The sequence below is a fragment of the Heloderma suspectum genome, chromosome 7 (assembly GCF_057233095.1).
Source record: "Heloderma suspectum isolate Gila_16-S chromosome 7, 16-S_ref, whole genome shotgun sequence".
Classification (NCBI taxonomy): Eukaryota; Metazoa; Chordata; class Lepidosauria; order Squamata; family Helodermatidae; genus Heloderma; species Heloderma suspectum.
The window spans coordinates 29,854,054-30,142,411 of record NC_139464.1 but is presented as its reverse complement, the minus strand read 5'-3'; the positions used below and the strand labels follow the sequence as shown (position 1 = coordinate 30,142,411).

At 45.2% G+C, this 288,358-nt stretch overlaps 1 protein-coding gene across 1 annotated transcript; it reads right to left on the bottom strand.

Moving 5' to 3' along the window:
* Positions 1 to 57,051: 57,051 nt before the first annotated feature.
* On the bottom strand, positions 57,052 to 284,058 carry CHRM2 (cholinergic receptor muscarinic 2). Its single transcript, XM_084811722.1, has 3 exons — positions 283,875 to 284,058; positions 236,487 to 236,627; positions 57,052 to 58,520 (listed from the first exon to the last, which is right to left on the bottom strand). Exon 3 carries the CDS (start codon positions 58,478 to 58,480, stop codon positions 57,074 to 57,076), a length of 1,407 nt encoding a protein of 468 aa, XP_084667848.1. The 5' UTR covers positions 58,481 to 58,520; positions 236,487 to 236,627; positions 283,875 to 284,058; the 3' UTR covers positions 57,052 to 57,073.
* Between the last annotated feature and the right edge of the window lie 4,300 nt (positions 284,059 to 288,358).

The following is a 288,358-nucleotide window of genomic DNA, read 5'->3' as shown; positions in this document are numbered from 1 at the left end:
GGGGGAGAGACACAGTTTCGCCTGTCTCTCCCACGGCCGTGATGCGCTTTAATACATTTCTGACTGTTCAACCTAACCTGCCTTGGAGATTTCCTTAACACAAGCAAGGAGCTTAGTGATCTTGATGATTTCAGCATGGAGCCTTTCCTCTGGGAGGAGAGACTCAGAGTGATTTTAGCAGCAGCGTGGCACCTGCACGGGTGAAGCACCTAGTGATTTCAGCAGCATGGCCCCACAATTCCGGGAAGAGGGTGGGACTTGGGACTTCGGCACTACCCAGACTTGAGGCATACAATTCAGAGAGAGGCAGTGACATCACAAATCTGATGAGCCAGACAGTGCTCATAGGCACTGGAAATGGTGCTATTTGCTATGGGAGAAAGACTGAGTTGGCCTCCCACCTTGTATAACAAAAGAGGGTGCTTGAGGATGATGGCTGTACTTGCCAAAAACAAAAGTCCTACTTACTATCTGTTATTCACTTAACAAAAGATGACCATGCATCTTAATGACTGTCTTAAAGACAGGTGTCAAGGCTGGAGTTCAACAATAGGAGCATGTTGCAGGTGGTTGACTGGGTAACTTACAAGATATCACTCTTGCTATCCAGCACAATCATGTCTGTCTTTCTTTGTCCCACCTTTGCCTTTGGGGAATGCATTTTAAGCAGTCCATTAAAAACTGAATTGCTTGATCTAGTCTTGCATGATGCTCTCAGCCCCATTCCTGTGCCTTTCTCCCACCTTTGCTGAGGCTGGGGATTAGGGATGTACAAATCCCTTACCTTGTTCCAGGTGGGGCCATCTGCGGTGGGGGGAAGGCAATCCATCCCTCCCCCCGGAATTCCCCCCGGCTGGCTCCACTCTGCGGTGAGTCCGTGGAGCCACTGGCCGGGGCTGCCTGCAGCCGGACGTCTGCCCACAGCTGCAAATATATACATAACTTATCACGGGTAACGCAGGGATGCAAATGGCGTAGCGGCTGCCATTTGCGTCCCTGCATTAGCTGTAGGGATGGTGGAGAATTCTGCCACAGATTTCAGTGAGGCCGAATGCACTGGCATTCAGCCCCCTGAAACCTGTGAAACCTCCCCCCCCGCCACCTCACAAAATCCCCCTGGAATGAAACTTACCTGGGGCTCCAGCGGCGGTGGCTCCAGCGGCGGCAGTGGCTGGTCTTTCGGCCGGCTGCTGCAGCCGCCATTTGCATCCTGCCAAGCTGCTGTGATAGGCTACATAAGAATTTACATAGCTTATCATGGTAAAGGCAGCCATGCAAATGGTGGCCACTATGCCATTTGCGTGGCTGCCTTTACCGTGATAGGCTACATAAATACTTACGTAGCCTATCACGGAAAGAGCAGTGGCACAAACAGTGTAGCGACCGCTGTTTGCGTCCCTGCTCTTTGCCATGATAGGCTACGTAAATACTTACGTAAGCTATCACGGCAGCCTGGCATGATGCAAGTGGCGGCTGCTGCGGCGGCCACCATTTGCGTCCGCAGCAGCCCGGCCGTGGACGGAACTCTGGCTGCGAACGGCCCTGGCCGTCGGCTCCGCGGAGACGCCGCGGAGTGAAGCCACCCAGGGAGGATTCCGGGGGGAAGGTAGGGATGGCAGAGAATTTCTCCCCGAATCTCTGGGAGGCCGAATGCCAACGCATTCGGCCCCCCGAAATTGGCGGTGAAATTCTCCGCCGGCACCCTGCCCCCCCCAGATGGGACTTACCTTGTGCGAATGTCCCTCTCGGCGGCGGGTCCCGGTGGCAGTTCGGCGGCGGTTCGGCGGTGGCGGCGGCTGGTCTTCTGACCGGCTGCCGCCTCCGCCATTGCAAAATAAAAAAGGGAAGTAAAAAAAACAACAACCCCGTGATAGGCTACGTAACGATTTACGTAGCCTATCACAGCTAGATTTTCAAAGTCAGCCATGATAGGCTACGTAAATCGTCACGTACCCTATCACAGGTGACTTTGAAAAAAAAAAAAAAGCGCATACGCAAATGGCGATGCCCATGGGACGCCGCCATTTGCGTTCCTTAGTTTGGCACGTCTAGTCTACATAAAACTTTACGTAGACAACGGTGAAAATAAGGGCAACGCAAATAGCTTACTTACGTAAATACTTACGTAGGCTGTCACGGCAGCCTGGCATGATGCAAGTGGCGGCTGCTGCAGCGGCCACCATTTGCGTCTGCAGAAGCCCGGCCACGGATGGAACTCCGGCTGCAAACGGCCCTTGCTGGCGGCTCCGCAGAGACTCCGCGGAGCAGAGCCAGCCAGGGAGGATTCCGGGGGGAAGGTAGGGATGGCGGAGAATTTCTCCCTGAATCTCCAGGAGGCCGAATGCCAACGCATTCGGCCCCCTGAAATTGGCGGTGAAATTCTCCGCCGGCCCCCCGCCCCCCCCGGGATGGGACTTACCTCGTGCGAATGTCCCTCTCAGCGGCGGGTCCCAGTGGGTTCAGCGGCGGTTCGTTGGGGGCGATGGCCGGTCTTCTGACCGGATGCCGCCGCCACCATTGCAAAATAAAAAAGGGAAGTAAAAAAAAACAAACAAACGTGATAGGCTACGTAACAATTTACGTAGTCTATCACAGCTAGATTACCAAAGTCAGCCATGATAGGCTACGTAAATCTTCACGTAGCCTATCACGGGTGACTTTGGAAAAAAAAAAAGCGCATACGCAAATGGCGACGCCCATGGGACGCCGCCATTTGCGTTCCTTAGTTTGGCACGTCTAGTCTACGTAAATCTTTACATAGACTACGGCGAAAATAAGGGCAACGCAAATAGTGTTCCGTTATTTTCGCCATAGTCTACATAAAGATTTACGTAGACTAGACGTACCAAACTAAGGAACGCAAATGGCGGCGCCCTATGGGCGCCACCATTTACATACGCGCTTTTTTTTTTCCAAAGTCACCCGTGATAGGCTATGTGACGATTTACATAGCCTATCATGGCTGACTTTGGAAATCTAGCCATGATAGGCTACGTAAATCGTTACGTAGCCTATCACGTTTTTTTTTCACTTTTTCTTTCGCGGCCGGGGAGACGGGGCGCTTCTCCCCAGCCTGAATTTCGGCCGGGCGAGGCGGGGCGCCTCCCCCCCCGGCCTGAACTTCAGGGGGAGAAGCGAAGCTCCTCCCCCCACTGCGAAGCAAGCTGCGGGACCAGGTAAGTCCCTTTCATCCATCCCTAGGGGAAGGACGGAGCGCCTCCCCCCCCACCGCGAATCACATCTGCGAAAATGTAAGTGACTTTCGTACATCCCTAGTTAGCCGTGATAGGCTACATATATATTTACATAGCCTATCATGAAAAGAGCAGGGATGCAAATGGCATTGCATCCCTGCTCTTTGCCATGATAGGCTACGCAAATACTTACGTAGCCTATCACGGCTAAAGTAGGGAGAGAAATGGTGGCTGCAGACCAGGGGCAGCTGATGGACTGGATGGCCGACACCAGATAAGATCAGTCTTGGGGAAGTTTCATGGGGTGGCGGAGGGGATTGCTCCGTTCCACCATGGACTCCAGGGTTCTTTAGAATCTGGCCTCACTGGAATCCGTGGTGGAATTCTCTAACATCCCTACTGGGGATGAAGATGCCTGGCTTTTTGGCTGTGTCTCAAAATGGAGTCAGTACTGTTCACTCAAAAGAGAGCTACTTTGTAACACATCCCATAATTGGAGGAACTGAGGTCTTTATTTTGAAGCTTGGAAAAATGGCCACCACCCTGCTCCTGCCAACCCACTTCATCCTCAAAAGGCCGATAATTATTTATTTAGGGCACAATCCTATGGGGAATGCTGGGGAATGCTGGGAGTTGTAGGACTTTTTTCTGTCTAAACATGCATAGAATTGTGCCCTTTATCAATATATATACCACTTACCATATCAAAAGATATATCTAATCTCAGAAACAGAGATTAAATACATCATAATAAATACAAAACCACAACAGTTAAAATGTTTAAGGGTGTGATCCTATGCATGTTGAGACAAAAAGAAGTCCTGGCTGGCTGGGGAATCCTGGGAATTGTAGGACTTTTTTCTGTCTCGATGTGCATAGGATTGCACCTTTAAATGTTTAAATCCAATGCCCGAAGAACAATAATTAATAAGCAGACTAACTGGACAGCACAATCATCCAGGGAAGGCTTGGGGGAAGAGATGGGTCTTTAACTGGTGCCCCAAAGATGCCACAGTACTGGAACTTCAGAAACTCTTAGAAAAATCTTCAAAATTCTATGCATTTCTTTGGGGATTTCAGCATTCCTGTGCCCTACCTTCTCTCAGTGGCACAGCTAGGAGTGGACCTCTAGCCTGGGGTCCAGATGGCCACCTAGAGAGCAGCAGGTGATGGGGCAGTGGCAAACAGGCCCAGCATTAGCACCTGGCCCAGCATGGGCATTCCAGGGCCCACTGGAGCAGATGCTGTTCATTGCAGCTTGCTTTCTTTCTTTCTTTCTTTCTTTCTTTCTTTCTTTCTTTCTTTCATTATTATTATTATTAAAATTATAGTCTGTGTCAAGCTGGGCAGGCATGTACATGGCTACAGAAGCATATTTTAGTATTTTTTACTTTAAAATGTATTTATTTATTTATTTATTTATTTATTTCACTTATACCCCACCTTTCTTCCATTGTGGAACTCAAGGTGGCTACATGTGGTTCCCAGGTTCCCCTCCAAGCACTGACCAGACCCAGACCCAGAACTGCTTAGCTTCGGCAAGGTGGCTGCCTTACGTGCCTTCAGACTATGTCTTGGGACCCATATAGTATCCTTTTTGTTGGTTTGTTTACAAGAAAATGCTGGTTATTCCCAAGTAAATAGTTTTAGCATCCGGTAGGGATGGGTGAACCCCTAACATCTCATTTGGGGGGTTATGCTGTGGGGAAATCTGAGCTGCTTAGGGCCCCACAGATTTCCCCGAAGCCCTGCCATAGTTCACAGGGCAGCTCTCCAGCTGTCTAAAAGGCATTATAGACATCTGCAGTTCTAAAGCACTTCCTTCTATGTAAATTGCAACTTCTTATGCTGCAGTGGATTTCTCCAAGCATCCCTAGTATCAGAACAGCAGAAACAAACTCTATGCCTCTGATAATGATGGCACTGGGATCTAAATCAGTTTAAAATGTGAAACTGCTCATGCTCAGAATATTTTCTTTTCTTTTTATCAGGGTTGGCAAACAATTTTTCCTCCGGATTCTACCCCCCCCATGTCAGGAATGTAGATACAGTTGTAAAACATGGAATGCTGGGAAGGGAAGGTAGAACAGTTGTGTGTTTCACAACTGAAGTATATGGATGGCTCTCTAAAGGAGGGTCCCTGTAAGACCATTAACTCCAGGATCTAAAACTAACTAGCTGCATCACTGCCTGCTCTGATCTCCCCCCACTCCCGAATGAATATGAGGAGAATCTTCCCATCTTTACATTTTACTATCCTCAAATATGAATATTTATTTCAGCTCTGAATATCTCTAAAAAATCTTGTATATAGTGGCATCTTCACTATCCTTTGAAGAGAGGCTCTCTCTTTGGGGAATAGTCTTTAGCCCTTACCTTGAAAAAGTACTAGAATAAAGCTGTTCACCCTTGAAAAACTGCTCCTGGTTAAAATGAGTTGTCCTCCCACATCCTTGAGAATGGCTTCTGGCGATGATGAGCAAGCTGAGGGCAGGTGAGGGAGGTGAGAGCTGGAAATGTCAGAAATATGCTCCGCCTTGTGATGTTTTAATGAGGCTGAGGCTTACAATAATCAAGAAATTGATCAGATTAGGAGTGTTACTCCATGTGCTGTGGATACAGTTAATGAGCAAGAGGCAGCCTGTGGCAAACCGGTTTTGTGGGATTGGTTTCAGCTTCTTCCTTCTGATGAAGTGGACAAGGTGCTTTCATCTGTAAGGCTGACCATTTGTTTACTTGATCCTTGCCCATCTCTCTGCAGCTCATTATGGGCTGCAGAGAGCGGCTGGGTGAGGGGATCAGGGCGGTGGTGAATGCCTCCCTTGAGGAGAGAGTGATGCCATCAGCCCTCAAGGAGGCAGTGATAAGACCACTCTTAAAGAAGCCCTCCTTAGATCCCCAAGTTCTGAACAACTTTCGCCCAGTCTCGAATCTGCCATTTTTGGGCAAGGTGATTGAGTGGGTGGTGGTGATGCAGTTGAAGGCACACTTGGAAGAAACTGATTATCTAGACCCATTTCAGTTGGGCTTTAGGCTTGGGCATGGGACAGAAATGGCCTTGGTCGCCTTGGTGGATGATATGAGGAGGGCTCTGGATAGGGGTGAATGCTCCTTCCTTGTTCTCCTCGACCTCTCAGCGGCTTTTGATACCATTGACCACGGTATCCTCCTGGACCGCCTGGAGGGGTTGTGCATTGGAGACACTGTATTGCAGTGGTTCCAGTCCTTCCTATCCAGCAGGTACCAGAGGGTAGCACTGGGAGAGGAGGTTTTGGACCTGTGGCCACTCACTTGTGGGGTGCCACAGGGTTCCATCCCCTCCCCGATGCTATTTAACATCTATGTGAAACTGCTGGGGGCTATCATCAGGAGGTTTGAGGTGTGGTGTCATCAGTATGCGGATGACACGCAGCTCTACCTCTCGTTCAAATCTTCAGCAAGGTTGGCCATAGAATCCCTGTCCAAATGTCTGGAGATGGTGAGTGGCTGGATGGGGAGGAATAAGCTGAAGCTCAACCCTGACAAGACCAAGGTACTTTTGGTTGGAGACAAGAGGAGGCTGGGGGATGTTGACCTGGTGTTGAATGGGGTATGGTTACCCTTTAAAGACCAGATCCGCAGCCTGGGGATCATTTTGGACTCCCAGCTGTCCATGGAGGCTCAGGTGTCAGCTGTGAGCCGGACAGCGCTGTATCAACTCCATCTGGTACGGCGGCTGCGCCCCTTCCTTCCCGACCATCTGCTCCCATCGGTAGTACATGCCCTGGACTCCTCTCGTTTAGACTACTGTAATGCGCTCTACATGGGGTTACCCTTGAAGACAGTTCAGAAGCTGCAGCTGGTACAGAACGCAGCGGCTCACCTGATTAAAGGCAGCCACCGGCGAGATCACATCACTCCAGTGCTGAAGGAGTTGCACTGGTTACCAGTTGTTTTCTAGGCCAAATTCAAGGTGTTGGTTTTGACCCTTAAAAGCCTATATGATTCCGGCCCAGCCTATCTTAAGGAGTGCCTCCGGCAACACCAGACTGGCCGCTTAACAAGATCAGCCTCGGATGGCCTTCTCTCTGTCCCATCAGCCAGGGCAGCTAGACTGGTGGGGACGAGGGAGAGGGCCTTTTCTGTTGTGGCCCCCATTCTGTGGAACTCCCTCCCTAGGGAACTCCGCAATGCCCCTTCTTTAATGAGCTTCTGCAATGCATTAAAAACGTGGTTGTTCAGGCAGGCATTTGGGGTAGGTTAGGGTATTTTAGAAAATGGCTTTATTGTAGAATTTTATTGTTTTAAACTGTTTTATTATATGCTTGTACATCGCCCAGAGTGGCTGGGTGATCAGCGAGATGGGCGATTAATAAATTAAATAAATACATAAATACATACATACATATATACATACATACATAAGAAATTCCCTGCTCTGGAAACAAAAGGGGGGTGATATTAATCTGTTGTGACACCAATTGTTTGTTTTTTTCCAGTGTGAAGTGATGGATCTTCAGCATAACTGTGTGACAACAGTATCTACAGAGTGTGCCCCTTCATGCACAAGACCTGGAGGCTTCCTAGAGGATTCATGTTAAAAAAGAAGGATAATAAAGGAGCAAACATACCTCTTCCTATTCACTACTGCAGTTCTTTGAAGGAGTGCAGCTGATTTCAAAGGCATTTCCTTTTTCCTTTTCTAACTCATTCTCATCCCAGCCATAGGTATTGTTTCACAATTCCCCATTTTCCCAAGCTTGCTTAGGAATTTTCAGGGGATAGTTTCCCTGCAAAGAGAGAGACTTGCATTACTGCTGTGCCAACATTTTCTCCCACATCTTTTTCAATCATTCTCATTCAGTTTGTTAGAAAATAAATGGCTTTCAAACAGAAATTCAATGGTGAATAAAATTTCAAAGAAATTCTCATGGGTTTGGTTTGGGTTTCTTATGTTTACCTTACATAGGAAGTGGCCAAGGAGTGTGCACAAGTGTTCTATTTTACATTGTATAACAATCTCTCTGACAGCTTATAGCCTCCTTGGCTTCCAACACGTTATGCAATTCCTTCCATAGGGCTTTTTCAGTTCAAGAAGTGCAGGCAGCCTGGGAGGCTGCAGAGCAACAGAGAGATGTGTAATAGAAAGAAAACACACAGAACCCTTGGCCTCCTTACAATGATTGAGCTCAAAACCACCACAAAAAGAAATTATAAAACATCCTGTGAATGAAGCAGAATGATGGAAGCCTCTTTCATGGGAGAAGAACGCTTCCAGGAAATTAGAGGATGGATTTTGGTGCAGCACCAGCTCCAACTGTTTCCTGAAGCTAGACGTAACACTGCCCCCTCACAACTGCATTGTGGTAGATGCAAAATGGGGGCCAGCCAGCCTGCCAAACACAGTGGATGCTGTTGCCACTTGCAGTAGCAGGACAAAACTATCAAAAACCCTCATGAAAAAAAAGAGAAGCTGTGCTACAGTCCCTGCCAATGGTGACCTCAGCCTGTGAGAAACTATTGAGAATGTCTCCTCCCTCTGGAGAAATCTGGTGAAATCCCCCCCCCCACACACACACAATTTATCTGCCCACAAGTAGGATAGAGAATTTCATAAGGCTGTGTTTGTGCACAGCTCCAGCTTGCATATGTCATTTTTAAATATCACTGTATTATTTACAAATATACAAGTTGAGCAAGATGGAGGACAGCACCCAGACAGTGGCAGTCAGTGGGGGTGTTGTGGTCAAACTTGGGGGAGATCCAGGTTTATTGGTATTGTGGAGGGAGAAAGGGGGTGAGTGCAAGAGCTCGTAGCCATGAACCACTAAGGGTGCAATCCTATGGCTGCTAGTCAGCGGCTAGACAACCATAGGATAGGTCGGTTCCCTGAGAACCAACCTCCACTCCCCTCCTGCGCTGCTTTTGTAGGCACCGCAGATCAGCTCCCCAAACAGGGAGTTTCTGGGGGCAGGCTAGGGAGGGGAAGGTGGAAGTGTCTTTCTGACTCCTCCTACGTGTCGTCCAGCATCCGCCTTCCCCCTCTCTGACTTCCCGCAGCTAGAGAGCCAAAATCAGCTGTCTAGCCATGAATGCTGGGTGGCTGAAACATGAAGGGGATGATCCCCTCCGCACTTGCACCTGCTTTGCATTGGATAGGTGGTTGCCTCCGAGTTCGGAGGTGACCGCCTATCCCAATAGGATTGTGCCCTAAAGAAATATGTATTTTCTAGCCATGATTGAGAAAACACCATTGGCTATGAGTTAGACTCCAGAAGAGGTTGTCTCCTCCCTTGACAACAGTGACAGCAGCCAATAATTTTGGAGGTTGGGTTCCTCTACTTTTGGCCTTTTGCTTTCTAGTACATCCTGTCCTCTCTCTTGTCACAATCATAGGAGTAATATAAATCTTCTCATTAGTAACTTTCAGAATGAAAATAAAATGCTAGAAGACATTGATCTGGCAGAATGTCAAAATCTGAGAAAGAATTTTGGCCTCAAAATTCAGACTGTTGATAAAATGAAAGCAAAATTGAATGGGGAATACAGTTTTCTCATAGGATGAGCTGAAGAAATCCATTTTCTTTTAGAGATTTAGCTGCCTGTAGAAACTTCATTTCATGAAGCTAAGTCTTTAAACCACCTCGGGGTGGTATTTCATGTTGTTCTAGTCCCCAGGCCTTCAAGGACAGAGCTGAATTCATGCCAAATTAGACTGAGTGGTTTCAGCTGGACTGCAATGAGAGCTTTCCACCCCCTTCCTTCCTCTCCTGAAAACCTGAGGAAAGTATTCAGCCAGCTGGGGATTAGCTAAGGAGGTATACCTCTGAAGAAATTATTCAGCCAGCTAGTGATTGGCTAAGGAGGCTCACCTCACATTTGTCAAAGGCTTGTGAGTATAAAGCAAGAGGGGCTAATGCTGGTCTTTGTCTTTGGGTCTGTGTTCCTACCTCAACTTGTTTTCTAGTTAGTGATTCCTTGGATCCCAGATTGGGTCCTGCCCGATTGGAAATCCCAGACGTAGGTAACGAATAGGGTAGATTTAGGTATGTTTTGTTATTTTCTTGTCTGCAGTGTTGTTTCCAAAGGTTGCTCTCTGGTTTTTGTATGCCTTTTATTGCTTTGCCCCTTTCCTACTGTAAATAACCTTCACACCTACTTCAAGCATTGAGTGTGGTTCCTTCCAAGTAAACCTTAGTACTAAACCGAGAGCTTTCTGCGTGGTTTAATGTTTCAGGCCTAGGGCTTGAAATAGAGGGTGCTGGTTTGGCCCATTATTTCTGGAGCTCTAGGAGTGTCTTGTAAGGCCTGAGAGTCCCCTGGCTCATGTTGAGATAGACAAAAGGGATGGTGGCAGCCAACTTAATTGCTCATCCCTACCTACACTCCGGGGAGTGAAAGCAACCCCCTTGTTCCCCTTCATAGGTGATTACCTCTTTGTGGATGATTATGTCTTGGGGGGGGGTGTTTTCTAGTTGGCTAACTTGATGAGTGAGCATCGACATCAGAGGTGGGAAACCTGCGGTCCTCCAGCTGTTGGACTACAACACCCATCATCCCTGAGCATTGGCCCTGTTGCCTGGGATGATGGGAGTTGTAGTCCAGCAACAGCCAGGGGGCCACAGGTCTCCTATGTCTGGTCTGCATGCATCAGTATGTAAGCTCATCTACTACGGCTCATCTAGTTTATTAACTATTATGCAACCAGAGTGATATATAGAACAGTCACATGGTATTGGGTCCTTGGACTATATTACTTCAGAATTCAGGTGGAAAGATTTTATCACTGAGTACTTCCACACATAAATGCTCCCTTTATGTGGAAACCTAGCAGGTCAGGCTGGGGTAGAAACTTTCTCTCTGACACACTAGCTTTGGGTGTTTGTGCAAGTGCTCGTGTAACCCGCTGGTATATATTTTCCCTTTAAGAATTTTGGAGAGGCAATATTCCTGCACATGCTCAGTAAAAGAGTGAGATAGGTTGTGGCCACCATTTTGGGCAGTTACCAAAACTGTGGTGTAGAAGAAGCTTGCTTTCTCCTCTATGTAAGACCCTGAACCCTTGAGACAGGGTAGTAGGGAGGTTCCTGTTTAAATTTTTTTTCTTTTAAGAGTCATGATTTTTTTTACGAACACCATGAATTTCTTGTTTTATGTTCTTTTATGTTATACAAAGGGCTGTTTGCAAAGTTTGTTCCCGTGGACTCATCCACCTTGAGAAGATTGCTGTGGAGCTGGAGTGAACTGAGTGTAGACTGTTCTCTTTTTTTGGCCAGTAGAAAAAATCGAGCTTCGGAGAGAAGTTTTATTTATATTTTTGTTCTGGATTCAAGCTAAAAGACAGAACTTTGGGATGGCTGTGCTCTGTTTTATTGTTTTAGTGATAAGTGTATTGCTATGCATGTAAAATTATTAATGTGCATTATTACTGTTTCTAATTAAGAAATTAAAATGATATATGTTAATTGCCCCCAACAAGGCCTTTGCTGTGAGTCCCTTTAGAGACCCTGAAGAAAAGTGTTACACTTGCACTCTTGGTTGCTGCTACAATATACACACACACTTCACAACACATGTGAGTAATGATGATTTTGGAAAAGTTCAGATCATCTGGTAATGCTGGATACTTAAAGCCAGCATGTAGAAAGGAGAAAATAACCATAGGGAGAAAGGGAATTTAAAAAGTGAAAATAGCCTCACAAAATTATCCACCCTATTTGTGCACTGTGAAATCGGGGAGGCCCATGTATGCCTAAATAGACCATTTACAACTGTAATTTTGCATAAATAGGCTCTTTACAGCTGCCCTTTGTGCAAAACTGGCCTTTCCATGAAAGGCTGAGCCACCATTTTTACACAAAATGGCAGCTCGGTGAGAGAGTGGGAGGGTCAGGTAGGGATGTTGGAGAAATTTGAGACAGACTAAAATGAGCTTGGATTTCTAAGAATCCGACCTGCGGAATCTGCTGCAGAGAGACCCCCTCAGGCTGTGTGGAGTCCATGGACTTTTGGATTATTTTTTTTACTTTCCTGAAATTTACACATATATATGCATAGGAAAATACATATGTTTCTGCTGAGGAAATGTTGAATGGAATGGAGGACAATACACTAAATGTTATGTACTGAGGTAGATTATGTAAATACTGAGGTAATTATTTGCAGATTTTTCTGCATGACGGAAAAAAAATCATCCCCATTGGTCTGTGGGGAAATGACTAGGGATGTACGAAACTCACCTTTTTGCAGATTGATTCGGGGGGGGGGGGAGGCACTCTGTCCCTTCCCCCGGAATCCTCGACAGGGGAGGAGGCAATCTGGTCCTCCCCCCCTGGAATCCTGCCCAGCTGGCTCCCCTCTGCGGTGGCTCTGTGGAGCAGCTGGCCAGGGCCGTCTGCAGCTGGATTTCCAGCCACGGACGAGCTGGTGCGGATGCAAATGGTGGTCGCCGTAGCGGCCGCCATTTGTGTCCAGCCAGGCTGCCGTGATAGGCTACGTAAATATTTATGTAGCCTATCACAGCTAATCCCCCCCAAAAAACCTTCAGCGTACGCAAATGGCGGTGGCTATGGCGGCCGCCATTTGTGTTCCCTATTTTTCACTGTTCTAGCCTAAGTAAATATTTACATAGGCTAGAACGGCGAAAAAAAGGAACACAAATAGCATCCTCTATGCTATTTGCATTCCCCTTTTTTTTTTTGCCATTCTAGCCTACGTAAATATTTATGTAGGCTAGAATGGCGAAAAATAGGGAACGCAAATGGCAGCCACCGTATCCGTCGCCATTTGCGTACGCTGGTTTTTTTTGGGGGGGGGTTAGCCATGATAGGCTACATAAATACTTACGTAGCCTATCACAGCTGCAAGGACAGCAATGGCGGCCGCAGCAGCCTGGCTGCAGCTGGCCAGGAGACCAGCCGCCGGAGCTGCTGCCGGAGCCGCCGCCGAATCCGCTGCATCCACCCCAGGTAAGTTCCATCCTGGGGGGATTCCACGGGGGGGCAGGAGGCCTCACTGGAATCCATGGAGGAATTCTCGGCCATCCCTAGAAACTACGGAACAAAAGGCACTTGACAATCTGCAAAACACAGACGGAGTGGATTTTACAGTCCATACATCTCCAGGATCAGGTGGTTGGCAGGGGTCCAGTGAGTGGCACATGAGGTGGGATGAGGTGAGTTCGCCCATTCCTAGTCTCAGGTATCTATTTCACTTAGTGTGTGTGGGGGTTATTAGATGTGGGATGGGTAACCCCAAGAAGAAAAAAGACCACAGCATTTCAGACAAGAAAGTTTAACATTTTACTGAAGGAAATTTTTAATAGAAAGAAGTTTAAAAATCTGAATGAATGGATACAGACATAACACACACAAAAGCCATTTAAGCAACAGTGTAATAAAATATTCAAGGATAAACATATCCAGCTAACCTAACTAGACTGTAACTTATTCCCCCCCCCCACATCTCTTATCCAAGCAACATAGTTCCAGGACTCTTTCAACTAGTTCCCCAGTTGCAGCAGCTCTGACTCCTCATTTTCTCTGGGACTTCGGGCTTCATTCCCTCTCTCCAGTTCTCTGCTTCTCTCTGTTACACTCTGCCTTTGTGCCATAGGCATTAATATCTTAAAATTAGTGTTTTCCTTTCCCAGGTCCAACCAGTCAGGAGGGTAGTTTCTTGTTCATGTTAATTATATTTTTGCAACCTAAATTTTGACTTCCTAATTTCTTCCTCTGCCCTTCTATTGAACCTCTTTAATGGTGGCTCTGAGAGGGATTGGGGATCCCCACGCTTGCCTGACTCAGTGCTCGCTGAGTTGGGCAAGCACGGGGATCCACAGACTGGTGTCTGGGGGGGCTGAGCCATTGAAAGATCACCGAGCTTCGAGCCCAAACAGAACGGCTGTGACATCCCTACCTGAGACACAGAGAGTTTTCCGGCTGGTTTGATAGAGGCAGCTAGAGAAGAAAAGATTTCCACTGGGTGGCAGCAGAAAAAGCCACAGGAAGGGAAGGGCAAGAAGGAGTGGGGCACGCTATTTTCCCTGTTTTTGCTTCCACACATAGAACAGGGAGTTCCTGGTCTGTGAGACCATGCTTTTTAAAAGACTGTACTCCCAGAAATAAAGCTCACACATGGTGGCAGTCACACCAAGTCCTTGAGCACGTGTAGTTTTAATTACCCGGGAGAACCACTGAAGGGACTGAGCGATGGCTATCAGTTTGCATTGCCTTTAGGCACACCCTCGTTTGTTTCCTCTTTGCCTCAGGCAGAGCAGTCACAACTGTAACAGGGGGAAAACAGACAGATGCAGTTAACCATCTGGCAACGCTGCTATTTTCATTTCCTGTGGCAGGAGAGCCAGTGATGCATGGTGGACCAGCTTTTGATGCTGCCTCTTCACAGAAACTAGGAGTGACTGGTCCAGAATCCCTGCAGCTGGGCTTGCCATCCTTAATACGGATTATGGACAGAGATGCTCCTGTGTCATTAACAACTGGGTAACAGTTGAAAGAAGCTATTCACAGTAAGGATGGGCAAATGTGCCAGCTTTGGTGTCTCCCATTTTCAAATTTTAAAAGTCTCAAGTTCTTTTAGTTCTGAATATGGAGAGCTTCACAAATGTGGGCCAATTCTTATCACACCTTGGGCTATCTCTATCTTTATTATCCTTCTACCAGCAGGCAAAGATGTTTTTATTTGGGTAGGGTTTGGTTGTTAAGCTGTTTTGCATGATGAATGAAGTTTTAGCTGGTGGATGGTGCTGTTTATTTCTTCTTTCTTTTGAACTGATGTGTTTTAATGGGGTTTTAACTGATGGGTTTTAATTGAAGTGGCTATGTTTTAATTATGTTACATTTTTTCTCCATTGTATTATTGAGCTATTCTACATGAGGCACTTAATGTGCTCTCATCATTCCCTACTCATGGTTTACAGGTTCTTTAGATGTCATTGTTACCCTCCAGTTTTGCTTCTGTTTATAGTTTTTGTTATAGCAGGGAAAATGAGGTACTATTTGTGAAAACAAAATAAAACACCTTTTTCACTGGTGTAATAGCACTATTCTACTATACTACAGTGCCACCTATAGGTTATGTAGCAGAAAAGCAGGAAGGGAAATGCTGTTTGTGTAGTGCTCGGATCTCAGTTCTGCAATGAAACTGAAAGTAGATATATTGGATTGGCAGCCTCATGTAGAAAAACTCATGGTTAGCCACCTTGAGCACTAGTGGAAATGAGGGACAGAAATGAAATGAAATCAAGTAAAGTAAAATAAAATATAATAAAATAAAATAAGGACATAGATCCATTGATCTATTCCCATCCCCTTCTCCCTTATCAACCTGATTGGTCACTGAGGTCATCAAAGGGCATACTCCTGGTGGTTCCACATGGACCTATGGCCTGATTGGAGTCTACCCAGAGAAGAGCCTTCAGTGTGGTGGCCCTCTTTCTCTGGAACTCCCTGCCTCTGGAAAGCAGACAGGTGCCAACCCTGTGTTGTTTCTAGTGCCTCCTGAAAACATCTTTATTTCGGGAAGTCTTCCTTGACTGACCAGCCATGGCTTTTATCAGTATTGGGGTTTTTTTAATTACTTTTAATGTGGATATTTATTTATTTATTAAATTTATTAATCACCCATCTGGCTGGTCACCCAGCCACTCCGGGCAATGTACAACAAGAACAATTTAAAACAATAAAATACTACATTAAAAACATCACATTTTTAAAAATACCCTAACCCACCCCAAATGCCTGCCTGAACAACCATGTTTTTAATGCATGGCAGAAAGTCATTAAAGAAGGGGCATGGCGGAGTTCCCTAGGGAGGGAGTTCCACAGAGTGGGGGCCACCACAGAGAAGGACCTCTCCCTCATCCTTACCAGCCTAGCTGTCCTGGCTGATGGGACAGAGAGAAGGCCATCCAAGGCTGATCTTGTTGAGCAGCCTGTCTGGTGTTGCTGGAGGCACTCCTTGAGGTAGGCTGGGCCAGAACCATATAGGGTTTTAAAGGTCAAAACCAACACCTTGAATTTGGCCCGGAAAACAACTGGTAACCAGTGCAACTCCTTCAGCACCGGAGTGATGTGATCTCGCCGGCGGCTGCCTTTAATCAGGCAAGCTGCCGTGTTCTGTACCAGCTGCAGCATCTGAACCATCTTCAAGGGTAACCCCATGTAGAGCACATTACAGTAGTCTAAACGAGAGTAGACCAGGGCATGTACTACAGATGGGAGCAGATGGTCGGGAAGGTAGGGGTGCAGCCACCGTATCAGATGGACTTGGTACAGCGCTGTCTGGCTCACAGCTGACACCTGAGCCCCCAAGGACTGCTGGGAGTCTAACATGACCCCCAGGCTGCAGACCTGGTCTTTCAAGGGTAGCTGTTGTCAAGGGCTCCTTGGAGGGCTCTCTCAGTCTAATCCAGTAGCCAAGTCCAGACACAGACAAAGGGATTCCTTTCAAAGCTTTATTCTTCTTTTACAACTTAACAACTATACCATTTGCAACTAGATCTGAGCAGCAGAGTACCTATGCCCTAAGTTGGAACAGTTGGTCCCCGTTTGAAAGGGAATTACTGGCAGACCCCTGAACTTAAGGACTAGGGAAAGTCCCTTCCCTTTTCCCTTGGAGCCTCTGGGCGCAGCCGTTGTTTGCATGCCAACCGGGCACTACGCCTCCTTTCCACGCCCTCCATCTGGCGCTGCTCTCTGCATCTGCATCGCGCTTCCACCAAGTCTGCTATCTGTGCTCGGTCACTCCCTGGACTGCTAACTAAACTAGGAATGCTGGTGGGAGGAATCTCCGTCAGCTGTTGGTCCTGGGAAAGAGGAGCGCGCTCCTCTCCCAGGAGCGACTGCTCTTCCTCAGAATCAGAACTACTCTGGGATTCTATGGGCTCAGTGTCCACCCTGACAGCTGTACCCCATTCAACACCAGGTCAACATCCCCCAACCTCCTCTTGTCTCCCACCAAAAGCACCTCGGTCTTGTCAGGGTTCAGCTTCAGCTTATTCCTCCCCATCCAGCCACTCACCGTCTCCAGACATTTGGACAGGGATTCTATGGCCAACCTTGTTGAAGATTTGAATGAGAGGTAGAGCTGCGTGTCATCTGCATACTGATGACACTGCACTCCAAACCTCCTGATGATAGCCCCTAGCAGCTTCACACAGATGTTAAATAGCATTGGGGAGAGGATGGAACCCTGTGGCACCCCACAAGTGAGAGGCCATGGGTCCGAAACCTCCTCTGCCAGTGCTACCCTTTGGTACCTTCCGGAGAGGAAGGGCCGGAACCACCACAATATGGTGTCTCCAATGCCCAACCCCTCCAGGCGGTCCAGGAGGATACCATGGTCAATGGTATCAAAAGCCGCTGAGAGATCGAGGAGAACAAGGAAGGAGCATTCACCCCTATCCAGAGCCCTCCTCATATCATTCACCAAGGTGACCAAGGCCGTTTCTGTCCCATGCCCAGGCCTGAAGCCCAACTGAAATGGATCTAGATAGTTGGCTTCTTCCAAGTGTGCCTTCAACTGCATCGCCACCACCCGCTCAATCACCTTGCCCAAAAATGGAAGATTTGAGACTGGGAGAAAATTGTTCAGAACTTGGGGATCCAAAGAGGGCTTCTTTAAGAGTGGTCTTATCACTGCCTCCTTGAGGGCTGATGGCATCACTCCCTCCTCAAGAGAGGTGTTCACGACCACCCTGATCCCCTCACCCAGCCGCTCTCTGCAGCCCATAATGAGCCAAGATGGGCAAGGATCAAGTGAGCAGTTGGTCGGCCTTACAGATGAAAGCACCTCGTCCACTTCATCAGAAGGAAGAAGCTGGAACCGATCCCACAAAACTGGTTTGCCACAGGCTGCCTCTTGCTCACTAACTGTATCCACACAGCGCATGGAATAACACTCCTAATCCGATCAGTTTTATCTGCACAATGCCTTGCCAAGGCCTCACAGGAGGCCTTAGAATGCTCCAGAGTTTTATTCTTTTAGCTTCTCACCTTTTTATCTTTTATTGTTCACCACTCCAGAATCTGTCTAGATGTGGAGCAGTACATAAATGCTGTAAGTAAGTAAGCAAATTTGAGCTCATACAGCTGACCTGACCAGACTACCTCAGAATAAGCTCTCTTGCTGTAGTGGATTTGGTACCAGAAGAACTCATGAGGAATTTTAGTGAGCTTCCACAGCTGTGTCCTGTATAGTGAGTTAAATGCATAGGGAGCTGTGTAGTCTAACATAGTGAGCAGATTTTAGCTAACCAAAAGGTAGGCTCCTTGATGGGCAGCTTTTCCAGTGGCTCTCTCATATACCCTTAATTGGTACCAAGCATGTGCAGCTCCATATATCAACAACTGTACATCTGCCTGGTTACCTCACCCCTCTGAGATAAGGGTGTAGTGTTTTATCTCACCCATGAGCTGGGAGGTGCTCCCTCCTAGGCTGGAATGCTGGGCCTCTTTCCACAGGAAAGGCAATTAATATCTTGGACTGGGATGCTTCAAGAACCTTTGAGAATATGAGACAGGGCTATATAAGCTGAGAAAGAAAGGCTTCACCCTTTGGTCTCACTCCATGGTGAATACGTGTGCTACCAGCCTAGAGAAACCTGTGGTCCTAGGAATGACTTCTTGTCTATTGTGAGGACCCAGATAGACACTCAACTGTGACAGCTTCATTGCCTCGTGAGAGGTGTGAGCTTTCTTTGTACTTTTATCATGCATCCATTTTTTTATCAATAAACTGTCATCCATTTTGCAAAAGTGGCTTGCATCATCTTGGTAATCCAGAAGAACATAATTTGACTGGGACCTGACAGAATCAGGACCCCCAATTAATACACTTGTTTTCACACCTTGGGGTACTTCAGCAACTTAATCATGCTACCAAGTGATAAGGAAGACTTCACTTCACATTAGGTAAGAACATAAGAGCCATGCTGGATCAGGCCAAGGGTCCATCTAGTAGGGGTGTACAGATTCCCCACCATCTGTTCTGGTGGGGAATCCATGGGGGGGGAGATGATCCGTTCCTCCCCCCCAGAATCATCCAGAGTGGTTCCGCTCCACTCGGATTCCGGGGGGGGGGGTGGAACTGGCTTGGGGGCAATTACCTTCCCTTCTGCCAGCCACAGCCATTTGCCTCCTCCCTGTCCCTGCCGATTGCCTTTAAAAAAAAGTCTTAAAAAAATGGTGATCAGGAGGATGTGCCCATAGACTTATACAGAAATAGAGTCATGACTCTTGCATATAAGTCTGTGTCCATAGGCTTACACGCAATATTCACTGTTCTATTTTGTGTATAAGTCTATGGGCACATCCTGCTGATCGCATGTGCCCATAGACCATAGGCAAAGTAGAGCAGTGAATAGGGATGTACAAAAAGTACTTACTTTCCAATCCGTGGTGTCTGCAGTGGGGGGTAGGTGCTCCGTCCCTCCCCCCGGAATCCTCCCTGGCCGGCTCCACGGTAACTCTGCGGAGCCGCTGGCTGGGGCCACCTGCAGCCGGACTTCCGTCCGCTGCTGGGCTGCACCGGCTGCACATAGCACTGCCATTTGTGTCCTTGCAGAGGCCATGATAGGCTACATATGTATTTATGTAGCCTATCACGGCAAAAGGCAGGAATGCAAATGGAGGCTGCTACACCATTTGCATCCCTGCCTTTTGCCGTGATAGGCTACGTAGATACTTATGTAGCCTATCATGGCTTGGCAGGGACGCAAATGGCAGCTGCTATGCCATTTGCATCCCTGCCAAGCCATGATAGGCTACATAAGTATCTACGTAGCCTATCACGGCAAAAGGCAGGGACGCAAATGGTGTAGCGGCCGCCATTTGCGTCCCTGCCTTTTGCTGTGATAGGCTATGTAGATACTTACGTAGCCTACCACGGCTTGGCAGGGACTCAAATGGTGGCTGGCATGGTGGCCGCCATTTGCAGCTGCAGCCCAGCAGCAGCCAGAAGATGACCTGGAGCTGCAAAGCCTGTAGACTCCATCCCCGGGGGATTCTGCGGGGTGGCAGGTGGGATTGCCCCGTTCCGCCATGGACTCCGGGGGGCCGGATTCTAAAGAATTCGGCCTCACTGGAGTCCATGGCGGAATTCTCCAACATCCCTAGCGGTGAATCTTGTGTATAAGCCTATGGACACATACACTTATACGCAAGAGTCATGACTCTATTTGCGTATAAGTCTATGGGCACATCCTCCCGATGGCCATTTTTTAAAGACTTTTTTTAAAAAGGCAATCGGCAGGGACAGGGAGGCGACAAACAGCTCTGGCTGAAAGAAGCAGCTGAGTGCCGTTCCACCTCCAGTCCTCCTGGAGCAGAGGTAAGTGGTCCCGACCCGTTGCGGATTCCTGAGGCCGGATTCTTTGCCTCATTTGAATCGGCAGTGGATTTCTCTGACATCCCTACCGTCTAGTCCAGCATTCTGTTCACACAGGTACCAACACGAGTGATAAAATATTTGGCAAGACCTGTGCATTCAACCTGCTCATGAGAGGGCTAAAACTCAGGACGGGCGTGAGCACATATGCAAACCCTGCCCCAACACTCCCATCTCCACCCACTCTATCCCCAACCTTCCTGTCTCCCATCCAACTAGCAAGCAGAGTTGGACCTGGTTACTACTTGGATGGGAGACCACCTGGCAGCACCAGGTGCTGTAGGCTTAGCTAGGAGGGGCCATACGCAGGCTTTGCATGCAGAAGGCCCAAAGTTCAATCCAAGTAGGGCTGGAAAAACTCCTGCCTGAAACCCTTAAGCATCGCTGCCAGTCAGTGTTGACAATGCTAGGCTGGATGGACCAATGGTCTGACTCAGTATAAAGCAGCTTCCGATGGAAGCTCTGATTTCTGATTTCTGATTTCTCTGATTTCTGATTTCTGATTTCTGATTTTCTGATTTCTGATTTTTCTGATTTCTGATTTCTGATTTCTCTGATTTCTGATTTCTGATTTTCTGGTGGCTCTGATTTTGGTGGGGCAGTAAATCCATTCTGGGTTTCAGTCAGAACTAGCGAGAACTCTAAAGGAGCTGTCCAAGATGCTGAACTCTAGCCTCAAAATAGATTCTGCACCTTGGAGAGCTCCTTTAGAGTTCTGGCTGGTTCTGACTGAAACTCAGAATGGACTCACAGCCCCACTGAAATCAGTGCCATCAGCCTCCACTGACCTTGCTACCTCATCTTTCAGCCTAACCTACCTCATCGAATTATTGTGAGGATAAAATAAGGGGTGAGAAGAACTTTGCTCACCCCCCCTGAGGAAGAGTGGGGTATAAATGTAGGAAATGAATAAATGTGAGATGACTGTCTGTATAGGCTCATTGACCATTAAAATGAAACAGTCCGGAAGAAAGTCAATTCCATTTTAGAATTGCAGCTGTGTTTGTAAGTGAGGATTACTTTGTTTGGCCCACTCAGTCTTAGAGCTGTTTTTCACTAAAATAAAATCCGAAGAAGCCCAACATGGGCTATGTTAGATGGGGTATTTTGTGTGTATCCACTAACAGTGCAACAGTCTTCAATAACAACAACAACAACAACAACAACAACAACAACAACAACAACAACAAATAATAATAATAATAATAATAATAATAATAATAATAATATGATTGGTAAGAGTGGGTTTTCAATCCAGGTCTGAGGGAAGATATACCTACATCTCTCCTCCATTCTGAGTATTTTCACACAGTACCATAACAACCCATATTAGTTTCAATTGAGCTGCAAACTGTTACTGCTGAGAGAAGATATTTGAACTGCAGGACTGCTTATAAATTCTTTCCAAAACATGCCTTGGCAAGGGTGACCAGAAGCACCAAGAGCCCCTGCTATTGTATGTATGTATGTATGTATGTATGTATGTATATTTATTACATTTATATCCCACCTTTCTTCCATCATGGAACTCAAGGTGGCTACATGTGGTTCCTAGGTGGTCTCCCCTCCAAGCACTGACCAGACCCAAAGCTGCCTAACTTCAGCAAGGTAGCTGCCTCATGTGCCTTCAGACTATGCCCTGGGACCTATTATTAAAGTTATTATTGTACCTTTAATAATAACGGTGTAGAAGACCAAATTTCAGCAGATGTGGCTTGTAATGCAGGGGTAAGAAAAACCACACCTGACAATACCAGTCTGATATTAGTGTTCCAGTCTAAGGTGGAGCAGGAAATGCCTCCCACTCTCCTCCACAACCACTGACTCAAGGTACCCACAGTACCCAAGTTATGTTGACACATCAAAGAGGAAATCCCACAAGCATCCCCCTTGCTGGAGGTAAAAATACAATAGTAAATGAAATAATTAACTATTTGCTGCCCTTCCAGAACACCCAAAACCATTTGCCTGAGGTAGCTGTTTCACCCTGCTTAATGGCAGGGCCGGCTTTGGTTGCTAGTCTTCCATACCACAAAATGAATCACTTCAGAAGTGAGGCATGACCACAAGAAAAAGGGCCTTATCAGTGGTTGCTCCCTTGTTGTAGAAGTCGCTCCCTAGGAAGGTTGCCACAGCTGTTCTTTATGAGCTTTAGGAAGGTGATGAAGATCTGGTTCTTTAAGTAGGTTTTTACTTTTGTAGTTTTTGTAGATGGACCATTTTATTTAATAACTGCCTTTCATGTAGTGATTTCTAGTGTTACTACTATATTGTTTGATTTATTTTTAAACCATGTTCAAACTTCCTTTATAATTTGTTTGAAAGGAGTCACTGCTTTAACACACAAGTTCAGTTAGAATACAAGTATCCATTGCCATTGCCATAGGAGGACTTTACATTTGCCAAGCACATTTATATTGCTCTGGCTCCAACAACCATTTTGTGAAGGAGGTCACACATGTCCCATTTTAAAGACTAGAATATGGATAATGAATCTGGAAGACCAGGAGGCATGCTGAGATACCCAGAGACACTAGAATAATTTACTAGACAAAGCCGAATCTGCCTGTTTCCTGGGCCTGACCTGGACGCGTTCATAGCCAAGCCAGTAAGGAAGAACCAATGGGCTGCTGGGGGTGGGAGGTGGAGGTGGAGCAAAGCTGGACAGGCCTACTCCCTTCTCTGGCCCACAGCCTCAAGAGGCTCATTAGAAGGGGTACCAGTATACAGACAAGCTCCCACTTCAAGTCCTAGTTGATCCTGACAGTAGGGGTGTCCATCAGAAGGAAATCCAGTTCTTTTTTTTTTTTTACTCAATGGAGTTCCATGGCATATACAACTCAATTTGCATTTCTGAGCTGAGCTGTGGACTTTTCCCTAAACCACAGGAACATTTTTGGTGCCTTTTTTTGCAGGTTCTGCAATTTGCACAAATTTCAGCAATTTGCACAAATTTCTGAGCAATTTGCACACATTACGGCTGAATTTGTGCAAATTTGGCTGTGATTTGCACAAATTGCTCAAGAATTTGTGCAAATTGCAGAACCTGCAAAAAATGTGCAAAATGCCCAGAAAATCCATGAACTGGCTCAACTTGCTGTGGACTGAGTCAGGCACTGCAGTGGGAACCAGAATGAAGTCCAGAGGCTGAACTCAGGAAAACTCCTCAAACTCCACCCCCCAAAATGGATTTCTCTGACATCCCTACCTGACAGTGAAAGACCAAGCTACTTTTCCATAGTTTTTGCTACCATGTAAAATTCTATTTTAACAGTGATGGTAGATGGGTTATATCTTTTTAAACCTATGTATCTCAGTTTAGCATGGTTGTGGACTGGACCACTGGGCTTCAACCCACAATAAATTAATCATGGCTGAGTAAGTGATCTGAAGACTGGGGAGATTAATGGCCACATCAGTTGTTCCTCATAAAAGTACTTTTATGGCCATCCTGAAGGCTCAATCAATTTAAATGGAACTTTGCTTGTCAATTGGTTGAGGCCACTGTGAGACTCTTCAGTGTAACATCCTGTGAGCATAATGAGGGTTTTATTTTGTTTTGTTTTTTAAATTACTGGTAGTGCTTTTTAGAAGCCTCCTGATGGTCACTTGTTTGAGTTCAGGTTGGGTCTTGGTAGGAAAAATGTGGCTTGTGTGAGGTGGAACTGTATTGTGTGGGTCAATAATAAACTCTGGGACCAGCGCCATAACTTCAAGAAATAGCACAGTAAGGCATTGCTTGATGTAAGGATCAGGGGTGGGTTTTGGATTTTGAAGTTTTTGGGCTACTTCACACATTACATTTTTAGATCTATGCCTGATGTACTCTTGACTGTGCGAAGTGTCAAAAACAAGTGAGGACAAACTTGTAATTTACCAACACATGTATCATGGACATGTTCTCATTAGCTGGCCAGAATTGGCTATGGCTCTTTGTTGCATGTACTTTGGGTGACAAATTTTCCATGGTATGATGTAAAAGGGCTACTTTGCACATGAGCTAAAGCACATGAAGACCTTTTCCCCTGAGACTCCACATCCTTGTTAATTATTCTGATCAGTTTCATTCATTGAGGGTTTGTGTGGTAGAGACCTGAAGGGACATCTCCTCCCATATTTACCTACCCAGACACTAAGGTCATCATCTGAGGCCTTTCTCCAGGTGTCCTTGCCAAAGGAGGTGAGATAGGTGGCTGCAAGAGAGAAGGCCTTTTCAGTGGTGGCACCCCATATGTGAAATACCCTCCCCAGAGAGACTGGTGTGGCACCTACATTACAAATACTATCTCTTTGGCACCAGGTGAAGAACTTTTTATTCTCCCAGGCCAGTTTAACAACCACTTTTAGTGCTTTTAGATCACTGCATTGTTATTGCTGCTGGTTTGACTTTGGTTTTGTAGACTGGAGTGTGTTTACTCTTTTTACTGATTTAATCTTGGTTTTATTGTGTGCGGTTTTTATTAGCCATTTTAATTGTTTGTATTTTCTGTTTTTAATGTATTGTACATTACCCCCTTTTTATTACTGTGGGGTTTCAAAGCAAAATGAATCAATCAAACAATCAATCAATCAATCAATCAATCTTTGGCCGTGAAGCCTCACTGTTTGGGAAGTTCCTGTCTCATGATAATTAGGATAAAATACTGAGACAAGGTAGGAAAGACATTAAGATAAGCAAATTAAAAGGCATTCTGTTCATGGTTGTTGCTATTGTTTGTTTTTAATCATTTTTAATATTTTAACTGTTTTTATGTGTTTTATTGCTGTGAGTTGCCGGGGGGGGGGGGGGGCAGGGCGTCTGCCCTGAAAGGCGGCTAAGAAATGTTCTTAAATTTTTTAAAACAAAAAATAAAAATGGGCAGAGGTACTCCCTTCTTTGGCATCACTCCACAAATGTGGGGGTTGACCTCTGGCACAGAAAGCAGATTCTGGACTTCAACTCTGATGAGTCCTGGCCCAAATCAAGAGCTGCCTTGGGGGTTTTGTATGCCTTAGGAAGGAGTGGGCAACCTTTTCTCTGTCAAGGATCATGTTCCCTTGTAGGTAATCTGTCATGGGCTGCTTGTCAGCAGTGAGTGGGGCTGAAGCCAGCAGTGGGTGGGACCAGAGCCAGAAGTGTGCGGGTCACCCCTTTTCTCTTTCTGCCATTCTTTCCCCCCTCTCTTTCTCTCCCTCCCCATGCAGCAGGCTGCCAGATCACTCTTCAGAGGTCTGGACTGATCACAGGCAGAGGGCTTTTGCGATTAGGCAGTGGGCCACATGAAATTAAGTCGAGAGCCCAATGCAGCTCTAGGACAGCATGATGAGATTGTCAGATTGGAAGCCACACGCAAGAGGACCTCTTCCTTTGCCACCCCTTAGTGGTGGAATGACCTGCTGGTTGAAGTCTGCCTGCTGACCTCCTAGAAGGTTTTTAAGCAGGCATTAAAGACTATTATTCTGGGCGGCCTTCCCTTTTTTAGAATTCTTGTTCCTTTTGCTGACTTTTGTATACTATTTTTAAGCTGTGTTGTTTTATTGTTGGATATTTTAATTTAAAAAAAATGTTTTTAGTTCAAAGTTGTTTCTAGTTGTATGTTTTTGTATATACTGTCCATATGCTTTTATGTAAATGGTATTAAACTTTGCATATTGTATTTTAATGTTTTAGCTTTTGTAAACCACCCAGAGATCTTCAGCTATGGGGTGGTATAGAAATGTAAATAGTAGTAATAATAATAGCAACAACAATAACAACAATAATAATGATGTTGCCCACCCACCATGGAGGGATGAAAAACTGATCAGTTTGTCTCCCACAGCTATGCTGTCCTGAAAAGAGAAGGAAGTCTAATGTGGAATTTATCTTTCCATATCCATTATTCTTTGTGACTTGCGAGTAGACTGGAAGCGGGGGTGGGAGACACCATCCATTGAAACTGCAGGCTGCTGGTTATTCCCCCTTAAGGGCTCTGTCATATTAGCCAGTCCAATCAGATTAGCAGCATCTCTCCTTTGTATGTCTCATATCATTTCAGGTTAGCATTCATGAGCAGTAATATTATTGGAAAGTGACTTTCATCGCATATTAGCTAACATGAATGCTGATGCAGGCTGATGGAGAGCAGCTAATGTGAATGGGCTGTCAGGCTGCATTAGTGCTCTAATGCCATCCTCAGCTCATGTTGGACTGGCCATGAGTGATGAGCAACCAGTGTCAAAACCCCTCCTCTTGTCACCCAGCCTACAGTCCCTCAAGATGGGGGTTGTTCGTCTTTGCTTCCACCTAGGCAGGTTGTTCCCACCCACCTCAGGTTTCTGCCTATTACTACCTTTCTTATACTCCTCTTTTTCTCCTGGAGTATAACTGTGTGAGAGACAGAGCTGTGCCCTTTTTTAACTTCTCACTTGGTTAAGTATAAGTAGCATGATGAAAACTTCAGTACAGATTCAATGTAAAAGAGTCAAACTAATTTATTTATATTATACAGATTGGACTTTAAAATATTCCTCTTAACCTAACTTACACTAAACTAAGGCCTAAAACTACTGACCACCTCTCCTTATCCCCAGGAGATGTTTTATCTAAGAGATGAAATCCCTCTCTCCCTTCTCATCCCTCTTCTGTCATCAAAGGGGGGGAGGGGTTGTCAATGGTGAGATTTTCCACCCCACGCTCTATTGGAGAGTTTCTTCTTTAAAAATGGGTATGTGGGGAGGGTGGAAAAGCTGATTTCCAGGCACTAGGCAAAAGTGTTTCATTTCTCTTCATTGACTTCAGTAGGTTTCAGACTTTTTGCCTCCAAGGAAACACTTTCCAAAGTGCTTTATCTGCCAAGGAATGCCTGGTTATCTGCTCTAGAACATCTGTGTATTGTAAATGCTTCTGTGGCACGTTCAAGGACCCCATGATGACCCGTCATGAGATTGCACCCTCTCTCACTCACGGCTATACATTGTAAGGGGAATATCGTTGATGGACAGGTTGTGTTTCAGCAAGTTTGAGTGCCATTATCGTCCCATCTTCACAAGCTTTAAATCTTCATATGCTTTAATGGAATCCCTTCGGTTCCCCAGAACACAGTTTGAAAACTACCAATGCAGCAGATTCCTGCTAATTTGAACAAAAGTTTTTGCAGCAGTGGTAGTAAGACAGAATGTCACAGTTCTGTCAACATACATGTATTTATGTTTCTAAATAAGGGCTGTGAGTGCAGTGTTACCATGTGCGTATGTGTGTGTGTGTGTCTGTGTGTGAGGGACAATAGTAATGAACCCACACAAACACAGTTCATACTGCTAATCCAATTAAGCTCATTAATGAGGTAGTTTATAATGATGCCATATTTAACGTAGATAGTGAATCATCCTTGCTAGCCAGGGACCCCCTGTTGGAATCTGTCAACTCTCATGGTTTCTTCAAAGGATGATGCAAATAAAACTCCCTAATAGGTCATCATTATATCAAGCATAGTGCGTACACCAGGACACTTACATAATCATTTTATCCAATTAGGTTTTAGGAGTGACCATGGGGTTCTCCTTCCCCATCCAATTAGATACCATGACGGGCATTCTTACAGGATGGCCGTGACCCCTGCTTTGGCAATGAAAATGATTTTCCAATTTCTTGGCATTAATCAGGGGCACAGGCCATTATCTTACTGTAGCTGGAGACTCATTAAAATAAGAATAAATAACTCTTGTATCACTTATTTGTTCTGCTAAAATAACATATTTTGACCACAGGTTTCTTTGGGGTGAAACTGCCCTTTGCAGAGTTTTAGCTGACTTCATAACATGGAAGTGCATTAGGCAAAGAACAGAGAAAGAAGGGATGAGTTATAATTAGAGAAAACAGAAAAATGGGTAACATAAATCTCCCAAGAAGCACCAGTCAGAACTCACTAGAAGACAAAGTTGTAGAATGGTACTTCATATGACCTCCAGCTCCATCGTTCCCAACATCAGTATCAATGTTCTAGAAATAATTCTACACTGATATGTATGTAAGACTCTTCAAATGTGTTTCTAATGGAGTAATTCTACTGGTGGGGACAGGGAGATCAGAAGGCAGAGAAACTGCCTTATTCAAAGCCCTGCTAGGCTTGCAACCGCCTGCAGGGATAAAGGGAGGGATGGCCTTTGTCTTCCTTTGTCTTCGTTCATCCTTCCTTCCTTCTTTGGCTCCTTCACACTGAGGTTTTATTCTGTGATTGAGATTGCTTCTTCACAGACGTTTGTGGGCTCTTTACATGACGCCGTGATGATTCAAGACATCTCCTGCACTAAATGCCCTTTGTTCCATTTTTAAATAGGTCACAGATAATGAGCTATCAAATTACCCCATTGTGTTCTTCTTCAGTTTCCTCCACGAAAAGAGGAAAAGCAGCAAGAAGAGATCAATGAAAGATAATGGAAGACTCAGATACGGGGAGAAGGAGCAGGGAGGGGTGGGGGTAAAGGAAGCATGTGAAAAAGGGAGTCGTTGTGATCCTGCATATAAAACGGAAACAGAAAGCACCATTTTAAATGCAGGATTTGGGGCTGGTGTAGAGATGCCCCTAGTTTCATTTTCTTGTTTTGGTTAAACTGTTTCCCTTGTATTGGGAAGGAATTGAACTATTGCAGCTCCAGGGCTGATGTAGTTCTCTCCTGTTCCAAGGCCATGTTGGAGTCATGGGCGGACTGCAAATCCTGTGAATTCACAAGCTCCCCTGGAAAATCCCCCCTCCTTTTTGTGCTTTCTGATATCTGAGTGCTGACATCAGGGAAGCACTAGCTGCAGAACTTTCCACAGCCTTACAGAAGAGACCTAAGAGGTGGATATCCCCCTCTGGAGGCGGACCTCTCTCTCCCGCCTTGGAGGCGGAGATCCAAAAAATCCTATGGCTCCTGGGACACCCTCCCAGGGACCCTAGGATTGAAGCCTAAATTAGCCCTGTGCAGAAGAATCTTGAGGCCCATTTTACATCATGTAAGGGAAGTAAGCATAAAGAAAAATGAGAATTGCCACCAACTTTCACCTAAAGGAAACTTGGAGACAAATTTGGAGGGTCCTGCTCAAAAGCAACATGTGAAAATTGTGAAAGGTGCTGAAATCATTCCAATAAGATCAGAGACATTTCTCAGTGGGGTGGGTTTGCATATCTCTAGTTCAGCCAAATTTGCTTTGCCCAAAACTTCAGAAGGAATTTTCAAGGAAGTGATTTGTGGACTAGACAATTTAATCCAATCAAAATGAATATCACTTTTAAGGAGCAAACCTACGGCCCCTAGACATTGTCTGGGAGACCACACAATAGTGGGGATTCCCCCCTCTGAGGTTGGAGACAATGCTCCAACTTTGGAAAGGGGTGGGTGGAGGTCCATCCCCCCTCCCCTGCCCCCTCACAGCCAATGTGAAAAGTACCACGCCAGCCAGCCTCCAAGGTCAGAAAGCATCTTTGGAGAGGGGGAAAGGGGGCCATTCTGATGGGTGGGGAGGAGAGGAGACTCCAGCCTTCTTCCCTCCTCTTCTGAAGTGCCATTTCAAGATGGGCAAAAAGGCCCATCTAGTGAAAAACCCAGTGACTGGAGGACAAGGAGGTGAAGATTGCCTTTGCCGCTCCTCCCGCCCCACCAGCTTGAGCCCAGCAGGGCACCGAATACACAGAAATCTTTGAGTTTGGAGGCTTCCGTCTTGTGAGGGTGCAATCCATAGGACTGCACCCTTAAAAAACATTTTGACTCAAGTTTTAAAGCCAAATTACCAAGCTTACTGTTTCAGTATTTTATTTTATTTTATTTTATTTATTAAATTTATTAATCGCGCATCTGGCTGGTCACCCAGCCACTCTGGGCAATGTACAACAACAAAACAGTTAAAACAATAAAATCCTACATTAAAAACATCATAAAAAATACCCTAACCCACCCTGAATGCCTGCCTGAACTACCACATTTTTAATGCATGGCGGAAGCTCATTAAAGAGGGGGAATGGCAGAGTTCCCTAGGGAGGAGTGGGGGCCACCAAGGCCCTCTCCCTCATCCTCACCAGCCTAGATGTCCTGGCTGATGGGACAGAGAGGGAAGGCCATCCGAGGCTGATCTTGTTAAGCGGCCTGTTTGGTGTTGCTGGAGGCACTCCTTAAGATAGGCTGGGCCAGAACCATATAGGGTTTAAAGGTCAAAACCAACACCTTGAATTTGGCCCGGGAAACAACTGGTAACCAGTGCATCTCCTTCAGCACTGGTGTGTAGGAATGGACAAAAGTTACTAACCTGGTCCCGCAGCTTGCTTCGCGGTGGGGGGGAGGCACTCTGTTCCTCCCTGCCAAAATTCTGGCCGGGGGGGAGGCGCCCCGTCCCTCCGGCCGCGAATCCACCTGGCCGGCCAGGACGCAAATGGCGGCGGCCATAGCCGCCGCCATTTGCGTCCCTCCAGTCAGTTGTGATAGGCTACGTAAATCCTTACGTAGCCTATCATGGCTGACTTTGAAAAAAAAAAAAGCACGTACGCAAATGGCGGCACCCATGGGCGCCGCCATTTGCATTCCTTATTTGGGCACGTGTAGTCTACGTAAACATTTACGTAGACTACGGCAAAAATAAGGGCAACGCAAATAGCGTTGCCCTTATTTTTGCCTTAGTCTACGTAAATGTTTACGTAGACTACACGTCCCCAAATAAGGAATGCAAATGGTGGCGCCCATGGGCGCCGCCATTTGCGTACATGCTTTTTTTTTCTTCCCCCAAAGTCAGCTGTGATAGGCTACGTAAGGATTTACGTAGCCTATCACGGTGTTTTTTGAAAATCTTGGCGTGATAGGCTACGTAAATCTTTACGTAGCCTATCACATTTGCTTGTGTGTGTTTTTTTTTCACTGGGAAATGGCGGCGGCAGCAGCCAGTTGGAAGACCGGCCGCCGCACCGCCGCTGCACCGCCGCCGCACCACCGCCGGGAGCCACCAGCAACAGGGACATTCTGCAAAGGTAAGTCCCATTCCGGGGGGGTGGCGGACCGTTTCTCCACCAATTTTGGGGGGCCGAATGCATTGGCATTCGGCCTCCCGGAGATTCGTGGAGAAATTCTCCAACATCCCTACTGGTGTGATGTGATCTCGCCAGTGGCTGCGTTTAATCAGGTGAGCCGCCACATTCTGTACCAGCTGCAGCTTCTGAACTGTCTTCAAGGGTAGGGATGGCAGAGAATTTCTCCCCGAAACTTCAGGGGGCCGAGCGCCAATGTGTTCGGCCCCCCGAACATGTTTCGGGGAGAAATCCTCTGAACCCCCCTGCCCCCTGCACCGCCCCGGGACGGGACTTACCTTCGCCGAATGTCCCTCCTGGCGGCGGGTCTGGCCGGCGGTTCGGCGGGTGTTAGAGCGGGGCAGGAGCTGCAGCCGGTCTTTCGACCGGCTGCCGCCACCGCCATTGCAATAAAAGAAAAAAAAAACGCCCCCTGATAGGCTACGTGACGATTAACGTAGCCTATCACGGCTAGATTTGCAAAGTCAGCTGTGATAGGCTACGTCAATCGTCATGTAGCCTATCACGGGTGACTTAAAAAAAAAAAAAAAGCGCGAACGGATAATGGCGGCCCCCATAGGGAGCCGCCATTCCCATTCCTTATTTGATCGCCGTAGTCTACGTAAACATTTACGTAGACTACAGCGACTAAATAAGGAACGCGAATGGCGGCTCCCTATGGGGGCCGCCATTAGCGTACGCGCTTTTTTTTTTTTAAGTCACCCGTGGTAGGCTACGTGATGATTGATGTAGCCTATCATGGCTGACTTTGCAAATCTAGCCGTGATAGGCTACGTTAATCGTCACGTAGCCTATCAGGGGGCGTTTTTTGTGTTTTTTTTAACTTTCACGTTCGCGGCTGGGCGAGGCGGGAAGCCTCCTCCCCCCAGCCTGAACTTCGCGGGGGGAGCAGCGAAGCGCCTCCCCCCCACCGCGAACATCCTTTGACGACAGGTAAGGGACTTTCGTCCACCCCTATTCAAGGGTAACCCCACGTACAGTGCATTACAGTACTCTAAATGAGAGGAGACCAGGGCATGTACTACCGATGGGAGCAGATCGTCGGGAAGGTAGGAGCACAGTCGCTGTATCAGATAGAGTTGGTACAGTGCTGTCCGGCTCAGAGCTGACACCTGAGCCTCCATGGACAGCTGGGAGTCCAAAATGACCCCCAGGCTGCAGACCTGGTCTTTCAAGGGTAGCCCTATCCCATTCAACACCAGATCAACATCCCCCAACCTCCTCTTGTCTCCCACCAAAAGTACCTCGGTCTTGTCAGGGTTCAGCTTCAGCTTGTTCCTCCCCATCCAGCCACTCACCATCTCCAGACATTTGGACAGGGATTCTACAGCCAACTTTGGTGAAGATTTGAACGAGAGGTAGAGCTGCGTGCCATTCACATATTGATGACACCGCACCCCAAACCTCCTGATGATAGCCCCCAGCGGCTTCACATAGATGTTAAATAGCATCACGGAGAGGATGGAACCTTGTGGTACCCCACAAGTGAGTGGCCACGGGTCCAAAATCTCCTCTTCCAGTGCTACGCTCTGGTACTGGCTCCTCTCCCAGTGCTACCCTCTGGAAGGACCGGAACCACCGTAATACGGTGTCTCCAGTGCCCAACCCCCCCTGGCGGTCCAGGAGGATACCGTGGTCAACGGTATCAAAAGCTGCTGAGAGGTCAAGGAGACCAATGAAGGAGCATTCGCCCCTATCCAGAGCCCTCCTCATATCATCCACCAAGGCGACTAAGGCCATTTCTGTCCCATGCCCAGGCCTGAAGCCTGACTGAAATGGGTCTAGATAATTGGCTTCTTCCAAGTGTGCCCTCAACCAAAGTATGCCTATTATCAAAGTTTCTGTTTTTCCCCAATTTATTCAGTGAACTTTAGCATGTTTTTAAAAAGAGTGAGTGAACAATGAAGAACCCGTTGAAAGAACAGGGAAACAAAACAAAACAAAGCAATCTTTTATTGGATGGAAATGGCTACTTTTTCTCTCTCTGTACTGGTTCCTGATCACATGCAGAGAGCTGCATATGTGCATACCCCATGTATGTACATTAGCTCTGTGCAACAGATGAGTGGTGATTGTGGGCAGGGTCTACCATCACTGCCCCTTTGCTCACTCAAGTATCCCTTGTGTGGCTGTATGAGTATTTAGAATCATGTTACCTTTATAAACATTGTAAACTGAAAGCTGGCAAGGTCTATAGTAAAAGAAAAGAAAGGCAAAGGCCATTCCCTATTGTAACATAGCAGAATTCCTTGTCTTTATATTGTACTAAAAAGTTGGACATAATACCAGTTTCAGATCATATGAGTATGCATATGATTAGTGCTTTGCATCATGGACAGAATATAATTTAGGAATGTGGAAGGAATCTGTCTGGGGGGGGTGGAGCTCACCAAACTTTCATCAGCTTGCCCCCCCCCCACAACTTCAGCTCACTCCCCATGAGCTGGCCCAACTCAATCCACATTGAGTTGGGCCAGTTCGTAGATTTTCCTGTTGTTGTTGTTGTTGTTGTTTGAGTAAATAGACAGTTGAACAAATTGCAGTCTCAATTTGCATAATTCCCACAAATGTTGGCTGTCATTTGTGCAATTTCTGCAAATTGCAGCTGCAGTCTGATCAAGTTATTCAAATTCTGGCCACAATTTGTGCAACCTTCTATTTGCGCGAATATTTTTATTAAATGGAAAAAAGTTCCAGGATTTCAGGAAAACCCTGTGGCTCAATTAGGGATGGATGAAAGTCCCTTACCTGGTCCCGCAGCTTTTTTCAGGGGGGGGAGGCGCTCCATTTCTCCCCCCGAAATTCTTGGCAGGTGGGGAGGTGCCCCGCCCCTCCCCGCCGAAATTCTGGCCGGGGGGGAGCGCCCCGCCTCTCCGGCCGTGAAAGAAAAAAGTAAAGTAAAAAAAAAAAAGCAATAGGCTACGTAAAGGTTTACGTAGCCTATCATGGCTAGATTTTCAAAAAACACCGTGATAGGCTACGTAAATCTTTACGTAGCCTATCACAGCTGACTGGGGGAAAAAAAAAGCGCATACGCAAATGGCGGTGCCCTTTGCATTCCTTATTTTTGCACGGGTAGTCTACGTAAAGATTTACGTAGACTACGGCGAAAATAAGGGCAACGCTATTTGCATTCCCCTTATTTTCGCCATAGTCTACGTAAATCTTTACGTAGACTACCCGTGCCCAAATAAGGAACGCAAATGGCGGCACCCATGGGCGCTGCCATTTGCGTACGCACTTTTTTTTTTTCAAAGTCAGCCATGATAGGCTACGTAAATCTTTACGTAACCTATTACGTTTGTTGTGTTGTTTTTTTTTCACTTAGAAATGGCGGCGGAGGCAGCCAGTTGGCAGACCGGCCGCCGCTGCCACCGAACCGCCAGTGAACCGCCGCCGGGAGCCACCGCCAGAAGGGACATTCACCGAAGGTAAGTCCCATCCCGGGGGGGGGGGGTGGCGGGGGGGCAGACCGTTTCTCCACCAATTTCGGGAGGCCGAATGCGTTGGCATTCAGCCCCCCGGAGATTCGTGGAGAAATTCTCTGACATCCCTAGGCTCAATTCGCAAATGTAAGCCAAATGCAACTTGGAAATCTGGTGAGCCCACAAAGGGATGGATTTCCCAGTGAAGTACATCCCTAACATAATTGGACTTAATAGTTTCCAATGAAATGGAAATTTGGACTTATCATGAAGTTCCATTGTGGTAGGAAAGTAGGCAGGAATGGCTTTTTCCACTTTGTCCTTAGAAAGCCACAGCTTAGTAGTTAACTCAGAGCTGCCCATTAATGGCTTCTTAAACTTATCCATCCTATTTGGGGGCAGTGAAATTGGGAGGTGGGGGGGCAGAATTTCACTAAATTTCTCCAGGAGGAGGAGACATTCTCCAATAGTTCTTTGTGGGGTGGGGCTCACTATTGACAGTGGCAGTAAGTAACACAACTGCTCAGTTTTTGTTTTACTATGGTTTTGTTTTCCTTTTTGCTGCTGTGCTATTGGCAGCGGCAGCAGTTAGGTTGGTAGCCTGGCCACCATTTTGCACCTTCCACTAGCATCATTGTGGGGCACAGTGGAGTGGAAAATGGCAGCCTCTGCCCCAAATGTGGTAGATAATATTCAGAGAAAATTCTGCAAAATGGCCTTCCTTTTCTAAGGAGGACAATGAGAAAAAGAAAAATCTCAGACATTTTCTTTAAAAAAAAGTATTTTGGTAATTTTCAGCTCATTTCTGCAGTTCTTTTTATCCCATTCTCAGTCTGCAACATGTGAGAGTCTTAAACATAGTGGGAAGTTGGATATTCTTTGCACATTGCTGAACAGACAAGATTTTGCTTGAATCTAAGGCCCTTCTGCCACACTGCAAGGCATAATGTTTTCAGGCATAGATTTCATAATTTAGGCAAGATGCTACTCATCATCCCCTTGCAGTGGCTTCTTTTGCCTTACAAACAACATGTAGCACTCAGAGATGAGTTGTGTATTAAGTACATCAATTGTGTACATCAATCCCTGGGAAAATTCTGGAGCAGATCATAAAGCAATCCATCTGGAAGCACCTTGACAACAATGCCGTGATTACTCGAAGCCAACATGGATTTGTCAAAAACAAGTCCTGCCAGACAAATCTGATCTCATTTTTTGATCAAGTCACCTCCCTTGTAGACCGTGGGAATGCTGTAGACATCATATACCTCGACTTCAGCAAAGCTTTCGACAAAGTGCCCCATGATATCCTGATGAGCAAACTAGCTCGAAGTGGGCTAGATGAAACAACGATCCGGTGGATCCACAGTTGGCTACAGAATCGGACTCAAAGAGTGCTTATCAATGGGACCTTCTCAAGCTGGGGAGAGGTAACGAGTGGGGTACCGCAGGGCTCAGTCCTGGGCCCAGTGCTCTTCAACATTTTTATTAATGACTTGGAGGAGAAGGTGCAGGGAATGCTGATCAAATTTGCAGATGACACAAAATTGGGAGGGATAGCTAATACTTTGGAAGACAGAAACAAAATTCAAAGTGATCTGGATAGACTGGAGTGCTGGGCAGAAAACAACAGAATGGCATTTAATAGGGACAAATGCCAAGTTCTGCACCTAGGAAAAAGAAACCAAATGCACAGTTACAAGATGGGGGATACGTGGCTGAACCACACTACGAGCGAGAAGGATCTTGGAATTGTCGTCGATCACAAGCTGAATATGAGCCAACAGTGTGATGTGGCTGCAAAAAAGGCAAATGCTATTTTGGGCTGCATTCATAGAAGCATCGCTTCCAAATCCCGGGAAGTACTAGTTCCCCTCTACTCAGCACTGGTTAGGCCTCATCTGGAGTACTGTGTCCAGTTCTGGGCACCACACTTTAAGAAGGATGCAGACAAGCTGGAGAGGGTTCAAAGGAGGGCAACAAAGATGATCAGGGGACTGGAAACAAAGCCCTATGAAGAGAGACTGAAAGAACTGGGCATGTTTAGCCTTGAGAAGAGAAGACTGAGGGGAGATATGATAGCACTCTTCAAGTACTTGAAAGGTTGTCACAGAGAAGAAGGCCAGGATCTCTTCTTGATCATCCCAGAGTGCAGGACACGGAATAATGGGCTCAAGTTACAGGAAGCCAGATTCCGACTGAACATCAGGAAAAACTTCCTGAGTGTCAGAGCAATACGGCAATGGAACCAATTACCTGGGGAGGTGGTGGGCTCTCCCACACTGGAGGCCTTCAAGACGAGGCTGGACAGCCATTTGTCAGGGATACTCTGACTTGGATTCCTGCATTGAGCAGGGGGTTGGACTCGATGGCCTTGTAGGCCCCTTCCAACCCTACTATTCTATGATTCTATGATTCTAAGTTTTCAAAGAAGGTGTTGGTGTCCATCCTCTGGTGGCAATGCCTACCATCAGATTGGAGAGTGTGTGTGTATCATTGAGAGAGCCCTTGAGTTCACAAGCCTGAGCCTATCCATTCTTGAGAGCTTACCTGGAAAATTGTGTTCCTGGTCATGCTTATTTCTACCAGGAAGATAGCGCATAGAGTCATACTGGTCCTGAAATAATGGCATTTCTTTTAAAGAAGATAGGGTTGTGTTCTTCATATTTTTATATTTATAGCCAATATTAATTTGACCGTCCAATAGGAGTCAGAAGATTGCCCTGCCAAACTTTGTGTGAATCCAGTTGATCCCAAAGAGGGATTTTGGCATAACCTAGACATAAAGTTCTTCATATTTACATTCATAGTTCAGAGAAGTATCAGATGTCATTTCCTGCTGAAATTATTTCTGGAAGTAACTACTGCTGTTTGAGAGAGTAGGTGGGAAGATACCAAAAAATAACATAGGGAGACATAGTTGATCAAATGTTCTTTCGGACATCCCAATTCTTCTCTTCCCTGCCTTCTTGCAGTTGCACTAGTCAAATTGCTTGATGAATCTTCAAGCAGTTCACGAAGAAGGAATGAGCTTCTCTTTTAAGTAACCCATACTCTCTTGCTCCTCTTATATCAATGGAGTGCCCCCCTTCGTTCAAATCCTACCTCAAAACCCATCTTTTCTATGAAAACTTTACCTTAATTGATTAGTCTTCAGCCCCAAATGAAATGTAGTATAAATATATGTAAGTGCATTTGCTCACATTCATCTTTTGTTACTCTGGCCTTTTTCCTATCAGCAAAACATTTTCAATAAACTTTTATGGGGGTTTTTTTGTTTAAAACTTTGGGATGGGTTACCCACCCCACAACTACCACACACACACCCTGCCACGGCGCCACCTAAAAGTGGTTACAGGAGACCCAGAAGGTTGTTAGGCTGTTTCGTGGAGGCAGTGGGTAAAGATTTCCATCTGGTGGGTGTGGAAGGGTCACAGGAAGGTAAGGGCAAAAGGGAGTTGGGTACACTCATTTGTCCAGTCTCCCTTCCACACATGGAACATAGGTCTTTGGTCCATGACAGGTTTGTCTAGATTGCTGTGAGGAGTGGCAGCTGGTGGATGGTCAACTCTTTTAGCCAAGATGTTGGACTAGATGGCCATCTGGTTCCCCTTTTCTCTGTGATTCTATGACATCTCTATAGACCATGCAAGAGAGTGCCAAGAGATTTCAAGACCCAAGGTTACCATTAATACTGAGAGAAACTCAGTCTGTTGTGCAATTATGTATAGGATTCCTTACTCAAATACTGGAACGAGTTCACCTCAGAACTGTAATAATGGATCCTGAACTCACTTCTGCAAATAATTTGTGTTATCACATGAGTTGGGACTATGGATCTCTTGTCGCTTAGATAACTTCTCCTGGAACCTTTGGGTTCACCAGAGGGCAATCCGTGGGTTTTTTTTTTAATTGCACAACTCACACAGCCTTCACTCCTCACAATATAATAGAAAAATAAGCAGAGGTACCACATACAAAAACATTTTTATTAGTTGTTAGTATATTTTGCTTCTTAATGCAATGCTCAGACTAGGTATACAACTCGGCAGAAGTACATACACATATATTGCATGTAGGTTTCTTTAGTAGTGTCTCCAAAATATTTCAAATTCTCTTCAAGTTCAGCCCTGCATAAGGTCTTTTAGGTTGGAGCCCTGGCCTCTTAGTGGGCTACAGGCTACAGCTCCCCATGTCTGGCATGACATGTTACAATGGTGCTCCTGCTGAGTACCATAATCCTTTTCTTTACTCCACCTTTGATGGATGGCAGCATTATGTGCAGATTCTCAAAGGTATCTCTCTCCATCATGCTTCCCTTTCTCTGCATGAATACTGTGTAAATAATTTGTATATCTATACAGATTATATAAATATATATCTATAATATGTATATATGTATATATGTATATTACTGTGGTTTGGCTTTATGAAGTCAACCATAAAATTTGTGCTTATCTTATTTCTATGAGATCAAATGTACGGCATTATCAAGAATGTAGTCAGTACCTGGAAGTCTTGCCAACAGTGATTTTCACTCAGGTTATGGTCTTGGTTGCCGTATCTGTCCACACACCCTTTACAAATAATGCACTCACTCCCATTCATACAGTAACGTTTAAGACAAGATTTCTGGCCTTTGTAAAGGAGCAACAGGATTTAAAAACAAAAACAAAAAACAACAGCACACCAAATGATCTCAGGAAAGATTGAACCCTGCCTCATACATAATTTGAAGAGTAATCAGACATTCATTGTAGCTTTATTATTTACATCGTAACTCAAGTTCAGCAATACTACAGGTATTGTATTATATCTGTACATAGCCAAGTTATGGTTTGGTCATGTTGAAACACACTATTGGTAGGTATTTACAGATGGATTAATTAGCCTCCAGCTCAACACTGTCCTCCTTCGTATGGCACCATTAGTTAAGGGATACATTGTTGAAAGTCCATTTATTAGTGGCCCTTGGTAGCCACTTACTCTTATTGTTATGCAGTTCAGTACAGGATGGCTATCTTTGGGGTGCAACTGCAAAGATGACATGGAACCATCTGTGACATCCAGGCATCCTGTATCCTCCCTGAAGATGTGATGGGAAGACCTATACAATCAGTCTGCCATCATTCTGTGGTCTCTCCCCTTTGGTGGGGCTGGGAGTGAAAGTTGGATTCCCCATTTCTCACCTTTTTGTGAGAATTAAACATTAATGAAACATCAGTTGGTCAAACGTGAATACACCAAACACATGATAAAATACATTTGGGATCAGAATTTTCTACATGTAAGGTTTTCATACAACATCATATGACAACATCCCTAAATCTGTTTTTGTGTTGAGGAAGGTGAGCACCTGCATTACTATTGCTGGCTAAGGAGAAAGAGATAGCAGTGTGTGCCCACGCCCAAACCCTGCAAGAAGAACAGGTCTTTCCATAATCAACACTGGGAAACCAATGTCTTCATTCACTCTATTAATGCTTACATTATAATCCCAACAAGGTGGTTGCTGCCAAGTAGCTGAATTATATGGTTGGCAAGCCGTACAGTTAGTTTTTCAGATGAAGGGGCAACTGTGTAATTTGGAAGACCATCTATATGGTTAGGAGGGCTACTCGCATAGTCTGAGCCAGCCATACCCATGCCAGAGAAGCCCTTCATTATATGGGTACCTTGGCATAGTTGTATGCCATGCAAGTACCCCTTCATACAACTTGCTAGTACAGCAAGACACCAACACTCATAACATCACTGGGATGACATATGAAATGAGCATTTGTCCCAATGACTTTAGTAAGATTCAGTTGGCTTAGATAGAAATAGGTCATTTTACACAAACTATAATTCCTATGGCAACCTCAGGTGGTTGCAAGGGGTTGGGGCCCCTTTAAAAAAGTTGTTTTGAGAGTCCCCCTTCTCACAGGTTATAACACAGAGATCATTGTAACATGTCTGCTCACAACAGTCCTCCCTGGAGTCAGGTACCTTTCAGACAGTCAGGCTGATTAATTCCCCTTCAAACATGGGAGATGCTTTTCTGTAGGTCCACCCCATGGGGCTGCTGTCACATGTAAAGGCCCTCCACCGCATGGGTGGGGACAAATGTATTGGTTCTTACCACAAAATAATTCCCCAGCTAGGATTGGGAGTGATGGAAAGACCTGTGCAATTGGCCTCTCCCACTAAATGTGAAGACCAGCCTTCAGACAATATGGGACTCTTGTGGGATGGATCCTATGGGACTCCTGAAATGTTTAAAAGGTTCCTGATAGGACTCTGAAAGTGGGCTAAAATGTGGAGTTGAGTGTCTGGGCAGAGAATTAGGGATGGATGGACTCACCTCAGTCTGGGGCCATCAGTTGCCTACCAAGCCATTGTTGCCCATGCCCGTTGGCCCTGCCAGCCCCTTGACAGCTTGGTGAGTGACCGACAAGTGCCTGGCAGCCTGCCTGCTCCTTCCTCAAGCTGACATTTTGTGCAACAGTGGCAACTCGGGCATTTCTGGGAAGGGAATGTGGCACAGATCATTTATGGCTGCAATATACACAACAACATTCCCTTCCTGGAAATGCCTGAGCCGTCATTGTTGTGCCAAATGGCAGCTCAGGGAACGAGCAGGTGGGCTGCCAGGCACTGCAAATGGGAGTCCAGCCAAGCGGGGGGGGGGGAGGCCATCATACTCCAGCCCCATATCAGATGCCTGCAACATCTCTAGGCAGAGTTTGGCCCTTTGGAGAGTCGTATCATTGCTTCTACCTACAGAGAAGTCCTGGGCTTGGATCCAGATTTTGGTATGTGAAACTGGGCTGGTGGATGTGGACTTCTCCATGCCTCCTCCCCACAGCAGCCCCTCCAGGCTCCCAAAAATGCCACACAGAGGGTCAGAGGCCCCAGCTGAATGGGATGAGTTTTGTCCTGCATTTTGGAAGTGGGCATCCCTGAATGAGAGACAGGTGAATCTGACAGTTTCATTTCTGCCAGCATTCATTTTTGCTTAAAATTTCAAGTTCTTTCTTTCTCAGATATGAAGAACCTTGCAAATGGTGGTGAATTCTTATAAAAAATGAACTGAGACAATATTCTCACTCAAAATTCTCACAAGGTACAGCTATTCCCAGGGGCAAGTCATACCTGTGTGTCATGTAGCTGTTAACGATGAGGAGCCACTCAGAAAAAAAAATAAGTGGCAACCCTAATTCAGCACTAACATGGTTGATGAATACACAGGGATTCAAACCCAGTTTTTTTTGTTTTTTTTTTAAGAGCAAAGCGCTCAAAGCATTGAGTGTGGATGGATGAGTCTGTCAGTTTTGTTTTCCCCACATCCAAATTCATTTAATCTCAGTTTAATTTTGTCCTGAATATGGGGAACTTTGCAAATGTCGGTAAATTCTTACCAAACGCAAACTGGAATAATATTCTTATCCATCCCTACCAAAAATGGGCCAGTGGAACTTTCTGGGAGTGGACAGTAGATCCCATATCCAACCCCTGATACTTCAGCATAGGAAGACATTTGACCATGCCTCCTGCAAAACTGTTAGGAGCTCATCAGCAGTGCTTTGGTAAACTGTCTGCTTGGCAGAAATGATACTTCAAATGAATACGATTCAGACACATTGATGATACAATGTAAGGAAACCAGAAGAAAGGTTATTGCCGAGGGAGGGGGTTGGGTAAGCTCTATTTTCAATAGCATGCCCCTCCACCAAAATGTACCGTGTGGCAAGATACATGAACGGCATTTGTAATGCATCTCCCCACAGAAGAGATGTATACATGCTTGTTATGGACATTACAGTGGACCTGTAGAAGACAAATGGGACTTGGGTGGCCAACCTTTGAACCTACCCCCACAGAGATGCATTTAACTGTGGTTTGATCTTCAGGAGTTTGTAGTTTGTCTTCATACCATGAGAAGCTTCAGCTTGATTTTGGCAAATCAAGCAGCTGTTAAAGACGCAAGAGCATGCCAGGCTACTGTGTCCCCCCCACACACACACACACATCAGCTGGCACCTGATGGATGTGGACTTCCTCTCCCACATGCTTCTGCATGATATTAAGGTGCCTTAAATCCTGGTATTTGTCTTATGTGGCCATCTTTTCTCAAGGTGACATTAAATGTAGTTACTTTAGCCCAGGAGACTGCTATGATCTCTCTCTGAAAAGAAACATCAAAAGAATAGATGGGTGACAGGAATTTCCAATGAATTAGTACTTGATAAGAAGTAGCTTTTCAGTATTCCTAAAGGTGGCTCCTTCAGGATGGTTTTAGTGCTCACAAATCATAAAAGATAATGTCTTGTGGCTGTCATTCAGAGAATGGACATCAGTGATGCATCCTTTCCTAGCAACACGGTCTAACAATAACCTTAGCTACTTCTTCATACTTGCTTGAGAGAAGTATGGATCCATTCTACCTCGCTTCCCTACCATAAGGGATGGCTAATGGCTTAACCACCTGGTTTTGCTTGTTTGCATGTATACAACACTGCGTTGGTTCCAGATTTAGATATACTTCCAGTAGACTCATTGAAATCAATGGGGTGTCCGTTATGGTTAATGTAAATTCCATTGATTTCAATGGGTCTACTCTAAGTATATCTAAGTCTGGATCCAATCCAATGATCCTATGTAAAATCTGAAAACCAAGCTAGGATCCTTTTAAGAATTCTGTTGATTCTGAAAACAGAGGTGGGGTTTATTATTGCTGTCAGTGATGATGCCCTCTGTTTCACTGCCATGTTCAGCCAGAATCAGCAGCAAGTGGAACACATAATTGTCTTAGTCAACCCATTAAGCAGGCAGGAATCACGTCAAAATAGGAAGCTCAAAGGCACTTTTTTCCCCTTTTCTTTTTAAAGAAGAAATACATTACGATCCAAGCGAAGCATACCAAAAGGTGGGATTGGCATGATGCAAATGCAAAATGTCATATGGGTCTGAGTCAACAAGGGAAACCATGAGAAATTGAGCAATCCCTAGAGATTCTCAGTTACTTAATCTTTCTTTGAAAGATGAAATCATTACGTAGCCAGAAGGGATTTATTTCTACAGGCCCTGCTCTAATCCATTCTGTACCAACCCCACTCCCTTTCCCAAAGACTGAATTAAAAGCTTTTAGATATCAAAGGATGGGTGACAGAGAAGCTTGAATCCCTAGTGTCATAAAGGGTAAGCAAAACTTGAGCATTATTGCACACTTCTGATTATTTGTCAGGTAGGGGAGCGTAGCAATTGTTCCTCTACCAATTTTGTTGAATAAATATTGCACAATTATATGATGCATGTATTAATTATGCATAGCTGCGGTCATGACTAACTGAAGTTCCATTGATTTCAATGGATCTACTCCGAATATGACTAAATCTAGTAGAGCTAAATATGACTATGACTAAATCAAGTGGCCTCTTGAAATTCTCCACCTTACTTGTGGGCAGAGAAATTTGGGAGACAATTTCACGAAATTCCTCCAGGAGGAGGAGAAATTCTCAACTGTTTCTCCCAGGTGGGGCTCCCCATTGGCAGGGCTTGTGCCACAGCTGCTTTCTTTTATGGTAAGGGTTTTGGGTTTTTTTGTGCTGTAACAGTATCAACTGTCTCGGCAGGCTGGCCCCCAGTTTGCATCCACTGCAGTGCAGGTGGGGGCAGTGTGGTGTCTGGCTCCAAGGATGAGGTGGAGTTAGTGCTCTGCCAAAAAACTTCCTCTGATTTCCTGAAAGTTTTCTCCCCCCATGAAAGAGGTTTCCATCATTCTGCCTCATTCAGGATGTTTTATAATGTATTTTTGTGGTGTTTTTGAGCTTACCTAATCACAGCTAACCTCCCAGGCTGCCTGCACATCCTGATCTGAAGAAAACCCATGGGAGGAATTATCTCATGGTGACTCAAACCGGGTTTTAATTGAGGTGTGGGAAGATGAGGAGGCTACAGGGGGCCAGAGAGATTATTGTACAATGAAAAACAGGACACTTGTGCTCACTCCTCGGCCATCTCTTAAGTAAGGTAAGCCCAAGAAACCCAAACCCTGCATTGGATTCCTGCATTGAGCAGGGGGTTGGACTCGATGGTCTTATAGGCCCCTTCTAACACTACTATTCTATGATTCTGTGAACCCAACCCATGATAATTTCTCCAAAATTTCTTCACCATTGAATTTCATTTCGAAAGCTAGTTCTCTTCTGTCAAATTGAATGAGAATGGTCAAAAAATGTGGGAGAAATTTTTGGCACAGCACTTAAATTTAGATCCAACCCATTATGTACGTGAGGAAAAGTAAAAATACCTTTCTCTTTATGAAGATGAAGCTACTGCTAGTGAGGCCCTGATGAGACTTCTGGATTTGGAAGAGGTGGGTCTTCATCCTAGAATCATGATGTGTCTTAAACCACCAGAGGGTCCTAAACTAAGCATGGACCTGTATTCCAAGGCCAGAGGAAGTAACCAAAGAGGTCAGCCCAAACTGACAAGAGCCACAGAAACAGTCTAAATCCCCACTCAGCCTTGAAGCTCATTGGGTGACTTTCAGCCAATCACCATCTTTCAGCCAAACCTACCTCACAAGGTTATCAAGAGGACAAAATGGAGTGGGGAGAATCCTTCTTGGAGGAAAGGTGGGATATATAAACGTACTAAGTAAGCAAGCAAATAAATAGGTGAAATTTATCTGTACAACTGCTTCTGCTCAAGTTCAAATCTCTCTGTAATCTCATTTTCCTTAGATTTTAGATTCTATGATCCGCTGCTATGATCTCTCCACGCTCCCTCATATGGTCTTGCTTCACATAGGTTTATTTTTTGGCGGTATCCTTATTCAGGCATTCTGGCTCTGTGTAAACATGTGAGGAGAGGTAACATGCTAGTCCTGCTCCCGCCATCGTTCCTTTTGTCACCCTGAACTCATGGAGGGTAACCTTCTGAAGAGAGCCTCCTGTATCCATGGATGCTCTCCAAGTGATTCAGAACACTGGTTTTCCAGTGTAGGGGGTGATGAACCAAATGATAGAGGGGATGGGGCTAGTGTGCTCCTTCCCCTCACAATGCAGTTTACACAGAATCAGAATGCCTGAATAGGGCTAGTGTTTCACCCACATCTTGTCTAGCCTTTGCCCATGGCCTCAACTTATCTTGCCTTGCCTCACTGTGGTCCTCCTCAGATCTTTGCCACCACACTGTCTTCTGAATTGGCCAGAGCTGGATCTAACACTACCTCTCAGCTTCAACTTCCCATCTGTAAAAGTGGGTCTGACCAATTGATCTGAGGGAATCGTAGAAGGGTTGGAAGGGGCCTAGAAGACCATCAAGTCCAACCCCCAGGAAGATGGGCTTGTGGCAGATTAATAGCCCCATCTTAACATTTCCTGGGCCCACAGAGCCAGCATGAGGGGTTGTCATCCTTGGGCATATGCCAAGGCCCCACTGCCCCAGGAAAGCTCTTTGCTGTTTCCTGACCCATGATTACTGCTGCTCATTATTGCTGTTGCCATTTGCTCACTTGCCAATTAATTTGGGTGGGGAACCAGTGATGGCAGCATTGATCATCTGCTTGCTTACTCAGTTTCCCTCTTCCTACTAGGCCCAATCTCCACTGCCATCTGGAAGGAGAAGGCAGTGAAGTGACCAACAGTTGCCGCTGCTCCTTGCTACTGTCACCAATCATTCTCTCCTGCCCACTGGTGACAGGTAGGGATGCTGGAGAAATTCAAGATGGACTAAAATGAGCCCAGATTTCTAAGAATCTGGCTTGCGGAATCTGCTGTGGACTGAACCACTCAGGCCATGCAGAATCCGTCTACTTCCAGATCTTTTTTTTTTTTTTTTTACTTTCCCAAAATGTACGCATATTTATTCATAGGAAAATACACACATTTCTGCTGAGACTGGTAAATATATGTGGGGAAAAGTTGAATGGAATGGGGGACAATACGCTAAATGTTACATATTAAGGTAAATTATGAAAATTGCAAACCCTCTTATGGAATTATTTGCATATTTTTCTGCACAATGAAAAAAAATCAAATCCGTTTGTGAGTAGACAATGGGACAAAAAGTGCCTGACAATCCACAAAACACAGACGGGGTGGATTTTACACAATCCATACATTCCTAGTGGCAGGTAAGGAAGAAGTGGAGCCCCTTCCAAGAAAGATAGGGAGCACTGGGGGTGATTTGATTTGCTGAAGGCCCCTCAAAACCGGAAGCTTCCCCTGCAGTAGCTTCACATAAGTGTTTAGGAAAGGGGGTTTCAATGATTAGGCAAAGGAAACACAGGATGTTATGACTGAAACAGAGCGGGGGGAGCAGAACTTTCAACTGTGGGAGGGGAGGGAGTTTCAGAGTGCTACATAAATCAATAATAAAAAGGCAACATTTGAGGTCCAGTGATCACTGGTGCAATCTCACTGGAAATTGCAGGACTGTTGTGAGTTGAATGGTAATATGGTTGTCCTCAAAGTAGCTTTCCCCCCCTGTCCTAGCCATTTTAGTTGTTATCCAGGAGAAAAACCACTTGTGTAATTACACTCCCCCACCATCCCCAAATAGCGGGAAGTCTCTCCTCCTGATTTTTTTTTTAAAGCATGTAGTAGTAGTAGTAGATGGGATGAAGAAAGGGGAAGGGAAAGGCAACAATAACAAAATAATGAGGCACTGACTGAAAGACAGGTCATTTGTGTCCCTCATAAGGATGCTTCTCTTGTTATAATGAATATGCATGGGGGGTAGGGGCGGGGCAAGACAGCTCCCATTGGCCCCACCTCTGTCCAGCAGCACATTTGGTATAATCTGTGAGACAGCCTACATGCTGTGTGTGCATTGATTTTGTTTGTGGAACTGGGGACCCTGCCTTTTCAAGGGTCCCCTGTTATATGTACAGAACGCCTGTGTGCAATTGATTTGTACACATGCAGGGGTCTTTTACAGATTATGCTGAATGCACATAAAAGCCAGGACAGAGCCAACGGGCATGAACCCACCCAGCCCGCTACACACATTCATTGTGATGTGCCAACTGTCCCACTGGACTCATTTCTTTGGATGTTTAGGTAATGGAACAAGAAGGAGCAATAAATACAGAGATCTTGTTAAGTAAGGAGCTTTACAATTCCATCATATGCATATTTTCATAGATGTAACATGTAAGCCCTACAGAGTTCAAATAGCCTCACTACCTAGTGTATTTAGGATTACAATTTTAATTAGATACTAAGGGCTTCATTTAACAAACATAAAATCAAGCAGGCCTTATTTATGTGACACAATTGAAGCCCAGGGGATTGTCATAAGTCTCTTGAAACAAACAGAATTATTACTGTAACAATATCAATTAAGGCTGGGAAGGTTTGAATCCCCGAACTAGTTGTTTGCCAGTTAGGTGTACAGAGCTAGCAAGTTCTTTCAAGGCCAAGCTGAATCCCTGGAATGCAATCCAGCCAAAGTTAAGCACAATTCCATTTCATTTAGATCAATGGCATTTAGTCAAGTGCTTCAGTTCCATTGATTCGAAAGGATGAAGAGCAGGTACAGAAGATCAGTGCATTTGCATGAAGTATCTCTTGCTCGACTGTGCCATTTGAGATAGCAGGTTGCAGATTCTGAGAATGATGTATTGAAAGATCAAACTCTGTACTTACAAAACTAGTTTGTCAAGGAAAGGTGTTGTAACTTAGCGTTCTCCCCAACATGAAGCTGCCACCATGAAGTCTGACTCTAAAATGGTACAACCCAGCAAAAGTGATCCTAAGTATGTTTACTCAGGAGCCCCAAGGGGTTATCCCTTGTAAGTGTATTTAAGTTGGCATTATTCTGCAATTCTATAGATCCCATATAACTTTAGGTGGCATCAGTTGTACATCTGTGGGGATTAGTGAATGCCGGACCATAACTCAAGCTTGGCCCTGAAATGAGCCCCTCCCAAACCTCCAAAATGTTTACAAGTAACATTTTCCAGAACCAAATGACACAAGTGGGAGTTCTTTCATGAATGTTATTGTGTATTTTATAACATATGTAAATTCTCCTTGAGAGATAATATTGCCTCTTGCTAAAAATTGGAATTGGTGCCGAGTGCTTGCAGAATGAATCGATCACAGTTTCATAGTGATCTGGCCCCCAAATTACACCCACTGAATATGGAATTTTGTGTCTTATTTTCTTTCACCTGCTAAGCATGCCTCAAGTGTCAGTGGAATGCAATTTAGGCCCAGTTCGGATTGAGGTGGTCTTTCTGAATGTGAGCTATTCTGCTTCAATATAGTCGGCCTAGAAATATTTTAGATAAATACAGTACCTATATTCAGACTTCTGGCAGGGCTTATGGGATTCAATGTTCCTCCATATAAAATTAAATTCCCTCCACATAGAAAAAAGAAGGCATGTTAAACTACGCTGGAATCATAGAATCGTAGTGTTGGAAGGGGCCTATAACTCCATCGAGTCCAACCCCCTGCTCCGTGCAGGAATCAAAGTCAAAGCATCCCTGACAAGAGGCTGTCCAGCTTCATCTTGAACGCCTCCAGTGTGGGAGAGCCCACTACTTCCCTAGGTAATTGGTTCCATTGTCGTACTGCTCTAACAGTCAGCAAGTTTTTCCCAATGTTCAGCCGGAATCTGGCTTCCTGTAACTTCAGCCCGTTATTCCATGTCCTGCACTCTGGGATGATCGAGAAGAGATCCTATGCTAGATCAAGCCTATGCTAGAAGGCAATGCTAGAATCATTCTTGCCATATGACTTTTCTATAGCTGTGTTCAGAAGTCACATCCAGTCCATGGTTTGGAGGATTAGGAACAAGCTGTGTGTGTGTGCCCATGTGCACATCTGCTTATTCCTCCTCCTTTGAATTTAATGGAACACATTTGCCCTCTTCCAGCATTCCATTTTTGTAAGCATGGAGAGTGATGGGGCTCCATGCTGTGGGGATGCATGCTGTAGCCCCACCCCCTCCACCAGCGACCACTCCATATTGACAGGAAGATCTGCAGTGTTGCTATAACTGCACCCAGGTAAACATTGTTACAGAGCTCCATGCAATTAGGAACACTGATAAGGCAGGGTTCCCAATCGCATCGAGCTCTGTAACTGTGTCCAGCCAAGCACAGTTACAGCGACATTGCAGAACTTCCCCAACAACATGGGGAAGCTGTGGGTAGAGGGGGTGGGGGTGGATCTCATGTCCTCATCATCCTCCATGCTTACAAAAATTAAACACCTGAAAAGGGGGGGGGGTTCCTGGTTTGTCAAACCACGGTTTGCCATGATGTCTAAAGTAGTAAACTGTGGTTTGATGGACCTCTCCAAACCAGGATTGCAAACTATATGTCGAGTTTGGTTTGGAGGGATCACTCAAACCACAGTTTGCCACTTCACTTCAGGCATGATAGCAAGGAGAAGTTTGACAGACTAGGAAGTGTTTTATTAAGGTGGGCATGTGAGGGGAGGAGGTTGGTCATTCTTAAAACTTCAAACCATGCTGTGGAAGAGTGGGGAGAACATATCATCTGAATAAAGCCTATGTGGAGGGTTGTTTTTTTTAAAAAAATGGTGGTGAGTTCAATCATGTAAACCCTCCACTTGCTGTCTAAAGTGGTACAGCCCAAACTCAGATTTACCACCTTGGTGACTGACACTAGGACTTAGTAGCTATGTCTAAAAGGTGTGCTTCCTTATTGACAAATCTACTGTTTTGAAACCTTGATTTGGAAGACCGTAACACTGCCGAGTGAGGATATACTGAGATAACTCCACCAACTCTGGGTTCTCCGGATTGCCTGGCACAGCAGCTGGAAGGATCAGAATTACAACTCTCTTAGAATGGATTCAGACAATGATGGTATGGACTAATATTGGCAACCCACCATGGGTTGATTGTTTTTGATATTGTGGACAGGAATTTCATGTTGCAAGTGACTAGTGACTAGTTGCAAGTGGCTAGTGAGATTGCAGCTGCTTACCACTCCATGAGTCATGTGAAACTAGACAAAGCTAGACTAAGACATGGCAGGAACTAGTAACCAGGTGACATGGGGCTGCCTTTGACCAGAACCCATTCTAGCGAGCTGGTGAAGACATGGGGATGATATAAGAGGAGCTGGAGCAGGGATGGGCAACTTGTAACCCTCCAGATGGTTTGGGCTACAAGTCCCATCATCCCTCATCATTGGCTATGCTGGCTAGGGCTGATGGCAGCTGTTGGCCCAAACATCTGGAATAGGGATGGCACAGGTGCCTGGTTAGGGCTCGAAGCCCAGTGAGAAATTGCCAGCCCCCCCCCCCACAGCCCGGGTGCCAGTCCACAAGCCCCAGCACTTGCCTGGCTCGGCATGCAGCAAGCTGCACAAGCCCACGGGCATCTGCTCCCTCGTCGAGCACAATTTCCCACTCAAATGGCTGCTCATTCTTTTCTGTAAGATTCCCATCTACACCAATGGGGGAGTTAAAAGGGCAATGTCCACAACATTACAGCCGCTTGCCCCGCACCACTTTCCTGTGCCGGGTAAGTGTTGGGTGTTTGGGAAGTTTCGTGTGGGTCAGACATAGGGTGGCCCATCCATCCTTAATCTGGGGGACCACAAGTTGCCCACCCCTAGGCTAAAAAAAGCTTGTCAGTGAAAATGAGGGCCAGGGCCATGAGCAGTCTCTCGTTTGAGAAGAGTGATGGCTATAAAAGGGAATAAAAGATATACTGTACCCAGCTACTTAACTAAAGCCCTTGACCTTAATGTATGGCAGGCTGTGGCGGTGTGTGTGTGTGTGTGTGTGTGTGTGTGTGTAAAAGGGAGCAGAATCTTTCACTTGGGCCTCCTATCACCCAATATTATATTCAACAGGCTTCCCACATTGTGGGGAGCCACAATCTTGCCATGCACCTGTAGCATTAGAAAATTCAAAGATTCAGTCATGCTTCCCTCCAACACCTGATATGCAACATTATCCTATGTGACAGCTTCACAGCCTAAACTGTTTGTGTAATGGCCAATTCCTGCATCCATTTTGAATGTGATACTCTTCAGCTCACATGGGGATAAGTTTGAACAGAAGCCCCCCTCTTCTGGTGTGACGTGATGTTCACATATGGGTGAGTTTTGACAATGGTGTTTCGCCCTGATGTTTCTCCAGGGGGGTGGGTTTGCTCACACTTCCTCTTCATGGGAAATGAGGATGAGTAGGGGTTTCCCCCTGAGTGGGGAGGGCCAGCCAATAGGAGCTGTCACTAAGCAGGTTTAATGCCCAGGATGCTCTCCATCCCAACAGTGTGTCCTTTGGATTGGCAACCCAGCCACTTGACCCATTGGGGTGGTATGAGAAGCACTAGTCACTGGTTACCTGGGCTAAGTAGGAGTTCGTTGGGTGTTTCTGCCCTTGTAGAGTATTTGGCTGATGGGCTTAATTGCCCCCTTGGCACAACAGGCGGATTCCGTGTGGGCTGGGAGGGGCTTGAGCATGGTGAATGCCTTGAGGCATCTGCACAATGCAGGGCCACTTGTCCAGATGACCTCTGACAGCCCAGTGGAACAGGGGATTCAAAATGGCAGCTACTCTTGGGCATCACATGTGAGGGCTTTACAAGGGTGGTGCCATGTGACTGCCAGGGCCTCCCCAACACACCTGATTTGTGTACTAGCCAGGTCAGGTGCTGAACAGGCAACAGCCTGATTCAGAGCTTGGAGGCAGAGGCATGCACCCTTCCCAGGTTGACAGTGGGAGCAACCATCTCACAGCTCCCTCCTGAAGATACGGAGCCCACACTGCTAGGCTGTTAGTCCAGGGCTAATTGGGTTTCTTTTTGCAGATCCTGTGAAGTTACATAAAGCTGTGCCCTATTTATCCCCACCACTTGTCTTTTCTCTTCATTCCTAGTTTGGGGTGGGGATTGTTGAAGACATTCCCTCAAGGAAGTGTGCTGACAGAGTCCCCATGTAAGTGCTGTACCACATCAAAAAAGACACACGACTGGGGTGTCACACAATGGAAGAGTCACACAATGCATCAGCTTCAAAAGGATCTGTTCCTTTTTGTAATGTTGAGAATTTGGGGAAGATTCTGGCTAGAGCATTTCTCTGTGACTGAGATACACCAGGGATGCTCTCTCTCTTAAAACAACAAGTTGTGTGTGACCTCTATCTGGATTTTTGGATGCATTAATGAAGCAGAAGATACATCAGTGGGATGATGAGGGTAGGATAGGGTTGCCAACCTGTGACCTGGCAATTCCCCATGTATCTTTATATTTGCTTCTGAATTGGGTAGGGATGGCGGAGAATTCCGCCACAGATTTAAGTGAGGCTGAATGCACTGCCATTTGGCCCCCCGAAACCCGTGGCAGAACATCCTCCCACCCCCCGCCCCCCGCGGAATCCCCCCCCCCGGGATGAAAGCTTACCTGGGGCGGAAGTTCCAGTGGCGGCGGCTCCGGTGGCGGCTCCGGTGGGGGCTCCAGTGACGGCAGCTGGGCTCTCAGCCGGCTGCTGCGGACTCAAATGGTGGCCACCACACCATTTGCTTAGCTGCCTTTGCCATGATAGGCTACATAAATACTTACGTAGCCTATCACGGCAAGCAAAAAAAAACTGCATACGCAAATGGCGGCAGCTACAGCGGCCACCATTTGCATTCCCTTTTTTTCACTGTTTTAGCCTACATAAATATTTACGTAAGCTATTACGGCGAAAAAAGGGGAATGCAAATAGCATAGTGGGCGCCATTTGCGTTCCTTTCCCCCCCGCCGTAATAGCTTACTTAAACATTTACGTAGGCTAAAATGGCAAAAAAAAGAGGTACGTAAATGGCGCCCACTATGCTATTTGCGTTCCCCTTTTTTTCTCTGTAATAGCTTACATAAATATTTACGTAGGCTAAAACAGCAAAAAAAAGGGAACGCAAATGTCAGCCGCTGTAGCTGCCGCCATTTGCATACACAGGTTTTTTTTTCGGAAGGCTGCCCAGTGGCCAGATGTCCAACTGTGGGCAGCCCTAGCCAGCAGCTCCATGGAATCTCCGTGGAACGGAGCTGTCCGGATCAGGATTTCAGGGGGAGGTGTGGAGCGCCTCCCCCCACCACGAATCACCCCGTCAAAAAGGTAAGTGACTTTCGTACATCCCTAGAATTGGGAGATGAGGCAGTTTTGACTTCACCTGTTTTCCTCACAGTTGTTTCACCTGCTCCTTCCCTACCTGTTATGTGACTACATGGGCCATGTGTCCTACTTGGGCCATGTGTTCTACTTCAGAGAGGACAGTCCTCTATTTGAAGTAGAGCTGTGCACAAATGGCTTTTCAAAATTTTTCAGCCTCTTTCTGGGCAGAAAAAAAGGGGGAGGATTTCACCTAATTTATCCTAGGAGAGGAGAAATTCTCCAACGGTTTCTCACAGATAGGGATGGCGGAGAATTTCTCCCCGAAACTTCGGGGGGCCGAGCGCCAACATGTTCGGCCCCCCGAACAAGTTTCGGGGAGAAATCCTCCGCCCCCCGCCCCCCCCCCCGGGACGGGACTTACCTTCCCTGAATGTCCCTCCCGGCGGCGGGTCCGGCTGGCGGTTCGTCCGGTGTTCGAGCGGGGCGGGAGTGGCAGCCGGTCTTTCAACCGGCTGCCGCCCCCGCCATTGCAATGAAAGAAAGAAAAAAAAACAAGGTGGCTGTGGGTGTTTTCTCTCTCCATTACACATCTTTCCATTGTTCTGCAGCCTCCCAGGCCAGCTGCACTTTCTGACCTGAAAAAGCCCCATGGGAGGAATTGCCTCCTAAAGTCTTCCTCATGATGGCTTTAATTGAAGTGTGGGAAGTCGAGGAGGCTACAGGCTGCCACAGAGATTATTGTACAATGACAGACAGGATATTTGTGCATTCTCCTCAGCCACCTCCTAAGTAAGGTAAGCACAAGAACCCCAAACCCAACCCATGATAATTTCTCCAAAATTTCTCCTCCTTTGAATTTATTTTCTATCAAATTGAATGAGAATGGTCAAAAAAATGTGGGAGAAATTTTTGGCACAGTACTAATTTGAAGGCATACTTTTTTTGAAGGACTGTCCAGTCCAGGTCCAATTTAATGATAAAGACACCTAAGAAGAGAAAGCCTTGAAATGGCCCATCAACAGTTAGCACCTAGAGAGCAAACTGAGCAGGCACATAAGTCACCTGGTCTCAGTCTTCCCCACGATGTTGAGCTGTGCTGGATTTCTATTTAAATTATAGTAATTCTTCCAAATGTTTCTCCCTTTCTGTGTGTATCAGCATATGCAAATCTATATCTTCTTTTGTCCTTTTTTTGGTGATACATTTCCTCTTTCTTGACCATGTGCAACATGCCTGGACACCTAGTTGCTACAGAAAGGAGGGGAGAGGGACAGAAAGAAGGACAGGAATATCAGCACCCCTTTGCAGTTGAATGTGGGGCAGAGAAGGGGTCAAGGGCACTCTGTCTGTACCAGGCCTCCTTGTTGTTCAGACTGGCAATCAACCCCAACACATAAGCTTTTTGTAAGGTTCTCCTGACATGCTCTGGCCTGTAGGTACAGAGAGGCTTCCTTGGCTGGTCTTCTGCACTTCCTTCCTTTGGCTGTAGAGCAGGGTGGTGGCACAAAGGCTGAATCCCTGCCTGACACTCCTCAAATACCAGTTCAAGACCTGCTGTGGGCTTGAGTCCTGACACATGGGGAACCACAACCACCTCTTCAGGCAGGAATTTGAAGGTACAGAGACTCTCTGGGTAGCAAGCTTGCAGCCCTACAGCAAGGTGGATATATGAACATATGGGCAATATAACCCAACATCTTAATCATTAGCAACATTATTCTATGTGACAGCTTCATAACCTAACTGTCTGTATAATGGCCAGTTCATACATATAATTTTTAATGTGATGCTCCTCAGCTCACATGGTGATATGACTGAAAACACGTCCCTCCCACCCCACCATCTGGTGTAGTAAGTTGCATCTGTAATATCCATGTTATGCCAGATTTTTGAATGCTACTGTAGGTACTGTCCTACCTGCAACATTTATTCCCTGCCATTGTAAGAATTATGACTGGACTGTCAATCCCCTTTGAGAAGGCTCCATTCTCAAAGGCCTTCTTCAGATACTCCCTCCAGTGCGCCAAGTAATAAAGAGGACACCTGGTTCCCATTTGACACCTTTGCCCATGAATGCTATGCAAAGTCTGACCTAGTCAGAATGGAAGAATTGATTGACATGGGACACCTGTTAACTGCTCGCTGCTCATGATAGTTGCAATCCAGCGAAACACCAGCAATTTCAAGTCCCGTTGACTTAAGAGAGAAAGAGTATAGCACACATTTCAAAGTTTGGCTGAAACCATGTCCATTATGAGGTAACGTTACTATGTTTCTGATGCAGAGTCAAGCAACAGGAGAGAGGTAAAGATTAAGAGTAAGACCCTCAACATCCAGTGATCCCTCACCCACCCTGTATCGCTTATCAAAATCATGGGAACAGTTGAGCTGATTGGATTGCTCCATGCTTTCCCCTTCCAGTCATTTACACTTCTCACATTGGACATTTATTGTTGAAGGCTTTTGTTTTTTCTCCCCCACTTTCAAGTGAACATGCTCACAGACAGACAAACTGGCCACCATTACACAAGGACAACTGACAATCCCCCACAATGTTGTCCGGCTCACTGAAATGCCATGCCAGTGCTTTTGTGCAGCTCCCTTTCTGGCAAAGCAAGCCCAAACTGGCTTTGTGCAAGAGACCTTCTCTGGGACAGGGATTGGCCCCAAAGAAGATTGGATTCAAAAGCCCTCCTGCATGAGAGACGACTGGAAAGCAGGGAGTGCTGCCTGATGTGCATCTCCTCAGGCCTAGTTACCCTTTCGTACCTCTGAATGATTCACTGACAGAAAAGTTGTAGTCTTTGAAGTGCAGATGTCAGAGGTGGAGCACATACCCTGCCCCTCCTATGTCCTCTAGCCTTCTTGATTTCATACTAGAGCATAAAGTGCTATGGCATTGGTTTTTTTTATTTTATTTGATAAAACTTGGAACTTTCTTGCCCGTTTTTTTTTTTCCTTTCCCCCATTATTATCGTTTTACCTTGTGGCTCCTATGTTCTTGTAATGACACATAAGGAGGTGCTTAAAGGTTTTCTTGAAGGTAGCATTGCAGAGCGCATAGCAGGCAGGGTTGATGGTGCTGTTGATATAGCACAGCCAGTAACCAATTGTCCATACTGTGTTGGGGATGCATGATGCACAGAAGCTGTTGATGAGTACCATGACATTGTATGGTGTCCAGGTAATGATGAAGGCCAGGAGAATAGCCAAGATAGTCCTGGTCACTTTTTTCTCCCTGGATGGGGGTGTCTTCTTTTTGGCCGGCTGCTTAGTCATCTTGACAATCTTACGCGCTACAACTTTTTGCTTCTCATCTCCATTTTGCCCATCGGTGCCTACAATCTCCACGGTGGTGTTGGTGGAGCCCCCGCAGTCACCTTTAGGGGATGTTGTGAGTATCCTAATGCATGTCAATTTGGAGTTCTCCACTTTGGCATTGACTTGGGAGACAGAAGCCCTGGTGTCCTCTTTGATGGCTTCATCCTCTTTCACGTTGGAAGCTACGGCACTGACAGAGGTGGAGTCATTTGAACTTTCCTTTTCCTCTGCAGGAACACAATTTTCTGTCACTGGTTCCCCAGTGGCTTTACCATTCTGAATTTTACTGTGATCTATCCCATCTTCACTGGTTGGGATGTTGTTATTGTTTGGTTTCACTATTTTACCTTGCACCAAACTTGGAGAAACTGGGTCCTGGTTTTGCCCACCCTCCTTTTTGTCTTTTTTAATCCTGCTCTTACTGGCACGGGATATTTGCCAGTAAAGAATAGTCATGATGATAACAGGCAGATAGAATGCTGCAATGGCAGTGCCAAAGGTGACAGCCGCATTGGACAGGAATTGAATGTAGCATTCCCCATCAGGGACAGTCCTTTCCCCTACAATGAACTGCCAAAAGAGAATTGCGGGTGCCCACAAGATGAAAGACAGCACCCAGGCAGCTGCAATCATCATACCTGCCATCTTAGTGGTCCGCTTGACAGGGTATGATAGGGGCTTGGTGACACAAAAATATCGGTCAAAACTGATAATGAGGAGATTCATGACAGAGGCGTTGCTGACTACATAGTCAAGAGCCAGCCACAAGTCGCAAACCACAGGCCCTAACGGCCAGTAGCCAATCACAGTGTAAAGTGTGTACAGGTTCATGGAAAAGACGCCAATGATCAAATCAGCACATGCCAAGCTGAACAGGAAGTAATTGTTAACTGTCTGCAGGTGCCTGTTGACTTTGATGGACACCATAACCAGGATGTTCCCAATGATGGTCACGAGGCTGAGGGAGCCAGCCACCAGGACAATGAAGACAACTTCAACAGTTTTATAAGGGCTCGCCAGGGCCATCACATCCTCCACACTGCTTATGTTTGTTGAGTTATTCATTTCTGTGTCTAGAAAACTGATGGATAAATGTACCTTAAGCCTGCAGAGGAAAGAGAAAGAAAGCAGAAATGGTGAGGCATTCACTTTACTCATTTTGGCAAATGGAGCCCAAGATGAGATGAGAAGCAGAGGACGAAAATCCAAAGAAAACAAAGATGGCTTGAGTCCCATCAATCAACACTTAAAGGGTTCATTTTCCACTGATTATAGTGGGGCTTTGGTGTACTTAATTTTCCTGTAGAGTATGTTTCAAGATGCTAAATATGAATACACTCACACAGAGACAATTATATATGATTTATCATTAAAACAGTGTACATGTATAATACAAAATCAACAACACTTGGAGACTGACCTGACGTTTTCCTTATAGAAGCAGAGCAATCTGATCATGCCCTGTGGATAAGAGCTGTTGAGTCAAGAACTACATTAAAACTGCCCTCTGAGTGTATCAGATTGGGCTCTGTCTAGAGATGTATACAACCCTTGAGAGACATTTTGGAGCAATTTCCGCTCAGCCACTGCACATTTTCACTGGAATTCCAAAGGGTCCAGTGAAATTTTGCCCACTTTCTACACATATTATTAAAATGGTTTTAGTTTAATTATCCTAACACACGAACACACACACACACACACACACACAGGAAGACAGAGAGATGGGAGTCACCTTCCTGTTCTACTACAAAATACAGCAAAACACAGGATACAAAACTATGCCAGGAAGGACCCACCACATACTGTGCCCCATCAAACACTGTTCTCTGCCGCATACAGTGACTATGTCACCCCTCCCACTTGGAGCATTCTAAACTTTCAGGTACCAATTTGTAAAAACCAATTCTACGTCAGTGGAGGCTGGTGGCTCTAATGTCAGTGGGGCTGTAAATCCACTCTGGGTTTCAGTCAGAACTCTAAAGGAACTATCTAAGGTGCTGAACCTATTTTGGGGATTGGGTGCAGCACCTTAGATAGCTCCATTAGAGTTCTGACTGGTTCTGACTGAAACCCAGAGCAGATTCACAGCCCCTCTGACATCGGAGCCACCAGTCTCCAAGCTCTAAGTAGATGCACAGTTAAAAAAGAAAAAAAAAAAGTGTTAAAGTTATTGAACAGCAAAAATAAAGGCAATATTTTGAAGGAATATGGAGTAATATATAGTTTAAAAGCAGCAGCATATATTTTAGAGAAGCACATGGAAAACTGCAAATACTCTGAGTGGGAAAATATTCACTGAAAAGAAGATTCCACTTTATTTCTGTCTGACTCTGTCTATCTAAATTTTCTGCCATGCACTTCAGCTGAAAAGGCTTCCAGAGCACTTTTCAAACAAACAATACAACAGGACAATCCCCGCTCACCAGCTTACAATCTAAAAGAAACAGCACAAAAGGAAATGGGGCTGGGGAGGGAAGAGGAAAAACAAACAGAGTGCGATCCTAACCCCACAAAACCAATGGCTTAGGATGGCACGCTGGCAGAGAAGAGCATTGATGGGAGGGCTGAACAGCGGCAAAGGCCCATGCTGTGCCTAGGTGGCTGGAAAGCTTCCACTGCTGGTTCTCCCATGACTGATAGCTGGTATAATGGCCCCCAATGGGAAATTCCATGGGTTGAATAGGGGGGAGCCAGCTTTGGATCTGCTAGATGCAAAGCTGCTCCATTCCCAGAGCCCTGGAGCTAAAACCTCACCCTCACCATCAACTTGGAATTGGACTTTCAGGGATCCGCCAGGATTTAAAGCTGCTGCCACTGCTAGAATTTACAGGTCCAAAATACACATGAGTAAATGTCTACTTACAAAAAAACAAATGTATAGAAATGTAGAAAAACCAACTGCAACTAATTTTCGACCAAGTGTGCATATGCCTATGGATTTTTTTTGCACACTGCCAGTGATTGTGGCAGAAACTGAAAGATGTTTCAGCAAGTTTAGTGTTCATCAAAACCAGCAGGTGTTCTTCTATGAGGCAAGAACTGTTAAGCTACCAATCTGTTTTGTCTATTGAGTGCACATTTGCAGGAGAAAATGTCTTTGGGGACAGACTTAAAGATTTTGCTATACAAACGTCCAGAAAAGTAAATCTTTAAAGTGAATTGGATTATATATATATATAAAGGTTTGCAGCCATATTGGTATGTTACAATAAAAAAAGTCAAAACACCAGTAGGATGACACCTGGAGGGAGCAATCCTATCTGGATCGACAGTTGCTTCTGATCCCAGGGACGACTGTCTATCCAGTGCAGGGCAGGAGGAGTGGCGAGGAGCGGAAGTCATCTGTGCTCCCGCCACTCTGCTTTCGTGGCTAGATAGCGGATTTCAGCTATCTAACCCCAGGACTGTGGAGCATGGGAAGGGGCGGCTGGATGACTCATAGGAAGTGTCATACTGGCACTGCCGACTTCCCTGCCCCTCCCCGCCCCCAGGAACACCCTGTTTCCCCCGCTGTGCGCTGCTCTTCCGAGTGTGGAGCTGATCAGCACTGCCTACAAGGCAGCGCAGGATGGGGTGGAGGTTGGTTCTCTGGGAACCGACCAATCCTATGGCCTTCTGGCTGCTGACTAGCGGCCATAGCATTGCACCCTTATTGACGCTAAATGGTGGGTGATCCAGGACAGACAGACACAGCAAAGGGCTACTTTGAACAGCACCTGATTAAACAGACTGTGCTACCAGAAGATGCAGTGATGGCTGCCAACTGGAGGGCTTTAAAAAGGGATTAGGCCGGTTCATGGAGGATAAGGCTATCAACGGCTGCTACTGGGTATGGTGGTTATACAGAACCTCCAGTATTGGAGGAAGCATGACCATGCCTCTCAATACCAGCTGCTGGAGAACACGAGCAGGAGAGAGCTGCTACTCCCATGTCCTCTTGGTGGGCTTCACAGTTAGGCGTCTCATTGGCCACTGTGAGAGCAGATGCTGGAGTACACAGTCCTCCGGTCTGATCCAACTAAAATTTTCGTATGTATTTATTAGGACCAACCAAAACGTTATAAAACAATCAGGTAGCTTTGTACGACTTTGCTTCAGGTTGGCTGTTAATTTAAACAAAAATAGCAAAAGGAAGGGGAGGATCATTTTGGAGCATGGTAGAAAAAAGGCCTGGTACAAGTGCAGAAATACGAAAACGGTCATTTCAGAATTAATTTCATCTCTCCTCGTTTACCTTGTCTGTTCACAATCTCTGTTCATTTTGTGCAAACAGAAAAACTGTGCAAAATGAACAGGCAAAATGCACAGAAAACTCAGTATTTTCCCAAAGTGCGCACTTCCCCCCACAGACTGCAGAGTAAAAATGTGCATTTTAAAAAGTGCACTTTTAAAAATGCACATTTTTAAACAACCTGAATGCATGTTCAGAGAACACATTCCCCTGCTGGCATCCATGTTCAGGGCTTGCATGCATGGCATGCTTCCATGATTTGTAAATAAAAGTGTACATCCCTAATCCCTACTGAGAACTCCTGCATCCAAAGCATGCACTCCACTGCTGAGTAATGTCTCTTTCCCAAATCATTATGAGCATGAGTGCAATTAATTTCTTTTGAAGCAAAATGGTTCCATTTGCTGTGTTTCATGCCCCCTTGGAATATTTGTTTCTGCACACATTTTTCAAAGTGCCATTGCCTGTGCCGCCTAATGAGCCACCAATGGGTTATTGAAAGAAAAATCAAAGCAGCAATATATCTCTGATATACCAGTGATGAGTGAGCAGAGAGTCTCGACCTTTGATTATATATACCGTTTTTTCCTCCATTCCTCTGAATCAATACAGTGTAACTGAACAATGAAGACTCTGCATATGTATTACTTACGAGCCATACTTGATAGCACTGGTGCAATTATTTCTGTTTTTAAAGGGACAGAACCATTGTACCTTTAAAAAAACTTCAAAAGAGGAACGCGCCAGGGCTCAAGGCTGTTCCTTCCCAAATGGGAGCTGTAGTGATGGAAACAGCTTTACCTGTGGATTTATTTATTTATTTATTTATTGCATTTATACCCCGCCTTTCTCCCTCTCGCAAGGAACTCAAGGCGGCTTACATTATCCTCCTCCTCACCGTTGTATCCTCACAACAACAACCCTGTGAGGTAGGTTGGGCTGAGAGTCTGTGACTGGCCCAAAGTCACCCAGTGAGCTTCCATGGCCAAGTGGGGACTAGAACCCGGATCTCCTGGCTCCCAGTCCGTCACTCTCACCACTACACTACACTGAATGTCTTCTAGTTGTGTACCTGTTAAAGGTAGAGAACCTATTCTATACAACTGTATTTCTCCAGCAATTATAAGCAGCAAAGATTTCTAATCAGAATATTTTCCACAGGGTAGCCATTCTTTAAAATCTGATTTCAACCTCGCCACTTTGCTCCCCATTCCCGACTTGTAAATGTCAAAAGGAAAGGAAAAACTCATTCCTCTTGGTATAAGTGCAGCAAAGTGCCTTCATTGTGCATACCATGGGAGTGACAAAATGGCCTTTTGCTTCTAATCTGAAGGCACATACATTCCATCTTTCATAACACGAATCATCCATTTTCACTGAATATTTTTTGAGAAAGGGGTAAGAAAGGAAGAGGGAGAGACGGAGATAATAATCTACAATGCTCATGGAAGTAGCAAGAATCCATTTGCTGATTATTAATAGTATGGGGGTGGAGAGAATAGGCATCAGGGTATTGTAAATTGCAGGGGGGGCGGGATCTGATATAGAAAGGTACAGTCTAGGGCATATTAAATAGGAGATGATGGGTGTGTACAATTACAATGAACATAGGATTCAGAGAGTAACGTTTGGCTCCTTCTTTTGAAACACAGCATGTGATCTGATGGTAGTGATGGTGGAAGGAAGGAAATCCCAGTGGAGGCTGGTGACTCTGATTTTGGTGGGCCTGTGAATCCTTCTGGGCTTTAGTTAGAACCACAGAGAACTTGAAAGACGCTATCCAAGGTGTTGAACCCCATCCCCAAAATAGGTTCAGCACCTTGGATAGCTCCTTTAGAGTTCTTGCTGGCTCTACTAAAACCCAGAATGGATTCACAGCCCCACTGAAATCAGAGCCACTAGCCTTCACTGGGAAATCCTGAGCATGAATCCACAAGTATGACAACATTTCTGAAAAGGATTTTAAGCAGGGAAAAAGAAGTCATTCGGGTTGATTACCCTACTGCTTTAAAACAAGGCAAGTGGGTAGCACATACCTTATTTTCGAGCAAAATCGTACTCCCGGAAGCCTCCCAGTGGTGGCAGTGGGGAGGGTGGGAAGTTGCCCACCCTGTGTTACTTCATCCCATTTTAAAAAAAAATTCTGGTGCCCCAATCAGTACAGGACAGCTTGCTCTGGGACCCTCCATTTAAATTGTCTACAATTGCCCAAAGCAATGCCGTTGAAGTGCAGTTCCTTCCCCTTTCCAATGGAGTTATTTCTGAGTAAGTGTGGTTAGAACTGGGGTTCTAGAAGGGTGAGTCTGAGTCTATCTATGGATTAATGTGACTATGTAGACCCATGATTGCCCTTTGTGCTACTTCAGATTCCTTCCTAGGGATGGGGCAAGAATTTGTTAGTTCACACTTTAATGAGAACTTAGCTAGTTTTGCACTTTGTAACCTATATGTCAACCAAAATTCAATTATCCTTCAACATTTGCATTTCTTCAAATGTTGCAGTGGAGTTCTCCAATCAGAAAATGCATACACAAATGTGCATATCAGGAAAAGTGTGCACAAAACATCATATTATTGGTGAAAACAATGTAAAAACTGCAGGATATTAGGGAAAAAATGTTGCAAAATGGGTGTGTTAGGAAAAATGCATACAAAAAGCATGTTTTAGGAGAACTGCACACAAAAATGCATGCAAATTTTCATTTGATCTTTTTTAAAAAATTCTCACACTGATGTGGAAACAGAATAAATTGAATCTAAGACTGGAAAAAATGAGAAACCTACACTGATATATTTGTCCATCTTATTCTTCCCCTTCCCATTCCCTTTCCTGGCTTCCTGTCACCAGAATTCCCTACAGGATCCATAATAATACTGGAGGCTTTTGTGACCCTGGCATTTTCAGACTAGAATTGCCGTCTACTAATGGTAGGGTTTCTTAAGAGCACAGAAAACAAACTTTTGTGTATGGCTTGAAGTGTCAAGTGATGATTCACAGTTGTATAACATTAGCTGAACAAATGTATATTATTCCTCTGGTGAGAACAGAAATAATGCACAATAAAAGTAATCCCCCAAGAGCAGCAGGGGCCGGTGTATTAATGGATGGCTGTTGCCTGTATCAGTGTTACCTTCCTTCTTTCAGGCTACAGGGCCTGGGGAATTGCATGACACTTAATTACAGCCTGTTTGTTGCTGTTCTAATTGTCTGTAACTGGTTAATATAACGACTTAAGCGTAAATGACTGTAGATCAAATCTGCCAGCTTTAGTAATTGTAACATAGCCAGCCTGACACCATACCATTTATCCTTACACTAGTGGAAATCCTCACCATATGGTGGGGATGTGAATTGAAATGTGCACTTAAGAGTCTATTTGCTGGGGCACCATGGGGCAGGGCTTCAGGGCTGGAGTCCAGGGACCCACACATTCGGATGATCAGGAGGGCCCCCAAAAGCAGCAGGGCTGACTTACCACATTTTGAAATAGGTCAGATAATAGACATTATTTTCAAAAGAGGTGGGCATAAGACCGTTTCCAGTAATACATATTACCAACTAAAGAACCCCCACTCCCATAAGATCATTAAGTTCTGTGTCTAAAATTACCGAACTGCATCACTAAGTATTTGTAGAATATGCTGAGGCTCTTGGGTTACTCACAAGCCCAAACAATGCGATCCCGCCCCCTCGCAGTACACACTGTCACGCCCTTCTCAGTGTGGGCAACAACAGTGCTGATATAAGTAACATCATAGCCTGCAGCATAGTCCAGGTTGCTATTTAAAACTCAGAATGTTCAAATATGTTCATGGGAGAGAAAGTGGAGGTACAGGATTATGGTTATCGAATCCACTTCCACTGGATTCTGTCATAAATATTCTAGTTCCATATGTCTGCAGTACTTTCCAGATTGCAGTCTGGTGCAATCTTGTTTCTGAAGTGGAACAAATACATCAGAAATTTGTACATTGTTCCAGTCCCCCCATCCTTCCATTTTGGAGGAGCTCTCAGGGGCCACATTCCAGTGGTGGGAAGGGCCAAAGGCAAAAAGGGTGGGGCAAAAAATGCCAGCATATTTTAGCTTAAAGCTTTTACTGCCAGTAGCTAAGGAGAGGCATTTCAACATTTTTGAATGGGGGAAAACCCTGCACAAAAGCCAGGAAATAACCCAATGATTGGTGGTTGGGGGAAAGGAGGTGGGGTCAGGGGAAAGGGGTGTGGCCATCTGGGGAACCCTGGAGGGCCAGATTTGGCCCCTGGGCCTGAGGTTCCCCACCCCTGCTCTAGATTAAAAATGTGCATATGTGTAGAGTGGAAAAAAAATGCAAAGAAGCAGTCTCAATGGAACCATAAACATGATTGCATCAATATTCTTTTTGTGTGATTTTTATCAATATGCAGGAGGGATGTTTGTGTGTGTGCACATAAAACATGCACAAAAATAATAATGATCCAATCATACATATGATCACAGCAAGTTAGCTTGGAATCTTTTATCAATACATTCATGTGTGTTGGTCATGTAGAGAAGGGAAGATACAAAGGAACTGAAGGAGCTGAAATCAGAAGTAAACTGTGGATGTTGCAATTTAGAACTGATTTTAGAAACTGGAATACAAGAGGACTGGAATGAGAACAAACCAAAGGAAGAACAACCACAAAACAACACCTGGAGAAGTGAAGTTGAGAGGTAGGCTATGAAGATTTTAAATGAATGAATACAGTAGGAGAAATTCCCTGCTCTTTGATCCAGAGGTTTCTCTGTGACACCAGAGATTCAAGTCTGGTTTTGATAGTTTTGATGCAAAAGGCCAATTCACTCCTCTCCTGATGAAGAGGAAAATCCCTGCAACTTTAGCTCTCTAGAACATATGTATGGCAGGTAGTGCAAATACATCCAGTGCTCATCTGCCCCCTTTAAAATATTCACATGGATGCATCTACATTTGTTTGGGCCAACAACTGTCTGCATTAAACATGTCCAACTCATGCTCTAAACAATTGAAATTGCCTTCCCAATTCTCCACTGTGAATTAGAAAAGATCCTTTTGACTCAGACTTAAACCAAGGTAGGATACATGTTCCTTAAGGACCTCTCTCTATATGAGTTTACCCACCAGTTGACGACCAGTCATCAGGCTTTACTCATCATTCCATCCTTACACCAGGACAGAATGACAATGGCTAAAAGCAGAGCATTTGTGGTCATGGCCCCAACCCTCTGGAATCACCTCCCAAATGAGGCTAGGAAATCTTCCTTACTCTTAAAGTTTCAGAGTGACTGTAAGACTTTCATTTTTAAAAATTCTCATTATTGTCATTCAAAATCTTGTTTCTTTAACTAGTGGCTGTTACCATTTATATTTTGATAAGAACATTGATATTTTATGATCTTATTTTATGTTGTTTTATTGTTTTAAGATTGAATTTGTGCCTTTTTAAAGAGTTTGAGCTATTTTTGAAAATAAGTAAATAAATGACACGTGACAAAACTGTCCTAGGCGAGGTCTCTCACCACAACATAGCTTTGTCTTTGTTATCATAGGGCAGACACATCACACAGATGTGTAGCAAAATTAGGGCTCCTTGTAATGAACCATACTTTTTGTAGCTGAGGAAGGTTATTTCATATATCAGATGGAACAATTCCAGATTCCAAGGAGATCATGCTTGAATTAGCAGCCTCTTCATTCATAGTCAAATGCTCTTCTGCTGCCTAATAGAAAATTGATCTTAAACACCCCATTGCCTTGAAGTTATTTATCCCTGTGATAAGGAGTCAGGGGCATATTAATGTTCCTGGCTAAAAAAGGCAGAAGCAAATTGGGAATGCTGACTCAAGCTGATAGTTCACCTTTCAGTACATTGGGCATTCACACAATGGTAGGCATATTTAACAGCTGAAGGAGTTATACCTCACTAAATTTCCCTTGATATATTTTTAAACCAAAGCCTTCCAATGGACACAAGGCTGTTTTGGCGGAAATAATTATTTCAAAGAATGATTAATGCCAAATATAATATATATATTTAAAGCTGAAGGAATAAGAACTTGGCTTGCCCTAGGAACCACTAGGTGAATCATTGCAAGTACAAATGTGGAAATTTCCATAAAGTTTATTTCCATAAATGTGGAGATTCAGCCTAGGGTTGGGGGATAATTTCATTAAGATGGCAGAAAGTGAAGAGGATCTAAAGAGCCTCTTGTTGAGGGTGAAAGAGGAGAGTGCAAAAGCTGGTTTGAAACTCAACATTAAAAAAAACGAAGATCATGGCATCTGGCCCCATCACTTCCTGGTATATGGAAGGGGAAGAAATGGAAGCAGTGACAGATTTTATTTTCTTGGGCTCCAAGATCATGGCAGACGGTGACTGTAGCCATGAAATTAAAAGACGCTTGCTCCTTGGGAGGAAAGCTATGGCAAACCTAGACAGCATAGTAAGAAGCAGAGACATCACCTTGCCAACAAAGGTCTGTCTAATCAAAGCTATGGTTTTCCCAGTAGTAACGTATGGCTGTGAGAGGTGGACTATAAGGAAGGCTGAGCGCCAAAGAATTGATGCTTTCGAACTGTGGTGCTGGAGAAGACTCTTACGAGTCCCCTGGACTGCAAGGAGGTCAAATCAGTCAATCCTAAAGGAAATCAACCCTGAGTGCTCATTGGAAGGACAGATACTGAAGCTGAAGCTCAAATATTTTGGCCACCTAATGCGAAGAGAAAACTCTCTGGAAAAGACCCTGATGCTGGGAAAGACTGAAGGCAAAAGGAGAAGGGGACAGCAGAGGATGAGATGGCTAGATAGCATCACTGATGCAATGAATATGGACTTGGGCGCGCTCCGGGAGAGAGCACAGGACAGGAAGGCCTGGCGTGCTATGGTCCATGGGGTCACGAAGAGTCGGACACAACTGAACGACTGAACAACAACTTAATTTTTCAGTTTCGAACCAGTACGTGAACCAAAACACAGCTATCCTTTGAAATGTTCACTTCCCTGAATTTTGCACTGGCAAAATTCTTTATGTCTGCTATAAATCTGCATTTTCCAGGGAGTCCTTATAGTCTGAAAGATCATAGCTTCTCTGAGCTAGATGAATATTCATAAAGTTATGCATCTGTGCATATAGTTCTCTCCCTTTTTTTATTCACAGTAGAATCTACACTATGAAGAAGCTCTAAAGTACCACGAGTATATCACATTTCAGTAAGCAATTGTTACCTGTTCTACTTTTAATTATAGAGGCTGGGGCTAAGATCAGATTGAATTTTAATTTCACTATGCATTTAAAATATCCCAGCAGGACTAATGTCAAGCATGACAGATTATTAGTCTTTGGTTTCTGGCTAGCAGAGTTAACAATACTCAAGATTTTCTGATGATTTTCTGATTCAATATGTTCTTTAGTGAAGTGCCTGTGTGTGTGTGTGTGTGCGTGTGTGTGAACCAGACATTCACAATACCCAAAGGAGTAACTCAATCAATTGAGAACTGAGGGTTGCTTCTTACCTACACAACCGATGATGGTGATGATGATGATGCAAAAAATCTATACATCTTCCCCCATAAGCTACTAACCTCCAGGACTTTCTACCATGTGCATTTTTGAGAGAGACATTGAAGGGGTCAGTAAAATCAATATTTTGCTGGCCTTGCCTGTTTGTCTGCAGCAATAACTTGCATGTACATATTAGCACCGAGGAAGAAGCTCGCAATAGCTCACTTGAGAACAGAAGCAAATAGCTGCAAAAAATAAATACATCTGATTTCTCAATGGGGCTCTTTAAGATTCACACATCAAACTAGGACAAGCATTCTTCTTCCTTTTGACAGACTTTTCTTAGATATTATGGGCATGTATGCATGTTTTCTCCAGCAAAGGAGATGGTTACCTTGTCGTGGTGCTGGAGCTGGAGCTGGAGCACCTCAATGACTCCATGAGCTAAACCGTGAAGGGACACCCAAGACGGGAAGGTCATGGTAGAGAGGTCAGACTAAATACGATCCCTGGGGAAGGTAATGGCAACCCACCCCACTATTCTTGCCATGAAAACTAAATGGATCAGTACAACCAGAGATATGTCAGTATACCATTGGAAGATGGGACTCCCAGGTTGGAAGATGGTCAAAATGCTACTGGGGAGGAACAGAGGATAAGTTCAACTAGCCCCAGATGTGATGACGCAGCTAGCTCAAAGCTGAAAGGGTGGCTAGCGGCCGATGGTGCTGGTGGTGAATGATGAATCTGATGTTCTAAAGATCAACACACCATAGGAAATTGGAATATAAGATCTATGAGCTAGGGCAAATTGGATGTGGTTATTGGGGAGATGTCAAGATTAAATATAGACATTTTGGGTGTCAGTGAACTGAAATGGACTGGAATGGGCCATTTCACATCAGATGACCACCAGATCTACTACTGTGGATAAGAGGACCACAGAAGAAATGGAGTAGCCTTCATAATTAATAATAAAGTGGCTAAAGCAGTGCTTGGATACAATCCAAAAAATGACAGAATGATCTCAATTCAAATTCAGGGTAAGCCATTTAACATCACAGTGATCCAAATATATGCCCCAACCACAGATGCTGAAGAAGCAGAAGTAGATCAGTTCTATGGGGATCTGCAGTACCTACTGGATAATACGCCAAAAAGAGATGTTGTTTTCATTACAGGACACTGGAATGCTAAGGTGGGTAGTCAAACGACACCTGGAATTACAGGCAAGCATGGTCTGGGGGAACAAAATGAAGTGGGACATAGGCGGATAGAATTTTGCCAAGACAACTCACTGTGCATAACAGACACTCTCTTCCAGCAACCTAAAAGACGACTTTATACATGGACTTTACCAGATGGTCGACACCGAAATCAGATTGACTACATCCTTTGTAGCCAAAGGTGGCAGACACCTATACACTCGGTAAAAACAAGACCTGGAGCTGACTGTAGTTCAGATCACGAACTTCTTATTGCACAATTTAGAATCAGACTAAAGAGAATAGGGAAGACCCACAGATCAGTTAGATATGAGCTCACTAATATTCCTGATGAATATGCACTGGAGGTGAAGAATAGATTTAAGGGACTAGATTTAGTAGACAGGGTCCCAGAAGAACTATGGACAGAAGTTCACAACATTGTTCAGGAGGCGGCAACAAAAAACGTCCCAAAGAAAAAGAAAACCAAGATGGCAAGATGGCTGTCTGCTGAGACTCAGGAAGTAGCCCAAGAAAGAAGGAAAGCAAAAGGCAACAGTGAAAGGGGGAGATATGCCCAATTAAATGCAAAATTCTAGAGGTTAGCCATAAGAGATAAGGAATTATTTTTAAACAAGCAATGCGCGGAAGCAGAAGAAGATAATAGAATAGGAAGGACAAGAGACCTCTTCCAGAAAATTAGAAACATCGGAGGTAAATTCCAGGCAAAAATGGGTAGGATCAAAAGCAAAGATGGCAAGGACCTAACAGAAGCAGAAGAGAGCAAGAAAAGGTGGGAAGAATATACAGAAGATCTGTATAGGAAGGATAATATCAGGGATAGATTGGACGGTGTGGTCAGTGAGTTAGAGCCAGACATCCTGAAGAGTGAGGTTGAATGGTCCTTAAGAAGCATTGCTAATAACAAGGCAGCAGGAGATGACGGTATCCCAGCTGAACTGTTTAAAATCTTGCAAGATGATGCTGTCAAGGTGATGCATGCCATATGCCAGCAAATTTGGAAAACACAAGAATGGCCAACAGATTGGAAAAAAACAACTTATATCCCCATACCAAAAAAGGGAAACACTAAAGAATGTTCAAACTATCCAACAGTGGCACTTATTTCACATGCCAGTAAGGTAATGCTCAAGATCTTGCAAGGTAGACTCCAGCAATTCATGGAACGAGAATTGCCAGATGTACAAGCTGGGTTTAGAAAAGGCAGAAGAACTAGAAACCAAATTGCCAATATCCGCTGGATAATGGAGAAAGCCAGGGAGTTTCAGAAAAACATCTATTTCTGTTTATTGACTATTCTAAAGCCTTTGACTGTGTGGATTATAACAAATTGTGGCAAGTTCTTGGTGGTATGGGGATACCAAATAATCTTGTCTGCCTCCTGAGGAATCTGTATAAAGACCAAGAAGCAACAGTAAGAAGAGACCATGGAACAACAGACTGGTTTAAGATTGGGAAAGGAGTACGGCAGGGTTGTATACTCTCACCCTACCTATTCAACCTGTACGCAGAACACATCATGTGATGTGCTGGGCTTGATGAATCCAAGGCTGGGGTTAAAATCGCTGGAAGAAACATTAGCAATCTCAGATATGCACATGATACCACTTTGATGGCTGAAAGCAAGGAGGAGCTGAGGAACCTTATGATGAAGGTGAAAGAAGAAAGTGCAAAAGCTGGGTTGCAGTTAAACCTAAAAAAAACAGGATTATGGCAACCAGTTTGATTGATAAGTGGCAAATAGAGGGAGAAAACGTGGAGGCAGTGACAGACTTTGTATTTCTAGGGGCAAAGATTACTGTAGACACTGACTGCAGCCAAGAAATCAGAAGACATTTACTTCTTGGGAGGAGAGCAATGACAAATCTTGATAAAATAGTTAAGAGCAGAGACATCATGCTGACAACAAAGCAATGGTATTATATTTAACAAAGCAAATTAAAGCAATGGTATTCCCCATAGTAATCTATGGCTGTGAGAGCTGGACCATAAGGAAGGCTGAGCGAAGGAAGATAGATGCTTTTGAACTCTGGTGTTGGAGGAAAATTCTGAGAGTGCCTTGGACTGCAAGAAGATCAAACCAGTCCATACTCCAGGAAATAAAGCCAGACTGCTCACTTGTGGGAATGACATTAAAGGCAAAACTGAAGTACTTTGGCCACATAATGAGAAGACAGGATACCCTGAAGAAGATGCTGATGCTAGGGAAAGTGGAAGGCAAAAGGAAGAGGGGCCGACCAAGGGCAAGATGGATCGATGATATTCTGGAGGTGACGGGCTCGACCTTGGGGGAGCTGGGGGTGGCAACAGCTGACAGGAACCTCTGGCGTGGGCTGGTCCATGAAGTCATGAAGAGTTGGAAGTGACTGAACGAATAAACAGCAACAATGCATGTTTTAGAGGTTTCTTCCCCCCCACCAAAAAATGGCCAGATTTCAGATGCTCTGGTTTTACATATGGAACTCTGACAAGCTACCGCACAGGGTAACCATCTTTGTTGACCTGCACCTCAAAACACAAGGCAAGCCTGAGCAACTTGTGCTCCCTCAAAGTAAATATAACTCCCCAGCTGTATCTCATAGTCTGCCAGGTGACTGACAACTTTCCTCCTGCCCCAATTTTTGTAGATGCACTGGAGCCCGGTCTACATATGCAGCATAATGAGGTGATAGACAGCTGAGCCAGTAAAACAGATTGTCAGTTCAGACTGCAGGTGGGGGATAACATGTTTGAATACCTTCCTGATTCAAAAACTCCACCTGAATATAAAACCAACATAGCAGGCAAATAACTTTGCAAGTTTTCTATTTGTAAGAATATATATTTTTTAGCATGTGAGAGCATTCAAATGTAGTTTTCCCCACATATAATCTGAAGTGGTACAGTCCTTTCTACCACCAAAGAGCATAGGAAGAGTCCTGCTGGATTAGACCAAAGGTCTAACTAGTCCAGAATCCTGTTTCCCCACATCCGGCCCACTACGCTATTTGCGTTACCCTTTTTTTCACCATAATAGCTTACGTAAAGATTTACGTAGGCTAAACTGGTGGGAAAAAAAGGAACGCAAATGGCGCTCACTATGCTATTTGCGTTCCCCTTTTTTTCACCATAATAGCTTATGTAAATATTTATGTAGGCTAAAACAGTGAAAAAAAGGGAACGCAAATGGTGGCCGCTGTAGCCGCCGCCATTTGTGTATGCGGTTGTTTTTTTTTGCTTGCCGTGATAGGCTATGTAAGTATTTACGTAGCCTATCATGGCAAAAGCAGCTACGCAAATGGCGTGGTGGCCACCATTTGAGTTCGCAGCAGCCAGCCAAGAGACCAGCTGCTGCTGCTGCCGCCGCCGGAGCCACCGCCGCCAGAACATCCACCCCAGGTAAGCTTTCGTCCCAGGGGGATTCTGCGGGGGGGGGGGGAGGCCGAATGCCAGTGTATTCGGCCTCACTGAAATCCGTGGCAGAATTCTCCGCCATCTCTAGCCCTAAATCCCCCACCATTCAGCTTCACAGGATGACTCTGGGTTCTAGTGTTATAGGACAGGGAGAAAAATGTTTACCTATCCACTCTCTCCAGAACATGCATAATTTTGTACACCTTTATCATGTCTCCCCATAATTGCCTTTTTTCTAAGGTAAGCAGTCCCAGATGGTGTAACCTTTCCCTGTAGGAGAGTTGCTCCAGCCCCTTGATCATTTTGGTTGCTCTTTTCTGAACATTTTCCAAATCTACAATATCCTTTTTGAGATGCAGTGACCAGAACTGTACACAGCATTCCAAGTGTGGTCGCACCATAGATTTGTCAGTTTTATTTTCAATTGCTTTTCTAATGATGTCCAACATGGAATTTGCCTTTTTCACAGCAGCCATACTGAGTCAACACTGAGCTGTCCCCCTATCCACATATTCAATGTGGAAAAACTTGCTCAATATGGCCTCAATATTTTTCCCTTTGGTGTCACTTCCTGAACATCCAGTTATGTGCTAAGGCATGATTTGGAAGTCAGAATCTGGGCATGGTCTTAAAACTACTTTTAGTTTCATAATGTAGGAAACCATTCATTAATTGTAACCATAGGCCTGCTGAAAAATCATCCTCTACAGCCATATCTTGTTAAAAAGCGCTAGCCTGAAAGAACAACTGTTGTTCCTCATTCATATTTAACTACTCAGTTATCTTTTCAAAATGTGTTAGAGACTTAACCTAGTTATACGATATCTTAAACTGAAATTATGCAAGGTAGTTAGGCAAAGCATTAGTTATTTGGGGCATGTTCCAAAAGAAGAAGAAATGTACTTGAGATTCACCGGGGTTGTCGAGCAAGTGTACATATGAGTGTGTGAGTGTAACCTTTTAGTGACCTCTTGTGTTAATGCTGAATGAGACTGCAGAGCTAATACTTAGAATCATAGAACCATAGAACAGTAGGGTTGGAAGAGGCTTATAAGACCATCAAATCCAACCCCCTGCTCAATGCAGGAATCCAAGTCATCTTGAATGCTTCCAGTGTGGGAGAGCCTACTATCTCCCTAGGTAATTGGTTCCATTGTTGCATTGCTCTAACAATGAGGAAGTTTTTCCTGATGTTCAGCCGGAATCTGGTTTCCTTCAGTTGAGTCCATTATTCCGTGTCCTGCACTCTGGGATGATCGAGAAGAGGTCCTGGCCTTCCTCTCTGTGACAACCTTCCAAGTACTTGAAGAGTGCTATCCTATCTCCCCTCAGTCTTCTCTTCTCAAGGCTAAACATGCCCAGTTCTTTCAGTCTCTCCTCATAGGGCTTTGTAAGACTAAAATGAATATTATATAATTGTTGACTCCTAGAAGAGTCCACCTTGTTTGCTTACTAAGGAATTTCCCTAAAGATCTCTCTAGATCATGGTTAAACTATGGAATTCAGTTCTACAAGATGTAGCAATGATGGTCACCAATTTGAATGACTTTAAAAGGAGATTAGACAAATTCAAAGGGGATAAGGCAAGGGATGGCCTGGGTGCCTGATTCTGTCTGGGAATGTGGCGGAACCGCCCCTGCCCGGACTCACCAAGCCCATGCCCCTGCTCGCCCCCTGCCCATGCTCGGCGAATGGCCTGATTCACCCTGGTGGCGTTGTCAGGGTTCGTGGTCACCATTTTTCGAGAAATGAAATGGCAATAGCAAAAATGTGCATATTTGAGTATGTGTGAAAATGCACATTTTCGCAAAAATGCACATTTTCGCACAGACACAAATATGCGCATTTGCAAAATGCAAATTGTTGCACATATACAAATATGAGAATTTTGCAATCACCATTTTATTATTTTAAAAATGGCAACCACAGAGCTTGATGAGGCTGCCGGGGTGAGTGCAGGCTGCTCGCCGAGTGCGGGAGGAGCTTAAGCACGGTCCAGGGACTGGAGAGCAGGGGCAGGGGCTGGGCGGGCGCCTGGAGAACCCAGACAGGGGTGCATTCACACATCCTTAGATAAAGGCTATGAATGGCTACAGGTTGTGATGACTATGTATCAGAGAAGACGTCAGCTTGTGGGATCTACTTTGTTTTTTTACTAGAACGCCAAGATCCACCAGCCAGTGATTGATGCAAAAGAAATGCACTTCGAATTCTGTGCCCAGGCACTTTCTTAAAGTACCAGAACTTAATGGAGCTCACCGCCCCTGCACACACAAATCCACTCCTGGTTACCCCAAGCTTTCTTCATTTCAGCAGTATAATTTAGGGTGGATAGGGAGTCATTCCACTGCTGCTATTGCTAAATAATTGAGAGTAAGAAATCCTTGCAAATATTCATTACATTCATTTCTCATATTTCCTCCAAGAGGCTTATGGCAGTGAATGTGGTTTTTCTCCTGATTTTATCCCCACAACAACTCTGTAAGGGAGGTTTAGATGAGAGATAGCAACTGGCCAAAGGTCACCTGGTAAACTGCATGGCTGTGTGGGGATTTGAACCTGGGTCTTCCCATTCTAGTCCAACACCAAAACCACTACACCACACTGATTCTTTCTTTGTGCTAATGGTGTTCTTTCCACACTCCCAGTAACCAGTGACAAGTTATATCTGGCTTCAATGTAACCAAGAGGTTAATGCACAGGCACAAAACAACACCATCTACGAGTCTGTACATTTCATTAGTTAAGTATGACTTTAGGGTGTATATCCCTTTGTTATCTGGGGAATTGCTTTTGCACACAGTTCTATGTTCTTTCACTAGAACACATAATTTCTAAGAGTGGATCACATATGATGCAGAATGAGATCACAGAATGAGCTGGCAAAATTCTGGACTGTACCATTTTAATTTTCAGGTTGTGGGTCATATTTTTTAACAGTTCCCCATGTTTAAAAAAGCAAGCAAACCTCCTTTTATGTAGTAGACTAGCACACAAGAGAGAAAGGGTTAATGCAGTCATTTCCCTGAAGTGCTAATTTATAGGGCTGTGCACCGCTTCGGCCCAAGGCCTGAACCCCGAATCAAAGCGGGCTGCTTCAGGTCACTTGGAGCCTGTTCCAAGGTGAAGCAGAGGGGGGACGAAGTGACCCTGAGCGGGTCGGGGGCTCTCTGAAGCACTCAGTGCACTTTGTAGCTTTTGGCACTCCTGGCCCAGCTGTGCCAGGTCCTTACCTGAGCCACCCACCTCCTCCTCCACCACCACCTCCATGCTGCTGTCATCGCTGCCTTCTCCTCCTCCTCTGCCGCCATCACTGCCACCACTGCCAGGTCCTGAGGCCTGGACATATGCTGACTCTCATTGCAGGGAGTCGCCATTTAAAAAATGGCAACTTCCAGGCACTTCCAGGTGGGTGCCATTTAAAAAACAGCGAATCCCTGCAATAAAAGTCGGCGTGTGTCCAGGCCTTGGGACCTGGCAGCAGCAGCAGCCAAAATAGCAGTGACGAGAAGGCGGCGAAGGCAGCGGCGGCAAAGGTGGCAGCAAGGAGAAGGCAGCAGCAGAGGGCAGCAGCAGAGGAGGAGAAGGCGGTGGTGGAGGAGAAGGCGGCAGCCAGGTAAGGAGCTGGGGGGTTGCACGGGGGCATCAGAGGGGGACCCGAAGTGGGGTTCAGCATCCGAATCCCGCTTCGGGTTTGGGGCCGAGTCAGGTTGGGGGGCCCCTGAATCAGTCCGAGCTGATTCAGGCTCATCTCTGAAGCCACTTTGCAGCTTCTGAGTCAGATCGGGGTGTCCCTGCACAGCCCTACTAATTTACTATGTGCAGGGAGGTTTTTTTTTTTTTACATGGGGTGCCCCATCTGCAGTAGTACAGTCCTCAGTCCTAACCCTGCTTCCTGTGTCTCATTGCCAGCAGAACAGCTCTTAACTCCAGGTAAGTGGAGGCACTGCGGGGAGGAATGTACATATATTTATTGTTATTTCAAAAACTTCTGCATTTGAAAATGAACAAAGTCTTGGTGATGCCACATTCATTTGCAAGCTGTCATGTGTCTGGCCCTGCAATGCTACTGATGACGCCTGTAACTGAGAAACATTTCGCTGCTCCCTGCTGTCAGTCACTCTCACCCTGAGCCTGTGACTTCAAAGAAGCGCCTGAAAAGAAAACATTTGCAAAAGGGTACTACACGTGTGCTATATTTTTCATTCCTCCCATGATAAAATGAGCTTTGGGATAAGTGATTCGCTGCACGCTTCTTTTCTTACTGTACAGAGGAAGTGAGGAAGAATTTGGTTGTGTGTGTGCGGGGGGGGGGGGGGGACTAGTCCTTAACGTCTTAAGTTACAGGAAACCCAAAGACAGCTTTTGCTCCTAATGTGCAAATACCCATTTGCTCTATACTGCGTTGAGGCATGAGTGTTACATTTTCTAGTCTACTTGCCAGGATGGGTACAATGATAATGACTTCGGGCCAAACTAAACATGCTGTGATCAGATTTCCCGGCAACTGTCAGCCTCTTTAGAAGCACTGCTTGTACCTGATTTGGAGAAGGGCTTTAGCACCAAGGTAGGCAACTTGTGGCCCTCCAGATGTTTTGGCCTACAACTCCCATCAGCACTAGACAGCATAGCCAACGGTGAAGGATCACGGGAGTTCTAAGCGGTCACCATGCTGGCTTTTAGCGCTTTTGCCTGCTATGCTCCCCTGACTTAAATTGCTTCTATTTCAGGGCAATCCTATGGCCCCTAAACATAGGGTAGCTTGGATTCTTGGATCCAAGGGTGGAGTCAGAGCTCAAACCTCGGAGCCAGGAATCCGACCTCCCTGCCCTCTCCACCTTGCAGCTGGCATGGAGAGTACTGCGCAAGATGCCTCTCTGAGGTAGCAAAGGCAACCTTCGAGAGGTGGTAAAGGGGGCATGCTGGTGGGTGGAGTGGGGAGGCCAGCTTATGCCATCTCCCCAGGCTTCCATTGCCTCCTTCCCTCCCACTCCGCAGAGCTCTAGCTAGCTGGGTGAAAAAGCTCATCTAGTTAAATTGCAGAGCAGGAGGAGCATGGAGTCAAAGGTTGCCTCTGCCGGTCATCTGGATCTGCACTGGATGGCCGTAAGCCTCCATGTTTGGAGGCTTATGGCCATCCTGATAAGACTGTGGCCTGAGTCGTAAAAAGAAAAGACAAAAAAGAGATACCTGTATTGAAACTGTATTTCCCCCTCCACAACTAACCATGGAACTAGTTAACTAGTCCATACCTAATAAGCTGTAACATATCATAAAGTAGCATAATGTACCACAACCATAGTTTTGATGGGTGGAGGGAATTTATATCAAGCAGATGTACATGGAGACAGGGTTAACCCCACCTTCTTCAGCACCATGGCCTTGATTCAAATCAACCCCCACTCCTGCTGCTGGGGCTGCTTTAAACCAAAGGGGGGGGGGAGCCTATGCAAGATCCAATCACAGGTCTCCCATGTCATATCTACCGTGGTCCTCTTAGAAGGAAGCAAAATGCTCCGTGAATGGTTGTGTTTCTCGGAAAACACTAAACAAAAAACAGAAGCCTAGAGCAGCCCCCATTTTATATTACTGTTGTAAGCAGAGCTGTGAACAAATGGCCTTTCAAAATTCTTCACTCCGTTTGTGGACATAGAATTTGGAAGAATGATTTCAGTGAATTTCTCCAGTGGGAGGAGACAGTCTCAACCGTTTCTCACAGGTGGGGCTCACCATTGGCAGGGGTTGTAGCACAGCATCTCTTTTCTTTATGGTGTGTGTGTGTGTGTGTGCGTGTGCTGCCACTGCAAGTGGCAACAGCATCAACTGTGTTGGCAGGCTGGCCCCATTTTGTATCCTTCACATGCAGGTGTAAAGGAAGGCAGGGTTGTGTCTAGCTCAAGGGAAGAGATGCAGCTTGTGCTGAGCCAAAATGTGTCCTCCAAATTTCCTGGCAGTTTTCTTCCCCCATGAAAGAGGCTTCCATTGTTCTGCCTCATTTTCAGGGTATTTTATAATTTAACGTTGTGGTGTTTTTGAGCTTACCTAATCACAGCAAGGCAGCTGAAGATGTCGTGTGTGTGTGTGTGTTTTCTTTCTAGTACACATCCCTGCATTACTCTGCAGCCACCAAAGCTGCTGTTAATTTGCTCCTGTTTAACTCCAGAACTTACAGCAATTGGGTTCTCGACACCCGAGCGGAATACCAAGCGAAGTCTAAACAGGCAAACATCACTATAGACTGAAAACTAAACTGAAATCCATTCAATGCTAAGAAACTTATACAAATTAAGAAAGGTAGCATGGGAGTTACAGTATATGGCTGTTAGAAGTTATTCTGTGAGTACGTTATTGGGAGCGAAAGATAATGTAACATAGATATGAGATTAGCCAAGAATAGCAAGTGACAAAGCTGGCACTACAGATGTAGCAAGTGAGAAAACAAATTGAATTTCTAATATTATTGTTATGACTCCTTCTCAATACCCTTCTGCATTTTACTTGCATTGTAAAGCTAAACTAAAACATGCTAAAGATTATTAACTCTCCCTTTTATTTCCTCCTTCACATTATTTGAATATAGAAAGCTAAGCTAAAGCATTACTAAGTTTCTCTAAGCATGTGAAGAATTACATTTGGTTTAAGGTAGAAGCTAGAGTAGAAGGGAAAACCAAAGACTTGGAAATAATTCTAAACTCCATTTTCCAATAAAGTCTCAAGCTCAGAAAATATTCTAAGACCTAACTTTAGAAAGTAAAGGGTTAACACTATTTGCAAGTTCTAAGTCTAAGAGTCCAAAGAAGTCCATAGTTATCCAAATCCTTGGGTCCGGTGGTGCAGATAGGTAAGGAAGCAAGAGCATGAAGTGAAGCAGAAGGGAGAAGATGTTGAATCACCTGCTCACCTATTAGAAATGAGGTGTTTATCTATTCCTCAACAATCGTACGTTTTATGCTCATGTGCTTTGGGAACATCTCTGGCATTACTACCAATGGGTAAATTTGAATCTTTCTAAAATGTGGCTAAAAGGTCTACTATCTAGGCATGTTATCTTGATGAATGTATTTCTCTTTAGTAGATCTTCCTGGAACTTATTGTCATTTTTGGCCATATACACCCCACATGTCCTCTCAATTGTTGCTCATGCTCAGTGCTGTGGCTTCCCCCACCCAATGAGTGTTGAATAATGACATTCTTTTATCTATAGGTGTACAACACACATTACAAAATAATTTTCCTTGTCCTAGTGGGCATCTGAGCATGCTCAGTTCTTCTGTTCTTTTACTCATATCAGCATCTCTGCCAGCACAGCATGACCTTGCTCTACTCTGTGAACCCGCTTGCAAAAACAGCTACATTTCCCCCCTCTTCTTTTAAAGCCAGTCTTATAAAGTCTTAGTTAGGGGTATTATAATGTCATAACATCAATTAACATAGAATCACAACTTCAAGGTATTCTTAAATATGAGTCTAGGGTCTTTTAGGGGTTCATATAGGTCTCCCCCAAATGCTCATTCTACCATTCCAGATCAAATTGCCCATGTTCAGTTTGAAGTAGCCTCTTTTGTTCACAAAATTATTTAACCCTTTTAATGCCGGATTAACAGCTAAGCATGGATGGGCACCCTTCTCCGGGTTCTCTGGGTGCTCACTCAGCCCCCACCCCTGTTTGCGCATCCTCAGACCTGTGCTTGAGCCCTATGCTTGCTCACCAAACTGCCTGCACTTACCCAGGCCCTGTCCATCTCTGCTTTGATTGCCATGTTTAACACGGCGATTGCAATATTGTTCACATAGACTTATACACAAAATGGCACCGTGAATCACCCATATACGCCATTTTGCATATAAGTCCATGTGCATAGTATTGCAATCGCCAGGTTTTTTCAAAATATGGAGATTGAGGCAGAGGCAGGTGGGGCCCAAGTAAGTTGTGGGCAGCTCAGCGTGAGTTAGAGGGAATCGAAGGGGGGCAGGGGCTTGGTGTGAGCAGCTCAGGGGTGCAGGTGGTCCGCTGGAATCCTGGACTGAGATAGGCACCTGTGCCATCCCTAACAGCTGCCTATGCTTCCTGATCTGAAAAAGCCCTATGAGAGGAATTACCTCAGGGTGTCTTCCCCTGGGCTTTAATGGAAATGCAGGAACTCAAGGATGCTACAGGCTGTTAGCTGCCAGGCTTTGGAAACCTGTCTGTTTAGGAGGGCATTTGGGGTGGGTTAGGGTTTTTTAGAGCAGTGTTGTTATGCTATGTTTAGTGCCTGGACTGAGACAGGCACCTGCGCCATCCCTAACAGCTGCCTGTGCTTCCTGATCTGAAAAAGCCCTATGAGAGGAATTACCTCAGGGTGTCTTCCCCTGGGCTTTAACGGAAATGAAGGAACTCAAGGATGCTACAGGCTGTTAGCTGCCAGGCTTTGGAAACCTGTCTGTTTAGGAGGGCATTTGGGGTGGGTTAGGGTTTTTTACAGCAGTGTTGTTATGCTATGTTGTTTTGTTCAGTTGATTATGTAAATTTGTTCTTAGTATTGTATGCCACCTAGAGTGGCTGGGCAGCCAGCCAGATGGGTGACTATTTATTTATTTTATTTTTATTTATTACATTTATAGCCCTCCTTTTTTCCTCCTTAAGGAGCCCAAGGTGGCTTACACAATCCTCCTCCGCCTCCATTGTATCCTCACAACAACAACCCTGTGAGGTGGGTTGGGCTAAGAGACTGTGACTGGCCCAAAGTCACCCAGTGAGCTTCCGTGGCTGAGTGGGGACTAGAATCTGGATCTCCCGACTCCTGGCCTGACGCTCTTGCCACTACACCACATTGGCTAATAAATCTAATAAACAAACAAATAAAGACAGGACACTCACACAGATTCCTCGGCCACCTCCTGAGGAAGGTAAGCACAAGCAACCTGAACTTAACCCAAGGTCTCTGACATTCTCTTCTCCTTTAAATGTCTTTTCAAAATCAATTCATTTTCTATCAAATTGAATAAGAATAGTTGAACGAAATATGGAGGAATTCTCAGCACAGCACTACTTGTAAGTGTTACAGTGTTAGAAACCCTTGTTACACACTCCATTCTTCTGTCTGTGTCACGTATAATATCTATAGCCACAAATATTTCAGTGGGTCTAGAAATCGGAATGACTGATCTATTGAGGAAGGGCAGATGAGCCCCCTCACACGTTAAAAGAACATGTAAGGTTGCGAGGCTGTGTGTGCTAGCCCTGCTGGAATAGGGAAGATCATACCACCCGCCCCCTTTAAAAGATGCAAGTTAAGGGTTAATTTATTCTTGTTTTTTAATGTAGTTAGTAAGTGCAACAGCAAGAGTCACTAAGGGTGCATAGCTAATTAACAGCTCTGGACGGATCACAGAAACTTCTTTGCTATCATGGGTCACCAGGGGGAGATGTTGCCTAGCAGCCAGATGGCACAAGATGTATTTCCTTTTAGCCTGCATTTCTTGTAGGGATGGATGGGCTCCCCCTATCTGGGTTCTCTGGGTTCTTGCCAAGCCCCTGCCCACAGTCACATGCCCCTGGACCCATGGCTGACCCCCCCCCCTTCACCGAGCCACCTAGCAATCTCTGTGGCCACCATTTTGTGAAAAAAAAGGTGGGTGCAGGTATGTGCGCATTTGCTCTTCCACAAAATGGTGCTGTGAATGGCCAATATAGCAAGGTTACAGAGGCTCAATGGGCACAGCTCAGGGCAGCGGGTGGGAGGGGTCTGCTGGATTCCTGGACCTGATCAAGCACCCATGCCATCCTTAGTTTCTTGTGTGTAAAAAGACTAGCATGTTCACTATGTTTAGTAGTAATGGTGGTTTCATTCTGTTAGAAGCCTGGCCTGATTTGCTGTGCTGCTTTATACTTCTGGTTGCTTAGTCAGGGGAGTCTTTATGACTCAATAAAGTGTGCCAAGTCCTTCACTTGTGAATTCAGTCTGCCTCATTCAGTGACTTCTGCTAACAAGCCCTGCCCTCCCACAAAGGCTGCACATTTGGTGAGTGTGAGCAGGGGTCCTTTGTGCGTACTGACATATGCACACAGAAGTCCACCACACCAGAGGGGATGTTGACTGGCCCAGGATTCCCACTCACATGCAGGGGCTCCATGTGAGTTAGGGATGACGTGGGAGTCCAAGGAGGGGGCGGGAGTCCCCCCCGCCCAGCCTCCTGGATCCTGCTCACTAAGCTGTGGAGTGTTGATGGACCTGGCCTCCAAGCGCCCCGAAGCTCAGCAAGCAGTGGGAGTGACGCCAAAGACTCGTCAAGGAAGCCCTTGAGAACTGGCATGGGCAGGAGGGGCCTCGGTGGTGCCTAAGCACTCTAGCTCTGCCCTCCTTGGGAGGAGGAGAAAGCTAGAGTGCTGGGGGGGGGGGCTGCACCATGCTGAGGACTATCCTGCTTCTGCCAGTTGTCAAGGAAGCCCTTGACAACCAGCGTGGGCAGGAGGGGCCTCAGCGGTGCCTAAGCGCTCTAGCCCTGTCCTCCTCAGGAGGAGGAGAAGGCTAGAGAACTTGGGGGAGGGGATGTGTGCACTGCACCAAGGACTCTGGTGGTCAAACACTTGTGCGCATGAAGCACAAATTGAAGCATGAATTGAAAGCCAAATAGTTGCCCAGTGGTGACTTATGGCCCAGTCATATGGCCCAGCAGTGCATGGATCAGACAAAGTTTAGCCCATCATTTCCCCTTCACATGATAAATCCTGCCTCCCATCCTTCCCTGGTTATACATATATGTGAAGGAACAGAACACATGAAGCAGCAGCTTACATATATCGTTAGCTACAATTCCTGTGATCGTAGAGGCTGGGAAAATGGCCAACGTTGTCACGGGAATTGGTGCTGACAATTTTCGGAATCCTTCACATAGTGCCTTTCTCCCAAGTCTGGGAAGGACTGGACTGCCTGCACAGAGAGAAAAGGTATTGTGTGAACCAGCCGTAAGGAGAATGAAAATATGATTGAATGGACAATTTAATTTTGCAAGCGTTATCATTTGTCTTTGTCCAAGCACAGAGCAGATAGAATCAGAATTCCCACAGGGACATGAAAATAGTGGCTTAGTTGATTTTGTGTTTGCTCCTGTCACTGTCAAGGCAGCATGTGTGTTATGAAATTGTTATAGCAGCTCTTGCTCCTATTGCCAAATCTACTTCCACAGGGAGCCCAGAGGGGAGTGGGGGAATGTCCTCATTTAATGAATAGAATGAAGGTCTCTTTTGCTCTCCTCAACTTGGTTTCATTGTCAAACAGGTTCAGAACGTTGTGATACAAAGTGATGCAAATTGATCTAGAATCAAAGGCCTGGAAGTTGGCCAGAAGTCCTGAGCCATGAAGTGACAGGAAATGGGGGATAATGTTTAAGCAAATTGTCCTAAGTCAGACTGGTTCGGAAAGGTTTAAATTTATTATAGCCACTCCCTCTAATAGCGAACTCAGCTGCTGAGTGCCACCAGGAGTGGCCCTAAAACAGGAACACTGAGAAACAAGGAGGAGGTATCAGCATGCCCAGTGGAACCCTGCCTCAACCTCTTACAGCTTATACTAAAGGAGGAAATGGCTCTTTGTCTGTCTGTCCGGAACTCTGAATAGAAGCACTCCTGCTAGGTGTGATGATACACTGCAACATTTTGTTGCAGGTCCTAAAGATTTCTTCTAATACCAAACTTGGTTGTTCTGTGCCTATCATTTGCGTAGAGAAACAAGTCCCCCTGGAAACAAGGTAGTGGTTTCTGCATACTCCCAGGAATATATTCACTTGTAAACTAAAAGAAGAACAGAGAGAAACAGAGAAGTGTCCTGATGAGAAATAGACATAGTCACTGGCATCCAGGAGCAAGTCCCCTTGGTTTTGGTTATGTTTTTGTAGGGGAGGGGCACTGCAGCAATAAGGTCCAGGCCTCCCACACATTTGGTTAAGACACACCCTTCATACCCAGGTAGGCAGCAGCTCTGTCTGTTGTAAAAGTCCTTGCAGCCTGAGTCAGGTGCACCTTCAGAGCCAATCCCCAATGGCCCTTCTCCATCTTCGGAATACTGAAGTTATGTAGCCAAATTTGGGCTGTTACTTGATAACACTGTGTTTATTAGGAATAAAAGCAAGTTTAAAACAAAAGCGGGAAAAAAGCAGCAGCCACTCAGAGCCATGAACAGGTGCAAAAAAAGGTTAATATTTTGGCAGGACCTTTTTCCACTCCCCCACCCCCACCCCCTTTCACACTGGAAATGTTCACTGAAGAACATTTGACTCAGTCCTTGCCTTAGTTCAACAAATCATTGACTGTTGCACCTCCAAAATGGTTGGGGAAATGTGTGCTTAAAATAAATATGGGAATTGTTTCTGTCTGTTGTGGATGCACTGCTACAAAACCCACGTACAGCAGAATGATGATGCATCACCTTTGCTGATTTAAATATTTTGCAGAATAAATCACTGCTCATGGCAAACAGTGTTTATTGGGGACATTTATCATACTCAAGCAAAACAAATCTGATCACAGAGAACCAACTTTGAATTCTTAAATGCCATTATTCCCACTGGAGATCAGTTTGTGCAAGCAAATACCGTGCCCAACTGACAGTCAAAGCAGTTACATTTTGCAGGCCCTCAACTCAGCTCACAAACTGCTTGCAATAACAACAACAACAACAACAACAATCATCCAACTGAACAAGAATCCCCCCACACACAATTAGTTGCCAGTCATGGTGTATGTCATGGTAGTAATTAATCAAGAATATAGTTAATTTGCAGGATTTCCCAGATCCCGAGACAAGGCTGTGGTGATGCCCCTGAAGTAAAATGTCCATTTCAAATCAATGTCAGATTAGATTTAAAGAGTTGCACAAAGTCTTAGTGTTCAGCTTAATATCTGCATAGCTGCCCTGTTCACATATAAAGGAGGAATTAGGGGTGTACTCATTAGTTTTAAGGAGCACATAGAAGAAGGGAGCAAAACCCATTTCCTTCCCCACTATGCTTCACTGCTTTAAGCATTTTTCTCCCAGTCCAGCTACCATATCAGAAATGAGTCAGGCTGGGAGAAAGCTGCTTAAAGCAATGGACCACAGCTGGGTAAGACAGAAGAGGGAGGGACACCCCATTCACTTGCCCATGTGCTCCCTTTATGTATCTGCTTAAATACGGAGATCTGCCAAAGAGGGTCTCCTCTGTGTTCCACCATTGAGAGCGGTGCATTACGTGGTGATGTGAGTGGCCCTTCCCAACTGTAGTACTCTGTTTATGGCAGGGGCAGGCAACTTTTGTGGGCCTGTGGGCACATTTGGAAATATGATAAACTGTCCTGGGCACCAGCACAAAATGGCTGCCATGGGATTCTCTTAACATCCCAAATGTGCGCACTGACCCGAGAAGGTTGGGGACCCTTGCTCTAATGGATAGCTTTTATGCTGAATTGTTTTTATTATTGTAGCCTGCACTAAGATCAATTTCTATAGGGTGGCTTAGAAATATTTTAATAAATATATAAATTTGCTCCTTTTCATGTAAACGGTAGATTCCCTGCCCATGCCTAGGGATGTCAGAGAATTCCGCTATGGATCTTGGTGAGACCGAATGCCAGTGCATTCAGCCCCCTGAAATCCATGGCGGAACGAAGCCCCCCACCCCCCCATGAAATGGGCCCGGAACGGAGCACCTACCTGCTGCTGTCCGCAGTGAATTGTGAATGGCGGCCGTGTCTGCAGCCGCCATTCGCTTCTTCTATGTAGCCGTGATAAGCTACATAAATACTTATGTAGCCTATCATGGCTGACACAGGGACGCCATTTGCGTCCCTGCGGAAGCCGTGATAGGATACGTAAGTATTTACATAGCCTATCACGGCAAAACTAAGGGAACGCAAATGGCGGCAGCTATGGCAGCTGCCATTTGAGTTCCCTTTTTTTTGCCATTTTAAATATTTACGTAGCCTATCATGGCAAAAAAAAAGAAGTGAAATTCAGGGATACAAATGGCGGCAGCTACGGCGGCCACCATTTGCGTTCCCTTTTTGTTGTTGTTGCCATTTTAGCCTACTTAAATATTTACGTAGGCTATTATGGCAAAAAAAAGAAGAACGCAAATGGCGTAGTGGCCGCCATTTGCGTCCCTTTTGTTTTTCCATAATAGCCTACGTAAATATTTACGTAGCCTATCACAGCAAAATACAGGGACGCAAATGGTGGCGGCTACGGCAGCTCCATTTGCGTTCCTGCAGGCTGCCCAGCGGCCGGATGTCTGGCTGCAGGCAGCCCTTGCTGGTGGCTCCATGGAATCTCTGTGAAGCAGAACTGGCCAGAGAGAATTTGGGGGGGAGGGACGGAGCGCTTCCCCCCCACCGCAAATGTCCTTCGAAAAGGTAAGTGACTTTCGTACATCCCTACCCATGCCTAGGGATTGCAGAGTTGGCGCTCGGCCCCCCGAAGTTTCGGGGAGAAATTCTCCGTACCCCCCGCACCCCCCCTGGGACGGGACTTACTTTTGCCGAATGTCCCTCCCGGTGGCGGGTCCGGCCGGCAGTTCGGCGGGTGTTCATGCGGGGCGGCAGCGGCAGCCGGTCTTTCGACCGGCTGCCGCCGCCGCCATTCCATTCTATTCTATTCCAATAAAAGAAAAAAATCGCCCCTGTGATAGGCTACGTGACGATTAACGTAGCCTATCACGGCTAGATTTGCAAAGTCAGCTGTGATAGGCTACGTAAATCGTCACGTAGCCTATCATGGGTGACTTAAAAAAAAAAAGCGCGTACGGATAATGGTGGCCCCCATAGGGAGCCGCCATTCCCGTTCCTTATTTGGTCGCCGTAGCCTACGTAAAGATTTACGTAGACTACAGAGACCAAATAAGGAACGCGAATGGCGGCTCCCTATGGGGGCTGCCATTAGCATACCTGCTTTTTTTTTTTTTAAAGTCACCCGTGATAGGCTACGTGACGATTAACGTAGCCTATCACGGCTGACTTTGCAGATCTAGCCGTGATAGGCTACGTTAATCGTCATGTAGCCTATCACGGGGGAGTTTGTTTTTTTTTTTTAACTTTGGAGTTTGCGGCCGGGCGAGGCGGGAAGCCTCCTCCCCGGCCTGAATTTCGGCCGGGCGAGGCGGGAAGCCTCCCCCCCGGCCTAAATTTTGGCCGGGCGAGGCGGGAAGCCTCCCCCCCCGGCCTGAACTTCGCGGGGGGAGCAGCGAAGCGCCTCCCCCCCACCACGAACAAGCTTCGACGACAGGTAAGTGACTTTCATCCACCCCTACCCATGCCTCCTTTTTATATGAATTGAGAAAACAGATGGAAAAAAGACATGCAGCTTTTGCCCTCTAATGTTTTGCTTGGCTCTGAATTTCACCTCCCACAAAGTTGCTTGGAAGACCCCGTTAAATTTCTAGTAAAACTTTGGTAATGTTAACACCATTTCTCTAGTGTGTTTCCCATATCAAGACTTCATGAAGTAACTTTGGAAGGTCAAGAAAGTAGTATGGAGTATATCTTTCTTTGCCTAATTCCTAGGATTTCTGAATTACTATTCCCCATAGAGCACCGTTGCAATGATCCAGAAGCCCTGTGAGGATTTGTAGACATAAAATTCAAATTGACCAGCTGTGTTTTGATTGTTGGCTCCATTCCTTGAGGCTGGATACTCAATGAAATATCAGACAGAGAACTCTTGTTCTATGAGCACTACAGAACTGGGGCTTTCAATAGCCCATCTGCTTTTTAGAATGAAAGTGCGCAAATGAGAGAGAGAAAGAGAGAGGAATAAGTAAGTGTAAATGTGTGTGTGCATATCTCTCTCTCTCTCTCATCTACCTACCTACCTACCTGAATGAATGCAATCAAGGAAGACCTCACTGTTCTTGTTAGGTTTGCAAGTAGAAATGTTTTCCAAGCTGCTGTTGGTGTTGAATCTAGCAGAGTAGGGGAGTGACAGATACATCCAAATCGTGTGGGAAGCTATATTTTTATCTGCTCTGTGGAGATTATATTTAGAGCCTAACAAGAGCTGATGCTGCTCACACTAAATACTGTTCATGTGTTAGCGTGCGTCATGGCAGAATCACCTGTTCCTCCTAGTGTTGAACAGTTATCAGATGCCCAGTTCCATGGTCTCAGCAATGCAAGGCTGGGTAGAGTGATAAGGAACACTCAAATCAATTATGTAGATGTAGGTGGCAGGCAGGCTACACAGGAAAGAGGTGAGCCTGATGGGCACTGCCCAAAATGGTGTCCCCATCCTGCAGTAGCCAGCCCTGGTGTTTACATAAGAAAAATAAGAAGGTGGTTGGTGCCCCCTGATTACCACTGGGAGATGCCCAAGTTCAGTGGTACAGCACATACTTTGAATGCAGATGGTTCCAGTATCAGAGGAAATACGTCTATGTGCACCTGTTGCTGGGGAATGTGGGCAGGAGGGCATTGATGCACTTGGGTCCTGCTTGTGGGTTCCCAGTCAGCAGCTGGTTGGCCACTGTGTGAACAGAATGCTGGACTAGATGGACCCTTGGTCTGATCCAGCATGGCTTTCCTTATGTTCAAGTTCAATCAGACCCTGGCATCTCCAGCTATATGATCTTTAGTTAGGGATGGTAAAGGATTTCTTCTTCTTAGGTGTCATTCTTCCTAGATCAGAGAGACCAGAGCACAATCCTATGCACGTTTAGATGGGAAAAAATGTCCTTCAACTCCCACTTCATGGATCCCCATGCTTGCCTGACTCAGCATGCACTGAGTGGGGCAAGTACGGGGACCCCTGATCCCTCGCTGAGCTACAAAATGTCCATTTACACCTGTAATCTTGTGTAAATGGCCATTTTATAGCCGCTATTTGCATAAAATTGGCCTTGACGAAAAAGGTCGAGCCACCATTTTTATGCAACATGGTGGCTCAGTGAGGGATCAGGCAGCTACGTGCCACTTGCCAGGCACTTGCAGACCACCTGGTGTAAATTTGTCCATCCCTAAGTGCTAATGTGGATGCAACTGTATTTGTTTTAATTAATAGAATTAATTATAGAATAGCTATAGAGCTTGGGCCTCTTTTTTAAAAAAGGAAGTAACCGTTGTATTTTGTTAGGCATTCATTCAATCTTGTCATATTCTGTTAGGGCTACTTGGTTCTGTTCCTGGCATTACTACACTTTGCATCTTGTATAATCAGATATTGGAATCTATCCCTTTAGCTTTCTGTGTTGATTGTTGCTGTGTTGTTTTATTTTCCAGATTTCTGCTTTGGAATGGTTACTTTGCTTGTTTATATATAGTTATTTGCTGCTTTATTGATTCATGTTTGATTGGAACTGTGATTCTAACACAGCAGTCTTATATATGTTTATTCAGAAGTCCCACCAAGTTGAACGGGATTTGCTCTCAAGTGGATGATTACAGCCTTAACCTGATTTCTTTGGTATTTGCACCCAGAGTACTGTTGTAATTGGGTGATTTACAATGGGAATGAATGAATAAATAAGATTATTTGCTACAGTTATTGCCTTTTCTATTTTATAGTCAGTAAAGGGTTTTAATTTTTGCTCTTGTGCTTGTGCCATTTATTGAGGTGCTTTCCACAGTATGTATATATGTACGTAACTGCAGCTACAGGAAGAAGACAGAATGCATTATGTATTTGGTTGCTATCCCTAACCATTCAGCCTGCTTGCACACTGCCTTCCAAAAGGAATGTAAACCCTGCTTATTCCAGGAGCATTTGGTTGATGGTTTTTGTTGTTGTTGTTGTGGTGTTGCTGTTGTTGTAGCTGCTTCTGTTTTATTGCTGTTGCTCATTTTATATTGATGTCTTTTTGAGAACAATCTAGAGATGGCTGTCGTGGGAAATCTGGCCCTTTTTAAGCACCAAATTTCCCTGGAGCCCCTGGCTTGGCTTGCATTTGCAAGCCAAGCTGTGGGCTTTCCTGTTAAATCCACAAACTCTTCTTGGGGTTTGTTTTTCTTCTTAAATTGACATGAATGCAAATTGTGGCTGAAATTTGCATAGTTTGCACAAATTTTGGCTGTCATCTGCTTAATTCGCACAAATTGTGGCTGTAATATGCTTAATGTGTGCAAATTGCACCTGCGATTTACACAAGTTGCTGGCGCCATTTGGGCAAATTAAGCACATGACGGCTAATTGTGAATGCAAATTGCATAAATGTTGATTTAAGGCGGGGAAATGAAAATCCATGAGCTGGCCAACTTGATCTGCATTGAGTCAGGTCAGCTCATGAGTAAGAGAGCCAAAGTTCAGGGAGTCAAGGTGATGAAAGCTCGGCAAACTTCACCCCCTGGACAGATTCTTCTGACATCTTTTGAACAATCTTGAGCTGCAGAAAGGTAGCATTTTTAAAAATAAATAAATGAAGAGCAGTAGCCCACTATCCCTTTTTGGCCAACTTTATTGGTGGTGTAATGATCAGGAGGTTGTGCCCACAATCCAGGGCCACTTCTCTCAGTCCCACAGTGTCTGATGTCAGATCTGTACAAGTCTGTCTATCTATCTATCTATCTATCTATCTATCTATCTATCTATCATCTATCTATTTATTTCATTTCTATACCACCCAATAGCCGAAGCTCTCTAGAAAGTCTAGAAAGGAATGCAGCACTCTGCCATCTGTGCAAAGCATAAATATGACAGGATTGGCTACTTCTAATTGTAAAAGTTACTACTTCCCTTGAAGAACCTTCTCCAGAAGTTCTAGGGACACTGTGAATATGAAGAATGTACAGCCAGATGATTCAGATCTCAGTGGCGGGTGAAACCTTATTGTAAGCCTCCTGTTCTCCGCTATCCAAAGATGGGTCCTAGTGGGCACCCTCCCTCATTGGTGGGTCTTGGAGGGCTTCCCTGGCAGCAGCCCCCTGAGCAGCACAAGACATCTGGCTGTGGTCCTGATTTTGATTCCCCACAATGCTTTCACTGTAGCATTGTTCCAGGAAGGGATTAATGAGTGAATCTATATCCAGTCTGTATCTGCTTGATATGTATTGAGTCATAAGTCTGTTCCATCCAATCAGTCTGCAATTTTATTTATTTATTTGAAAAAAACACATCTCAAAATGTGCATGTATTTTAATACATAACTTTTCCCAATATGCATTTTGTATGCAGTCTTCCCTAATATATGCATTTTTGTATGCAGCGTTCCCTAATATACCCATCTTTGTAAGCAATTTTTGAGCCGAGATCTATGTCGCAAAATTTAGAGAAGTGTGCAGTCCAAAGAAAAACCATGTTCCAATCCACATAGGGCAGTACGCAGTGCCCATTAGGTCAGTTCTTTTAAAAAAGTGGATCAAACGGAATTCCCTAGTTCCAGGGCATTGTTACAAATTGAAATGGCAGCAGGCAGGACTCAGCTGCTCAGTGCTTCTCCAAGTGCTACACTGGAAAAAAAAAATCAGGCAGGGCAGACATCAGCACCGGGCCCTGCTCGGGCTACGGCAGCTGCCTCACTGTCCCTGCTCCCCCAGAGCACTTATATTCCATAAAAGTCTTCTGAATATTCTTTTAGTATTGCCAAATAGGTACCATGGAATTCAGCATGACTCTACCAGGACCTCTGCACATCACTGATGGTGAACATGTTGTATCTAGAGCATCTCTACACCAGCCTAAAATCCTGCATTTAAAATGGGGCTTTCTGCTTCCGTTTTAAATGCAGGATCACAATGACTCCCTTTTTCATACGCTTCCTTTCCCCCCTCCCCTTTCACCCTCCTTCTCCCCGTATCTGAGTCTTCCATATCTTTCATTGATCTCGCTCCTCTTCTTGCCCTTTTCCTCTTTTCATGGAGGGAACTCAAGCAGAACACAATGGAGTAATTTGATAGCTCATTATCTGTGATCTATTTAAAAATGGAACAAAGGGCATTTAGTGCAGGAGATGCTCTGGAGGTTAACGGCATCATGTAAAAAGCCCGCAAACTTTCGTGAGAGAGCCATCTTAATAGCAGGATAAAAGCTCCATGTGAAGAAAGCCCTAGGGTCTCCAATGCAGAGCACACCACTCTCCCTGGCACTCCTGATTTTTATTTTATTAAAGATTCATTTGTTAATATTTCTTTTAAATTGGGAGGCTGGCACACGACAAAGCAAAGTGCTGCCCTCCAGCACTATCTTTATTTGGGTTCAAAAGAGTGTTTTTCTTTTTTGGAGCTCAGATCCCACCTTTGCCTTGTACTTAAGTTCTTGGGCAGGTTACTTTTCTTTTAGTCTCCCCAGTTTGTCTTCTTAGAAATGAATGTTTTGTGACTGGCCATGCCCACCACGGTAGCCATTTTATGAACTGGCAATCCCCACCCCATGGCAGTAATTTCATGAGAGCAGCCAACACACTCTCAAAACCGCAAATGTGTCCACTGACCCAAAAACTTCAGGGACCCCTGTGCTATATTTTATGACTGGGTCTCTCATATGCTGCATTCCTTCTTACCCCAAACAAGTGGAGGTTCTAATGCGCTATATTTTATTCTGCCCTCTCTACATGAAGCAGAGAGAGAGAGAGAGAGAGAGAGAGAGAGAGAGCGAGAGAGAGAGAGAGATTACAAAATCTTTGTTGACTTGTCGGAGTATGGGAAGTTTCACGGAAGCTGTCTGGTTTCTCTTGGGTGATACAAATGCCTTTGTAACATAAAAAGTGGTTTTTTTTGGCCTGGCAGCAAGAAAGATCAGGAGAAAACTAGATAACATTGCTGTAAACTGCTGTGGAGGTACAGTAGTTTCCTGAAGTAGTTTCTTCCTTGCATATCCCTGTATTCCTGGCAAGATGCAGGGCATTACATTTTAAACTTTGTGTGACTGCATTGATCTCTTGCAAGATGTATTTGTCATGGCCTTTGGGTAGGACAATAAAATTTATTTACTTGCTCACATTCCTTCTTAGGCAGAGAGACTTGAGTTATTAAGCAACTCATCTAATCACCCCCCCCCCCCCAGCCCTCGCAGCATCTGAGCTCCACTAATGGGCAAAGCGATGCCTTGACACATAATTGGTGCAACATGTTTTATATTCGCAAAATCATTTGCAATTCTCGGTGTAGAAAGGCACTAAATGAGTATCTTTGTAAATAATAAAGAACCTGATAATTAGACTGTAAACAATATTATTATTCACACATGCACCACGAGGAAGAGACTGACACAAGGATTAAAATGCAAGTATTTTAGTTTTCCCAATATTATCAACAAGTCTGGCGACTGGGAGTGTGAGCTACAATGCTCCTATTTCAAATCTCTCCGAAGCATATACAGAGGCTTCACTTCATCCATTTAATGCCTCTTAGGGGAGAGTTCTTATTATACCATAGCTGGCTGGGGCATGCTGGGAGTAGGGATGTATGAAAGTCACTTACCTTTTAATGAAATTTGATTCGAGGTGCGGGGGAGGCACTCCGTTCCTCCCCCCAAAATTCTGCCCGGGCGGGGAGGCGCTCCATCCCTCCCCCCCGCAAATTCTGGCCGGGGGGGAGGCGCTTCGTTCCTCCCCCCCCCCGAATCCTGGCCGGACGGGTCCGCAAATGGTAAGTTTGCGTCCCTGCAGTCAGCCATGATAGGCTACGTAAATGTTTACGTAGCCTATCATGGCTGATTTAAAAGAAAAAAATGCACGTACGCAAATGGCGGCGCCCATGGGCACCGCCATTTGCGTTCTTTATTTTGACACGTCTTAGTCTACGTAAACATTTACATAGACTAAGACGGTGAAAATAAGGAGAACGCATATAGCATAGCGTCTCCGCTATTTGCGTTCCCCTTATTTTTGCCGTCTTAGTCTACGTAAATGTTTACGTAGACTAAGACGTGTCAAAATAAGGAACGCAAATGGCGGTGCCCATGGGCACCGCCATTTGCGTACGTGCTTTTTTTTTCTTTTAAATCAGCCGTGATAGGCTACGTAAACATTTACGTAGCCGATCACGGTATTTTTTAAAAATCTAGCCAAGATAGGCTACGTAAATCTTTACGTAGCCTATCACGTTTTTTTGTTTTTTTGTTTTTTTTACTGGAAATGGCGGCGGTGTCAGCCGGTCGGAAGACCAGCCGCCACCGCCGCCACTGCCGAACCGCTGCCGGAGCCGCTGCCGCCAGGAAGATTCGCCCAAGGTAAGTCCCATCCCGGGGGGGGCGGGGGGCAGACCGTTTCACCACCGATTTTGGGGGGCCGAATGCGGTGGCATTCGGCCTCCCCGAGATTCGTGGCAAAATTCTCTGACATCCCTAGCTGGGAGTTGTAGGACTTCTTTCTGTCTTATGCATAGGACTGCGCCCTTAACTCAGTGAACTTAAGAAGGAGGAATGCAACCTTTGAGAAAGCCAGTCATAAATTGCAGCACATTTGTCCTCAGCTATCTTTTTTTTCCTGGTAAACTGGAAACTTTGTGATATAAACCTTTCAAATAAATCCTTTAAAAATAAATAATCTTGCCTCAGCAATGAACTCACCTAAGTGGTCTGAAGCAAGCTCCTATCGCTCCACCTCAACTCCCCAGCTGCAATACAGGAATAAAAATGCTGACTACCTTAGAGAGTTATTGCAAAACACTGTCTACAAAGCACTTTGAACTAGTGCTGAGCCAAAAAATTATTTCACATTTTTTTTTTACCATTCTTATTCAGTTTGATCGACAATATATTGATTTTCATTTTTTCTCCAAAGGAGGTGGACATTTCAGTGGAATTCTCATAGGTGGGTTGTGGTGGCGTTCGTGCACTTTTCTTAATTACAAGGTGGCAGAGGGCTGTGTGTGAGAATCCTTGCTTTCTATTATCTCTCTGAACGTCTGCAGCCTCCCAAGCTTCAGTTAAACCCCACTGCAGGGGTGGGCATCACATGACCCCTGCCCCTCCCATCTCCTTCAGTCCGCACCGCATCCAGCACCCCATTTTTTTTAAGGAAAAAAAATGTGTCCGTAGCAGTATGGGGCACCAATAAGGTCAACATTAGCTTGTTTGAAAGCTAATTTTCAGGCTCTGTAGTTGCTACAGAGCCCCCAAAGATATTACATTGTTTTTCTGGTTGACTGTGGCCCAGGGAAGAGAGGCAAAAACAGCCTCCAGACCTTCTAAAGTTGCCCATCCCTGACCTAGGGGAAGACATCATGAGATAACTCCTCCAATGGGACTTTCTCAGCTCAGGAAGTACAAGCAGCCTGGGACGCTGCATAGCAAAGGAGAGATGAGTTACAGGAAAAAAGCAACAACAGTGCCCTCAGTCTCCTCACTATAATAAGGTAAGCTCAAAACCACTACCAAAAGAAGTTCAAAACAAATGGAAAAGTGGACGGAGAATGAGGCAGAAAAACTGAAGCTTTTTTCATGGGGGAAGAAAACTTTCAGAAAATTGGAGGACAGATTTTACCACAGCGCTACTTGAACACTCAAAAAGGACTACATAACTGCTTGGTATAATTATTACTTTGCAGTGGTGATGTGGATGAAATTACAGATTGTTTTCTCTTTTGCCCCCTCCCCACCCCATTTTATTTTTGGACTGGAATTCAATTATAACGGGGGGGGGGGGCAGGAATAGCCATAGGGTTTAGGGTTATTGGAAAGAAAAATGTCTGATTCAGATTTGGCTGCTATGTTGCTAACAGAAGGGGAAAGAGACATTTTGTCAACACCTTAGGCTATTTTTTTTCTCTAAATGATATATAACATATGTTGGATATAAATAATCAATATTATTGTGTGGAATGTGTTACTGTATGTGGAGGCGTATAAGACATAGGCCAAAGAAAAGAAGAGGATGTTATCCATAGTGTTAATTCCCAGATTTAATAACTGATGGTAAGTGGATTTGGGGTGCCATGAGCACAAGGTGTTAGAGGGACTAGTTCCATTGGCATGGGGCCAAAACTTAGACAAATCTCCAGTGGTAGAATTTACAAAAGGCCTCGGCAACATTAGAAGGACTGCAGACCATCCTTCCCGAGCTGGGATGATGGCTCAGTGGTAGAGCACATTATTGGCATGCAGAAGGTCCCAGGTTCGATCCTTGGCACCTCCAGGTAAGGCTAGGGAAGAATCCTGCCTGAAACCCCGGAGAGCTGCTGTCAGTTGGTGTCGACAATACTGGGCTAGATGGACCCATGGTCTGACTCTATGTTCCTATGACAGACAGACTGTGGCTTAGAAAACCTATGGAGTACAGGTACTTGGAAGACACTGAGAGAGTCAAACTGACAAGACCTGAATCTGCTGTTGCCCAGGCAGAGACCCAGACGTGACCTGCAAGCATTTATTGCTATGCCATGCCAGTGGGATGACTGTTTGGTTGGAGCCATTCTGGAACCTATGAAGATAATACAACTCCATCAGCCCTTTCTCTGTAGTCTCACATAAGGATGGATAAATCTATCAGTTTGATTTTCTCCCGCATTCATTAACAAAACAAAAACAAAAACACAACACACACACACTCAAGTTTTCGCCATTCTGTTTATGAAGAAATTTGCATGTTTTGAGAAGCTCTTATCAAAAGTGAACTGAACTAAATTCTCAGCCATCTGCACTGGCCACATTCAATAGATACAATTATTCCCAGCATGAAGAATATATTGTACCTAAGGATGGGAGAATCAGGGATGCTCAAGCTTGCTGAAATTCTCTGATCTTTACCTCAAAGCTCAGTTTGGCTTACTCCCATTCTTGTTTGCAATCTGTTCATTCGAATGGGAAAAGTGCACTTTTTTCCCCAAAGTGTGCACTTTTGGAAAAAGTGCCCCGTTGACTAAAGCACTAAAATTCTTTTTTTTTTTTAAATGTACAACTTTAGGCACAATTTAACATTTTTTAAAGTTATGCATTTTTAAAAGTGCACCCCCCATCATTAAAGCATAATAATGGGAATAAAGTTGTGCATTTTTAAAGTTGTGCACACTTTCCCCCATTAAAACATAAACTTGCAAATATTTAAAAGTGTGTGTTTTTTTTTTTTTTAAAAACGCCCTTTAAAAATGCACAGCTTTATATTGTGCATTTTTAAAACTGTGCATTTTTAAAGTTGTGCATTTTGGAAATTCAAGTTTGGGAATTTGTGAACATTGTCACAGAACATGCATTCCCATTCAGAGTTGTAAACAGAGCATTTTTGAGTGATGTACACATTGAAATAAAATCCTCATTGTACCTGTCTGCCATCCAGCTGTTAAAGATGAGGAGACTGTCAGAAAAAAAGAGGTGGCAATGCTAAGTCAGCACCAAAAACATGGTAGAGTACAGAGGGATTCAAACCTAGTCTTTTAAGAGCTAAGCATTCAACCCCTTCTGGCTGGTTTTTCTTTCTCCTACATTCAGATTTTTTAAATCTCAAGTTCTCTCTATTGCGTTTATAATAGGGATGGTGGAGAATTCCACCATGGATTCCAGTGAGGCCGGATTCTGTAGAATCCGGCCCCCCGGAATCCGAGTCAGAACAGCCTCCTGCTCACCCCCCGCGGAATCCCCCAGGACAGCACTTACCTGGGGCGGATGTGGCGGATTCGGCGGCGGTGGCTCCAGCGGCAGCTGGTCTTCTGGCCACCCACGGCCAGGCTGCTGCGGCTGCCATTGCTGTCCTTCGAGCTGTGATAGGCTACATAAGAATTTACGTAGCCTATCACGGCTAACCTCCTCCCCCCAAAAAAAACCCAGCGTATGCAAATGGTGGAAGCTATGGCGGCCGCCATTTGCTTTCTTTATTTTTCGCCATTCTAGCCTACGTAAATATTTATGTAGGCAATTACGGCGAGAAAAAAAAAGGGAACCGCAAATAGTGCCCAGTACGCTATTTGCGGTTCCCTTTTTTTCCCCGCAGTAATTGCCTACGTAAATATTTACGTAGGCTAGAACAGCGAAAAATAGGGAACGCAAATGGCGGCCGCCGTAGCCGCTGCCATTTGCATACGCTATTTTTTGGGGGGGGGCATGCCATGATAGGCTACATAAATTCTTATGTAGCCTATCACGGCAGCCTGGAAGGACGCAAATGGCGGCCGCTATGGCAGCCACCATTTGCGTCCACAGCATCCTGTCCGCAGCTGGAAGTCCAACTGCGGACAGCCCTGGCCAGCTGCTCTGCGGAGCTGCCGCAGAGCAGAGCCGGCCGGGCAGGATTCCAGGGGGGGGAGGACCGGATCGCCTCCCCCCCATTGAGAATTCCGGGGGGAGGGACGGAGCACCTCCCGCCCCCAGCGGATGCCCTGACAGGAACAGGTAAGGGATTCGTACATCCCTAGTAAAGACATTTGTGAATTTTGGATAGTTCTTCTAAAAAAATTATCCCAACAAAACACTCACCCACTGCCTATTCTTAAATGGCTAGCCACAAGGGAAGAGTCAGAGAGAGCAGGAGGCTGCTGGATTCTAGTCACAGGTGATCCTGGCAATAATATTATCTTGTACCATGAGTAATAAATCATCAAACTGACTTTACCAAAGAGTTGAGAATTTATTCAGAGTCTAGACCAATTCCTGGATGCTGGCTAACTAATTCTTAAAGCATTCTCCTTTTCAGCTCACCAGAACATTTTCTATGTGGGTGTAACTTTAAGTATAATACAAAGGTCACTAATTAAACATGCTGTGTTCCAAAGCAGTGGCATAAGGGAGATCCTGGAATGTACATATAAATTTGTCACTCCAAAGTCAATGAAGACCTGCAGGGTCTCTGTAAAGCACGACAGCATTATTAGTCTCTCCGCAAGAGATGTGCAGCAGGAGAGAGCTATCACAAAAAATCCTCACATTCCCATCAAAACCTGGATGAAACCTGCCCAACATTCTAAAGCAGGCATGAGAAGAGGGTAGATCTCCAGATGTTTTGGACTTCAACACCCAGGAACCCCTAGAAGCATAGCCAGTGGTCAGGACTGCTAGGAGTTGAAGTCCAAAATGTCTGGAGATCTAGTTTTTTGGTCCACTTCTGCTCTAAAGCAGGGGTGCACAACTGTATGCCCTGGCTGTGGGCTGCTAAGGTTTGGAAGTGCCGAGAAAGCGATAAGCCAGATCCAGGTTTACTTACAAGGAGACTGTATTGAGTACTTAACAGCACACAGGCGTACCCAATGGTTGGATCAGACAGCTTCTCTGAACAAAGAGCTGAGGTGCAAGATAGGTTTTATACCATACATGTTAGCAGTGAGGCAGCATAACAGCAGAGTTCTTCTGCAACTTTCCCAGCATAGCCTAAAAGTGCTTTGTTCCCAGTACAGACGCCTGTAGCTTCAAGACAAACAGAATTCCCAGGCACATCTGAGACTCTGATAAGATAAATGGTACCAGAGCTCGTTACCATGGAATGTGCTAAGGCGGCCATATCGACCTTTAACTCATCTTACAAGACAAGAGGCCCACCTGCAAACACATTGCAACTAATAATGAACCAAAGCAGAGAGCATTATGGATTTCTAAGTCTCTCTAAACTACTATTAGCTTGCTTACAGGCCTGGGGCCTTACAACAACACACGGCCGACAGGCCACATGCAGCTCCCCCATGGGGTAGTCTTCTTTCCACCTCATCCCCCAGTGATCCTGATGCAAACTGCTCTTTTCTGGCTGCTGCTACTAGCAAGGAAATTGGTCTGTATCAGGATCACTGGGGAGCAGGATGGTGAAAATGCTCTCCACTCTCTCCCCCAGTGATCCTCATACAGATCACTCTTTGCTCGTTCCTGAGGGAAGAATGATCGGTATCAGGATTGGTGGAATGTATGCATATACATGTCTGTACCTCTGTGCATGACTGTAGCCTTTGACTCCTGAGACAGTGTTGCATGTGGCTCTCAGGACCAAAAGGGTAATGCACCCCTGCTTTAACAGAAGATGCAACCAAGAGACAAGACACTATCTCATACCCAAGCACTTTGCTCAGCTGATGGGAGATTAGTGCTTTTTGGGTTAATGGTTGGGGGTATAGACAGGGCTGGCCCCACCATTAGGCACAGTGAGGCAGTCACCTCAGGCGTCAGATGCTGGGGGTGGCACCAAAGTGTTGGAGGAGAGAGCTGTGGGCTACACGGTCTGCCCTGCATCCCCTGAGCTAGCCTGCTGCCTTCAGCTTTGGTGGAGGATGCTGTCCCATTAAGAACATATGAAGAGCCCCGCTGGATCAGACCAAGGGTCCATCTAGTACAGCATTCTATTCACACAGTGGCTGGTCAGCTGTCAACAGGTAACCAACAAGCAGGACATGAGCGCAACAACACCCTCTCACCCATGTTCCCCAGCAACTGGTGTATATAGGCATATTGCCTCTGATACTGGTGGCAGCATAGATCCATCAGGACAAGTAGCCATGGATAGCCTTCTCCTCCAGGAATTCGTCCAAACCACTTTTAAAGACATCCAAATTGGTGGCCATCACTACATCTTGTGGTAGCAAGTTCCAAAGTTTAACTATGCACTGTGTGAAGACGTCCTTCCTTTTATCTGTCCTGAATCTCCCACCAATCCACTTCATGGGATGACCCCAGGTTCCATAATTATGAGAGAGGGAGAAAAATCACCAGTGTTCCACTCTTAATCCAGTTGGCTTTTGTACAGGGGATCAGAGGGGGCACCATCTTGCCCTGTACTTCAGGAGGTAAAATATATTGGGCCAGTTTGGGGTACAGACATGTCCCCATTAGGAACAAGATGCCAAGCACCTGCTTGGAACTAGCCAAAAGTTGGCAAAGGTGTCCATCCACAGCTGTATTTTGTGAGAGTCCTATCTGTATTTTGCAAGACTGCTTGCAATGCATGATTTATCAGTCAGTGAGTATACCCTGAAGAAACATACAGTGCTTGGGGCAAAACAAGTCAGCTGTAGGGTGATTGTATGTCATTTGGTGTTATTTGTTGCTGGCTCTTAGAAGCTCCTTCCGCATTATTTCTCTCCATCCACATGGTGACAAATGAGCTATATAACAAGACATCTTTGGATGAGTTTCAGAATTGGTCTCCAATTTAAATATCAAGGCAGCAGTCTGGGTCAGATTTGTTGTTGTTCAGTCATTAAGTCGTGTCCGACTCTTCATGATCCCATGGACCATAGCACACCAGACCTTCCTGTCCTCCTCTCTCTCCTGGAGCGTGCTCAAGTCCATATTCATTGCATCGGTGATGCTATCTAGCCATCTCATCCTCTGCCGTCCCCTTCTCCTTTTGCCTTCAGTCTTTCCCAGCATCAGGGTCTTTTCCAGTGAGTTTTCCCTTTGCATTAGGTGGCCAAAATATTTGAGCTTCAGCCTCAGTATCTGTCCTTCCAATGAGCACTCAGGGTTGATTTCCTTTGGGATGGACTGATTTGACCTCCTTGCAGTCCAGGGGACTTGTAAGAGTCTTCTCCAGCACCACAGTTTGAAAGCATCAATTCTTCTGCGCTCAGCCTTCCTTATAGTCCAGCTCTCACAGCCATACATTACTACTGGGAAAACCATAGCTTTGATTAGACGGACCTTTGTCAGCAAGGTGATGTCTCTGCTTCTTACTATGCTGTCTAGGTTTGCCATAGCTTTCCTCCCAAGGAGCAAGCGTCTTTTAATTTCATGGCTACAGTCACTGTCTGTGATGATCTTGGAGCCTAAGAAAGTAAAATCTGTCACTGCTTCCATTTTTTCTCCTTCTGTATGCCAGGAAGTGATGGGGCCAGATGCCATGATCTTCGTTTTTTTAATGTTGAGTTTCAAACCAGCTTTTGCACTCTCCACTTTCACCCTCAACAAGAGGCTCTTTAGATCCTCTTCACTTTCTGCCATTAGGGTGGTATCGTCTGCATACCTGAGGCTGTTGATAATTCTCCCAGCAATCTTAATTTTGACCTGTGATTCATCCAACCTGGCATTTCTCATGATGTACTCTGTATATAAATTAAATAAGCAGGGAAACAATATACAGCCTTGTCATACTCCTTTCTCAATTTTGAACCAATCGGTTGTTCCATGTCCGGTTCTTACTGTTGCTTCTTGACCCTTGTACAGGTTTCTCAGGAGACAGGTAAGGTGGTCTGGTACTCCCATCTCTTTAAGAATTTGCCACAGTTTGTTGTGATCCATACGATCAAAGGCTTTAGAGTAGTCAATGAAGCAGAAATAGACGTTTTTCTGGAATTCTCTTGCTTTCTCCATGATCCAGCGAATGTTGGTGATTTGATCTCTAGTTCCTCTGCCTCTTCAAAACCCTGCTTGTACTTCCGGTAGTTCTTGGTTTGCATACTGCTGAAGCCTAGCTTGTAGGATTTTGAGCATCACCTTGCTGGCATGTGAAATGAGTGCAATTGTGCGGTAGTTTGAACTCTCTTTGGCATTGCCCTTCTTTGGAATTAGAATGTAAACTGATCTTTTCCAGTCTTGTGGACACTGTTGAGTGTTCCAAATTTGTTGGCATATTGAGTGCAGCACTTTAACAGCATCATCTCTTAGGATTTTAAATAGCTAAGCTGGAATACTGTCATCTCCGCTAGCTTTGTTGTTACTAATGCTTCCTAAGGCCCACTTGACTTCACTCTCTGGGATGTCTGGTTCAAGTTCAGTGACCACACTATCATGGCTATCAGGGACATTCAGATCTTTCCTGTATAGTTCTTCTGTGTATTCTTTCCACCTCTTCTTAATCTCATCTGCTTCTGTTAGGTCCCTGCCTTCTTTGTCCTTTATCATGACCGTCTTTGCACAAAACGTTCCCTTCATATCTCCGATTTTCTTGAAGAGATCTCTAGTCTTTCCCATTCTATTGTTTTCCTCTATTTCTTTGCATTGTTCATTTAAGAAGGCCTTCCTGTCTCTCCTTGCTATTCTCTGGAAATCTGCATTCAGTTGGGTATATCTTCCCCTTTCTCCCTTGCTTTTCGCTTCCCTTCTTTCCTCAGGTACTTGTAAAGCCTCCTCAGACAGCCACTTGGCTTTCTTGCATTTCTTTTTCTTTGGGATGGATTTTGTTGCTGCCTCCTGAATCGGGATGTCAGAGAATTCCGCCACAGATCTCAGGCATTCGGCCCCCCGAAATCCATGGCGGAATGAAGCCCCCGCCCCCCCAACCCATGAAAAGTGCAAGAAATGGAGCACTTACTTGCTGCCGTCCGCACTGAGTTGCGAATGGCGGCCGCCCTGCGGCTGCTATTCGCTTCTTCATGATAGCTGTGATAGGTTACATAAGTATTTATGTAGCCTATCACGGCAAGCCAAAAAACCCACAAAAAAAGTGTACGCAAATGGCAGTGGCTATGGCGGCCGCCATTTGCATTCCCTATTTTTAGCCGTTTTAGCCTACGTAAATGTTTATGTAGGCTATTACGTTGAAAAAAAGGGGAATGCAAATAGGGTAGTGGGCACCATTTGCATTCCTTTCCCCCCCGCTGTTTTAGCCTACGTAAGTATTTACATGAGCTATTACGGCGAAAAAAAAAATTGAAGGCAAATAGCGCCCACTACGCTATTTGCGTTCCCCTTTTTTTCACCGTAATAGCCTACATAAATACATAAAATACATAAATATTTATGTAGGCTTAGACGGCTAAAAATAGGGAACACAAATGGCGGCCGCCATAGCCGCCGCCATTTGCATATGCTGCTTTTGTTTTTTGGCTTGCCGTGATAGGCTATGTATATATTTACGTAGCCTATCACGGTGAAAAAAAGGGAACGCAAATGGCGGCGGCTACAGCGGCCGCCATTTGCGTTCCCTTTTTTTGCCATGATAGGCTATGTAAATATTTACGTAGCCTATCACGGCCTCCACAGGGACGCAAATGGTATCCCTGCGTTAGCCGTGATAGGCTACGTAATTATTTACGTAGCCTATCATGGCTATAATGAAGAAGCGAATGGTGGCCGCAGACACGGCTGCCATTCACAAAGCAGCGTGAATGGCACCAGGTAAGTGCTCTGTTTCGCGTGCCTTTCACAGGGTCGGGGGCGGGGGGCTTCGTTCCGCCATGGATTTCAGGGGGCCGAATGCACTGGCATTCGGCCTCACTGAGGTCCGTGGTGGAATTCTCTGACATCCCTATAAAATTGTGAAAATATCTCTGTACAAAGTGGAAATGGCAGCACTGTTAGGGCAGTGAGTCCTCTCCTGGTCTTGAGACCTTGGTAGATGTCCAACTTTGCTAGCCCTGCTCATTTCTCACAGTTAGACAACTATTAAAGGGAATACCTAAGGTTTCTAAAGAGGAAATTGGTGCATTTTATTCTTTACAGTGCCACAAAAAACCTCCACCTCTATCTTTAGAAATTGCAGTGATCCTGTAACAGCAATAGGCATTTCTAAGCGCACACAAGATACCAATTCTTAAAATGCATTAGGACAATTCTGAAAGATAAAGGAGAAAACAGGCCTAGGGAAAGATAAGAAGATTCATTTAATACAGTGGCGCTAGACTAAAACCCAGATCAAAGTCTTCAAGCTATACAGTCATGTCAGCATGAGCTGCATGGTACGGGGCCAAGGAATGCATTAAATAATAGGTTATTCATTCCTAGCATCCCTCCCATCTTTCATCTTTATGAGCTGAACAGTAAGGGACCCTTTATTCCCTGCATCTTTGTTCAATGGAACTGTAAATAAGTAAGAGCTAAACTCCAGCTGTAACCAAAAAAAGAAAGAAAAAAAAGTGGGCAAGAGCTTTACAAGCTTTCAGTGGTGTTTCATTTATTTATTTGCTTTAAAAACAAACACACAAAATCCAGAATAATTTCTTTTTTACTTATTGCAAGAGTCTAGATACTCATCACTCTGGGCTATTTATTTATTTAATGTCTAAGAACCTCCAAGTGTTGTGAGGTCTGCTGTTGCTGGTGAATATCCATTTTTGGGTTAGGCGGCTCTCTATAAAGCAGCACCACCCAAGACCTGTGAGAGGGAGGTGTCATTAGGGTTGGCGGAGAATTTCTCCCCGAAACTTCGGGGGGCCGAGCGCCAACGTGTTCGGCCCCCCGAACAAGTTTCGGGGAGAAATTCTCCGCACCCCCCCCGGGACAGGACTTACCTTTGGCGAATGTCCCTCCCGGCGGCAGGTCCGGCCGGCGGTTCATCGGGTCTTCGTCCGGGGCAGGAGCGACAGCCGGTCTTTTGACCGGCTGCCGCTGCCGCCATTCCAATCAAAGAAAAAAAAAATGCCTCCGTGATAGGCTACGTGACGATTAACGTAGCCTATCATGGCTAGATTTGCAAAGTCAGCCGTGATAGGCTACATAAATCGACACGTAGCCTATCACGGGTGACTTAAAAAAAAAAAAGCGCGTACGGATAATGCCGGCCCCCATAGGGAGCCGCCATTCCTGTTCCTTATTTGGTCGCTGTAGTCTACGTAAAGATTTACGTAGACTACAGCGACCAAATAAGGAACGCGAATGGCGGCTCCCTATGGGGGCCGCCATTTGCGTATGCGCTTTTTTTTTTTTTTAAAGTCACCCGTGATAGGCTACGTGACGATTAATGTAGCCTATCCCGGCTGACTTTGCAGATCTAGCCGTGATAGGCTACGTTAATCGTCACGTAGCCTATCACGGGGGCATTTTTTTTTTTAAAAAAAACTTTTTAGTTCACGGCCAGGCGAGGCGAGGCGCCTCCTCCCCGGCCTGAATTTCGGCCGGGCGAGGCGGGAAGCCTCCCCCCCGGCCTGAATTTCGGCTGGGCGAGGCGGGAAGCCTCCCCCCCCGGCCTGAACTTCGCGGGGGGAGCAGCGAAGCGCCTCCCCCCCACCACGAAAAGCTTCGAGGACAGGTAAGTGACTTTCGTCCATCCCTAGGTGTCATTGTCTAGGATGAGTAGTAGACAGAGCTGTGAGCAAATTAGGGATGTCATGGGTGCCCAACTGGTTCATAGTATCATAGAATCACAGGGGTGGAAGGGCCCACAAGACCATTGAGTCCAACCCCCTCCTCAATGCAGGAAGCCTGATTCCCAGGCAGTCTCCCATCCAAGTACTAACCAGGGCTGACCCTGCTTAGCTTCCGAGATCAGACAAGATTGGGCGCATCCAGCCCCATGCATAGGATCTGGGAGTCTGTCGGCCCCTCCCCCAACCACAACCCCCATCCAGCAAGGACAAGCCATTTTGCCGCCTCTTTTTTTCTGTGTAAAAAAGGGCATTTAAAAAATGTGCATATTTAAATGTGCACAGTTTGGGGCTGGGAAAGCTTAATATGCACAATATTAGAGGCATAATGCGCCCAGAGAACCCTAATGCAAATGGCCTCTCAAAATGTTCCACCTTATTTGTGGGAAGAGAAGGGGTATAGCAGCACCTTGGCCAGCTGACAGCACCCCAGCAGGGCTCACCACTGATGTCTGCTTTGGTCCCTCCACTCTAGACGATGTAGGCTGGGAAAATTCCCACCGTTTTAATTTGGTATAATGCTCTGGATCAATGCCACATTGGGGGCATTGTGGGAAATCAAAATGGCAGGCGGCTCTCAGCCACCTGACACAGATTGCAGTCAGGAAGGGACTTCCCAGAATGCACTTGTCTAAGGGCATTCTCAAAGCTGGAACCAGCCCTGCTACAATTATGAAGCCACATACTGATGCAGAGTACTCAGTCGTGTAAGAGCTGTGAACAAATACCCTCCGTGCCCCTCAGCTTAAGAGATGTCCATTTTGGTCTTTGTCCATTTTCATCTCCAGGGATTTAAAACCAGAAGGAAGGGGGAGGGAATGACAGTCTTGCAAGTCTTACACATCCATTGAAATGAGTGGAAGAAACCGCACGGTAATAGCATTTCATAAAGCTGCCCAGCCAGCCAGCTTCCCTGGTGAGATGCTTTTTATTATGTATGGCTCCAAGTGTCACTTCCCTAATGCTGCCCATGCATCTTTTCCTGGGTTACCATTCTAATCTGTATTCACCTGCTCTCCCCTCCTTGGCAAAAGGGGCACAGCAGTGGGCCAGCTCCTTGTAAATGAAGTGTGCCATAAAACTGCATGGGTTCCCTTTGCAATTTATTCTCCGGGCTTTTGTTCTGTTGTTCTCCAGGGTGGGGGTGGACAGCCGGCAGCTGCAATAATGCATCCTTTGACGGCGTTACGTGCTTAGCTCCAGTCAGAGTTTGCACCGCATTGCTTGCTTTGCTTAAATGTACCTGCAGGCGGGATGCCAGTAGGCCCACGTTGTGCCTTTGGGGAAATCATTCCTTTAAAAGAGGAAGCTGAACTTTCAGTTTGGGGCACGCACAAGGAGAGAACCAAAAGGAGAGAGAGCCAGTGTGGTGTAGTGGCTAGAGTGCTGGACTGGGAGTCGGGAGATCCGGGTTCTACTCCCCACTCGGCCATGGAAGCTCACTGGGTGACTTTGGGCCAGTCATAGGCTCTCAGCCCAACCCACCTCACAGGGTTGTTGTTGTGAGGATAAAATTGAGAGGGGGAGAAGGATTATGTACGCCGCCTTGGGTTCCTTAAGGAGGAAAAAAAGGCAGATATAAATGAAATACATAAATAAATAATACATTGACAATAAAAAGAAACACGTGTCAGTCACCTCATCAACCCTCCCCCCCCCCTTGCAGGGCTACCTGACATCCATGGCTCTGTGGGGAAGAAGAAGGAGCGAGGGAGGCAGGAGCAGGCCAAGGGAACATTGGGGCCTGGTCCAGATGGACCCCCGTCCCCCGCAGGGCTACCTAACATCCATGGCCCTGTGGGGAAGAAGGAGTGAGGGAGACAGGAGCAGGCCGAGGGAACATCGGGGCCTGCTCCAGTTGGACTGCCCCTCCTTTGGGAGATGAGGGGGGGAGGGCCATCCCACCAGCCCCTGCTGACAGTCTACGTAATTTTTTCCCTCTTCCCTCCCCATCACCTTTTCCTTGTGTTTCGCGTCTTTTTTTAGGTTGTAAGCCTGAGGGCAGGGACTGCCTTCTTTGTTCGTTGATTGTAAGCCACACCGGGAGCCTTTTTTGTCTGAGGAGCGGGGAAAAAGTACGATAGATAGATAGATAGATAGATAGATAGATAGATAGATAGATAGATAGATAGATAGATAGATAAAATAAATCCAGTGCCAGCTCCAGGTTTTGGAGGGCCCTTGGACAAGACACCCTCAGTGGACTCCCTTCCTACTGCCATTGCCACCTGATTCTCTGGCTCCCCATCCTCTCTCTCATCATTGCCCGTACTTGCTTGCCAGGCAGAGAGCCAGGAAGCAGCGGCATCTACTCCTTCTCACCACCACCACCCTTGTCAGGACCAGAATGAGAGGCAGGTGAACAAGCAGGTTGTGATGGTGAAGAGGGGGAACAACTCCGAGGCGTTCATGTCAGGACCTGCTGGGGTGTGGGCCCTTGGCAGGGGCGCAACCATCCCTACCCTTGACACTGGCCCTGAGCTCATCTGCCAAGCAATATGGTGGCTGGAGTTTGGTTACATGCATCTCTCCTGCTTCCTAGCTCCTGGCCCTATTGAGAGCTGATCCTGCCAGTGTGTGTCTGTGGCTGCTCTTGTTACATGTCCTGGCCCCTCCCTTGGCTTCTTGGCAAAATAATATTTTCCCTCCTGTGTGGGTCTTGAACTCTTGTCTCAGGAGGGCTGTGAGTGCTCTCTGCAAGCACCTGTATTGGATTTGGTTTCAGAAGAACAGCGAGGAGTCAGGTGTGAACTTAACACAGCATCCTATATGCTGTTCATAGTGTGCAGAGACCTGTATAGCCCTGGATATTGGGTGGTTTACTGTAGCCATGCTAGAAGTAGATTTCTTATTTGTATACAGCTATGTGAAAGAAAGAAAGAAAGAAAGAAAGAAAGAAAGAAAGAAAGAAAGAAAGAAAGAAAGGTGATTGCGGTGGCTAGGTGATTGAGGTGGCTTAGTGGTTAAGACGCTGAACTGCAGACCGGAAGGTCGGCAGGTCAGCAGTTCGAGACCCGAGTGCTGCGTGACGCGGAGTGAGCTCCCGTCTTCAGTCCCAGCTTCTGCCAACCTAGCAGTTCAAAAGCAAGAAATTGCAAGTAGATAAATAGGTACCGCCTCGGCGGGAAAGGTAACAGCGTTCCGTGCACCTCGGTGTTCAGTCATGCTGGCCACATGGCCACGGAAGCGTCTTCGGACAGCGCTGGCTCTTCGGCTTAGAAACGGGGATGAACACCGCACCCTAGAGTCGGACACGACTGGTTGGGGACACCTTTACCTTTTTATGTGAAAGTCAGTGCTTCTTGCTGCACTAGGGAAGAACAGATAAGGCTGTCCTGTACAGTTCATATTTTCCTTCTGATAAGAATGTTCTTTCTCTGTTGTGAGAAATTCTCTTTCCTGCCAAAAAGCTAAGGACCCCTTTTTCCTCCTTGGTGATTGGAGGAGTGTGTGTGTGTTGTGACAGCCTTTGGCTCAGTGAGAGAAGCCCTATAAAATCCTGGGCAGATTGGCCTACTACTACCTGTTCTCACCTGAGAGGGGGAAGGCGCACCACCTGCTCAGGAAAACAGCCCTGGGACAGTGTCTTCTGCTTTAAGGGAACTGGGGCAGCTATGGCTTCAAGTCGAGTAGCGTGTGTAAGCTTTTCTTTGTTTTTATTATCTGCATCCATTTTCCATCAATAAACTGTATTATCCTTTCACACAAGTGGACATGAGTTATATTGGTATCTTCACATCTGTTGAGTGTGGGTTCTGGATGGATCCGGCCCCAGGTTTAAGACAGCATCTTGTACTAGGAGAACCATGAGTGCTGTGCTGGACTGGCTTGCCTACCTCTCATATGTGTACTGTGCTCCAAAATAGAGCTTGTGAGGAGCATAAGGGAATTTGAACCCACGTCTGTAGAGATTTATGGGGACTGCCCAAACTGGGGTCAATGCTAGTTAGTCACTCAGGCTGATGGAATGGGGGCACTGTGGCATTGTATTGCATGGTGTGTGTGTGTGGTGATGCAGGTGTTGCGCTCATGTTCATTGACTCCCTCCATGTGTGGGCAGCATGGGGGACTTGCCATTGGCCTAGTCTCTGATTAAGTGCCACTGGCTTTGTTTCCAGGGACACTGTGAGCATTTTTATGGTTTCTGTGAGTGTGTTTGGTGATGCAGGAGTTGTGCTGGAGCATACCCCCATTGTCTTGGGTTAATTGACTTCCTCTATGTGTGGGCAGCATGGAGGACTTGCCGCTGGCCTAGTCTCTGATTAAGTGCCACTGACTTTATTTCCAAGGACACTGTGGGCATTTCTGGCATTTCTATGGGCTCTGTGAGTGTGTGTGTAAACATTTTTTTGTGGTCGTGCGTTTCTTCTTTCCTTTTCAGGCTGCACACAGATAGGATAGGCAAGCATAGCAACGGCATATCCCCCACCCCACCCCTGCCAGCATAAAGTCAGTAAAATTGCTCAGACTGTGTATCATGACTGAAGCTTTTTTTCTGTGGAGTTCCAGATCATTTACTGGTATTGAGTGCTATGGTGGCTTAATCCTCCTGAAGAGAAAGTCAAGGAGAGGGAAAGTGAGGAAGTGGGGAACAGAAGAACAGATCAATAGACTTCAAATCCTATGAAGGGTAGAAGGAGAAAGGTAGTCACCATGAAAATGTCTTAATTATATGCCTAATCTTAAGAGATATTGCAGGTGATGAACCAAAACAGAAAGCATGCCGTCTTTTGCTTGTTCTCCATTCCTGGGGAAGCTGATTAGAGACAAAGCCTAGATAAATCTGTGTTGTGCCTAAATGTTAGCTGTCCAGGCATCAACATATAAAGAGTTACCCACCAAGTATACCTCTGAGGGCCATATTAGATGAAACACCATCCAAGCAATTAAGTAACTGAATGAATGCCTTTTGAAAAGCAAACAGCAGGCATGGGTGTGTGTGTGTGTGTGATCCAATTCCATCCTCCCAAGGTTTAGAGACTCCCCTTGCACACATACACCCTGCACCTATCCTGAAATTTTGCAGGTTACTGATCTAGGGACACCTCTATGATGTATGCCATTGTCATACAAAATACACACACACACACACACACACACACAAACAACCATGGGGATAAGCAAATCCTATTTTTGACAAACAACAACAACAATACAACCCAACACAACCCCTTGGAGAAGAAACTCTACACCTGTTCTACATCTGTTGAAACATAGCAGGCTCCAGCACATTTCATCTGATTATTCAAAAAATTATTATTTTTTAAAATGTAGTCAGTTCCATTTTAAAAAATAAAACAAAAGTTACATGCATAAACTGCACATATTTGTTTGAAATGTGGAAAGCTCCATCCACTTAGAAGGGACTACTATGCCTGCACATTGCATCCAATTCTCCCCAAAAAGGTTATTACTATTGATTTCCACACTGGAGTCAATGGGAGACATATATGAAGCTTTGGATTTCTGAAGCAAAATTCTGATTTGGACTTGTGTCAAAGCGGGTGGCCTCCAAAGCAGTCTGAACTGAATCAGAGGCCTTTCTGAACCGCAAAAGCAGGGTCCAAACTGAATTTTGCCTTTGATACATACTGTTAATTTAAACTGCCAATGTTCTTGCCCAACTTGGGATGTGCTCCAGGCTGTTAGAAGGAGCAGATCCTTCTTAAAAGTCCTGTTAATAAGCCCCTAGCACAGGAACCATATTTTAAAAGTCCCTTTTGAAACTCCAGGATGTGAACCATATCTGCATTGGTTCTAAAGACGGATAGTCAGACTCTAAGCATAGCCGGTCCCTTTCTGGATCCCTGGATATGTATGCATCAAAGAATGTTTAATCAAATGCAAAATTTGGCTTCCTGAGAATCTCCATATTCATTTTTCTAAAAAGTATATTTCTAGCTCCATCGAGTATGCAAGGAGAAACAGGATCCCAGATGGGTCAGCTAATATTTTCTCACTGAATTGTGTGGGGAGGCTAGCAAGCTTTTGAGCTGCACAGAACTCTTGATGTTCTTCCAAAGGAATTTTTCCTTGCCTGAAGCAACATAACAAGAGCCATTAAGGAATCCTATCATTATTTTTCAATATTCAAAAGTATAGCCTAACTTTTTCAGTTTAGATTTTGTGAATATAATTGCCCTTTTTAGTTGGGCAGCTTCTCCCAAAAGCTTTTGCGTATATTCCTATAAGCTTGAACACAAGAATATATAAAATGAAATTACTGATAGCAAAGAATTATAAGTGTCTTTTGATAATATAAAGAAACTATATTTACCAACATTTTTCTGCAGGGTTTTTTTTATGTTTTCCTGTTTGCAATCCTGTGAGCCATGCTGGCTGGGGAATGCTGGGAATTGTAGGACTTTTTTTCTGTCTGAACATGCAAAGGATTGTGCCCAAAGATGTATGAGAGATTTGTTTGTTTGTTTTTGATTAGATTCACCCAGTTTGCACCTTCCAGACCAAACACCTACTCAGATGCAACCCACGGTTGAAGTCCATCTATTTCTGAGCTTGCAATGTGATTAGCAGACCAAAAAATGCATTTGACACAGTACGTACCTTTGAAAAATGTGCATGAAAAATGTGTACATCTGAATAATGCACAGAAATACACCTTAATCAATGGGAGAAGAATGTGTACATTTCAAAGATGTGCACAACTGATGCATGCATTTGGAAAAAAGAGGCACAGGTTTTCATGCAAAAAAAAAAAGGAGAAAAAAAAGGCTTGCAATCTGATATGGATTTGAGTCAGAACAAACTTCAAGGTGGTATTCGAAGAACTTTGGTGAGCTCTAGTTTTACTGATTCACACATTCCTAATCACACCCTTAATTGATGAAAATGCATTTCTGTGCCAGCCTTCCAGCCATTTCAAGGCAGCCTGCAAGCACAATTAAAATCACAGGCTTATAAAACAAACCAATTAACCCCAGTGCAGCTAAATCAGCCAACAACTTCTAAACTGTCTGCAGAGTTGCCCCCACATCAAACCTCTTACGATTATCGATCTTAAAGGTTACAAAAGCATGGATGACAGTGGCTAATAAATCCTTACTCTCCAGGAAAGTGTGCTGCCAATGTTATTATTAATGGTATCGTTGATAGGGGTGGGTTTTCACAAGTCAAATCATTTATACGCAGGGCTATCACCTGATGAAAGGAATCTCGGGAGATGAATCATCTGTGTTTTACTCAATTCATGCATTTGTTGTATTTATTAATTAAATTTATATCCCACCTTTCTGCAACTAATTGGTTATACAGATGCCAAAACAGTATTTTTGGAAAGGGGACATACATTGTTTTTAGATGGCACAGCTTGCACCATTTTAGAAGAGGGGGTGGGATACCTCTAAGACAGTGTCTGCCATAAGCAGTTTTTATACATAGTTTTATTAAAAAGAAATATTAGGTGTTTTTTTCCCCAAGTGTTACCTGATTAATTGGGAATGCCTTATTAGTCGATTGAAGGTGGCTTTAGGCTGCAATCCTGTAGTTACCTGCTGGGAGTAAGCTCCACTGAATTTAATGGGACTTATTCTTAGCAGACATGCATAGGGTTGTGCTGTTAAGGAGCAATCCTATGGGGATAGTCGGCCACCTCCAAACTCGGAGGCGACCACCTATCCAATGCATGGTGGGAGGAGTGTGGAGGGGATCATCTCCTCTGTGCTCTGGCTGCCCTGCATTTGCGGCTAGATGGATGATTTTGGCTGTCTAGCTGTGGGACATCAGAGGATGGGGTGGGGAGGCCAGATGACACATAGGAAGTGTTGTACTGGCACTTATGGACTCCCTACCCTGCCCCCAGGAACGCCTCCTTTCCCCTGCTCCATGCTGCTCTTCCGAGTGTGGTGTGCAGGGACAATCCACCCCACCCATGAGGTGGTGGGGGAGGGGATGGGGAGGCAGTTCCCTGGGAACCGACTAATCCTATGGCTGTCTAGCCACTCTCTAGAGGCCATAGGATTGCACATTTGGTCAATTAATCTAACCAATGTATCAACTAAAGGTGGCAGCCCTACTTAAAATTAAAGAGAGAGAGAGAGAGAGAGAGAGAGAGAGAGAGAGAGAGAAATCCAGCTGGCTTTCTCGTTACAACCCCAAAAGCACTCTGTCTGAGGTTTCCACCTGCTGGAGGATTTCACACCTATCAAGAAAGCTGGCCTATTTATGCTGATTGTTAACACTGTGGAAATTACAAGCAGAGCCACTGGGTTTGTTGAGCACAACTATCCTAAAGCTGAGCTATCTGTGAAGGTGGGAAAGGGATTGATTCTATTTATTTTCTACTGGGCAGCAAATGTAGCATTAAGATGACAAGGTTGGATAAGCCCGACTGAAAGACCTAAAATCACCTGTCCAGAGAGCACAGTGAATCGTACTCAATTTATTTTTTTCTTACTTTGGGTCTTTGGAAAGCATTATTCAGATGTTATCGAGGCACACTGAGACATGACTGCTGGGAGACATCTTCTTTTCTAAATTGGTATTGGTCTTACAATCAGCAACATAAACCCCAAATATCATGCTAGAGTTAGGAATGCTGCAGGTGCCCGATTCTGTCTGGGAATCCGGCAGAACCCCCGCCTGCACCCCTGAGCCCTGCTTACCGAGACCCTGCCTCCGCTCTCCCCCTGAGCAGGCTTGGCAAGAAGCCTGCACTCAATCCAGTGGCCTCATCAAGCTCCACCATCACCATTTTTTGGCAATGGCAAAAATTCGCATATTTGTAAATACACATATTTGCATATGCGAAAATGCATATTTTCACAAGTGCACATATCCACGCATATGCAACTATGTGCATTTGCAAAAATGCACATTGGTGTATGCACACATATGTGGATTTGTAAAAGTACACATTTCCACGCATTTGCATATATGCACATTTTTGTGATCACCGTTTTATTTTTTTTAAAAAAAATGGTGACTGCAGAGCTCAATGAAGCTGCCAGGGTGAGTGTGGGCTGCTCGATGAGTGCAGGAGGGGCTTGAGCACGGTCCAGGGATGGGCGAGAGGGGGCAAGGGCTGGACGGGCGCCCAGAAAACCCAGATGGGGGTGGGGTTGCACATCCCTAGCTAGAGTACATTATTAACAGTTGTGAGAATCCCCATGCTGAGCTATAAAGCTTCTTGGGCAGCAGAACTAATGTCTGGGGTTGGAATAACTGGGCAACTGCTAAAGACCACACTCCAATATGTTGCCCACGGATAATCCCTGGGACCTCCAGGCTCTTTTGTAGGGATGTTGGAGAAATCTGTTTTGGGAGGTGAAGTTCCATGAGTTTTCCTAGGCTCCCCTGCTCTGACTTTGTCTCACATCCTGCTGCGGCACCTGACTTGATCTGCGGTTAGTCAGGCCAGTTTGTGGATTTTCCGGGAGTTCTGTGCAGTTGGGGGGGGGGAGGTTCTGCAATTTGCACAACTTTCTGAGTAATTGTGTGCAAATAGGTGCAAATAGGGGCCAAATTTGCATAATCTGCATGCATTCAGCTGTGATTTGCGCACATTCAGTCATAATTTGCACAAATTGCTCAGAAATTTGCACACATTGCAGAAGATTTCAGACATGTGCAAAACAGTTCCAGGAGTTTGGGGAACAGCCTGCAGCTTGGCACACAGATGCAAAGCAAGTTGTACATGCTGTGGAAGTCCACTGAGCCAAAAAAAAGAACCAGATTTCCCAGTGTCAGATATCTTCTACTCCACCCCTTTGCAGTTGCTGACTGATCCCCTGCCCTCTCTAAGCTTGCAAGCAGTGGAAGGAGAAAGCAGGAGGGATATAATCCTCTACATGTCTTCCCTTTCTGTCTTTCTCTCTGGGAGGAATGTAATGAAGGCCTATTAGGAGAGGCAACAGCAGGAAGACAACATTAGTAGCAACAACAGCAAGGAGGAGGAGGTGTCCCCACTCAAAATCTGAAACTGGCGCTCCCAGGTAGGCTTGGACAACTCTCCCTCTCTTGCAGGCTAACCTATCTCCCAGGACTTTTGGGAAGCTGCAGTGCTTCTCTGAACTCTATGGAAGAAGAATGGAATACAAATCAAACAGGAAAGAGTATTTTCCATGGCTATGCCATGACTTTGGATCTATCCCCCAACCATACCAGAGTTTCATTTAGGCCCCTCCTTGCTGTCTTCTTTGCTGCTGGGCAACAACGTTTTTATTTATACTGGCCTATCAGGTGAAATTGATATTTTTAATTGTCTGCTCTTTTATGCTTTGATTTTTTTTTTTAACTGCTGGCCTTTTGAGATCAATTTTTATTTGCTCTTTTATGCTTGCATGTTCATGGACTTACTATTTTTATTGCATTGTTAGCTGCCTGGGGTGCCAATGGCCAAAAGGCAGGATATCTATTTCTTTATCCATGAATATCATTTTCATTCCACCCTTCTTCCAAGTAGGGGTGTACGGATCCCCTTACCTGGGGTCCGTGGGGGTGTCTGTGGATGGGGGGAGGCGATCCAGTCCTCCCCCCGGAATCCTCCCCGGCCGGCTCTGCTCTGCGGGGAGTCTGCAGAGCTGCCGGCCGGCTCCGGCTGCTGCCGGACTTCAGGCCGCAGCTGGTCTGTAGACACAAATGGCGTCCAGCATAGGGGATACCATTTGTGTCCCTGCCGTGGGCCATGATTGGCTACGTAAATATTTACATAGCCTATCACGGCAAAGAGCAGGGATGCAAATGGCAAAGCGGATGCCATTTGCGTCCCTGCTCTTTGCCGTGATAGGCTACATAAATATTTATGTAGCCAATCATGGGCAACGGCAGGGACGTAAATGGCGTCCCCCATGCCAGACGCCATTTTGTTCCTCAGCCTAGCAGTGGATGGCTGCGGAATGAAGACGGCGACCCAGATCAGCCACCATCAGGTAGGTTCCATCCCGGGGGGGATTTCGGGGGGTGGCGGGAGGGGTAGTCCATTCTGCCACGGACTCCGGGGGGCCGGATCCCAAAGAATCTGGCCTCATTGGAGTCCGTGGTGGATTTATCCGCCATCCCTACTTCCATGGGGTGATATGCATGGCTCCCCCTGTCCCACTTGATCCTCACAACCCTGTGAAATAGGTTAGGTTGAGAGAGAGAAGGAATGATTGGCCCAAATTCTAGGGATGTCGGAGAATTTCTCCACGAATCTCCAGGAGACCGAATGCCAACGCATTCGGCCCCCCGAAATTGGTGGGGAAGTTCTCTGACACCCCCCGCCCCCCCCAGGATGGGACTTACCTCGCGCAAATGTCCCTCATGGCGGCGGGTCCCGGCGGTGTTTCGGCGGCGTTTCAGCCGCCATTTCCAAGTAAAGTGTAAAAAAACAACAACAACGTGATAGGCTATGTAAAGATTTACGTAGCCTATCACGGCTAGATTTTCAAAGTCAGCCGTGATAGGCTACGTAAATCTTTACTTAGCCTACCACGTGTGTTTTTTTTTTTGCACTTTACTTTTTTCTTTCGCGCCCGGGGAGACAGGGCGCTCCCCCTCAGCCAGAATTTCGGTGGGGAGGGATGGGGCGCCTCCCCCCCGGCCAGAATTTGGTGGGGAGGGGCGGGGCGCCTCCCCACCTGCCAAGAATTTCAGGGGGAGAAACGGAGCACCTCCCCCCCCGAAAACAGCTGCGGGACCAGGTAAGGGACTTTCATCCATCCCTACCAAATTCACCCAGTGAGCTTCATGGCTGTTATATATAAACTGAAATAATAAACAAGCAATTGTGCAGTGTAGTGGTTAAAGTGTTGGACTGGAACATGGGAGATCCAGGTTCTAGTCCCCACTCATGTTCACTGGGTGACTTTGGAGCAGTCACTGACTCTCAGCCTGACCTACCTCAGACGGTTTTTGCAACAATAACATGGAGAGGAGGAGGATCATATAAGCCACCTTGGGTTCATCGCAAGAGAGAGTAAAGTGGAATATAAATGTAATAAATAAACCAATGTTATAAATACAGTAACTTGGTTCACTGGACTCCCACTGCTCCCACTTTAGTGTTCGCGTGATTCAAGAGAACCCTTTTGTAACCATTAGGATTTACTGCCAATTCTCCCTCTTTGACTGGCTGGCTACTATGTTTTAGAGCTACATTCCTACTTTGAGCTAATAATTCTCCCCCCCCCCCCGCCTTCTGCAACGTAGCTGCCAGTGAAACGAGGGATGCTGAGACAGACTAAAATGAGTTCGGATTTCTAAGAATCTGACCTGCAGAATCTGCTGCAGAGCGACTCCCTCAGACCGTGCAGAGTCTGTGGACTTTCAGGTGATGTTTTGTTTTTTAACTTTCCCAAAATTCATGCATAGGAGTTCATAGAAAAATACATAAGTTTCTGTGGAGGAAAAATTGAATGGGATGGGGGACAATATGCTAAATGTTATGTACTGAGGTAAATTATGTAACTACTTCTATAAATACTGACGTAAACACTTATGTAATCATTTGCATATTTTTCCGCATGACAAGAAATACACTCAGGGCCAGAAATATTGGAACGAGGATAACTGTTTTGGCAGTTGGCCTCTGCACACCACCACTTTGAAGTTGAAAGGAAACACACCCAGATGGGAGCGAAGTCAGGACTTCCAGCTGTAATTCAAGGGGTTTGGCAAAAGTGGGGCACTAACCATTCAGGAAGGACAGCCAGTGGCATACACACACACCCATCGTTGGTGGCTCATAAGTAATGGAACAAACCAACATCATTTCAAACTTAAGGGTCACCTTTAATACCTGGATGAAAATCCTTGGCAGTCAATGACTGCCTGAAGTCTGGAACCCATGGACATGACCAAATGCTGAGTAGGGATGTCAGAGAATTCCGCCACGGATCTCGGTGAGGCCGAATGCCAGTGCATTTGGCCCACCGAACTCCATGGCGGAACGTCCTGCCACCCCGCCGCCCCCCGCGGATCCCCCCCCCGGACGAAACTTACCTGGGGCGGTTGTTCCGGACGGCGGCGGCGGCTCCAGCGGCAGCTTCGGCAGAGGCGGCAGCTGGTCTTCCAACCTGCTGCCGCCGTTGCCATTTGCAGTCTGTCTCCCCCCCCCCATTCGTGATAGGCTACGTAAAGACTTGCGTAGCCTATCACGTCTGGGTTTAAAAAACAAACAAACGTGTACGCAAATGGCGGCAGCTACGGCCGCCGCCATTTGCGTTCCTTATTTTTGGCTGTCTTAGTTTACGTAAATATTTACATAGACTAAGACGGTGAAAAAAAAGGGGAACGCGAATAGCACCCACTACACTATTTGCATTCCCCCTTATTTTTGCCGTCTTAGTCTATGTAAATTTTTATGTAGACTAAGATGGCCAAAAATAAGGAATGCAAATGGTGGCGGCCGTAGCCGCCGCCATTTGTGTATGCATTTTTTTTTAACCCAGACATGATAGGCTACGTAAGTCTTTACATAGCCTATCATGGCTGAATTCAGGGATTTGCATCCCTGCTAGCCAGCGGCTGGATGTCTGGCTGCTGGCGGAGCCGGCCAGCAGCTCCACGGAATCCCCATGGAGCGGAGCTGGCCGGCGAGGATTCTGGAGGGAGGGACGGAGCGTCTCCCCCCTCCAGCGGAACTTGACGGAGCCAGGTAAGGGGGGTTTCATACACCCCCAATGCTGAGTTTCCTCCCTCGAGATGCTTTGCCAGGCCTTTATTGCAGCTGCCTTCAGCTGCTGCTTGTTTGTGGGTCTTTCTGCCTTCAGTCTTGTCTTCAGTAAGTGAAAATCATGCTCTGTTGGGTGATCAGGTGACTGACTTGGCCATTGAAGAACATCCCACTTCTTTGCCTTCAGAAACTCTGGGGTAGCTTTTGCTGTATGTTTTGGGTCATTATCCGTCTGCAATATGAAGCGGCATCCTATCAGTTTGGCAGCATTCGGCTGAATCTGAGCAGAAAGTATAGCCCTATACACTTCAGAATTCATCCTGCTGCTTTTATCAGCTGTCAGGTCATCAATAAACACCAGTGACCCGGTTCCATTGGCAGCCATACATGCCCATGCCATAACACTGCCTCCACCATGTTGGACAGATGATGTGGTATGCTTTGGATCATGAGCTGTTCCTTTCCTTCTCCATACTTTTCTCTTCCCATCATTCTGGTACAAGTTAATCTTGGTTTCATCGGTCCAACGAATCTTATTCCAGAACTGGGCAGGCTTTTTTAGGTGTTTGCTGGCAAAGGCTAATCTGGCCTGTCTCTGTTCTTGAGCGTTACCAGTGGTTTGCACCTTGTTGTAAAGCCTCTGTATTTACATTCATAAAGCAGTCTCTTGACTGTAGATGTTGACAATGACATGCCTACCTCCGCAAGAGTGCTCTTGACCTGGCTAGATGTTGTGAAAGGGTTCCTCTTCACCATGAGCAGATTTCTGCGGTCATCCACTTTAGTTGTCTTCCGTGGTCTTCCAGGCCTTTTGCTGTTGCTGAGCTTGCCAGTTAATTCCTTCTTTTTCAGGATGTTCCAGACTGTTGTGTTGGCCATTCCCACTGTTTTTGCTATCTCTCTGATGGGTTTCTTTTGTTTCCTCAGCCTAATGATGGCCTCCTTCACTCGCATGGACACCTCTTTGGACCTCATGTTGGGAGTTCCAGTGAACAGCTACCAAATGCAAATGTAACACTCAGAACCACCTCCAGGCCTTCTATTTGCTTGATTGGTCATGGAGTACCCAGGAAACAGGCCACACCTGGCCATGCAGCTGCTTGTCAGCCATTCATTCCATTATTTATGAGCCACCAACAATGGGTGTGTGTGTATGCCACTGGCTGTACTCCCTGAATGGTTAGTGCCCCACTTTTGCCAAACCCCTTGAATTACAGCTGAAAGTCCTGACTTCGCTCCCATCTGGGTGTGTTTCCTTTCAACTTCAATGTGGTAGTGTACAGAGGCCAACTGCCCAGTTATCCTTGTTCCAATATTTCTGGCCCTGACTGTATATATATATTCATATCCATTTGTGAGTGAACGATGGAACAAAAGGTGCCTGACAATCTGGAGTGGATTTTACACAGTCCGTACATCCCTAACTGAAACTCTGGTCTATTTCCTGATCTCCGGCTGCTGTTGTCAGGAACTGCCAGGACAAGAGCCACAAGGGATGCGTACGTCTCTGCAGTGAAGGCAGGTGGTTCCGATGTCAGTGGGGTGGTGAATCTGCTCCAGGTTTCAGTCAGAACCAGTCAGGCCTCTAAAGATGCTATCCCAGGTATTTCCCTGCAGAGACCCTCCACTGGGTCTCTGCATGACCTCCCCATGTGGTGAGCCTCTAGGGCAGGGGTGTTGAACCTCTTTCAGCCTGCAGGCCAAATTCAATTTAGGAAATACCCTCAGGGGCAGCATTCTGGTTGTAGATGGGGCCAAAGGCAAAAGGGTAGAGGGAAACATGCCAGTACATTTTCGCTTCATGCCCTTATTGCCAGAAACTAGCCTTAGCAGAGGCAGTTCAACCTTTTAGAATGGGGGGAAAAAACATGCAAAAGCCAGGAAACCACCTAATGATTGGTGGTCAGGGGAAGGGGTGTGGCAAGCTGGCCATCCACAGAGGACTAGACTGGGGCCCCAGGTGGGCCTAGGTTCAACATCTCTGCACTAGGACTACAAAGTGTAGCATTCCCTTAGGCGGTTATGGTTTCCAGGGTACTCAGTTGACTCCACCTATTCAGCCTGCCTACTGGCTATCATCACCAAGAAGTGCTATACAAATTTCCTGTTCGGTGGCCTGCTCTGGCTAAGTAAGTCTCTATGCTAGGCAACTACAAGGACAAATCCAATAGGCAAGTCAGCTAAGAATGTTGTTTCCAGAAGGAAGGTCTGAGGCTCAGCCAAGGTCAAACACAAATAAACATTCAGATACAATACAGAGTCTAAGAAGCAGGGTCAGGCAGGAGACCAAGAGACAGTAGCATGGAGGTTCAGTCACAAGGCATGGTCAGGAACACAAGGCAGTGGAGCTGGTAGAATGATGTTGCTCCAGCAATGGCTAGGCTGGAACTGAAGAGCGTAGCTGCAGTTTGTTACAGGCCCTTTGTCAAAAGTCCTACTCAGGAGGAGGGCCGTGATCCTGAGGAGTCCTTTTCTCTTGAGGAGTGCTCCTGTGTAATCTAGCACTTCTTCTCAAAGGAGCCCTACTGATCAGTCTCTTGGGGACTAGGTGGTCACTTGGCATCCCCCTCTGCCTCAGAAGCTGAGCTCTCTGGCTCTTGAGGAGGCAGATCTGAGGGCATTACCCCTGAGGGGCCAGGACCATCTTGGGTAGTGCCAGGGTCCTCTGAGGCAACCTGTTCCATGGGACATTGGGCTCTTCCTCTGATGAGGAATCTCCCAGAAGAGTCATGCCATTCAAGGTGGCCTTTTGCCAAGCAATAATAGCCTTTCCTGGCTATTGGCTCCCCACCTCCTAGGCTGGGTCTTGACAGCTGTTGTCTATGGCTTAGCCCTGACAGCTGTCCCTCAAACTTTTAGTATCAGAGAGTATGTATAAAAACACTTTACATGCACAGACTTTCCCTGGTGTAATAGCCAGGTAGGATCTTCATGTTAAAGATACGCAGTCACCTCACCCAACTGAGAAGTTTCACTAGCCTTATCAGAACAGTTTTTGCCAGCTCCAAAAGTAATGGCCAGGGAAGTTTGTTGTCAAGGAAGAGTCATTAAACCTTTACAGCCTCCTAATTGAATTGCTAAAAATCAAATTAGGGAGCCCTAGTCAATATACTTCATCTTGCTTCAGTCCTGCTTCCCATTCTGTGTGTTCATTTCCCCCCACTTTCTTTTTCTTCTTTTTTTTTTTTAACATGTTTTCATTTTCACGGCTGCAGTTCTAATCTCTGACCCTATTAACATGGTTTCCCTTGAGCAGTTATTTGCATTAGAGTGAGAATCAACTGACTAAGGTTGATTAGAAAAACGCCTGCAGCTTAGTTTCTGAGTAACCAAGTGCATACAAAATGGGGAGAAGGAAAGAAGACAAAAGGGGGTTCCAATTAGAGCTGTGCACAACTGGCCTCTCAAAATTCTCTGCCATATTTGTGGGCAGAGAAGTGGTGGTGGGGAATTTCACTGAATTTCTCCAGGGGGAGGAGAAATCCTCCAACTGTTTCTCACAGGTAGGGCTGAGCATTGGCAGGGGTTGTAGCACAGCTTCTTTCTTCTTTCCTAAGGGTTTATTGTGTGTGTGGCGGGGATGCTGTCACTGCAAGTGGCAAGAGGAGCAACCATGTTGGAAGCCAGCCATGAGTGACCAGCCAGATGGGCGATTAATACATCTAATAAATAAAATAAATAAGCCTGACCCCAATTTTGCACCCTCCACAGTGTCCCATATCTAGCATCATTTCAGGGCATTGTGGAAGAAGAGAAGGAAGGTGGCCACCACATAAAAATGGTGAAGAAAATTCTACGAAGCAGCCTATTATTTGAGGGATGTGTGTGTGAGGTGGTAAGAAAAGAAACGTCACGGAATTTGTCTGAGATGCATCCTTCTGGCAGATCAGGATATTAAACCAGGCTTGGCAACCAGAAATAGTGTTCAGAGACTGTAAATCAGACCCTGGGGGAAATTGGGATGGGTTTTATTTTTGTGTTTCCTGGGGTCATCTGAGTGGTGCCCACTATTGTAAACAAGATGATGGACTAAAGAGACCTTTATTCTGCTCCAGAAGGGATATTTTATATTATTATTATTATTAGAGTTGAACTTAGTCTGCACTAAAATCAACAGGCATTAAATTAAGTGATGACTAAACTGATTTCAATGGAACCTAACTTCGTGCAACATAGTCTGGATCCAACCCCTTCTTTTTACTTTATTTTAATTTTAATTTAAAGTACCACATAAAATCTACATGTGTACTTACTAGCAGCTGAATAAAGACTTTGTAGCTGAGAGGAGATCTGAACCAGGGAGAATTCTCAACTCATTGTCCTTTACTTATTTTATTAGTTAAATGTACATCCTGCCTTTCCACAAAAAATTAATTCATACTGCTAGTCTTAATGCTTCACCAGTTCGCTGCTAAAACTGCAGGTATTTTTCAATCCATCTTAGCCAGCTCGTTCTCATCCCTCCCCCAGCAACAGATCTACAGCTTGATTTGTTTTGTCACTTTTTCCTTGAGACATTTTGAAGAGTTGATTGTGGAACGATCAAAGCACATGAGGGCATTAATCTGCTCAGAATGTTGATTTTTGTTTTTCCCTCTCTGGTTGATTCAGAACACCCCTTCAAACTCATCTTTCTCCCTTAACACCCACATTTGGCCCTTTTACAGGCTTGGTCTCATGTTTTTTCTCAAAATACAGTTTCTGATTTTTTAAAATCAAGCTAGATTTAGCAAGTCTAGGGCACAATCCTATGTATGTTTAGACAGAAAAAAAAAAGTCCTATAACTCCCAGCATTCCACAGCCAGCATCACTGGCTGAGGAATGCTGGGAACTGTAGACCTTTTTTCTGCCTAAACATGCATAGGATTGTACCTCTAAGGGAGCAATCCTATGGCCACTAGGTCCCAGGTCAGTTCCCAGAGAACCGACTGCCCCCCCCCCCCGTCCACACTGCCTCAGAGGCAGCACGGAGATGCCCCGTACTCAATGCTCAGAAGAAGAGAGTGGAGCGACTGAAAAGGGGTGGGGCTGGGGGCGTGGAGAGCAAAGCTAAAAATGTCTGTCTAGCAAAAATTAGCAAGGCAGGAGAGGCGCGGAGGGAACGATCCCCCCCATGCCTCTCCTGCCTTGCTTTGGATAGGCGGTCGCCTCTGAGGTCAGAGGCAACTGCCTATCCAGGTAGGATTGTGCCCTAAGGGTATAGGAATCAGGTCATACTTATTACACAAAGCTTGGTTGTCTTACATGATATCTAGATATACTTTGCTATATGTAAGTCTTAAATATCAGTTTTGGCATTTCCCAAAAAATATTAGGTTGACTATAATTATTACAATTTTGAGAATTTCACATGTTGTTAGTGTTGTTCTTTTAAGCTCCTTCCACACTTAAAATGATAATCAACACTAGAACACCGACCCTGATAGAAGTTTTCTCCTGAGAACTGGGAAGGGGAGGGTTAAATAACATTACACAAAGAGGCTGCAGTACATAAAAGGCAGGCATTGTCAGTCAAAGCTGTATTTCTCAGTCATGATAATCAACACTAGAACACCGACCCTGATAGAAGTTTTCTCCTGAGAACTGGGAAGGGGAGGGTTAAATAACATTACACAAAGAGGCTGCAGTACATAAAAGGCAGGCATTGTCAGTCAAAGCTGTATTTCTCAGTCGTGAATCCCTACAGGAAATGCTGTAAAATTTAGATATTGTAGGTGGGTGTTGGTATGACTAGTTTTATGGTCCACCCCCGCACTATAAACATGTTGCAGTGATAGATGCTGCCATATTACCTACTGCTGGATGTTTAGACTATGGGGATTTTTCCTAGGGATGTGCGAATCCCTTACCTTGCTCTGCTGAGAGGCATCCATGGTGGGGGAGAGGCGCTCCGTCCCTCCCCCCAGAATCCTTGACGGGGGGCAAGGCACTCTGTCCCTCCCCCCTGAATCCTGCCCTGCCAGCTCTGCTCCGCAGCCAAGCTGCAGAGCTGCTGGCTGGCTCCAGCCGCCTGCAGCCGGACATCCGGCCGCTGGGCAGCCCTGCAGGGACGCAAATGGTAGCTGTCGTAGCCATCGCCATTTGCGTCCCTGTATTGAGCCATGATAGCTCAATAGCTATCATGTATTGAGCCATGATAGCTATCACAGTGGGGGGGGGAACCCCAGCATACGCAAATGGCGGCAGCTACCGCCATTTGCGTATGCTGGGGTTTCCCGCCCTCCCGCCGTGATAGGCTACATAAATACTTACGTAGCCTATCACAGCCTCCGCAAGGATGCAAATGGCCTCCCTGTGTTAGCCGTGATAGGCTATATAAATATTTACATAGCCTATCATGGCTTGAAGAGGAGGAAGCGAATGGCGGCTGCAGGACAACCACCATTCGTAAAGCAGCACGGATGGGAGCAGGTAAGTGCTCCGTTTCGCGCACCTTCTGTGGGGTGCGGACGGTGGGGACTTCATCCGGCACGCCTTTCGTGGGGTGGGGGTGGCAGGGATTTCGTCCTGCATGCCTTTCGTGGGGTGGGGGTGGCGGGGACTTCGTCCGGCATGCCTTTCGTGGGGTGGGGGCGGCGGAGGCTTCGTTCCTCAATGGATTTCGGTGGGCCGAATGCACTGGCATTTGGCCTCACTGAGATCCATCGTGGAATTCTCTGACATCCCTAATTTTTCCATGTCACTGTTTCAGTTAGAATGTGCTGGCAGATCTTTAACTAGGTATGGCGTTCCCATACCTCTGCTAACCTTACACTCACTGCTATTCTCAGAAAAGATTGAATAGAGACGTGTCTTTCAGGAGGAGGGGAGAAAAAGTGACACAAAACAAATGGGCATACTTTGAATGCCGCAGAGGGTTGATGGGTTACGTTTGCTCCAGGGTTGATAGGTTACATCTAGAATGTACCAGAACTGATTGGTTACATCATATTTCCCTTCTTCCAAGGAATTCAGAAACTGGTTAAACTGGGAAATTCAGTGGACAGTGTTGCCATGACAAATGTTTGTGAACATGGGAAACTGCCTGCCTTATTCCAGGTTGGACTCTCAGTCCATTTAGCCCAGTAGTAGGGGGACGTTCAAGGATTTTGTTTGGTCTTCATTTTTAAGTGACCTGACCTGATTTGTCCTTCTCAGACTAATATGTAGATTGAGAAACAGTTATCCTTTGGTTTTTGCACTTCCCCATTTTTTTGTAATACAATTCTTGGCTAAATAAATAAATATTGAAGTGCACATAGCAATGCATATTTTACGATAATATGCATACAAAACAGTGCATATCATAAAAATCATTTGCATGTTAATATGAATTTGCATGCAATGTTTAAAAATCACTGATAGCTGCAGGAATGGGATGGGACAGACTTATGAATGAACCACACAGTGCATAGTTAAACTATGAAATTTGCTACCACAAGACTCTCAGAACCACTGTCTATTATCTTTGAGAAATCATGGAGGACGGATGAAGTGCCAGATGATTGGAGGAGGGCTAATGTTGTCCCTAACTTCCAAACCAGGAAGGAACCAGGGAACTACAGTCCAGTCAGTCCAACATCAATCCCTGGGAAAATTCTAGAGAAGATTATAAAGCAATCATTCTGCAAGCACCTTGAAAACAATGCAGTGATTACTTGAAGCCAACATGGATTTGTCAAGAGCAAATCCTGCCAGACGAATCTGATCTCATTTTTTGATCAGGTAACCTCCCTTGTGGACTGTGGGAATGCTGTGGACATAATATACCTTGACTTCAGTAAAGTTTTCATCAAAGTGCCCCATGATATCCTGACTAGCACTAGCTCAAAGTGGGCTAGATGAAAGAACTATCAGGCGGATCCGCAGTTGGCTACAGAATCGGACTCAAAGAGTGCTTATCAATGGGATCTTCTCAAACTGGAGGGAGGTAACGAGTGGGGTACCGCAGGGCTCAGTCCTGCGCCCAGTGCTCTTCAACATTTTTATTACTGACTTGGAGGAGGAGGTGCAGGGAATGCTGATCAAATTTGCAGATGACACCAAATTGGGTGGGATAGCTAATACTTTGGAAGACAGAAACAAAATTCAAAGTGATCTTGATAGGCTGGAGCACTGGGCAGAAAACAACAGAATGACATTTAATCAGGATAAATGCCAAGTTCTGCACCTAGGAAAAAGAAACCAAATGCACAGTTACAGGATGGGGGATGCTTGGCTCAAAAAGACTACAACTGAGTCAGATCTTGGAATTGCTGTAGATCACAAGCTGAATATAAGCCTACAATGACTTGTGGCTGCAAAAAAGGCAAATACTATTTTGGGCTGCATTAATTGCAAGTATAGCTTCCAATCATGGGAAGTACTAGTTCCCCTCTACTCAGCACTGGTTAGGCCTCATCTGGAGTACTGTGTCCAGTTCTGGGCACTACACTTTAAGAAGGATGCAGACAAACTGGAGGGGGTTCAGAGGAGGGCAACGAAGATGATCAGGGGACTGGAAACAAATCTCTATAAGGACAGACTAAAGGAACTGGGCATGTTTAGCCTTGAGAAGAGAAGACTGAGGGGAGATATGATAGTGCCCTTGAAGTCCTTGAAAGGTTGTCACAGAAAGGAAGGCCAGGATCTCTTCTTGATCATCCCAGAGTGCAGGACACATAATAATGGGCTCAAGTTACAGGAAGACAGATCCCGTCTGAACATCAGGAAAAAATGTCTGACTGTTAGAGCAATATGACAATTGAACTACTTACCTAGGGAGGTAGTGGGCTCTCCCATACTCGAGGCATTCAAGATGAGGCTGGACAGCCATCTGTCAGGGATGCACTGACTTGGATTCCTGCGTAGAGCAGGGGGTTGGACTCGATGGTCTTGTAGGCCCCTTCCAACCCTACTATTCTATGATTCTAAGATGTAGTGATGGCCACCAATTTGAATGGCTTTAAAAGGGGGGTTAGAAATAGACTGAACCCTACTCACATTAAGTTCTTTGTCATCACCTGCTACCTGATTGTTTTTACTGGCGAAGGCAGGGATTGAACCTGGGACTAGGGATGTACGAAAGTCACTTACCTTTTCGACGGGGTGATTTGCAGTGGGGGGGAGGTGCTCTGCACCTCCCGCAAAAACCTAATCCATCCGGCTCCGCTCTGTGGAGATTCCACAGAGTCGCCGGCTGGGGCCACCCACAGACGGACATCCGGCTGCTGGGCAGCCTGCAGGCAAAAAAACAACAACAGCGTACGCAAATGGCAGCAGCTACGGCGGCCGCCATTTGCGTTCCCTTTTTTTCACTGTTTTAGCCTACATAAATATTTACGTAAGCTATTACGGAGAAAAAAAAGGGGAACACAAATAGTGTAGTGGGCGCCATTTGTGTTCCTTTTTTTTCTTGCCATTTTAGCCTATGTAAATATTTACGTAAGCTATTACGGAGAGGAAAAAAAGGAACGCAAATAGCACCCAGTACGCTATTTGCGTTCCCCTTTTTTTTTTGCCGTAATAGGTTATATAAATATTTACGTTGGCTAAAACAGCGAAAAAAAGGGAACGCAAATGGTGGCCACCGTAGCCACCGCCATTTGCGTACGCTGTTTTTTTTTTTTCGCTTGCCGTGATAGGCTACATAAATACTTACATAGCCTATCACGGCCTCTGCAGGGACACAAATGGAATCCCTGCGTTAGCCGTGATAGGCTACGTAATTATTGACGTAGCCTATCACAGCTATGATGAGGAAGTAATTGGCCGCAGCGCGGCCACCATTCACAAGTCAGTGCAGATGGCAGCAGGTAAGTGCTCCATTTCGCGCGCCTTTCACAGGGTGGGGGGCGGGGGGCTTCGTTCCGCCATGGATTTCGGGGGGCCGAATGCACTGGCATTCAGCCTTGCTGAGATCTGTGGCGGAATTCTCTGATATCCCTATGCTGGGACCCAATTCTCAATGTGGCAGTTGGTCAAGCAGAGCTTGCCAACACCTGCCTCCTGGACTTCTAAGAGAAGAAGGCAGTGGTATGGAGGCATAAGATAGATAGAAAGTAGTGATAGCCCTTGAGGTTACTGTGCTGTGAGTAGGGATGGCAGAGAATTCCGCCACGGATTCCAGTGACACCGGATTCTTTAGAATCCGGCCCCCCAGAATCCGTGGTGGAATGGCCTCCTGCCCCCCACCCCCCCCGCAGAATCCCCCCGGGACGGAACTTACCTGGGGTGGATGCGATGGATTTGGTGGCGGTGGCAGCTCCGGCAGCTGGTCTCCTGGCTGCCATTGGCATCCTTGCAGCTGTGATAGGCTACATAAGTATTTACGTAGCCTATCACGGCTAACCCAACCCCTCCCCCCAAAAAACACCAGCGTATGCAAATGGCGGCGGCTACAGTGGCCGCCATTTGCTTTCCCTATTTTTCGCCATTCTAGCCTACGTAATTATTTATGTAGGCTAGAACAGTGAAAAATAGGGAACGCAAATGGCGGCCGCCATAGCTGCCGCCATTTGCGTACAGTGGTTTTTTTTGGGGGGGGGGTTAGCCGTGATAGGCTATGTAAATACTTACGTAGCCTATCACAGCAGCTTGGCTGGACGCAAATGGCGGCCGCTATGGCGGCCACCATTTGCATCCGCAGCAGCCCATCCGCGTCCGGAAGTCCAGTTGCGGACAGCCCTGGCCAGCTGTTCCGCGGAGCTGCCGTGGAGCACAGCTGGCCGGGCAGGATTCCAGGGGGGAGGACCTGATCGCCTCCCCCCCCAATTAAGGATTCTGGGGGGAGGGACGGAGCGCCTCCCCCCCCACTGCGAATCACATTCGCGAACAGGTAAGTCACTTTCGTACATCCCTAGCTGTGAGCTTCTTTGCATTTGCAAACTGATTTGCAGTGTTTATTGTGTTTGCCACACAACAACCATTTGAGCTACACCAATATTGATCCTATTTCACAGACGGGCAACTGAGGCTGAAAGGCCATCTTGAGAGTTCATGGAAAAAGTTTGTTTAAAATAAGGTTCAAATACTTCTGTTTCCCAAAGCCATAACCAGAAGTTGTTCTTTAGCAGATCTCAGAGCCAATAAATGCAGGACTTGCCTTGTCACTTGAGAAGACAAACATCTCAATCACAATATTTTGGATATTCAAATACACAGGAGGTGATGCCATGTGCATATATTTTAACTGGATATTTTAATGCACATATTTAAATTTCTTGTTGCACACCTTTCAGGATGGCATTTAATTCAATATATAAATGTATAAATATAAATGAGAGTGGGGGGGGGAAGGGAGAGCCATATAATAACCAAATATATGTGAAGAGAGAGATGGTTTGGAATTCAGATTAATATTCAACTGGCTTCTCATTTTATCTAAATTGGTTCCTTTCTCACAGGACATCCCACAAAATAGAAAATGCAATATGTTTCAGAGGCTTCCCCCAATATGTGTTTCAAAATGTCTTGTCAGGGAAATGAACTGAAGTTCATTAGCATTCCCCCAAACATAACAAGTTCAGTGTCCTCCGAGTTTCAATTACTTTCAAGTAACTCAGTTCATGGCCTCACAAGGGTCTTAATGGGGAGAGTTTAACCTTGGGCTAGAAAGCATGCACAGCTCCCATAGCAAATGTCTGCCCAAAGTCAAGCAGGTGAAAAGAGAAGGAGAGGTGATGGCTTCATCTATAACCCATCTGAACATTCTGGGGAGGCTATTAACTTTTTGCCATCTGACAGGAGACAACAGGGCGAGGACATGCAGAATGATTGAGGAAGACAATATTAAACACATCATAAACCTCGACAACACTGAGCAGACCATGCATGGAGATGTGAAGAGTAATTCTGCCTCCCAGAATTGATCACTATGCTGCCCAAATTGCCTAGACTTGCCACTAGGGTGGGAGAGGAAAAATTTGGATCACAATGTAATGCAAACTTATAATTTCACACTTTTGAAGCAATAAGATAACTGAAATTCAGTTATCCTTTGAAATTCATACTTCTCTGAATTTTGCGATGGAGTTCTCCAATTAAAAAAAAAGCATACAAAAATGTGTATGGTAGGGAGAATAACATAAAAAATTCATTATATTAGGAAAATCACTTGCTAAATATGTGTATATTAGGCAAAATTGCATACAAATATTCATATCATTTGAAAAATGGGCACAACAATAAGTATGGATTTTTATCGAACCATAAAAAAATCACCAGAGTTTGTGATGAACTGAATTTAAGATTGGGAAAAAATGAGAAACTGAGAAAAATAAAAATTGCCAGATTCAGTCATCTTTATTTGCCTCTGCATTCTGTTCTGCTTTTCATTTTGCTGATTGAGAGAGAGGAAAATAAAGTATGTCAAGAAGGATATTTCTCCTTCCTTCTTATGGCCATGAGCTCACTTGGTATAAATTGTCATAAACCTCAGGATGACTTAAATCACTTTGATTTAAATCACCAAGACAAAAATAACAATGCAAATAATTGGATTGAGATCAAAGCTGTTAGGGGAGGGTGGGCAATTTGTGGCTTACCAGATGTTTTTGCCTACAACTCCCATCAGCCCAAGCTAGCACAACCAATGGTGAGGGATGATGGGAGTTGCAAGCCAAAACAAATGAAGGGCCACTGGTTGCCCACCCCTGCTGTAGGAGGTTGAAGACAGACCCAGCCATAAGAGCTGAAAAGGGGTCAGCTTTAGGGTGACTTTATCTTTCCTTGGGTGAGGTTAAAAATCCAGCAGTAGCCATTTCTAGTAGTACCCTTTCATATTTCCCCTTATGTGCACATTTTCCCCAAGATGAAGTTCATTGGAAAGTTCGCCAAAATATGGATTTCAGAATGCAAGTCTCAGCTTGCTGAGGCTTGGGAGATGCGAATTAAGTAAAACCATTAAAAAAAAACAAGCACCCCTCAGCACAGCAAAATGCTCACTCATCCCTCTTATAGATGTCCTAACTCCTGAGCTACACTCCTAGTGACAAGAAATCAGGAGAATACTCACACTACGTCACATCTGATTTGCATGGCATCTCTAACGGAATGACCTAAACAGGGAAGGTTGCCTCTTAAGGATATGACAGAGCATCACTTTGCACCTCCGTGTATTCTCATGCAACATCAAAGAAACTGACTAAGCTGGCTTTGGGTACAGCATGCTGTTCCCTCCCCAGCCAGTAACAAAGCACATCCTTGCTGTTTGAAACAAGACAGCTGCCAGCCATGCTCCAAGAAGCATTATGTGTTATACTGAAACCATGACTTAGTTTAATGTTCTAGATCACAGCCCCGTTTGCAGGCAAGGTTGTGTATTTGAAGATCTAATTATACTCTTCTTTAAAAAAAAAACCTGCTCTGTATACCCAACCCTGATATTAAAAATCTAATTTGTTTTTTAAAAGCCAAAGATGAGTGCTCTGGCTAATTTATATTTGAGGAAGATAATGGGAACATTTGCTCCTTGTGTTTTAAATGGGCTCTTTTTCAAAGAGAACACAGGTACTCTCTTCTTGCTGGAGGCTGATGGATGTGATATTACTTGAGTGACAGCATGGAGAACTGGATTGGAGGCAGCATGGAGAACTGGATTGGAGGCAAGAATGAGGTTAAACCTTCAGCACTGACAAAGTTTCACTTCGCATATTCTCAGAGTCGATCTACAGGTAGAGATAAACCATGTGATACACAGTTCCTACTTTTAATGTCATTTCAGAATGAAGCTCAGGGGTGCATGCCTGAGTGCATGCTCAAGGTTGTTGTTGTTCTCATGTTTTGCGAACAGGCTGGCATGTTTTGCAAGCAGAAACACAATTCTCGTACATCCCTATTTGCCATCGCATTCATTCATCACCTTTGTATCCTGCTGCTCCTGGCTCCTCACAACAGTCCAGAGAACTAGCTTCATAGCTGTGGAGGGATCTGAACCCAGGTCTCGCCCATCTAAATGAGATCAAATGCAGGAGATGCTGATTGACTTTCCAAGCCTCCCCCACATAATATCCCCCCTCCGCCATTATTGCCTTAACATTTCACCCATTCCTTGAAGAACAGAGAGAACACAGTCAATGCAAGAAAGTTTCAAAAGTGACCTGTGTGCTTGAGTACCAAAGAGGAATCACATGTGGCTGTATACCTGGACCCCACGTCTTCCTCTCAATTCAAACGTCACTATCAAAAACCTTGCTCCCTTCAACTCTCGCCACCAGTTAATGAGGATGCCAAAAAGGATATTCTTATCGAGACACGCAACTCAATTAAAATCCTCTTTCCTTGATAAATCTACATGTGATTAGGACTCATTGAGGAAGTTGTCCTTCAGGCTGTGCTAAAAGAGACGTCGTCTGCTTATTGATGGGAAGGAGATGCAGACATCCCTAATGAATGTCTTTTCTTCTCCTTTGGCAAAGAGATCTGAAAAGGGGAACAAGGGGGGTGCAGGGAGAGGAGTTGGGGATCTGAATTACAGAGCTGGGAAGGAGCTCTAGATGCCTCCAGTCCTGCTCCTTGGTAACACAGGACCAACCGCATATGCTCATCCTCACCAGACACCAAGCAGCAACTTGCATACTGTGAATAGGCCATCAGAGATGTAGCAACGCAGACAGACAGAGCTTTCAAGAGCTGACATGAGGGGCTGTTCAGTGGAGTCAGTTCATACATACACATGCCAAACATCAAGTGCATGGCGATCGTGTACAGCAGGGGTGTGGAACTTCTTTCGTTCTGAGGGCCAAATTCCATTTTGGAGACGTTTTCAGGGGTTGCATCCCAGTGGTGGGCAGAGGGCCAAATTCCCTCCACTCACCAAATTCCGTGCCCACCCAAGGGCCAAATTCCAGTTTCGAGACATCCTCAAGGGTTGCATCCCAGTGGTGGGCAGAGTCAGTGGAAAAGTGGACAGGGCCAAAGGTCAAAAACAGCAGAGCCAAAATGCCAGCATATTTTAGTTTAAAGTTCTTACTGCCAGTAAATAAGCCTTAGGGGAGGCATTTCAACATTTTAGAATGAAGGAAAAAAAACATTGACAAAAGCCAGGAAATCAGGAAATGATTGGTGGTTGTAGGAAAGGGGGTGAGGCCAAAGGAAGAGGGCATGGCAATCTCTGGAAACCTGGAGGCCATGGAGGCTGGTGCCTCCAATGTCAATGGGGCTGTGTATCTACTCTGGGTTTCAGTTAGAACCAGCCAGAACTCTAAAGGAGCTATCCAGGGTTCTGAACCTATTTTGGGGATTGGTTTCAGCACATTGGACAGCTCTGTCAGAGTTCTGAAACTCGGAGTGTACAGCCCCACTGACATAAGAGCCACCAGCCTCTACAGCCTGGAGGGCCAGGTTGGTACCTGAAGAGGGACAGATTTGGCCCCTGGGCCTCAGGTTCTGCACTCCTGGTTTACAGAAATCAAATGATGTGTTTGAAGCAGTCCTTATTACACTAAATATCTCACCCTTCCCCAACCTGGTACCCTCTGGTTGTGGGAGGGTACCAGGTTGGTGTACAACCACACCATACCTGGTACCCAACCAACTTGGGGTACAACCACCAGCATAGCTGTCTTCAGGATTATGGGAGTTGTAGTCCAACACATCTGGAGGGCACGAGGTAAGGGACAGTTGAAATATTTTTTACAGATCTTTACAGAAACAACCACTGAAATATGATGTGGTGAACCTATGTTGTGAACCTACACACACACACACACACACACACACACACACACAGTCTTTCCCCCATAACCTGTTAGAAGGCAATCAGTGTCTGTCAGCTGAAGTTGTCATCTTTCAGAGAGACAAACAGTACAGCACTGTCAGATATTCTTAGAATATCTTGATCCCATTCATCACATTCCTTATTATGGTCCCTCTCATGAGTATATGAATACAAATCCGCTTACAGCATGACAACATTCTCCTTGGAAAATCGTTGGGAGACTGAGGGAGGTCCAAAGAACCATAACTTGTTCTGTTTTTAATGGTACCACTCCCTTTTTATAGTGGCTGTATACTGTATACAAGAGGCTACTCCATGCAAATTTTCATTGAGCAGCCAGGTTAGACATTCTAGCAGAATCAGTGAGCAGAAGCATCAGTCAATGTGCAAGAGGCTGTGTCCATGGATATTTGTTGTCTGTTTTGTTTCCTTTTCACTTAAGCACACCCTTTGCTCACCACCACTGCCACCCACCAAACTATAAACTCCCATTTAAGAAATGGTATCTAAAATACAGTGGGGGTGTCAGCAACAATCCTTAGCCAAATGAACCTCCCCCATTTGCCAATCGGTGGCAAAAAAGGCTAGCAAAAGTAGTGGACTTATGGCAATGGGATTTGCCACTAGGGATGTCCATTGTGGGGAAATCTAGCCCTCTTGGGGCTCAACAGATTTTCCCAGAGCCCCAAGCCTGGCTTGCATTCACAAGCCAAACCACAGGCTTTCAGCCAGAACTCGTGGATTTCCGCTCCCCCCCACCAGTAAAAATGGCAAGATACACACATTGCAGCTGCAGTTTGTGTGAACTGGGAAAATTATGGCTGTAATGAGTGTAATTTGCACAAAGTGCTGAGTTATGTGCCAAGTGCGGCCAGAATTTCCACAAATTGCAGCTGCAATTTACTCGTAGCTAAGCACTTTATGGGTGGAATTTGCACTAATTATGCTAATCATGGCCAGAGTTTGCCCAAGTTATGCAAGTTGCAGCTGCAATTTGTGCATTTTGCCATTTTACAGGAAAAAAAAAATAAAAAAATAGCAATAGTCCACGAGCTGACCCAATTTGCACATATCGAATTGGGCCTGCTCATGGGCTGGGGAATCAGAGTTGGGGGGGGGGGTGAGCTGTGGAAAGCTCAGCAGATTTCACCTCCCCCTGCAACAGAATCCCTAATATCCATAGGGTTAATTTGTAAGGCAGCTTCCTACATCCCAACAAATAACAATCATAATAGTCATAATAATAGCTCCCCCATTACCAGTCAACTATAGCCCTTCAATCACTGACAACTCCCCCCCCCAATAAATGAGGTTAGGAAGGGGAGGATGTGAGATAGGGCATTCTCAGTGACAGGTCTGTTTGTGGAACTCCTCGCAGGAGAGGTGCAATTAGTACCTACTGTCAGGATTGATTCTGAGCACAGGAAGATAGCAGTTCAGATTCAGAAGAGGAGTAGCCAGAACTGGGGGAGGCATTTTCGCAAGCTAGTTCAGATATGGGTAGGTGTGCTTCTCAGGTTACCAACTCCCAGATGGCCGGGCCTGAAGCCCCCTTTGCCCCCCTCTGTGAGAAGCAGCGAGCAGGAGGGGGAGGGGCTTGAGGACTGTGACCTAAGAGACGCGAGGCGGTGGCGCAGAGCTAAGAGGGAAATGTCAGGGGTGGAGCTTAGACGGTCGACCCGGTTAGCGATGTGTGAGAGGCTATGCAGGGAAGCATCACGCAAGAGGCAGGACCTCCCTCCCTAAGTTAGCCTAGCCAGATAGCCTCCCTTTCAAACTGTGGGCAACTTTCCGTGATCCCATATGAATCCCCTGAAGGCATTCCTTTGTAGCCAGAGAGTCTTTGAGGATTTGCATCTGTAATGATCCTGTGAATAATGAATTAAAGGCATGAAACTGAAGCCTCTCATTTGGTGTGTGTGTGAGTGCTTAAGGAAAGAGGGATTTGTGACACCTACTGTGAATACTTTTAAACATAAGCTAAATAACTTTTTATTCATAAAAGCATTCGGCTCCTGTCTTGTTGGTTTTGGTGTTTTAGGTTAAATTACTATTGTTATATTTTAAGTTGTTTAATTGTGACAATAGGGTTTTATTATTGCTTTACTTGTACTTATTTTATTCATATTATAAGCCACTCTGTGCTCCTTTTGGAGGAAGGGTGGGACATTGGCTGCCTGTATGTTTCCGAGCCTGAATCAAGGTGCTGGTTCTAACCTATGAAACCTTACCCAGCTCAGGACCACAATACCAGACGGGGGGCCTCTCCCAACCTGAACCTACCCAGACACTAGATCAACATCTGGGGAATTACTGTGAGTGGCTCTTCCAAGGCAGGCTCAGAAGGTAGCAATAAGGGAGACGGACTTTTCAGTGGTGGCCCCCTGATCCTGAGGCCCACCTGGCACCAGCACTGTCCTCTTTTTGGTGCCAGGTTAAGACTGTCCTCTTCTCCCAGGCATTGAATAGCATATGTTGGGGTATTTATACCAGCTGTTTGAACAGGTGTTCTAGTGTTTTACTAAAATTGTTTTTAGCTGTTTAAATTGTTTTTAAATTTTTCATATTTAAATATTTGTACTGGATTTTATCTTGTGAATTGTGAGCCACCCAGAGAGCTTCAGCTATTGGGTGGTATAGAAATGAAATAAATAATAATAATTGTGGTTTACCTTCTGTTTAATTCATTTAACAAAATATGTAAAACTCCAAATACCATAACTACTAGAAAAGCAGGTGTGGGGCTGAGGGAAGGTGGGAGGGGGAGAGAGAGAGAAAGAAAGAAAGAAAGAGAGAGAGAGAGAGAGAGAGCGCTTCTGTAGGCACAGAAAAGTCTTGCAGACAAGCAAGAATTCTTCATTGGTCTGAGTTCTGCCTAGGGATGGGTGGATTCCCTACCTTCCGGTCCATGGAGGAATCCGCCTGGTGGGGGAGGCGATCCGTTCCTCCCCCCTGGAATCCTCCAGAGAGGCTCCGCATCGGGAGGATTCCATGGAGCTGCACACTGGTTCCGTATCACTGGTGAAACAGTAATGATGGCTGCCATTACCGTATTGCTGGGAGGAATACAGCTGCAAATGGCATAGTGGACACCACATGTGGCCATAAAGCCCTTAGTTTAACCTAACTGCAGCCATTTACAGCTGCATTTAGGTTAAACTAAGCACTTTACGGCTGCAAGTGGTGTCCACTACGCCATTTGCGGCTGTATTCCTCCCAGCAATACGGTAATGGCGGCCGCCATTACTGTATTGCAAGCGGTCCAGAGCTGGCGTGCCGTTCTGGAGGGAATCCTCAGGAGGTGGAGGTAAGTGATCCATTCCGCCACAGATTCCAGAGGCCAGATTCAAAAGAATCCAGCCTCATTTGGTTCTGCAGTGGAATTCTCCGCCATCCCTAGTTCTGGCAGAGGCAATTTTGTTGGAATATTTTGTATTCCATGAGCATCTCTGAATCTTTTTCCAGCTTGAACAATACAGCTTTAAAACCTTTTTCTTAATGACATCTCATTTGAGGGAAACATCTTCAACAGAAATGAAATTGTCTACATATAAGGTAGCCAATAAAGTGTTGCTGTTTAAAATTTTCTAATAACAAAAAATACCAAAGATTAACTGCAGTGTTCTGTTAGCAAATAAACAGCAGCTATTTCCCTCTCATATGCCTAATGCCAACTAATGCAATATGGTTTCACTTGATCGTACAGAATTGAAGAATAGCTGTGTTGAGGCCATTTTCATGGGTGAGAGTTAAAAGCACATTTGAGCTTCTCTTGTGGTATTTGTACCATGTGTGAATGTTGTGAATGTAGATTAGAATGTCAAAGAGAAGCCCAAAATGCATTCTAGTCAATGTGGGTGTTAGGTTTGCCAAGTCTCGCAAGAGGTACAGGAGACAAGGTCTCAAAGGGCACAACCCTAGTGTCACCTATAGTTCCCTAGGCTTTAGGCCCTACAAGCCAGAAATGGTGAGCCCCTCTTCTCAGAGAAATGAATACTCCATACTACAGATAAATGGATACTCCATATTACAGGGATTACAAACCCTTTTTGGTCTGAGGGATGAATTCCATTTTGGACACACTCTTGGGGGGCTAAATTCGAGTGGTGAGTGGGGCTACAGGCAGAAGTGAGCAGCACCAAAAAAACCCCCCTCCCTCAATCCAACCTCTACCCAAAAGCAAGCTACATTGGCAGGTACAATACTCGAGGACACTTGCCACAACTGCTATGCATGTCTACTCAGACATAAGCCACAATAACCACAGCTCAATGCCATGCGTGTCTACTCAGGAGTAAGGCCCATTTTTGCAATGCAACAGTGCCATTCCAACAATGGCAGATATGAGCCAAATGGTCTTCAGCAAGCTGTTTTAGTTAACAGCAGGGTTGAAGGAGGGCAAATGTTTTCACAAAACACCCTCCATACTCACCTTTTTTTGGGGGGGGGTGTCATTTCTTCACTGCCTGTTCGTGGACTCTTCACAACTGCACAAGGCCATTTCCCCCTGAGGAATCATTGTCCTCACTCTGATTTAACTTTAGGCATTATCATGTAGTCAAATCTGCTTGGTTACATGCCACTGTCATGCATCCAAATCAAAGTGATGGCAAAACTTCCTGCCATCATTCTGAATTGGCTTTAAGAAGTCATCACGTAGTCAAATCTTATAGGCCACACAGTGGTATCATAAGCTAAACCAGAGTAAGGTGGAAATGGTTCCAGCCTTTATTCTGGCATTAGATGTGGCGGGGAAATGGGGCTGAGCAGTTGCGGGGACCCCTGTCACCCTGTTGCTAAGTTCAGCAAAGACTTTGCCCCTTTGTACAGAGACACCAGAAAAAATGCCAGAAGGACATGACAGTAAAATTGGGAGTACTAATTCAACCTAACCATACTGCATGCTGTTGAGAGAGTCCTTATTCCCCTTCACTTATAATTCTAGAATTCTGAAATCCAGTGAAAACAGTTGGCATAAGATTTAGGAAAGACAAATAAAAGATTTCTTCACAAAATGCATAATGAATGCTATGTGATCTGGTAATGGCCATTAGTTTAGATGGCTTAGGGATTATGTAATGAAGAACAGATTTGTGCCAGTGGCTATTAGTTAAAAAGGCTATATGGAAGCACATTTCTTCCCCTCGCCATGGTCTGAAAGGTCATGGGGGATGTGGGGCAATGTTGCACCCACTCCCAGAGGGGGGCTGAGCAGGAGAAAACATGCAGATGAATGCAGCATTAGCATATTGGCCAGGAGGGGTGGGGCTGGGGTGATATATTAACATGTGCCATCCATTTCCCAGTGTCAGGGTGGACACTGAGCCCATAGAATCCCAGAGTAGTTCTGATTCTGAGGAAGAGCAGTCGCTCCTGGGAGAGGAGCGCGCTCCTCTTTCCCAGGACCAACAGCTGACGGAGATTCCTCCCACCAGCATTCCTAGTTTAGTTAGCAGTCCAGGGAGTGACCGAGCACAGATAGCAGACTTGGTGGATGCACGACGCAGACGCAGAGAGCGGCGCCAGATGGAGGGCGCGGAAAGGAGGCGTAGTGCCCGGTTGGTGCGCAAACAAGGGCTGCGCCCAGAGGATCCAAGGGAAAAGGGGAGGGACTCTCCTTAGCCCTTAAGTTCAGGGGTCTGCCAATAATTCCCTTTCAAACGGGGACCAACTGTTCCAACTTAGGGCATGGGTACTCTGCTGCTCAGATCTAGTTGCTACCTGTAGAGTTGTTAAGTTGTAAAAGAAGAATAAAGCTTGGAAAGGAATTCCTTTGTCTGTGTCTGGACTTGGCTACTGGATTAGACTGAGAGAGGCCTCCAAGGAGCCCTTGACAGCCAGCCTCTTTGCTTTGCTCCTCTCTTGGTGCCCACCCACAGTGGTCACTTCAAGACTGGGTGGGATTTTTTTTTTTTAAATAATTTAACCTGAAGACTTGATTGGCACTGAGAAGCAGGAATTTCTGCCTACTCTCTTCTGCACCAGTCCTGTCTCATCAGATATTGACATGGGAGGTGTCGTTAACTTAAAATAGGCTGACCACATTGCTTGTGTAGTGTGGGAAAAAGAAGAGCAGCAAGAGCCAATTGGGAACACCTTTGCTACCTTTATGGTGATTGGGGATTACGTGGGCCATCCCCTCTGGGCTCTTGGACCCCCATTCAGGCTGCTCTAGGTCACATATCTAAACATAGGGGCCTTAGCAGGGTTGGGATTTGGAAAGGCCTCATCACTGGAAGGTGGGACTAGGAACAGGTATTTGACTCAGGCCTGGTGTTGGAAGCCAGCATGGGTGGGCAGCTGCTGAGGGCCCAGAGCTTCAAGGGGCCCATCCCTGCCCTGACCCCACTGCAGCTGAGGCCACTGGCAGTGGAAGATTGCAGCAGGGGCAGTTCCTCCTCCCTCCCTGACTGCCCGGCTGGCCCTGCTGACAAAATGATGAAACATCAAAGCCAGCCAGTTGAGCCTGCAAGCCCTACAAAACATTAACGTATGTTTTGAGTAGCAGTGATCTGAACCAATAAAACATTATCTTGGGTGCGTGTGTGTGGAAAATGAGGGCACAGGAATGATAGAAAGACCTGTAGACTAGGGATGGGTGAACAATTGATGTTCACAGTCACCCAGGTTCTCCAAACATCAGCTTGATGTTCTTCCCATCTCATTGACTGTGGTCATTTGCGATCTCCAGTTGGTTTGCGCGTGAAAAGGAAAACTGCACAAATCGAACGTGATCAAATGGGGAAATGGTGCAAACAAAGCCTGTGTTTTCCAAAGCTGCACAACTTTTCCCATAGACTGAAGCATGAAATCAGGCAATTTTAAAATTGTGCAATTGTGAACTGCTTTTTTGATAAAAAAAAATTGGTGCATTTTTCAAACACAACCACATGCTCAACAATTTGCAAATATTTTCGAAGAACATGTTTTATTTCTTTATGTACTTATTTCTTTATTTCATTTCTATACCACCCAATAGCCGAAGCTCTCTGGGTGGTTCACAAAAATTAAAACCAAAGAGCACACAGTAAAACAATATAAAATATATAAGACGTTAAAACCACAGTATAACAACACAAACAGAATAAAACCAGAATAAAACCTAGCAGCAATGCAGGGATTTAAAACACAGATTTAAAACAGCAAAGCTCGAAGTCTAGAAAGCTAAAATGCTAAAATGGCCTGGGAAAATAAAAAGGTCTTCTTCACCTGGCACCGGAAGGAATGCAATGTAGGCACCAGGTGAACCTCACTGGGGAGCTCATTCCACAGCCGGGGTTCTTCTACTCTTGCCCATGTTCCAGGCTGTAAATGGGGCTTGTTCAACTGTTTTGCAAGCACAAATGATATCCTCATATATTCCTACAGCAGAGGTGATGCAGGTTTCTAGTTGAGAATCAATAAAGTATGATTCTAGTTACTCAATACTCACATCTCGCCTCTTTTTTCCAAGTAGGGCTCAAGCTCCAGCCTGAGAAGCAGTATGCGTCTGAATACTAGTTGCTCTGAAGCAACAATGGAAGAGGACTATTGCTTTCATGGCCTGATTGTGGCTTCCCAGGGGCATCTGATTGGCCACCTTGCAGGGGGAGAATACTGAACCAGATGGACCCTGGCTGATCCAGCAGGACTCTCCCTATGTTCTTATACCAGTGATAGACTTTCCCCAAATGACTCACCAGGATGGAGTAACTTCATTTCACTGGTCTTGCAAGAATTACTGAGATAATGTACGTGAAGTCCAATGGGTAACAATACTGTACAAAAGCATAATCATAATACATTTGCTTTATGGGGGCACAGGAATCTTTGTTGTGATTTACAGAATGTAATTTTCATCCAACAATTACATTATCTACTAGTATAAGCAGATTACTTTAATACTCACAACCACTTAGAGACAGTTAATGGCTGTGGGGGATGAATGGTTCTTCCTAACCCTTTGTGCAATCCTGGCTCAGGTATTCTGGTCCCAAGTCTTGTTTATAGATGGAGATGGTAGAAAGATATAACCACTAGGGATGTTGTGGGAGCCCGACTGGGTCTGGGAGTTCACCCCCCCTGCAACCCCCAGACTGTGCCTGCTGAGCTGCTGTCCTCTCCCCCCCGGCCGACTCACCGTGATCCCATCCGGTGAGCGCCCACAATTTTCCTGCCTTTGTTTTCTGCACAAAAAAGGCAGTTTTGAAAATGCACATATTTAAATATGCACAGTTTGGAGGCCAGGAAAGCTTAGTAGGTGCAATATTAGAGGCATTGTGCCTTTTTTTGCGCAGAAAACAAAGGTGGGAAAATGGCGGGCGCTTACTGAACGGGATCACGGTGAGTCCGGGAGGGCGCAGGTGGGCACAAGTGGGTGCGAGTGGGAGGTGAGCGAGGACAGTGGCTTAGCGGGTGCCCGGAGAACCTGAACTGGGGTGTGCTTGCACCTCCCTAATAACCACCATTGTGCACAAAACTAGCAAAATCTTTCCTCTGTAACACTGCACATATTCCCACATTCCCACATAGTTAGAACTGCAAATGTTCTGACAGACTGCCATGGCCAGGTTTTCAGAATCCACAGCATCATTTGAAAAGATGGGGTAGTGGAAAAAGCTAGAATAAGAAGTTTTGGGATCAAAGAAAATCTGGAGATGAAGAGAGAAATGGCAGGGAGGGACAAAGAAAAGAGAATGCAGATGGAGGGTGGGGGAAAAAGAGAGCAAAGACAGAGATGGAATTGGTGAAAATATCTTTCCCTTACTCCTTTGAGTGACACAGTAACACTTTTTCCCTGAAGAGTTGCTCTAGTGATTATAGTTGGCAAAATACCCAATCTTTAAACCTTCTGAAGTTTCAGTTCACTTTTTGATTACACTTTAGCCAGAAGCAGTGTAGCTCCTTGTTCTTTTCATATGGAAGAAGAAAGACTGGGGTTGTTTTGAATTGAAATGGTGAGCAGAGTCACTAATGATTCCCCCCCCAACACACCTTTCATTGTTCATTTAAAACTAATGAAAGACAAAAGGTTGGATACTGAAGAGGGTCTGATGGAGTATAATATTGCAATAGAGCTTGAGCTGGGATAATCTAATTCTGTTCACCTAATTCTAATTCATGATAAGGGGAAAGGGTTACGCAGGACCTAGAAGAGTGGACCAACAGTGAAGGTAGAGGAGTAGAGAGAGTAACAGATGAGAAAATGTCCTGTTGGGGGCTTCCGATAGGGATCTGGTTGGCCAATGTGCAAACAAAAAGCTGGACTAGAGAGATCTTTGGTCTGATCCAGCCCAGTTCTTATGTGTTTTCCATGTTCGTGAAGGTTTATAATGAAGGGTGGGCAGTGTCCAGTAGGGGGTAGGGTTGGATTTGAAGGGCTCTAAGACAATAAACACTTAGGCCACAACCTAGAAAATGTTAGCCAAAAGGCAGTGGCCAAGCATCATTTGGAATGTGTAGGAAGTACAGATTTGTAACACAGAATCTCTCCCACACACATACCACGGTCCCATCTTATATAGATATAATCTCATGAGTTATGAAATGTTCATACTTGGTAGACAAAAAACTAGGTGTCTTAATAGTTCTTGACCCACCTGCAGTTTTTGATGAATGCCAGCTTGCTGAAGCTTCTTTCAGCTTCTGCCCCAGACACTGGTAGTATGCAAACACATCCACAGGGATTGTACATCTCATTTGTTAAGATAAGTGGTGGTAGGTCATACTCTTTTCTAGATGCCTGATTTGTGTTTATAGGAAGACATGGCAACATGGTGTGTGTGTGACGGGGGGGGGGGGAGGGAGAGACTTAAACACAATTTGGGCCCATAGATCTTATCAGCAGCACTGGCTCCTACCATCCCTGGGATCATTGGCCTTGATTATTATCCATCCTACTCCCTCTTTGCTTATGCACAATGAATTCTGCTCTAATACAGTTCTGCTGTAGGAAGCTCTCAAGAAGATCTGGACAATACGTACATAGATATTGGGAAATTTCCATAAATATCCTCATGATCTACATGGTAATGGGGTTGGGGTTGCACTCTGGGCTGCCCCACATCCTGGTAAAGTGTACCCTTTTGTCCCCCATGCCTAAATGTTGTCATTAGGCCAATAAGTGCTTTCCCATGGTAGAGAAGCAGGTGCATATTCCCCCATTACATGGACCCCAACACAGACCCACATCCAAGTTGCAGTCAGAAATCTGTACATTTCTGAGCTTGCAGTGCATTCCACAAAACAAAAGAAAAATGTGTTCAACACGTGCACTTTTGCAAACTGCACAGAATAATGAGTACATTTCCAAAACTGTGCACAAACACGCTTAAGTCCATGAGTGCACTTGTCCAAAATAGGTGGGTTTAAAAAGGTACACAGAAATGTGTACATTCATGCATACGTTAATGCACACATCATGAAAAATGCATACGAATGCATGTATGGATATATTTCTTTGTTAAAAAATCACAAGCTCATGCAGAAACAGGATGGAATGAGCTTGATTTTTTTTTTTTAATGACAATCTCAAGGAGAAAGAGACTGAGAGATCTGTCCATTGCTGCATGCGATGCAAAAGGTTCGTCCATAATGGCTGCCCATATGATGGTCCTGTCTGTTTCTCTGTTCACAAAGCATGTAGAGATGCACTGCAGTCCCCAATAACAATTCCTTCTTCCACATAGGTGGCCCATCAAAATGGCAGGCCTTTAGTTAGCATTTTAGAAAAATACATCTATCCTACAGGGAGGTTTAAGGTTATTGTGATGGGTGCCCTGATTATCTATATTCCCTTGTTCTCATAAACAGAGATAGCCATAACAAATAAGAGCTCTCCTCACCCCCCGCCGCCATTTTGCCTACTATCTGATCTCCAAAGCCTTCTTCATACTGGCAGCAGGAGTAATGTGAGAAGCTCTGGCCATGTGGGAGAAGCCTACATTGCAGCTGCTGCCCACACCAGTGCTGCCCCTCCCAGAAACTTGGGCAATAATATCAAGGACAGGAGCTACTGCTTCTCAAATTAGCCCAGCAACCTTAGGAGTCACACTGGTCCCTGTTGCCAGAACAATAAGGAGGAGTCCACAAAGCACTAAGTCTGCTTCCCCCTGTAACCCAGGGCTGCAAAATCTCAGACTCAGGACCAAATCCAGGCTGCCTGAGGGGCTAAATCTGGCCCATCTGGGGCTCCCTAGATGGCCATGCCCCCTTCCCCTGCTCTGTTCTCTCCACTCACCCATCTTTTGATCATTTCCCAGCTTTTGTGCAGGTTTTTTTTTCCCCATTCCAAAAGGTTGAAATGCCTCTCTTAAGGTTTAATTACTGGCAGTAAGAACTCCCAGCTAAAATATGCTGGCATTTTTGGTAGTTTGGGCCTGGGCTGCCCACCACTGGAATGCAGCCCCCAAGAGCTTCTCCAAAATGGAACTGAACCCTTAGACTGCCCTCACCTCCTGCCCTAACTTCTTTATGTGACCTATCAATGCTTTGTGTGATGGGGGGATTAAAATCCCTTCATGTTCGGGACATTCACTAGGTGTTGATGAAAGTGGAACCGATTTTTTATGCCATGAGGAACACTCCTCAGTTCACGTCTCTGCAAGCTTGTTTCCACACTGTGCTACCAGAGGAGATTTGGACAGAACTAACAAAATCATTCCATTTGCAAGATTACGACATCTGAGGAAAATAATCAGAAACGGAGACCAAGGAGCATTAGTGGACATTAATTGGATGCAAGGTTTTTTTGTGCGCTAGAGTGGCACAAAAGGATGATGTGATTGTCAGCTGCAACACAGAAACATTTTATCATGGAGAAGAAAGGTAATGGCACATCTCGCCATAACAGCATTGATGAGGCTGCATATGGAGAAATACATTCTTTGCTAGGTGCCTTGTACAAAGGTGTAGACAAAGCAAGAGCACTTGAAAGAAGTGTGAAGGACAAGACAAAGGGATGGCTGAATGAAGCAGCCAGAGGGACAGGTATCAAAAGTGGAGATATGAAAGTAGCAGAATTGTGACTAAAGAGCATTAAAAAGGAGCTGAAATTAAGTGCGGGGATGTATCTCAGGTGCCAGAGGAACTTTTGCGATGGTAATAAATGTTTAATAGTTTTCTCTGAGGGATGAGAAGGAAACGCTAATTCCCGCACACACTTAAAACCAGACGGTATAAAGGAAATGAGTCCCTGAGAAGAGAAATGTGCAAAGAGGCCCAGTCTAATAATCCCTCCCCCTATCTTTATGACTGTTATCATCTATTTCATGGCATTTACTTGGTGTCCATAAATCTCCTTGACCCAGAGTCTGGTGTCTTAAGAGTTATTATTGTTTGCTAGAATTGCAAGGGCCCAGGATAAGTATGGGAATTTACAAAAGCAAAAGACCACTGCAAGAAAGGTCCAAACTCATGTTACATTTAATGCATAGCATGTAGTTACATCTCCCTTTTTACTTTCACTGCTTACAGGCATGTGGGGTGTGTGAGCCTTACCAGGAATGGTATGTGGGCAGGAGAAGCTGATCTCTTCCCTAACCAGTGAGATTACAACCAAAATCAGCCCCCTCCCCACAGCCCCTTGGCTGGTCCTGTGCCCTCATTGGCTATGTTCCCCTAAAGCAGCATGATTGGTTCAGGTTACTACTACACAAAAATGAGACAGGGAAGGCGGGGGGCAACTTTCATTTCGAAGGTGTGGGGCTGTGGGTCTGCTGCCTCAACTGGCTGGTGGCTGCAACAGTTCCTTTTACAAGTGAGCTGGCTGGGGGGAGGAGCCACCACTGCTATCTCCCCCCCCCCCCCCGGTAAAAGGAGATCTGGCAGAAGAGCAGGGAGGGGGAGCTGAGGTGCTCCATGCTATGCCATCAAGGCTACAAGGGCTGTTAGGGGTGGTGGTGGTGGTGGTGGTCTCCCAGGAAAGCCCCTGCCCCAGGCCACCCTCAAAGCTAGCAGTGTCTTTTTTCGGGTCATAATATGTTGCAAGGTGCATGCCAACGGTTTCTTCCAAGTATGTTGGAAGAGTTACTACACAGTAGAAGTGTTACTACACTGTGTATTGTTGTTGCGTAGTAACTCTGTGCAGTAACACTACTCCTGTGTAGTAACTCTCCCAAAATGTCTAGTAACTCTTCCAAGACACTAAACTGTGTATTGTGATTGCACAGTAACACTGTGTAGTAACACTGTGCAGTAACACCACTCCTGTGTAGTAATTCTCCCAACATGTGTAGTAACTCTTCAAAGACACTACATTGTGTATTGTTATTATACAGTAACACTGTATAGTAACACTGTGCAGTAACACTACTCCTGTGTAGTAACTCTCCCAACATGTGTAGTAACTCTTCCAAGACACTACACTGTGTGTTGTTATTACACAGTAACACTGTGCAGTAACACTACTCCTGTGTAGTAACTCTCCCAACATGTGTAGTAATTCTTCCAATATACTACACTGTGTATTGTTATTACATGCTAACACTGTGAAGTAACACTGTGTGGTAACACTACTCCTGTGTACTAACTCTTCCAACATACTTGGAAGAAGATGTTGATACACACTACACAGTTACTGCAGTGTTACTATTACCTGGTAGCCAAGGAATCTGGCTCTGTGGTGAGGGAACAGCTAGGGATGTACAAAAGTCACTTACCTTTTTGAAGGGTGACATTCACGGTGGGGGGGAGGCGCTCCGTCTCTCCCCCCGAAATTCTTTCCGGACAGCTCCGCTCCGCGGAGATTCTGCAGAGCCACTGGCCGGGGCCACCTGCAGCTGGACATCCAGCCACTGGGCAGCGTGCACAGGGATGCAAATGGCGGCTGCTGTAGCCGCCGCCATTTGCGTCCCTGTATTTTGCCGTGATAGGCTACGTAAATATTTATGTAGCCTATCACAGCAAAAAAAGAAAAAAAGCTACCTCTCTGACCCACCTCTGGAAAGTCTCATTTTGGGGCCCACCAGTAACAGAAACACGACCAGCAGTAGCTCTATACCCATGGACTGTCTGTAGGTATGCATGCCACACATGAACGCTCCCCTCCACCAGTGGAGGGCCACATATGCCCCATCCGAACTCCATCCAGTCAGAAGATCTGGGTGTTAAGGGGATCGCTGTCTGAGACTTTAAGAGAACAATCCTATGTGGATAGATGGCCACCTCCAAACTGGGAGGTGAATGCCTATCCAATGCCTGACAGGAGAAGCACAGAGGGGATCTTCTCCTCCATGCTCCAGCCGCCCTGCATGTACGGCTATATGGCTGATTTCAGCTGTCTAGCTGCGGGACATCGGAGTGCAGGGTGGGCAAGCTGGACGACACATAGGAAGTGTTGACCCGGAACTTACAAATGCCCCATCCCACCCCCAGGAATGCCCCCTTTTGCCCTGCTCCATGCTGGGCGATGATTTGTGCCACTTACGAGGCAGTGGGGGAGGGGTGGGGAGGCGGTTCTCTGGGAGCCGACCAATCCTATGGCCGTCTAGCAGCCATAGGATTGCCCCTAACGCTAGTGTCTCCAACATTGTGTCCATGGGCTCACCAGACACCCTGCCACTCCTGATTTTTTATTTTATTTCTTAAGATATTTTAAATTATCTTACCTGGCACACTGCCGTGCTGCACCATCTTTATTTGGGTTCAAAAGAGTGGATTTCTGTTTTGGAGCTCGGACTTCCCTTCTGCCTTGTGCTTAGTTACTTGGGCAAGTTCCTTCTCTTTTAGTCTTGAGGGAAATGCGTGTTTTGTGACCAGCCATGGCCACCATGGCAGCTATTTTCTGAGAGTGCCCACAACATTCTATCAAAATTCCAAATGTGGCCACCAAACCAAAAAAAGTTTGGGGACCTTGTCCTTTGCTTTGCTATGTGCTGTTTTTTCTGCAACAGATTAATACAGCCACATCTCTGGATTTCATCACATCTAGTTGTGTCATAGAAAAGCTGTATAGGCAGCCAACAGGTTAATATCCATAAAGTGATATCCAAGGAGAAGAGCTGAGAGGATGGAATTTTCAAGTCGGGTGACAGTTGTACCGTTTTCTTGAGGCAATTTTACATGAGGCAGTCTTACTCAAATATCTCTGAAAAGTATTCTGTGAAGAATAAGGAACATCTTTAGCCTGCCTAGTGCAGGTTGAGTTTTTTTTCAAGAGAGAACAAGGATAGTTGCAATACTTCTGAGGAATTATGTATCTAGTCATTTTCAGTAGAAAGCTTAAAGATCCTCTGAGAAGCTTTTCACTCCTTGGTTATAACTTTGCCCTAAAGCTCCCCCCCCCCTCCAAACATTGGCTAGAAACATTGCTACTGACTCAGGCCAAGACTTGGAATAAAATATATTTGCTTCCCTTTTCCTTTAAGGTTTATACAGCATTTTTGGTGGTGATAGTTGAATGTAACTTTTACTGCCCATTTTGGATTTCTTTCCTTCATATGCACTGGATATACCATATTTGGATGAAAGTCTCTTCCTGATTTATGAACAGGGAAGTATGATTATATGTCATTCTTTGAAGTATGATTATATGCTGATTATACACACACACACACACACACACACACACACACACACTATTTGAATTAATTGTAAGAATTAATTGTAAGAAAATAACTTCAGTCTGTTAACCAGCGCAAATTAAACATTATAGGATTATTCCAGTGTAAGAGGGTTTTACTCTTTCTTTCTTTCTTTCTTTCTTTCTTTCTTTCTTTCTTTCTTTCTTTGTTGCTTAAAGTGAATGAGAAAAAGTGTATGAAAAGGGACTGCTTGAAATCAGTGGGACATAGGCTAGTCATGACTTATTTCAATGAATCTACTTTAAGTATGACTTAAAGTCTGGACCCAACCCAAAACTCTTTAAACTGATGGCTCAAGCTACATTTTAATCCTATTTTTGAATCCAACCCACTCTGCTGCTTTGTACCTCCAAGCATCTAGGTTAGCCTGACTCAACTTGGTGCCCTCCAGATGTTTTGGGCTACAACTCCCAGGATTCCTAACCATCAGGAATGCTGGTTGGGGCTGATGGGAGTTTAAGTCCAAACGTCTGGTGGACACCAGATTGGAGAAGGCTAATCTAGGTTATATGCATGAGGAATGGGTGACAAGCACCTTAGGAAACTCATAGTTTGAAGTGTTCTATTGAAAAGGAAAAAAAAATCATCTGGAAGATTTATCTACACCTCCTGTTGACCATTTAAACATCATCAGAGTCACTGTAAAATAAATTGATCCAACATCATGTCCACTGTACAATAGCCCTACACATTGAACACTAGCTTCATAATTATTGCAAAAGCAATTTCTTTCTGGGGAGTTAAAATCTTGAATTAAACTATGAGGACAGAGGTGACGATGACTTGTCTCTTTGTACAGCTTCCAACACAATGGAGCATTGATTGTGGCTTTTGGAATGCGACCGTAATGCCAATAAGAATAAGAAGAAACAGGATTGTAGAGTCTTGTAATGTTTGCTGCAAAGGAAGGAAGGAAGGAGCTTGGTCTATTTTGACATGATGGAGATTGCTATGACTGTTGTACAAGTAATCCATCATGAATGGAACATCAAAACTTCCAATTACTTCAACAAAGACAAAAACCACTTCAGTGATTTTGCTTACACTTCCATCTTACCAGCAGAGATGGTGTTTGTAGTGCTTGCTAATCACTGAATGAGATATTGCCTTTATAGGCACACCCACTCACCAAGAAAACAATAGAACGTCTCTTGAAAAATCAATGGCAGAATTATAATTGACTTTAGTCTCTATAGAAGAGAGAATATCTAATAATATATTTGAAGACTACACATAAATCTTTCACACCAAGAACCAGATTAAATTATAGTTAAACTCAGCAATGTTTGATGTGTATTTTCATCCCTGGAATGAAAGGAAGGAATGCAGGCACCATTACAGAAACAACAAGAGAGGTGTGCTGAATTTTATTTGGCCCAAAGCATTTTGAAATTGGGACTCTTTTTCAGGAAAAAAAAAATATATGAAGAATTCTCCCACACTGTCTCAGAGTAACTCCTCTGCTGCATTGAAGAAGAGTCATCCCCAAAAGAAGTGGTGTAAATAAAATATTTCTGGTGCATCTCTGAGGATGGGAATTGAAAAGAAGTTAATAGGAGTAGCATTCTTGAGTGGGATATTCACATTCTTTCTCTTTTATACGGGGATAGAACTAGGGAAGTGAGTAGAGATGAATGAACCCACACCTCTTCTTGGCCTAAACACCCCAGCCAAACTAATGTTCTCATGGGTTTTTGCAATGGAAACTTCATGTTGAAAAGGCATTACAGCCTAATGAAGTTTGCAGTAGAAAACCTCTTTTTCTCTTCCTCAGAGATAAGCTTTGGAGGAGGAGAAAGGGAAAGAGAAGGGAAGTAGGCATCCCGGTCAGAATAGCTTCTTTATAAATCAAACTGGAATTCAAAGAGATCTTGGCTCAGTTCCTATAAAAGGTCATTATTTCCAAACTTGAGCATTAGTGTTCATTTCCAGATCCTGCCCTCAGTTCCAAAACTGAGCAACATAACTTGAATTGACCAATTTCCTTAGGTCCTCTTGACAATTCCCCTGCCTGCCCTGACTACAAATATTCTCTTTACTTAGTATTTGATCTTCACTCTTCTTCCCTGACTTGGCTAAATCTATCTTGATCTCTACAGGGAACCAAAGGGTCTCAATCCATACTGGCCAGGAAGGACCCTTCTTCTGGCAGAACCAAAACACACAGTCAAGAAGTTGGTGAATTTGGTCCCACTCCATCCATTTGTCCCACACAATCATCCTGCAAACTGGGATACCCTTTTGTGTTTACTTTCCCTTTCCAAAATATCATGGCAGACTAGCAGGAAACCCCATACAAATCTCACCTGGAGCTTCTTGAAGTGGGGGAGTGGCTAACTAATACAATAAGCAACAAATAAATAGATATGTAACATGCGTAGCAGTCTTGATAAGGTGGCCTATGACTCATCATAAGTCAATAAAACCACGGTTGAACACACTGAGGGATTTGTTCTCTGCCTTTGAAACTGCTATTAGTATCCATCACTTTTGTTGTTGTGAGGGACTTGGTGGACCTTACAGGGGAAATCCATTAGAAAAATGACAACCTGTAGATGATGCATGAAAGCATAAGATGATTTCTTTTTCCTCCCAAGCTTGCCATTTTCCACTTCCACATTCAGATGCCCCAGGCAAGCAGATGAACAAACTCAGAACACAATGGGCTACCAAACTGATATATACCATGAACTACCAAGGGCTTAAAGGATGGACAGAAATATGTGTAGCAAAAATCAAGAAGGTTTTCTGCCAATTTTACCACCTCAGCAACTATCAGGTACAATATCATGATGGATGTTCTGCCCTGGGTTGTTGACAGCTCAGCTGGGTTATTAATAATATCTGTCTTTCCGGAGCTGCATTACATTAATGGCTCTTCTTCACTGAAATGGTCTTGCCACTATACCTCCCTTCATATCTCATCATAAAAATGATATCAAGGATTTTCAGGATGTGTCACTTTCAAGAAAAAAACAATCATTAATTACCTTACTAGACTGAGCAAGAACAAGACGATATCACCAAGGTGTGTGTGTGTGTGTGTGTGTGTGTGTATGAGAGAGTGTTTGTTTGTATGGGAAAAGCTGAGGCCACCAACTAAATATCTCTAGCTGTCTTAGATGTTTACAGCATTCACCTGTCTTGTTTACATCATTTTCCCTGATTGCAGCAACATCTTGAACTCCAACACCACATTTTCATGGCTTCATAACCCAACATCCCACATGGTTCTTCAAGAGATCTAGACAAATTCTCTGGACAACAGTTTGCAACCCAACAAGGTTCTCCCTATGAGTGGTTTGAGGTTAACAAACCATGGTTTGTTAGCACAGCTGAGTTCACATAGCACACCAACCCACAGTTCAACAACAATCCACACTCAACTCATCCTCAACTTTGAGTGTGGGTTGTTGTATTGTGTGAACCCAGCCACTCTGATATTGAAGTGGTACTAACCTGCTCCATTCACACTACCAGTGCAGCCTACAGCAGCATGGCTACAAGACTGAACAAAAGGTTGTGTGAGAAGCACCCAACACGCGTGCACACACACGTCTAAGAGTCAAATGTGTTGATACAGCAACTGTGTGTCTGATGTCACTGCAGCTTCCTCAGTCATCATGCTCATACTCATCAATGCTCCAGCTTTCTCTACTTGCCCATCTTTTGTAAGCCCAGCCAGCCGGGTAGCTGAAAATGGAGCTTTTGGCTTCCCCCCTCTTCCTTCATCAACACAAACAATAAAGCCCCAGTGATTAGAGTTTAGCTAGCAATTGCACTGATGGCTCCTGCGTCAGAATAATACCCAGCTCATTTTTTTTCAGAGAGTATAATAGCTCCACATTGCTAACAATAGGAAAATCATTGGGTTTGGTCAGTAAATGGAGTGGAAATCTCTCAAGGACACACAGACACTGTGAAGAACGAAGGGGGATTTTCTTTTCTTTTTTACATCAATGCTGTCAATTGCTCTTTAAGCGGTTGGTTCTGACATTCACTCACAAGTCTGACATTTGTGGAAAAGGAGACCTGTCAGATTTCCTTTGCTGAGAGTGTTGAGGGGCTTCACACAGCAGACCTCTTGGAATTCCTTGGTTCAAGAAGGTGAAACAGTGGCTGTCACACCTTGCTGGGACTGCTACATGCAGGTCCCAAAGACCACTGACTGGGGTTGCCAGCTTTCAACCCAGAGATGTATTCAACCCTTTTATCTTTAAACCTGGTAGACAAGGCACCTGTGCTGTCTCTGTTCAGAAATGGCAAAATCTTCCCTCATTTCTAGTTTAGAATTCCTTGTCACATTATGAGCTGAGCCTAGATGCCTCTAGTATGTTCAGGACTGTCATATCTTGCTAGGGTGCATGAAATCTGTTGTTTCCCATGACAGAGAAAATGACAAATCCCATGCCACAGGAAATTGTGTTTGTGAGCTTTCTCAGCAACATCCAGGCAAATTAAGCATGAAGATTTCAAGTTCTCTGTTGTCTCTACCAAGCTATCTCTGCTGCCCATGCCCTCTGGTCACAGGTAAGGAGGAAGATCACACATTGAGACCTCTCTGTCTCCATGGCAACCTCCAGGTAAGTGTGAAGGGTCTTGTAGAGGAGAGAGGCATTCAGATCCCTTCACACACCCAGTGATTCTATGGGGGGGGGGATGGCAGTCTCTAAGCTTTGGTATTGTGCTCAGGTGGGGGGGGGGAGTGATTATGGACCTGGGAGGAAATAATTTGGTTTGCTGAATCTAATTCTGGATCAAGGTGAGGAGAACTGGCTCATTTTCCCAACCTATCATCCACATTTCCCCCTGACTGTTGTATGCTCGGGACTCCATTTATGCCATGCAACAGGTAGGGAAGGGGGCAGGGAGATGATAAACAGGGATTTGGCTTGGACCATTTGGTCCCTTTTCAAATAATTCACTTTTGCGTCCCCCAATTCATCGCCTCCCCCCATTAATGCAATGTTCAGCGACTAAAGTAATCAAAGGGCTGGAGCAACTCCTCTATGAGGAAAGGTTACAACAACTCGGACTGTTTAACTTGGGGAAAAGGTGAGGGGAGACATGATAGAAGTGTACAAAATTATGCATAGTGTGGAGGAAGTGGATAGGGAGACATTCTTCTCCCTCTCTCATAATACTAGAACCCGGGGTCATCCCATGAAGCTGAATTGTGGAAGATTCAGGACAGATAAAAGGAAGTACTTCACACAGCACATAAACTGTGGAATTCAGTACTGCAAGTGATGGCCACCAATTTAGATGGCTTTAAGAGGGGATTGGAAAAATTACTGGAGGAGAAGGCTATCAATGACTACTAGTCATGATGGCTATATGCCACCTCCAGTATTAGAGGCAGTATGCCTATGTACACCAGTTTGCTGGGGAACATGGGCAGGAGGGTGATGTTGCACTCATGTCCTGCTTGTGGGTTTCCCATGGGCAGCTGGTTGGCCACTGTGTGAATAGAAGGCTGGACTAGATGGACCTTGGTCTGATCCAGTACAGTTCTTCTTCTGTTCTTATTGGAGGGGGAAATTAAATTGCAAAAAAAGCTGAGATGTCATAATAGTAGCGATAGTGGTAGAGTCCAGTAGCCATGTAAAACAAAGAAATGAATTGTTTATTCCTTTATTATTGTCCCCGCTCTCCTTGTTCTGCACTCACACTTAGTAAAATAATTCAGAATACCCTCACCCACGCACACCTATGAATGTGTACTGAAAGCATGACTGCTGTTCAATTTGTCCTTGCCGCACCATGCCACAGATCAACATGCCACAGATAGAGCTTTTTTGGTCAGGTGGGTGAAATACCCATACAGGGAGGTGAGCTCATCAGCTGCTAAGCTTAAGTGATGCGTTTATCTCTTGCTAACTGGCACTTGCACTGCTCATAGAATCATAGAATAGTAGGGTTGGAAGGGGCCTACAAGGCCATCGAGTCCAACCCCCTGCTCAATGCAGGAATCCAAGTCAGAGCATCCCTGACAAATGGCTGTCCAGCCTCGTCTTGAAGGCCTCCAGTGTGGGAGAGCCCACCACCTCCCCAGGTAATTGGTTCCATTGCCGTATTGCTCTGACACTCAGGAAGTTTTTCCTGATGTTCAGCCGGAATCTGGCTTCCTGTAACTTGAGCCCATTATTCCGTGTCCTGCACTCTGGGATGATCAAGAAGAGATCCCGGCCTTCTTCTCTGTGACAACCTTTCAAGTACTTGAAGAGTGCTATCATATCTCCCCTCAGTCTTCTCTTCTCAAGGCTAAACATGCCCAGTTCTTTCAGTCTCTCTTCATAGGGCTTTCTTTCCAGTCCCCTGATCATCTTTGTTGCCCTCCTTTGAACCCTCTCCAGCTTGTCTGCATCCTTCTTAAAGTGTGGTGCCCAGAACTGGACACAGTACTCCAGATGAGGCCTAACCAGTGCTGAGTAGAGGGGAACTAGTACTTCCCGGGATTTGGAAGCGATGCTTCTATGAATGCAGCCCAAAATAGCATTTGCCTTTTTTGCAGCCACATCACATTGTTGGCTCATATTCAGCTTGTGATCGACGACAATTCCAAGATCCTTCTCGCTCGTAGTGTGGTTGAGCCACGTATCCCCCATCTTGTAACTGTGCATTTGGTTTCTTTTTCCTAGGTGCAGAACTTGGCATTTGTCCCTATTAAATGCCATTCTGTTGTTTTCTGCCCAGCACTCCAGTCTATCCAGATCACTTTGAATTTTGTTTCTGTCTTCCAAAGTATTAGCTATCCCTCCCAATTTTGTGTCATCTGCAAATTTGATCAGCATTCCCTGCACCTCCTCCTCCAAGTCATTAATAAAAATGTTGAAGAGCACTGGGCCCAGGACTGAGCCCTGCGGTACCCCACTCGTTACCTCTCCCCAGCTTGAGAAGGTCCCATTGATAAGCACTCTTTGAGTTCGATTCTGTAGCCAACTGTGGATCCACCGGATCGTTGTTTCATCTAGCCCACTTCGAGCTAGTTTGCTCATCAGGATATCATGGGGCACTTTGTCGAAAGCTTTGCTGAAGTCGAGGTATATGATGTCTACAGCATTCCCACGGTCTACAAGGGAGGTGACTTGATCAAAAAATGAGATCAGATTTGTCTGGCAGGACTTGTTTTTGACAAATCCATGTTGGCTTCGAGTAATCACGGCATTGTTGTCAAGGTGCTTCCAGATGGATTGCTTTATGATCTGCTCCAGAATTTTCCCAGGGATTGATGTCAGACTGACTGGTCTGTAGTTCCCAGGTTCCTCCTTTTTACCCTTTTTGAAGATAGGGACAACGTTAGCCCTCCTCCAGTCATCTGGCACTTCCCCGGTCCTCCATGATTTCTCAAAGAGAATAGACAGCTGTTCTGAGAGTTCTTCTGCCAGTTCCTTTATGACTCTAGGATGCAGTTCATCTGGCCCTGGAGATTTGAACTCATTCAAAGTAATGAGGTGTTCCTTGACCATATGCCTATCGATCTCAAGCTGCAGTCCTGCTCCTTCAGCCTGTACTTCGCCTTTGCCAGGGGGGTCATAGACCCTCTTTTGGGAGAAGACTGAGCCAAAGTAGGAATTGAGCACCTCTGCCTTTTCTTTGTCCTCTGTTATCATTTTGCCATCCTTATTTAATAGCTGAACAACCATTTCTTTCCTCTGCCTTTTACTATGCACGTAGCTGAAGAAAGCCTTTTTGTTGTTTTTAGCATCCCTCGCTAACCTCACCTCGTTCTCCGCTTTAGCCTTCCTGACGCCATCCCTGCAATTCTGTGCTACCTGCCTGTACTCTTCCTTTGTTACTTGGCCTTCTTTCCACTTCCTATATGTGTCCTTTTTTGTTTTCAGGTCATCCCTAAGCTTTTTGTGAAGCCACATTGGCTTCTTCTGTTGTCTTCCACCTTTTCTTCTTGTTGGAATTGTTTGTGATTGTGCCTTGAGAATTTCCTTTTTTAAAAGTTCCCACCCATCTTGGACTCCTTTTCTCGCTAGCATTGCTTGCCATGGGACCTTACTGATCATTGTTCTGAGTTTATTAAAATCAGCTTTCCTAAAATCCAGGGTACGCGTTTGAGTACACTCGGCTTTTGCTTCCCTTAGAGCCAAGAACTCAAATACAACATGGTCGCTTTCCCCCAGAGTTCCTGTAACTGCTACTTTATCCACTAAGTCATCTCTGTTGGTTAGGATCAAGTCAAGGATAGCCGATCCTCGAGTTCCTTCCTCTACTTTCTGTAGGAGGAAGTTATCCGCCACACAAGTCAGGAATTTCCTGGAGGGGCCATGTTTTGCAGAATTTGTCTCCCAACAAATATCGGGGAAATTGAAGTCCCCCATTACTACTACATCATGCTTCCTTAAAACATTGGCTATTTGCTTTTCAAAAGTTTCATCCTTGTCTTCTCCTTGATTGGGTGGCCGGTAGTAGACTCCGACCACCAGGTTCCTTTTATTCTTTGCTCCATTTATTTCAACCCAGATGCTCTCGATGGGGCTACCAAGCTCCTCCTCCTGTATTTCTGTGCAGAGATATGTATTTTTCACATACAGTGCAACCCCGCCTCCCTTTCTGTTCCTCCTGTTCTTTTTGAACAAGTTATATCCTTCAACTGCTGTATTCCAGTCATGAGAGTCATCCCACCAAGTCTCAGTTATACCTATCAAGTCATAATTTCCCTCCTGTATTAAGAGTTCAAGTTCGTTCTGTTTGTTTCCCATACTCTGGGCATTAGTATATAGACATCGAAGACCATGTGCTTCATAGTCTGGCTTTCTTCCTACCTGTGTCTGAAGACTATTATTGGGCGCTATCAGAGCTGTTCTCTCCATTGCAGTGCATGCGCCTACGTCCATTGTTACCCCCAACATTACATCTCCCTTCCCCGTAGGATTCAGTTTAAAGCCCTCCTGATGAAGTTCTTCATGCTGTGGCCAAACACATTCTTCCCAGCCTTTGTGAGGTGCAACCCATCCCTAGCCAACAGCCCATCTTCCAGGAAGTATAGCCCGTGGTCCCAGAATCCAAATCTCTCTCGTCGGCACCACCTTCGTAGCCAGTCATTCACCCGGAGTATTTTTCGTTCCCTTTCTATCCCTCTTCTAACTACTGGAAGGATGGATGAGAAAACTATCTGGGCCCCAAAGTTCTTGAGTTTCCTTCCCAAAGCTTCAAAGTCTGACGTGATCTCTTCGTAGCTCCACTTGGCGGTATCATTTGTTCCCACATGGATGAGAAGAAAGGGATACCTGTCAGTGGGCTTTATGAGTGCAGGCAACCTTTCAGTCACGTCTCTAATCTGTCCTCCCGGGAGACAACATACCTGGCGAGTCCACGGGTCTTCGCGACATACTTGGGTCTCGATCCCACGCAGCAAGGAGTCTCCCACTACTACCACTCTTCTCTTCTTCTTCTTGTAGGCCTGGGTTTCATCGCCTCTGTTTGACTGACCTTTAGCCTCTTGCTCACTCTCATGCAGGTTCCCCTGTGATTCTTCCTCTGCAGGCTGTCCTCCAGTCTCATCTGCAAGTACCTGGAATCGGTTCCACAGCTCCACCGCTTCCACTGGTGCAGAGTGGCGTCTAGTTCTTCTCCTCCTAACTGTAGAGGATACTCCTTGGAAAACGGTGACAGTTAGGAGAAGAAGAACTAGACGCCACTCTGCACCAGTGGAAGCGGTGGAGCTGTGGAACCGATTCCAGGTACTTGCAGATGAGACTGGAGGACAGCCTGCTCATGTGAATTGGCCTGGAAAGGGAAAGAATGAGAAGGATGAATGGCATCAGAGGCTATGTTGTATGTCTTATCATGCTGGGTGGTGTCTGAGACCAAAGAGGGGAGAGCAACAGAGAGACACAGTGAACCAGGAAAGAGCAATTAAGGATGGTTATAAGGGTTTCTTCAGTGTCAGGAGTGGTAGGAAGTGTTACTCCCTGCCCCCATGTTCAGTATTTCCAGGGCTGGATTAATCAGTATGACGAGCATGTTGATGAACAGTTGTACAAACAAATTTAGAGAGCAATCCTATGGCCGCTAGTCAGCAGCTAGACACTCATAGGATATGTCGGTTCCCTGGGAACCGACCTTCCCCCCTTCCTGTGCTGCCTTGCAGGCAGCTCAGAATGACCCCATGCTCCGTGGTCGGAAGAGGAGTGCGGAGTGGTGAAAACGGGGCATTACATGGGGTGTTCCAGGGCTGGGAAGGTGGAAATGCCAATGCGACATTTCCAGCATGTCGCCCGGCAGCTGCTTCCCCTGCTCCACCTGCCAGAGCTAGACAGCCAAAATTGGCTGTCTAGCTGCAAATGCAGGGCAGCTGAAGCACAGAGGGGATGACCCCCTCCATGCTTCTCCTGCCCTGCACTGGATAGGCGGTCGCCTCTGAGTTTGGAGGCGGCTGCCTGTCCCAGTAGGATTGCTCGCTCCGTTGGTATTCTGTTAAGTAATTAACTGAACATTATCATCATCATCATCACCATCATCATTTTCATTTCTGTACCACCCCATAGCCGAAGCTCTCTGGGTGGTTTACAACAATTCATTAAAAATAAAGCAACAACATAAAACAGAACAAATTACTCTCTCGTCTAGTTGCTTCCTTTTCCAGCATCCTTTAAAATCACACCACATTTCAGTTCTTCATGGCTGCTCTCTCATCACATGGAAGGGAAGTAGCAGCCTTGTTTTCAGCTGTGGGGTTGTTTAGCAAACATACTGGATAAGAGCAGATGTGGGCAGAAAATAGATCTCCAGATGTTTTGGACTACAACTCCTGGCATTCCTAACCATTGGACATGTGGGCAAGGGCATCTTGGAGCTGAAGTCCAAAACATCTAGAGATCTACCTTTTGCCCATCCCTGGAGTAGAGCATACTGTTAACCTGCCCCAAATGCTGAGTTGAATGACAATGTTGCATGACCCTATTTAGGCCAGGAATGGACAAATCTGTCAGGTTCACTTTCTCCCACATTCTCACATTCTTTCTTTCCCCTTTATGAAGAGATGTGCTCATTTTGGTAAATTCTGATCAAACACAAACTGAACAAAATTCTAGGGATGTACGAAAGTCACTTACCTTTTCGAAGGGTGACATTTGCGGTGGGGGGGAGGTGCTCCATCCGTCCCCCCCCCCAAATTCTCTCCGGCTGGCTCCGCTTTGCAGAGATTCTGCGGAGCCACTGGCCGGGGCCGCCCACAGCCAGACATCTGGCCGTTGGGCAGCCTGCAGGGACGCAAATGGCAGCTGCTGTAGCCGCCGCCATTTGTGTCCCTGTATTTTGCTGTGACAGGCTACAGAAATATTTACATAGCCTATCACAGCAAAAAACAAAACAAAACAGTGGACGCAAATGGCGGCAGCTACAGAGGCCGCCATTTGCGTTCCCTTTTTTTTTGCCATTTTAGCCTATGTAAATATTTATGTAGGCTATTACGGTGAAAAAAAAAGGGAACGCAAATGGTGTAGTGGCCGCCATTTGCATTCCCTTTTTTTCTGCCGTTTTAGCCTACGTAAATATTTACATAGGCTAAAACGGCAAGAAAAGAGAGAATGGAAATGGCGGCCTCTGTAGCCACCGCCATTTGCATCCACTGTTTTTTTGTTTTGCCGTGATAGGCTACGTAAATACTTATGTAGCCTATCACGGCCTCCGCAGGGATGCAAATGGCGTCCCTGCGTTAGCCGTGATAGGCTATGTAATTATTTAAATAATTACGTAGCCTATCACGGCTATAATGAGGAAGCGAATGGCGGCCACAGATGTGGCCACCATTCACAAGTCAGCATGGACGGCAGCAGGTAAGTGCTCCGTTTCACACACCTTTCATGGGGCGGGGGCTTCGTTCCGCCACGGATTTCAGGGGGCCGAATGCACTGGCGTTTGGCATAACCGAGATCCATGGCGGAATTCTCTGACATCCCTACAAAATTCTCACCCATCTGTACAAGGCTAAATTCAGTTGGTAAAACTATTACCAGCATGGAGAAGACCATGCTGTGCCTGCCTATCTTGTGGCTGTTAAAGATGAGGAGCCTGCCAGAAAAAAAGGGGTGGCAACCCATATTCAGCACGACAAGCATGGCTGAATACTGAGGGAATCAAATCCAGACTTCCAAGAGCTAAACACTCAAAGCCTGAGGCAAAGATAGACAAATCTGTTCATTTTGGTTTCTCCTACATTCACATGTTTGAAATCTCAGGTTATTTTCTTCATTACGAATAAATGTGTGAATGTTCATAACTTCTTATAAAAATGAAGTGAAAAAAGAAAAAGACAAACCTCCATTGACACCAATGGAATTCCCCCCCCCCCGCCAATGGAAGGGGGGATTTTGAGAAGCAAACAGCTGAGGGGAAAAGGTTTAAACCTCCCCTCCCAGTGTGCAATGGTCCTGATTTGGATCGGGGCCAAACACACTCTAAAGTAACACAGTGAGGTGTCAGCTGCATGTTACAAAATTAATGTAACATGTACTTTGACTCCTAGAACCCTTAAAGTCAGGGCTCTAAATCATGTAGAAGTTTACTCCAACTCATGGAGGGTGATGGGGGAGTGGAGCTAGCATGTTCATTCCCCCCCCCCCAATTGAGTATTGATTCTGCACACAAGGAAAAAGCCTGAATAAGGCTATGATAGATCTGGGACACGGGGCATGGCAATAGCAAGACTGGAGAAGATACTGCATGAATACAAGGAAGAAAAGAGAGTATTAGGTTAGGATCAAGTAGTATTAGATGAGACCCCTATGTAGAGTGGCCACAGGCAAATAAAAGAAAAGCTCTTGTAGTTTTAGTAAAGGGATTTTTGTAACTACAGCTCTTCTCACACTGTCAGAGGCAGAACATGCCAAAATGCTTTCCTCAATGCAACTATTAACAGTATGGGAGCTGTGGTTGGTTCACACCTGGTGACTCTGCTCCAGAATATGGTCCAGAATAAACCAAACTTCACACACCCCTGTAATTGTGTGGTGTTATCTCATGTGTCTTTAGTGTCTCTGTGAATACTGGACCTATGTGGGTAGGTTTGAAGGTCTGGGTCTTTCCCTCTGACCAATATCTTCTCTCCTGGCCATGAAAGCTAGATGGAACCTCCACGTTCAGAGGCACAGAACCTATGAATAGCAGTTGCTGGGGTTGGGTGGGAATAATGGATGAAGGTTCTCACCTCATCACCCCTCAGTGCAGGTGTCACAGGGTAGATTCCTTGGGCAGCTACCAAGGGCCCATCCCTGAGGACACCACTGGTTCATTGTTTCATTCATTGGTACAATGAACACTGGTTGGCTGGTATTGTAATCCCCCAGAATGCCACATAATGACATTATGGGCAACTGTGATGGTAACTCCCTAGTTCTCATTGGTACTATGTCCTGCCACTGCTCCCCCTTGCTCCACCTACCTACCCACTGCCCACTTGCCACCCAGGATGCCCACCAACATGGGGGCCCATGGACAGAGGTGTCTCATTGGAAGGGGACATGCCAAAGGGCCCTTGGGTGCAATTCATCAGAGATCTTCATGTATTTTCCAGTGGGGTTAGCAACTGCATAGAAAAGAGGCATGTGGTCATCCCAGGTGATATGGTAACGGGATTCTGTACCCAAGGAGTGTGGAATCAAATTTCAGGGAAGTCCCTTCAAGGCACTGCAGGTGTAAGTAGGGATGCCCAAGAATTTTGTTTGTTTGAAAATCATCAGAACTTGACCTGTTTGCAACCTTGAAACATGAATGCAAGTGCATTTTTTTCTGAAAAAGCTTGCACATTTCTGAACCTGTGATCACAGTTGAAAAACGTGTATTTTTCAAAAATGTGGGCTTTTCAAAAGTATGCATTTTCACACTTTAGTCAAAGGAATAGAAATGCACACTTTTCCTATTCAAAATGCACTTTCCCCATTTGAGTGTAACAAAAATCAGGTTCCAAATGAGAACAGGAGTCAAGCAAACCAAGCTTTGAAGTGGAGTTCGGAGCATCTTGCTGATCTCAAGCATCCCTGGTTCTCCCATCCCTAGGTGTCAATTAAGGAGATAATAAGTCTCCTTTCTGTCCAGTACTACCTTTCCCCTAAAGGGTAATCATTCCCTCTTTTTCTGATGTGCAGGTGTGAGTGCCATTGGTTATGTAGTCAAAACAGCAGCACCCATGCACACGAGGGAGGTATCAGCAGACTTAGGATAGCCCAGTGGTGTCTTTAAGTGCAAAGAATCCTTGTGGGAGGGGGGAACCTATGCGGGTGAAGGCAACCATGAAAACACCCCAATAAGGACTGTGCATGCTCAGTGCCCATGGAATACTGGTTGACCATTGGAGGCTAAACAGAAAACTTGGTGGGAGGAGGAATGGAGTAGCTTAGTGGAGGCCATGGCAGACTGACAGGAACTATAAGCAGGAACACTCCATGCTGAAATGTTTTGTTGCAGGTCTCAGCTGGCATTTCCTATAGTCCAACCATACTACAAGGGCTACTAACACAGTGTATCAGCCTTCTTTAACCTGGTTCCCTCTGGATGTTTTGGACTGCAACTCCCAGCATCCATGATATTTGGCCATGATGTCTGGGACTGATGGAAGCTGAGGTCCAAGACACCGCCCAAGTTGTGGAAGGCTGCAATATATTCATGAGGAGCCTTGTTCTTGGCATGAGCTATCACCATCATCTGACCCTCTGCACAGAACCGGTTCACTCTTGACTGCATGTGTTAGATTGTTTGCTAAGCCCCCGTGGCCTCAACATGGCTGCATGATGAAAGGAGCCACTTGATTAGTCAGTTAGAGCACATACTGTTCATATCACAACTCAACAAGCACCAGCTGCGATGAATTACCCCGCCGACTGAGATCCATATGCTGTCGAATTCCATAAACAATGATCATTTTTGTATCTCACAACCAGAATCCGCTTGCTTAATTTGCAGACAGAAGGGAGCGAGCCATAGGTACACACCATACAGGTATGCCACATTAGTACTGAGCCACATCTAAATGTAAATAAACAAATTAATTAATTAATAAAGACAAAGCGAATGCATACAAATAAAAGTGAGGCTGGTTTTCTAAATGAGCCTAAGCACATGGTGGGACTTCGCAGTGGTGGAGGAAATGTACCAAGGCTTAGAATTAAAGCTGACCCTTTGAAAAGAAGGGAAGCGCTTTTGTGCCTTGAATGGATCCTGCGATATTTTCAATGTGTTCAAGTTTCTAATTCAGCAGCAAGGAATTAAAAAAAAGGACCTGCCGAACTTCCCCCTTCTGAACAACAACTGAAGGAGCAGAAGCCCTGTGCTCATTTGCATCTGGCCACTTTCTTTTGAGGAGACAGACAGACCTCGGTGGTACAGCCCCTGCTTTGCAGGCAATCTCCCTGGTTCAGTCCCTGCCTTCTCCAGTTAAAAGGATCAGGTAGCTGATGATGTGGAAAGTTCTGCGTGTGTGCCTGAGATCCTGAACTTGCTGTCATTCGCTATGTAGACCAGCCTTCCCCCAACCTGGAGAGCTCCAGATGTGCTGGACTGCAACTCCCATCATTCCCAGCCATTTTGCATTTGCTCAGGGTACTAAATAGCTAGTGCTGTGCCAAAACATTTCTCCCGCGTTATTTTTGACAATCAGGTTGCTTGTGTTCACCTGATTTGTGAGGCTTCTGAGGGGTGTGCACGAGTGTTTTCTCTTTCATTGTATAATCATCTCTCTGCACCAGCATTAGAGACAAGATGTATCCACAGCCACCCTAAAAAAATTAACAATTGGAAGACCCTGGGGAAGCTTCTGAACCCTAAAGAATGACAACTGCAGCCAGGCAAAAATTTCTCAGAAAACATTTTTTCTCAGAAATGTCCTGAGATTTTACTTTTCTTGCCCACCCCCCTAGAAATAAAAGGCCACTTTGCAGAATTTCCCCACATTTTCTTCCCCATTTGTTGGTGGATTTTGCCTTCCCTTTCTTGTCTTGTCACTCCCATGCCCTGGAATGATACTAGGTCTGTGGAAATGTGAAGACTACAAGGTGTCAATACAGTTGCTGCAGTTGAGACTTGCAGTGACAGTGCAAAAAAGCCAAAAATCCTTAGGAAAAAAGAAGGAAGCTGTGCTACAACTCTTGCCAGTGGTGAGCCCTACCTGTGAGATATTATTGGAGAATTTATCCTCCCATGATACTGTTGCCACCTACTCCTTCTGCCTGCCTCCCACTCCTTCTGCCTGCCTCCCTTGCCACCTTGGCTGCCTACTCCTCCTTCTGCCTGCCTCCCTTGCCACCTTGGCTGCCTACTCCTCCTTCTGCCTGCCTCCCTTGCCACCTTTCCCTCTCCTGTCCCCATCAATATTTTGAACAGTGAGATCCTACTATCAGACACGTCTGTTTTTCTAATACATCTTTAAACCCACTACAATCATGGCTTTCAAATCAGTGAAGGACAGTTTATTACAGAGAAAAAGAATGCAGCATACGACAGACCAGACTAATGCACAGACTTTCCCAAATGTGGGCCCCTGGAAGTTGTTGGACTCCAACTCTGATCCTTCCCAGCCAGCGTGATTTCAGGGAAAGCTGTGTCCCAAAAGATATATTTAAATATGAAGTGAAATGCACGTTTGAGTGTTTTTTTAATTAAAAATCTGAAGTTTCATGTGGAAATAGGACAGAACAGACTCATGAATGATCACACTTGAATCTGACATGTATCTGGAGTAGATCCCTAAGAGCAACTAACTTCCTGTAGGCCTACGTAAAGCAGCACTACCCCCAAAGTGGGAATCTAAAGTCTCAGTACTAAGTACGAGATCATTTGCCTTGGTTTGTTAAATGCTTTCATGTGAGAATCTGCTATCCTCAATAATTATAATGTACAGAGCCCTGCCCCATACCTCAGTCTGGATATTAGCTAAACCTAGAGATGCTGGAGAAATTCAAGATGGAATAGAATGAGCTCGGATTTCTAAGAATCCAACCTGCAGAATCCTCTGTGGATTCTCAGGCTGCGCAGAGTCTGGGGACTTCTGGATCTTGGGGGGGGGGGCTTTCCCGAACTTTAGGCATATTTATTCATAGGAACATATGCAAATTTCTGCTAAGGAAAAGTTGAATGGAATGAGGGACAATATGCTAAATGTTACATACTAAGGTAAAGTATATACATCGTTGCGAACCCTCTTACGGAATTATTTGCGCATTTTTCCACATAACGGGAAAAAATATGAATTCGTCTGTGAATGGACGACAGAACAAAAAGCTCATGACAATCCATGAAACACCGATGGAGTGGATTTTACATGATCTGTACATCCCTAGCTAAACCTGACACCCTGGGAATCGGTATCACATAGGGTTTGTCTTACAAGGTATATACATTCCTGAGAACTTGATATATTAGTTCAGCTTAAGGTGATGCCAAAAAAGTTGTATTTGGTGGTCATGTAATGCCTCATGTAAAGCTCAAGCAAAAAACCCCATGCACATCACCTTTTCCTCATGGAAGGGAATGGCAGGCATTCCATTTATGGGAGAATGTGAACTAAGGATCTCTGCTGGGTATGCATGGAATCAGCAGAGAACTCTGAACTGATTCCATGCATACTTGAACTGGGGGGAGGGAGTGCGCCCCCCAATTTGCCACCTGCGATGAATTTAGGGCACGGATTTTCATTCAGCACTATGTCCTATTTGCACAACCCTCCATTTCTTGGTTACTCTAGCATGTGACCAAGAGATGGAACTCTGGCACTGGCAAAGATGAATGATTGTCTGGCAACACCATAATGACATATGCTGGGAAGTAGAAACTCCATGGGGACTAATGCTTAGAGGACATATTGTCCTAGTGGAACTACCATCCATAATTGGAAGGAACGGAGTTAGAAATGCCATGCCAGCCTTCAGATATTTGACCTGGCCATTTTTTTTTCATCTCATTTTCACTAGCAGGTATTTGGTCAAATAAAACAGGGATTCAACAAGGAGCGAGGGAATTACTATTTTTTCTATTGATCCTTCACCACTAGGGCAGAATTCCCCAACATCATGCCCTCCAGATGTTTTGGACTACAATTCCCAACATTCCTGACCATTGGCCATGTTGGTTGGGGCTGATGGGAGTTGAAGTCCAAAATACCTGGAGGGCACCAGATTGGGGGGAGGCTACACCAGGCTCTGTCCCCTAACCTGCCCAAACCTACCCTAGCTCCACCTATTCTCCTGACCCTGGCTCCAGCAGCTGACCCGTACCCTTAAAAGTATTAGTGGGTGGCAATAACTGGTATGCCTGTGACAAGAAATTGGTAGCCCACTCCAGCATGTATGCCATCATAGCACAATGTGGACAAAATAATTGGTAAACTCTGGCTTTTCCTACTGGAGAGCCTTTGAACCCCAAGCAATTTGATGTAGTGTAAGGCAAGCAATGGTTCCCAATTCACACATTCCTTGAATGTTCGCAAAGTATCAGGATGGGCTCTCACTACCTCAAGCATCAGCCCAGCAGTATGCTAATAGAGCAGTCCAAAGGGACTAATACACTAACACCACTCTGTGTTGTTAGCGCCCTCTCTCCTCTCCCATCATTACAGGCAATTTGAAGAGCTCAGAGAAACAAATGGCCACTCAGCTGCTCATCCGTAGCAGATTTTCACAGCACATACAATGTCACTCACAAAACATTGAGTCAGCAACCATGTAATTCTAAGTAATTGCACAATCTCATTGCAACGAGTACAGTAGAATACAAACATATTGTCTATGGGAGTCAGAATCTCTCCCCCCTCCACCATGCTGCCCATTCTTCAATTCTTCGAAGGAAATACAAGATCCTTTGGAAAGAACTATACTCAGAGATGCTTGTGAGAAATCCAGCACTTTCAGTGGCCTGGTGGTGTCAGGCTGGTCATCTGTGAAGAAGCGTTAAAATGCACAAGAATATGAGACACGCCCTTTTGGTTCTTTCTCCCATTTGTTTCTGTTCTTCCTTCTCTTCCCCCCAGACAGATACAAGTCTCCAAGACTGAGCTAACCAACCTTTCCACACTGGGCGTTAAATACAGGGGCGTAGAACCTCTTTCAGTCTGAGGGCCAAATTCAATTTCAAAAAGCCCTCGGGGGCCACATTCCAGTGGTGACTGGGGCCAAAAATGCCAGCATGCTTTCACTTAAAGCTCTCACTTCCAGTAGCGAAGCCTTCAGAGAGGCATTTCAACCTTACAGAATGGGGGGGGGGAGAAGCAGAAAAGCCAGGAGGCCAACAAACACTTGGAGGTTGTGGGGGGGAGGGGGGCAAATGAAAGGGGAGTGGCCATTTAGGGAACCCTGAAGGGCCGTATTGAAACTCCAGGTGGGCTGGGTTTGGCACCCGGGCCTGATGTTCTACACCCCTGATCCACAAAACCAGATATTCGGGAGAAGAGTCCGCGTCGAGGCCTTCTCCCTGACAAGGTCATTTTCTATGTGTAAGATATATTTTTTTAATGGGTGAGCTCTGAGGTGGTACAAATACACAGTCAGACACAGCCTGATGTAATGTAGCATACACACACAGTCCCCTCAACACCTTAATGAGAACGAGGCCACTGCTTCTGTGACTGGTAACAGAACATACCAGAAGGGACCTCACAGGCAATGGTGACTGTCTTTGTCCTTCTCCCGTCTTCCAGCTGAGAGATCATGGCTGCTTTTGATGCTGCAAAGCCGAAGACTTGTTTTGCTCCTTCCCAAATGGTTGGCTCTCAGCAATATGGACTGACACAGGATAATCCCAAGAGCTTCTGCGGAGGGCGGAAAGATCCCCTGGAGGTTGTCAGGTGCAGAGGGCCCAGTTGGTTGCTGCTGCGCATGAACAGCTCAACAGCATGGAGTCCTCCAGGTTGGTGTTTCTCTATAATCCTGACCCACCTGGAGATCCATGGTGTCGAATCATGAACGTATCAAATCAGCGTTGTCTCCGCTTCGCTCCCAGGAAATGCAGGTTAAGTAGCTACATTATGGCTCCCAGTCATCTGAATCCACTCTGGCTTTCACACAAAGGCTCCCATCTTATGCACACTTACCTGAGAGTAAGTCCCACTGGACTAAGTGGGATTTACTTCAGAGTAAACATGGATAGGATTGGGCTGAAGGAAACCCAGCAAGAAGAATCCTAATCCGGGTAGGGCTCAGGATGGGGTGCAGAGTGAACCAGAAATTTACGGCACCTTCAGGTACATATGACATGGAAAATGGCTGATGCAGATGTACCCTTTTAAACACACACACACATTCCAGTCGAGTGGGGAGTTAGCATCAAATGATGTTAAATGAAAGGCAAATTACCAGGCATGTTCTCAGTGTATTTTCACTTCCCATTTCCTTTTATTTGCTTCTCTCTGTTGATTTTTCTCATATTTATATATAATTGTGGCATCATTTGCCTTTTCTTTTTTTCTGGCTACTTGAACATATTACACCTTTTTGATATGGTATTTTTCAAGGAGATAGATTCTCCCATTCCTATGCCGAGCCCATCTGTGCTGCGCGTGTGGAGTAGCCATTGTCGGTGTGCTACTTAACTGCACTGTCCATTCCAGTTATTATGGAGTGGAAAATATACACCAGGTTAGGAAAGGCTGATATACACAGTACCCTGAACAATGCTGCAACAACCGCAGACTTGGTAGCAACCACACTGCCCCAGGTAACATGTAAACTGAGGCACTACGTAACATAGAAACACTGTCATGCCAAATCAGGGGTGAGGAACCTCTTTCAGGACAAAGGCTGAACTGAATATAGAAAACGCTCTTAGAGGCAGCAAAAATCCTGTCAGGTAGGTTGGGCTGAGAGTCTGTGACTGGCCCAAAGTCACCCAGTGAGCTTCCATGGCCGAGTGGGGACTAGAACCCGGATCTCCCGAGTCCCAGTCCAACACTCTCACCACTACACCACACTGGCTCTTAGGGGCTGCATTCCACTGGTGGCCTGGTTTGAAGGCAGAGGGGGCAGGCCAAAGTGGTGGGGCCAAAAATACCACCACTCCCCACCAGCATATTGTAGCTTAAAGCTTTCACAGCCAGTAATTAAGCCGTAGGAGAGCTATTCTAACATTTCAGGATGGGGCAAAACTGTGCAAAACCAGGAAACCACTGAACGATCGGTGGTCAGGGAAAAGGGTGGGGTCTGGAAAGGGTGTGTGGCCATCTAGGGAACCAAGGAGGGCCATCTTGGTATCCCAGGATGGTCAGATGTGGCTCCAGGCCTGACATTCTGCACCCCTGTTCTAAATAGATGGATTCTCAGTTAACTTTTGGCTGAGAAATCAAGGGGTCAAAAGCAACATGGACACATGCCTTGTCATTGAGCTCTGACTTACAAATACAAAGGGCTGCGCAAGGGATACATTGTGTTTTATGAGGAAGCATTAATAAGCACATGGCTTAGTTGAATATCCTCTATTTTGTGGACGTTTTACATGATTATACAAGCGATGAAACCACTTTACTTTACAAGAAGCACTAAAATGCATGACACAACGTTTTATCTATTTTACAGAAGATTATGCCAGGACACAAAAAGGTTAATGTCATATTACCTATATACGCTTATGATCGCTCAGTTGAAATAATGCAGTTGTAATGGGATCTCAGCGGTTATCTCTGGAGTGGGATACTTGATGACAGAAAGCATTCTGTGAAGCGAGGCTGACCCTGGAGGAACACATTTGACCAGTGAAACCACTACAGTAACCTTCAGGGTGTGATACCTGAAGTGTATTCTTGTTTTAGGTTACAGCCTCGAGAAGAAGGGAATTGCATTTAATTCACCAGAAACAACCCCTGGAGAGATGGTTCATTGGAACAGCCTCCTGGAGGCACACATTTCTCCTTGCTTCCTCCTTGCTCTAGGATCAGGCAATAACAATTTGCTTTTTAATCCACCCATTCAATGAATGTCACCATACTTTAGAGGAAGATCAATGATGCCTCACAGAAAATGCTAAAAATATTACATTTCCCGAGGAAAACTCTGCTGTAGCAGATATTTTTAGATATTTCTCTCCCTTGGTATTGTATTGCTGTGGACATTTGTTTGGAGACAGCTTGTGTGGATTGAAGTTTTGGGGTATTAGGCACCCGTCTGTGTGAATACTTCCTCTGAAGTATATAAGAGAACTTTTGATGGCATTAATGTTTCTTGAGCTCAAGATTTCTTTATTTATTTATTTATTTCTATACTGCCCAATAGCTGAAACTCTCTGGGTGGTTCACAAAAAAGATGACCATCCGGCTTGTAAGAACTGCACTAAGGGAGCAATCCTATGGCCAGTAGACACTGCCTAGAGGGCCATAGGTTATGGTCTTTTCTAGGAACTGACCTCAGAGCCCGTGCCCTGACCATGCTCGCCAAATGGCCTGCACTCACCCCGGCAGCCTCATTGAGCTTCACGGTCACCATTTTTTGAGAAATGAAATGGCGATCGCAAAAATGCATATTTGCGTACAAAAATGTGCATTTTTGCACATACACACATATGTGCTTTCTGCGATCGCCATTTTATTTTTTCAGAAAATGGTGACCACAGAGCTTGACAAGGCCACTGGGGTGAGTGGGGGCTGCTCACCGAGCACAGGAGAGGCTCAAGTGTGGTCTGGAGATTGGGCAAGGGTGGGGCAGGCACCCGGAGAACCCAGATGGGGGTGGGTTCACACATCCCTACCAGTAGGGATGTATGGGAAAGTTGTTGCATTTCATTTTTGATCAGGATTTACCCATTTCACATCTTCTGGACTATGCATGGACTTGGATGCAATCTATAGTCAAAGTCCAAACATTTCCAAGCTTGCAGTGTGATTTGAGGACTCAAAACACTGTGTTCGACAGGATGCATACATCTGAAAAATGTGCATGGAAAAATGTGTACTTTTGAAAAATGTGTGGAAATATGCTTTAATCAATGGGAGGAGAATGTGAATATTTCAAAGATGCACACAATTGATGCATACATTTCGAAAAATACGCATGAAAATAGACATGGATTGTTATACAAAAACAACAACAACAAACCACCAAAGCTCTCAATCTGGCATGGACTGAAGTTGGAATGAGCTTCGGGATGGAATTTAGAGAACTTTGGTGAGCTGGAGTTTTGCTGATTTCCACATCCCTATGCAGCAGTTGGTATGCCATCTAGGTGCAGGTTTGCACTGGCACACAAATCCATCTGATTCGGTCTGCGTAGCAACTCTTTTTTATAAATATCTCACTATGAGCTAGTAAGTGTGCAAGCAAATTCAAATACAACCTCTTTATCTGCATTTGTAATACTCTTAGGGATGAGAGAACCCGCAATATTTGAGCTCACCTAAAATCTCTGAAAATCACTTCAAAGGTCATTTCTGCTTCCTCCAGTTTTTGTTTTGACCTGTTTTTTGGCTTGCTCAAATGGGAAAAGTGAGCATTTATGTGTGTCTTTTACCAACAGTGCACATTTTTACCCTATTGACTTAAGGAATGAAAATGTGTATTTTTTTGGGGGGGGAAGTGCATTTAAAAGTGTGCATTCTAAAAAAACAAAAACAAAATACACATTTTTTCAGACAGAGTCATAAATGTGAACATTCCTCCACACACACAAAAAGCACTCTTGCTTGCATTCAGGATAGTGAATGGGACATATGTGCCAGATTTGCGAACATAAATGACTAGGGGTGGACGAAAGTCACTTACCTGTTGTCGAAGCTTGTTCGCGGTGGGGGGGAGGTGCTTTGCTGCTCCCCCCGCGAAGTTCAGGCCGGGGGGGGAGGCTTCCCGCCTCGCCCCGGCCGAAATTCAGGCCGGGGGGGGCTTCCCGCCTCGCCCCGGCCGAAATTCAGGCCAGGGAGGAGGCTTCCCGGGGGGGAGGCTTCCCGGCCGCGAACTCGAAAGTTTTTTTTTTTTAAACGCCCCCGTGATAGGCTACGTGACGATTAACGTAGCCTATCACGGCTAGATCTGCAAAGTCAGCCGTGATAGGCTATGTTAATCGTCACATAGCCTATCATGGGTGACTTTAAAAAAAAAAAAAAAAGCGCGTACGCTAATGGCGGCCCCCATAGGGAGCCGCCATTCACGTTCCTTATTTGGTCGCTGTAGTCTACGTAAAGATTTACGTAGACTACAGTGACCAAATAAGGAACGGGAATGGTGGCTCCCTATGGGGGCCGCCATTATCCGTACACTTTTTTTTTTTTAAGTCACCCGTGATAGGCTACATGACGATTTACGTAGCCTATCATGGCTGACTTTGCAGATCTAGCCGTGATAGGCTACGTTAATCGTCACGTAGCCTATCACGGGGGCGGTTTTTTTTTTTCTTTTATTGGAATGGCGGCGGCGGCAGCCGGTCGAATGACCAGCTGCCGCTCCCACCCCGCACGAACACCTCCCGAACCGCCGGCCGGACCCGCCGCCGGGAGGGACATTCAGCGAAGGTAAGTCCTGTCCCGGGGGGGGTGCGGGGGGCAGGGGGGTGGAGGATTTCTCCCCGAAACTTGTTTGGGGGGCCGAACACATTGGCGCTCGGCCCCCCGAAATTTCGGGGAGAAATTCTCCGCCATCCCTCTAAATGACATTCTCATACATCCCTAAAGATCCTTTTTTTGATACAGATTATCAGTAAATGTCAGAATTCTCTGACATTTCCTACTGACCTTCTAAAATTGACCAGTACAATTTACCAAGGCAGCTCCCACAGGGTAACTGAGGCAAATAGTGGTGACAAAAGATGAAGTCCTCAACCTTATTGATAAATTGAAAGCAAATAAATCACCAGGCCCAGATGGTATCCTTCCTAGAGTTCTCGAAGAACTCAAATATGAAGTTGTTGATCTTCTAGCCAAAATATGCAAAATGTCCCTAAGATCATCCTCTATACCAGAGGACTATAGCCAATGCAACAGCAATTTTCAAAAAGGGATCGAGGAGGGATCTGGGAAATTACAGGCCAGTTAGCTTAACGTTTGTTCTGGGTTGGTTAAAGGCATTATTAAAGGTAAAATTAGTAAGCACCCAGAAGGACAAGCCCTGCTGAAAAAGAATCAACACAACTTCTGTAAAGTGAGTCCTGTCTCACTAACCTTTTACAGTTCTTTGAGAGTGTCAATAAACATGTAGACAGGGGCGATCCAGTAGATATTGTTTACTTGGACTTCCATAAGGCTTTTGATAAAATCCCTCACCCAAGATTCCTGAGCAAATTTAGCAGTCATGGAGTAAGGACAAGTCCTCTTAGGGATTAGTAACTGGTTAAAGAGCAGAAAGCAGAGAGCAGGAATACATGGTAAATTCTTCCAATGGCGGGAAGTAAATAGTGGGGTCCCACAGGGATCTGTATTAGGAGGACTAATGTTTTTCAACTTGTTCATAAATGATCTGGAATTAGGAGTGAGCAGTGAAGTGGCCAAGTTTGTAGATGACACCAAATTATTTAGGGAGGTTAAAACCAAAAGGGATTGTGAAGAGCTCCAAAAGGATCTCTCCAAACTGGGAGAATGGGCATCTAAATGGCAAATGCAGTTCAAGGTAAGCAAGAATAAAGTGATACACGCTGGGGCAAAAAATCCCAACTTCAAGTATAGCCTGATGGGATCTGAGCTACCAGTGACTGACCAGGAAAGAGATCTTGGGGCTGTGGTGGACAGCTCAATGAATATGTTAACCTAGTGTGTGGCCGCTGTAAAAAAGGCAAACTCCATGACAGGCATAATTAGAAAAGGAATTGAGAATCAAACTGTCCCTATACAAATCTATGATGCAGCCACACTTGGAATACCGTGTCCAGTTCTGGTCACCACACCTAAACAAAGGTATTGTAGAGCTGGAAAAAGTGAAGAAAAGGGCAACTACAGTGATCAAGGGGTTGGAGCATCTCCCCTAAGAGAGAAGGTTACAACAGCTGGGATTGTTTAGCTTGGAAAATAGGAGTGTAAGGGGAGACATGATAGAAGTCTACAAAATTCTGCATAGTGTGGAGAGTGTGGATAAGGAGACATTTTTCTCCCTCTCTCAAAATACTACAACCCGGGGTCATCCCATGAAGCTGATTGGTGGGAGATTCAGGACAGGCAAAAGGAAGTGCATAGTTAAACTATGGAATTCACTACCCCAGGATGTAGTGATGGCTACCAATTTGGATGGCTTTAAAAGGAGGTTGGACAAATTCATGGAGGAGAAGGCTATTGAAGGCTATTGGTCCGGATGGCTATGTGCTACCTCCAGTACCAGCGGCAGTGAGCCTATGTACCCCAATTGCTGGGGAACATGGGTGGGAGGGTGCTGTTGCACTCATGCCCTCCTCGTGGGTTCCTGGTCGACAGCTGGTTGGCCACTGTGTGAATGGAATGCTGGACTAGATGGACCCTTGGTCTTATACAGCATGGCTCTTCTTATGTTCTTATGTTCTCCATGCAAACCCCAAGCTTATTCGAATTTAGGGTAGTTCCACAGCCTGAGTAAGTTCAGGCTTACACAGATCACCTTTATATACTCTCTGGAGACTAGAGGTAGGCAGCCTAGGGCCCTCTAGATGTTTTAGACAGCAACTGCCATGTTTATCAGGGCTTATTAGAGTTTTAGTCCAAAACGTCTGGAGGACACCGGGTTGCCTCTGCTGGGAGCCCTCCCCATCAACCTGAGCCGTAACAGCTCCTCCCCCAGCTTGTCTATGGTGATGAGTGTCTGTGTGTGTGTGACAGAGTCCCCAAATAGAAGAGGCTATTTTATCAAGCCCAATGTGTTTTGGAAAGAACTTTGCTTCCTCATGGGCCACTTCTCTTTCTTCAAATATGTCACAAACAATCTTTCTAATGCTTCCTCTGTTTTAAAATTTTCCCAAAGGCATTGGGGAAAAGTGTTTGTTTGTTTTTTCTCCAGGCACCTGAGAATATCTTCTCTTCTGTTTCGGGACACACAAGTGCCTTCCCCTCTTGCTGTTTCTTTGTGTTTTGTAGAGAGCATATGAGGGACTCTGCCCAAGCTTTAGTTTAGCTAGGCTCAGTCAGTTAAAATGAGGGATTGTACAGTTCCCTTTCTTCCCAAGGCTTGGAACAGTCTCTTACCTGCTCCCTGTGGGCCTGGGCAAGGTCTGCACTGTTTCCTGGAGCCTTTACAATCAGCTCTTGGGGGCTTTTGTGCAGCTTTGTCTGAACTGTCTCAGTATGAGAGGGCATGATTTGCATGCAGAAGGTTCCAGGTTCCATCAGGGAACAGGTGATAGGAAAGACTGCTGCCAGTCAGAGTACACAATACTGGATGGAAAAATAGGATGTCCTAGTATATTGCAGCTCCCTGGATATCATTTGTGTTTGGGTCTTGGATAAAAAGCAATGTTTGGGTCTTGGATTAAAAGGAGAAAAATACTTCTGATTTCCATGCAATTCCCTTTGCTTTTTTGGTGTAAGGTTCTCCCCCATCAAGCATGCATATTTTGACATAAAAAATAAGATAAAATGTGACTATATGGATCAGTTCTAGACAAAGCTCCATTGTGCGTCCTCTTTGAATAAACCCTTAGCTTCCCTGAAGCACTGTAGCTCGTGATGATGGAGTCTGTCTTCATTTCTGTGTCATTGGACCGACAGCTGAGCCCCTACATTGGCAGCTGTTTCCGGAAGAGAAGAATAGGGAAGACTGCAGTATTCCTCGAGATCAGCCTTTCCTCAACCTGGGGTGCTCCAGATGTTTTGTACTACATCTCCCATCAGTGCCTGCCAGCATGATTGGTGATGATGGGAGTTGTGGCCCAAAACATCTGGAGGACGCCATGTTGGGGAAGGGTGCTCTGGGGGGGGCACAACATTTTTGCCCCTGAGGGCCATATCAGGTGTCTACTGGAGTGGTGGGAGCTGCATTCATATACAACTCACCCACACTACACACACACATGCACACACAATGTGTGTCCTGTGTATGTTCAAATATTTAGAAACCTTCAGTTTAAGACAAGGATAGGGAACTTGTGCTGCATTCCCTTGGGAGTAATCTGGCAGGGGATGGATTCCCCCCATGATATCCTGATGAGCAAACTAGCTCAAAGTGGGCTAGATGAAACAATGATCCGGTGGATCCACAGTTGGCTACAGAATCGGACTCAAAGAGTGCTTATCAATGGGACCTTCTCAAACTGGGGAGAGGTAACGAGTGGGGTACCTCAGGGCTCAGTCCTGGGCCTAGTGCTCTTCAACATTTTTATTAATGACTTGGAGGAGGAGGTGCAGGGAATGCTGATCAGATTTGCAGATGACACAAAATTGGGCGGGATAGCTAATACTTTGGAAGACAGAAACAAAACTCAAAGTGATCTTGATAGACTACAACGCTGGGCAGAAAGCAACAGAATGAAATTTAATAGGGATAAATGCCAAGTTCTGCACCTAGGAAAAAGAAACCAAATGCCCAGTTACAAGATGGGGGATACGTGGCTCAACAACACTACAAGTGAGAAGGATCTTGGAATTGTTGTAGATCACAAGCTGAATATGAACCAATGATGTGATTTGGCTGGAAAAAAGTAGGGATGTATGAAACTCACTTACCTTTTCGTGGAATTTTTCATGGTGGGGGGGGAGGCACTCTGTCCCTCTCCCCAGAATCCTCGACGGGGGAGGGGGGGAGGAAATCCGCTCTGCGGTGGCTCTGCAGAGCAGCCAGCCAGGGCCATCTGCAGCCAGATCTCCGGCCACAGGTGGGATGCTGTGATAGGCTACGTAAGTATTTATGTAGCCTATCATGGCAACCCCCCCAAAAAAAAAACGGCATACACAAATGGCGGCAGCTACAGCAGCCGCCATTTGCGTTCCCAATTTTTTGCTGTTCTAGCCTATGTAAATATTTACGTAGGCTAGAACGGCAAAAAAAAAAAAAAGGAACACAAATAGCACCCACTACGCTATTTGCGTCCCCCTTTTTTTCACCGTAACAGCCACGTAAATACTTATATGGCCGCAGCAGCCCGCCCGCGGTCAGCCAGGAGACCAACCATCAGAGCCACCGCCGGAGCCGCTGCTGGAACCACCACCACCACCAACGAATCCACCGCATCCACCCCAGGTAAGTTCCATCCTGGGGGGATTCCATGGGGGGTGGGGGGCAGGAGGCCGTTCCGCCACGGATTCTGGGGGGCCAGATTCTAAAGAATCCGGCCTCACTGGAATCCGTGGCGGAATTCTCTGCCATCCCTAGAAAAAAGGCAAATGCTCTTTTGGGCTGCATTAATAGAAGCATAGCTTCCAAATCCTGGGAAGTATTAGTTCCCCTCTACTCAGAACTGGTTAGGCCTCATCTGGAGCACTGTGTCCAGTTCTGGGCACCACACTTTAAGAAGGATGCAGACATACTGGAGAGGGTTCAGAGGAGGGCAACGAAGATGACCAGGGGACTGGAAACAAAGCTCTCTGAGGAGAGATGGAAAGAACTGGGCACGTTTAGCCTTGAGAAGAGAAGCCTGAGAGGAGATATGATAGCGCTGTTCAAGTACTTGAAAGGTTGTCACAGAGAGGAAGGCCAGGATCTCTTCTCGATCATCCCAGAGTGCAGGACATGGAATAATGGGCTCAAGTGACAGGAAGCCAGATTCCAGCTGAACATCAGGAAAAACTTCCTGACTGTTAGAGCAATACAACAATGCAGCCAATTGCCTAGGGAGGTGGTGGGCTCTCCCACATTGAAGGCATTCAAGACGAGGCTGGATAGCCATCTGTCAGGGATGCTCTGACTTGGATTCCTGCATTGAGCAGGGGGGTGGACTTGATGGCCTTGTGGGCCCCTTCCAGCCCTACTATTCTATGATTCCAAACGTGCCTCCTCACACACACAAGCTACCCCCACACACGTCCCCATCCACTCACTTCTTGACTCACTCACTCACTCACTCACTCACTCACTCACACATACACATACTTACTCACAGCTCTAACCCTTCCTTTCCCTCTGCTGTCACTGGAAAAGGGGGCACTCTAGGAATGAGCTCTATGGTTCCTGCTTGAGAAGCCTCATTTCAGGAGGGTCTGCAGAGCATCCTAGGAAGCTGTTTTGAAGAGTGCCCAATTAGGAAGTTGCCTAATGAACGGTGACAAGAGTGGCTGAAGCAGACCCATGGGGAAATGAAGAATAAATAAGAAAGCCATGTCCAATCCATCAACTAAATTGCTCCTAAAGTGAGCGGTTTCAAACGTTTTCCATGAGGCCTCAGCAGCAACCTGATTTCTAGGATGCTCTAGGAATGAAACCTCTATAGCAGGAACCATAGAGCCCATTCCTTGAACATTTACCCTCTTTTTTTTTTTCTGGTGGCAAGCAGATGCTAGGGAACCAGGGGGGTACCAGGCAGGGTTGGTGGGCGGGGGGAGGCTGCAGCCCACAGGCAACACTTTTTCTAGAGCCACATCCAATCACAGGGAAGCCCAATTGCAGAGGAAAGTGACCTTTGATAACATCCAAGCTCCCCAAGGCAAATCAGAAGGGAATCTGATTTGATACTCCAGTCTAAGGGTCAAATGACAAACTCAGAAACACCATATGGGAGCCCACCCTAGATCACACCATCCCCGCAAACCAGGAAGGGGACTGAATGCCAGAAAGCACTCTGCCCAAAAAGGAATCCTGCTGAAATCAGGCTTCAAATGTTGTAATGTGAAAAAGGCCTTGGAATTCAGTAACATGGGCACCAATTTGATTTCCTCAATCTAAAGATCATAGGGCACTGCACTGAGGGCAGGGAATGCAAATCCTGGATGTGGAAATGATTTTGAAACATACAGAGATGTAAGAAGTGCTGTATTGGATGAGCTGGATCCAATACAGCAGCCAGAGAGATGCTCCAGAAAGATTCACAAGCCGATCATGATGGCAGAATCGATCCTCTGCCATTAACCACCAGTCTCTGGTCATAACAGGTATTTATATCCAAGTCATCTCGCTGAAATAGTGGGGCTGTTTTGAAGAGTGCCCAATGAACAGTTGCCTAATGAACGGTGACAAGAGTGGCCAAAGCAGACCCACGGGAGAAATGAAAAATAAATAAGAAAGCCATGTCCAATCCATCAACTAAATTGCTCCTAAAGTGAGCGGTTTCGAACGTTTTCCACGAGGCTTCAGCAGCAACCTGATGGATGCATTGGATCACAGCAGAATGGATTTATTGTCTTCAATCCACTTCCAACAGACCAAGCAGCATCTGGAAAACACTGTCAACTTTCAACAAAAGCATTTGGAAGGGGAGTTTCTCCCATAAGGCAGCAATTGGGAGATTATTATTTTCTTTTTCTTTTCCTTTTTTAAAAAAGGCTGAAATTCACATCCCTTCTTCCACATCCCTTTTATTTCCTTCTGACTCCCTTCCTTCCCTAGCCCTTGAGGATCTGTAAAACTAGTACTTCAAATAAGCTGCAATGATGATTCTCAGCAAGATACCATATCACAGAAGAAAGGTGATTTGTGTTGCATTAAGTCACTTTCACTTAGATACTATCATTGTAATGGTATATTAGCCTCAAACACACCAGCTGAGGCATATTGCTCAGAAATTCCTGCCTAGAACATGACACAGCAGAGAGAGATTCGGCGGCGGAAAACTACAAAATGTGTTTCCTTTGCAGACAGAATATAGATCACAGGCATTATTTTTGGCCTCGGTGCCATTTGTATTTAACATATCAGAGAGACTGGCTGGGATCTCCCCCGCTCTTCCTCTCCCTCTTACGCAGAAAGAAGCATACGTCATGTGTAGCCTGTGACAGTCAACAGAGGGCCAGTTTATACAACAGCATAATTAGGGGGTAACATTTTTCTAGGATTATATTACTTCAGACTGCATGTGAGCAATTGTGCATTTTTTAAAATACTCACCCATGAGAGGGAGAGAGAAAAAAAACAACATGTCCCTGAACACAGAAAAAATAACATGTTGGGTAGAACGCTTCAGACTACGCTTGCCCTCTGACATGGTATTTTTTAACATGTCAATATTATACATCTTACCATCACCCTGTGGCCTCCCTGGCTGCCTGCACTTCCTGATCTGAAAAAGCCCCATGGGAGGCATTTTCTCATGACATCTTCCCTTGGGCTTGAATTGAAACTCGGAAGGCTGCAGACCACTGGAGGGATAACTGCACATTGCAGTCACACACACACACACACACACACACACACACCCTTAGAAACCTTATTGTAACTAAGGTAAGCGCAAGAACCCCACAACTCACCCATGAGAATTTCACTAGAAGTTTCTTCCCAAAGGTTTTTCTTGAAAATAATTCCTTTTCTATCAAACAATTCATTTTCTATCAAATTGATAGAGAATGGAAAACATAAACACAGCATTAGTGTTCACTGGTGCCAGGGAACATGGCATTGATTGATAGCATTTTGAAATTACACTTTCCGTATTTCTGGTGCTAAATTTGATGTTGCCATATGGACTTCCTACTACTATTCCTCATCACCAGTAAAAGTTTGGAAAAGAGGGGATTTGCACTGTGCTTCGTGGTCAGAAGGTAACAGAATGTAATTCAGACTCAGACCTAGAGATGTGCGAATCAGGAAAACATGAGCTCACTAAAGTTCTCCAAATTCCATCTTAAAGCTCGTTCCGAATTGAGTAGGATTGGCGGAGAATTTCTCCCCGAAACTTCGGGGGGCCGAGCGCCAACGTGTTCGGCCCCCTGAACAAGTTTCGGAGAGAAATTCTCCGCACCCCCCCTGGGACGGGACTTACCTTTCCCGAATATCCCTCCCGGTGGCGGGTCCCGGCGGTGGTTCGTCGGGTCTTCGGCAGGGGCGGCAGCCAATCTTTCGACTGGCTGCTGCCGCCGCCATTCCAATAAAAGTAAAAAAACAAACAAAACGCCCCCGTGATAGGCTACGTGACGATAGCCTATCACGGCTAGATTTGCAAAGTCAGCCGTGATAGGCTACGTAAATCGTCACGTAGCCTATCACAGGTGACTTAAAAAAAAAAAAAAAAAAGCGCGTACGGATAATGGCGGCCCCCATAGGGAGCCGCCATTCCCGTTCCTTATTTGGTCACTGTAGTCTACGTAAAGATTACGTAGACTACGGCGAAAATAAGGGCAACGCAAATAGCGTTGCCCTTATTTTCGCCGTAGTCTACGTAATCTTTACGTAGACTACAGTGACCAAATAAGGAACGGGAATGGCGGCTCCCTATGGGGGCCGCCATTATCCGTACGCGCTTTTTTTTTTTTTTTTTAAAGTCACCTGTGATAGGCTACGTGACGATTTACGTAGCCTATCACGGCTGACTTTGCAAATCTAGCCGTGATAGGCTACGTTAATCGGCATGTAGCCTATCACGGGGGTGTGTTTTTTTTTTAACTTTTAATTTCGCAGCCGGGCAAGGTGAGGCGCCTCCTCCCCGGCCCGAATTTCAGCCGGGCGAGGCAGGAAGCCTCCCCCCCGGCCTGAATTTCGGCTAGGTGAGGCGGGAAGCCTCCCTCCCCTGGCCTGAACTTCGGGGGGAGAGCAGCGAAGCGCCTCCCCCCCACCGCAAAAAGCTGCGAGACCAGGTAAGTGGGTTGCGTGCACCCCTAGAATTGAGTCCATATCAGCTTTTTTTTCTTTTTGCATGAAAATCTAGGTTTATTTGTGTGCATATTTTTCCAAATGTATGTATCAGTTATGCATATCTTTGAAATGTATGCATTCCTATCCCATTGATGAAAGTAAATCCTGATAAAAATTAACTGAAATGATTCGCTCATACGTCCCTACTCAGACCCAATCTTAAACCACTTAGCCTGCAAACCTAATGCTCATAAACCTGGACATAAGTGCCATTGAATCCAGTGTGGCTTGCTTCCAGGTCACACTGCACTGTTAATTTGGACACAATTTGAATTTGGCTGGGAAGAACATGCCCACATATTATGAGAATGTTACTTATACCATCCAAAAGAGGGGTACGATATTGAAGTGTAGGATATATCTGCTCTAGCCCCTGATGCCAGGGCTTCAACCCATGGGCCCTGAAGAAGACTCATAGGAGACAAGGTGCAGGCTGCTCCATCAAGAGGAGAACCTTGGGTACCTTCTCCTATGCCCTCCTTGCCAGAGGAAGTGGCTCTACCTTTTTCCTCAAACTCAGAAGACAAGTCCTCAAAACTACCTTTTATTTATTGATTTGATTTGGACCCTGTCTTTCTACAAAAAAAGGGCACTCAAGGTGGTTAATGGCACTCAAGGCAACTATATTTCCCTGACCTTGCAGAGGCCATTAGAAAGCACTACCAGCTCCTCTAAAGAGGCATGGGCAGCTACAGCACATGCCTTGCCAGCCTACATAAGGCTTCAGTCCTCTGCTGAGACAATATCCCTCTATACTTAAATCAGGGAGGAGAGCGCCAGCCAGTGAGGCCCACTGGGAGCTGTGTATGGTCCTGACATCCCTGATCGCTCTTTAAAACAACTTCACCTGCCTTGCCTTACTTCACATGACCATGCCTGCCCAGGAGAGAGGAGGGAAATGGTGTGTGTGTAGTTTTGTGACTGGCAGCTTTAGTTTCTAACCACAGTGAGTGGTGTTACTAGGGCTTTCCAATCCCAGTGCTTTGGGGGAGGGATGCTGAAATAATATATTACAGGACTGAACCCATGTACAGTGCTCTTTGCTAGTTCACTCTCCCAGAAACAGGAATATTAAAGGAGTTTTGGTGGAGTCTGTGGGACCTGAGAGAGTGTAGTGCTTGCTTGCTTGGAAAATGCTGTATGTCTCCCTCTGCCACTTTATGCTCCACACCCATCATCAAATCCCATTCCTATTACCCTGTCTATGCATTTGCTGCTTATAGGGCAGAAAAAAATAAACTATTTTTCATTCATCATAATTCCCTAGCCCCTAAAATTTTGCAGGTTTCTTGTATAGGGACACCTCTATGATGTATGCCATTAAGGATGTTGGAGAAATCAGCAATGGAACCAAATGAGTTTGGATTTTTATGAATCCTACCTGTCGATTTCGCAGTAGACTGGCTTTTCCTGTCGGGCAGATTCTATAGACTTGTGGACCTTTTATCCAACCTTCAGGAATGTTGTGCAAATTTCATTGTAGAAAAATACAGACAAATGTTTTTAAAAATCAGCTGAAAATCTGCATATCCCCCATAGGCTAAAGCATGAAAATGCTCATATTGGGGAGATTTGCACATTTTGTGGGGATTTGCATGAATGCAGATTTGCACAAATTCAGAAATTTTTTAAAAATCTATTTTTGTTGGTAGGCAGATGACGGAACAAAAGGTTCCTGACAACCCATGAAAAGCAGGCAGAATGGATTTTACACAGTCCATACATCCCTATATGCGATGTTGAAACAAATTGCCCCAAAGCCTGAAGTGGAAATGAATGACTTAACCCCACCCCACCCCCACTACCACCACCAGAAAAAGTTCCCTTTCACAAAAATGCTACACCTACCCTTCTGACATTTTGGAGGTTACTTAACTCTTGTGTTGTATGTCATTTTCATAATAATTGCCCACAGAAATCATAGGGGGATAATATCATGCCTCCTCCTGTACCAGGCCCTGTGGCCTTCGAGGAAGATTCAGATTTGGAAGAGGCTGATTTAAAACCTGCTCAATCTTTTGAATGTAATGAGGGCAAGAGCCCAACTCTGACTGCCTTCCCACAGGGGAGCAGGCTGAAGGAGTCTGATATTCCCTGCCAGCTGCAAGATTTGACCTTGGAAAATGTGCCATTAACACAGGGGTCTGAGAGCCTCTCTGTGGGAAACAACCAGCTTAGAGTCTCAGCTGACGTCATCTCCTTGCGAGTGGAGGTGACTAAAGAGATTAGAAGAGAGGTTCCCACTTAGGTGTAGCTTATGCTTACAAGCATAGTTTGTCTGCAGGGATAGGTGGGCTGGCAAAGAGATTTAGATGCCCCACCTCTGTTTAAAAGCAGCTGGAGAGCCCAGGGAACTTTGTGGATACAACACCTTTAGTACTAGGGATGTACGAATCCCTTACCTGGCTCCGCACTGGGCAATTCGTGGTGGGGGGGAGGCGCTCCGTCCTTCCCCCCGGAATCCTCGACGGGGGGGAGGTGCTCCTTCCCTCCCCCCAGAATCCTGCCCGGCCAGCTCCGCTGTCATAGCCGCCACCACTTGCGTCCCTGTATTGAGCTGTGATAGGCTACGTAAATATTTATGTAGCCTATCACGGCGGGGGGAAAAACCCCAGCGTAAGCAAATGGCGGTAGCTGCCACCATTTGCGTACGCTGCCCCCCCCCCGCCGTGATAGGCTACATAAATACTTACGTAGCCTATCACGGCCTCCGCAGGGACGCAAATGGCGTCCCTGTGTTAGCTGTGATAGGCTACGTAAGTATTTACGTAGCTTATCACAGCTAGGAAGAGGAGGAAGTGAATGGCAGCCAGGACGGCCACCATTTGCAAAGCAGCACAGTCGGGAGCAGGTAAGTGCTCCGTTTCGCATGCCTTTCGTGGGGTGGGGGCAGCGGGGACTTCGTCCCGCACGCCTTTCGTGGGGTGGGGGGTGGGGGCTTCATTCCATGACAGATTTCGGGGGGCTGAATGCACTGGCATTCTGTCTCACCGAGATCCATCACAGAATTCTCTGACATCCCTATTTAGTACTGGAAAACTCTCTTGCTTGGACTAATTGGAAACTCCCAGACTGCAAAGACTGCTCATGTACAATGCTCCTTGTACCTATTTATCTGAAATTTGGCACACAGAATTTCCTCAGAATATCCCTGCAAATTTCATCATGGGCACATAGCACAAACACACCTATGTCTCTTAATTTTGGCTGACACAGTCCTCTCTCATGATGAACTGCAATGGCTGCAAATCTCATCCAATTATGACAAAAGGAAAACTTAAGCCAGTTGTTGCGTTCCAATGATAGTCAATGGGAAGCATGATGATTTGGATTTCCAAACTGAGATTCAGATACAGACCCAAGCCAAAGCGGGCAGCCTCTGAATCAGTTCAAGTCAAATTGGGTTGTCTTCCAAATTCGGTTCTGATTTTGTCAATGCACACCATGGAATGTCCTGTGACTTCCTGCTCAAAGAGCCATAAAAATCATGGGAATGCAGGGTATCATGTAGGCTTATTTAGCTGACAGCTACCGGTGTTGTTTTTCTAATGGATCCTGATCGGTGCAAGATGGTTACTTAATGAATGCTGATGGCTCTTGATGGCTGGTGACTGTGACACAGCCCAAGTGCTGAGAGAGAACAAAGCTAGAAAACTGGAATGTAGCCAGCACTGGAGATAGAAGACTGAGTTTTTGCAACTGGCTTGTGAAAAGCAGTCTTGCAAGTGAAAAGCAGCCTTGGTAGTTGCTTTAGGGGGAACTCATGCTGTTTTAGACTAGCACTCCCTGCCTCGGTGCTTGACTTCTCCTCCATGCTCAACTTATTGTAAATAAGGGCTTCTCCACACTGGGCTTTTTATCCTGCAACATTATTGGGGCTTCTGCTTGCAGATTCTTTGTGGGATTATGACCAGCTCCTTTACACAGGCGGACATGTGGTTTGAATCAAGGAAAGGCCTTCCTTGACAAGTTCTATACGTTTCTATAGTCTTCATTTTACAGCCACTAGGTGGCGCTGTGATAATAGCACTTTGCTGTCATTATGCACAGCCAACAGAACAGATTAACGTCCCTTGCCACCTTATCTCCGATCTTTTTGAAAGTGGGATTAAAGGGGGGAAGCATGGGAGACATCCTGGAGGTTGATGATGTCATGTAAAGGATGCACAAACTTCTGTGAGTGGCCAATCACGAGCATGCAATAAACGGCTCATGTACAAATGTTCTAAGTCTCCAGTAGTCTAGTGTAAATCAACCCAGTTCTTAGATCTCATCCTACGTGCATGCCTGTACTCCACTGTCCATAAAGAACCAACAGATTCACCCATCTTTAAGCCTTTGAACTATGATGATTTTTCTTTGTTTGTTTTCAGACGTTTGCAATATCTTTGTCTTAGTTTTAGTTTCTTATGCCTGGTGAAGGCTCAGCCATATGCTATTGTATTCTAGCTCTTTTCCAAATATTATTGAACTAATGAGAAGTCACTGTATCTTGAAGGCATTTGTATTGTACTGAGCTGAGTAGCATTCATTCTGTCAAAACCCGAGATGATTTCTCTAAGAGCAAACCTTGAGTCTGAAGGCCAACAAGAGACAGCAGTTGCTCAAAGACCTGAGGGAGACAGCAAGATAGCATTATTCATTGTAAGGGAAGTGGCAAGTACTGCCAACTGGCTGCCATGTCACTTCCCAAACTCTTGCGTCGAAAGATATTATTCAAAGCACATCCTGACTATTACTCAGCACTGATCCTTAATCAGTGCAATCTTTTCTAATGCAGGCAGGTGGACGGACTTATGATAGAACAAATGGCCAGGAAAAACAAGGATTAAAAGGAGTAATGGCTGTTTGCATGCACTGGTATAAGACTTCAATCAAAGAGCATGGCAACATACTTGGACAGTTCCAGATGGAGAGTTTGGGAAGTGTCAAATATGCTGAACTGATATGCATCAGAGCTGCTGGCTCCATGGGTACTGCGCCAGTCCTCCTGAGGGTTTGCTGCCAGCCCAAATGGACTAGCGGGAGGCACAGTGAAAACTGACACCTGTGGCACCAAACTGCCATGATACCTCTTCTTAGATGTACCACCCCCATAGTCACACACACTTTGGGACAAAGTAGACACTACATGGCATGTGTGATCACATTTCATGTCTGCAGTTGTTGTTATTTAGGGAAGGGAGAACCAGGGATGCTCAAGCTCACTGAAATTCTCTGAACTTCACATCAAATCTTGGTCTGGCTCACTCCCATTCTTGTTTGCAACCTGATTTTTTTTCTGTTTGTCCAAACAGGAAAAGTGTGCATTCCAAAAGGGAAAAGTGTGTATTATTCAGCCATCTGTCAGGGATGCTTTGACTTGGATTCCTGCATTGAGCAGGGGGTTGGACTTGATGGTCTTGTAGGCCCCTTCCAACCCTAGTATCCTATGATTCGAAGATTCAAAAGTGCACACTTCCCCCGCCATTGACTAAAGCATGAAAAAAACATTTTCAAAATGCAATTTTTTAAATGCACACTTTAAATTGTGCATTTTTTAAAAAAAATGTGCAGTTTTTAATGTGTGCATTTCTTAATGGGTGCTGCTTTTCTTTTTTTTTAAGTGCACAGTGTGAACACAACTTTGGGAATTTGCGAACGTTTTCGGAGAACATGCACTCCAGTTCACATTCTCATTCATGGTTGTGAATGAGGCGTTTCTGAGCGATTTGCAAACTGAAATGAAATTCTTGTACATCTCTATTGTTATTATAGTTGTTTAAAAACGACAATGGAAGAGAGGCAGTATTCAGGGAGGGCGTTTTCTCCTGCTCTGTGGTCCTGATGAATATACTCCCCCTAGCTGCTATTCTCCCTGGGAGGAAGATCCCTGGCAACTTCTCTTCTGAGGCAAATGGCAAGTCTAGGAGTGGGGGATTTTAACTGGCACAATGGTGCAGAGGGAGTAGGTTACTCCGCCAAATGCTCCTGTCCTTGGGTTGGATCTAGATTTAAACTGGATCAACTTCACTGGTAGAAGTAGACTTCCCCACCCCCTCCTGTCCATGCCAGTCCCTCCAGCTGTCTGAAAATGTTACACAGAGAGTTAGGAGACACTGCTGAATGGGGGAGGGGTCCCAAAAATTAGGCAGAGAAGGGAATTCTTCCAGAAGGGAGATCCTGGATCCAATCCTGATCAGTGGTTGCTTTTAAACAAACCAGATACCTGAAATGCAATCTCTCATTTCACATACCTTTGTGGGCCTTTTCTGTCTAGCACAACGTTCACTGGGAAGTGCTACACTCCAGAACAGGGGAGGGAGGTAGAAGGTAGATCTCCAGATGTTTGGGACTTCAACTCCAAGAAGCCCCCTGCCATCAAGCCAATGGTCAAGAATGCTGGGAGTTGAACTCCAAAACCTCTGGGGATCTACTCTGCATCAGAGCTAGGCAACATAGTGCCCTCCAAATGTTTTGAATTACAACTCCCAGAAGCCCCAACCAGTATGGCAACAGACAGGAATTATGGCAGCTGTACTCCAAACAACTGGAGGACACCGGGCTACCTACCCCTTAGACAGAGAAGGAACATCACAAGTTCTCTGCTTTGAACACTTGAGCAGAGGGAGGATATACCCTGTGACACCCCTTCACAATGTGGTTACCTCCAGATGGTTTGGACAGCAACTCCCATCAACCCCAGCCAGTGCCCGTGCTCAGGGTTGATGGGAGTTGTAGGCCAAAGCATCTGCGGGGACACATTGGGGAAGGCTGCCCTATGGTATACAGGACTGAACACCTAAAAATGCCCAATTAAGTTGTTGCTGCTCTCTCTTCCTAGTTGCTCTACCCACCTTCCCCAAACCCCATGATCCCTAGTTAAAGCTCCATGCAGTCTCTCTCTTCAAGGACCCCTCTGCCCTCTCACCTTCCCCAAGATCCTTTCGACTGAAGGAGGCCAGAGGCAGCAGACAGCATGTTGAAAGCAGGGGTGTGAGCCTCAATTTGAAATGGGCCCAGCATAAAGGAAGCTAGACCTGACTCGAGGTAGAGCTCATCTATCTGAGCTGGGAAGTTTTCATTTTGAACTCCTGCCTCTAGAATAGTTACCCCACAGAATGATCCCTGTGGTAGAAATCTGCAGTAGTATAACTGAGTCAGGGCTCATAGGGTCGATGTGCTGCATTTTTTTATTACTATTATTAGCAGGTATGGTGATATCATACACCACCACCCCTAAGACCACCTTCTTCCTTCTCAGCTTCATTGTAATCATCACACATACCCTTTGGGGTGTGGCTTCTGGACACTGTCATGACGATCACCTGCACTTCAAAACATACCCCTACACCACTGGAAGTCTCATCCTATTATTCATGACACACAAGAAGATGTAAAGCAAGCCAATCTATGCACCACTTCCTATGTGCAGTGGTTAACATATACAAATACCACTGACCATGGATTATCACCAAATTACCCAATGTATGAATAAGGTGATTTTATTATATTAAGCGGTATGCAAGTATTATAAATAAATACGTAAGTCAATAAAGGTGTAGAGGGAGTAAGAGTTTGTTAGCAGGTGGTTATACAGCAGTTTGCTAGCCTATCCGTAGCTCTCTGAAACAGTTTTCATGTTCTCTGCAAAATACCAGTTTTCTGGGAAAAACAAGAACTCCAGCTGTTAGGGTTGCCAATGATTCTTCAGAAAAGTGAAACAAGTGCAAGCCAATGCTAGAGTGCATTTCTGTAAGGCACTGAGGAGAGAGCTGAACAATAGTTAGGAGATTTTGAATTGTTCCAATCATCTCAGCAAGCATTTAGCTCAGATGTGACAATGCATGTCCCATTGTAGTTAACCATTTCATTCTTCACACATGGTACATGACTGTGTTGCTATCATAAGGAATTATCTGATACTTCCTGCATGATCTATAAAGAACCCCCACTGAAAAACGGTTACATGCCTGGCAATTGTGCTAAAAAAGCGGGGGTGGGCAGAAGGTAGTTCTGGATCTACAGGTAGAACTCTGGTGATTTGCAATAGATTGGCAAGGTATCTGACTCTAAGTTGTTTAAGAATAGTAGTAAAAAAAAAAAAAGACACCCCCACTGCCCTCTTGCCCTCAATTATACTGCCAAAGAAAGAAAGCTCAGGATATCCTCCCTCTGTCATAATGCTAGAACCCAATGGGGTCATCCCATGAAGCTGATTGGTGGGAGATTCAGGACAGATAAAAGGGAGTGCTTCTTCACACAGTGCATAGTTAAACAATGGAATTCCCTACCACAGGATGTAGTGATGGCCACCAATTTGGATGGCTTTAAAAAGGGGATTGGACAAAGGCTATCAATGGCTACTAGTCATGATGGCTATATGCCCCCTCCAGTATCAAAGGCAGTATGCCCATGTACACCAGTTGCTGGGGAACGTGGACAGGAGGGTACTGTTGCATTCATGCTTGCTTCTGGGTTTCCCATGGGCAGCTGGTTGGCCACTGTGTGAACAGAATGCTGTTCGTGGACCCTTGGTATGATCCAGCACAGTTTTTCTTATGTTATTAACCAGGAGTTGATTTTTCTTTGGAAGGGCTGTGAGCACCTTTCAGTTCTGGTACTCAGAACTAGTCTCTTGAGCTCGGACAATTTCAGAAGAAAACACAGCAAGCTGCTTTATACCAAGTTAGACCATTGGTTAGGGATGTCAGTGAATTCCGCCACGGACCCCAATGAGGCCGGATTCCAGGAATCCAGCCCCATTGGGGTCCATGGCGGAATGGAGCACTCACCTCCGTGTCCCTCTGGAATCTGTCCAGGCCGGCTCCTCCATGTGGTGATGCTGCGAAGCCAGCAGCTGGCTCCGCAGCACTGGCGATACGGCCAGCCGCCATTGCCATGCCATATCGCTGTGCTAAGTCCAGACACAAATGACGTCCACTACACCATTTGCGACCCTATTTTCATGCGATAGGCTACGCAAATTATATTTACCTAGATATTTGCGTAGCCTATCACATGAAAAAACAGGGATGCAAATGGTGTAGTGGATGCCATTTGCGTCCGGACTTAGCACAGCGATATGGCACGGCAGTGGCAGCCGGCTGTATTGCCAGTGCTGCGCAGCCAGCGGCCGGCTCTGCAGCATCACCACAGAGCGGAGCTGGCCTGGACAGATTCTGGGGGGAGGGATGGGTTGCCCCCCCCCGCGGATCCCCCCACCTGGAACAGGGTAAATGATCCGCCCATCCCTAACATTGGTCCATCTAGCTCAGCATTGTCTAAACGGACCGGGCGCAGCACTCCAGCATTTCAGAGAGGGATCTTTCCCAGTCCTACCTGAACATGCTGGGGATTGAATCTGGGACCTTCTGCATCCAAAGCAGGTGCTCTGCCACTGAGCTAGTGCCACAGTTTAAATTGCATTTAGCGCCAGTGAGATAAACATTGCACAGCACAGCAATGACACAATCCTTCTTCCTAGCTCTTGCAATCTACAGTGCAGCTCATTGATATTTTCCTTCTCTGCACAATCCGCCATTGCATGGAACACTACTCTGGTAACTCAGATGGGCAAAGCTGATCCGGCAGGTAGAGCTCAGAAGATCACCATTCCCCCACATTGTTACTCCTGTTCTGAGTCAGGATCTGCTTGAATGCTTGAATCCCCTTTGTGGGCTTGCAGAATGAAGTAGGTAAATATCTGTCAACGATGAGACCTTGATATATCTAAGCATGATCATCTGGTGAGGAGGTGGGTGAAACTCTCCAATGACAACATGACCCTCTAACAGGTACAGCCTGTTTAGTGTCAATCGAGGGGGAAGATTCATTTGGCCTGAGCATCTTCAGAGGAAGATGCATTTTTGTGTGACGCTTGTAGCTCTTGGTTCTCCATCTGCTCCTCACTCTTAATGCAAGGTGCCAAATCACTTGTGCAGCAGGATACACAGTGCAGCTCAAACACTGTGCATAACACTGATTATCTTTAAAAGAAAGACACACCAAAGAGAGATCTGCATGGAAAGATGACCACACATGTCAGCTGTAGTATACAGGGACCCAACTCACTTCAACCAGGGTTGTGTCTTTATCTTTGGATGACTAACCATTCAATAAGTCTGAACTGTTCAATTTAGGCATCATGGTTCACAGAAGACAGCGAGACAAGCTTTTGTCTAGGGGAGCTTCTAAGAACATGTGATTTCCCACACACATGCCTCTGCATCCTGAAATGGTACAGTCCTGGGAAAGCTGTACCACATGGAGTATGACTCTAATGCTTGCCATCTTTTATAATACTGCATGTGATGCCGACAAAATGAAAGAACAAACACAAAATATTATTTATGTGTTATGCTGATTGTTCAAAAATTGATCACTGTTAACAATCCCAGACACATTTCTGGAAATGTCCAAAAACTCAGAGATGTCCCTGTAAATGTTGGCAGTCACTAAAACATGTTAGTCAATATTCACTTGTGTATATCTCAGAAAGTGGGGAAATATATATATATCTGATTTTGGGCATTCACTAAATTCACTAGGATTGTCATCTTCACATGGGAAAATCAACATTCACCAATTTTCAGACATTCCCTATAATGTATACAACAGCAGATACAGCCATTATGGAAACTGTTGAGAAGAATATTCTCATATTTATATCTTTACCTCTCCCAAGAAAGAGAGAATTTGTATCATCCCTAGACAGCGTCTGAGGGCCATAGGATGCAGCAGCCTGCTCCGAGGCTGGGTACAGAGTCAGAGCTCCGAACTCAGAGGCTTGACTGGATTTCCCCACTCCTCAACCCCCCCCCCCGCCACCATGGAAAGCTCCATAGTGGCTCTCATTTCTGAGGTCTCCCTCAGTGAGGGAAGAAAGCAGGGTGTTGGAGGCAGGCGAGTGGACAGGAATGGGAGAGGCTGCCGGTCAGCCTCTCCCTTTCCAGCCGGTTAGCCACTGTCCCTGCTCCCAGCAGTGACAGCTAGATGGGCTCTGGGACTCCTCTAATGAAAATAGTTGCAAAAGAGGATGGAGGGGCAAAAACAGCCTCCTTCGCTCCTCCCACCCTGCTGCCAACAGCCTGGCAGAGCTTAGGATGGATGGAGGAATCCAACATTGGAGCCCTCTGCCGTTTGGCCACCTAGCTCAGGAGCGGGCAGAACACAATCTCCAGATGTTTTGGACTTCAACTCCCAGCATTCCCGGCCGTTGGCCATGCTAGCGTTTTACAGTATTTATGATATGTTTATTTGCTTATTTGTATACATTTGTATGTGTGTGTTTTACTATCCTACGTCATGTTGAGAGGGTTTTACCTTTAGAGGTGACCTAAAACATGTTAAATAAATAATTAACCATCAGGAATGGTGGGCAAGCTTCCCTGAAAGACCGCCTGCCCAACACACCTGATCTTCCCTCCCATTTCACACCAGTGCCCAAGCACAACTTACCTGTGTCTGGTACAAATGTATAGTGTAGCCCCTCTCCCTCCCATGATGCTATGACATAGACCCCATGACCCCTTGTCTGATTTGAAAAGCTGTAGGACTGTTTGCTGCCCTTCAGCTTCTTTCAGACCATTCTACAGGTAGCCATCATCAACATGCTGACCTCTGAAGTGCTGCAAGGCTCTACTTAATCTCTCCCTTAATTGTATTTATAGCCAGATATGACACTTACGTGTCTTAAATAGACATGACTGACTGATGCCCTGTAAACGCTATCCCTGTATAGGTATCAGACAAAGCATGAGGGCTGTGTAGGGGTCGTGGGAGGCGTTGTGCTGCCCCCAATGTCTCCACTTCTGCCAGGTATGCCTCCTGACCTTCATGCACTCAGTGCAAAGGTCTGAAGGGAAATCCTAACCCCATTCAGCTGAAAGCACTTCAAATCTCCCATCAGACATTTGTATATCTCTGGCGGGAACAGAGACATGGGAGGTGGAGTTTGCATCCACAGTCCCACGGTCCTTTTTGCTGCCTGAAGAGGACTGTGAGGCCTAACTCATTTACTCCCACATGTATTGGAGCTGGGGACGTCGGAAGAATCCGTATGGCACATGAAGTTTGCTGAGCTTTCATCAGCTTGGCCCCCTGGACTTTGGCTCACTTACCTGCGAGCTGGCCCAGCTCCATGCACATTGAGTTGGGCCAACTCACAGATTTTCAGGTGTTTTTTTTTAATCAACTTTTACACAAATTTCAGCCATGATTTGCATAATTTGCTTAAATTTCACCCCTAATTTGCTTAATTTGTGCACATCACAGCTGTAATATGATTGATTGGCACAAACTGCACCTACAATTCGTGCAAATCACAGCTGCACTTTGCGCAAATTAAGCATATTACAGCCACAATCTGTGCAAATTAAACAAATAACAGCTGACATTTGTGCCAACTATGCAAATTGCTGCTCCAATTTGGGTAAACGTTGATTTAAGGGGGGGGGGCAAGAAGAATGCCAAATTTTTGGAAAAAGCCCACGGCTCAGCTCCCAAATGCAAGCTGAGCTGGGGGCTCCAAGGAAATCTGGTGAGCTTAAAAAGAGGTGGATTTCTCTGTGATGGCCATCTATAATTGCAGCTGTTCAGTCGTTCAGTCGTGTCCGACTCTTCGTGACCCCATGGACCATAGCACGCCAGGCCTTCCTGTCCTGCGCTCTCTCCCGGAGCGTGCTCAAGTTCATATTCATTGCATCGGTGATGCTATCTAGCCATCTCATCCTCTGCCGTCCCCTTCTCCTTTTGCCTTCAGTCTTTCCCAGCATCAGGGTCTTTTCCAGGGAGTTTTCTCTTCGCATTAGGTGGCCAAAATATTGGAGCTTCAGCTTCATTATAGCATGTAAATCCTATCAGCAGAACTGCTTCCCATTGTCCCTGGGGTCTAGATAGAGGCAGGCAGGTGAAGATGCCTCCAGCCCCTGTGCTAAAGAACTGTCCCTCTGTTCTCTCATAGAGCTTTGTCCACCAGCAACTGCCTGTGTAACAGATCCTTATGAGTTGTTATTTTTAGTATTGTTTTATAGTTCTTTTCAATTAAAATATATTGTTGTTTTTCTAGTAAGCTGCCGTGGTAGGATTTTATCCTGAAAGGCGTGTGAAGGGAGGAAGGGGGTTGTCCTAGCTCCCAGCAGCATAGGCAGGGACAAAAGGTTGCTTGGGCAGAACAACAACCCAGCAAGGTAGGCTTCCACCACTCCTGACATCCACCTTACCTGAGCCAGGGGACTCTCAGACCTTACAGAACACCCTTAGGGCTTAAGAAATAAGGGCCCAAGCTGGCACCTTGTGTTTCAAAGTCCTAGATCTGAAATCTTAAACAGTATCAATAACCAAGCGAAAGCTCTGGACTTACTACCAAAACTTAATTGAAATAAAGCACACATGTTCAATTATGATAGGTGGTTAGTTAATTTACAAAAGGGAAAAGGGATAGTATACAACAAAACAGAGCAGTCTTTGGAAACAATGTTTCAAGGTAAAAACAACAAAGCTTGCCTAAACTTGCCTATGCACCTAAGTATACAGGTCTTCCAGTGGGTCAGGGCCCAAGCTTTGGCACTCAGAGTCACAAGCCAAAAGCAAGGCAGAGACGAAAACAAATGAAGACAGAGATGAAGCACAGCTGCAACCCACCCTTGTTTTATGTTCAAAAGCCTTTGACAAATGTGAGGTAAGCCTCCTTTGCCAGTCACTAGCTGGCTGAATAGCTTCCCCCGGCTTTCAGGGTGGGGTGGGGGGAATTCTCACAGAAGCCCCGCTGAAATAATTCAGTCTAACGGGCAAGAGTTCTGCTCTGGCCTTGAAGGGTCTTGAGACCAGAACAGCACGAGATAATGCACCAGTAGATTTAAGGAGTGTATGGGCCTATCTTCATGAAATGCAGTGCATGGGCCTATCTTCATGAAATGGAGTTTTTACAGGCAACTCGAACACAAAAAAGGCAACTTGAACACATTGGCAGGATGTGCCCATAGACTTATATGCAAATAGAGCCATGAATCTTGCATATCAGTCTGTGTGTCCATAGGCTTATACACAAAATTCACAGATCTATTTTGTGTATAAGTCTATGGGCACATCCTGCTGATCACTTTTTTTTTTTTTTTAAGAAATGGCGATTGGCGCAGAGGAGGCGAACGGCTCTGGTGGAAGAAGCAGCTGAGTGCCGTTCCGCCTCCAATCCTCCTAGAGCGGAGGTAAGTCGTGCCAATCCGCTGCGGATTCCTGAGGCTGGATTCCAAAGAATCCGGCCTCATTTGAATCCGTGGCAGATTTCTCTAACATCCCTACCAGATATTCTAGAAGAAACTAGGCAATGTTACAGAGGGTATCACCTAGTTCTTGAACAAGTCAGGTTGGGAGTCAGACATCTCTCTTTCTCGGTGTATAGACCTGCAGTATCAAATTTACTGGATGGAAAAAAATGAAGCCATTTTCAAAACTAAACAAACATAAAATGTATTTAAAGAATATATAATGAAAATAAGTATAAAATAAGAAACTCAAAAAATCAAACAAACCCCTAAACAAACATTAACTTTTGATGGGGTTTGTTCTAATTCAATGAAGCCTCAAGAAAACTTGCATATTCATTTTGGAGGGAAAGGATGTGGAGAACAGACAAAAAAAAAGATGTAGTGAGCATTTTTTATACTTTTCTTTTAAATATGGGGGAAAAAGAGATTTCTTTAGGAAAATACTACAATAATACATCAAACTAAAACGTATAGTAGAACTGGGCTCTCCCTCAGCATTCTTCCTTTTTCATTCCCTTTTAAAAACAGCTTGAGAATGTAAAACAGCAATTCTTACTATCGATAACGTGGATATGCTTTTCTTGCCCACGCACAGCTGATGGCGTCAGTACTGACTGGCAAGAAACTCCCCTGCAATTTATTGCTGCCATCATCCACCATCAGCAATTCTAATGAACTCCAACTATGGATTTGTGTGCAGAGTAATTCACGATCTGTGGCTTGTGCCTCCTCAACGGCTAAGGCATGAAGGATAGGTAACTAATAGTCCAATTTTATAGATGAGGCTGGAAATAAAAATGAAAGCTTACTTAAAACAACAGGGTCTTTGAAAGGGAGAACAGCTTTTTTTTAAAGGATCCAGGTCTCCCAGGATCCAGTTCCACTCCCAATCACAGTGGACATTTTGAATCAAATGCAGTTCCACCTAATACATGGTGGATCCTTGTAGGGATGGACGAAAGTCCCTTACCTGGTCCCGCAGCTTTTTTCGGTGGGGGGGGAGGCGCTCCATTTCTCCCCACGAAATTCTTGGCGGGAGGGGAGGTGCCCCGTCCCTCCCCGCTGAAATTCTGGCCGGAGGGGAGCGCCCCGCCTCTCCGGCTGTGAAAGAAAAAACTAAAGTAAAAAAAAAAGTGATAGGCTACGTAAAGATTTACGTAGCCTATCGCGGCTAGATTTTCAAAGTCAGCCGTGATAGGCTATGTAAATCTTTACGTAGCCTATCACAGCTGACTTTGAAAAAAAAAAGCGCGTACGCAAATGGCGGCGCCCATGGGCCCATTTGTGTACGCACTTTCCCCCCCCCCAAAGTCAGCTGTGATAGGCTACGTAAAGATTTACGTAGCTTATCACGGCTGACTTTGAAAATCTAGTCGTGATAGGCTACGTAAATCTTTACGTAGCCTATCACTTTTTTTTCTTTTTTTACTTTGTAATGGCGGCAGCGGCAGCCGGTCAGAAGACCAGCCGCCGCCGCCGCCAAACCACCGCTGGGACCCGCCGCCGAGAGGGACATTCGCACGAGGTAAGTCCCATCCCAAGGGGGTGGGGGGGGTGGCGGAGAATTTCCCCACCAATTTCGGGGGGCCAAATGCGTTGGCATTCGGCCTCCCGGAGATTCATGGAGAAATTCTCCGACATCCCTAGATCCTTGTATACATATGTTCCAAGACCTGCCTCTATTTAATAAGAACAGTTCCTACTTTCTGATCTTTGTCCCTAGTAAATCCCGGTATCTATTTCATCCCCATTTTTTGTTTCCATCAGGGACTATCTTGCTAGATAGTGCAAGATCCAAACCACAGGCTTCCTTTAATACGTAGCATTCAGCTTTGTCAGTGCTTTCTTACGTCTGGGAGACCCCTGCACCTGCAGTTTGCATAGGGAAAAAAAGCTCCCATTGAAGCAAATGTGGCCTTTTTTCTCATACAAATTGCAAGGGCAGGGCTCCCTGGTCCAGATCAGGCCCACAGTAGGGGGCAAAGCGTTAGTCTCCTGCCACCCCACCCCAAACTATGGTATCCCCTGTACATATTCTTGAGTTAGACACTGTAAATCAACGACATGGTTGAATGTTACTAATCAAAGGCAACATATAATTTGGTCCTGAGGTGCCAGAGCCATATTCTTCAAGGCTGAGCTCCCATCAGGTCTCTAGCAGCTTAAGCTCAGAGTGCGTGAGTGGATGCATCTAATCTCAGATGCACATGAATATAGCATTAGCACACACGCACGCACATGGACATAGAATCATAGAATCATAGAATAGTAGGGTTGGAAGGGGCCTACAAGGCCACTGAATCCAACCCCCTGCTCAGTGCAGGAATCCAAGTCAGAGCATCCCTGTCAAATGGCTCTCCAGCTTCGTCTTGAAGGCCTCCAGTGTGGGAGAGCCCACCACCTCCCCAGGTAATTGGTTCCATTGTCGTATTGCTCTTACAGTCAGGAAGTTTTTCCTGATGTTCAGCCGGAATCTGGCTTCCTGTAACTTGAGCCCATTATTCCGTGTCCTGCACTCTGGGATGATCAAGAAGAGATCCTGGCCTTCTTCTCTGTGACAACCTTTCAAGTACTTGAAGAGTGCTATCATATCTCCCCTCAGTCTTCTCTTCTCAAGGCTAAACATGCCCAGTTCTTTGAGTCTCTCTTCATAGGGCTTTGTTTCCAGTCCCCTGATCATCTTTGTTGCCCTCCTCTGAACCCTCTCCAGTTTGTCTGCATCCTTCTTCAAGTGTGGTGCCCAGAACTGGACACAGTACTCCAGATGAGGCCTAACCAGTGCTGAGTAGAGGGGAACTAGTACTTCCCAGGATTTGGAAGCTATGCTTCTATTAATGCAGCCCAAAAGAGCATTTGCCTTTTTTGTAGCCACATCACATTGTTGGCTCATATTCAGCTTGTGATCGACGACAATTCCAAGATCCTTCTCGCTCGTAGTGTGGTTGAGCCATGTATCCCCCATCTTGTAACTGTGCATTTGGTTTCTTTTTCCTAGGTGCAGAACTTGGCATTTGTCCCTATTAAATGCCATTCTGTTGTTTTCTGCCCAGAGCTCCAGTCTATCCAGATCACTTTGAATTTTGTTTCTCTCTTCCAACGTATTAGCTATCCCTCCCAATTTTGTGTCATCTGCAAATTTGATCAGCATTCCCTGCACCTCCTCCTCCAAGTCATTAATAAAAATATTGAAGACCACTGGGCCCAGGACTGAGCCCTGCGGTACCCCACTCGTTACCTCTCCCCAGTTTGAGAAGGTCCCATTGATAAGCACTCTTTGAGTCCGATTCTGTAGCCAACTGTGGATCCACCGGATCGTTGTTTCATCTAGCCCACTTTGAGCTAGTTTGCTCATCAGGATATCATGGGGCACTTTGTCGAAAGCTTTGCTGAAGTCGAGGTATATGATGTCTACAGCATTCCCACGGTCTACAAGGGAGGTTACTTGATCAAAAAATGAGATCAGATTTGTCTGGCAGGACCTGTTTTTGAGAAATCCATGTTGGCTTCGAGTAATCACGGCATTGTTGTCAAGGTGCTTCCAGATGGATTGCTTTATCATCTGCTCCAGAATTTTCCCAGGGATTGATGTCAGACTGACAGGTCTGTAGTTCCCAGGTTCCTCCTTTTTACACTTTTTGAAGATAGGGACAATGTTAGCCCTCCTCCAGTCATGTGGCACTTCCCCTGTCCTCCATGATTTCTCAAAGAGAATAGACAGCGGTTCTGAGAGTTCTTCTGCCAGTTCCTTGATTACTCTACGATGCAGGTCATCTGGCCCTGGAGATCTGAATTCATTCAAAGTCATTAGGTGTTCCTTGACCATATGCCTATCAATCTCAAGCTGCAATCCTGCCCCTTCAGCCTGTACTTTGCCTTTGCCAGGGGGGTCATAGACCCTCTTTTGGGAGAAGACTGAGCCGAAGTAGGAATTGAGCACCTCTGCCTTTTCTTTGTCATCTGTTATCGTTTTGCCATCCTTATTTAATAGCTGAACCACCATTTCTTTCCTCTGCCTTTTACTATGCACGTAGCTGAAGAAAGCCTTTTTGTTGTTTTTAGCATCCCTTGCTAACCTCAGCTCATTCTCAGCTTTAGCCTTCCTGACGCCATCCCTGCAATTCTGTGCTATCTGCCTGTACTCTTCCTTTGTTACCTGGCCTTCTTTCTTCACTTCGTGAAGTTGTCATGAAGTGCAAATCACATCACTTAACTTCTTAGCAGTGAGGCTTATGTTCAGCTCTTCGTATGTTTTCAGACAGTTAGGTTTTGTGTGCAGAACATCCCAAGTTCTAACCATGACATCTCTGAACAGGGACTGGGAAAGGTTCCTGGTTGACTTGGATTCCTGAACACTGGAGGCATTCAAGATGAGGCTGGACAGCCACACGTCAGGGATGCTTTGACTTGGACACCTGCATTGAGCAAGGGGTTGGACTCAACGGTCTTATAGGCCCCTTCCAACCCCAGTATTCTATTATTCTATGAGCAGGGGGTTGGATTCGATGATCTTATAGTCCAACCCTATTATTCTATGATTCTATGAAACCTTGGAAAGTGCTGGTGGTCAGTACTTAATGAGATGAATCAATGCTCCAATTCAGTTAAGGCAGCTTCCTAACATCCATATGTATAGCTAGTAGGGATGTACAAAAGTCACTTACCTTTTCGCGGATTGATTCGCGGTGGGGGGGAGGTGCTCCGTGCCCCCCCCCAGAATCCTTGACGGGGGGGAGGCGATCCAGTCCTCCCCCCTGGAATCCTGCTTGGCCAGCTCCGCAGAGCGGAGCAGCCGGCCAGGGCCATCCGCAGCCGGAGTTCTGGCTGCGGACTGGCTGCTGCGGATGCAAATGGTGGCCACCGTAGCGTCCGCCATTTGTGTCCAGTCCAGATGTTCCGCCGGCGGTGGCTCTAGCGGCGGCTGGTCTTTCAACCGGCTGCCACGGCCGCCATTTGCATCTGTTGTTTGCCATGACAGGCTACGTAAGTATTTACGTAGCCTATCACGGCAAGCAAAAAAACCCACAGCGTACGCAAATGGTAGCGGCTACAGCGGCCGCCATTTGCGTTCCCTATTTTTCGCTGTTTTAGCCTACGTAAATATTTACATAAGCTATTATGGCGGGAAAAAAAGGAATGCAAATAGCGCCCACTACGCTATTTGCGTTCCCCTTTTTTTTTTGCCGTAAATATTTACGTAGGCTACAACGGCGAAAAATAGGGAACGCAAATGGCGGCCGCCATAGCTGCCGCCATTTGTGTATGCTGCTCTTTTTTTTTGCTTGCCATGATAGGCTACGTAAATACTTACGTAGCCTATCACGGCAAACAGCAGATGCAAATGGCAGCCGTGGCAGCCGGTTGAAAGACCAGCCGCCGCCGGAGCTGGAACATCCACCCCAGGTAAGCTTCGTCCCAGGGGGAGTCCGCGGGGGGCGGGGGGTCTTTTGGCATTCGGCCTCACTGAAATCCATGGTGGAATTCTCCGCCATTCCTAATAGCTAGATTGAAGGGAATCTGGGTAGATGAAGCTGTGCTGGTACCTGGAAGGAGAATGCAACTGTTTCAGCCTTTGCTTTCCAGACTAAAATAGGGATGGGTGAATCTGTCAAGCTCGATTTTGCTTAGAATCTCATTTTTCTGCCGCTAAGTTTGTTCTGTCCCATTTCTGGATTGGATTGTGATTTATATTTTGTTAGTCTGCACAAACGTTTGTACTTATTTTTGTGCATACTTTTCCAAACATTCACATTTTGGCAATTTCCATTGAATGAAGTACTTTTCTGCGCAATTCCGCAAATATATACATTTTTGTACACACCATTTCAACTGTGTGCCATTTTTGTGCGCATTTTGTTTTACAATGTATGCATATTTGTACTAGGGATGGCGGAGAATTTCTCCCCGAAACTTCGGGGGGCCGAGCGCCAACGTGTTTGGCCCCCCGAACAAGTTTCGGGGAGAAATTCTCCGCGCCCCCCCGCACCCCGCACCCCCCCCCCGGGACGGGACTTACCTTTGCCGAATGTCCCTGCTGGCGGCGGGTCTGGCCGGCGGTTCGGTGGGTGTTCGTGCGGGGCGGGAGCAGCAGCCGGTCTTTTGACTGGCTGCCGCCGCCGCCATTCCAATAAAAGAAAAAAAAAACGCCCCCGTGATAGGCTACGTGACGATTAACGTAGCCTATCACGGCTAGATTTGCAAAGTCAGCCGTGATAGGCTACGTAAATCGACACGTAGCCTATCACGAGTGACTTTAAAAAAAAAAAAAAGCGCGTACGGATAATGGCGGCCCCCATAGGGAGCCGCCATTCCCGTTCCTTATTTGGTCGCTGTAGTCTACATAAAGATTTACGTAGACTACAGCGACCAAATAAGGAACACGAATGCCCCCCTATGGGGGCCGCCATTAGCGTACGCGCTTTTTTTTTTTTTTAAAGTCACCTGTGATAGGCTACGTGACGATTAACGTAGCCTATCACGGCTGACTTTGCAGATCTAGCCGTGATAGGCTACGTTAATCGTCACGTAGCCTATCACGGGGGCGTTTTTTTTAAAAAAAAAAACTTCGGAGTTCGCGGCCGGGAGAGGCGGGAAGCCTCCTCCCCGGCCTGAATTTCGGCTGGGCGAGGCGGGAAGCCTACCCCCCGGCCTGAATTTCGGCCGGGCGAGGCGGGAAGCCTCCCCCCCCGGCCTGAACTTCACGGGGGGAGCAGCGAAGAGCCTCCCCCCCACCGCGAACAAGCTTCGATGACAGGTAAGTGACTTTCATCCACCCCTAATTTGTACTTCTTTTTTCTCTTGCAAATTTCATCAGAAGCTTCATAAAAGTACAGATTTCAACATCTAACTGTGTTCTGGTTTGTGTTTAGGTTTGGGAAGTGTAGATATTTACATTGAATGGTGAACCGAATGAATTTCTCACTCATCTCTAGACCTATGTAGCTTATAACAAGCGACACAGGAGGCTCCTAGTTGTACCAGACTGGAAGAATGAAGGGAAGAAGAAAAGGCCAGAGGAAGGCAGCTGAAAACAATAGAAAAAAAACTAACAGAGGAGAAGAAAGCTGAAGTTCACATATTGATCAGAATTAAATAGCAAATCGTTGGCTGCAGGCCCATAGCCTGGAGATTAAGCTGTAGTATTGATAGTTCTTGGATCAGATGGCATGGCCGTTATAAATTTCTATGACATATGAATAATCTAGTGCAATGACTGTAAATGAAGGTTTTCATGCAACAACCAAACTCACTCCATTTCTGTCCATGCAGAAGGCAGCACCAAACACCACAGAAGAAAAACAAGGTGGAAAGGACACTTGACCAAAAAATACAATTGAAAATAAGTCACATATTCTAAATATAGGAACAGACAATATAAACATTGACAGAGCTTGTCCTGAGCTTGCCTTAGGCTCAGGGTTTTGCTCCTGAGTATTTGGACCTCTGGGAATTTGAACAGTAGAGAAGCAAAACTATGAGCTGGGTCTCCCTGATACTAAATGTCTGAACTAGGAAGGGAGGCTTGCTGCAATTAGTGCATCTTATTTCCAAAGCAAAGGTGTTTAAGACCAGAGCAATAAAACCATTGCTCCTTCTCTCTGCCCTTTTTTAAAACAGTGATCAGTGTCAACTTGTCCCTGCTCATTGTGTTACAAAAAGCTCAAACAGCATCCCAATTGGAGCACAGAAGTTAAAAGAATGCACAGAGAAAGTCAAGGCTTCTGGCAAATGAAAGAAGGGTGAGGAGGAGGCAACTGTCAACATATATATGGCAAGAATTAGTCAATTGTAGCAAACAGGAGGACAAAGATAGCCTCTAGGCCTGCCTAAAATATAGGGACTGTTCTGAGAGAGAGAGAGAGAGAGAGAGAAAGAGAGCAAAAGAGAGAGAGAGAGAGAGAGCGAGCGAGCAAAAGAGAGAATCGGAGAAGAGTGAAACCACATAGATGGGAACAACAAAGAATGGGAAGCTTTCAAATGCATGGCGGATGCCATTGTTTGGGGGATGAGTGAAAGAGCCATGTTCCACCCACAAAAGTCTTGGTAGAGAGAGTGAAATGAATATATTCTGTTCCACCAAAACTCTAGAGTTATTTTGTTGGCAATGTGAACAAATTCCATCTCTGATGAGAGACCTAGGCTGTGTGCATGTTCTGAATCCTTCTGTGGATCCTGCTCTGGGGTAGATTCTAGCCCCAATCCTAAATTGTTTGCTCCAGCCTTCCCAGATTAACTAAGTAACAAGCCCAGCTATTTCCTTTCCCCCACCAAAAAAAGAGAATATTAATCAGGAATAACTTAGGGATGTACGAAAGTCACTTACCTTTTCAAAGGGTGACATTCGCAGTGCGGGGGGAGGCGCTCCGTACCTCCCCCTGAAATCCTACCCCGGCCAGCTCCGCTCCGCGGCGACTCTGCGGAGCCGCCAGCCGGGTGCATCCACACAGCAGGTCTGCGGACGCAAATGGCAGCCGGCATAGCAGCTGCCATTTGCGTCCCTTCGCTGAGCCTTGATAGGCTACATAAATATTTACATAGCCTAACACGGCAAAAGCAGGGACGCAAACAGTGGCCGTTATGCCATTTGCATCCCCGCTTTTGCCATGATAGGCTATGTAAATATTTACGTAGCCTATCACAGCTTGCCAGGGATGCAAATGGCAGTCACAGCCCGGCAGCAGCTGGAGCCGCCAGAGCTGCTGCTGCCATCGGAGCCACCGCCGCAGCCAGGTAGGCTCCATTTCATGGGTGTTTGCGGGCTGGTGGGGCGGGTTGCTCCATTCCACCATGGATTCCGGGGGGCTGAATTCACTGGAATTCAGCCTCCTTGGGATTCATAATGGAATTCTCTAACATCCCTAGAATAACTTGGCTCATTTTCCAAACCAATCTGAAGTGCATAAACCACTTGGCCACTACCCCACACCCCTTTCTTTGAACTGGACTTCCTCAACTGGTGCAGCAGCAGCAGTGGTAAGAGGGAAAGGTGGAGTTCCATTTTCTTAGTTACATTCAGTGTCTTTCTCCCTTTCCATTGTGGCACACTTATCAGAGAGCCAGGAGGTAAGGCCACAGTGCAATGAATGTGCTGGAGAGCAGGTGGAGGAGGAGAAAGGAGAGGTCAGATCTCCTCCTGTGCATGGAGCACTATTAGGGATGGTGGAGAATTCTGTCACGGATCTTGGTGAGGCTGAATGCCAGTGCATTCGGCCCCTCGAAACCTGTGGCGGAATGAAGCCCCCCGCCCCCTCACCCCGCGAAAGGTGCGCGAAATGGAGCACTTGCCTGCTGCCGTTCGCGCTGCTTTGCAAATGGCAGCCACGTCTGCAGCCGCCATTCGCTTCACCATTTTAGCCGTGATAGGCTACGTAAATACTTACATAGCCAATCACAGCTAATGCAGGGATGCCATTTGCATCCCTGCGGAGGCTGTGATAAGCTACATAAATATTTATGTAGCCTATCACAGCAAAAAAAAAAAAAAGGGGGGGAATGTAAATGGCGTCTGCCGTAGCTGCCACCATTTGCATTCCCTTTTTTTTTTTTTTTTGGCCATGATAGGCTACGTAAATATTTACATAGCCTATCATGGCAAAAAAAAGGATGCGAATGGCAGCTGCTACGGCGGCCTCCTTTTGTGTCCCTGCGCAGCCCAGCAGTGGCCAGATGTCGCTGCGGGCTGCCCTGGTCGGCGACTCTACAGAGTCGCTGCAGAGCGGAGCCAGCCATCGAGGATTTCGGGGGGAGGGATGGAGCGCCTCCCGCCCCACGGATGTACGAAACGAACCAGGTAAATCGTTTCGTACATCCCTAAGCACTATTGCTGTCTGAGATTAGTAAGTTGTCCACTTTTGAAGTGGGCTTCAATGAGTCCTTTATGTTCAGTTCTTTTCTTTTAATTAATCTTTTATTGTGATTTTTTTTACAAAACAAAACAAACTGAAAACATTACAAAACCTAAAAAGAAAAAAGGAAAAAAAGTGAAATAAAAATAACATATTCAAAATCCTCAGTTTCTGACATTACAATATTCAGGGGCGGGGGGAGGGAAGAAAAAAAAAACGGTTACACATGAACTTCAGACCAAATATCTGCATATAAGTCCATTTGCAAGTTACGCCTATATACCACTCTTTCATATGTTGCTAGTGTTGTTAAATCTTCAGTCCATTGTGTTATAGGCGGTAAGCTTTTATCTTTCCAATATCATAGTATCAGTCCTTTAGCAACCAAATGGGCATGAAAAATACATTTACACTGACCATGTGTTGCGTTCCAAGAAGCAGGTAAGTAATTTAAGAGAACATTTACATCAGTAAATATTAAAGAGCTTTCCAATGTGAACTTTATCTGTACAATGACTTCCTCCCAAAAGGAGGTGGCCATTGGGCATTTCCAAAACATATGAATAAAAGAAGCACTGGCTGCATTACACCTCCAACAATTAGCTGAATTTTACAAGACTTTACTAAAAAGGCATTGTGGCATCCAATAGACATGAAACAAAAGCTTTTGCTGAATAAGGCGTAACCGGAGATCCACTGAAATGTCTGATACAGATATTGAGGAAGCCGTCCATTGATTAAGCAAAATAGGATGTTCCAATTCCCTGTTCCATTCCTGCTGTAAACCACTTGTGTCATATGTATTCATTGATAATAAATGTTTATAAACATGAATTCTAGGCCGATACATCTGTTCAGCTTCAATAAGTATTTCCAACAGCGAAGGACACTCCAAGGCAGTAAAAGCAGCAGGACCAAATCTAGATACCAACAAATGTTTCAATTGCAAATACTGCCATTCCGCTGAAGCCAGCAGATCAAATTGATCTCGCAAAATTGGAAATACCAAAACCTCATCATCAGCCCGCACTAATTGATCTAAAGTAAAGATCATCTTATCTGTCCAGGTCCACCATAAAAACATTTTCTTGCCAATTCTTAAATCTGGATTTCCCCATAAAGTCTATTTGGCAGGGGAAAATGGATCAAACTGTAACTGATGTGACATTATACGCCAGACTTCCCTAACTGCCAAAATTGTGGGAGGAGCTCTGTCTACCTTAATATGCCAAAAACCTAATGCTATCCATTTAAAAAGAGGCTGCAGACAAGAAGATTCCAATACTGACAACAGAGGAAAATCTAATTTGAGTGGAGAAGACCAAAATTTAGTAAAGCTCAGCAAATAGGCCCGATGGTACATAGTTAGATCCGGAAAACCGAACCCGCCTTCATTAATTGGAAGTTGCATCCTTTTTAAAGATATTCTTGGTGGAGAGGAACCCTCAAAGAACTTACAAAACAAAGCATTGAGTTTTTGGAAATATTTGCCAGGTATAAGTATAGGGATCCCTCATATAACATAAATAATTCGAGGCATAGTATTCATCTTAAGTGTATTCACCTTACCCCATAAACTCAACTTTAAGATGCCCATCTATCTATATCTCGAGAAATATCATTAATCAACTTGTTTAAATTTAAACTAATCATTTGAGATATATGTCTAGGAATAATTATTCCCAAATAAGTAATAAACTCTGGGCACTGTCGAAATTGCCAATTGGCTAATACACTAGAGTATATCCTATGTCCAATCAGCATTATTTCCGACTTTGACCAATTAATTGAATAATTAATCTAATAGCACACGCCAGGGGTTCCAAACATAAATTAAATATCAATGGGGAAAGTGGGCAACCTTGTCTAGTGCCCCGCCCTAGTAGAAAAAAAAGCTGAAAATAAACCGTTGGTCAATACTCTCGCTCTAGGAGATGAGTATAAAAATTTAACCCATTTCAGAAATTCTAAAGGAAAACCAAAATTAGTCAATGTTGCAAAAATAAATTTCCAATTAATTTTGTCAAAGGCCTTTTCTGCATCCAAGGAAATGATGGCCGCCTGATCCGTTCTTTCAGAGTTTAAAGAAACCAGATCAACAACTAGTCTAAGATTATCAGCCCCCTGTCTATGTTTAATAAATCCCACCTGGTCTGGTCTAACCAATACAGTCATACCCTGTTGTAATCTATCAGGCAAGATTGTTGTTAATATTTTGATATCTACATTAATTAATGCTATAGGTCGATAGTTTGCACAATAGGTATGGTCTTTGCGTGGCTTAGGAATCACAGTAATATAAGCATCATTATATGAAAAAAGGGAGCCTACTTCAAAAATATGGTTATAGAGGTGATACAACTTTGGGGCTAAAAAGCTAAGAAATGTTTTATACCATTAAATTGGGAATCCATCCAGTCCAGGTGATCCCAGTATTCATTTTCATTATTTCATTCATGATTTCCTCTAAACACAGAGGAGCTAAAAGGAGCTGTTGTTGTGAAGAATCTAAACGTGGAAGATGAATCTGAGAAAAAAAAAAAGCGTCCATATCTTGCACCGATACCTTATTACCGGTACTATATAGCTTAACATAAAACTTTAAAAATTGTGAGTTTATGTCTGTAGAAATATAAATTTTACCACTCTCATCTTTAATAGCTGAAATATTATTGATGTTGGTGCTGTTCAAGATGATGTGCAAGGATCTTACTAGGACATTCACCATTTTCCCAGTATTTCTGTCATAGACATGTCAAAGCAAATTCTGCCTGTTGTGAGAGGATATTATTCAACTCACGCTTAGTATTCTGTAGTTCTTGATAAAGTTGTGCTGTAGGGGAAGTAGCACACTGAATTATGAGACATTTCAGCTTCTTATTTAAATGCGACTGTTGAGTTTTTTAAAGCTTTTTTTGATAGGAAGCATAAGAGATAATTCGGCCCCTTATAAAAGCTTTACTAGCCTCCCATTCAGTGGTGAATGAACCTGCTGTGACCTCATTAGTATTTAAATACTCTGTTAGTTCAGCTAACATCTGAGTTTTAAACTTCTCATCATTAAGAAGTGAAACATTAAAACGCCAAAGACCAGAGGCCTTAGGAATATCAGAAAATTGCAGTTCCAAACACACTGGGGTATGATCTGACACTACCAATGTATCAATCTTGCAGTCTTTGATCTGACCTACGAAAGTTGTAGAAATAAAAAAAAGTCTAATCTAAAGCAATTATGGTGACCTGGTGATGTAGGCGTATGCTCTCTGTCAGCAGGATGTAAAATTCTCCAAGCATCAATTAAACCATATTCCATCATATATGCCTGAAGTGCCAGTCTCACCACAGATTGAGTCTTGGGAGAAGGTATACTCCTACCTATCTATACTTAATTCAGTTCTGAGTAGGGATGTAAGAACTCACCCCCGTCTGGGTACTCCGGACTCCTGCCCAGTCTCTGCCCCCACTCGCCAGTCCCTGGATTACGCTTGAGCCTCTCCCACTCTCAGCAAGCAGCCCACACTCACCCCAGCGGCCTTGTTGAGCTCTGCAGTCACCATTTCTAAAAAAGGCTGCCCCACTACTTCCCTTCCCCCTAAAGGAAGGAGGGAGCAAGGAAGAGGATTACTGTATAAACTGCTAATGATCCAGTGTCTCAGCCTGCCCGTTTCTCCTCCTCTTTCCAGGGTTAGGTACCCCAAATTCCAATTTCTCAGCCCCCTCCTATGCATGGAAAGTTGGGCTCATGCAAGAGACGTGCTGCACAAAGGTCTGATTGTGGATTGTGCCCTTTTGCAGGTGCCACGTTTCATTAGGATTTTGTTCCCAGTTCTGCCTGTTGTTCTTTCCACTTTAATTACAGTTGATGCAGCACAGCACAAGGGTATGCTGGAAACGCTTTAAAATCAAAGACTGTTGCACAGAAAAGGGCAAGAAAAGAGAGGCGGACGGCTGCTCATTGTGTCACTGAGTGGGTTTTAGGCAGGCATATTTAGCTGGCCTGGGCCCAAGATGAAAAACAGAGCAAAGAAGATTGCCTGTGTGGGAGTGGAAGCGGAGAGATTTATATATCTATCCTCCCAGAGACCCTATAATGATTTCCCTTTGGTTGATACCAGAAAAATAGACCGCAAGAATAAGCTATCATTTCACGAAGCAAGGCATTATTTTCGGCAATGAGCCTCCACACTAGCAGGGGTGTGCAAGATTTTTCCCCCCCTTAATGTAGTTGCTCCATTCATTTTCATTATTAAACGTTTCATTTGTATCATTATTCATTTAATTGGAAGTTGCCTTGGAGGCCCTATCTGGGCCAAAACGTGACTCATAAAATGTATAAATAAATTTTGGGGAAAAAAATGTTTCCATCCCTGATTTGGAACTTCAGTGTTCCAAATGGTATCAGACTTCCTAAATCTCATACATTTTAGAAAAAGGACCCCATATGCACACACCCCCCTAGCTATTTTAGAAGCAATTAAAAAGGCATCCCAGAAGCTTCCCATAGCTCAAACCTATTTTCTTTTATATCAAGGGTATAACTCCGGGTGGTTTTGGACTACGCATCCATGGGGCTTTTCTGCAGCATGATGCATTCATTGCAATATAGCTGTTCAATTACATTTTTCCTGCAAAATACACTGCTCAAACCCAGATCCCAGCAAAACTTACACATGACGGCATTTTTGCCACATCTTCTAAGGAAGCGTTCTAAGCACATCTGCCAATATCTTTGCTGCCTGTGATGTCTGTGTATGATTTGATGTTTTGGCTTTAATTTCTTCCAATCAACATCCACGGTGCACATCCATGCGGCTATTCTTCAACATCTCCGAATAAGCTGTGACTAGATCATTCAGTCACTTCAACCCAGTTTGCATGATCACAGTGGTGAGCTATCATGTCAGTGCGTGCTGGGTGTTTTTTTTTAATATGGTAACATAATGAGAAGACAGGATACCCTGGAGAAGATGCTGATGCTAGGGAAAGTGGAAGGCAAAAGGAAGAGGGGCCGACCAAGGGCAAGATGGATGGATGATATTCTGGAGGTGATGGACTCGACCTTGGGGGAGCTGGGGGTGGCGATGGCCAAAAGGAAGCTCTGGCGTGGGCTGGTCCATGGAGTCACAAAGAGTCGGAAGCGACTGAACGAATAAACAACAAAATGGAATGAAGTCCAGGGGAGCAAACCTAGGAAAACTCATCAAGCTCCACCTCCAAACAGAAACAGATTTCTCTGACATCCCTAGGTAGGGAGCTCAGATTTTGAACATAAGACCAACAGACATGAGCTGTATCACAACCTGTGCTATAGCCTCAGAAGAAACAGTTGTTTAACACTGAAGATTATACTGTGTGCCTTTGTTCATATGCACTGAACATTCCCAGCTACTGAAGAACTAGAAAATGAAGATAATGGAAAATGATAGTTGGCACATTTTTAAAAGAGTTGCCTGCTGATGATCACAAAAGGTACAGTCAATAGAAATACAATTGTGTTTATTACGTGCCCCCACCCCCACACACACACATTTAATCATGGCTAAAAGCCGGGGGGGGGGGTGGAGAGACACTAATCTGATTCAACAGCATCAGAGAAGCCACTTGCAAATAAAAAAAAAATACATATATTTTAGATTATAAACTATGTAAAAAAAGTGAGAATGTGATTTTCACAGCACATTAGAGAACAGCAATAAAGGCATATGTGGTTATCATGCACTTTTGGATGAGTGCTTGGGCCCTTGTTCCTCATGCATGATTTACATAGCAGTGGTGATCTGTGCCAGTATCACACCAATTCACTGTAGGGAAACTACAGATCAAAGGTAAAAAGCAGTCTACTATGGGCAAAGTGCAACTGTCCCTTAATGCAGGTCAGTTAACAGATCCTCATTTGGTCATCTGTGGTGCATGAAACCCTCCTGCTAATGAGTTGTTCTTAATTCTTTTAGGCACATGAGTGCCAAGCACGGTAGCAAAAATGGTTCTGAAAAAGCAAGCCCTGTGGACTTCCCTGCATGGATGCTACCTGGCTGCAGCAGAGGGAGAGGTCAAAAAGCGAAGCCTCTTCCATTGGCCCAGCCTTGGACAACTTCTATTTGGCTCCTCACCATCCCAGAATCATCTCCACCAATAGCCATTCCACTTCGCTGCAGCAGAGGGAGAGGTAAGAAAGCAAAGCCTCCTCCATTGACCCTGCTGTGGAAAACTGCTACTTGGCTTTTCCCCATCCAGAAGTACAACCATCCATCAGCAGCCATTCCACTTGTACATTATATAACCATTATGTAACATTATGGAAGTATAAGTGCCGAAATTTGCTCATCTTCCCTCCACATTCCTTGACTATAAGGCAGCTGCCTCCAACCTGGCACCCTCCAGATGTTTTGGACTACAGTTACCATCAACCACAGCCAATGTGGTTAGTGGTCAGAGATTATGGGAGTTGTAGTCCAAAGCATCTGAAGGGCACTAGGTTGGGGAAGTCTGCTATAAGCCACAATTATAAAATGTCAACTACTTTGAGGGCTTTGGCAGAGAGGTGATACACAAATGTAGTAAATGTATATTAGCCTGCTTTCACATTGTATCAGGACAGCATTGCTGCTGGACTTGGTAAATGGGAGCTGGGAAATACAGAAACAATCACTTAATAAAACCTTACGTGGACTTTGCTTCCCTCTCCCTCTTCTGTCTCACTCCTGAAATGGAAACTGGAGGATCTTTGCAAGTGATACAATATACACACACACACCATTATAAATGAATTAGGGACTGCTGGAAGGAGGGCAGCAGAACAGCAAGACAGACTGAAGAACAAACAGTCGCACTCATTATTTCTAGACCACGACCTGAAGAAAATTAACTGTTTACATAGGCTGCCTCATTTGATAAATGGAAATGTAATCACGGGTGCTCCTTGACTTTACAGAGAAAGTGGAAGAAATAAACAAAGCTTACTCAACTGCAAGAGGAGAAAAAAAACCATATGATTCAACATTCACACCCAATGTGTTAATGGTGTTGAGTAAAAACTGATTTTTTTTTTTTTCTAAAGACGCTTGCTCCTTGGGAGGAAAGCTATGGCAAACCTAGACAGCATAGTAAGAAGCAGAGACATCACCTTGCCGACAAAGGTCCGTCTAATCAAAGCTATGGTTTTCCCAGTAGTAATGTATGGCTGTGAGAGCTGGACTATAAGGAAGGCTGAGTGCCGAAGAATTGATGCTTTCGAACTGTGGTGCTGGAGAAGACTCTTACGAGTGCCCTGGACTGCAAGGAGGTCAAATCAGTCCATCCTAAAGGAAATCAACCCTGAGTGCTCATTGGAAGGACAGATAATGAAGCTGAAGCTCCAATATTTTGGCCACCTAATGCGAAGAGAAAACTCCCTGGAAAAGACCCTGATGCTGGGAAAGACTGAAGGCAAAAGGAGAAGGGGACGGCAGAGGATGAGATGGCTAGATAGCATCACGGATGCAATGAATATGAACTTGAGCACGTTCCGGGAGAGAGCGCAGGACAGGAAGGCCTGGCGTGCTATGGTCCATGGGGTCACGAAGAGTCGGACACGACTGAACGACTGAACAACAACAACAACAACAAAAACTGATTAGGTCCAAACTGAGACACTTTGGACTTTTGATCCTTGTTCACTAATCATAGTTCCCACCAAATCCCGGGGATTTGCCTCTTATCCTCTGCCTGTAATGTGTTCTGCCACTGCTGTTTTCTCCATGTTCCCACTGTTTCAGATTACCATACAGGAGGTGAATGTGTAGTACACATTGGGAATGGCTATGGCACCGAGAGGGATCAAGTGACATTGATAAGAACCAGATGGCAAGCAGGGAGCTGGACAGTGCAGTAGCAGCAGCATGGAGCTGACCAAGGAGGCTGAAGGAAGTGTCTGTAGGAAAGGAACCCTTACCCCCACCCAACCCCTGAAATGCTGGAGTGCACTGTCAGAACGGCAGACCCCATGGGTTCCTTTCATGTGGATCATTCATATCCCTTGATGAGTTGCATGTATGAATGAGGTCTCGTAGCTCAAACAAACAGAGAAAGTTTTCCCATCACCAGGAACACATTGTTTTGACAGTTCACGTTATCTGCGTATGAGTTAAGTGCTGAGTACACACACATCAGGAGTGCTCCACCAGCAGATGAGAGCATCGAAAGCTGCCCCCTCTGCCTTTTTCCTGACCCAAGGTAAGTTTCTGGGAGGGGGGCTTGGGGCACGGGGAGACAGCAGTGGTGACTTCAGCAGGAACTTTGTGAACATATACTTGGGCTGCTCACAAAGGCTAACCCCTTTGGGGAAAGAGCAGAAGGATACTGGAGCATCCCACAGAGGATTTTACTGCCCTTCGTTTTCAGACCATGCCAACAGTTTGTTTGGGTCGAAAGTACAATGGGATTCCTTTGGCTCAAAGGACCTGCATTTGTGACTCTGGGGAAGTTGAGGATATAGTACATGATCTTTGTCATTGCCCCTTGTATTATAACCTAGGTCCCACTTTTGCGGGGGACCGCCTGACAAGTAGAGCTGGCAGGTCTCCTGTGGAAATCATTTGTGATCAATTTTATTACAACGAGGGCCACATCTTTTGCTGCAGCAGCTCAAAAAATCCACCGTAACTTTTTAATGACATCTGTTGTGAATTGCCAAGGAGACCATTTACTATAACATAAAGCTGCATGAGCTTGTCCAGTTTGTTTGTTTGGTATATTTCTGTTATATGACACTGTTGTTTTATTCTCAGTGCTAGTTTTCAATGAACTCATTCATTTTAATGGATGCATGTTTATTCTGTTTTATTGTGGCCTGATCTTTGCATTTTTTAATCTTTTTTTTTGCATTCCTCCCCACCCCAATTCTGTTTTTAGGTACTCATTATGTTATGTTTTCACTGTGGGTTTATGTTATATATAGCCATATTGTAACTTGTATTTATAAAGGCATTTGTGCTATGGACAAATAATAAACAATACATACATACATACTGGTATATTTCAACTCAAATAACCATGTGATGTATATTTTTGTGTATGAAGTAGAATGCCCAAAATTCAAAGGATTGTGAATGAATTCTGTATGTCACTGGTAAGCATATTGTATTATTAGTGAAAAAGCAACATAACCCAGAAGAAATGTCTCATTTCTACTCAGACTGTAATGTCTGAATTGGCCACCAGGCCAATAGCCTGGAGAGTGAATCTAAGTGCCAGTATAATTATGAGTACATAAGAAATTGTCTTTCTGAACCAGAGCTTGGCCCATTGCATTCAATATTCCATTTCCAATCCTGTCCATCCAGAGGCCTCTGAGAAGCTCGGAAGCTTGGGATGAAAGCAGCATGCTATGTCCCGTTCATGGGGTATATTACTCATTGGGGCCTGTTTACATCAACAGCTCTCCTGGGATAACCCCCACCCCATCCCACATGAAATAATTCAAATTATGGATTCTCCTGAAAATCTTCTCATCTGAATTTGTAATTCCAAGTTGCTTCCAAAATGGAATGACACATTAGGAATCCTCCACTCTTCCATTTTTAAAAGGATTCTTAATTTTGTACAGAGCGCCCTGCATGCACATATCTTTTCACACACCCCATTCTGCGTTACTGATGCCCCAAAGCACATTGGTAAAACACTGCAAAAAAAAAAATCTTCATGTGATTGCACACACAGTTGTATCAAAATTAAATTTGGTGTGTGGTGTTTCATCAATGTATAGGAGTGAGCCTGTGTAAATCAGTAAGATAGCAGAATCTTGTTGTAATCAAGTGCACAATCATACCAACATTGCAGTTTCATCAATGCACACATTTGTACTGAGTATGAAAAGGGGGGGATAAGTTGCAAAGGAACTGAGAACTGCAGCAAACTGTGAATACTCCAATCCCAGCATTAATGCTAGACATTCTCAAAGGTGCACTAAAATTGCTCTTGCATTTACTATTTCCAGATTTGATCTGTTTAGGATGACTGAGACTGTTGCCGAAGACTATAGTGTCATACATTGTCTGAGTACTTGGGAACACAACTTTTCTTTAGTTTTGTAATAATGACACAACAGGGTAGGTAGTCTAAGTAGAATGGCCCATTTATGCATCACCAAAGACAATGAAAGGAATCACCAAAAACAGTGACCCAAAGAGGACAGAAATCTGCACATGATACTTTACATGTATAAACATTTAGGGTAAAAGTCAACCTAAGTTCTACTTAGGTGAAATGTATGGGACTTCAGTTAGTCATGACTAACTTAAATCCCATTCATTTCAATGGGTCTCCTCTAAGTAGGACTTAGGTTGGATATTACCCTTAGAAAGAAATACAATAATTTAAATAGAAAAATAATTAGTGCTGTGCCAAAAAAAAAATGTTTCAATTTTTTTCAACTGTTCTCATTCAGTTTGATAGAAAAGAAATGGCTTCCAAAAAAAAATTCAAAGGAAACGAACATATAGGAGAAATTCTCATGGGCTGGGCTTTGGGGTTCTCATGCTTACCTCACTTATCAGATGGCCAAGGGGTGGGCATGAGTGTCCTGTCTTTCATTGTACAATCATCTCTCTGGGAGACTGTACACCCTGTGACAGGCTTCCTGCACTTTACTTAAAGCCCAGGGGAAGACATCATGAGGTAACTCCTACCTTAGGGCTTTTTCAGATCAGAAGGTGCAGGCAGCATGGGAGGCTGCAGAACTATGGAGAGGTGTGTAAACAGAAACACACACACAGACAGCACCATTGGCCACCTTGTAGTGATTAGGTAAGCTCAAAAACACTATCAGAAGAAACGCAAAAGAAATTACAAAACACCCTTAGAATGAGGAAGAAAAATGGAAGCCTCTTTCATGAGGAAAGGAAGAGGGCAGGTTTTGGCACAATGCTAGCTCCATCTCTTCCCTGGAGCACTGCACCCCTCTGACCAAGGAGGGTGAAAAATGGGGGCTAGGCTGCCAACACAGTTGATGCTGTTGCCACTTGCAGGGGCAGTGCAAAAAAAGCAAAAGCCGTTAGGAAGGAAAGAAAGAAGCTGTGCTGCAACCCCTGCCAATGGTGAAGCCTACCTGTGAGAAACTGTTGGAGTATTTCTCCTCCCCTAGAAGAAACCTGGTGAAATTCCCCCCCCCAATTTCTGTGTCCACAAATAGGGTGGAGAATTTCAAGAGGCCATTCGCACACAGCTCTAAAAATAACATGTCTCATCATAGCAGGAAAAACTGTGACCAGGTAACATGTGCATTTGCTCAGTCTGTTATCCAGGTGTTAACTGTTGATGGGAAACTTCAAAACCCCCTCTGTCTCTTATTAGGGTTCTCTATCTTTAAACTGGATTTGGACTAGACATCTATCCCTTGAAGTAGAAGATGCTTTCAAATAGAGGACTGTCCTCTCTAAAGTAGGACACATGGACTCGTGTCCAATGTTAGTTGCATTTAAGTCCCATTCATTTCAATAGGTTTATTCTAAGTAGGACTAACATTGGATACAACTCATGACCACCCTACGCCCAGGATAAAACTGCCACAATCTTCTAGCTCATCTGCTGTATAATAGAGACAAGGAGAGAAGATGAATTATTCTTCACCAGAAAAATGTTCAAGACTCTGTCAACACCAAACAGAGGAAGAGCTCTGAGATCTACCCCCCCACCCCAAAAGAAAGAAAGAAAGAAAGAAAGAAAGAAAGAAAGAAAGAAAGAAAGGAAGGAAACGGAAGTGGGAAGGGAGGGATAGATCGCTTTTATTTGCAGGCCAAGACCTACACCTGCCAACAGTTGGAAAATAAAAACAGCTTGTGACAGGAAATAACCTGTTTCAGGAGTAATGCAGCCTTTGTAATGAAGCTGCAATCACTCTTCAGATCTCTCGTGGTCTCAAGTCTTTCTTCTCCTTTCTGAGAAAACTGGCACTTCCAATCTATTGCAGATCTCTTTTTCCTGAGAGACGAGTTACACTCCTCAAGCTATTTGTGTGCTCTATAGAGGAGGGAGGAGGAGTCGAGCTTTGACTCACACATCACACATGGGCAGCAATGAAAAGAGGGAGTACCATCGACTAAGCAGCTGTGTGTGTGTGTGTGTATGTGAGTTGCGATTCTCTTCCAGCACAGAAAAACTGAAGACTATAGTACCAGGTTCAGAATTCAGCTTCCTGAAAATCTCTCTTTTCTTTACTTTCTTTTCATTTATTCTGCTTTTTCTTAAGTGCAACCTTCTTGCCCTAAGCCCTTATGGTGGCAACAATATGCTTGGAAGAGCTTGTGCATAGGCAATGGCTTGGGACATCTCAGAAAGTTAACGGTTGTTTTTTAGTGCTTTGCATAACATTTTGGCCATCCCCCTGTATGGCAGAAGGAGAATACTTTACACAAAAGACTACAATGTGCAAGACACAACATGCTATGCAAATCTGCTTAATTTTTATATATTGGACATAAAATCAAGCAGAGGTGGTGGCGGGGGATCACCCTGGCCCAGAATTTTGTTTTGGCTTGAAACATATAGAAGAGGCCAGCTGGACAAGGCCAATAGTACACCTAGCGCAGCATCCCAGTTCCAGTGGTGGCCAACCATTTTTTTTTTAAAACACATTATGTTATTTTACTTATTATTATATTTATATCCCACCTTTCTTCTATTGTGGACTACATGGGATACCCAGGTGCTCTCCCCTCCAAGCACTAACCATGCCCTGGGAAGCCCACAATCAGGGAACAAAGGAAACAACTGTACCCCCATTGTTTGTCCCCCAACAATGGATATTCTATGGCAGGGGTGAATAATATTTCCAACCCATAAGGCCGCATGTGATGCTGGCTGGGGCAGGCACGCATGCACATTCACACAAACACACATCCCAACAACCCCAATTACAGATGTTGGAGAAATCCGCAACGGAAGCAAATGAGTTTGGATTTCTATGAATCCAACTTGTGGATTCTGCCATGGATCAGTGTTTCCCGAGTTGCATGGATTCTGTGGAGATGCGGCTCGTTGTTGTTGTTGTTGTTTACTTTCCAGAATTTTACGCAAATTTAGTTGTAGAAAAAGAGGTAATTTTTTTAAAAAAAAAACAGGCCTAAAGTGTGTGTTTCCCCCGTAGGTTAAGGCATGAAAATGCACATTTGGGGGGTGATCTGTGCATTTGGGGAGAGATTCGCACATTTTCACAAGTGTGCATTTGCGTGACTGCAGATTTGTGCAAATCGGGAAAGTGGGAAAAATCTGATTCTGCCAATGAGCGGATGACATAACAAAATGCACCCAACAATCCACAAAACGCAAACAGAATGGTTTTTACAAAATCCGTACATCGCTAATGCCAATACAGATTACTCCTTCCTCACTGCTGCTACCAGTAAGGAATGAGTGGTCTGTAGCGGGGTGTCTGGTGGGGGTGCTGAGAAGGCTAGGAATCAGTGGTGGCAGACACAGTGCTGGCCGCCACAACTGCAATGTTGCAATTAGTGGGCAATTGGCCTGTCCTCCATGAATTTGTCTAATCCTCTTTTAAAGCCATCTAAGTTGGGCCATCTAACTTAGTGAATTCCAGAAATTAATTATGCACTCCGTGAAGAAGAAACATCTCTTCTCTGTTCTGACCCTACTGCAAGTTAATTGATTTTTATCCCAGAGTACACACAGCCCTGGTTTTGGTGCCATGGTAATCGAAAGGACCAAGTCACTAGCATGGGTTGTCGGTTTTGCTCTCAGTAGTCTCAATTACCTTCACTGGAGGTATTCAAGCAAAGGCTAGATGGTCAATTCTCAGGGGTTCTGTAGCTGCAATATTTTTATACCAAGCAAGGCATTGGACTAGATGACCTCCATGTTACCTTCCAACTATAAAATCCTATGATTTTTCAGGTACCAGATAAACAATGAAACATATCCATTTATTAAGAGAGAGGTCACAAATTCATTTGTAAGATGAGTACGTCTCACCAAGACTACCATGCCATATGCACTTACATGGTAGTAAGTCCCATTGAATTAAATGGGGCTTACTCTTCAGTAGACATGCTTTAGATAATACTGTGAATCTTGTGAATCCCCTCCAGGTCTTATGGTTATCTGAATCATCCAGTGAAGATGATGCTCCATAATAAGGCAATATTAATATTCATTGCAACATTTTTTTTTTTTTAATTACATTTATTAATCGCCCATCTGGCTGGTCACCCAGCCACTCTGGGTGATGTACAACAATAACACAGTTAAAACATCATAAAAAATACCCTAACCCACTCCAAATGCCTGCCTGAGCAACCACGTTTTTAATAGGGATGTACGAAAGTCACCTACCTGGTCTCGCACCTTGCTTCGCGGTGGGGGGGAGGTGCTTCGCTTCTCCCCCTGAAGTTCAGGCCAGGGGGGAGGCTTCCCGCCTTGCCCGGCCGAAATTCTGGCCGGGGGGGGAGGCTTCCCGCCTTGCCCGGCCGAAATTCAGGCCGGGGAGAAGCGCCCCATCTCCCCGGCCGTGAACTTCAAAAGAAAAAAAAAAAGCCCCGTGATAGGCTACGTAATGATTTACGTAGCCTATCACGGCTAGATCTGCAACGTCAGCCGTGATAGGCTACGTTAATCGTCACGTAGCCTATCACGGGTGACTTAAAAAAAAAAAGCGCGTACGCAAATGGCGGCCCCCATAGGGAGCCGCCATTCGCGTTCCTTATTTGGTCCCTGTAGTCTACGTAAAGATTTACGTAGACTACAGGGACCAAATAAGGAACGCGATTGGTGGCTCCCTATAGGGGCCGCCAATAGCGTACACGCTTTTTTTTTTTTAAGTCACCCGTGATAGGCTACGTGACGATTAACGTAGCCTATCACGGCTGACTTTGCAAATCTAGCCGTGATAGACTATGTTAATCGTTACGTAGCCTATCACAGGGGCATTTTTTTTTTACTTTTCTTGTAATGGTGGCGGCGGCAGCCGGTCAAAAGACCGGCTGCTGCCCCCGCCCCTGACGAAGACCTGCCGAACCGCCGCCAGGACCCGCCGCCGGGAGCGACATTCGTAAAAAGTAAGTCCAATCCCGGGGGGGGGCAGGGGGCGGAGAATTTCTCCACGAACTTTCAGAGGACCGAATGCGTCGGCACTCGCCCCCCCCCCGAAGTTTCGGGGAGAAATTCTCCCCCATCCCTAGTTTTTAATGCATTATAAACATGGAACCAATTACTTAGGGAGGTGGTGGGCTCTCCCACACTGGAGGCATTCAAGATGAAGCTGGGCAGCCATCTGTCAGGGATGCTTTGACTTACATTCCTGCACTGAGCAGGGGGTTGGTCTTGATGGTCTTATAGGCCCCTTCTAACCCTACTATTCTATGATTCTATGATTCCACCTCCTATAAAGGGAAGGAAAAAGCAGCAATGCAACTGGCATTGGGCTGCTTCTCATTGTTTGGTGGTCCCTCAGAGATATGATCTTGTAAGTCATTCCCCTAAATCACTCCCATCTTAGCATGGAAAACAGATTTCTTAAAACACAAACCAAACAAAAAACATATTGGTGTGTACATTCACGAATCAGACAGAGATGCCATGATTCCCAGCATGCCACTGCTGTTTGCAAGTCAGTGTATCCAAGACTACACTCCTATACCCACATTGTGTAAGCCCTTTAGTAAGCCCGTTAAACACAATGGGACTTGCTTCTGAGTAAACATGTATACAATTGCATTATAAAACGTTTCTGCATTTTCTTTTGCAGGGACATTCTAGTGGGTGAAAACTACACCTTGACACGCCAATAATGCTGGATGTATAGGAAGGCAAATCAATTTTATCTTATTTTTGTTCCAAGCACCTGGGCCATGGAGAGAGCTTTGTGCACTTGGATTCTTTAAACAACTAAAGTTAGGTCAGTAAAAGCTATAACCATAACCATCACTTATTTTGGTCCAGCAAAGTTGCCACATTATTCTGCAGTGCCCCCAAACAACAGAGGTCTGCAATGCCTTAAAAACAAGAAATGCACTGGTGACATGAGCTATCATAGGCAAGGATCTACTTTCTCATGTGTCCAAACCCCATCTGGAAAGTCAGTAAATCTTAGGACTGAGCCATTTTTTTAAAGAGTGTTGGGGCGGGGGGTTGTAATAGACTATATTCTACGTAGGGGTGTGCATGCGTGCGTGCGTCCATGAGTATAAAATGTGTATATAAAATGTAGAAATTCCAACATTCCTTCACATTTAGAAATCCACAAGCTCTACAGCTAGAAGTTACAAAACACTTTAAAAACAAACAAACCCTAAAACAAAGCTGGTAAAAGAAAACCCTAAAACAAAGCTGGTAAAACATTAAGACTGCAATTCTATACAGCAGGGGTGGAGAACTTCAGAGGGTTTGAGTGGAGCAATTTCTGACCTGCAGAACCCACCACAGGCTGCACACACACACCCCTAAATCACTGCCGCCAAATTGCTGCCAAATTTCGGCAAGGATTAATTTCTGTGGTATTTCTGCAGTGGCAAAAAAGCATATTTTTTAGGGATGGCAGAGAATTTGTCCCCGAATCTTTGGGAGGCCGAATGCCAACGCTTTCGGCCCCCTGAAATTGGTGGGGAAATTCTCCGCCGCCCCCCCCCCCAGGATGGGACTTACCTCCTGCGAATGTCCCTCCCGGCGGCGGGTCCCGGCGGCGGTTCGGCGGCATTTTGTCGGGGGCGGGGGCGGCGGCCAGTCTCCTGACCAGCTGCCGCCGCCGCCATTGCAAAAAAAAAAAGTAAAGTTAAAAAACAACAACACACACCCGTGATAGGCTACGTAACGATTTATGTAGCCTATCACGGCTAGATTTCCAAAGTCAGCCGTGATAGGCTACGTAAATCGTCACGTAGCCTATCACGGGTGACTTTGGGGGGGGGAAGCACGTACGCAAATGGCGGCAGCCCATGGGCGCTGCCATTTGCGTTCCTTATTTTGGCACGTCTAGTCTACGTAAAGATTTACTTAGACTACAGCGAAAATAAGGGCAACACAAATAACGTTCCCTTATTTTCACCGTAGTTTACGTAAATCTTTACGTAGACTAGACGTGCCAAAATAAGGAAAGCAAATGGCGGCGCCTATGGGCCGCCACCGTTTGCATACGTGCTTTTTTTTTTTTTCAAAGTCACCTGTGATAGGCTACGTGATGATTTACATAGCCTATCATGGCTGACTTTGGAAATCTAGCCGTGACAGGCTACGTTAATCGTTACGTAGCCTATCACGGGTGTGTGTGTGTGTGTGTTTCCTTTTTTTTTCATGGCCAGGTAGACAGGGCACTTCTACCTGGCCTGAATTTCGCCGGCGAGGGATGGGGCGCCTCCCCCCCGGCCTGAATCATCGCATGAACTTCGGGGGGAGAACCGAAGCGCCTCCCCCCCACCGCGAAGCAAGCTTTGAGAACAGGTAAGGGACTTTCGTCCATCCCTAATATTTTTCACTTTAGTGCTTGGTTTCAATGAATAATTGCATTCCCAGGAGCCCCATGGAGCTAGGATTTGTATTAAGCCAAGGTGTGTGCTTTCCATACTCCTTGTTTTAAAGTAAAAATGTAGCTTTTTCTGCTGCTGCTGCCACCACCACAATTCTGAAGTTTGGTGGCGGCAAGCCAACTTGAGGGAAGCAGGGGTACAAAAAAAGAAAAGAAAAAGGATGGGAGTATATGCAGCTTGCAGGCCACTTGTTGCCCACTCCTGCTATACACATTTACCTGGGATTAAGTTAATCATATTCAGTGGGATTTACTTCTGGGTAGACACTGATAGGATTGGGCTATGTCAGAGCACATACAAAAGTAGGTGGGAGGAAAATTAATCATCATAATAGAACCAACTATCTAACACAGGAATTTTATTATTGGAATCATTTTCCCCCAGTTTCCTGAATTTGCACAAATTCGCATTTGTGCAGATTCACACTTCTGAAAATGCACAAATCCTCTCCAAAATGTGTATTTTCATGTTTTAGCCTTTTGGAGGAAATGCACATTTTCAGCCATTAAACACACACACACACACACACACACACATTTTTCTATTACTAAATTTGTGCAAAATTCTAGAAAGTTAAAAAAAAAATAAGTCCACAAGTCTGCAGACTCTGTGCAAGTTGGATAAAGCTGGTCCTCTGTGGAATCTGCAGTTTAGATACATAGAAATCCAAATTCATTTCATTTCAGGTTAGAGTCACAGAATTTCATTTCATTTCAAATTTCAATTGCATTTCCATTTCATTCTAGGTTAGATCCATTTCATTTCAGGTTAGATTCATAGAAATCCAAATTCATGTGATTCCACTGAGGATTTCCCCAGCATCCCCAGTTGTAGTCCAACATATCCGAGCACCAGGTTGGAGAAGGCTATTCTACAATCTCATATATTGGATTCACGTACAACTTGGCCCCAGTCCTCTTCCCCTGTACATTGGTAGGTCGCTGTATTGAGCGCTCTGCCTTAACAATACATGTGATCTTGTGCCTATATAATTATAACCTGAATACATACTTCATTCATTAAGGAATGAATTTGCCTCAAGATTTCTGATCAACTGTTAACTTGACTAAAAACAGTATTCAAAAAGTGTTTGGTGACCAATCCTGCTGGCAGGGAGGGAGTGGTGGTATGTATTTTCCAGTGGACAGCATAATTCAGTCTCGGGGAAACCAGGACATTTGGTATTACTTCATGCAATTGTACAGGTATCATGCTGTATATAGTTAAGTAGTAAAACAAACCAATGGATCTAGTGAGAATCAGTTTCAAGTTTTATGTACACAGAAAGCAAAGGTAGCCCTGTTGGCCGTAAGTAAAATTCCAAAAATCCATATTACACTAATACCTTATTATGTGAACCACAAAAGATCACAACAAAAAATGTGCAAGCTCTATATCAGGCAAGATGATACAAAAAGCAGGCGGGGGAGGAGGAGAGATCTGAAAAGCGTGCACATCTGGAGAGATCTTTTGTTTGGCATAATAAAGGTATTACATTAATATGGATTTTGAATTTTCATGTTGACTTCTTCATTTTCAACAAGAGATTTTTCTTTTTCATCCAAGATGTTTGTAAGCCATGTGAACACTGAAAAAGTACAACTATTTTTGTCCAACCCTTGGACATCATGTACTGCTCACAAGGAGGCACATGGCTACCAAAGCTCATTTTTAAGACTCCAGGAAATACTATGTCTCCCCTGAGCCAGCTCTGAAGAGCAGGCTCAGGGAACCGCCCTAACTCCACTGAGCCAAAGCTCAGTACATCGTACATCGTATGGATGTACGAGAATTTCATTCCAATTTCCAAATCATCTGAAAGTGCCCCATTTGCAACCCTGAACATGAATGTAATTAGGAGCACACTTTTTCAAACAAATTCGTACGTTCCTGAACTTCAGATCACATTTGAAAAATGTGTATTTATTGACAATTGCACACTTTAGTCAATGGGGGGAAGTGTGCACTTTTGAAAAATGTGCACAGAAAGGCACTTTTCCTGTTCAGAATGTGCATTTTTCCTGTTGGAACAAACCAAAAAACATGTCGAACTGAATATGGGCGTGATCCAAACCAAGCTTTCAAGTGAGATTGGTGGGCTCGAATATTCCTGATTCTCCCCGTCCCTAACCTGAGGCAGTCTGTCTTTATATAACTTGTGCTGTATTAAGCACCTCCCACACAACTGCCACAGCCCCTAATAGTGGTGGAGGGCATAAAAACATTTTTTAATATGATATCAGAAGGGGTAGGGTGGGGGGAAGCAATAGATAACCATACATAAACCAAAGTGAGATATGCCCCAATGCTACTAAACCTTAAGTGTCAAACTACCCACTACGTTAATTGCATAGTGTATAGCAACACCTTATGTTTTCCTTTACTTTAGAGTATCTGTGCATGGGCCTGATTCAGATCAGGACCAACGTGCACCAGGAGGGGGGATTAAACTTTCCCCCCAACCTGTTTGCTTCCTGAAATCCCCACTCCACCCCAAACAGGAATTTTAAAAAATGAAGTATCCATTGGAGTCAATGGAGACTCTCTTAAACTTTAATCCCTGTCAGGGGTGGTAGTGGTGGTGTGTGTGTGTATGTGTGTGTGTGTGTGGGGTGATTTTGGAAATCCAAAATGGGGACATGTGTGCAATTACTCTAGAGAAAGATAAGGCTCAGCTCCACACTATGCAATTAATGTAATGGGTAGTTCAGGGGTCCCCAACCTTTTTGGACACATTTGGGACTTTGAAGAACTGCTGTGGGTACCACCACAAAATGGCTCCCATGGTGGATGTGGTAAGTCACAAAATGGCTGCCATGGGGGCCTGGCTAGTCAAGAGGTGTGCATGGGGGGGGGGAGAAATAATGAGGCTAGAGACTGGGGGGGGAATGGAAAGAGTTTTTTCTTTTTTCTGAGCTCTTTCTCTCTCCACTCCCAGCCTCTAGCCTTGCTATTTCTCTTCTCCAATGTCTAGCCTCGCTATTTCTCTCCCTTCCCCATCCTTTGCCTTCTTGCTCTTTCTTCCCAGCCCTTACCTTGCTCTTTCTCTCCCACTCACCCATTTATCCTGCTGTTTCACATTAGTCCCAGCCTCTAGCCATGCTGTTTTTCTCCCTCTCCTAGCCTCAGCAGCAGGTTCAAGACCTGATCAGTGGCAGGTTCAGGAACAGGAAGGAGAATCTGGTGCCCTTTTTCTTTTTCAATTTTTTTTTTTAAATTGAAGGGGGTGGGGAGTGAAATGCTGTGTGGGTGCCATGCCGCTGGCAGGTGCTGCGTTGAAGACCCCTGGTGTAGTTTTACTCTATGAGAGCATGTGGGGTGTGCTGTGCATTGCCTCAGCAACTTTCCCAGAAGGCTCAAAGGATCCTAGCTCAGAGCTGATGCTTCGAAGATGGGGAAATCAACATGGCAGTCTGCCACCCTTGAGCTGTTACTTTCTGAACAGCAACCAGAACAATGTTGGTAACCAAGTCCCCGCCCTCCAGGTGCATGCTTCTTATTCCAGACCCCTATTCCATCTTCCCACTTTGTTAAGAAGCAGTAGCAACCAGTGCAGTTAAGTCCATAGGCCAAAACAATGGCCCAGTTCACGTAATGATGCTACTTATGGTTTGCTATTTCCCCACCCTCCCGCCTACCAACCACCATCTGTCAGGAGCACCCTAGCTGCCTCTACAGTCCCCTCCAATAGCCAACTCAAGACACAGATGAAGAGCATTCTTTCCAAGGCTTTATTCCTTTACATCTTAATGACTCTTTCAGATACTAATCACCAGTGACTAAGCAAGGAACTGCACTGGGGTAGTTAGCAGAGTAGGCTAAGCTCCAGGTAAGGCAGTTGGTCCCCATTTGAAGGAGAAGAGCAGGAAACCTCTGAACTTATGGGCTATGGAGAGGTCCTCCCTCTTACCTGTAGGTCCTCAGGACGCGACCATTGTTTTAGCACCAAGCGGGCAGAGCGCCTCCTCTCGGTGCACTCCATCTGGCACCACTCCCTGCGTCTGTGCCGAGCTGTCAGGGTGGACACTGAGCCCATAGAATCCCAGAGTAGTTCTGATTCTGAGGAAGAGGAGTCGCTCCTGGGAGAGGAGTACGCTCCTCTTCCTCAGAATCAGAACTACTCTGGGATTCTATGGGCTCAGTGTCCACCCTGACACGAGCATCCAGCAAGACCCTGCTGGACAGGATCTCTTCTTGATCATCCCAGAGTGCAGGACACGGAATATTGGGCTCAAATTACAGGAAGCCAGATTCCGGCTGAACATCAGGAAAAACTTCCTGACTGTTAGAGCAATACGACAATGGAACCCATTATCTAGGGAGGTGGTGGGCTCTCCCACACTGGAGGCATTCAAGATGAGGCTGGACCGCCATCTGTCAGGGATGCTCTGACTTGGATTCCTGCATTGAGCAGGGGGTTGGACTCGATGGCCTTGTAGGCCCCTTCCAACCCTACTATTCTATGACTCTATGACCCCATCCCCCATTCTCTCGCTGTCAGGGTCACTATCACCCTCAGGAATGCAGGCAGGAGGAATCTCTCCCTGCCGCTGTGCCTGTGAGTGATGAGCAAGCTCCTCTCCCACAGGTTGTTGCTCTTCCTCAGAATCAGAACTGCTCTGGGGCTTGATGGGCTCAGTTTCTACCCTGACACCATCTATACTCATGATGAATGAGATGAACCATGATGAACTCATGAAGAACTCATGATGAACCATCATCATGATGAATGAGCTCATGATGAACTCATGTTGAACCATCATCATGATGAATGAACTCATGATGAACCATCCATACTCATAATGAATGAGATATCTTTATAGGGATGGACGAAAGTCACTTACCTGATCCCGAAGCTTGCTTCACAGTGGGGGGGAGGCGCCCCGTCCCTCCCTGCTGAAATTCTGGCTGGGGGGGAGGCGCCCCGTCCCTCCGGCCGCGAATCCTCTAGTCCTGCCGGGACGCAAATGGCAGCGGCCATAGCCGCCGCTGTTTGCGTCCCTGCAGTCAGCCATGATAGGCTACGTAAATGTTTACGTAGCCTATCATGGCTGACTTTGAAAAAAAAAAAGCGCGTACGCAAATGGCGGCGCCCATGGGCACCGCCATTTGCGTTCCTTATTTTGGCACGTGTAGTCTACGTAAACATTTACGTAGACTACGGAGAAAATAAGGGCAATGCTATTTGCGTTCCCCTTATTTTCACTGTAGTCTATGTAAATGTTTATGTAGACTACACGTGCCAAAATAAGGAACGCAAATGGCGGTGCCCATAGGCACCGCCATTTGCGTAAGCGCTTTTTTTTTTTTTTTTCAAAGTCAGCCGTGGTAGGCTACGTAAACATTTACGGAGCCTGTCACAGCGTTTTTTAAAAATCTACCCACGATAGGCTACGTAAATCTTTACGTAGCCTATCACGTTTGCTTGTTTATTTGTTTGTTTGTTTTTACTTGGAAATGGCAGCGGCGGCAGCCGGTCGGAAGACCGGCCGCCGCTGCCACCGAACCGCCGCCGAACCACCGCCGGAGCCGCCGCCGCCAGGGACATTCGAACAAGGTAATTCCCATCCGGGGGGCGGGGGGGCAGACTGTTTCTCCACCAATTTCGGGGGGCCGAATGCGCTGGCATTCGGCCTCCCCGAGATTCGTGGAGAAATTCTCTGACATCCCTAGATATCTAGATACTCCATCGTGATCAAAAAACACAATTTTTCTATTGGGGTGGTGGTGGTGAGGAAGCAGGGAATAAGCGAGAGCAGACATATTCAGGAAATGATCCAGATGATCTGATTGCTACATAAGCATGATAGGAAAGAAGCTCAAAGCCATGAATGCAGTGTTTGTATGACCTGGCTGTGAGGACCCATTGTTTCCTCAGATCTGGATGTAAAATCTGCTGCTAAATCAATCTGAACTCTGTGTATGTGCACACACGCACGCATGCGCACACACACACACATCAGATTGGTTATGATAAGACCTTTATGACTTCATACGCTTTCGATAAAACAGAAGCTTTTTGTCGAGTTCTTTGTTGTTAAATATTCATTTTATTTTATTTTCTATGTATTTTACTGAGAACAGTATTGGCTTCATGTTTCTGAGTTCCTGAAGAAAAGGTTAAAGAAGGTCAAGTAATGGAGAAGAGGTCAAGATGTGAGAGTTCTAATCACAGCTCTACCGTTGACCTTCTTTGTGACTCTCAACTAAGTTTGGTCTCCTCCCACCTGTTATTCTGCCTTGTCTCTTTACATTAAACACTTGGGGAAGTGTTTAATTATCAGACAGACAATATGCTCAGCTTTCAGACAATTAACTGGGTCTTACAATTCACCTCCAGTCCCAACTGAATCCTTAAGTGTTTTAGAAAATGTAACGGTGAACTAGTCAGAGGTGAAACTCAAGCTGGTATCCTGGATGACCACTAGGCTACTGATGAGAATGAACATGGAATAACTAGGCAGCCGTGTATGTTCTGGAATTTTAAAATAAGTCCACTCAAAACTGGAAGACAAACATGAATGGTAAAGAGAACAGAATGGAAATATCCAAAGGAGGTCCGCCAATATTTTGAGATAATAAAGTTGGGTCCTTCTTAACTTTTGACCAATGGTTCACTTAAAGAGCAAGGAGGGCATGTCAGAGATGAAAAATACTTTTGAAGAAAAAATCTTCTGAAACAATTGTTAGTTCATCCCTCCCCCCAAAAAAACCTGGTACTGCTTTTTGTACTATACCAGAAGAAGGCTACACTCCTTGTAGGTTCTGAACCAGGGGATATCAGATTGAAAGGTCAGGTACTGCACCATCACTAAGTTCTGGCCAAACAAAGGTACTAAAGCAGGGGTGTTGAACCTCAGGTCTGCGTGCCAAATGAGGCTTGCTGGGGGTCCCAATCCAGCCCTTCAGAGTTCCCCAGATGGTCTCGCCACCTATCATTTCGTGTTTCCTGGCTTTTGCACAGTTCCTTGACGCACACACATCGCCATTCTAAAGGGTTGAAATTAGGGATGTACGAAAGTTCCGCCATGGATCTCGGGGAGGCCGAATGCCAGCGCATTTGGCCCCCCGAAATCGGTGCCGGAACGGCCCGCCACCCCCCTGCCATGAGACTTACCTTGGGCGGATCTTCCTGGCGGCGGCAGCTGCGGCGGCTGCGGCGGCTGCAGCGGCGATGCAGCGGCGGCGGCTGTGGCTGCCTCCACTGCCATTTCCAGGTTAAAAAAAAAAAAACGTGATAGGCTACATAAATCTTTACGTATCCTATCACGGCTGACTTAAAAAAAAAAAAACACGCGCGTACGCAAATGGCGGCGGCCATGTCCACCGCCACTTGCATTCCTTATTTTGGCACGTCTTAGTCTACAAAAACATTTACGTAGACTAAGACGGCGAAAATAAGGGGAATGCAAATAGCATAGATGCTACGCTATTTGCGTTCCCCTTATTTTCGCCGTCTTAGTCTACGTAAATGTTTACGTAGACTAAGACATGCCAAAATAAAGAACGCAAATGGCGGCGGCCATGGCCACCTCCATTTGCGTACGCACGTTTTTGTTTTTGGTTTTAAATCAGCCGTGATAGGCTATGTAAACATTTACGTTGCCTATCATGGCTGACTGCAGGGACGTAAATGGCGGTGGCTATGGCCGCCGCCATTAGCTTCCCTGCTAGCCAGCGGCCAGATGTCCGGCTGCTGGCGGAGCCGGCTGGCGGCTCCACAGAATTGCTGTGGAGCACAGCCGGCTGGCCAGGATTCCAGGGGGGAGGAACGGAGCGCCTCCCCCCCCGGCCAGGATTCCGGGGGGAGAGACAGAATGCCTCCCCCCCACCATCAACATAATCCGCGGAAAGGTAAGTCAGTTTCGTACATCCCTAGTTGAAATGCCTTTCCTAAGGCTTAAGTACTGGCTGTAAGAGCTTTCATCTAAAATATGCTTTTGGCCCTGCCCCTTTTGTTTTCAGCCCCACCCACCACTGGAATGCAGCCCCCAAGAGCTTCTCCAAAATTGAATTCAGGCCTCCAGCTGAAAGAGGTTCAACACTCCTGTACTAAAAGGTAACAAGCCAGGTGATAAAGGAAGCCTCTTGAACAGCAATGGACTGGAGCAGATGGATCATGTGGTATGACCAACCTGTACAAAAGCTTCTGGGTCAGAACTGCTGTCTAATTTGAGCAGGAAGTGGACTCTGCTTGCTATGTGCCCTGCCTCCTCTAACCAGAGCCATCCCTCTGCCTCACCACAACAAGTCCTCTCTTTCTCCCAGGCACAGAAATACGGAGATGTGAGTAGGCTTGCAGCATAGGTATGCTCAGGGGAGAAGCCAAAGCATTAAAATTATGGAGAGTGAATTGTGTGTTCTTCCTGAAGGCCAAATCCATATGCTCTGTGCAATATGTTTGCTAATCATTACATGATACAACAACAATAGGAATCTCGTAATGCGGCAGTGCAGAGATGGCAACTCATCAGCAGCACACAATGAGATGGGATTAAAGTTCATTAATTAGCAAAGCAACCCAAACCAAATAAATTGGGCAATCCACAGGAAAAAACAAATATGGATCATCAAAATAAACAATTGATGGGGGGGTTATTTACTCATCATGTCTCTTTGCTACTTAGCCATAAAATTCCCCTCCTTCCTTCCATGGCTGTAGGATGCAATATGACTTAAAGAAAGAAAATGCTAAAGTGAGACATTTTTAAAAGCGAGGAATGCACCCCTGGGATCTCCCAGTTGAGCTCCCTGTCATCTCGAATTAAAAACTATAATAACAAATGACAAAGCCAGCCCTCAAAGAAAGGCAGTAAGAATTAGATACAATGGGAATTCATTTCATCTTTATTCATCCCACCTTCCTAGTTAAAATAATTTAAAACTTTTTTTTACCTTTGGAGACTTGGATTCAGTGTTCTTTGCACTTTTTGCTACAGTCAAGGGTGACACTGGCATCTTCTAAGCCAACCGGAGGAACGAAGGGAACACAGCTCTCCTGTATTGCTGTATAGTTACCTCTCCTGATGCCATCATCTGTAGCAAAGAAAAGTCATCACCTTCAGCTTGGTTGCCGAGAAATCGTAATCATTGTTTAAAAAAAATGTGGAGATCGTTCGTGGCACAATCCATTTGTCATGTAATAACTGTGCATTTGCTTCTCAGTGACAGCCCGTAATTCTCAGGCTGAGCATAGGGATACGGCCAAGCTCGATTTTGTATTTGTCAGATTTCTGCAAAACTAATCCCTGATTTTCCAGGTATCCAGGAACCACCCAAATCAGCATCCAGGGTCAAATGCCCCATTCTACCTTTCACACGACAATTGAGCTCTGCTAGTCATCTCCACTGCCTGCAGTAAGAAAAGTGAGGTAGAAGTGGCAGTGGTAGGAAGTCGCCATTTGTGGTATGAAGACTGCAGCAGGGTGTTCAGTTTCTAGGCCCTGGCACTCAATGATGATGTCATCACTTTATGCCAAGGCCAAAGGTGTCCAATACAGATCCAATTTAGAGTCTGGCATCCAAATAATAACATAATTTCATGCAAAGGCCAAAGGACCCAATATAGATCCCAGCTAGAGTCTGGATGAACTGGCCAGGTGTCTATTGGACACCTTGGAAATTAATCAATTTCTTGCAGATTATTTCTAGACTGGGTTTCTTTGCCAGGGGAGGACAGTTCTCCCATCTTTACACCCACATCTCCTTTGCATCTTCTTAAATGAGGAAGATAGGAGTGAACAAGGGCCAATTAAGTGAATGATGAGAGTTCACTCCCTGCAGCTATAAAGACAAAAGAGAAAATACAATGCACATTTCTCTAGTCAGTGCAAACTCAGCAAAACAGCAGAACTGCAGAAGGAGTTGGAGGAGTGAAGGTCACAGACCTGGGCAAACTGGGAAATAATGGCTGAAAGTCGAGTAAAATTAGTGGAATTTTTAAAGGTAAAGTAAAGGATTGGTGTTGATAATTTTATTGAATTGGTTTTTATCCCATCATTTTTACAAATCACCAGCATGATCCAAAACAATCTCTGTGCTGATGTTCTCTTTTGTTTATCCCCATGTTTTATGAATCACACCCAAGTTATGGTTAAATAATTTATTGTAAGTAGTTAACCTTTACCAATCACTGAAACAAGTGCTCCATAGGATAGATAGGCATGCGCGCGCACACACACACGCGCACACACACACATCTCCGCAGATTGAACTGAAAAACACACAGACACCACTTTTCACTCCCAAGATCAGTTCTTCAATTTGCCCAGGACAGGAATATATACTTGTTTTATGAAATAATAAATAAATCACTCAGCTCAGCTTATATTCCCCTTTTCAACTCTCCATTTCAGCTTCTTGGTTTAACTCTGAGAAAATCGGCGAGATCTTCCAAAAGAATGTCATGTTTCTATTCTACTTCACAATTACCTGCGATGGCATTTCTGTCATCTGTCTGCATGTGAAACCTACCAAAGCCTGTACTAATAGGATGCTCTGCTGACCTAAGCACAGTGGTCCTGATTCTAAACCATCTTCCACAAGTGCAAAGTGAAGATGAAACAGGGCCACAACATACTAGTGATGAGCAAAGACTCATTTGGAAACAGTTCAGAAATTACAAGGCTGTGTTTTGTTTTATAGAATTCTTTTTAAAAGAAATCATCCCCCTTCCCTCCCCGAGAGTCCTAAATTGACTTGTAGTCTTGGTTGCCCTACGTTAGATTAGCTTAAAATTATCTCACTCACACACTGGGTGGGGGGGGGAGGGGTTCCAAGGCCTACTCTGGACAGTAACAGTAACCTCAATTCAAACAGAGCTAAGCAAACAGCTCCAAAAGAGATTTTGTTTAGGCTTGATTTCAAATCCCAAACTATAAAAGACACGAGTGGTACCTGCAATGTGGAGGGCTCTTTTTACCGTTCAGTCAGTCCGCCAGCCCACCCCTCCTTCATGATACTCCATTCCCCCTCCCACACTATTTTGCAGCCCCTCTTCCAGTAGACAGTTGGCATCCCATAATTCCTGAGCATACTCAGTCTTCATTGGGCTGCACCCTAGTGCAGAGGTCCCCAACTTTTGAGGACCCATGGGCACATTTGGGAATTTGAGAAACTGCTATGGACACCATAACAAAATGCCTAATCTATGGATTGCCACTTTGGTGTCTACATGTTGTGTCTGTGGAACTTAGGCTGCATTTTATTCAGCAAAAACTTTTGCTTCATGTCCAGTGGACACTGCAACATCCCTTTAATGTGGGATTGTCTAATTTGGCTGATGGCTGGTGGTGCAATACAGCTCATGCTTCTTTTAAATGTATGTTCTGGCTATGTCCAGTAGTTGCTTCTTTGTGGGAGGAGGTTCTTACAAATATAAAGTTTGTACTGTAACAGTCTTTAATAGTGTGTGTGTGTGAGTGTGTGTTTAAACAAATATAATTTTAATGTGGTGTTTTGTTCTTTTTATTCTTTTACTGTTTTATTTCTTGTGTTCACTACTCTGACATCTGTTCTAGATACGGAGCAGCATAGAAATATCATAAATAAATGATATTTATTAATATATATTAATTATATATTAATTAATATATAAATAAATAAAATAAATGTATTTATTTATATATCATAAATAAATAATAAAATTCACTGATGTGCATGTTCATTTAAATTATTTACCTGCTTCATGGAAATTAACAAATGGTCAGTGTAAATGGATTCTCTGTGCCCTTCTGATAGCTAAAAGATCGAGGACCTTACAACGCTTTCAGGATTTGAACAGGTGGCATATAGACACCACCTTCAAATGGATACTTATTTGGATATTTGGTCTGATTTTGTTGAAACCCATGCATAATTTAGGGATGTCAGAGAATTCCGCCACGGATCTTGGTGAGGCCGAATGCCAGTGCATTCGGCCCCCCGAAATCCATGGCAGAAGAAAGCCTTCGCCCCCCCAACCCATGAAAGGCACGCGAAACGGAGCACTTACCTGCTGCCATCTGCACTGAGTTGCGAATGGCGGCTGCGCTGCGGCCGCCATTCGCTTCCTCATCATAGCTGTGATAGGCTACGTAAATAATTACGTAGCCTATCATGGCTAACTCAGGGACTCCATTTGCGTCCCTGTGGAGGCGGTGATTGGCTATGTAAGTATTTACGTAGCCTATCACGGCAAGCAAAAAAAAAACAGCATACGCAAATGGCGGCGGCTATTTGCATTCCCTTTTTTCGCTGTTTTAGCCTACGTAAATATTTACGTAAACTATTACGGCAAAAAAAAGGGGAACGCAAATAGTGTAGTGGGCGCTATTTGAGTTCCTTTTTTTTTTTGCTGTAATAGCTTACGTAAATATTAACATAGGCTAAAACGGCGGGGGGAAAAAGGAATGCAAATGGCACCCACTACGCTGTTTGCGTTCCCCTTTTTTTGCCATAATAGCTTACATAAATATTTACGTAGGCTAAAACAGCGAAAAATAGGGAACGCAAATGGCGGCGGCTGTAGCTGTTTGTTTTTTGCTTGCAGGCTGCCCAGCGGCTGGATGTCCGGCTGCGGGCGGCCCCGGCCGACAGCTCTGCGGAATCTCCGTGAAGCGGAGCCGGCCAGATTAGGATTTCGGGGGGAGGTGCAGAGCGCCTCCCCGCCACCACGAATCACCCCATCGAAAAGGTAAGTGACTTTTGTACATCCCTAGTATAATTAGGGATGCTGGAGAAATTTGAGACAGATTAAAATCAGTTTGGATTTCTAATAATCCGACCTGCGGGATCTGCTGCAGAGCAACCCACTCAGGCCCTGCGGAGTCTGTGTACTTTTGGATGATTTTTTTACTTTCCCAAAATTTATGCATATAAATTTGTAGAAAAATACTTTTTGCTGAGGAAACGTAGAATGGAATAGGGGACAATACACTAAATGTTACATACTGGGGTAAATTATGTAAATACTTAAGTAAATCTTTACATAATTATTTCCGTATTTTTCCGCATGACGAAGAAAATATATTCGCATCCGTCTGTGGCCGGATGATGGAATGAAAGGTACCTGACAATCCACAAAACACAGACGGAGCAGATTTTACATAGTCTGTACATCCCTATGTATAATTGCTAGAAAATTGCATGCTCTTCATACGTATATATGTATTCATTGCATACAAATCCATGTACATCTATTAAAAATGATTTTTTTAAGCTTTGTGGGTGCCTGCAGGTGCGACTTTGGGGACCCCTGCCATCATGTAGTGTGTGTGTGTGTGTGGGGGGGGTGCTTAAGATTTTTTGTATTTCTGAGAAATTGCAGCTGTCCCAAGCTTGCCAACACCTTCCTATTATGTGTGGGTGGTGCTGTTTTGGCTACAAAAGCAGAAAAACTCACACCTGAACACTAGAAATAGAGGAACTGTACCCTTATGCTAAATCTGTACCCTTAGGCTAAATCTGTTGTTGTTTATTCATTCAGTCGCTTCCGACTCTTCGTGACTTCATGGACCAGCCCACATCAGAGCTTCCTGTTGGCCGTCGCCACCCCCAGCTACCCCAAGGTCGAGTCTGTCACCTCCAGAATATCAACCATCCATCTTGCTAAATCTGTACCCTTATGATCAATCTGTAAATCTGTACCCTTACACTAAATCTGTAAGTCTGTAAATCTGTACCCTTATGCTAAATCTGTACTCTTATGCTAAATCTGTACCCTTACGCTAAATCTGTACCCTTACGCTAAATCTGTACCCTTATGCTAAATCTGTAAATCTGTAAATCTGTACCCTTATGCTAAATCTGTAAGTCTGTAAATCTGTACCCTTATGCTAAATCTGTAAATCTGTACCCTTATGCTAAATCTGAACCCTTGTGCTAAATCTGTACCCTTGTGCTAAATCTGCAAATAGAGAATTTAGGAAGGTCATTTAGCCATGGAGTGTGTGAAAGCCCTCAAAGTTCAGGGCTGCTAATTCCTTGTTGAAGTGGCTTCTTTTTTGCTTTGCTTTTTTAAAACCTCTTCTGTAGGGATGGCGGAGAATTTCTCCCTGAAACTTCGGGGGGCCGAGCGCCAATGTGTTCGGCCCCCTGAAGAAGTTTTGGGGAGAAATTCTCTGCACCCCCCTGCCCCCTGCACCCCCCCCGGGACGGAACTTACGTTTCCTGAATGTCCCTCCCGGCGGCGGTTCGGCAGGTCTTCGACAGGGGCAGAGGCGGCAGCCGGTCTTTCGACCGGCTGCCACCACCGCCATTCCAATAAAAGTAAAAAAAAAACAAAACACCCCCGTGATAGGCTATGTGACGATTAACGTAGCCTATCACGGCTAGATCTGCAAAGTCAGCCGTGATAGGCTATGTTAATCGTCACGTAGCCTATCACGGGTGACTTTAAAAAAAAAAAAATAAGCGCGTACGCAAATGGCGGCCCCCATAGGGAGCCGCCATTCGCGTTCCTTATTTGGTCGCTGTAGTCTACGTAAAGATTACGTAGACTACGGCGAAAATAAGGGCAACTCTATTCCTGAATTTCGGCGGGGAGAGGCAGGAAGCCTCCCCCCCCCGGCCTGAACTTCCGGGGGAGAGCAGCGAAGCGCCTCCCCCCCACTGCGAACAAGCTGCGAGACCAGGTAAGTGGCTTTCGTGCACTCCTACTCTTCTGTTTGTTGCTGGAAGCAGCGGCAGAGGCCCACAAATCTTATGTGGCAGCACAGTTCAATTTTAAAAAAGAAGAAAAAAAACCTAATTGCTGCTATCACAACAGGTAAGCAGTGCTGAACTTTGGGGTAAATTTTGCCTGGGCCCCAATTTGAAGCTCAGTGTCATTGCTCAGTGATAGCCAGCATATGTACTGTCAGGGCCAGGGGCTGTCCTATTCTTTACACAGTGTCTGTGCATATACATTTATCTTCTACCTTATAAAATAAAAAAATATAATTTTTACTTCAGGCAAATCACAGGTATTTACTGCAAGCCAAGCAATGAGACAAGAAAAGTTGAACCTATGATTTCAAAAATGCTAGTAGAGAATAAGTCTGATATTATGAGATTCCTCTAGAATACAGGTTCCTACCCCTATAGATCAGCTTATAGGCCCTGACACACTATACTATATAGTAGTGTGCATGTCTGATTTGCACTGTACTTTAAAGAATGTGACATTTGTTTTTCTCCCCATAAAACCACAAGATTCCATTATTATTATTTTCAAAGTATGCTTCTAGTCCTCATGGTTAAGAACATGTTTAAAATGTGTCATGCTCAGGTATTCTATCCTGCTGCCAACCATGTATCTATTTGTATCTCCAACCATGTCCCCTCTAAAACCCATCCCCACAAACTCTCAAATTATTCACATATAAAGAGAAGGGAGATAGCTGACATATATTGATGTTTCTGATTTACATCATGCATTTCTAGGGATGGGTAAGAATTTCAGTTCACTTCTGATCAGAATGTACCAAAATTCACCAAGTTCTCCACATTTGGGACAAAAAGGAACTGATTAGGGATGCTGGAGAAATTCAAGACAGACTGAAATGAGTTTGGATTCCTAAGAAACCAACCTGCGGAATCCGCTGCAGATCAGTCCCCTCAGGCCACGCAGAGTCCGTGGACTTTCAGGTTTTTGTTTTTTTTACTTTCCCAAAATTTATGCAAATTTATTCATAGGAAAATATGCAAGTTTCTGCTGAGGCATATGCCAGCTTGGAAAATATATGCAGGGAAAAGTTGAATGGAATGGGGGAAAATATGCTAAATGTTGTGTACTAACGTAAATTATGTAAATTGTGGAGGACCCTCTTACAGAATTATTTGTGCATTTTTTTGCATAACAAATAATAATAATGAATCAGTCTGTGAACAGACAACAGAACGAACACCACACAATCTACGAAACACATGCGGGATGGATTTCACAAAATCTGGACATCCCTAAAAGTTTAAACAGTGAAGAAACCAAAACTGCCAGATTCGTCCATTCAAGCTCAGTTCTTCGAGTGCTTTGCTCTTAGAGGTCTGGGTTTGAATCCCCATGTAGTAAACCATCTTCAACAGCTGTATGACAGGCAGGCATATCACCGTCCTCTCCATGCTGGGAATAGTTATGTGTATTGAATTTGACTGGTACAGATGGGCTAGAATTTCAGTTCAGTTCATTTTTGAAACAAATTTACCAAATTTCTCAAAGTTCTTCATATTCAAGAAACAAAGATTTTTTTAAAAAAATGAATGAGGGAGTAATTGAGACTGATAGATTCACCCATCCCTCTGCATTTTCATCACAATGTTTGTGATATTAACCATAACGTTCTTAAATATACACACAATCATTGCCGGTGAGAAAAAAATGCACAAGGCTTGCAAGTGTATCTACTTCTATACTGCTCTGAGAGGTCCCACCTTATGTTAGGATAACTCTTCTGTTCTCCAAAGTGAACTACCTCTGGCTACAAATACAGTACACAGATTGTGCTTATTCATTTTGCCGGTGTCCCGCTCACCCCATTTTTAATTACACAACATTAATCGAACATCCGACATCAGGTTAGATGGTCTTCAATCCAGAGGTGACAACATATAGCTGCCAAATGGAAAGAAACAATGCCATGGAAAACTTCTGGAGGAACACACGGTCTCTCCCACACAAGCACTGTGGCTGGGCGTACCCATTTTCCCACACTCCATATGAAGTACTGACACAAGGCAGCAGAAAAAAAGAAATTTGTTGCCTCAAACAGGCAGGGATGACAAAGAGAAAAAGAACAAACACATCCCAGGAGAATTACATGGCTTTAATCTGCATTTCTTAATGGGCAAACTGAAGGCCTTTCCAGATGATTGCTTTTAATGCAAAAACATATGGGAAGCTGTTACTCAGTCATTGCAAGGAGGACACAAACGTCTTTCCTCAGAATAGCACAGTCATTGCTGGCTTGGGGGTGGGGTTGGTAGGAGGAGAGAGAGAATATCCTGGCGTATTTCCTCAAGGTGGTCATTCCCCTACGTGGAGAAGTTTCATTTCCCCAGCACTCAGACTGCGCAGGCCCATGATCAAGTATAAGAATTAAGCAAGCTTAAGCCCACTGGCATGAATGGGATGAATAAGCACATTTCGCTCCTGGTTTGACTGTGGCTAGGGTTTGGAAAGCGGGCTTCTAATGAATCAGGACTCCTTGAATGTTTAAACCCCTTTAGTTGGAGCTGGGATGTCGAAACATGGGGGGAGGAAGCCTTATTCATTTCCCCACCTTGGTGGGCCCAATTCATCACCATCCCAGAAGGAAAAGCCTACCAGGCCAGCAAATGTTCCCCTTCGATGGGAGATGTGCCAGGCCTCCCTCTCTTTCCCCTTACATTTGGTTCAAAAGTGAAAAAGATGCTTGCAGTGCTTCTGGAAAACAGTGCTTCCATGCGGGTTGTGGGGGCTGAACTCCAACTTCCACAGCCTTTGTCATTTTCCATAGGGGATGGTGGAAACTGTGGCTTTGCCCTCACAGCACAAGGCCAAGCAATGTCAGGGCTTCAGAAGATGCTTCAAATGACTCACGTCTGAAACAAATGTGGGGAGGAGGAGGAGAGGAAGGAGTCCAGCACATCTCTCTTGTCTAAAAGAAGGCACTACACCACCAGAGCAACCAGCACCTACCTGGTAGGCTTTTACTTTTTATGTGGGGGGGGGAGAGCAGGGAGAAGGGTTGCATATGAGCAGCATCACGGAGAATGGTCCTTTCAACATGGGCCATTCTTCCCACTCCAGTTCTCTTAACTGATAGCAAGCAGGGGTGCTTGCCTGAAAAACCGTCCCTCCTTGATTTCTTGTAAAATCAACCACGAGTCAAGCAGAACCTGAAATATTAACACATTTATTATGGCAAAAGCTTTCATGTATCACAGCCCACTTCATCAGATTGTGACCAATATATTCTCAAGGCCAATATATTGTTGAAAGGAAAATGTGATTTTCCTTGAGGAAAGAGGTCTGGATGTCGTCCCTAGGGATGTGCAAATCAGAAAAACTCGAGCTCATTGCGTTTCTCCGAATCCCACCTTGAAGCACCTTCTGACTTGCCTCTGTCTCAAATTGCAAGCTTTGTTTTTTGTTTGTTTTTTGGCATGACAATCCATGTGCAGTTTCTTGCATTTCCCCAAATGGCCACATCAATTGCGAACATCATTATAATGCACACATTTTTCTCCCATTGCTTAAAGTGTGCTTGTGTGAATTTTCCAAAAAACACACATTTCTTCATGCTCATTTTTCAAACAAACACATTTTTCGAACACATTTTTGTGCATGCCGCAAATTGCATCGCAAGCTCGGAACCGTACGGACTTCAGTTGCAGATTGCATTTGGATTCATGAGTGCCAGGAGGTATGAACTAGGGAAAATTCTGGTCAAAAACTAACTGAAATTAATTTCCCTAGTCCATACCAACACACCCCCATACTGTCCTTCCTGCAAGTATTGTCCCCACTGTATTCATACAAGAGTGGTTGCCTTTCTCTGCTGACCATTTAAGCAACAACAAGAAGAGTTAACATCACCAGCAAAACTACCCTCTCTTCCCTCCATAACAATGTCTCCACCATTTCATGGAATTTTTGCTTCCTTATCATTTGCCATGCATTGTTTTCTGTGCATTCCCCTCTTCAGCAATGCAATGCACATCTCTTCCAAACATTAAAACAAGCCTTGTCACTTTTACTTCCATACAGCAAGCAAAATTTGCTCTCTCTTAACAACTCCGCCACCCCCAGCTGCCTGATGATCTCCTACACACGAACGTATGAAGCTGCCTTATACCGATGGTCTATCTGACTCAGCATTGTCTAGATGCCTATTCTGGTAGGCAGCAGCTCTTCAAATTATCTCCCAGAGTCCTTTCCCAACCCTGCTATGCTACTTTACTTCCTTTAACAGATTTGGTCCTTGAGGTTCCCCATTCCTGCTTTAACTGAAGAAACCAGGAACAGGACCCACGATCTTATCCATGAAACATGTGTGCTTAACAGTGAACAATGGACCCTCCTGCTATAAGGCATGGTCCTAGGCATAGTCTGAAGGCACATGAGACAGCCACCTTGCTGAAGCTAAGCAGGTCTGGGTCAGGTCAGTGCTTGGAGGGGGAACCACCTGGGAACCACCTGTAGCCACCTTGAGTTCCACGATGGAAGAAGGGTGGAATATAAATGAAATAAATAAAAAAAATGTAAAGATATACTCTGCTGTGGCATCCTGGTTGTGGAATGCCCTCCCCTTGGAGGCCTGATTGGCACAAGACATCGGTTTCATTCCAGTGCCAAGTAAAAACATGGCTTTTTACCAAAGCCTTTGAGGGCTAAATGCATTCCCTAAAGTAGTTTATTGTTTTAGATTGTAATTGGTATTAGCTTGTTTAATGGTGCAATATGTTTTTAGCTGTTTAAACTATTCATTTCATACTGTTTAAACTGATGTTATCTGTACACCACCCTGAGATCATAATGATACAGGGTGGGATACAAGTGTTTTAAATTAAATACATACATACATACATAAAATATACCTTGCTACTGACCCTTCTGTTTGAAATTCCCACCACAGACTGCTCCCTCCACTGCCCCCCCCCAAGCCCACATGTTCTACATATTCCCTCTAGCCCTCAAACCCAATTGAAATCAGGCATAAATACACATGAGTGTCTTATTAGTCTTGTCTCTCCTGTTAATCCCTTTCCTTTCAGTGTAGATTGTAAAGTGTTTAGGGCAGGAAGTGCTCTTTCAGTGCATTTGCATCTCCCTTCCCCATAAAATTACTGATGTACAGTTACGGGTGTATGAACCCCACTCACCCATCCGGTCCGGGGAATCCGCTGTGGTGGGGAGGCGATCCGTCCCTCCCCCAGAATCCTTCTCGGCTGGCTCCACTCTGTGGTGAGTTGGCAGAGCTGATGGCCGGGCCTGTCCGCAGCTGGACTTCCGTCCGCTGCCACACAAATGGCGTCCGGCATAGCAGACGCCATTTGCATCCCTGCCCTTGGCCGTGATAGGCTATGTAAATATTTACGTAGCCTATCACAGCAAAGAACAGGGACGCAAATGGTATAGCAGATGCCATTTGTGTCCCTGCCTTTGGCTGTGATGGGCTATGTAAATATTTATGTAGCCAATCATGAAAAGAGCAGGGATGCCATTTGCATCTGCAGCCCGGCAGCGGATGGCTGCGGATGGTAGCGGATGGACCCAGACCGGCCGGCACCAGGTAGGATCCATCCCCACTGGACTTCGTGGGGTGGGGTGGCGGAGCAGTCCATTCCGCCACAGACCCCAGGTGGTTGGATTCTAAAGAATCCGGCCTCACTGGAGTCTGTGGCAGATTTCTCTGCCATCCCTATGTACAGTACACGTGACATTGATAACACCCTGCAAAAAAGGAATGATGATGTAACTGTATGTATGATTGGGCCAGATGAACTGCATCCTAGAGTAATAAAGGAACTTGCAGAGGAACTCTCAGAACCACTGTCTGTTATCTCTGAGAAAACATGGAAGATGGGGGAAGTGCCAGATGACTGGAGAGGGGCTAATGTTGTCCCTACCTTCAAAAAAGGCACAAAGGAGGAACCTGGGAACTACAGACCAGTCAGTCTGACATCAATCCCTGGGAAAATTCTGGAGCAGATTCTAAAGCAATCCATCTGTAAGCACCTTGAACACATGCAGTGATTACTCGAAGCCAACATGGATCTATCAAAAACAAGTCCTGCCAGACAAATCTGATTGCATTTTTTGATCAGGTAACCTCCCTTGTGGATGGTGGGAATGCTGTGGACTTAACATACCTCGACTTCAGCAAAGCTTTGGACAAAGTGCCCCATGATATCCTGATGAGCAAACTAGCTCAAAGTGGGCTAGATGAAACAATGATCTGGTGGATCCACAGTTGGCTACAGAATCAGACTCAAAGAGTGCTGATCAATAGGATCGTCTCCAACTGGGAAGAGGTATCGAGCAGGTACCACAGGGCTCAGGGCTCTTCAACATTTTTATGAATGACTTGGAGGAGGAGGTGCAGGGAATGCTGATCAGATTTGCAGATGACAAAAAATTGGGTGGGATAACTAATACCCTGGAAGACAGAAACAGAATTCAAAGTGATCTTGATAGGCTGGAGTGCTGGGCAGAAAACAACAGAATGACATTTAATAGGGATAAATCATAAATGCCAAATTCTGCACCTCGGAAAAAGAAACCAAATACACAGTTACAAGATGGGGGATACGTGGCTCAACCACACTACAAGCGAGAAGGATCTTGGAATTGTTGTCGATCACAAGCTGAATATGAGTCAACTACGTGATGTGGCTGCAAAAAAGGCCAATGCTATTTTGGGCTGCATTAATAGAAGTATAACTTCCAAATCCTGGGAAGTACTAGTTCCCCTCTACTCAGCACTGGTTAGGCCCCATCTGGAGTACTGTGTCCAGTTCTGGGCACCGCACTTTAAGAAGGATGCAGACAAACTGGAGAGGGTTCAGAAGAGGGCAATGAAGATGATCAGGGGACTGGAAACAAAGCCCTATGCGGGGAGACTGAAAGAACTGGGCACGTTTAGCCTTGAGAAGAGGAGACTGAGGGGAGATACGATAGCGCTCTTCAAGTACTTGAAAGGCTGTCACAGAGAGGAAGGCCAGGATCTCTTCTCGATCATCCCAGAGTGCAGGACACAGAATAATGGGTTCAAGTTACAGGAAGCCAGATTCTGGCTGAACATCAGGAAAAACTTCCTGACTGTTAGAGCAATATGACAATGGAACCATTTACCTAGGGAGGTGCGGGGTCTCCCACACTGGAGGCATTCAAGACAAGGCTGGACAGCCATGTCAGGGATGCTTTGACTTGGATTCCTGCATTGAGCAGGGGGTTGGACTTGATGGTTTTATAGGCCTCCTCCAACCCTACATTTCTATTATTCTATGATTCTATAGCATGCACTTTCTTTCCATGCAGTGTTATATCTATGCCCAGGTGAACTTCACATCTGGTCTTCTGTTTCAGAAATGCACAGAAGTGTACATGCACACTGGGAAAACACAGCACAAAGAATGGATGCCATCATGTATATGATCTTATGAAGATTGTGTTCTGCAGTAGCAATGTGCAGATGTCTGTTGGTAACATAGAAGTGGAAAAGACACAAATGAACTGAAGGAACTAAACGTTGTAGCAAGCCACATGCAGTGCAATGTTCTGTATAAAATGGCGGGGGGGAAATAATGGAAATGATGCATGAGGGATTTACCATTTTGGAAACAGATGCTGGTAATTTTGGAGCTCCAAAATCCACGATAAATTTGGATGAGGCAAATTTTGGAAGCTTTCCTCAATTACTGACAACACCCTGCAGCTCTCCTGTCTTGCAAGGTTCTGGGACTTCCTTTAGGGAAGGCTCGCATAACATCCGGTGGAGTACTGATAGGTGAAGTCAAAGCAGGGGTCACAACAGAGCTTACAAATCCAGGTAACCAGATCAGGACCTTGGAGAGCTCCCACATGAGTTTGGACTAGCTGGGCTTTCTCCCTCCTTTGCACAATGTGGGGAGATGATATAACAGTAAGTAGCTGGAGCCACCCGATGCCTTATGAAGCACACAAGGCATGTTCTGCTGTAGACACCATCTTTTGGAAAAGGCTGGGTGTATTCCTTCAAGGAACCCTGCCTGATCTTGTATTCTTAAGCTCCTTTGATGAAGCTGAGACAATGGCCATGCAACTGGGGGCACAACCTCCAAGTCTGAGGATGCAAATAAAGTTACATCCTCTGGCCAGTCGGGCACAAAGGGGGGTCCTGAGGGGCCCCATGAGGGACAACACCCTGAACCTCATTAGAGTTTTTCTCCATGCCCTGTGAGACCCCAGGGTTGTGGGTCATGACAACAGCAAAGAAACCCCCAATTGAAAAAGTATATATAATGGTAGGAGAGGTGTGCCAGATGATCCTCGAAAAGAAAGGAAATTGTGGTTGGGTCAGTTTTTCCTGTAGGGCAAGAAAGACAAGGGCTCATTTAAACATCGGAGTTGACTCAATCCAAATCAGTGATCTTGATAATCACAAAAGTTGTGTGCAGAAGATTGAGGATAATCAAGAAATTGAGCTCCTGTCAGTCCATTAACTGCTCTGACCTCCAAATGAGAAATGTCATTTCCATTTTCCAAAGAGATTTGATCAAACTGTTGTTTCATGTATTTTCTCCTGGGTTGTTCCAAAGCCAAGTCCCCGCCCCTCGGTGCCTGTTGATTGATTCAAGGTTATAAAGGAAATAAAATAATTGGACGTTCCTCTTGAAGGAGCTTCTTTTCGCATGTCAAGACTTCTTGCAGAGAGTCCCTCTAAGTTCACTCCCAGTGGAGAAGCCTGGGAAAATTACTTGCCAGACATCAAACACTCATTTTAATGAGAACTGAACACAGAGACCTCCACGTGTCCTGTCTCTCTAATGGCAGCTAAACAGGCCAGTTATCATTAATGTCAGAAGCAAAGTGGTAGCCACCTGATGTTGCCTCCCCTCTTCTCCTCCCCTCTTTGCTCATTCCCATGCTGAAATAAAATAAACTAATAAGTGTTTGTGAGGATAGGAAGAATGTTCACGAGTGAGGTGCCCGGTTTATTTCCTTGCCACTGAGGCTCAAGTGCCAGGCCTTAGCTGACAGTGTCAGGTTAAATATAGCACACAGATTGACTATGGCCTCCCCTTTAATGTCACTGTGACAGCTTTTGCCGGCCTTGAATGCATCATTAAACCCCTAAGACTGAACAGACTGGTAGCAAAGGATGCCTCCGGGACAGAGCCAGAGAAATGCAATGCAGAGAAATAGTTGAGCAAAAATCTTCCACCTCTCTTTCCCCCCACCATCCTGTTTAATTCAAGTATAAGCTAGTGATGTATCACCAAATGTTGTACTTCTTGGCTTGGAAATATCGAAGATCTTGATCGCTCATAATTCTGGGCTCGAATACAAAGTGAGCATTACTCCCCCGTAAGTTCTTCTCCAGCTTGGATTCCAGCCCAAGCCAGAGAAAAAGACCTCCCTCTGCCCAACCCCAAACCCCTCCCACTCACCTACCCACCCACTGAATTGCCTTGCTGCTCCAGCAATAGCAGGAGGGAGGGAGGGAGGGCAGGCAGAAGGCATATTTCCACTCCTCTCAACTCTGGCTCTCAGTTGAATTGGAATCCCACATGCTAGGGGTCAGAGTGAGAGTGTCCATGCCCTATTCTGGCAGACTATCACCAGCCCCACTAGAGCAAGAGGCAAAGCCAGCAGGACAGGGGGAGGAATGTAGACAAGTGGGTGTGTGCAAAGGAAGAAGGGCATTTGGAGATTTAACTGGGGAAAGGAGAAGACTGTGCTCTACTCCCAGTAACCTCATCAGGTGTGCAACTGGTATGATTTGGCTTCAGATTGGACTTTGAGGTCTTGGGAGGTAGGATTAGCTTTCCAAGCCCAGTTCTGAGCCTAAATAAGGAGTTCAGCCATTATTAGCAGAGTTCAGCCATTATTAGCACTCAATCCTAGAATGTTTATTAATTCAGCAGCACAAAGACATGCATACTTCTGCAACCTGATAAATTAGTCTACACACTGAGCACATCTGTGAACATCTTATTTTGGGAAACTTAATTCTGCTTCTGCTAGTTACAGGAAGAGGAAAGTAGATATACAGAGCATTAATGCCTCCACATATCTACTTAGCCCCCCTCTCCAGCTCTGGAGATTTCCCCAGACATTGTCTGCCTAGGTTCAAACATATCTTTGTATCCATAAGAACTAAACGCTTCCATAGTTTTAGGGTTTTTAAAAAAGAAATCTAAGATTCTCAGAACATAAGAGCAGCCCTGATAAGAACATAAGCCCTGCTGGATCAGACCAAAGGTCCATCTTGTCCAGCATTCTGTTCATACAGTGGCCAACCAGCTGTTGCCCAGGAACCCATGAGCACAACAGCACCCTCCCAACCATGTTCCCCAGCGACTGGTATACATAGGCTCACTGCCTCTGGTACTGGAGGTAGCACATAGCCATCAAGACTAGTAGCCATTGATAGCCTTTTCCTCCAGGAATTTGTCTAACTCCCTTTTAAAGCCATCCAAATTGGTGGCCATCACTATTTCCTGTGGTTGTGAATTCAATAGTATAATTATGTGCTGTGTGAAGAAGCACTTCCTTTTATCTGCCTTGAATCTCCCACCAATCAGCTTCATGGGATGACCCCACTGGGTTCTAGTATTTTGAGAAAGGGAGAGAAACATCTCCCTATCCACATTCTCCACACCATGCATAATTGTGTATACCTCTGTACCTGATGGCACAGACCAAAGATCCGTCTAGCCCAGACTTCCCCAACCTGGTGTCCTCCAGATTATTTGGACTACAACTCCCATAATACTTGACCATTGGGCCATGTTGGCTGAGGGAATTGTAGTCCAAAACATTTGGAGGGCACCAGGTTGGGGAAAGCTGATTTAGCCCAGTACTCAGTATCCAAAGTGGCCACCCAGATGCTTCAGGAAAGCTTCCAAGCAAAGCATGAAGGCATCAGGTCTGTTGCTTTTGCCCAGCTGAACATGGAGGTTCTATTTACCTGTCAGAGCCAATACTTGATGGAGCACCTCTTCCACCATGAACTACTCATACACTATGTTCATCATCTGAGGCCCTCCTCCAGGTGCCTCCTCCAAGGGAGGCTCAGAAGGTGGCAACAAGGGAGAGAGCCTGATCAGTGGTGCCCCCCCCCCCAATGTAGAATGATCTCCCTGATGAGGCCTGTCTGGCACCAACATTGTTATGTTTTTGATGCCAGGTTAAGAACTTCGTCTTCTCTCAGGCATTTGGCATCATATGATGAAGTTTTAATCAGATCCTGGATTTGTCTTATTGTTGATTTTTAAAATTGTTTTAGATATATGTGTGTCTCTCTGTATGCTGTCTGTTTATATGTTTGTATGTACATTATTTTTATAATGTATTTTTAAGGTTTTAATCTTTGTAAACTGCCCAGAGAGCTTTGGCTATACATAGAAAGGTATAGAGAGCTCCACTATTGGGAGGTATAGAAATGAAATAAATTAATGAATGAATGAATGAAATGAAATGAAATGAAATTAAGTGAAACTGGATTCAATTCAAAATGTCCACTCTGATTTGGTGTAGGATCCTGGGAGACTTGGATCCTTTTAAAAAAAAAAACCTGTTCTCCCTTTCAAAGATCCAATTGCCTTTATATTTCATCTTTGTAAACTGGCCAGTGAGCTTCAGTTATTGGGCAGTATAGAAATGTAATAACTGAAATGAAATAAAATAAAATAGCCTTTGATGAATTAGACCAAGCGTTAGGAATACAGCTGTGTGCAGATGGCCTCTCAAAAGTCTCCACCTTATTTCTGGGCAGAGAAATTTGGGAGACAATTTCACTGAATTTCTCCAGAGGAAGTAGAAATTCTCAACAGTTTCTGACAGTCAGGGCTCTCCATTGGCAGAGCTTATAATACAGCTTCTTTTGATTTTGGAAAGGGTTATGGGGGGTTAGTGCTGCAAAAGCATCAGCTGTGTTGGCAGGCAGGGCCCCATTTTGCATCTACCACAGTGGGCAATGTTGTGTCAAGCTCCAGGGATGAGGTGGAGTAAGTGCTCTGCCAAAATCTGTCCTCCAATTTCCAGAAAGTTTTCTTCCCCCATGAAAGGGGCTTCCATTGTCCTGCCTTATTCTCAGGACAGCCTATAATTTATGTTGAATTACTTTGGGAGGTGTTTTTGAGTTTACCTAATCCCAGATAGCCTCCCAGGCTGCCTGCACTTCCTGATCTGAAAAATCCCTATGGGAGGAATTAGCTCATGATGCTTTCCACTGGGCTTCGCTTGAAGTGTAGGGAGCTGAGGAGGCTACAGGATGCCGGAGAGATAATTGTACAATGAAAGACTTGTGCTCATTCCTTGGCCACCTCCTAAGCTCAAGAAACCCAAACCCAACCCTTGAGAATTTCTCCAAAAGTTTTTCAATGCTGAATTTCTTTTCAAAAGCAATTTCTCTTGTATCAAACTGAATAAGAATGGTAAAAAAAAAAAATGTGGGAGAAATTTTGAGCACAGCACTAGTTAGGAACCTTTCTTCTGTCGAGGTCTGCATTACTTCTATCAAAGCCTGTTGAGGCCCACAAGGGCAGGGCCAGAGCCAAAAGTGGGCAGGTCAGAACTCAACCTAGGCAGCGTTATGTATGTGACTTTTACTTCAGTCTGCAACAAAAAAAGAGACATTTTCATCCAGGTATTCTCCTCCCCAACCTTGTGTGGGGGACAGAACAGCTAAATAATACCAACAACTCAGAGCAGGGCCGGTGAAGAGGTGTGGCCTGAAGAAGGGCCGGATTGAGAAGACTGGTCATCCACGTCTGGCCCACGAGCCAGAGGTTCCCCAATTCCGACTCTAGGATGCTCACTTCTGCGGTCGGTACTAAATTTCTATACCTGCAAGGTCTAGCCATAAGATTTCAGACCACACACAGGTATTTGACTGCCATTTTAGCATTCTCTCAATAGAAGTCATGACAAAAAACACAAGGCAGAATCACTGTTGTTGTTATCTTCAAAAACCGTGATGAGAGGTAGGAGCTTGAAAAGAATATTAACACACTTGCTAGAGAAAATGTTTTGCTAGTTCAACATTACCAGAGAAGAAATGTGACACATCAAGAGCCTTGTGCTGATAGAAAGCAAACACAAGCCACATAAATGATAGGGGGTGATTTCTACTCTATTTTAAGTTGACAGATCAATAGCAGATGTCAAATCAAAATGGACCTGACTTCCCGCAATGTCTGCATTTGGGAATGGACAGTTGTAGAGCACACAAAGATCCACAATTCAGGCAGCTGGGAGCAGCCTTCCCCAACTGGATGCCTTCCAAGTGTGTTGGACTACAATTCCCATCATCCCCACTAGTAATGATTAACGCACACTTCAGCTGCACAACATGTAAGTCAGCATGGGAGAAAACAAACAACTAAAAGGCTAGGGAAAATTAAAAGGGTTTCACCTGGGTGGCAAACTAGATGCTAGGCAAATCTCCTTGGAAAGAGTATCCCAAAGCTCAGGTGCTACCACCCAAAAGGCCCAGTCCCCTGACGCCACCAGTGGTGAAGCCTGTGAAATGGCCCCCATTTTATAAACACACCTGGAAGCTACATGAACAGGAGTCACTGTGCGAGAGCCAGTATGGTTAGAATGTTCAATTAGGAAGCAGAAGACCTGAGTTCAGGTCTCTACTCAGCCACGAAGCTCATGCCCTCTCAGTCTAAACTACCACACAGGGTTGTTGAGAAGATAAAATTGTGGATGTATAGAATCCTATATGGCATCCTGAGTGACTTGTAGAAAGGTTGGGGTTGAAATGCAATGCACATACATCATTCTGCATGTTCCCAGACCAGCATGGGAGCAATCACAGAGCAAGGCTGTGCGTCACTTCGGCCCAAGGCCCAAGTTGAAGTGGGCTGCTTCAGGCCCATTCTGGGGTGAAGGGGAGGGGGCAGGAAGCGACCCGAAGCAGGCTGGGGGCTCTCCGAAGCGCTTCGGAGCTTCGGCAGCCCGGCCCAGCCGCACTGCGCCTCCCGCTCCTTCCATGAGCTATCGCAGGAAGAATCACCGCCATCGCCATTGCTGCCTCCATCTCCATGGTCACTGCTGCTGCCGCCGCTGCAGCCACCCACCACCACCAGCTCCTGAGCCCTTTTAAAAATAGTAACTCCTTGCAACAATGGCTGGCGTGCGTCTAGGGCTCAGGGGCTGGCAGCGGTGATGGCGGCGGCAATCGCAGTGGCGGTAATCGCAGCGGCAGTGGCAACAGCAGTGGCGGAGGCGGCAGTGGCAGAGGCGCAGGCAGCAGTGATGGCAGCAAAGGTGGCAGTGGCAGCAACAATGACAGTGACTCCTCCTCACAATGGCTGCCGTGCCCGAGGGCCCAGGTAAGGAGTTGGGGGGGGGTGTTGCCCCAGCCGTGGGCATTGAACTCTTAGGTTAGAGATGCCAAGATAGTGATAAATCAGACCCAGGTTTACTTACAAGGAGTACTCTATTGAGTAACTTACAGCACACAGGCGCACCCAATGGTTGGATCAGACAGCTTCTCTGTACCACGAGCCATGGGGTACAATGGGTTTTATACCATACATGTTAGCAATGAGGCAGCATGACAGCAGCAAGTGCCCCCTAGCATTCATTTCCAGCATAGACTAGCCGGGCTTGGTTCCCAGAACAGCCACCTGCAGCTTTAAGACAAACAATTTTCGCTTCCCAGGCAGAGTGCTTGATTCACTCATTAGTATGGAATGTGCTAGGCTGCGCTATCGGCCCTTTGACTTATCTTCACATGCTCAGAGGCTTACTAGCAAGGGAATTGCACTAATAATGGACTTAAGCAAGGCATTATGGATCTCTAGGCCCCTCTAACACTACAGGTGATTTGGTTACGCTCCTTGGGCCAATACATGAGGTTGCACAGAATGGAGAGGGCATCTGGTTTGGGGCCAAGGCAGATGGGGGGGGGCTGAATCAGCCCAAAGCAAATCAGGCCCACTCTGGAAGCCCTGAAGCAGCTTCCGAGTCAATTCAGGGGGTCCATGCACAGCCCTATCACGGAGGTAGCATCAGCTACAGAAAAGCATGGGGAAGGCACAGAAGACATACCCCTGTTCCTTCAGGGATCTTTTAAACGGTGCTTCTGAATGGCTCCCAGAAAGGGAACAGAAATGGAATGTGCAATGGAAGTACCAAAGATCAGCCGTTCCCAACATAGTGCCCACCAGATGTTTTGGACTACAATGACCATCTGCCCGAGCCAGCACAACCAGTGGCCACAGGTGATGGGAGTTGTAGTCCACAACATCTGGCAGGGAGCCTGCTATAGATACATTCCCAGTTGCCGCCTTCGTGAAATTTATTTATTTATTTATTTATTTTCATTTCATTTCTATACCGCCCAATAGCCGAAGCTCTCTGGTGAGTGAAAAGGAAAGAAAGTACAATAAAATAACTGCAGCTTCCACTTAAAACAAACAAGCCCTAAGACTTGGAGTCTATTCAGATGCTTCTGTAACCCCTGGCAACAAACATTGCTCTCCAGGCCACGCCGCTGCCTTTTCACCATGTTGAACTGGCTGTGTCAGTCATGTGGATGCTCCTGTCATTCGTAGACCACGTCTCAGACTAGCTTTGGGCCTCTGATCGCAACAGACATTTTTTTCAGTAGAGAGATACGCGTACTTTTCCTCCCACTGCAAATAAACATCGCTAACCATGCCACAGTGGGTTTTGCCCACCTCAAAATTCCTACAAATAATTTCTCTTAAAGCTGACCCCCTACATCTGGGGTGCAGAAGGCCCAAGGGCCCCAGTCCCCAGACAGCCATGTCACCTTTTCCCCAGCCACCAATCCTTTTTGTGGTTTCCCTGCCTTGGTACATTTTTCACCCATTCTAAAAGGTTAGAATGCATCTCCTAAGGTTTAGTTGCTGGCACGAAGAGCTTTAAGCTAAACTATGCTGGTATTTTTGGTATTTGGGCCTTGTCCATTTCTCCCCACCCCCTTTTCCCTTCAGCCTCGCCCAACACTGGAACACAGCCTGAAAAAGCTTCTCTAAAATGGAATTCAACCCTGGGGCTGAAAAAGGTTCTGCACCCAGAATTTCACCTTCGGCAAAATGTGACAGCAAGCAAAAGGTATTTCTGCATGGGTGCAATCCAGGCTACGTGAGTTGGTGTCAGGCACATGGTCGGCTCAGCCTCCAATGGTGCTGGAAATCGGCATGGGTTCGTGAAGGCAAAGAAGACCATGTGAACAGGCCCTACATAGGAACGGATCCCCAAAGGTTATGAATCAGGAGCATGTCAGCATAGCAAGTGCTCACGTTCCCGGTTGGGCACTGCATCACCTTGAAGTGCCACGTAGCTTCTTTGAGGCTTCCAGGGCTGTTGGGAGAGATGATAAGGATGCTTAAGAAATTGCAGCCATGAAAAACGGATTATTTGCATCCTTATTCAGTAGGAAGTATGTGGCAGGAAAACCCCACCTCCTTTTAAAAATACATTTACTGATAGCTGTTGAGGTGTCCAAGAGGAGGTGACAGAAAGAAATCTGGGAACCTAAATAAGCAGCCATGTCACAAGTTCCGGAGAGGGCAGCCAAGATTCCTGAAGGAATTTAGAAATGAAGTGGTGGAGGCTGATAAGCAGGCTTTGCTGTCTCTGGTAGGAGACAGATCCTTTGAAACAAGGCTGGAAGGCAGAAACCACTGTGGGCAGCTTTCAGAAAATCTCCTGAAGCATTTAGTATTAGGCCTGCCCCCCCCCCCGAAAAAGTTGCAATGTAGAGTACCCCTACTCAAAGTTCCAGCCAGCTAGATATGGCCTCTTCTGGGCTACTCCAGTCCAGTCCAGCTAGATATGGCCCCTTCTGGGCTATTCCACTCCATTCCAGCTAGATATGCGCTCTACGTTGGGTTATCCTTGGAGACGGTTCAGAATTCTTCAGGGAGAGGGCCTGTCTCTGTCCCATCAGCCAGGACAGCTAGACTGGTGGGGACAAGGGAGAGGGCCTTTTCTGTGGTGGCCCCCATTCTGTGGAACTCTCTCCCTAGGGAACTCCGCCATGAGCTTCCGTCGTGCATTAAAAACGTGGTTGTTCAGGCAGGCATTTGGGGTGGGTTAGGGTATTTTAGAAAACGTTTTTATTGTAGAATTTTGTTTTAAACTGTTTTATTGTATGCTGTACATCGCCCAGAGCAGCTGGGTGACCAGCCAGTTGGGCGATTAATAAATTTAATAAATAAATAAATAAATATGGTCCCTTCTGGGCTACTCCATTCCATTCCAGCTAGACATGGCCCCTTCTGGGCTACTCCATTCCATTCCAGCTAGTTCTGGCCTCTTATGGGCTACTGCATTCCATTCCAGCTAGATACGGCCTCTTCTAGGATACTCCATTCCAGCTAGATACAACCTCTTCTAGGATACTCCATTCCAGCTAGATACGGCCTCTTCTAGGATACTCCATTCCAGCTAGATATGACCTCTTCTAGGATACTCCATTCCATTCCCCCTCCAACTGCATTTTCTGCCCCCCGCCCCTCCAATAGTATTCTGTACCCATTGAACATGGTTAGTCATCACTGCACTGTTGGGGGATTTTCCCCCCTTGGGGACTTGTGTGTGTGTGATTCTGCAAACTCTGAGGTTTCCCCAAGCCTGCTGATAACTCCCTCTTCTGTGTGTGTGTGTGTGTGGGGGGGGAATGGTGCTGTTTTGATTAATTAAGGATTGACACAGAATGAATTTGCTCTCAGTATATAGGATGGCATTGTGCAGAGCAGCCTATGTAAACTGGTTAATGTAGTGAAGAACATAAGAATTAATATAATTAATTTATGTACTGCATGTGCAGCTTGGCTTTACTAGGGGCATTTATGAAATTGTCACTGTCCAAATATTCCCCTGGATCTGAGAGTTCAGATTTAGCTTCAAGTGATGCAAAATATGTGCACGATCAAGTTACAGGGAGAACCGGGGGAGCCTGCCCCCCATGCCTTCTGTGATTGCCCCCTTAGCCACTGTTTTAGAAGTGTGGGGGGGGGATGATTTGGCTAAAAGAGGGGAATCAAGAGATAGCATCCTCTTTTGTCAAGATCAAGATGGCATCCTCTTTTGTCAAGATCACAAGATAAGAAAAAATGTCAGCCCACAAAGATTTTTTTTTTTTAAGAAAAACAACCATAAGAATGGTCCAATGCCATAGTGTCATTTATGTTATCACAGACAGAAAAGGTGAGTTCCCTACTCACTATAACTGGATGAGAGAGCAATAAGCTGTTCATTAGCGAGCTAAAAAATAAAGAGAGAGAGAGACTAACAGCAAAATTATCATCATCATCATCATGGAGATTTGGGGGCAGGAGTATTCCACGTACCACCTATTGCACATAGCACCAGTATACTGTTTCTATTCCTGAGTTGCTGAATGGCAGCTGGACACTGGCATATTCAATTGTTATTCAATGTTCTGCACGGGTGAAAAAGAACAACTAAAAATGAAATGGCAAAACATGAGAATGGGATAAAGGAGAATGCTGTAAACTCAAAGTGATATGAAACATTGGTCTCTTTTTCCACCTGAAAGGCCATGTTCTATGTTAGTTACAGCAGCCTTCCCCGAGGCTCTCCAGGTGTGTTGGACTGCAAAACCCATCAGCATGGCTGTGGATGATGGGAGGTGTAGTCCAACACATTTGGAAGGCGCCAAGTTGCCTTATCTGGGGGCGGGGGGGGGGCAGACTGTTCAAGCATAGGTAATGAAAATTATTAAAGACATTGGTAGTGAGAAGGGAAAACTTCAGCACAGAAAGAAAATGGCAAGGACTGATTTATTTAGATAAGATGGAGAGGGAAGACAATGAAAAAATATGAAATTGAGAGGAAATGTTTTTTCTTCTTCTTAACACACACACACACACACACACACTATGGTGACATATAGTAAAAACTGGAAAGGCGACATTTTAAAATGGATTTGAAAAAGATTTGTTTTTCTTTGTTTTTCTTTTTACGGCATGTTATTAACTTGTTGAACCCAACGTTACGAAGGCTGCTGAGGCCAAGAGATTAACAGGTTTCAAAACAGGATTCGCTGGTTATACGGATAAGGAAAATATCCACAATTGCATTAGGAAGTTGGAATTCTTCTTCCTCCCATTCTATTATCACCCCAAAGAGGATAAGATATGCATACAAGTATGAATGGGGGGGGCATGCAGTTCCCCAGCCCGAAAGCCCAATTCAGGAGATGAGGCAGTGTCGGTTTGTGTTAAGTATCTGCTGATTATAGGTTTGGGGTGTGAGAGGCAGCAGAATGCTAAGTCTGGATTCATGCCCTCTTCCACCCCATCATCCCTCAGTATTCAGTGGTGCAGCTAGGTAATTTTCATCCCTGGCCTTAATGGTCTTATGGGGGGCCCACAGTGGAGGCTGGTGGTTCCAACGACAGTGGCGTGGTGAATCCGCTCTGGGTTTCAGTCAAAACTCGCACCTTGGATAACACCTTGACAGTTCTGACCAGTTCTGACTGAAACCTGGAACAGATTCACCACCTCACTGACACTGGAGCCACCAGCCTCCACTGGGTGGCCATCTTTAACAGGCCATGTGCATTACTCCAGTTGTGAAGCACATAACTAACATTTCTCTTCTCCCACACACACCACCATTCCACATTTTTCAGCTGCTTCTATATTCCTAGGGATGTCGTGGGAGTTTGAGAGGGGGGTGGAGTCCAGCAGACTCATCCCTACTCAGCCTCTGGGACCCCATTTGCTGAGCTGCTGCATGCTTACCATACATTCAACGTGTGGTCTGCAAGTGCCCTGTGGTAGCCCATCCCCTTAGCAAGTCACCATTTTGTGTAAAAACAGCAGCTTCCGGTTTTCCAGAAATGCAATGTTGCATAGATGACTCCTTTATGGACACCATTTACACAACACTACGTTTCCAGAAAAGCCCAAGCCACCATTTTTACACAATATGGCAGCTTGCTAAGGGTCTGGGTAGCCCCACAGAGCTGACCAGGGACTCACCAGGCCGTCCAGCAACTCCAGCAGGGGTGGGCGGCAGAGCGTGGACAGAGACGAGTCCGCCCATCCCTATATATTCCTGATGTCTTAGAGCAGGGGTGGGCAGAACGTAAATCTCCAGATGTTTTGGACAATCCAAACGGGGAATGTACATTACAAATCAGCTCTTATGGGGTTTGGATCTGGTTATCTAAGAACCTGGGTGGGAACACATGGCCGGCCCCAATGCCTCCCACCACACCCTGATTTTTTGAACAAATACATTTACAAACAAAACTGTGGTCTGTAGCAGCTATGCAGTACTAAAATGGACACATTTAGGGCATTTGCAAGCCAAAGTTGTCTGTTTTATAGCTCCATTGCTGCTACAGAGCACTAAAAGGGTCAAATTTGAAAATTTAAAAAAAACATCTTATACTTATGATTATATTTATTTTATTTACATCATCCCTTTTCCCTCTTGCAAGGAATCCAAGGCAGCTTATATCATCCTCCTCCTCTCCATTTTATCCCCACAAAAACCCTGTGAGGTAGGTTAGGGTGAGTCAGCCAGTGAGCCCAAAGTCAGCCAGTGAGCTTCATGGCTGAGTGGAAACTACAAGATGGGTCTTCTAAATCCCAGTCCAACTCTCTAAGCACTACACCACATTGGCTGCTGCTGCTATTATTATTATTATTATTATTATTATTATTCCCAGTACGGCTTACAGGGAAGGGTCTGTGGGACGGAAATGGCCACTGGATCTCCTGCAGTTGCTCATCCCTTGCCCACCCCTACCTAAGAGCAACCATCAGAGGAATTAAAGGCAGTTACTACATATTTTAAAATACCATATGGAAAAGCCACTGTCTTCAACAGGCTTCTTCTCTGGAAGTCTCTTTGAAATGCATGGCACATCATCAGCAATTATGGCATCCCAGGTTTGATTACCCATCTTTTAGGAATGAAGGTTGGAACTGCAAGAGATGGCTAATAGTGGCTAAAGTGTCCGGAACCTTATTTCCTTATTTTCAGTAATGTATCTTCTGCCCATCTGCACATCAGCCTGATACAACCACATAAAAATCTAACACGCAATTAAAAACAAACTAGCTAATGAACAACTACTTTAAAGGATATAATGGCAGCAAAGAAAAAAAAACACCATGATCGCTTTCACAATGGGGAAGCAATAAAACTTTCAAGATGGGATGTACAAAGATATTAAACCAGGAAAACTAATTTAAAGTCGGGTAGATAGAAGTTTTACACCACATTCTAAAAGTCTGCAAGGCCAGGCCGTAGTGGGATCACCTGCCACATAATCAGTACCAGAACCAAGAAAATAAGCAGCAGTGCTGTTGCAGCTTTAAGTACGATGGATTATATTTCAGCCTATTTTAACTGAATTTATTTTAATTTGTTTATTACACTTTTAAACCACCCAATAACCCAAGTTCTTTATTTTAAGAGCATTTATTCTAATAAGTTGAAATCTTAACATAATTATGGGAGACTGCATTCTGCCATACAAGCCTGTCCAGGTTTAAAGATGTTTGGGGAAAGCCCTTCGTTTGGTCCTGTCACCATCAGAGGCATATTTCTTGGGGATCCATGAAAGCACCTTTCTCTGTGGCTGCTCCCAAGCTGTGAAACTCCCTGTTGAGGGAGGCCAGGTTTGCGCCCTCTCTTTTGTCATTCCGTCGGCAGTCAAAGGTGTTTTTATGTAAGCCTTTGGCATATAAACTGTTTTGTTGCTGAAAGGGTTTTTTTGTTTTTTTTAATCGGTTGGGTGTTCTTCATTCTTTTTATTCTTGTGTTTTTATTTGTTTTTATATTATGTTTTCATGAAGGTTTTGTTTTTAATCTGGATTTCGTTGTTAGCTCCCGTGAGTGCCATCTTTGGTGGAAAGGCAGGAAATAAATGAGTAAAGACATTATAGCAATGTTATCAAAAGATACGCCTTTTCAAAAATAAATAACAGGATTGGTGACTTTGGGGTGCAGGCCTAGTACAAAGCAGTAGAAGCTGGTGTCAGAACTCTAAAGGAGCTATCCAAGGTGTGAACCCTTTAGGGCTCTGACTGAAACCTGGAATGGATTCACCACCCCACTGACAATGGACCCACCAGCCTCCACTGGTACAAAGACTCTCTGTGTGTACAGTCCTATGCATGTTTAGACAGAAGAAAGTCCTACAACTCCCAGCAGGGAATGCCGGGAGTTGTAGGACTTTCTTCTGTCTAAACATGCATAGGATTGTGCCCTTAAGAGTTTATAATACTCATTCAGTATATAGAACCGGTGAGCAGTTAGAGATATAGTTTCTACTAGAAAATAATCACATACAGTCTGAAACACATTGAAAAGAAAACCATGCTCTTAACCCTTGAAGCAATGGGTCCCTCCCGATGTCACAGCAATGAGGTCTCCCTTGTCCTTGCCATGACACCTCTCAGCCAAATTACATGCTATGAAAGAGCTTTGGACAATGACACCAAACTGCATCTATGGCTCAATTTTTTATGCCAGTGCAACATCACAGCTCACGGCCCAGCACTGGTGCATCCCAGATCATGATGTGTGCACGTTTTGGTAGCTCACCATCTCAAAGGACTGGACCAATGTTACTTTCCAAGTGAATCATCATGAGCAATAAACAAGAACAGAGGACTAATATTTTATGCCGACACTGCAGAGAACACTTGAGGGTTTGGAACTGTCTTACAGAGTTAATTAAATATTTGGAATGCTCTCACTATATTCAGACTTTCCATGTAGAATTTTCAGGGGGCTGAAAAGGCTGCTGTGAGAAGGAGGAGGCGAGGAAGTCCGCCTCCACCAGTACAGTTTATCCAGCAAAACTTTGGATCCAATCCCAAAGAAGCAATTACTCTTTAAGCAACGCTGCAGTAAACTTATTCCATGTATTTGTTTAAATATTTTACAAGTTATTTATGTATATTTTGACTTTCTAAACATTTCTAAGCCCATCTGTAATTATCCTAAGATGTAAGCCAATTGTATCCTAGGGCTACATTTCTGAGCAGGATAAACTATGAGACACGTATAGATGAAAACTGCTGCAACTGGCAAAAATGAGTTCAAATTCTAGTCCATAATGAGTTCTACAGAGAACTGTAGACGATTTTCAGGGGGAAATGCACACTTGCAGTTCTGACAATGTGGGAAGGGCTTCCCTAGATAGCCATGGATGGTCCATCTTTCCATTGTCACAGATGTTTGTCAGGACTGGAAGAATTGCTACCTAACAGTCTCCCATTCTGGGGATCACAGGGAATTGTGTCAGTTGAGAAAATGATGGCCAACACCTTCCCCCCTCCTCTTGTACTTTAACACAGTGGTGAGCGGCATGCAGCCTGCAAGCCACATGCGGTCCCCTGCTGCACCCCTGAATTAATCATTTGTTCTAGCAAACAAAATGGTGCTCTGTAACAACTACAGAGTATCAAAAGGGTCAAATCTCCTTGTTTGCAAGCTACATTTGTCCTTTCTAATGCTCCATAAAAGCTAGAGTGCTAACTCTTTTAGTGCTGCTGAATCCTACAGAGCAGTGTGTGTATGTGTGTGTTTTAAATATGTTAAACATTTTTCCCAGTATGGCCGTTGGGGGTGGGAGGTCTGGGCAGGGGAGAAAGTGACCCCCAGGCCTCCCACAGTTGTTCACCCCTACTTTAATAGCTGTCCAACTCACAGAAGAATGCATTATAAGGCAATCCAACCTCTCGTTCATCCTTTCCTCTGACCAGCATGGCAACCCACCCAGGGCAACAGTAAGGGATTAGACAGCCACCAGTGGGGGCGAAGATTGGGGGGGGGCATTTCTGGTTGGCCTAGGTTGCACCTTTTTCACCTACTCTTCTATCACTGCAGGTGGTCTGTACTTAATTCGGTTCAATTGGCTATTCAGTTTTGATGACAGGTGGCAGAGGAACTTGCTTACAGAGAGTCTCTAACCTAAAAAAGTGGTACTCACCAGCAACAACAGACCTCACAACAGAGATTTGTGGTGGACACTGATGCCAACTCTGTCCCCATATCTACTCTGACAACACTATTACAGGGCCTAATAATGCCATCCACAACATCAGGGGTTCATATACTTGCTCATCTTCCAATGTACTTTATGCCATCATTTGCCAGCAATGCCCCACTAGGGCAAATGGGCCAGTCTCTATACAAAAGGATAAATGGACCCAGATATGACATCACGAATGGCAGTGTTCACAAACCAGTGGGGGGGGGGGAATTCAACCTCCGAGGATACTCTGTCAATGACTTTAAATTGGCCATTCTTGAACAATGGAATTTCAAAGACAGATGTCAACACGAATTTGCTAGAATTCCATTCTTCAAGACATTCAGCTCTATTTCCTGTGGTTTGAATAAAGACAAAGGTGTGGTGTTTACTACACTACATATGTTATTGTAATATTGCAATGCTGTCTGTGTTATTGTCCCAACAATATTTTGTGAATGGCAACTGCTAAGGTAATCTTCATTGTATGTACTTTTTGCAGTTCCCTCCGACATCACAGTTTGCATCTCCCACCCACCCTCGGCATGTGTACATAAATCTGCCAGTTTGAAGTTAACACTTCATGCACCTGATGAAGCACACAATGTCTATGAAAGCTTATGCCAGAATGAATGTGTTAGTCTTTAAGGTGCCACAAGGCTCATTTGAGCAAAGGTAAGACTAATATCTGTCAGCACGACGTTAATCTTACCTAACATCGTCTTACCCTACAGCTGAACATCAGGAGAAATGTCCTGACTGTTACAGCAATACAACAATGGAACCAATTACCTAGGGAGGTGGTGGGCTCTCCCACACCGGAGGATTCAAGATGAGGCTGGACAGCCATCTGTCAGGGATGCTCTGACATTGAGCAGGGGGTTGGATTCGATGGTCTTGTAGGCCCCTTCCAACCCTACTATTCTATGATTCTATGATCTGTTCCTCTGCCCACTTTTTGTCCTGGCTATGCCCACTGCAGGAGTACAGTGGTGGCATGAGTGAAAATTCCAGGCTATGGAAGGTATGCCAAAAGCTTGGGAAATCCTGGTTTAAAGAAAAAGAAATCCAAATCCTGGACTGGTATATAAACTGACATGGGTACCCTCATTTCAGGGGCTCAGCCATGATTTCCAACTGTTTTGGATCTATCCCAAGATGATGAGTTTCTTTGTTTTACTGTTATCTTAGTTCCTGAAAACAGAAACGTACGTCCAGCATAGCACTTTTGGAGAAGCAGTTATGTAGAGAAGTGTTCCCCGTAAAATTCCAGAGTTGAGTAAGATGACATTTAATATCTCCCCAAGCCCATCCATTCTGCTCTTAAACTGATGGAGATCAGTTGGCGGTGACAGCTGAAAGATGTAGCCAAGGTGTGCCAACGTTTTGCAATGTCTTCATGGAGCCTGACAAGTCTCAGACACTTGAGAGCAACAGTACAAGATAACGAGTAAAATACTGTCTGTTGTGAACTGAACCAGAACTACCCCATGCTTAACAGGATCTGAAGGGCTCAAAATGTGAAGCGACCAGTCAGACATTTTGAAATATCTTTGGTGTGTGTTTTCCATGGCAGTGCCTAGCTCTTTGAAGTCCTACCCCTACATGGAATTATCAAGGAGTTCAGGTTCTTTCTCTCAGACAGTTCCTTGCACTGGCTTCCCCCACAACCCCCTCTCATTGTTGGGTCAAGCTTCATCCACCAACTCTTAAAAATATACACAAATGTGTTTGGGGGCCATTTTATTACCCCAAGCCATTTTTCAGAGTATCCTGGGGTGATAAAAAAAGCCCTCAAAATATCAGAAATATTAGAAAAGTATCATAAACTGGCAAGGTAAAACTTAAGGCACATCTTTTTTATTACTAAAAAAAAAATAAACTTGTTTGGGGTGTTTTTCTAACCCCATAAGAAATCTATCTCTAGTGAGGTAAATGCTCTCCGCAATGAAATCCCTTCTGCCAACCTACTGATATCCAGACTACTTAAGCCTGCTTCTCTAGACCAGTTTTCTTTGGAAAACCCCATGGGACATTTGCAAATAAAAATATTTTCTTTAAAATTGGAGGACTATGTTGTAGGTCTACTACTGTGTAAATTCTGCAATGAAAAGTGCACTGGGGTAATTTTGTCACCCCTGCAGTTCTCCATTCTCTCATTTCTTTATCCTCATCTTCCATTCTCCTGCATTCTCTACCTTTTCATTCTTTTCTCTCATCCATTACTGTTCTTTAAGGACTGTATTTCTACATCTATGTATATCCCACCTGCATGCATTTTCCTTATCAATGGAATGCCCTCTATCCCAATCATCTTCAAGAAGTCTTAAAACTCTTCTCTTTACCCAGAACATCCCTAGATGATTCGCTTCCTTGACCTCTTCCCTTTCCCAGCCCATTTCTTTGTGAGTCATGTCTCTCTGCAAGTATGCAAGGACCACTTATTTTAAAACTCTGCAGGACACATTCTCTGTGTTCAGATTCTGAAATTACAGATGGAGGGGCTTCCTATGATGGAACACTCACACTTCTGCTCTGAAGGGGCTGTTTGTCTCTTTCCCCTAGATGAGACCCAGCCCTAACACCAATGGCAAAAAAAGAAGAGTCTTTCTGCTGGTGGAACCATATATGAAGAACTGCCTGTCATGAGACATATGTTTAGCCCTATCAGTGGGCTTTGAAAATCCAAGCTGCTTTTAGTTAAGGTGACATGCTGAAATTTCTAAAATGGCCTTTGAAAGCTGATCTTGATGGGATTCTGCAGAGTTGCATCACGACTGGCACAAAATTGTGGTTCAGCTACACAAAAGCAATGTGTAGGAGCACAGGGGTGCATCAGTGAAGTCAGTGGTGCTGCCAGAGCAGGACTTTGCAAGTAGACGTCCAGGGTTCCGCTCAGCAGAATGAGTAGGTGGGGTCCCCAAGGGCAGCAGTGAACTAAGTGTAATTACCAGTGCTGGCTCCAGGTTTGGGGGTAAGACATCCTCAATGGGTCCCCTCCCTCAGTCAGCCTACCTTCTCACCACCATTGTCACCAGCTGCTATTGCTCCTCACCCTCTTTCTCATTATTGCTACCAATTGCTTGCTTGACAGGCAGAGAGCCAGGGACTAAGTAGGCAGGGACATCTACTCCTTCTCTACCCCATCACTGTTGTCGGGGACAGAGTGAGAGGCAGGAGAACAAGCAGGTTGGAATGGTGAAGAGGAGCAACTCCAGGTGGCTCTTGCCCATGGGTCCCTGCTGGGGTGTGGGCTCTTCGCAGGAGCCCAACCGTGCCTACGCTTGACTGCACATTACCACCTAAAGGACTCACCTCTTGTAAGAGCAGAGTCTAAAATCGCCTAAATGCATCATTGAGTAGAAATGCCAAACTGTGTATGCTCCAATTCCAGATCAAATGTTGAAAATTCTCCTAACTAGCTGGGATTTAGAAAGAGTGTAATTCTGAGCAGAGAAAACCCACAGAATAGCAACAAAAAGAAATCCACTTATCCCTCCTAAAAACTAGAGCTGTAAGCAAATGACATCTCTATGTGAGAGTAGAGAAACTGGGGAGGCCATTTCCCTGTATTTATCCAGGGGGAAGAGAAATTCTCCAACAGTTGCCCAGGGGTGGGGCTCACCAATAGCCATGGCAGTAGCACAGCTTCTTCCTTTTCTTTCCTAGTTGAAACTGGGGATGGACAAATCTGTCAAAGTGTCAATCTTGGTTTCTCATTTTGCATCCTCCATTTTTAATTTTTACAATCTTACATTTGGCCCATCCCAGACACTGACAATTTTCCCAATCTTAAATTCTGCTCATCCTGATCTTTGATTTTGTTTTTCAAAAACTGTATGCATTTGTGTGCATTTCTCCTAATACATGTATTTCTGCATACATCTTCCCTAGTATAAACATTATGTGCATGAACTGTTCCTAATATAATGCATGTTAACGTTATTCTCATCAATATGCACTTTTGAGTGCACTTTCCCCTAATATATACAAGTTCATATGCATTTTTTTAAAAATGGAGGACTCCATTGCAAAATTTGGAGAAGTGCACATTTTAAGGGTAGCTGAGTTTTGGTTCACATACAGACTTGAAAGTGAGAAATTAGGTACATTCGCATTAAAATATGAACAGAACAAGTTTCTCCCGCATCTCTGGCTGCAAGTGACGGCACCAGCAACTGTTTTGGCAGCCTGTTCAGCATTTTGCATCCTCCACAACACCCTGGAATGGAATAGTATTATTCCAGGGCATAGTGTGTGTGTGTGTGTGTGTGTGTGTGTTGGGAGGGGGAGTGAGAATAGAAGCTATGACAAAAAATGGTGGAGAATATTAGAAGAACATTCTGCAAAGTAGCCCTTTTCTAGGGAGGGAGGTGAGAAAAAGAAAACTCAGGCATTTTCTCTGAGAAATTTCAGCTTAGCTGAGCACTACTAAAAATGAATGTCCATTTTATTTCCCATTTTCCTTTTAGTTCACTATCAAAACAAAATATTCATAGTGGGGGGGGGGCATCTGTGTGTGCGTGAGGTAGGCACTGATACATTATGAGCCAGCTTTCCATATCTCCTGTAACAGATCTCTATAGCAACAGCACACAAAAATTATAGAATAATATTACAGATGTAGGTCATAATATCAATGCAGATTAAGATGTTTTGCTGGGTGGGTGGCTTCAGTGATACTAATGTGTTTGGGATTAAATCAATCGCATTTGGAGGGGGGTCCCATCAGACATTTTTAAAGGAAAGGAGCATAAGCAATGCAGAGCTGGAAAAAGGAGCCAGAGTTACACAAAAAGAACTCAAGGGCCAAGTTCGGTGAAAAGGGACGGATGTGAAATAATGAACAGCTGCAGAAGGCCAACGTTCTTTAAAATCTACTGGACAAAATAAGGAGGCAAGCATTTAGCCCCTCATATAGAGCAGAAAGTAATTTATGATTTCTCTAAAATGAGGGATAGTAAATTCATTCAGATGACTGAAAGTTCCAATGAACAGCAGTCGTGCTTGCACAGACTCTCATACCAATTTAAGGGATTTGTGGTGGAAGTTCTTCAGGAAAACCAAGTAAAATAATGAGGGTTATAGGGGATCTACCAAAGCAGCAGGCCTATATAACGTTTGAGCCACCAAGTCTAATGTTGGTCTCTGTCTGACAAGTGTTCAGCACCTTTTTGTTTGCGGAGTCCCAGGGAGAAAGTGATACAGCAGATGAGGGTTATAGGGGATCTAAATAATGAGGGTTAAATAATGAGGGGATTAAATAATGAGGGTTATAGGGGATCTACCAAAGCATCAGGCCTATATAATGTTTGAGGTACGAAGTCTAGTGTTGGTCTCTGTCTGACAAGTGTTCGGCACTCCTTTTGTTTGCGGAGTCCCAGGGAGAAAGTGATAAAGCAGAAGGCACACAGCCCACCAAGGGCTCAGTAAACAACCATCCCTTTGCACATGGCTTAGTTTCACAGGTTGCAAAGGCCTGCAAAGTAGCATTGAGGGGCCATGTGTGCTATTACAATGTAAGAACCATACTCATATGGCAACATTAGGATGTTTTGCTAGTGATATTGTGGAGCATTTCTGCCAACAACTTAACGCACATTTGTTTGCCCAGGCATGTCCTGAATGCTGGTCTTGCCAGCTACCCCTGGTTAGTTTAATGAGACTTTATTGTTTTATCACGATTTCATTGTTTTATTGAGTGGTTTTATTGATTGGGTTTATGGTATTTTGTCATATTTTTATCTTGTGAATGAACCACTTCGGGACCACCCTTCCACTGATCAATGAACGCCTCAGGTAGAGCTGAGGGAATAGTTCTTTTCAAAAAAAGAAAAATTAAACATACACAAAGAAAAAGGAAAGAAAACCACACCACCCTCCATAACAAATAATTCCAGAACTTTGGGGAAATCCCACCCAAATGTCCCTCCACTTGCCAGCTTTTGTTCATCACTTCCCTGTACCCCAAACATATATGACTAGATGCATGCTCCAGCACAGGATAGGAAGAATTCACAGCAATGAAAGTATTTTTATTTTTTAAACTAGGCTAATAAGTTCAATAAGCGAGAGTGGAGTACTTATGCAGGGCAGGGAGAGAGAAAGAATAGAGTTGCTGCTATTTGCCATGCAGAAATCACTAGATGAGCATTACCGTACTAGATTTGTTCACTACAGAAAAAAGATGATGAAAAGAACTCAATAAGGTAGAATAAAAAAGAGATTAAATTGGGGATGCAAAATAAAATACATTGGTGAGTGAAGTCCTCCTGAACTCACTGGAAATGAATACATTTGCTTAGATTGTGGTGTGAATTAAATAGATTGTGGGGAGTTCTGTCTAATCTCTCATTATGCCATATGCATATATACCCAGGAGACACTCCTGCAACTACATTCCACAGACAAACAACAAAGAATGAGTTATCAGAGGGATGTATCATATTTTTCCCTGCCACACAATATGCATATATTCATTTATATATTTTTACATTTCTATACCACCCAGTACCCAAAGCTCTCTGGGCGGTTCACAAAAATTAAAAACACATGTACAGCATAAAAACAATAAAAAATATAAAAGCATTAAACCTACAAGATAAAGATACACCAGCATAAAACCTAGGAGCAATGCAGAGATTTACAATACAGTTACAAATTTAAAACAGCAGAGCTAAATGACTAGAATACTAAAATGCTAAAATTTCTAGGAAAATAAAAAGGTCTTCACCTCGCACCGGAAAGAGGCACAATGTAGGCACCAGGCAAACCTCTCTAGGGAGCTGATTCCACAACTGGGGTGCCACAGCAGAAAAGGCCCTCTTCTTGGTAGCCACCTGCCTCATTTCCTTTGGCAAGGGCTCCTGGAGAAGGACTACTGAAGATGATCTTAGGGTCTGGGCACATACATATATCTCACATGCTTATAAAACATAGCATCCCTCACCCCCCACCCCCCTCAAACAGAAGCAGAACCTCAAGCACAACAGGTAAGAAACCACTGGAATGCATTTATTGCATGATCAGCTAAGAGGCCCCAATCCAGCTGCAGTCCCACTTCCTTGCATGCAACCTGGTGGCTCCAGAGCGGGATGCTACCTGCATCAGCTACATCCATCAAATACACCACACAAGCATCAAAGTGTGTGTATATTAATAAAAGCTAGATACACAGACTGAAAGTATAAGGAGCTGTAGCCATTAGGGCCAACTCTGAATATGCCAATAATAAAAACCAATGGCTACTAGCCTTGATGGCTATGTGCTACCTCCAGTACCAGAGGCAGTATGCCTATGTACACCAGTTGCTGGGAAACATGGGCAGGAGGGTGCTGTTGTCTGTGTGTCCTGCTTGTGGGTTCCTGGTTGACAGCTGGATGTGAATGGAATGCTGGACTAGATGGACCCTTGGTCTGATCCAGCAGGACTCTTCTTAAAATCCACTCAAGTACACAACTCATCAGACAGCTTGGTTTAAGGGGCGGGGGAGTACAGCTTCCAGGAGTTCATTATGTACAGCAGGGATGCAGAATCTCAGATGGGGACCAGGTCTGGACCGATGGGGTTCCCAATCAGGACCTAAAGAATTCCCCAGGAGACCATGGCTCTTCCCCTGGACCCACACCTTTTCCCCAGCCATTGGTGGTTTTCCAGCTTCTGTGCAGTATTTTTCCCCATTCTAAAATGTTGGTATGCTGAGTTCCTGGCACTAAGAGCTACTGCATGGTGGTATTTTTGCCCCACCACCTTTGTCTCCCCCTTCCCTTCCTACCACTGGAACACAGCCCTCAAAAGCTTCTGTAAAATGGTCCCAGGGCATAGTCTGAAGGCACATAAGGCAGCCACCTTGCTGAAGCTAAGCAGGTTTGAGTCTGGTCAGTGCTTGGAGGGGGAAGCACCTGGAAACTACATGTAGCCACCTTGAGTTCCATGATGGAAAAATGGTGGGATACAAATGTAATAAATAAATAATTTGAATGTTGGGGTGGAAGAGGATCAACACCCCTGGTGTACTGTATGATGAAGCAAACATTACATTACATGAAATTTATTTGCAGATGGCACAAACTCAGCTGTGGCACCAGCTCAGGCATCTTCAAAAGGTGCCCTGCAGTATGGAAGGGACTCAGTGCATCGGCACATATACACAATAGGAGTGGTGAGAATTTGTTCAGAAAATGTCCGGTCCAAACTTACTGTGCTACAGAGACTACGATTGAGACCGGATTCTCAAAGCAAACTTTGGACTTCCCTGATCTGATGGATTTATAACCTGTCTGTTGCTAAGTCAGCCTTCTCCAACCTGGTGCCCTCTAGATCTGTTGGACTGCAGATCCTATCATCCCCAGCCATGCCTGTGCTAAGACTGGGCTAAGTGGACAGGATGTGACTGAGTTATGAAAAACTGAAGCTCAAACATCTGAAGAAGAGTTGTCAGGACACGTATTTTCCCTGTTCTGTTGTCTCTCAAAGTGACTGCCATTCACCTCCCGAAATACAAAACGCATTTTCCTGGGAATAAAGCAGATCCATTTCAACTGAACGGACCTGAATATAAATGTGCTTAACAGTGTGGTCTGATGCACATCTGCTCAGGACTAAGTTCCAATGAGTTCCGTGGGACTTACTCCCAGCTAAGTGTATACAGTATACAGGATTCTAGCCTAAAACTGGTGGACAGCTACAACCTTACTCACTTTCTATTTCAAGTCTAAATTATCATAATGTGTTTAGCATTTACATTAGGCATACAATGTTTAAGTAATTGGTTGGATTAATTCCACCCCCAACTGATTAAAAGGTGCCCCTCAATAATTGGACAGCAGAAAACCTTTCTATACTTCCAGGCTTTTTAGTCCTTCAGTTTTCAAAAACTGAATGTGAACTTCGTATATCTTAGCACTGCCATTTGTTGTACTTTGGTTTTATTCTGTAGCTTTCCTCCTCCCCCTTTTTTAGGTTTGGATGCTATGTTTCATTACACTCTTGTATTGTATGGTTTTAAGTAGGGCTGTGCACCACTTCCGCCCGAGGCCCAAACCCCGAGTCAAAGCGGGCTGCTTCGGGTCACTCTGTGCCCCATCTAGGACGAAGCGCAGGGGGAATGAAGCTACCCAGAGCGGTGCACTCCGGACCTTCACCTGCACTGGCTCAGCCGCCCCCCCCCAGTGACTCCAGATCCTTACCTAAGCCGCTGCCGCTGCCATCGCCGCCTCCGTCGCTGTCATCCTTGCCGCTGCCCTCACCACCACCGCCGCCGCCGCCCTCACCACCACCACCGCCGCCCTCACCACCACCAACTGGTGAGGCCTGGACGCGCGCAGTGACTCTTACTGCAGGGAGTTGCCATTCTTAAAATGGCAAGTTCGAGGAAGTTCGGAGGGCAGCAGAGGAGGTGGCAGCGGTGAGGACAACAACAGCGGAGGAGGCAGTGGTGGCAAAGTAAGGGGGTTTGCATGGGGGTGTCGGGGGGGACGCGAAGCAGGGTTTGACATCCAAACCCTGCTTTGGGTTCGGGGCCAAGGCAGGTCGGGGGCCCCCTGAATCTGCCCGAGCTGAATCAGGCCCACCTTGGAAGCTGCAAAGTGCAGCCCTAGCTTTGAGCTCTATTTTGTGACTTGCCCAGAGAGCTTTGCCTAGGGAGCTTTAGGCAATATAGAACATTTTATATAAATGTTGGGTTGGATGCAAATGTACTCATGATTTCAGTGGTTCCACTCTGAGTACACTCCGATCCAGCCCATAATTTTTCATAGAAGTGCGTGTAAACTGCAGATGGCAAGCACTAACCTAAGAAGCATGCCCCTTTTCTCCCACACACTGGACAAGTGCCCCTCCTAAGACGCCGCCTGCATGAGAGTTGAGTGTATAATCTAAACCAGGGGTGGGGAACATGCAATCTTCCAGATGTTGTTGAACTCCAGCTCCCATCAGCCCCAGCCAGCATGGCCAATGGTCATACATAATGGGAATTGCAGTGCAACATCTGGCGGGCCACAGTTTCCCTACCCCTGATATTTTTTAAAGAAGTATATATCGTGCTTCAGAATTATTGTCTTCCATATGCACATGTATGTAAATTTAACCATCTGTTTAATGAACTAAAACTCATATGACTAATTGATTAACATGTCTTTAAATGTGATACAACCCTAATTTATATAGCAGCTTTTGGGTTGGTCTATATCAATTATATCAGCTCTCTGTCTGTTGAATCTGTTTTGATTTTTTATGATAGTAAGCCACATTAGGGGCTCTTTTAAGGACCAAAAGATGATTTTTTTATCAATAAATGAAGACTCAAAAATGTTTAACAACAACCCTGTGCAGTAGGCCAGCAAACGGAGAGAAGGAGTTGAGGCCACGAGATACTGCCTAGCCTAGGGCGACCTCTTGAATTCATGGATGAGGTGTGATTTGAATTAAGGGTTTCCTGGATCGCTGACAGCTTATGCTCTTAGCCATTACAATCCAGCCACTAATTTATTTCAGATATTTATAGGCCATGTTCTCTGCCAAATGGCACGCAAAGCAGCATGCAACGTTAAACAGCATAAAAACATTACAAATACACAAACAATCCTAGAAGCAAAAAGAGCCAGCTGGACTTCAGCTACCACAAATACGCCACTAACTGGTGAAAAACTGCCTGCTCCTACATCATCTCAAGGGGCTTTTCCTTCCACCTGGACACAAAATAGCAGCAGGGAAGAAGCCAAGCAGATTTCACCGGGGCATACATTTCATGAAGTGGCTGCCACCGGTGCTGAGAAAGCCCCAGCGTGTGTCCTCCCAGCCTCATCTCAGCAAAGAACGGGATGCAAAGCAGAGGATCTTTTGCAGATCGAAGAGGAACATGGGCAAAGGTGCCTGCTAATGTATCTGGGCAGGAGTTGGGGGGGGGGGATCGGTATCAATGGGCATCTGCCAATGTTCATGCCCCTGTAGAGGACCCACTGCCAGTCCCTGGAGGGTCCTGGTTCTGCTGCTCCTTCTCCATCTACTGTCACCTGTTCATTTGCTCTCTGAGAGAGAGTAATGAGACCTCCGCAAGCTTTGCCCTCTCCATATGCGAGGTGGGAAAGACTGGGCCCTGAGGGAGAGTAAGAGAAGAGGGTGTGGCAGTAGTTATGAGAAGGCGAGCACACTCAGGGTGGAGGACACCAAGAGCATTTCAGCAAGGATCCCCCAAAACCTGGAACTGGCATTTGGAAGTATGCAGTATGCTCGGGCCAGGGCCGGCCCTACCGTTAGGCAGAGTAAGGCAGCTGCCTCAGGTTGCAGATGTTGCGAGGCAGCTGCAAGAGAGGAGAAAGCTGTGGGCCGTGCTACCAGTCCTGCACCCCCTAAACTAGTCTGCTGCCTTCAGGTGTAGGGGAAGATGCTGCCCCGTTGCCTGTGCTGAAGGATGATTCAACTGCAAGTCCGTTTAGCTGTTGTATGTAGAATGGGAGGGGGCGCCATCTTGTCCTTTGCCTCAGGCAGCAAAACGTCTTGAGCTGGCCCTGGCTTGGGGGCTGAAATCCCGAATGTTTTGATAGCCCTGCAAATAACCTTGAATGCAGTCACTTCCTTGAAAACACACTTGCTGAATCACGTAGATAATCTAATCCTACTGGGCTATTAAAGCCCAAGGTGCTATAAGAGTTTTCATGGAGAAATATTAAGAATGCTAGAAGCCAGGATTCAGTCATCCCAATAACCCAATGGAGAGCATGGCTGATGTTCCCGGAACAGCAAGCCAAGGTAGTCAGAGCTGTGCTACAATAAAGCATCATTTTGAGCTGTGTGGTAGTTAAGCAGGAAAACCTGAGGATTGCAGGATATGTAACTCCATAAAAGAATGACAAAGCAACTACATTCTTATGACCCAAACCACTCCCTCTAATAGCAAATTCAGTGACAGGAATGGACCTAAAACTGGACCACTGAGAAACAATACAGAGGTATCATTATGCTTAGGATTCCTAGTGTTTGCACACGCACACACACACACACACACGTACGTGTTTGCGTGTGTGTGGGTGTGCATGTGTGTGTGTTAAGGAGGCAAAACATCCCCCCCATCCCCAAAGCAGTCCAATGATAACTGAGTATGCTTAGCAGCCTGTGGGAACTATGGAATGTTGTGCCCATTTGAAAAGAGTGAATTGCTCAGCTTGACCCCTTAACAGTTTTATTGTCCCAGAGAAAGGCATGGGCCACTGCATTAGGGGGCAAGGATATAATACAGCCTTCTCCAACCTGTTACCCTCCAGATGTTTTGAACTTCAACTCCCATCAACCCCAGTCAGAATGGCTAATGGTCAGGAGTGCTGGGGGCTGTAGTACAAAACAGCTGGAGGGCACTAGATTGGTCAAGACCAGTGCAACATTTTGTTGCAGGTTCCAGTTGTTAATGTCCTCTAACAGGAAGGTTAAGATGTTCACTGCAGCAGTGACAACGTTCGCTTAAGCTTTTAGAACTGTTATCTCATGGACAGTTGGATGAACAAAAGGCTTATGGAAGCAACTACAGTCCATTTCTCCCTGTAGAACCACCAAAGCTTGTTTTGTGAAAAGGTGAAAGAATAGGACACTCTTCTTCTCTACCCATTTTCTATCTGGGTTTCCTTCTAACTGTCTGTATACATCACTACAGAACAGCAGCGTATTCTATGTGGAAACCTCTCTTATCAAGATAAAGAGAGGCACCCCAGCTCTGGAATGAGCTCCCTAGTGAGGTTCGCCTGGCGCCTACATTGTACTCCTTTCGGCGCCAGGTGAAGACCTTTTTATTTTCCCAGGCATTTTAGCTTTCTAAATTTTTATCTTTGCTGTTTTAAATCTGTATTTTAAACTCCTGTACTGCTGCTAGGTTTTATTGTGGTTGTATTGTTATATTGTGGTTTTAATGTTCTATATATTTTAAATTGTTTTATTGTGTGTTGTTTGGTTTTAGTTTTTGTGAACCGCCCAGAGAGCTTCGGCTATTGGGCGGTATAGAAATAAATAAATAAATAAATAAAGAGGAAGGTGTCAGAAGCTTCTGCTTATCTCTTCCCTGCCCTCCCATCAAAACATATATGTATACACACACAAATAAAGAAAGCCAATTCCTTATTTTTCTAAAGGGGCCTCTTATTCATTGAGAAAATGGTAGGGTTCAGTTTATCACACATAAGCACATAAGCATATTATAAGCTATCGGTGTTTTCACATGCAAGGCTTAAAATGTACATTTTTTTAATGAGGCAAATGTACAACCTACATGGTCCAGGATGCTCATTCATATAACAAATGTCTCTCTTCCACCTGCTTTAACAACATTCACAGAAATAGCGCAGCAAGGACTCCAGGACAACCGAAGCCTGGTGCACCCCCCATCACACGGGGACACCTGGTCTTAGCCATTGGCATGTGTCTTTCAGCAACAAAGAGAAGAGGTAGGATGACCGAGGGAGATGCAAGCAAGGCAGCTTTACAAGAAAGTTGAAGGGTGAAGCATGCCATTAAGCATGCCTCCTTCTGAAATATATCTCCCCGCCCCCCGCCCCCAATCGCCAGCATCTCTTTGAGATCTTGCTGTGATCTGCAGGCTAGTTTCAAAGGATCCATTAGGAAGAAAGTGTTGCTTCACTACAGTGGGATACTGATTAATTAGGCTTCACATGAGTGCATCACAGATTTACTGCAACCACGTTCCCCATTAACCAGGGCGAGAGTGTGGGAGTTCCATAGCAGTATTTAATTTGAGGGCTACCTCCCCCCCACCACCATGCACACACCCAAACCCCAGCAGTGGCCTCAGGGGGAATCTGCTTTCCGAATATTTATCCGAATACTGGATAAATAAAACTTGTTTGCATAGATGAGGAATATTTATTATTCTTCTTATTAATAATAATATCAATACTACTACTAATAATAATAATGGAATCAGCCACTCCTTCCTCCAGCACATAGAGCAGCCTCATTACCAAAAGGCAGTTTTAGCATTTGGAACAAGTGGGCTCTCCACCCCCACCCATGCAAATGACAAGGAGGGGTATTTATTTTTTAATTTTATTTATTTTTTTGCTTTTGCAGGATAATTTGAAGGAGGAGAGGATTTTTCTGACACGAAGTGGGGGGCACATGAAATGCTAACAGGTGACAAGTGGACCACTTCATAGTGGAATAATGGTCAGTTACTTTTAACACTGATCTGCCAGCATTAAATGAAAGAGTTCAGGAATAGGCTAGCAGCGGCAACGACAACAAAAGTTCGCAGCTTTGGGGTTCCTTGGAATACCAACTCGAGGCCTTAATAAAAATTTCAGACAGAGGGGCAGAAAGATCGATGGTGTCCTCTCCTAGCTCAACCATGGACCAGGGTTGTTCTCGGCAGAACAGAGTCAGTGGCAAAAGCAAGAAGGAACAGATTGGTACCAAGGATGAGGAACCTTAACCAAGTTGAAGCAAAAAATATTTTGCCCATTTCAGGCCAGTTCACACAGTATCTTCTGCCCCTGAATATAGATGCACACATGGTACATCTATCTATAATACCAGCTAGTTTCAGGCTTCAGCATGCTCTACCTCCATGCGTAGAGTGTCTGAAGTGGTCTTTTAGCTGGTCAGACTATTGATCTATGTTGTTGTTGTTGTTCAGTCGTTCAGTCGTGTCCGACTCTTCGTGACCCCATGGACCATAGCACGCCAGGCCTTCCTGTCCTAGCCTTGTGATACGTTCCATGGGGTTTTCTTGGCAAGAATACTGGAGTGGGTTGCCATTTCCTTCTCCAGTGGACCACATTTTGCCAGAACTCTCCGCCATGACCTGCCCGTCTTGGGTGGCCCTGCACGGCATAGCTTATGGCTTCACTGAGTTACGCAAGCCCCTTCGCCACAACAAGGCAGTGATCCATGAAGGGGTTAATCTATGTAGCTCGGTATTATCTACTCTGACCAGCAGCAGCTCTCCAAGTCAGAGTGGACAATACTGTAGGTATTTCCCACCACCTGCTACCTAATTCTTAAATAAAATAAAACTGGAGATGGCAGAGGTAGAACCTGTAACTTTCTGCATGCAAAGTATGTACTCTACCATTGAACTATGGTCCCTCCGCACCTTGTGTTATTATCAGCACATACATGCCGATATCCTTTACATATATAAATGCCCTATGCATCCAATCTGTCTGCTGCAAGAAAGTGGCTGGATTGAACAGGAAGGGTGTCCATGCACATCTATGTATCAATCACACATGGTCTTAGATGTTGGGGCATTCACCACCCTCCATCAGCATCCCAAAATCTGGTGACAACCTTTCCATGTTGAGAATAACAAAAAGTCTATTTGCAGCAGAATAAGGAGGTTTGAGCACCCAAGATCTGGGAATGGCAATGGAAGATTTTCGTCTGGCACTGTTATGACACCTGCCTTAAAAAAAAAAAAAGTGGTCTGGAATTCAGTAGAAATCTCTCTCAAAAAACATTTGATTTCTTTCCCTAAATAAAGCAGGGTGGGGGAAAGAACCTAAGCTATTTATGTGGCTGTCCAACGTAAGTATTTCACCAGATGGAAACCACAAAGATTCAGAAATACAAATACTTTCCTTATCATCTAAGCAAAATCTAGACTAAATCAAGAGTGAAAACCTGGGACACATCTCATTGCTATAGAGAGTAGCAGACCTTCCTTTAGCTATGTGCCTGATGGTGCATCCTAAGATGACATTTCAGTGACTGATTCATTGCAAGGTTATAATCCTCAAACCCATTACTCTAGAGTAGCTCAATTTATATGCCAGTAAAAAAAGAAAAAGAAAAAAATATAGCCATGCTGATAGATGAAAAACAGGTACCGCCTGCCATGATGAAGGAAGAGTTCTGGAGAACCCTAAAGCTTGCACACTTCCGTGACATTTTGGTTGGTCCTAATAAAGGTATTGGCCAACTGTGGATTTGGGGTTTTATATGCCAGTGGATATAAAATTTGCATGCTGAGGATATTCAATGGAAAGCAGCTGAACTCCTTTGCTTCCCTGTTGCTTTTAGAGAATGTACAATGAGGAAGCTCTGTCTGCTGATTCGTATGTTAAGAACTAGAAATGAGAACTGCAAGAGGAGATGACATTGGGAAGGGGAGGGAGAAGGCATGTTCCTATATACATTATGACCACCTCTTTACAGTCTCTGAGCTGCAGTTTCTCTAACTACCTGTTCTTATCACCCAGATAAACCTTTTTCAGCCGGGTGACGCATTTCACTGAATGTCTTCCCCAACCCACCATTTAGATCCACAGGTTCCTTTTCTACTTATTTTATACATTTGTGGGTAAAGAAGGTACGATTGTGCTAACTGTGACTTCCTTCCCAAACCCAGAGAGAACACTGTCAGCAATCCATTTTCACAGGCTACAAAATTCCTATGCGGAACTGTAGGAGTGAGCATACAACCCATGTGTCTCAATTAACACACATAGCGATTGTGCACAAATGCATTTTGCTATGCATGCACTGGCAAGCTGCGATTGGCTACAATTTCCCAAATGCATGCATGCACACCCATCACACAATATGACCTACATGCCGGATCACACTCATCCTTGCACAGGAAGACGTTGCGACATGTGTAGCGGTCCAGAGAAATCGCCCCTTTCTTTTCCCCAATGCTATTGCTCTGGTCCGTTCTACTGTCACCCTCTCTGCTTTCTTTTCTCCCTTAGACAACTCTTGATTGCCATCACTGCTTTTTTAAAAAAGAAAATCCCATCCTATACGTTCTTCTTGTGTACAAGCAATGCATGGAGCAAAGCAACTGCAAGTAGAGAGAGGAGTGGTGAGTCCACCATCGTGTGCTCTCTCTCTCTCTCTCTCTCTCTCTCACTCTCTCCCTCACACACACACACAGAACTCCAATTATCTGTTCATGTGATAATGCAGCATGATCTCACATGACTGCTTACTTTTTAAAAACTTTTTTCTTTTTTGGCCAAGTCCTACAAACCATTTGGCATCCTCTGTGCTCACATGAACTTACAAAGTACCTTATAATGTGGCCTCCCCCAACCTGGCACCCTGCAGAAGTGTTGGACTATAACTCAGTGATTACCTTCATTTCCAGTACCCATCCCACAAGTTTCCTGTCTGAACAATCCATTTTATAGATAGATGATAGATACTCAAAGCCATATATTTTGGCCTTACTGCTGACACCTGTAAAAGTTAAAAGCGTCCCTAAATCCTATATGGAAAAGGCCTTGATCCTGTTTGGGTATTTTTAAAGTCTGAGGAAGGAAGTGAACTCTAGTCTGCAAAGTTTATGTCGCAATAAATCTGTTACTCTTTGAGATGCCACAGGGCTCTCTGCCATTTCCCCTACTTGGTAGCACTTCATCCCTACTCTTAATAGGGATCCCATTATTTTAAAGGGACTCCAACTGCCATGAGCCTGCTGGAGACAACCCGGTTTCTTGTAAGCATCACCATGCTTACATCAAATTGACAGAACAGGAGAGATTTAAGTCAAACCTCCAGTCCTCATGAATTTGGAGAGGGGCAAAATACCAACACCTGACCCAAATTCCCAAACCACCAAGTAGAAAATAATTATAAGAACACGAGGGATGGAACGGAAGGGGCGAGGAGGATCGCCTACCTGTAGTCCATGTACAAGAAGTTTCATTCCTTCTCACACTGTTGCAGATGTTCAGCAAACAGTGAAGTCCACATAAATCTGGAAGTCTAGGCAGTGGAAGGAGAGAAAGGAAGCCACCGGCTAAAGAGTCAGAATCCAGCAGTAGGCTCTGTGTCTTGTTCTTCCATATCTTTCCAAAAAGAAGGAGAGAAGGAGGAGCAGAAACAGAGAGGGATGGGATTTAAAAAAAAAAAAAAAAAAAAGCACGTTAGTTGATGCTGTGTGCTGGAGGTGGTGAAAGAGAACAGCTCCAGCTGCAATCCTGACTTGTGAGTAAGCTCAGTGGGATCTCTGTCTGTGTAAACAATAGGTGCATAGGATCTTGCCGCACAGCAAGAAAAACGGGGGGGGGGGAGGGAGAGAGAGAACGAACTGCTAGCTCAACACAGACAACAACCCGATCTTCAACCTCCTACAGCCTGATTCTTTGCGTGGAAAGCTATTTAACCCCACAAACAAAAAATCCAAGGGTCTTTCGTGGAGCTGCCCATTTGCAGGGCTGAGACAGGGCTTCCCCTCTCGTTCCAACCCCCAGTGTTAAGTTAAGCCGATGGTCTCGGATGTAAGCCTCGCTGCTGAACTCACAAGCTCGATCAACAAGCCGGCGGGGGGTGGGGGGTTCGAACCGAAGCCCTCGCGTTTACACGGTGGCTTGTGGATCACGCTGTAGCTACAGCCTCCAGGTCTAGTCCGTCCTAAAACACACACACACACACACACACACACACGAGAAAACAACCAACCCCAGGGAACCCCGGCTGAGGATCAGGCAACTCCGTGGGGATCAGGACCGGGCATTAGTGCCGCTCGTTTCCGAACTGCGTGGGAGATTCTTTCCCCACACCCTCCCTCCCCTCCCGCCCCCTCCCCTCCCGCTTTAGCCTCACTCCGAGTTCAAATCGATTTTCAAACACCCAAACACCTGTTCCCCTATAACCTGGCTAGGAAAATTCAGACACATCAACGAAAATACAAATACCAGGGGTATCTGAAGCGAACGAAAATAAAATCAAATCAAACAACAACAACAACAACAACAACAACAATTTCCTTTCAAAACCTCGCCCCCACCCCGCCCAGGTTCCTGATGAAAGTAACACGTGTCCACCTTCAAGGAGGCGCGCTCGCCCAGGGAGTGAACTCGCCGGGTATATTTCCTCGCTTGCATGCGAGTTGGGATGGAACATCAGGAGCGGCTGCCCGCTTTGCCCCGGCGCTGTTTCTACTGCCCGCCGGTCGCGGCTTTCGCAGAAGCTGGTGAAGGCGGGAGAGAGGAACCCAAGCAATTGCTGGCGAGCTTTGCAAATTTCTCTCCCTCTGACGGGATTGGCCGCTTCTTCTCCAATGACAGCCTCCCTGCTCGCTGATTCGCTGCTCTTCCCGAATAAGGCCTGACCGCCCCCCCCAGCCCCAACCAGCAGTCGCGAATGTTGCTCTTTAAACAAATGGGTAACTGCAGTCCTATATCCATTTTCTTGGGTCCCATAACATACAATGAAGACTTGCTGCTGACTTCTGAGTGGTCTAGGGTTGCACTATGAATTGCATCATTTATTTATTTGTTTTTAACTTAAGGAGTAATTTTTTCTCCCCTGCTGCCCCAATACCTGCACCAGTCGGGATTCTGGTAAAACCTTGAGCTGTTTTCAAGGCTAGGACTCGGCCCTAATACATTCCAAGCAACATTTAAAAAACAAACAAACAAACCTGCTTCTGCTCTGGCCGTGTGCAAAGTGCCTGCGCCTTCTCCTTGCTTGCGCGCTTGGCAAGATCAGGTGAACAGGCAGTAACGGCAAAGGCGAGGAGCTGGGCAAGTGAAGGAGGGGTTCTGGAGGTCAGAAGGGGAGGTCTCCTGCTGGGGTGTTGGTGAAGGGTGGCCAGATGAAAAAGAGGACCGGGCTCCTCCACCTTTAATAACTGTGGAATTTCTGCACATGTAACTTGTCATGAAGTCCCCTGTTTTACATGACTCTTCAAGATGCAGGAGCCCTTTTCTCTTTTGCATCTGGCCTTGGCAGGTACCCAACAACACTGCTGCCTCCCACTGGCACCATCTGCAGAATAAATTGGCCTCTGATCTGATCCAGCAGAGTTTTTCTTAATGAATATTTGACCCCCTGCACCCAGAGAGGGAATATAAAATGTTATATCCCCTAAAACCCACTGCTGAGTTTTTTTGTGTGTTTTTTTTATTTTGGTTTGGTTTTTAACAAACAGTTCCTTGAGCTGAAATATTTGCAAAGTCTGCCTCCTTGGCACCATGACGAATGAGGGTGAGAAGATCCATTTTGGTGAACAACAGCTAATTCTCCTTGGGTGTACACCATTCCCTTTTAATTAATAGTCATTAGACTAAAAGAAGCATTTACTTGGCATTAGGGAATTTGCCACAGGACTTCGTCAGAGACTGAGCTAGATATAAACATCAAGTGTTCTTTGGTGTGTGTTTTATTAGCATTGTTATGATGGCATATCTGAAATATAAAACCAGCAGCTCCTAAGAATTTCGTTCACAGAACAACGTTTCTTGAGAGCCCACAGAGCTGAGATCCTACATCACGGCATGGGTTGAATCATTCTGAGGGAAAACACTGAGGCAGGGGTGGAAAACCTCTTTCAGCCTGAGAGCTGAATTCATTTTTGGAGATGCTTTCAGGGGGTGCATTCCAGGGGTGGGTGCGGCCAAAACACCATCATATTTTAGCTTAAAGCTAAAAAAATACAAATACCAGGGGTATCTGAAGCGAACGAAAATAAAATAAAATAAAATAAAACAACAACAACAACAATTTCCTTTCAAAACCTCACCCCCACTAAGAGTGACTAAGCATTAACTGTTACAGGCATTTCAGTCTTTTAGGGCACAATCCTATGCATGTTTAGACAGAGAAAAGCCCTACAACCAGTGGTGTAGTGGTGGGGGGTCATGCCGGGGTGTTGCTCCGGCACTTTTCTTGAAGCCAGCCCCAGCCGGGTCGCAGTCTGCTAGGGAAGGAGGAGTGGGCAGAGGGAGTGCGGGAGGCTGCCTCTTGGCTGCTGGCCAGACAATGGGAGTGGGTGTGGGAGCCTGAGGGAGCTCTGCCTCTGAAGCATTATCTCACTCCCCTTCTCCTCATCCGCTCTTGGCTTCTCCACCCGTCCCTGCTCCGTGCCTGTGCGCCCAGCACTGCCCTTGTCTCCTGCAACGCTGGCCACCCGTTCAGGGCTGCTCCTGCTGGCCATGGCAGTGTGTGTGTGTGTGTGTGTGTGTGTGTGTTGCCACTATTATTTACTTATGGGGCAGGGCAGGTGGCTGGTGCCAGTTTTTAGGATTTTTGCCAAATGCAACCTGCTCTGTCAGCTACACTTTTTGGCACAAGGTTGGCATGTATCCGGGCAAACAAACCCTGATGGAGCGGAGGGAAACAGAAAAAAACACACAAACACACAGTTGGGGGGAGAGGAGAAAGAAGGTAGGTGTGTGTGTGTATGTTTCAATCCAGCTGGGTGTGTGGACGTTTCTGTTGTGGGATGGGACATGGGAGAGACATAATGAAGGAGCTTAGGGAAAGCTAATGGGTAATGTTGGGGCACTAAGACAGTGTGCAAGGGGGCCGTTTAAATGAGAAGGGATCTGTCCATGAGGGCTGAGTTGAGAGGGTGAAGCTTCCATAGAGTATCATATATTTTGAAAACCTAAATGTCTGTGTTTGAGTGAGTGACTGACTGACTGACTGAGTGAAATAGAGTAACATCCCTGCATTTTTCTCAGATGCCCAATTGAAATACCCCTGCCTTACTCTAGCTGCACTGTTTTTGGATCCCAGTTGAAGGTTGTATATCTTACAAGGTTGTACAATCTTAGAAGGGGGGGTGGCTGTGACTGTCACAAAGGGACCCTGGCCTGCACTTCTGAATTTGCCACTACGCTACTGCCTACAACTCCCAGCATGCCCCAGCTAGCATGGTTGGCTGGGGCATGCTGGGAGTTGCAGGCCTTTTCTCTTTCTAAACATGCATAGGATTGTGTCTGTAGAGGACCAGATTTGCCCCCCAGACCTGAAATTCCCCACCTAGGTATCCCCCACGTATGTATACAGGGAAACAATGGGATTCATTTAAATTGGAGAAAGCCAACTGATTGTCCATGGGCCGCATCCTTTGTTTGTTTGTTTGTTTCTATGTCTTGTGGCTACCGCAAATGGCGGCGGCAGCAGCAACTGGTCTGGCAGCCTGGCTGCCATTTTATATCCTCCACAATGGTCCAGACGGAGCATCATTCCAGGGCATTGTGGGAAGAAATGGTGGCCACCACACACACGCAAAAATGCTAGAGAAAATCCAAAGAAGATTCTGCCAAGTGGCCTACTTTTTCTAACGGGTTGTGAGAAAAAGTAAAATCTCCAAAATGTTCTCAGAAAAATGACTTCTGAGAAATTTCACGGCAACTCTAAATTACAGCGCAT

Excerpts from the sequence above, each read along its gene's own strand:
- CHRM2 (XM_084811722.1), bottom strand. The coding sequence starts at position 58,480 with ATGAATAACTCAACAAACATAAGCAGTGTGGAGGATGTGATGGCCCTG.